This window comes from Aspergillus pseudodeflectus, assembly GCF_044049435.1.
Source record: "Aspergillus pseudodeflectus strain CBS 756.74 chromosome Unknown BJX68scaffold_9, whole genome shotgun sequence".
Classification (NCBI taxonomy): Eukaryota; Fungi; Ascomycota; class Eurotiomycetes; order Eurotiales; family Aspergillaceae; genus Aspergillus; species Aspergillus pseudodeflectus.
The window spans coordinates 303,019-554,361 of record NW_027263785.1 but is presented as its reverse complement, the minus strand read 5'-3'; the positions used below and the strand labels follow the sequence as shown (position 1 = coordinate 554,361).

The following is a 251,343-nucleotide window of genomic DNA, read 5'->3' as shown; positions in this document are numbered from 1 at the left end:
TCCTGTGCAGGGAGATGGAATTAGCTCGGATGCCTGTTTGGGTTTCACTGCATGAGATCTGTAGAGGATAACAACGTACCATTCCGATGCCGTGGGCATCAACGGACGGCATGGAGACAGAGGAGAGGCACGCCAGCGCGCATCTCCCAGCCATCAGGGGGATATGGATTGGTAACAGAGTGCTCGAGTCTCGACCTCGATATGGATATAGCTTCATGTGGTAGTTCCAGAGGCAGACCAGCAGCCACTGCTGGCTGATGATATAGTCCACCTGGTGTGTTTCCGAGACCTCAGCCAGAAGCGCGGGAGGGTTGGAGATGGACTGGTACATGGCATTGAGAGCAGAAGACTCTTGCAGCCCATTCAGGGATTCCATGTTGTTCCAGCTGTAAAAGTCCGGGACCATCTGCTCGAACAGGGAAATGAGGCTCACGAAGCCGTACAGGAGCACTGGGGTTTCGGAGTTTAGCACGGAGGGCTTGCGGATGCTGGGTCGTAGCATGACCGGCCGCCCGGTCTGCAGGGCGTATGCACTGTTGCAGAGGATTAGTGAATTTGCTGTAGGTGGCGTAAAAAGGGGTAACTCACCGTTCTGTGATGAACACCAGCCAAAATACCCGCCGACGGGCCTCTGCATCTGCCAGTGACAAGCCAGCGTATATTGCTTCCTTGTCCAAGTTTAGTATCTGCAAATATGAAATCGTCTGGCTCAGGTAATGCCAGGCGTAGCTGGGTTTATTCAAGTTGCCGTAAGCGCAGAAGAGGAAGAACATAGTGAGGACGGTGTCCATATGTGGTTCATCCAACGGGTCATATTCGCAGAGTGCACGGAGTGCCTCGAGGATCAGGTCGTGTCCGGATATCAGATTGTCATCTGATGGCTTGGGCTCCCCGATATCGAGGTTGAGCTGCAGGTGAGTCGCTGCTGACAATGCAACTAGATGGGCGTATCGTCGTGGATGCAGGGCATCGGGGTCGGCACAGTCGGCCATGGCTTGGGCGTCAACCACCGGCATAATGGGGTAGAGATGATGCAAGAATAGCCCGACGTGCGCGCCGAGGACCGTAGAGGAGATGCGCCGAGTGGTGGTAGTGGGCGACGAGGGGGACAGACCAAGCTGAGTCTGATGATCTGCAGATGAACCCGAGGTGTGGGAAACGGTTAATGAGGGCGTCGGAGAGGATGATGTTGTGCTCTCCATATCATAGCTGGACGGGAGAGTCGGCATGCTCGTAAAGGCCTGTTGCTGCGCATAGCTGCCCGTCGAGCTGGTTGTACCAGCTGGAAGGACGTTGAGGATTCGTAACGAGTTCAGCACATGGGCATTGTGGCCTTTGGGGCCTTTTCTGCGCGGGATGCTGGTGTACGAGCATACGAGGGAGACGTCCTGGCACTTTTGACATGGTCGTTCCCTGGTGCAGCGGACCTTGCGTCGGCGACAGTTGTCGCAGGCCATGGACGACGGTCGCTTTTGCTTGGGAGTGGGGATGGGGACAGGTGATTCTGAACTGTCCATCTTGTATACATGCAGAGCAGAAGTTGGGGGGATGGTCGGTGCGTCAAGCGTAGAGTGCGCCGTGCGACAGAAGGAAGGAGAGCACCCGGTCTGGGGGAGATGTGGGGAGATGAAGTTTGGAGTCGTGCGCCTGTGAGAGAGGCACCTTCGCCAAGAAAGTCTACGTCTGGATCGGTCCAATCGGGCCTACGTCGGACAGACTGCGGGTCTTATTTCTGTTCTCCATCTCGGTAAGATTCTCGGCCTGGCCAGCCGGTCGACTGACACATGCCAGTCTCTAACTCTCGGTCTCGACCAAATACACAATTGCCTCCATCGGCCGCAGCACAACCGACCCCAGCGGTTCCAGCGCGGTGCCAGCTCGTTCAGGGTAGTTGGACAGCACCACTCGCCCCGGACTGGAAATAGCCTTTGGAGGCACCGTCCAGCTGACCTCATCTGGGCGAAAATTAAGGACGATCAGCGCCCTCAGTCGGCAAGAAGAGCCTGACGAGGGGGCCCGCACAAACGCAAACACCTCGCGATTATCAGGGTCCACAAGTGCAAAGGAGCCATACACCAGCGTGTCCAGGTACTCTTTGCGTAAAGCAAGCATTCTCGACCAATACCAGTACACGCTCCCCGGGTCCCTGGCCTGCGCCGCGGCGTTGAGCGTAGTGTAGTTGCTCTGCACCGGGATCCAGGGGGTGCCCACGGAGAAGCCCGCGTTGGGGGAGTCGTCCCACTGCATGGGGGTACGTGAATTATCGCGCGACTTGAGGCGATACTCGGCCAGCGCTGCCTCGTGCAGGTTGGGGTTGTCCGGGTGGCGAGCGGTCAATCTAGGAAGGTAGTCTCCGTCAGCCATCACGCCTCACTCCACCATTGTCAATAATCAATTGGGGCGACCTACTCCTTCCAGTGGTTCAGCGTCTCAATGTCGCGGTAATTATCGAGCGGCCAATCCTGCGGCACATTCGGCATCCCCAGCTCCTGCCCCTGATACACAAAGAGGGTGCCACTCTGGCATCCCAGCAGCGTTGCCAACAGCTTTGCCGACAGTTCGCGATACTCCGGATGGTCCGAGGCGAATCGCGACACGGAGCGACCCTGGTCGTGATTCTCAAGATAGATCGCGTTCCAGCCATGATTGTCGTGCATGAAATTCTGCCATTTGCAGACAATCGACTTGAGCTGCTGCAGCTCCCATTTCCGGTTTCCAAATTTGTCTGTTGCGCCGTGATCCATGTTGACGCTAGCGGCGACGTCAGCCTCACTCTACGTGGACATTTTTGGAATATGGACGACCGAAAGGGGGCTTACATCTCAAAATGAAAGGCCATATTGATCTCCTGCCTGTCATGGCCCACGGCCTTGAGAATCTCCGCGGGGTCCTCGACGTCCAGCATCTCGCCTACAGAAAACGCATTATATTCTTGCAGGATCTTGCCAATCTCCTGTAGATGCTCGTGCAGCCGTGGACCGCACGCATAGTAACGTTTGCCCGACTGCCATGGCGAGTTGGGGTCTGCGATTGGGGCATCCGGGAAGTCCTGGTCCTTGCTGATAAAGTTAATCACATCCATACGAAACCCATCTGCGCCGCGGTCCAGCCAGTATCGCATAATCTCATGCACTGCGGCTGGGACCTGCGGGTTCTCCCAATTCAGGTCTGGCTGCTCGCTGGCGAACAGGTGCAGGTAGTATTCGCCCGTGGGCTCATCGTATGTCCAGGCACTGCCTACCCGCGCGAATTAGCATTTGGACTGTGGAAAAATCCCAGGTTGTGGGCGACACACCTCCAAAATAGGATTTCCAGTTATTGGGCGGGTGTCGCTCTCCGTCTCGGAAGACGGGCTTTTTCCATATGTACCAGTCCCGGTAGGCGTTGCTCGCCGACAATCGCGATTCTTGAAACCAGGGGTGCTAGATCCAATCTCGTCAACGGCGGGGCATCTTTACTTAAGCAACGGACAGAACAAACCTGGTCAGAGGTGTGGTTAACAACAAGATCCAAGACAAGCTTCATCTCCCGGTCGTGGACAGCCGCAGCCAGCTCGTCGACGTCCGTAACCGTCCCATACTGTGGATGGATTCCGTAGTAGTCCGAAATATCATAGCCCATGTCAACCTGCGGTGAGGAGAAAACGGGGTTGAGCCAGACAATGTCCGACCCTAGGCGCTTGATGTGGTCTAGCTTTGAGATTATGCCTTGGATATCGCCGATCCCGTCGCCGTTGGAGTCGCAAAACGACGCGGGGTACACCTGGTAGACGGAGCTCTCCTTCCACCATCTCTTGAGGTCGAGTTGAGGCTGCGAGTCGGTGACTGTGGTGGTTTCCAAGGAAGGCATTGTGAATGGTGCGCGATGTGCGATCTGTGAGGTGATGGGTTGCCAGTGGGCTGAGAGGGAAGTGGAGGATACGATTTCAAACAGGCTTCTGCTGCGGTTTATATCTACCGATCCTCCATGACAGCTGTTCTCTCGTCTCTGTTTTGTAGATGGCCATTTGCCCCGTAGTTTTACCGATAAATTCCCCGACTATCGTCGGCCGCTGGAGGACGTGTAGGACAAATGTCGGAGTCTCAGGTCCGTTCCATAATTGGAAAGCACGCGGTGATCTGGTCCAATGCCCCTGCGACTTGACGACTGGATGCATGATCCAAGGGTGGGGCGGGTTGACGCCGTTGAAACCTGCGACGTGGCGTCGATGCTCGGAGCTTCTGCGGCGGTTTAGTGGAGATGCTACTCAGAGTCGGGTCCAGGCTGCTCCATGACCTTTTCGCGTGGGGAAGGAATGACCACCGGCAGGCAGCTTCATTGGTTATGCTCTTCGTTACACTGCACATGATGAACAAAAGTCCCGATTTTTACTCTATTGATACATGGAGTATCCTGCAGCATCATGCAAATAGTCCCGCCAAGTATGGAGTGCATTGACCTTAACAATTAGATACAGGACTATCCTGGCTGTTTACACTGTGTCCCTCTGGCCTCTGCCTCCTCCGCCGATACAGCGCCTCCCTGCACTCCCCCGGCCTAACAAATGCATCCGATCCCGCCACAAGGAATCCCGACGACCTGCATCCCACTCCCACTCCCGCCTTCTCGCGCCGATTCGTCTCAGTCGCACGACTAGGAAGACTTCTCCTCCACCCGCTCAGCCGAGTCCTCGTGGAAGATATTCACCTTGGTTGAAGCAAACTTGCGCGCAGACACCTTTTGCTCGAAGAGCGCGTCCATCTCCGCGTAGGTACGTCCACGGGGTTCAGGGACACGGAAGTACGCCCACACGCAGCAGAGCAAGGCAAGGCCACCCCAGAAAAAGCCAGCCTTGCCGCGCCAGTTCCACGCGTCGACGTTCAGCATGTACGGGATAATGACACCGTTCACGATGCTGAAGCAGTTGTAGAGGTTGCGGGCAAGAACGACGGTTTTGATGCGCAGACGCGTGGTCGGGATCTCGGATACCAGCGAGTAGCAGACGGGTCCGACGGAGATGTCGTAGAAGAAGGTGTAGACGAGTAGCATGGATCCAGTGGCCCACGAGGTCGCAGAGCTTTCGTGGGCGATGGATATAAAGCCAACAATAAGGAGCAGGGTGCACAGGAGAGCGAGGCCGTACACGTACAGGGTTCGCCGGCCAAAGTAACTCATAAGGACCCAGGATAGAACAGTTCCCACGAAACCAATGGCGTATTGGGCGAGGGACATGTTAAAGGACTGCGAAACGGCGAGACCTGCGCGTTGATAGAAGACGGTGGAGTAGGCCATGAGACCGGAACCACAGAGATTCTGGGCCGCCCAGATCAGGCAGGAGACCTCCGTGCGGCGGAGATCGTGACCGCGGAAGCAATCCCAGTAGGAGGTGCCGGTTGTGATTTCCTTTTCCATCTCGTTGGTGTGGACCATCATGGCGACTGTCTCGTGTGCATCGAAATCCGCGTCTCCACGCGAGGTCAGACGGAGCAGGGCGTTGACGGCGTCCTCGGTGCGACCCTTGCGAACAAGCCACCAGGGGCTTTCCGGTGCAAGGACAACTCCAATAAAGATGGGGACTGGCCAGACCCATTGCAGTGCGAATGGGATGCGGTATGCCCACTGATCAGTCCTTTCAGAGAGGCCCTTTAGGATTCCGGAAGCAATGAGTTGGCCAATAACCCAACAGAGATTCACATAAGTCGTCAAATACGCACGAAGCGCAACCGGGCAGACCTCAGACGCATACGTGACGCTCAGTGTTTGGTAAACTCCAAGCGGGATTCCCATGAGGATCTCTCCAACAAGAAGAGTCTGCACGTTCGGTGCAAAGAAGAGAATAAAGATAAACGCAGTTGTAGCAATCAGCGATCCCATCATAGTCCGGCGATACCCAAACTTCTCCGAGATGATCCCATTCAGGAAGAGTCCGAGGATCTGTCCACAGTTCATGGCGTTGGAGAGACCTGCCTGCCAGGCAGCGGTCAAGCCGTAGTTGCCGTCCGACAGGAGTTTTCCGTATTTTCTGTTGAACGCCGGATAGCCGTAAAAGGAGCCCATCAGGACGACGTCGTATCCCTCCATGATGATCGCAGCCGAGATGAGAATCGACCACCCGACGGCTTTGGGGTAGAGCTTCAGGCCCTGCAACAGGCTCATCTTGTGCTCCTTTTCGGTGGCGAGGCGGGCATCTTGGATGACCCGGTCCATGTCGGGGGGCATCTTGACGTCGCGCTCGACATGCTGGGCGCTGGACTTGATTTCCATCTTGTGGAAAGACGCGGGTGCGTTGGAAGATCAATAGAAACTGACTGGTAACGGGCCAGAGAGTAGAACGAGAAAACAATCAGAGACGGGGTGAGCAGAGGACACAATTCCCCTGGTATCCAGAGTTATATATAAGAATCCGACAATCAGGTCTTCAGTCTTTGTCCTTGGTTTGGCCCGGAGCTATCTCAAAAACGGAGAGACGATGGCTGCAAGTGAAAGTATGAGGCAAAAACGGGCCTTCTTCGGTGTGTGAGAGTGAGATGCCCTGCTCATTTTCCATGCGGCAGGATCAGACGACTGGACGGACAGAGTGAGCGATGTCTTAGGCGAGGCCATTCACGTCGCCCGAGGATATGGAATGCTTGGCATGGGGAGACCATCAGCCTGGTTTGTTCAGAATGCGGAAATGAGACCCTCGCTTGTGGCGCTGCTGATTGGCTGGATTGGTGACAGTGTGTCGGGTCTTCTGCGGACCTTTTGCGGGTCCTGCACAATGTCAGTGATTCGCTCACCTTGTCACAGCCTAACCAGACGAGGGAGGTTGGGTCCGAGCTGGAGTAATAGACTTTGCCGATCCCAAGATGCTCCAATCATCGTCTATTCTTTAAACGAAACAGCACCGGCGACCGCCGAGACCCCTGCAGCGTGACCGTCCACGGGCAGCGGGCGAGGCAAAGCTGGGGACCCCAGATCCAAAAGTTTGCTCCCGACCAAGCCTCAATCACTGAAATGAAGCCCAGGATTGACTGGAAATCAGCCCCGCGTGAAGCTTTCCACAAATATCGCTCTGCACTCCATTGACCAGTTGTCCTGCCCGTTGATCTCACCAGCTCTGCTTCGGAGGATGCAAGCGTCGGGGGTCTCCAGCTTTCCGCCCCACGACGAGCAGCAGCAAGTTCCGCGTCTCCCCAACATTCGGACAGACTAACCGACGTTACTAGCATGTTGATCCTCATCGGGCCCTTTGCGGCGAAATACGGTGCTCGGGTTCATCGCCATCGCTACCAGATCGATCAATCACCCGGTACCTGATGAACAAACCTGGAATCTACGCCTCTTGTGTAGATAGTCTGGAATGTTCCAATACGAAGTCAAATTCTACCCAGCCGGTCACTTCTACCTGTGTAGCCAAACACAGCCAATGGGCAACTTTAACTGGACCCGACGCGCAGACACCGTCTTGCCGATTGCATCACCCTCCCTTACCTTCCACCATGCATTATCACCTGCTAACGCTCTCCCCCAAGAAAACAATCTCCATCTCACCCTGCCCACACACCCTCATGGAACTCCGCACCTCCACAGCAAGGCACCCCCATAGCGCCAACCTGGTCACCGACCTCTGCCGCGAGCAGGGCATCAAAGTCCGGCCGGCCAGCCAGGCTGCCCCTGCACCTGCACCCGCACCGTTCTCGGGCGCGGCCGAGAAGCCACAGTCCCACCCAACTCACGAAAAGAGCCCGTCACGTAGACTAATATCCGGTGCCCCGGTCCCAGTCCCGTTCTGGGGCCCCAGTCAATGGCCCGGTCATTCCTCTGCTCCTTCTCCTCCTCCTTGTCGGCTAAGCCGATACTAGAGCCCAACCACCCCTCAGCCCACCCCAGTATCCCATCTCGCGAGCCACCCAGGCAAGCGTAGCTCGCTGCGCAGCAATCATCCCCCTCGCGCGCCCGCGGACGACCCGCGAGACGAAAAGTAGACGGTGGGTAAAGCTCACCCCACCAGCAACCATAAGGACAGTTCCAAACAAGTAAGGGCAATTAATGTCAATTAATATTGCCGCAGCAGGGGTCCTCGACAAGGATATACACGGTCAGGATGCCGCATGTGCTCCGGGTGGCGAGTCACGGGAGGGTCTGCGTGAATCCCGAGCGAGAGCGGACGAGGAGGTAGCTCGTTGAGGTTTGGTTTTGGTTCTGGTTCTCGTTGCTTGGGCTTGGTCTTGGCCTTGGCCTTTGTTTTCATCGATCCCTTTTCCCGCCTCTATGTCTGTCTCCGCGTCGGCCTAGCACACAGAGAATTGCAATGGCAGAGATATACAGGTGTAAATATGCTGGCCTGGTTTGACCGCCCATGGGCGAGGCACGTATAGTGCGATGCGGAGGACGTTGTCTAGGCAAGTCCCAATAATGGCGGTTGTGAGCGGTCGGCCGCAGTTCCGGTAGAGGATGTTTCCGAAGAAGCGGAATCAAAAGATTATTCCTCCCGGCGAGGAGGACCAGTGGAATGAAATTGACCATCGCCATTGTCCCTGTGCGGTTTCGGATGACTTTTCCCGTTGCGTCACTGCCGTAGGGTACGGGGACTGTACACAAAGTGAAATTCATGGCGAGGAGTCCGAGGGAAAGGAAAAGGGGAATCCTACTGGACGACCTACCGACTATGGTGGCTGCTCCTCTATGGTGGTCCGATGAGGGAAGAGGGTTGCATGCAAGATGTGTTTTCGCACCGCCGCGAGCCCGCTGTGCGGGCGCCGAAGGTACTGTTGGTGTTGATTGCTGATGCTTGCGATGTGCCGCTGCGAGGACGATACCCGGGATGAGGTGGTCCAGACAAGGATGAGTGCTGCTAAACACTCCAAGCTGAACACCGTACCCTGCCAGCTCGGCGTCCACCGGCTTGTAATAGAGATCGTGTCCATGAGTGGCCTAGTCATGATGTGCCATTGTAATTGACGATTCATTCGCGTTGCAAAAAAAAGAGGTGTACTACAGCAAATATGATACTGCATGGCTTGATATATATATAGTTAAGGGTGTTAGGACGCTCCCCTTGTCTTGTGCTCTCTTAGCTTCAGCCGCCTGTAAAGAAACCGGAATCCCGCAAGGATAATCCTATTTACTGGACACACCTCAGGGAGCTGGCTACCTACTACTTCCTTGTGTCCTGTGGGATACACTGTCCTACAACTGGCAGTCGGTCTTACTCCGGACATCTTATTGACTAATCTCCAGAGCAATAACGTAACTTTGTTTCCATCAATATCTCTCCCAAACATCTACCCCCCGGACATTACTGCCCGGCAGATCATTATACCCCGAGCGCTCCAAGTTCCGCTGAAACACGCGAAACTTGGCTGCCGTGGCGCGCTTCTGGAACAGAATATCGATTTCCAGGAAGCTGAGCCCAAAGGTCTCGGGTAGACGAAAGTAGCACCATACAAGGCACACGGCGGTCGTCCCCACGAACAAGAAACATGATTTGCCCTTCCAGTTCCAGGCAGTCGGGTTCAGCATCCGCGGCGTGATCGTGTTGGTGATGATGCTGGTGATGTTGTATGCCACGCGGCCGACGACCACTGTTTTGACGCGTAGTCGAGTAGAGGGGATCTCTGCGACTAATGTGTAACATATCGGGCCCAGCGTCATTTGGTAGACAAAGGTCAGAATGACAATCAACGAGCCCAGCGCCCAGGACTGCGCCGGAGTCTGCGGCATCAGGCTGACGCAGCCGCCGATGATGAGGATAATCAGCGAGAGGGCAGCACCAGCGAGGTAAAGCCGGCGGCGGCCAACGAATGGCAGCAGGAACCAGGAGATGACATTCGCCGCGATGGCCAGACCGTACATTCCGACGGCGAGGTTGAACGCATCGCGGACGTGAAACCCGGCCTGCTCGTAAAAGTACGCGGCGTAAAAGGTCAGCGTCGAGCCACACAGCTGCTGCGTCACCGAGACTATGGTCGTGATCTCGGTGCGCCGCAGGTCCACGCCGCGGAAGCAATTGAGGTAGGAGATGTTGCCGTCGCCAGTAAGTGTCTTTTCGATTTTGTTGGTGTGGGTCATCATTGCGATGGTCTCGTCCACGCACACTGTGCCTGTGCGCGGTCTGGTGAGACGCAGGAGAGACTTTCGGGCCTCCTCTGGCTTATTCTGCCGTATTAGCCACCCTGAAGCACTGAGCGTCAGTAAATACTCGGGGTACGGGGTGTTAGGGGCACGTACATGGGCTCTCTGGGGCAAAGAGGACCCCGGTTACGAGAACAATGATAAACACCCATTGCAATGCAAAAGGGATGCGATACGCCCACACCGAGTCCGTATCGACCAGAGCACGAATCACAACAACGCCGCAGGTCTGTCCCAGGACCCAGCACAGGTTGATGTAGCTCAGAAAGTGGCCCCGGAGCACGACCGGCATCACCTCGGCTGCGTACGAGACGGACAGGGTCTGGAAAACCCCCCACGGAATCCCTGTGAAGAGTGTAAGACATATATAGACGGAGGTGGATGGGCTACCTTTGACATACCACAGAGTATTTGCGCTGCCAACAACGTTTCGATGTTGGGCGCGAACACTGCAAGAAAGACGACGGCGCCGAGTGCGACGAGCGCCGCGAGGAGGGTGCGGCGGTAGCCAAAGCTATCGGTCACAAATCCATTCCCAATCAGGCCCAGGATCACTCCAACCTGGGTCCCATTAATCAGGGCGGCCTGCCAGACTGGCGAGATCTGATATGAGGGCTCCTGGCCCTCCGCCTGCTGTGACTCGGGCACTGGGGCCGGCTCCCCATAGGATTCTTGGAAGACGGGAAAGGTAAAGAAACTAGTCAGAAGACTCATGTCATATCCGTCCATGATGATAGTCGAGGAAATAAGGATTGACCACAAAACCGCTTTGGGATACAGGCGAAACCCTTGGCCAAGGGTCATTTTCTGCTCAGCGCGCATTGCCGCTCGGGCGCTCTCGGTCAGAGTCCCGATGCCAGGGACTGTCGTTGACAAGGGATGAAATACATCGCCCTCGGCACGAAATGGCCCGTTGAATGACAGGCTTTGAAGGTCATAGTGTGCACACGAGGCGGCATCAGTGCTGGGGGTTTGCGACACGATGGTCGCGAGTTCAGGGGGTGGCCCTGTCTTGCTGCATTGATCAGACATTTTCTTGCCCAGCGGCAATCCGATCTAGCTAACCCTAAGCATGAGATGATATCTAATAATTTTATAGTCACTCCTTTTTCAGTGCGTTCGAGGGGTGGGAAACTTGGTCGCGTCCGGATGAGGAAAGGCAGTGCGAGCTGGATGAGTCCCGACCCCATTGCCTAACTGTGGGGAACTGGTCTAAGCGCGATCTGTGGGGGGCGAGCGAGATGATCACGCTGAGCATGCTTGATCAGGAATTAGTCTCATTCAAGGCCTGCTTAGAGTTGCAGTTGCCCCGTAGAAGGCCCGGACTGGCTGGCTTGGCTGTGCTGGGCCCAACTGGGGTGCTGCTATAATAACAGAAACCGAAATCAACGGCCGGGGTTCTTTTCGATCGGGGCAGGGTTGAGCGCAATGGCCTTTCCGTTCTTCCCAGAGAGCCATCCGGCTATGAGCGTCGCAAACTATGCTTACATGCGACGGCTGTATCAGAGCCAGCACCACCACCAGGAGCACCAGCAATCTGATTCTCGACCCCAGAGCTCGTCCTCCACCTCGGACCGGTCCAGCCTGGAATCATCGGGTCCACCGCGACTGACCAGACGCCGACTAGCACGCATCTTCGTCCCAGCCAAACTCCGGCGGACGAAGTCGAACGAGGGGCCAGTCGCCGAGCGAGCACCAGACGCGGGCGGAAATGACAATAGCCTTCTTTCTCGTTGCACGAGCGACGATCGTCACAAAACCCCCACGTCCGACTATCCTCTTTCATCTCCCATCACACACGAATTCGACCCGGCAAGCCGAATATTCCAATCCTGTGCTCAGCTCCTGACGAACCCTTTTTCGCGCGGGTTCGAGCTGAACCCTCTCCTCCTCAACGTGGCCCATCCGCTACTCTCTGGCAGTCACCGAACGAGCCATCGTTGTCGGGTCCTCGACCTCGGTGGCAACGCAGACAGTAAGTCGTCCACAACCCAGCCTCGTTGTTTCCTGGCAGGCTCTAATGACCCAGGTGCCTATTCCCACACAATCGCCAGTCTTCCAGGAGCTGCCGTCAGCCAGTTTACCCAAACTCAACTCGAGTCGCGTGTCTCGCCTTCATCATTGCCCTTTGCAGCAAATAGCTTCGACGTGGTCTCCGCAAGGACCTTGTACAAATACTCGTCGCATTTTCATCGTCTTCCACTTAATCACCCCCAGAGTCCCGTACCTACCCTCAAGGCCTGCGTTCGCGAAATCCACCGCGTCCTCGCCCATGGGGGTAGCCTCGAATATATTGTCTTTGACCGTCGCCTGGTCAACGTGGGCCCGGTGACAAAAGAATTGGAGGTCTTTCTATACGAGGACGAGCAATCACCGTGCACTGGCATCTGCATGGAGGGGCAGCAGAACAGCCCGCAGTCCAGCTCAAACTCGACAAGCCAAGGATCCTCCACCATCTCCTCTTTGGAAAGTCCCAGGGGGAGCACGAGACACTACTTCGCCACGGGCACCCAGTTCCTTCAACTTCTGGCCAGCGAAGGGTTCACGATAGAGAAAAACACTAACCTCATGTTTCCCCTTGATATCCTTTCCACCGTTTTTACGCAGGATGGGCAACGCCTTAGATCTGGTCCGGGGAGCTCGCACCAGGCTGAAAACCCAGATGTAACCCCGTTGCTTGCTGCGCTTATGCGGACGGTCTATGACGAGTGTAGAGAGTATCAGACGGCGTGGAGGTGTATTATAGGGTCTGCACGCAAGATGTAGGCGTCTAGTGGAGTTGTCGTATTATTGCCCGGTGTTTCTTTTATATGATATGATATACGTGGAATTTAATGTTGTTTCACCTAGTTTCTCGCGGTATGTGGATCTGTTGATCTGAAATCCGCGGTCTACTCCATGCATGACCTTGTTCAAACTGGTCGTTCCAACAGCCTTTTGGTCGCTCTACGCGCGTACTTCATTAGTAGCCTTCCACTGCCTCATGCTAAGGATTGTAACCTTGTCTAACTGGGTACACCCAAATTGCCTGCTGCACTCGGGCCTCTTGCTCTTGGTATCGCATTCCCTGGTCAGAGAGTCAATAACGCCCAGCAGAGCCATGACCCTCGTTTGAAACGTACTGTTTTCCGATCGACCTGGTCAATCTTGGTACTGACCAGTGTGTTGCTGCCGAAGGGTCCTGAGTGAAATGAGACAACGGCCGTTCTTCGGAATCCAAGAAAGCTACGAGCGAGATGGTCCGCCGGATTAGAAGGAAACCGTCCTTGTTTAGCGTCAGGAGACCGTGCACACCAGACCATCTTCAGGCTGTGCAGAATCGTAAGTGTGGGGTAGGGTTGTTGGTTTTTGGGGGATGGCGGGTGTTGGGAGCTCGTTGCAGATTTTTCCATATCGGTCAATAGTGGGTCTTGAATTCCCGGAGGCAACGTCTGGTGAGGTAATTCGGACTCGTGGATATGGCCGTATCTGGCAACGGCAGTGGTATCCATCCGTTATGGATGCCAGTGGAAGCCCCGCACAATTCACTCCTTGGTAAGGTGAAGTCCGGGACTGATCTCCGCAAATCAACCCGCCCCCTTCATTTCCGGTGTGGGGAAAGCCACCCTAGCATTGACTTGAAAACTGAAACAACCCAAGATTCTGCTGCCCAGTGCCCGCAAAAGCCCCGAAATGAATTCTTCACACATCTGCACCGTGCCTGGTGATCCGGGCGTTTGCGGCTCTCCTGCCGCCGGACTGTCGATCCTACGTTGGTCGCTTGATGCAAATCGTTGGAATGAGCACTTGAAGCACTTGCTGTATGGCATGATCGTGGGTTCATCTTCAATGCAACCCACACGTAGATTTATATGCGCCAGTGTCCGACCGCGTCGTTGACAAGAATGGTGCTGGTAATCCAGGAATAGTCTCGTGCCCCGCATTCTCCCACCCCGGAGGTAAGGGGCAATCGACCGAGCGCTCGAAGAGACTCCGTCGAAATCGCGCTTGCAAGTTGTGGCGCTCTCTGGCGTCGGGGCATCGGGGGAATCTGATATTACACTTGGCTTGGCCTCGCGATAGCCCTCTAGCCCAACCGGAAAGAGTCCACCGTGGGCGCTCGAGTTGGAGGTATAAAAACGCCCTGTTGCCCTCACAGATATCGGTTGCAGAACAGACAACTTCGACTCAGCAACTTGCACCTCGAACAATCCTGCCGGACCGCATCCGAACAACGATGAAGGCGATATCCATGCTTGCGCCTTGGGCAGCGACTCTGCTCATGGCTGCCAGCGCAAGCTGCCTCCCTTCCCCTACGGGCAGCAACGCGACAACCTGCGACGCTGACCTCTGCACCTGGTGGCACAACAGCGGCGAGATCAACACCCAGACCCGCGTCCAACCGGGCAATGTCCGCCAGTCCCGTCGCTATCTCGTCCAGGTTCGCCCTGCTGGCAGCCAGGAGGACTTTCGCGCGTCCTTTGTTTACGAGTCGATTCCGCGCAACGGCAATGGCCGGATCTATTCTCCCTGGGACTACCCCAACCCGGACACCCTGGGCGCCAATGTCGACGATGGAATCAGCATCGAGCCCGAGGTCGGAATCAACATGGCCTGGTCCCAGTTTGAATACGCCAAGGATGTCGATGTCAAGATCCTCCGCAGGGACGGCCAGAGCTTGGGCTCTGCTACCAATGTCAAGATCCGTCCCACCTCCATCGGCTACTCTGTAACCTCCTCCAGCGATGGGGGAATCATCATTCGCGTGCCAAAGGATGACCGCGGTCGACGGTTCTCTGTCGAGTTCAATGATGACCTCTACACGTATCGCTCCGACGGACAGAACTATGTCCACTCTGGCGGCGATGTCGTGTCCGTGGAGCCCAAGAATGGCCTCGTCATCTTTGCCAGCGCATTCCTCCCTTCCGACAAGATCCCCCCCATGAACTCGGACAACACAAAGACCATGACTCCTGGCCCCATCAACGCCGGTGACTGGGGCGACAAACCCATCCTGTATTTCCCCCCAGGTGTCTACTGGATGAACTCGAACCCCCAGGGAGACAAGCCCAAATATGGAGAAAACCACCTGAAACTCCACCCCAACACCTACTGGGTTCACCTGGCGCCCGGGGCCTACGTCAAAGGCGCCGTCCAATACACCACATCACGCAGCGACTTCTACGCCACGGGCCACGGCGTCCTCTCTGGCGAGCACTATGTCTACCAGGCGAATCCCGCGTCATACTACCAGGCTGTCAAGAGCGACCAGACCAGTCTCCGGCTCTGGTACCATGAGAACATCGGCAGTCAGACCTGGCACTGCGTTGGCCCGACCATCAACTCCCCGCCCTTCAACACCATGGATTTCCACGGCAACAGCAACCAGGCCAGCGTTCGCATCTCGGATTACAAGCAAGTCGGGGCGTTCTTCTTCCAGACCGACGGCCCCCAGATGTACCCCAACAGCGTGGTCTCGGACGTCTTCTACCACGCCAACGACGACGGCATCAAAGCGTACTACTCGGACGTGACCGCATCGCGCCTGATCATCTGGAAGGTGCACAACGACCCGATCATCCAGATGGGCTGGGACTCGCGGCAGGTCAGCGGGGTGACAATCGACGGGCTCGACATCATCCACACCAGATACCGCCGCTCCGAAACCGTCGTGCCGTCCGCGATTATCGGCGCGTCCCCGTTCTACATGGACGGCAAGTCCCCCGACTACAGCAAGTCGATCAGCCTGACGGTCTCGAATGTCGTGTGCGAGGGGCCCTGCCCGGCGCTCTTCCGCATCCAGGCCCTCCAGCACTACAGGAACTTTGTTGTCAGGAATGCGTCCGGTTGCCTCCACATTACCCCCTCTACAGGTGGAAACCGAACTCGCTCAGCGTCCTGACACATGCCGGGCCGCCAGCAGTCAGTGGTTGGCTTTCCTGTGCCAATCACCAGTCCTTCGGCTTTTATGAAGGATCTCGGATCTCTTGCAGCGTTCTCTTCGGGATATGATGCTTAGCGCCGCTTTGACTCATCGATCGAAGAAACAGACGTGTCCTCTCATCGAACTGGGCGCTCGATTGGCCATGGTTATCTCTTCGGTGATCTATAGCGCACGAGGCTCGCGTCTTAGCTCCACCCCAGCAAGAGAAGGGAGCTAGAGGAGTTTTGTTTTCGTCAGTGGAAGGTTGGAGCCCATTGTCTTTACCGCCGGGGAGTCAAAAAATGCGGGTGGCACGTTGGTTAACCGGCTAAAGGACATTTTTTTTTTTTTGGTTTTCTTTCTAGTCCCTTGCGCAAAGAAAAAGAATTAGATTGAGGAGAATCAAAGTTGTTGATGTGGCCAAGCCAAGACTCTAGCCCTAAGTTGCCCTCCGGCTAGCCAGATCTCGCCAAATGAATCTTCCCACGGACGTTCAAATTTAGAGGATGTTCGATGAATGTCAATGAAAGCCATACTGGCCACTCATCTTGTCAAACGTTCAACGAACCAAGGGAATGACGGTAGGTTCTCCAAGGCCATATTTTCCAAAGCGTGTAGCAAGGCTCCGAGTCCCAGTGCCCCTTCTCACAAGTTTGATGTTCTCTTGGACTTCGCTTACCCATCTCTGTCGCGCTAAGGCTCTTATCATGGTGCAATTTCAGCTTAAGATTCTTAGGCGCCAGCGGTTCTTCAACATTCTACTCTATTCTAGAGCGCCGAGACCGCCTCACTCACCTCAGCGGAGGTCAGAGTACCTGGTGTGAAGTGTTTGCATCATGGCGTACTTATCTCTTTAATGTTGTAAATCAACCTTCTCCTTTATCTTGCAAGTTCTTTTAAGTATCTGTTGGAAATAGGTTTCGTTGGTCTCAACCAGCCCAGAACCTCTGAAGCCGAAACGATGGAAAAAGCATCCTGGTGAGGACATACCTGAAACAAGGCTAACCCAGTATGTCCCATGATCTACAGCCTGGATCGATAGTTTGTTTGCCCACATTGCCCTGGTTTGCGGGTCCTTCCCCACAGAGATCCGTTGAGCTGCACGAGAACTTCTTTCACAACTCATGCATTGTTTTGTCTGACTCCACACGCCTTCTCGGCTTCTACAGAAGATATGATGGTTATACTCGAATTTGGCTAGCTTTCTGAGGTATCATAAATCAGTTTCCCTGAACCAGTCGATGCTGCGTTGCCGCAGCCAACGTCTGCAGGTTGGCCCACAATAGCGCCTACTTCGGTCGGTCTCCTCTCGGGTTTAGAGGTAGGTACTTTTAGAAAGCCTCTCTGGGGATATGTCAGCGACAAGACGGTGTAGAGATGGTCTAGGTGACTGACGCATTGCCCGTGTTGGACTTGTTCATCATTTTCGAGCAGCATGGCAGCGGAGCCAAGCCACATGCATCACGAACTGTTCGTACTCTACACTATCCACGCCGCCGGCCAGATTGGTCAACAGCAACAGCCGCACCTTCTTACAGAAGACACGCCCAGAAAACGTTTGAATTTCCCATAGCGCTAGGTAATATTACCAAGTTATTATCAGTACCGCCACGGCCAATCACTATCTTATTATATGCAGGGGCAGTTGCACCCGGGAAGATGGACAACCAAGGTCGGGAGCTTCAGTTCAGTCTCAATTCGCATGGCTCAAAGCCCTTCACATTGCAATCATTGTAACCCCTGAATCCTCATCTGTTCGTCTGTCTACTCTCTGGTTATTTTCGCTCTTTCCGTATTTCTTGTGGCACAGAATTCGCGCGGAGAGCACGGTCCGCATTCAGGTGGACAGGGATTCGCGTCCACGTTGAACGCGTCTTCCCCTTTTCCACTTTTTGCAACCGACATAAGAAGAGTCTTTTAAAATAAAAGTCTCAATAGCATTCCAGAGCCCACCGAATCCCCAAGCACCGACTCTAGTCGCGGACTCACAAATTCGTGATGTCTGAACGTGAGAAACAAGATGAAACAGAAAAATGCGGGCAACAACCGACATTCAGCTGCTATCAGCTGTCTTGTATTGCCTTTTCCAGTTTGAAAATCTGCTTCGTCGCGTGACGCCCGACAATTGACTCCTCAATCGCGTTCTGGTTGAGGCGCGCGGACTAGCCAGCCTCGCCGACAATTGCAGTGCACGCGGCACTGTCAACGCGACTGAGCGTCAGAATCTGCATTGTTCGGTCACCTGCTGCTGCCTGGGACATGGAAAGAGGTTGATTCCTCTTGTTGCGTGAGTTCGCGTCTAAGATTCTACCTGCGAACCTCGTGCGTCTTAAACGTTCGATATTCAGCAATTGACCATCCCAGACATTCAAGTCTACTTGAAGGGCCTGCAGTCTCTCGCTCTGGCAAAGTTACTAGATTTTTTGAGGTCTTCATTAGCGCAACACCGATCCCACCTTGCTGAACGCGAGAGTTTTTACTCGCAGTCATGGTCACGCATGCTAATCCATCGACGAGCTTCAACCAACCAGCACCCCGTTTCGCTCCGTCCTCCACTTTAACTTGAAAGGCGTACATAGTTATTCGTTGTCTTCCAATTATTGCGGCTAGGCAGTTCTAACCTGTTGACGTGGGACTCCTTACTGTTTACCGAGGTGGTCCTGGTGCAGGTACTCGCAGATTGAAGCACTCGGGACACCACCTTCATGGTTATAGACAGCTCTAACACGTCTCATGGAGAACATAATCTAGTCTCTAGCCACCAAGCCTCTCTTGCTTTATACCTGGTGTGTCCGAGTGCCCCAGTTCTTACTGCTTCTGCATATCCTCAACATTTCTTCTAACGTTCTTTTATACTAGGAGTCAGGCGAACGGGAATAAAGCATTCTTTCAATATCAAACCAAGCACCACAAATAACACCTTGTCGGACGTCATCATGGGGTAGGCATATCGACTGAGGGGATATGGGCGAATGGCTATCGGAAGGAATTGTGTCATCGGCCTTGGCCAGCGACTTCAGCATGGTCTTGACATTAAAGGAAAGGCTAACTGTCAGGAAGTCGGTGTTTGTTTGGCCGGGCTCTTTCGCATTGGAACCGACCCTTCAGCCAAAATGCGAGGTACAGGGCGAATTCTCGCACGAAGTCATGATGAACTACGTTCGATTGCTAGAGGAATGTGAGGAAGGTACAAGCCAGGTTGTATAGCGGAGTTTCACCGAACGTTCCGGAGGGTCTGAATCTGGAAAAGTGGAAAGAATACGCATATCGACCTTTAGATGCAGTGACCCGTAACAACGACATCCCGATTGTGCGGGTTCTTCGGGTCCTCGGAGCGCAGGGTGAGGTAACCCAGGGGGTTCTGACGGCGGTCTCTGGCGGCTCCTCGCAATTGGATTATATTCTTTGGCGGCAAGTTCCTCGCCGGAATGGCCACCGGATGCTTCGTCACCACAAGCATGACTTGTGTGGGCGAATTGTCCCCAGTTGCCATTTATGGAATTGTCTCTACCACCACTCCCATCTTGGGCAGCGCAAGCCAGCTCATGGTCGCCCTAATTCAGAACAGCTATGGAGATTTGCCAAATGCCTGGGCCTATGAATTGCTTTTCATGTCCCAGTACATCGTCACTTTTACGGCACTAATCTTCTGGCCGTTCCTGGCCGAGTAAGTTCTCCCTTCTTTGTCTCTTCGTCTTCTTCAAAGCGCACTTGACCTTGACTGACGATTCCGGCCCTTTAGATCACCATGGTACCTTGTTCGCCATGGCAAGGATAACCAAGCAGCTAAGATGTATTATTATTTTAGCCTGTTAGAGATATAATTAAAAAGGCCATTACTAATATTATATTAACTAAGGAAAGGAACAAGGCTAAATCTTTATGGCCCAAGTGATTTCCCATGACCATAATAACGGTCCGCTACCGAGGCAAACATCAAGCGGGTAAAAAGCACTCCGTAGGGGTCTCGATCCACCGTCAATGCTTGACTGAATAGGAGGCGGGCGGATAGTTTGTTCCTCCGTCCCTTGGAATGTGTTCGCCACAGCTGGCTCCACCGGTAGTACCAACCAAGTTCATCAAGTCATATATATCGTTTAAATCTCGACCTGCAGTGACTTCTTGTTCGACGGCAGCAAGTATTCACAAAGATGCTCTCGCTCAATACCCCGGCTTACTCGCCTCCCTCGGGGTATCAACTGTCGGAACTGCCCAAGCCAGTACTCGGGGACAGAAATGAGGTGCTGATCAAGGTTCACGCCGCTAGCATCAATCCCATCGATGTCAAAAAGGCAGGCGGGGTTCTTAAAAGGGGGATCAAGGACGAGTGAGTTTTGATACCCTTTTCTGGACGTCTATCGTGATATTGGAAACTAACTAAACCGGCCAGCTTCCCATACAAGATTGGCTATGATTGTGCGGGTGTTGTGGCAGAGGTCGGGTCCGGAGTGAGTCGTGTCAAAGTTGGCGACGAGGTGTACACTCGCCTGCCCGAGGCCTTTCGAGGTAACAGGAATTATCGTTGCTCTTCTTCTTCTTCGTCATGCTGACTTAAGTCAAAACTTTGGTCATTAGGCTCATGCAGCGAATTCGTGACATGTCCGGCAAAATACGTTGCTCTGAAGCCTCCTTCACTTTCGTTCGACGAATCTGCCTCAATCCCTTTAGCAGCCATGACGGCTCTGCAAGCACTCCGGCGTTATCAAGGTGACCTTGCTGGGAAAACTGTACTTGTACCTGCTGGCTGTATGTTGATGAAACTCCCCCGCAATTTCTGTTCGGTATACTAACTGTACCAAAGTAGGTGGGACGGGCATGTTCGGTTGTCAGTTGGCCAAGCATGTCTTCAAGGCTGGCAAGGTCATTACAACAGTCTCAACCTCCAAGGTACGAAAGGTCAAAGTGCTCTTGGGAGATAATACAGTGGATGAAAGTGAGCCCCCTTCATCCATGCATCCCTTGGCTACATAAAAACAGCTCTCATGGCCAGACAAAAAAGAAAGGCGCTGATGGAGGCCAGTTATCGATTACACCAAAGTAGATCCCAAGACAGCAATCGAAGCAGGAACAGTAGACTTCCTGTTCGATACCACCGGGTCTTCCATGGAATATTTGAGTCTAATGCGGCCCAAGACTGGTTGCATCATCTCTGTCTCAACAACTCCATCAGGCGACCAGCTTCAGAACTCATCGCTGATGGAACTACCGCATCATCCCGTCCTTCCGCTAGCCATCAAGCTCGCCCTGAATCTCACAGACAGCATCCGCAAGTACCGCGCGCGGCGCTATGGCGTTTACTACTCATACATGTTCCTCGAGTCCACTGGCGACGATTTGGATGAGCTGAGGGATCATGTTGAAACTGGGAAGCTAAGGACGGTTGTGGGGGCGACTGCTTCCCTGAAGAACCTTCCAGCTGTTCAAGAAGCTTGTCAGGTTGTTTATAGTGGCCGTGGTGGCCTTGGGAAGGTGGTTATCAAAGTTGTTGACGAGTAGGCGTGCAGCGGGCTTGGAATGCGCTTTCCCGCCTGGCTCTTTATTTTGGTGTGTACTTTCGATTGGTTATATCTCATTTTCCATGTCAAGAAAGAAGCTGGCGGTGGGCCCGTACCTTTTCGAATTCATGTATATAGGTAATATGACTGGAATCTACACTCCAGAAACAACACTATAATCCTGTTAAGTTGTTGTTTAACCCTTCAGCTGGACAGAGGGAGAAGATTGACTATCCTTCACTGTAAAACAGTGTAAGTTATGCTCAGGCATGTGCACTTGATTTTCTCTAAGGAGGGTACGCTATAGACCCGCTCTGGACATTCCCGGATTCGTCTCGCTTGCTGTGGCGCATGGCAGACCAGAATGTCTGCAACATTGAGCGGCAGATCCCTTGGACGAATATGCTGTACTGTCCTCGTGGCTGGAAGATTTCTCGCCGGAGGTTTCCATACCTAGCCATTCCTAGCATACAAAACTTGGAGCAGCGCAAGGCATTGAGGTGAATTGAAGCTTCGCAAGGATGACCTAAAATAGGCGGGCGAGCCTGCAAGCGTTTGGGCCTCGGCCCAGCAGAATACACTAGGCTGCGCCTGTCGGGCTAACAATCTATCCGCACCATATTCAGGGTACCGGCTGCTTGGAATTGGCTTGAGAACAGTGATAGGTAAGATCCACACGCTTGGCTCGCCCTGGAACCCGCGGCGCCCGAACCCAATGCATGGCTAGACGCATCATCACAACCACCACCACCACCAACAAGACGCACATGACATCAGGGCTTGAGGTATGGGCCTCTATTGGGGAATTTGGAAGGCTTCAAGTAAAGAGACTGGCTTCAGGAACAAGGAATTAAATCAAATATAATTAGACCGTGTCACTGGCAATTGTAAGGGGCATCAGGATGCTACTTCGGGTTGGAAACGGGCTGTGTTTGTTGAAGCAGTACGAACTTTCTGGGACTAGGATAGGAGAAGCTGAGGCATGCGTATATATAAGTTTAATTAACTTCTACAGCCCAAGTTCTGGGGGTCCCATCTCTAGCTAGGGGTAAGGGCTACATCTGCAAGATGTCAGACCCCGGAAGAGTTCTAATGAGGTAGAAAAACTAGTAAATGTACCACACCGAGACTTATCTCATATGGGGTTCATGGTCTCCTTGAGGGTAAAGCACGCGACATGCCTTGGCAAGGTACATTTTCTCCTCTCATGTGTAGCAATAATCCCTCGGCACTCAAAGAACAGGCCGGATAGATAGTTAGTTGTCCCGCGATCTGCAGCGCTTCCCTTCGCAATGCCCACAATTCTAACTTCTGAACTATAGTCTGGCGGTGGAATTCATACAGCTCCAGTTTGGTGACTAAGTCTTGGCATTCTTCTACCCAGGTTAAGAGCACTTTGCATACAGTGGCTGGCTTTTGCTTCACCTAGGTCATAACAAAGGCAAGCGGTGGTCTCAATCATTTAGGTGGCAAATGGCCTGTATGGACCCCACCGCGGTATACCGGAGTACCAGACTTAGCGGAGGTATCCGCGGAGTCATTTCTGCCTGCAAACCCTAGATACCTGTAGGTAGAATCACTGGTGCGTTTAGGCCGAGGCAAGCTCAATGAACAAAGAGGGGTATACGGCCCAATCTAACATGTGGCTGTCATTGTATTGGTTATGTGAGGATGGTGATGAACAAACAGTAGTCATGCCATTTCCTTTCTGTCCATCCGCACGCTCGTTTTAATCTCTCAGCCACGGACACTTACATGAAGGACCCTTTCTTTTCAATCAGATTTGCTAGTTTGAAAAAGGCCCAGCGTCCTTCGGATCCTGCTGAGCTAGGATTGGTTTTTGAAAACACTTCTAAACTATTACTATTGCTATTGCTGAACAATGCCTACCGAACCCACAGGTGTTGCTGGGCGCGACTGGCCACACTGGAAAGCCCACAGCGCAGTATATCTCCAAGTCGCTACCGCTTGGCCTGAAGGGGCAATTGCCGGTAGAAACAGAGAAAAGTTACAAGAGGTTGCACGGTCCCTTGTGCCGCTGAATCTGTCAAGAAAGCCAGCTAGGATATTTTTACCCCAAGTCTTCTATCCATTTATATAGTTACTTCCTGACATTGCTTGCCCAAGGATATACTCATGGTGAGTCTAAACGACAAGGAGCTTGGCTCTCTGGCAAAAAGCACACGACTAGTCATCTCGACTGTGGGCCTGTTCCAGCTCCATGGCTCTGATACGTCTGCCGCCTGCGCCAGAAATGGCACGCACTACCTGAGATAGACTCTAGGAAGGGTCAGCTCCACTGTGGCGCGAGCGGAATTGCTTGAAATCCGCCCCGTCGGCGATGATATCTTTAAACCATCCGAATCGTTTGGGCCTGCTTTTCAACTACCTCGGTCCTGGTGTGAAACATTGGCAACGATGTATATATTTAGTCGCACGTTCAGTAGGAGCAATGGCATCATCCCGTGATCTTGGTTATCTTTTCTAGACAAGTCCAACATCCAAGGCTGCATTTTCGGCTTTTCTTTCTTTTCCGTCAGTCATCAAGTATGCCTTTCAATAAAGCCTTGATCTTCAAAAAGGTTCCCCAGGGCCTCCCAGTTCCTGGACAAGACCTGGCAATTGAGCCTGTCGCCGAAATTGCCATCGATAGTCCTCCTGAGCACGGGCTCCTCATCAAGTCTCTTTTCGCAAGTTTTGATCCCTACATGCGTGGCCGCATGCGCCCAGTCGAACACAAATCCTACACTCCCGCTTATCATCTCAACACCCCAATTGATAGCTTCGTCATTGGCCAAGTTATACAGTCCGACAACCCCGCATACCAAGCCGGCCAGCTCATCATCGGCCAACTCCCCATCCAAGAGTATGTTGCCATAGATGAGGTATCTATTGAACGGGTCAAGCCCCTGGAGAATCCTCTCGGATTACCAGACGTCCGCGTGTTCCTTGGTCCCGTTGGGATGCCAGGGCTAACAGCCTACTCTTCGTTTTATGAGATTGGAAAACCCAAAAAGGGCGATACCATTTTCATCTCCGCTGCCAGTGGCGCCGTTGGGCAGATCGTGGCGCAGCTGGCGAAGCGGGAGGGTCTCCAAGTGATTGGAAGTGTTGGCTCCGACGACAAGCTTGACTATATCATTAACAAGCTCGGGTTCGACGGCGGGTTCAATTACAAGTGTGGAAGGCCACGGGATGCTCTGGCGCGGCTGGCACCCGAGGGCCTGGATATCTACTACGACAACGTTGGGGGCGAACATCTCGAGGCGGCACTTGATACCCTGAACGACTTTGGCCGCATCGTTGCCTGTGGCATGATATCTGATTTTAGCGGTCGGCCATACCCTGTCAAGAATCTGCACAAGGTCATCACGAAGCGCCTTGCAATGAGGGGCTTTATTGTCTCGGATCAGGAGTTTGGTCCGGCGTACTTTGCAGAGCACCAGAAGAACATGCAGCAATGGATCAAGGAAGGGTCCATCCAATGTCTTTTCCATGAGACGGTGGGGATTGAGCATGCTGCTGAGGGGTTGGTTGGGATTTTTCAGGGGAAGAATAAAGGGAAGGCCCTGCTGAGGTTTTAGGCGAGGAAAGCAGAGAACAGAATCGAATCAGTTGAAATCATCTGGTACTAGATACTGTATACTGTACATCATGCTTAAATCCTACAAGTTAGGTTTCTTAGCCATGCAATAATCCTTAGTAGCTTTTAGCTACGTAAGGCTAGCCATGGATCATGGATCTTTGAGCCAGCATCGCAAGGCCGACTCTGCCTCCTTGAATTCTAGACCTAGGCCTAGTCGCAATCGCAATCACATCACCTCCTCGATGATTATTCTTTCGGAATCCCAATACGAGTTCACGTCATCGAATTGGAGTCGCGCCGCAGTGCGGGGTCATTAATAATCCCCACCTGCCCCTCGATAAACATTCCCCTCCTTTCACATCAACACTCCATCCCTCTTCCCTGTCTTACCAATTCAACACTCGAGAGTCACGCCGCAATGTCCAAATCCAACCTCCTCGTCTTTGGCGCCACGGGCGCAATCGGCACCTACATCATCGCCGCAATCGTCAACGCAAAGGACTCCTTCGGCCGCATCGCCGTCTTCACGAGTCCAAATACCCTCTCCACCAAAGCGACAGAAATCAACGCCCTCCGCGAGAACGGCGTCGAGATTATTACCGGCGATGTTACAAAGAAGGAGGATGTTGTTGCTGCTTTTGAAGGTACCCCCACCCACCCTCCGCGTCCACGCACAACCACTACTTGAATCAAAGTACACCGATTGACATGTTCCCATCCAGGAATCGACACAATCGTCTCAGCCCTCGGCCGGGGCGTGATCGCTGCCCAAATTGACCTCCTGAAGTGGGCCGCGGAAACCCCCAGCATAAAACGCTTCCTCCCCTCCGAATACGGCACAGACATCGAGTACAGCCCCGCAAGCGCGACGGAGAAGCCGCACCAGCAGAAGCTCAAGGTGCGCGCTGCGCTGCGCGAGGTGAAAGAGGAGGATCTCGAGTACGCGTATGTTGTCACGGGGCCGTATGCTGATGTTCCCTTCTTCCTGGGGGCGAGTAAGAACCCACGGGGTGGGGCGTTTGATGTTAAAGCGCGCAAGGCGGTGTTACTTGGGGATGGGAAGGGGAGGATTAGTTTGAGTGCTTGTGCTGAGTATGTCGCCACTCTTCCAGTGTTCCAGTTTAATATATGCTAGGGTAGAAGGTGTGCTAACAGTGCGACAGTGTCGGGAAATTCGTCGTGCACACTCTGACGCACTGGGATCAAGCGAAAGGTCGCGCACTGAAGCTGAATTCATTCACGGCGACGCCGGAGGAGATCCTAGCCGAGTTCGAGAAGCAGACTGGGGAGAAGTGGGAGGTCGAGTATACATCGCTCGCGCAGCTGAAGGCGTTCGAAGAAGAGGCGTGGGCGAAGGGAGAGCCCGATGCGACGGGGTTGACGCTCCGGAGAATCTGGACCGAGGGCGGGACACTGTACGATAAGCGTGACAATGTGGATATCGGCGCCGAGGATACAGTGACGTTGGCTGAGGCTGTCAAGGAGGCGATCCGCGCGCAGCTCTCGGCGTCATTGTGAATGGATATGATGATATGATATACAGGCGCTCTATCTATCCAATATCTGTCTGATCTATGCTCTAAAGCTAATATACAAAATGTGCAGTATGGTATAGTATAGTACAGGTACAATTACTGCTTCCACTTCCAGGTGGAGTTGCGATGGATATGGTACTCCTTACTCTCAATCGCCTTGCGGATCCCCCAAAGCCCACCAAGCGGCCAGACAGAGCGCACCTTGCGGCTCCACGACTCCTGCCGCTCCTTTCGATCGGCTTCCACGTCGATCTTCACCTTATCGTACACAGTCGGCAGGCTCGTCGCGTTGTACTTTTCCCGCAGCCCATCGTACCACTCGCGATCGTACATGTTCCAGAACTCGTCCTCGTTGTAGTACGTATGCGCGTAGAACCACTTCATTCCGCCGAGTTCGCGAAGCCGGTGCTCGAGCTCGCGGTTCGCCTGGATGAAGACGTCCAGATCCTTGGGGCCGAATCCCCACACGCCGATATTCAGCATCTGGTCCGCAGTGAAGCCGGGGCTTTCCACGGTGCTGTGTGGGTGGAACGTCGGCGCGGGGCTCTGCTTCAGCGGACACAGCCACAGCGGCCAGATACCCAGTTTCTCACCCGTGTAGTCGATAAACGCCTCGGCGTTGGCATACGGCAGCGCCAGATCCTGGATGACGAATCTGCTCGATTCCCCGCTCGCATGCAGCGCCTTGTACAGCATCCGCGTGTGCAGGAAGTCATCGAGGAACCAGCGCGTCGCGCGACTGAACGGGAAATGGAAGTAATGGAACGCTGCGCGGCCAACCCAGAACCCGCCGCGGTCGTAGCGGAAGAGGTACTCGGCGAGCGGGATGTAGTCCGTAACGGGCGAGTTCGCGCTCCGCGTCTTGTCCTTTACGTGTAGGTAGTACCAGGGGTCCCAGGCGTGGCTGAATGTCTGGACTTTTGCAGAGGCCGGCATCTCGTTGGTCATTTCGCCCGAGACGACGACGCCGTGGTCGGGGCTGTAGAGGATTCCGTCGACGTAGTCGTTGGCTTCGTTGAGTGTTTCGGCGTGGACGGCTGTTATTGATTCCTGCACACTCCGGTGAGGGTGGTACGTCGCCTTGACAAACTTCTTCGCCTCAACGAGCTGCAGCTCCATCATCGTCGTAACACCCAGCGTCCCCACAGCCCCGGCAGCGCCCCGAAACAAATCCCGATTCTCATCCTCCGACACCTTCACCACACTCCCATCAGCCAGCACCATCTCGACGTAATTAATCGTGCGATCGAAAAACCCATACCGAAACGACGAGCTCTCCCCCGCCGTCCCCGCAAACCCGCCTCCAGCCGTTATCCCAGGAAACTCCATGACAACCGGCGGGACGAGTCCGTGTTTCAGCGTCGCCTCGACGAGGCGGTCCATGGGGACATTCGGTTCGACGAGGGCTGTGCGCCGCGTAGGGTCGACGTGGAGCACATTGCGCAGGTCGCTGATGTCGACTTGGTTCTTGCGGCGGATCGGACGCGTGCTGTTTGTCGAGCCGTGGGCTATTCGGAAGGGTTCGCGGCGGTCGTAGAAGGCACGGATGCTCGAGGATATGCGGGAGACGGCGCTCCGGTGCCGCTCGAGGGGCATGGTGTGGTTGGTGCGATGGGGATGCTGTGTAACCGTGTTGATCCCCGGGATGGTGTGTCGCGGATTTTTGCGGAGTTTGGGAGTCGCGTCTTGGTGGGCACGTGACATTCTCCTCTGCGCCGAGAAATATAATTCTAGACACTGACATGCAACGGGAGTTTTTGCATTACTTGGTTTACAGATTATGCTCCCCCGCCTGGTAAGCAAGTTAAATGAGCGCTGCCAACAACCTCGTTGCTGGTGGTTCCTGGGCTTTCTCACCACTGACCTTGGCATAATATATATTGGATTACACCTGGCAAAGTATCGTACAATACCTTTATGTTGGGGTGTATGTTCAGGCTCTACCATCATGTACTAGGACTCTCCCTACCAATAGGAAGTATTCACTGTCCAACGATGCTTCTAGTTGTGTTTGAGCGGGCCGTTAGCTGATCTACAAGCTTGACATCGTCCTCAACGAGACACATCGGCAGATCTATCGAGATCAGAAACTCAATCAGGGATGGGAGCAGTACTCGGTAGCAGCTGATAGCCTGATGCGAGTATCCGGTCTCGCTCCGAAAGTCCCCCGGGCATGATTAGTGCAGTGAGAGCATGGCCAATCGAGTCCTCACTCTGCGGATTGTTGGTATGTTGTGGGACATGCTTGTGACACCATACTAGCTCTCCTAAGAAATCATCTACAATGTTCATATCAACTATGAGACGGCATGGTTCTGCGGATAGGTCTTGTAGTGGTGGTTCTTTTGTGGGTTGGCTCATTCCTATACAGCGTGCTGTTAGGGAAGGCGTGAAGGGCCTCTCATCACCTCCATAAGAATCTCACCTCGTTTCTAAGCTTTTCATTGTAGACTAGCAACTATCCCCCTCACTACTATCTGAAAGAGTATAGAAATTGTGCAAAGAAAGCACTCCAGTCTGAAGCTCATCAAATCTTCCTACAGTGCCGATTCTGATGTACTTCATGACTTACTCGAAGAGCAGTGTAAATACGCAGTTTGACCAGAGATTCCGCAGCAAGCGCAAGGATCTCTACCAAGCTTGGCAGCGACCAGGAAGAAGGGCCTGAATAGAGACTATGCTGGCCAAGGGAATGGCAAATGCACCTGGACCCAACGCATCTACCCTCGGATGCTCAATTGAGATGCCGATTGGAAGTTTCCGAGTCGCGCCATGCGCGAACCTGCATTTCCATCAGGTAATGAGATTGCCCATAGCCCGAGTTCGCAGCAAGCTTTACAATCCAAAAGGATCGGTTGATTCCAAGTGACCATCTCGCCATAAGGACAAGGATCCTGCGGCCCGGCTCGACCTCGACGGACTGTACTCAAAAAGCTCGGATACGAGGCTAGGACACCATATAGTTATTGATAATAGGATATTGCGGATATTCTCCCGATATGACGTGATCCACGAGACTCGGCGAGGCCGGGCGGAATGCCGCTGTCTGCAGGGACTGTGGGGAGACGACTCAGAGGGAACCTCAAGCTGGTATGTCTCAAACAACAACGTTCTGGAACGACCTCGAGAGGCAAGTATCAGTACGCACCTGCATTTGGGAATATTGCCATGCTCATAAACATATGCTGGAATACTCCGGCCTTGACGATGGCGACTGTGTCTCCGCCAAGACAAGTAACACTTTTCTTGCTCACGCGATCGCAAACCGCGGGACGCGTCAAAAAGGCCCGGCAACATCTGATCCCTGCTGCATCCTTGCAATCTTCGTCACTGCATCTGGACTAAAACGACCCATCACGATCTTGCGGGGCCAACTCAAGTCCCAAGGCTGCAGCAGCTTGCATGACCTGGAGCCAATCCGGGTGCATGGGATAACGCCTTTGCAAGCTCCCATGGCGTCACTACTTGGCATTCTTGGCATGTCTTGGCAAGCCACCGGGCATCTCCGAGACTCCGAGTCCACTCAGGCCAGTTGCGGTGCGCCAGGCCAGGCAGAGGCGTTCCGGTGCGACGCCTTACAGCGCCTCAAAATCGCACTCTCTCTCAACAGCGTTGCAAATCGCGCAAAACACGAGTCAAGAAAAAAGCAATTTCGCGAGCCGTGCACCAACCGCCACACTGTCTCTCAGCTCGCAGAGTTTTCACAGCCAGGAATGGGCCAAATCTTGCTGGCCCCAACTTAGCGGGCCGCCGAGGCTGCCCTAAGCTGGCACCCCCCACCTGGGCACGCACAAGCACACGCATGAGAGGCCAAAGTCATGCAACGGGGCCTCCACGAGGGAACGAGATGCTCTTGGCCCGCGTAACACCAAGCTCTGATATTTAACGGCGTAATGCCCTGCCAAGCGGGATCTGGGGAGGGAAATCTGGACTCTGCTCGCTCCCTGTGCTTGGGGACTGTGCTGGATTCTTCATCTCTTCACTCTCTGGATTCACCATGGTGCTGGTCCAGTATCTGAAAAAGGCGTACAGCTGGCTTGCGCCGCCGCCGAAGCAGTCGGAGGATGGCCGCGACCAGTGGCCGTCGCGCGCTGCGTTCTTGCTCGCGGCTATGGGAGGCTGCGCCGGTCAGGGAAACCTGATCCGGTATCCTTCCGTCGTGTACAACAACTACGGACTGCAGTGGTTTATCCCGTACTTCCTGGCCATCTTCTTCGTTGCGATCCCGGCGTTGGTTCTCGAGATTTCAATCGGACAGGCCTATCGCGGTGGAACGGTCATTGCCTTCAACAACATCAACAAGCGCCTAAAGGGTGTGGGCCTGGGCCCGATCCTGGTCAGCTTCATCGTCACACAGTACTTTACCGTCAACCTCGCGTGGATCATGAACTACTTTCGCGTCTCCTTCCAGAGTCCCCTGCCCTGGACCGGCAACAAGACGACCGAGTTTTACGAAAACGGTGTTGTCAGGAACCCGGACCCGATCGCTGGCGCATTGTCGACAGACGGCAAGCATGTGCTATCCTATACCGAATATCCCTCGATTAGCCTGATTGGAGAGACTGTGGGATGGAGCGCGTTTATCTGGTTCCTCATCTGGGTCTCCATCTTCCGCGGCGTGGGCTTGACCGGCCGTGTTGTCTACTGGACCATGGGCCTTCCTATCGTGACCACCATCATCTTCGTCGGACGTTCCCTATCTCTCCCCAACGCACGGGAGGGCGTGGAACTCCTCTGGGCCACATGGCGCGGTGGCCAGCTCGCCTCTGGCACAGTCTGGCAAACTGCCGTTGGCCAGGTCTTTTTCTCCACGGGCATCGGCTTCGGTTACTTCACCTCGTATGCTTCGTACAACTCGAAGCATTCCAACGCCGTCATGGACGCCCTCCTCATCTGCGGTAGCAACGTCCTCTTCGAGAACTTTGCCGCCTTTGCCGTTTTTGGCGTCGTCGGCTACCTCAGACTCTGGCCGCAGGACGGCGAGCGTCTCGGCGCTTTCGTTGTTGGCTTCCTCACCCTCCCCGAAGCAGTCCTCCACATGCCAGGCTCAAACTTTTGGGCGATCCTGCTCTTTTTCACCCTTGTTGTCCTTGGTTTCTCCTCCGCCTTTGTCATGCTTGACGCTGTTGCAACTCTCATCGTCGACTCCGGATCGAAACTCTCCCGTCCCGTCATCGTGACAGGCCTCACAATCATCTCCTTTCTCATGTGCCTCCCATATTGCACCGAGTTCGGCTACTACCTCCTCGACGGCATCGACCGCTGGGTCAACAACATCTGCCTCATCTTCGTCGTCTGGTCCGAGGTCGTCTCCGCGAGCACAGTCTACCGCTGGCACGACGTCGTCGAGCAGACGGGGCTCCCCGCATTCGTCGTCTACAACTTTGCCTACTTTGGCGGCCAGATCATCGGTGTCTCCGTGGCGCACGGCCGCGAGGACCCAGCTATCGGCGCGGGAGCCGGTTTCGGCACGTTTGTCGTTTTCTCCATTATCGCTGCCTTGGTCGCCGAGAAACCCGTTATCCCCGCCCCGAGCTTCTGGGGCCGAAACCCCTTCCTTAGCAAGTTCTGGTACCTCGCTGCATACTCCGTACGTCTCCTTCCTTCTCCTTCCCCTTCCCCCTCCTTCCCTGTCCGCTGTACAACACTAACCGATAAAACAGGGCAGCCAAATTCGCCGCGACCTAAACAACATTATCGGCGGCGAAAAGAACTGGAAGATCCCCTCGTTCTGGCCCGTGCTGCTCCGATATGTCTGCGCGCCCGTACTCTGCATAATCTTCAGTTTCGCCTACCCGGAATTCCACACGCTGCGCTACGACCCGCTGATGATTACGGGATTCATCCTCGCGCATTTCATTCTCCTTGCGATCTTGCTCGGGTTCGTTATTCCGCGTTACTATGATGTGTTCATTCCCCCGAATCGCATTGGTGAGGGCGAGAGAATTATCGGGGAGCTTGTACAGGAGGAGCATTTGCCTGTGCGCGAGGGGCCCGGAACGATCGGGGAGGAGGCAGGGAATGGGCATGGAGGGTTTGCGGGATCGAGTGAGGAGAGGAAGGAGGGGACTGCGAGTCCGCCTGTTGAGTATGTCAAGGCCTAGAATCTCTATACTGTCGGTTATGGAGTGGGCGTTGAGGTGGCCTGTCGGAATTTGGTATAATAGTTGCCAAATAATATGACACGATGTTGATTGAAGTTGCATGGGCTTTTCCTGCTATGGCTTCAAACGATAGCGAGGGGGCTCAAGACCAACCGTCTCGAGCTTGGACACATTAAGCCTGCAAAAGTGTCTCCTGTTAGGGACGGCACGAAGGACCCCCAGTCTTTCGCTTGAAAGCTTCACCCTCACCGATACCTCTCCACCAACAACAATCTCCCTATTATCAACTCTATCGACACCGAGAAGCTTCAATTGAAGTTCATTCAGTGCGGCACCTGCGATTTGTCTCTACGCTACTCGGAGCCGGTTACGCTCTCGGTCTGGACCACTCAAAATCCCCCGATCCTATCAAGTAACCCACTATGGGGTAAAACAAGATCGCCAGCGACAATCGTATGGCTATGGAAACAGTGAAATGTTCTCAGTGTCGCCTCTGTATAGTTATGCCAGTCTGGATTACTGCGGCACTTACTGCTCTTTGCAACTCCCCACCGGCCCACTTTGCCGACAAGAGGACTGAAAATCCGGGGCGTCCGCTGCAGGTGCCGGTGGGCACACGTTTATCAACCGCAAGTAGAACCTCCCCGCGAAACAACCTCATATGAGCATACCACATACTACGACCGCCGTAAAGCTCCATATCAACCGCGAGAATGACTACCATAAGCTCCCAACCGGGCCTCGGCACCACAAACCTTGAGCCAGGGTGCCCCTTCACGAACCCCCAGAACCTGCACACTGACCTCGCCCACACACGCGCGCAACCCAGCATAGAATTCAGCCCGATCCTAAACGGATACATTATATCTCGCTACGACGACATCCTCCGCGTCCTCGACAACCCTTCCGTCTTCGCTTCAAGGGGCGTGACCGTCCCAGACTTCCCCGACCCCGTCAAACCCATCTTCGCATCGCGCGTCCCAGAGGGCGGCACGCTCCTGGGATGGGATAATCCAGACCATGACCGATTGCGCGCAAGCGTGGCCGGGTTCTTCATCCCGCGCAAACTCGCTCGGTTCCAGCCGCTCATGGCGCAGTTGGCGCACGAGCTTATCGATGGCTTTGTGCGCGAGGGGGAAGTCGAGATCAAATCGCGCTTCGCGCTTCCGCTCCCACTCAAGATGATTACCGCCGTTGCGGGGCTGGATCCCGCGCGGTGGAGGTGGATTGGTCGGTGTCTTTCGCTCTTTGGTGGGATTACCGAGGTTGAGGGCGAAAAGGAGGAATTGTCTATTGAGCGCAAGGTCCAAGACGTGCTTGACCTACACGACTACGTCGCGCGCATTATTCAAGAGCGCAAGCACGACCGGCGCGACGACCTGATTAGCCATATCTGGGACGTGCGCGACTCCGGCGCCGTGACCATGACGGATTTCGAGCATCTCGCCATGATCCCCGGGTTGTTGCTTGCGGGCCACGAAACGACGACGAGTGTGCTTACGATGGGGCTCGCGCACCTTTTGCACCATGGGCTTTGGGAGGAGGCGACGGCCGGCGAGGCGTCCATCGCGGGGGCAATCGAGGAGCTTCTGCGCTACGAGTCTGCGATAACAGGGATGCCGCGGGTGGTGAGGGAACCGACGACGCTGGGCGATAGGACGCTCAACGTGGGCGACCGGGTTTTCCTCGCGTATAGCTCGGGGAGCAGGGATGATGCTGTCTTTGAGTGTTCAGCGCAGCTGCAGCTGGGCCGCAAGTTTCCAAAGCAGCACCTTGGCTTCGGGCGAGGGATGCATGCCTGTTTGGGGGCGCCGCTGGCTCGGCTGCTACTGAAGACGGAGATGATGGTCCTTCGCGAGCGGCTGCCGGGTCTCAGGCTTGTTACGCCGTATGAGGAGATTCGGTACGAGAAGGTGGGCGCAAGTCGCGGTGTCGAGGGCCTTGTTGTCGCGTGGGATCTGCCGAAAAGCGAGGCAGGGCCTCGTGGCCTGGCTCAACGCGGGGTTGTCAGCTCGAGTGCCACCATCGCTGGCAAGCAGAAGCCAGCCACGACCATTCCGGCCGTTGTCAAGAAACTGATACACCTAACAGACGAAATCCTCGAGGTGACTATCGCCGCCAAGTCCACAACCCCCACCCCTCTCCCCAGCTGGCAACCAGGCGCACACATCGACATTCTCAGTCCGCACGGCTACCGCCAATACTCACTCTGCTCGAATCCACTGGATCTCGATACCTGGACCGTAGCCATCCGCAAGGAAGGCGACGGATCCGGCGGCTCAATATGGTTCCACGGCAATCTAGACACAGGCACAGAGCTCACGGTGCGAGGACCACGGAACCACTTCCGACTCCAGAGCGGCCAACGATACGTGTTTATAGCAGGCGGAATCGGCATCACGCCTATCAGACCCATGCTGGAGGAAGCGCAGCGGCGGCAGGCAGAGTACAAGCTGGTATACCTCGGTCGGTCACGGCGCACGATGGCGTATCACACCGAGCTTGCCCGTGATCATCCAGGGGCGGTTGAGATATGGGCCGGCGACGAGAATGCGAATGCGAGGTTCGATATTGCAGCGCTCCTTGCGCGGCAGCAGGAAGGAACACAGGTCTACTGCTGCGGTCCTGAACGACTCGTGCTAGCTGTTGAAGACGAGTGCAGACGCAACCCGAAGACCCAGCTCCGCGTCGAGCGGTTCCATGCCGCGACAACCGTCACCTTTCTGCCGAATCGCTCCTTTGATGTTGCTCTTCGCAAGAGTGGACGCACCCTTACAGTCCCTGCTGAAAAGAGCTTGCTTGACGTGCTCAATCAGAATGGATGCGGCGTCATGTCGACGTGCTCCAAGGGGACGTGTGGGACGTGTGAAGTTCGGGTTCTTGAGGGGGAGCCGGAGCATAGGGATTCGGTGTTGTCGCCGGAGGAGAGGAGCGAGAATACACTGATGATGCCGTGTGTGTCGCGCTGTCTTGGGGAGAGGTTGGTTTTGGATCTGTGGTAATCGGGGTGGGAAGATGAATATCGCTCCGTATTGGTTTATGCAGTTGCTAAACGATCATAGAAGATACCAATGATAATGGAACCCCAAGATAGATACATCGGCTAACAGCCAATACCGCAGTTACCGCGGGCAGCTCGACATTTGTTCGTGCGCCATCGGCATCCTGCATCCAGGCCCAGAATAAAAAAATTAGGCGGATACCAAATGCTCAATGTTTCCACCCATACAAGATCGTGAAGTATATACTAGGTTTCCGCCCCTTGTATCTTCAAGCCGAGGCGACATTCTCAGATGTGCATATAGGGCGGCTATAAAGAACTCCAGTCGGCCCATCGGCGTCCATTGCAAACTACGGCGCCCCCAAACAAATGCATCTTGCAGAACATCCTGGAACCAGCGCTCCCGTGTCCCTGACATGCCATGCACATCTTCGGAGAAGAAATCGCCCCTCCAGATTCGAACCAACTCCCTCCATCGCTCCCACCTTCCTACTCCGTCCTCGAAGTGTATCCCGAGCTCCACCCGAACTATAACCGGGTGCGAGCAGTCAGCACAGACCAAAGGGCGAATCGCAGGCCGCAAATCGACTTCCCCAGTGCCAAGCTCTTGGCGCGAGCCTCCGCCGCTCTTGGCAGACTGGGGTTAAGTTGCGGGTTTTCTCCATGGGGAAACCCCGAGGGGGATGCCAAGGGACCGCACGAGACGTCGCCAATGAGGGGCTTTATCGGGCAAAGGATTTGGGGTCTGGTGCGTTTCAGCCTGGGAGCGTTTTCGGATTGGTTCAGATTGGTCTGGATGGGTGGATGGGTGGGTGTCAAGGCTCTTCCTGTTTGATCAATTGGGATGATGGCATCTTTGACTCAGAGGAGAATTTCTTCGAAGGTGAGATTCCTTTGTGTTTTCGACTCACGAGCGGCTCGTTCGATGCGAGGTCGGTGGGGATGGAGATGGACCGACCGACCGGCTGGATCTTAATAATGGATACCACCCAACCCTTCGGCTAGAGGCAAAATCCCAATATTCCAATATTCCCCATCAGGAAGACCACGCCGCCTGGAAACGAAGTGGCCGGTTTCCATCCGCGCCCTGTCTGTCGCATGATTCCTCGTGCCTGACTCTGACCTCGCAAGCGGCAAGCCAGGAAAGCCCCGACCCCCGTTCGCAAAAGCCACATCCGGCCGCCCAAGTGCTTAGTGCTCCCTGGCCGGGATCGCCAACGCTTACCTGCGCCTCGAATACATTAAATGAGGTCATCGATAGCGATGGGTGAGGTGGAAGAGGCGGGTCGTGTCGCGCTTGTGAATCCGAAGATGGATGCCAAGACACTACCTCGGGGGGTTCTCGTCCGAAGAGATGGCCGAGGAAGAAAGAAATTTAACATCGAAAAAAAAAGGGGGGCGATGAGATGCAAGGGGGATGGGGAGAAATCTCCGGACAAAGCATTCGGAGCATTTTACCCGATCGCGCCTGTCAGTTGACAGCGACGATCGCAGGGATTGACACTCAATCCCGAGGTTGCTGCTGTCACTTGCGTATGAAACGGACAATCACACGAGAGCCGCAGCGATTGGCATTGCCATGTGGCATGATATGCGCCTCAACGGGTGTCATGTCGATACCTCCCGTTCTAATCATGCGGATCGGAAAAATGCAGATTTGATCCAATGGCTTTCAAGGGTAGGCTCTTTCGAGGGACTTGTACTCTGTAAACAGGAGCTCTATTCCTATGCATCTAATAACCTCTAGTTAAGGGCTCTGGAACAACACAAAGGGCCAAGCCTCCGCCAAACAAGAAGGAAAGAACGCGCGGAGCGAGTCCAGCGCGGCGGGTATAAAAATTACCATATCCATCACACTCATCCATTCCCATCTCACATCCTCTCATCACACCCGAGGTGTTCTCGTCCTGCCTCCCATCATCTGAGGGTAGGAAGCTTACTCAAGCCGAGTCTCAGTCCCCTTGATTTCACTCGACTCATTCGCGCTGTCCTCGCTCTCGAACTTGGGGCCCTCGCCATGATGAGCACTCTCGCGGCGGATTGCCTCCTCGAGGTACTCGGGCTTGAGCTGACCGTGCTTGTCGTAGCGGTAGGGCTCCTTGATCGAGATGCTGACGGCATTGAAGACGTTGGTGGACTTCTTGAAGATCATGTCCATCTCCTCGAGGGAGCGGCGGCGGGTTTCGGGGAAGAAGAAGTAGACGGTTGGGAAGATGGCGGCGTTGCTGGTATGATTAGTCTTGTCTTGGACATCGCTGGTGGAGAAGGTAATTGGGTAGCTTACATGACAGCGAAAATGATGTAGGTCTGGTATCCAATGTTCGAGAAAGACACGGGCGTGATCATGACGACCATAAAGTTGAAGATCCAGTTGGCCGAGGTGGAGAGGGCGTTGGTTGGCGCACGGATACGCAGGGGCACGATCTCAGCGGGGTACAGCCAGGTCATGCCCAGCCAACCAATCGCAAAGAAGGTGTTGAAAACGAAGAGGAACACTGCCTGGCCGATACCTGCTCGGGAGTCGTCGAGGTAGACGAGGCGGTAGTTGGTGCCAGCCAAAACTGCCATGGAGATGGCCATTCCGGCGGCCTGATGTTGTCAGTTCGTTGAGGTGCAGAGAAGGATGGGGCGGAAACGTACACCAAACAGCATGAGGGGCCGACGGCCGACCTTTTCGATGATAAAGATGGGAATGAACGCGGCCATGAGGTACTCTGTGCCGTTGCAGGCGGCGAGCAGCTTCGGTATACTGCCGCCTCCAAGACCGATTTCGCGGTAGAGTGATGGCGCCTTCGCGGGTTAACGGTAAGTCTGAATGGATAGAGTAGACAGGGCTCACATAGTAGGTGATCAAGTTGATGCCAGAAATCTGCTGGAACACCTGGTTCACGTAGGCGAGAGCGACACGGTGGAATTCGCGGTACTCGCTCATGTCGAACAAACTGCGATATGAGCCCTTGGACATTTCCTGCACAGTTTCCTTGATCGATTTGAGCTCGTTGACGATGTAGGGGTCATCGCGCGGTTTCTCGTTCAGCAACTCGAGAATTTCAAGCGCCTCGTCGTCTCGCCCTTGCATGACGAGCCAACGCGGAGACTCGGGAAGGTTTAGGATGGAAGTGAAGATGATGACAGCAAACACAATCTGGAAGGCGATTGGGAAGCGCCATGCGACCTCGTGGTTGGGAAGAAAAGAGAATCCTAGTATGTTTAGAATCAGTAGCACCATATCCCCAGGGTGGTCCCAACGCACCATAGTTGATCCAGTAACTGAGGGTAATTCCAGCCGTGATGAGCATACCCTCAATCATGACCAGCTTTCCACGATCGTGTGCCTTGGAGGATTCCGACTGCCAGGTCGGGACGGTACTCGTGTTCATGCCGTTACCAATACCAGTGACAATTCGGCCAATAATCCATTGGGGGAGGTGGTAAGAGGTGCATTGCAGAATGGCACCACAAGTCATGGTTATACAACCGCAGAAAATGGTCCTGCGACGACCGAGCGGGTTACCGATGAAGATGGTCAGGATAGCACCGAGGAAACATCCCAGGTTGTACGACGCGACAGCAATTCCCTGGTTTAGACTGAGATCGGAATCGCATGCTTGTGCCAGGGCGTCGTCGTCGGGATATAATTCTGGGCAGCGGGCTGGGTTGATATCCGGGAAGTACTTGGTGAATGAGGGCAAGTCGAGGAATCCGCCAGTGACACCCTGATCGTAACCGAAGAGACTGCACTGGTCAGTGAGGGAATCGTCGAGCTTCAAGAAAGGACATACAGGAAATCAAGACTACCGAGCGAACTGATTGCCAGGTTGAGGCTCCTGCCTCGCCAGCCGAAGTACTTCGGGAACCCAAACATGATGACTCTCTGCGCAAAAACCGCGAAGATGTAAAGTTGGATTTGAGACGCGAAAACACGGGAGATGACGAGCAGCAGGATAAATAACTGAAACTCGCAAGCTCGCGCAAGCTCTCGGAAGGACGAAAGAGGTAATCCGGGAGGCCAGCCCGCATTGTCCAGACTTTGGGGGAGGCCAAGAGGCCGGGGGTGCTTAGCGGGGGTGGGTTATCAATGGCTCACACAGGCGCTCGGAGGTGCCAGTGGCTGCCTTGGCGACCCACCGAAGGAGCGTGCTAATACGGGAAATATCGCCAGGGATCCAGCCAACCGATCCGTCGGCTTATGTTCATGTAGGGCGTATTATCACATACAGTGCGCTGGATGGGTTGCATTGCGGATGGCCGGGCACTCCACGATGGAGTACCATGCCCCAGGATACCCCATGATCGAGAAATATAATCGGACAATCTCTGGACCCAAGCTGACCCGTACTCTGAGTCGGAAGCCGGCACCGCGATAGGTTGGTCTCGTGCAGTCCAAGGCTGGGCAAAGGGATGATCCCCGCGGCCCACCATATTTTGTTCCTGGCGTACGTCAAGCTGCATCTGGTTTCTAGTGGTTTTAGCAAATGACAACGGTGCCTAGGATTGAGCCAATGCGAGCCCGGTAAACCTCGGAAACTGCGACCAGGACTTGTAATCACACACCATCCCGGGTATATTATCAAGGGACAAAGAGTTCCAAGCGGGAAGAGTTCTTGGGAGTTCCGGCCCTGCGGCAAGCCCATTCGAGCGACCTTTTGGTCTCCAAGGCTCTGTTGTGGCGATGGCCGTGTCTTGGAGAGTGGCGGGGTAAGACAAAGAAGAGTTGGAGTCATGAAGCCAGCCAAGACCCGCATCCGTGTGCCAAGAAGTCGGCTCATCTCGCGGAGGAAGCCACAGCATCATCGCCAGGTGCCCCGGAGATACCCCGATAAATATGTTCCACACACCTGCCGCTGGACCGAACGTCTGACGGTCGACGCCTTAAATGAGCCTCATAGCCGGGAATGACACCTTCCAGGCTCGATGGCTTCTGTTGTCGGTTTCTCTTCCATAAGGCTAATGCTAGATATCTGGGCGTTCAAAGCGTAAACTAGGATTTATGAGACGGGTTGAAGACGACAAGTATAGGTAGAAGTGTATAGGAGCGTCCTTCTTTTCCCAAGATAATTTGGACTTCTTCACCACATTCCAGGGGAAGAGCTCAGATATGTATACTAGCAACCTGGAACTTCAAGTGCCTCGCTGGGGCTCTATTGGTCCTCCCTCGGCTGTACTCCGTACTCCGTAGATCTCCGATTGCCTGCAGGGCGATCGGTCAGGGTTGTGTCAACTACGTGTCATCCTTCGCACCTTTGCTAACGCCCACATGCCCGCGGGACGTTGTAAATCTCTGCCAATAAGGCACTTGCAGAATTAGAAGTATTGACAGCAGGATAGAAGGGTCTTTTATAGCGAAGGCCTATATGAAGGTGAGATCTATCAAACAATGAGAGCCATCAATAGCCATTTGGTCGGGTAGTTTGTTTTCCCAAAAAGCAGATCAGGAGCGGCCTACTGTGGAAGATCAAACGGCCATATGGACCTAAGAGTCTTCTCCTCTCGAACAGGTTCATCGTCATGCACATCAGGGCTCGTGACAACGGCCTCTAGCGCCTCTCTGAAAAGGTCCTTGTTGCAAACTTGAGCCGCTTCCCATTGATCCGTTGGGACCCAGCCACCAGAGCCCGTGTTAACTAGACTGTACAGATCGACTCGTAGTTGCTGTGCCGCCTCGAAGAGCTTGTACTGCTTCATGTGCTTTGCAAACTCTTCCTGACCCGGCTGTGGATAAGGGCATGGTCCGTCCAATCCAAGATCGTCCCAGAGACGAGCAGTCTTGATCAGCTCGTGGCGCAAGGCTACCGCGCCATCCCTCCACGTCCGGTATGAGTAAAGAAAAGGTCGAAACAGGCTTTCGTCCACGAGTCGTGGACCAGCGAGTTGCGGTGTGTAATATTGTGAGGTAACATCAAAAGCCTGCTTAAGTAGCTCATGTTCTGTCGCAAAATCTGGGAGTTCATCGGAATACCAGAATGCCGGTTCGACGCTTGTGCCTTGCCAATCGATAATGCCAGTGATGACGGTGGGGTCGTCTTCAGACACAAATATATTTCTCTTGTGCAGATCGGAGTGAAACAGCAATGGCTTGGCATAGTTCTGAATTTGGGTGTCCAGTGCCATCTGTTTTAGGACAGATCGGGCCATTTCCAGGAGAGCAAGATGTGCCTCAGGGGATCCATGGTAGGTTGGTCGAGTATCTGGCATAGAATCTGTATGCGGAACTCGTGACAGGGCCGCATCAATCAAGCCGTCAGAAAATTCACCTATGCTTTTCCCTGTAGAGAATGCAAGTAAGTATGCGATGAAAAGCTAGAAACACGATGGGACTCACATGGACCATGATTCGGTTTCACATTGTGATAATACCTCGACTCCCCAATATTAGTGTCCCAGTATCGAGTGCTGCAATGAGGCCCGATGCAGAAACCAGTATCGAGGGGCTCTTTGTCCGTGGAGTCGAGAAGATCATCGAAGTATATGCTCCCGTACGCCGGGTATTGCAAATCAGAAACCTCTTTCATGGCCTTGTTAATAGACGCTATGCAGTTCACCTTTTGGTCACCGGCCAATGTATTCCATTTCTCGATTAATGGGACACCGGATGCATGCTCCATGATGATGTATTCGCTGCCTACAGGATTATCGGCATCACCAGCATCGTGGCTCCAGTCGAGGACTTTTGGAATGGGTATACTCGTCTTATGCTGTACTAAATCCATGGATTGATCAGTAGATGAATCAGGAATGAATCATGGCAACCTACAGTAGCGAATGGTCGAAACCTCAGAAAGAGTACTCAGCTTAGCAGGTCCCGAGAATCGGAACGGGATTCTAGCCACGAGTTTCTCTCCGTTATCCAAGCTGAAGATGAAGACACGATTGAAGCCACCGTCAATCTTAGCGCAATCGACGATGGCGCTTGCTCCCGGGGATACTTCTAGGACTTTCCGGCAGAGAGCAGGATAGTTGAATTGAATGTAGCGCGCAGCGACCTCGAGCTTATCGCGTCGTAGAAATCTCCCGCTTGTGTATGCGTAAGGGTCGATTCCTGGTACTGTTAGTGTGGGAAGTATGCAGGTGTGGACGACATCAAAGATCCTACCGAAATCAGAAGCCGAGTTCATCAACCTTCGGTTTGGATTGGCGGAGATGTTCCGTGAAGGCACACAGAAGGCATTACGCAGCACTGGAAAATATTGACAAAGAAACGCCATCCGTATTGACTGCCTCCAAAATGTCCCGGGAATGGGACATGGCAGCGTAGGCCCCATCGAGACGCGTGTTTCAGGTCATTGGTCCAGGAGGTCACCCGATCAATCCGAGCAAACTGTGATAGAGCTCAGGCGCGTACTGCACCTTGAAAAGGAAGGGGTCACGCAGGAAGGGGCTCTGGTCGTGGGTTCAATTTGCGGTTTGTTGTTGAGAGATTGTTGGAGGAAAACAAGCGATGCGTCACGCAAACAAAGCTCAACTCGGCGGCAATAGCACGTGACCCCTGCTATGGCTCCCCTGAACAGAAGACTCAGTCAACCGTAACATCTCGTATTGTAGGCGTAGACCCCACTGGTTATGGTAGTAGGCGTAGGATTTCAGGCCCATCGTGGTTTTGAACCAACTGCTCCCTTATCAATCGCAACATCTTCTCCGCCGCGCCATCCAAAAACCAACATCCGTGCTCTTCGACCGGTTTGACCGAGAAAGCGGCCCAACGGGTCAGCACAATGAGGGCAGGCGTGCTATTTCCCGTCACAAGGTCATGGAAGTGCTCTGGTATTGTGGCCGGCCAAGCAGTCATACTCCGCCACGCTATATCAAGGCTATTCGATGAGCAGCCTATTGCATAGCACTCGATCAGAGTTTCGATCGCTTCAAGAGTGACCAGGACGTCGTGGACATTTTCGGGCCTCCCAAGTGCATCTGCCATGCGTGATGGGAGGTCATAGAGCTGCCTTAACCGTTCGGCATTTGGGCTAGGCATACCCGATTTTCGAGGGCGCGATGGACTGCTATCTTCGAGGCTCCGTGTGCGTCCTTGAGAAGGAGTTTGGGAAGAGGTCGGCCTGCAACCATACTGTCGCATAGTTGCGAGTATGGATTCTAGTTCGGAACACTTGGGTTCAGATCCATCGCGGTCAAGCTCGCGGGACACCCAGCATACACAGTTCAGAATGCATGCTATCTGGGCCCCGGCCTTGACAACATCGGTAGACATAGAGGCATCTTTACTGGACCTTTTCCAAGTGTCGAAAAACTGGACCGCAAACTCCGCCGACCGTCGACGATGGCCATGACTGCTTGAAAAAGGCTGCTGAAATGTGGCCATATGAGACGCTGAGATGGCTAGCAAGCCGCACATCAGGTACTGGTGTTGCAGAGCTAACGGAACAATCATTCCTGTCCAATAGCCCTCTGAACCGGCGAAATCGTGATTGGACGGAAGCGTTAGGATGGCTTCGGTTGTGAAATGGTGAAAATATCGCAGTATTTCCAGGTCCGGTGTCAATTCCTGCGAGCCACGCGGTTGGCCAACTTGCTCCTCCCCATCTACCGCAAGATCTGGACCGTTGCCCTGCTTACTTTGTGTGCCTTTCTCCCTTTGATTACTGGTGACGGTTGGACCGGCTCTCGATGGCGGGGGAGTGACCTCGAAATACCTCAGTTTGTTTCCCCGAAAGAAGGTCTGTAGCTTTACTTCCTGCGCAAGTAAGTCGAAATCAGACAGGTATGCTTGGCTATGGCTCTCGCTCTGATGACTCTTCATGCGCTTCGAGCTAGCGCAAAGATGTCCACATCCAGCGACAAGACATCGATACCCAGATGCTATTGGCAAACTCTCAATAGGTGGTAGGCCTGGCGGTGGCACAGAAATATCATTGGGCTCGACTATATCGAGCTCAGCGATGGCAGCTAGTAAGTTACGTCGTTCGTCGCGGTAGATCTTGTGGCGGAGAAGGTGGCTCTGGATGGCGTTTTTCTGGATCGCATATTGGCACTCTCGACAGATCAGGATGCTGTATTTGGCGTCGTACCAGAGCAAACCATTAGGGCCGAGCTCCATTGTGAATTTGATAGCATGTTTGCGGAGTGTGTGGACAGGAACGGCGGGTGATGTTCTGCTTATGTTTGAGAAGCAAGAGGGATTAGTAATGCGGGAGACTGAATGGGGCGAGAACGGCATATGCGGTTCCAGCCCTAATTGGAAAGCGAATATCGGTTTGTAATATCGAGACGAGGTATATAGGTTCGAGCTGTCTCCTCTCTATGGCCATAACATAACAATAATCAACCAGCAATCGCACCCAAGCAACACTAGACTCGACACAACATGACCGCACCAACCAACCAAGCCGCCTGGCTGGTTAAGGCCGGTAGCCCGCTTGAAGTCGGCGACGCCCCGATGCCGTCTCCCGGACCGGGCGAGATCGTGGTGAAGAATGCTGCCATTGCAATCAACCCCCTCGATACCCACATGCAGGACGTCGGCGTCTTCGTCCAGCAATGGCCCGCAATCATCGGCTGCGATGTTGCAGGTGAAGTCTATGAAGTTGGCGCTGATGTAACACGCTTCAAGAAAGGTGATCGCGTTAGTGGTGAGCTTCTTCTTTCTGGTCTATCACTGTATGAGATTGTGCTCTGACCTGGCCGTCCATGTAGACACGCCATTAACCTGACCACCGGCCGTCCTCAAGACGGTGCATATGCGCTCTTTACGGTTGTCCCCGCCGAGAAAGCCGCTATCCTCCCAGACTCAATCTCCTTTACCGAAGGGGCCGTCCTACCTTTAGCCCTAGAGGCAGCCGTCTGCGCGCTCTGCCTCAAGATCCCCGGGGAAGCCCTCCCAGGTGTCCCCACACCAGCACTCGGCCTACCGTACCCCTCGCTCGACGAGAATGCCAAACCAACCGGTAAAGCGCTCATCATCTACGGCGGCACCTCGGCGGTCGGGTCCATGACAACCCAAATCGCGACCGCGGCTGGAATCCAAGTTATCTCCATCGCGGGCAAAGACAACTTTAAACTCAGCAAGGGTTGCGGCGCAGTGGCAGTCATCGATTACAAAGCCGCGGATGTCGTCGCGCAGGCGGTCGATGCGGTTAGAAGATCAACCCTGGATTTCATTGGTATTTTCGATGCGATCTCTACGCCGCCAACCTACGCGCACGACATTGAGATTCTAGAAAGATTAGGTGGCGGTCACCTCGCGGCTGTGCATCCACCTCCAGCCGAAGTGCCTGAGAATGTGAAAGCGGGCATGATCTTCGCGGTTAATGAGGTCGCGGCGCCGGTCTGGCGGGAGTATGTTACGCCGGCGTTGGAGAGCAGGAGACTGCGGTGCCTACCCAAGCCGATTGTCGTGGGCAAGGGGCTTGGGAGTATTCAGGGTGCTTTGGAGAAGATGCGCGAGGGGGTTAGCGCAGCGAAGATTGTTGTTGAGTTGTAGGTATGAGGGGGGAGTCAGTTGCTGCGACTATAACTACATATCGTTGTTTCTGCCAAAGGCTCAGGTGACGCATGAAAGGAGTAATTGCCGATCAGAGGAATAACCACATTACGCGAAGTTCGGCTCTTTCCACTCTACGTAGGTTCCGGGCAGTGGCTGTTGCCATAACATTCCTCTGCACGGCTGAGGTGCCAACAACGGCAACACGCTCCGGTCGTTATCGCGGGTAGCAAGCCAACAGGCGCATGAGTCAACCGCTCACATTCCTGAGCCCCTGGGCCTGCCCTTTTCGCAAATACAATGAGCAGGGCTGGAAGGATGAGCGCGGTGGATGCACAATTGGAGCCGTGCAGCACATCGACACAACACGCGCTACGGGGTGCTCCTCAATAATTCCCATGTCATTATCCAAGCACTTCCTACATTCAGAAGTCTGATGTGCTTGCTGAACCGGTCTAATATCCTGCGAATGGCGTGGGCTCGGTCGGTTGGCATGTGGAATTCGGCCAGCCACGGAATAGATCCCCGATCTCCGCGAGATAGGTCCCCTTTGAGACTTGTTACACGAGGATTAGGACTAGATAGCCTGCGGGCTTTGATAGAACCCTGGAAGGAATGCGTAGTGTGATATCGGCGGCGCAAGCCCAAAAATGTACCAGCAAGGGCACATACTGGAGCCTATAAGACCCAAGAGCACGTCGTGCGCGCTTGATACTCATCTAGATCCGCGGCGAAAATACTCCCTCTCTCTCTGTATCCAGCTACCAGCCACAAGACGCGCATTGCCAGTTCTTTGCCTACCATGCGCCTCACCACCTTCTTGGCCGCCCTGGCCACGGCAACCCTCACAGCCGCAACGCGAAACCTCTACATAATCGCGCACCAAGACGACGACCTCCTCTTCATGAATCCCTCCCTCCTCCACGCCATTCATGCGGGAGATACCATCCAAACAGTCTACCTAACCGCCGGCGACAGCGGGATGGACGCCGCCTACTGGACGAGCCGACAAGGGGGCGCGCTCGCCGCCTACGCGCAGATGGCCGGAGTCTCCAACACATGGGACGAATACGACCTCGGAATCGAGGGCAAGAATATCCCGAAATATACCCTGCGCGAGCGCGACAACATCTCACTAGCGTTCATGCACATCCCCGACGGCAATGTCGACGGGAACGGATTCGCGAGCACAGGGAACGAAAGCCTCGAGAAACTATGGCAGGGCGCGATCCCCTATATCCGCACAGTCGACGCTTCCGGAACGACATATAGCCGTGGAGGTCTGATCGCGAGCCTTGCGCAGGCAATCAATGCCTTCGTGCCTGATGCTATAAGCGCGCAGGATTATATCCATGCATTTGGGACGGGGGACCATAGTGACCATACGGCTGGCGCGCTGTTTGCGAATCAGGCGGCGATTTTGTCGACTTTCCCTGGGGACGTCAATGCGTATGAGGGGTATCCGATTAAGACTTGGCCGGCGAATGTTGTGGGAAAAGATCTCCAGGAGAAGAAAAAGGCGTTCTATACGTATGCGCCGTTTGATTCGGCGACGTGCGCGAGTGATGCGGCCTGTGCTGGGAAGGAGTATGAACCTTGGCTGTTGAGGGAGTACAAGCTAAATTAGGTCTGGGAGGGAGACCGGGGCTATGAATGCGAGAGAGATCTGACAGGGTCATTGAAGCACTCGGAGGCTAGGGTCCTGATGTGTTTGTTGCGGATTATGATGTTGCTTTCGTATGAATACGTGAAACGTGTACTTTATTAAGGACTATGCTATGCTACTTTGTTGGCCATATGCGACGCGGTTCGGGTTCACTGAACGTGATATGATTTTTAACCTGTATTGGCTCTGCGGGCCTCGTTATGTTATCTAATAATTATATGCAACGTCGAATCCGCCGGTCTCCCATATGACAAAGTGAGAGCAGTGCGAGCATCAAGGCGGACATCAAACATATTGGTGTATTTAGGATCATTCAGGAACCTCCATATAGTGGCTCAGGCTTGATGAGCATTCGAAGGGGTGCCGAGGTCGACAATCCACATCAGCACAGAGTGGGCACTTCTAGTTAGGCAACTTGACCTCAGCCTCGATAATCCCCTGTATCCTAGGTTAGCACCGGACTGAAACAGCCCGGCCTCCACTACTTGAAAAAGAAAAAGGGAAACTCACTTGGCCATCCCCAGGCGGCGCCCAAAACACCACCGTGAACCCGGCCTCATCCAGCAACTTCTTCCACCGCCCCTCCGAGCGCTCAAAGCTATTCAGGAAGACCATCATCTCCCAGTCCCACATGGCGGGTAACAAGGGACAGTCCTTCTCGGGGAGGATAAACTCTTCGATAATCAGCTTCGAGTAGCCCGGTGTCATGGCGTCGCGGATGTGGCGCAGGATTTGGAGCGATTGGGCGTCGGACCAGTCGTGAAGGACGAATTTCATGAAATATATGTATGCGCCTGGGGCTGTTACTGGTATTGTTCGACGAGAGAATAGGACGGAGGGGGCTAAACATACCTTTGATCGGCTGCTCCTTGAACAAATCAAACTCAAGCTTCTCAGCCTCTAATCCAGGGAGCGCCTGCTCAATGACATGCGTCAAATCCTCCAGAATAAACCTCCCTCGCGCATCCGGAAACCTGTCCCTAAACGCCTTGATATCATGCCCCCTGCCACCCGCAACATCAACAAGGAAGACATCCTCATCGCCGCCCTTGTATCCCTTAATAAACTGCTCCTCAACGGGGAACCACTCGACCCAGCCCGGCCGACTCCCACGGTCCCCCTCCATAAACGAGTTTGTGATGTCGAGTCGCTCGGGGTCTTTCGCAACCCATGACCAGATGATTTCGTCGATGGGGTTTGCGTAGTTCCAGGGGCCGGAGGTGGGTCCTTCGATTGTCTGGTAGGAGATTTTGTGTAGGAATTCAGGAATTTTCGCGACGCTTGAGAGGCCAAAGTCCCAGCTGTAATCCAGACATCGTTAGGTGGAATGTACGTGGGTGTAGGAAGTTCGTAAGATGAGGTGCCTACATGAATTTGACCATCGCGATGCTGTAGCGGTCGGTCATTTGGTGTGTTAGAGCTGTTGCTGTGTAGACGTGGACGTCATGTTCCTTTACGTAGTTGATTCCTGCGAGAATGCGGAGCACGCGCTCTGGAAGGGTCAATGCGGCTGAGGGTGGGTGTGAGTTGTATGACACTCACCGGCGATCCTAATATCGGCGCCCTTGACAGCTGCTAGTTCTGCGAGAGTAACAGGCTCTGCCGCCTTGCTGAGAGTCGTAAAGATCTCTAGGTCGATGCCCATGCGCACGCACATCGCCTGGGTTGGCTATTAAGGGGGATAGGCGATCAGCGACGTCATGAGAGACAGACAGCGGAAGGGATACTTACCGAGTAAAGCAGATGGTACACATTATCCTTTGGCGGGTGAAGAGCCGACACTAGGCTCTGCGTAGCCTTAAGGGCAGCTAAACGGTCCTTCTCAGTCTGGTGTGTCTTCAGGGTGCTGATAGATTGCTGAACATTTTCTAGCAAAGTGTCGATGGACTCGATATCGACCCTGGAACCTGACATTTTCACACGGTCAGGAGGATTCAGAGGCAGATTTGTGGCAAATCTGTCAAGGAGAAAAGTAAGATTTGCTGCAGCAGGGATGCGAGGCGAGTGCTGGATACCCGGACCAGCCGGTTTATGTATACGCGCCACTATGCGAACCCCTCAATGACATTTCCTTAGTGGGCCCCACGCAAGCCCGAATCTGGAACGCGCATATCGAGCTAAAAGCGTCAGTCCATGCACCTTGGCCCGGGCTCCAGGCACCGACAAGGCTAAAGGGGTCGGCTGATAGACCCGAAGTCCGCGAGACCAACCGAGCAGCCCAGCGGGATGTACAGAATGAATTGAGGGGCTCCCAGAGGTTGGGATTGGAGGTGATGAGAGGCCTGGCATGTTTTCAAGAAATTTGCACTCATCGATGAGGTGCGTTCTTCCGTAGGGACGATCCGGATGGCAATACCCCGTACTAGCTAAGCAAAGGAGGAAAGCGCCAGGGTGACCTCGGAGAGACAAGCGAAGGGAAGGAGAAAATATCAAGCCAATGGCTGTATCAATAAGAATTGCTACGGTGGAGATCTCAATCCTTCCAATCTGGAAGCATAAAATGATATCCGGTGGCGCGGACGGAGGAATGAACACCCCTACTAGTGTAATGCGCCGTGCCGCCTGGGCAGGGATCTCGACCGGAGGACTTCACCCCCAACCAATGCGCAAGCTGCAAATTCTCTCCCCGGGAACCAGATCCCGGCTTAGGCTGGCGAACGACGTGTTTCAGTTAGGGGACGTTGCGTTGTCGACCATCGGACATGTGGCGACTGCGGTGTTGGAAGAGGGAAGAATGAGCTCCTGGCAATCATATAACTCGAGGTAATCGGGCTCTCCGGGCCATCGAGGTGCTAGATGCTTGTATTTAACCGTGCTGCAAAGTGCAAACATGGTCGCCGACCAGTCTCCCAGCATTACTGCGGTGTCATGGGTCTTTGGTGGGCTGTCCGTCCTGATGGTCGGCGTCCGACTGTACACCAGAGTCCTTGTGACTCGACAGCGGGGATGGGATGACTTTTGGATTGCATTGGCCCTGGTGAAGCCTCCCTGCAAGAAAATTGATAACGAATAATTGCTAACTATGCAGGCAAACGCACTCGTCTGCTCGGCCCTGGTAGAAGTCGGCATACACTACGGCCTAGGAAGACATACAAACGACATCCCCGATGCGGAGGACCGAATCCAGGCTGCAAAGTACACCGTGATTGCACCCAACTTCTCAATTGCCAGCACGACGACGGGAAAGCTCTCCGTCGCAGTCTTTCTCCTCCGCCTCATGGGACCGTCTGCCACCACCGCCCAGCGCTGGTCGCTTTACATCCTCACCGTGATCTCAATAATACTCAACACACTCGCGGTCATAGCTGTGGCCGGGTTCTGTCGGCCAGCTGAGAAGATCTGGAGGCCCTCGGTGCACGGGTCCTGCTTTCCACCCATGTACCAGCTTATACTCGGGACGACGCAGGCAGGTACGGAGATGACATCCAGGAGAAGAATTCGGACAGAGCGGGCCTCAACTGACTTTCGTGTCAGCATTCAATGGCGTTGCTGATCTCTTTTTGGCTATTTTTCCCATTTGGATTTTTTACAAGGTGCAGCTTGTGCTGGCCAAGAAGATCGGTATCTTGGTTATTCTAGGCGCGGGTATATTGTATGCATACTTACCCCACTAGACTAGGCGGCATTGTCGTGCTGATCTCGAGACAGTGCGGCAGCAGCGACGTTTGTCAAGTGCGTCCTGCTCAAGAACCTCCCCGAACACGCAGATATAACCTGTTCGTTTTCATACTCCCACAGGCAGGTAAGATAGCTAAGAAAAACGGCAGGGTCTTGGGCACCTATCACCACATGGTATACGTGAGTCCCTCAACCCCTTTCTGCAACATGGTCGCTGACCTGCCGCAGAATCGAGGTACGACGATAACAACCTCCCCCAACACAGCCGACTGACCCCCCAGATGTACGTGATAATAATGTGCGTAACGCTCCCGACCCTCCCACAAGCCTACACATCCATCCTCCGCAAACGCAGCACATACTACAACACATCTCACGAGCGCTCCGCCAAGTCGGGTGGATCAAAAAACACACCCATCCGCCTGCAACGCATCGATCCCGATGCCTCCCTCTTCGAAACCGTTGCCGAGCCCCGCCGATCGCAGAATTCTGGCTCAAGCCGTGAGAATATTCTCCACCATAAGAAGCTGGATATCAAGAAGACAACGGAGGTTCGTGTGACGCAGGAGAGGAGACGGGCCGATGGAGATCAAGAGGGGGATCGGTATTTCCCGCGCCAGAATCCGTTTCGGTCCAAGGGGGTGGATTCCGGGTTTAGGGGAAGTCCTTAATCCCCTCCAGTGCTGTTCACAGAGGGGGTTCGGTTGTCTTTCGGCTACTATTTTGGCGCACCCTAAAATCATGGCAAATATCTATATCAGCATATATAAACAAAAGCTATAGACATCGCTTCCGTTTAGTTCCGGCCTCGCGCGATGTAGTGTTTCTCCACGTGAAACTCTTGCCTGTGGCATCATCTCGTGGGCCGTTTCTCCTTTGACTCGATGATTGGCCACTACTATTCAGTAGTCGCAACTGAACGGGTGTGTATTCCCCCTCGTATCCGCGCGGTGTTCGGTTTCAAGTGACATCCAATAAAATACCATTTGAGGTTCACGCCGTGATATGGAGACCGAAGCATAAACCCCCAGATTCCTCCAGATAAAATACCTTCCAAGGCACATGTTACGTATATCGAACCTACCTAGCCGTACTTTGTCCGTCGACGGCCAGAATCACGAAGATCAGCGGGCCAAAGTTCGCCGGGGCGATCTGGGTCCCCCGGGACGGGACGTGTGGAGTCGCCCACTAGGCCGCCGGCTGTGCCCTAATGCACCACCGTCACAGTTGTGTACATCCTGTTCTTGGTCGTTGGATTTACCGTACTTTACCCTGGCGGTATGGGGACAATTACGCCCGAGAAGTACGTACTATACGTACCTTGAGAACCCGACAGGCCGTGAGGCCAGATTCGAGAGACTCGGGTATAGCCTACCAGGTTCCAACCTTTTGTGCCTGGTCGACTCCCTGTTCCTCCCATCACAGACGATACAGCAGATAGCCTCCTTTATATTCTGCAAGCGTATGCTCTTTTCGAACAATTTCTGAAAACTATTGGGCCGTCAAATCTAGCCAGCATTCGACATGTTGCTCTGGTCTTGGTCCCATCGTCGAGCCGAGAGCTCCGGTGAATCTAGTCCCTTCCTGTTGGACTTCACCAGAGCTGTTCCGCCGCTACCGGTGACGCTGCGGGGACTCAAACTTGCTTTTTGCTTCCGGTATGGAGCCACAAGCACGGTGTAGGCCGGGAGGCACCCTCTTCTGATAGCAGCCATATAAAGATTCCAGCATCTCGACAAGCAAGGTCTTGATAATGAAGGGAGCGCGATACGCTGGGATATGCTCTGGGCGACTAAAACTGATCTTGATACTGGAAGAGAGTACTTCACACCGGCATTCCCAAACCTGACGACCCTCGAGATAGACGCCCTATTTGTTGGGAGAATCCCGGGAAGGCAGGTCAGGCAGGCTCTCCGGCAAGAAATCCTACCCTCCCTCGTCCACCTCGAGTTGATCGGGCGCGACAACGACGAGCGGAGAAGTCGAAACGAAGGATGATCATTCCTCGCAGACGTTCTGCGCGGATTACGCCCGTTGCAAAGCTTCATGTGGTGGCGCACCGGGTCCCTCAAGGATTTTCAACCAGGGTACAATCCCGCAATCCCTCGACGATACACACATCCTCGCGCTCGTGCAGCAACACGGACAGACTCTACAAACGCTCGAGACAAAGCTACAGGGCCGCCTGTCCAGACTCCGGGCTATAACCGATGAAGCTGTTGCGTCTTTGCTGGCTGGTTTGCCGTCCCATTCCTGGACTTTGTCCGCATTTTGCGTTCTGTGAGCGCACAGGAACCGCGAGGTGAGCTTGGGGTCCGTATCTGTACATTCACCCTCATTTCCAGGGCGGCGAAAACGATACGCAACGAAATGAGGCAGATTTAGGAGCTTGAGCGCAGGCTGAGCGAATGTCTCTACGCATGTCGGGTGCCAGGCGATGTGGACAAGCATTGCCCCGGGGATTGGCTTACGAGCACAGCTGCTGATTTGCATGACTATAAACCGTTGTGGCATGACTCAGTAGACTAAATGGACCGACCCATCCGCCTTCCTTATCGAGAGTGGGTGGGAAAACTCCGGGTTTGACATGCTTTGGACTGAAGCTTGGGGCATTGTCAGTCATTACTGCAGTCTTTAGGGGGCGTGGATCGGTGCTCGGGGAGCGGCTGTTCACAAGAAGGCGCGCCATCATCTTTGTTCTCCACAGGTTTAAGCATGTCTTGTCACCGTGCGGCCTTGACAATAAAGTTTTGTCCACGGATCCATTGCAACGTCGCCTAGAAGGAACCCCAACTCTAGATGGAGATGCGAATTGCGAGTGTTGCTGCTTGCTAGATGTGAACTGAGCGACGCGCGGCGTATGGAGATCAAAGACATAACTATCACTAGTACATTATATGCTTTTAACTTTTTCTGACTTGACTAAACTCCTCCATTAGATTTTTTTTATTGTATATACAAATTAAGTTGGTGGCTAGAAGATCTTTAATTTTCTTTTTTCTTTTTTTTTTTTTTTTTTTTTTTTTTTTTGCATGTTTCTAGACTAGAAGCTGATTCCTCCTTTTCTCTCCATTTAAGGTTCCCCTAGATGAATAATATTCACTCCCCTAAACACTTGCTAGCCCATTTTCCGATAATAGTGTTGTTCTCTCACAATGGTATCTGCATGTAAGGCATTGCACGCAACCTCGTGACCTCGTGTCTGGTTTGTTTGGCTTGGCATCTGGCCGCGCTTCGTCACCACCATTGAGGATCTGCTGCACTTCAACGATAAAACTTGCTCAGAGATGGCTTCCATTCCACATTCGACCGATCGCTCATGGGAGGTACTTTCATCGCTTCCGCTGGAGATCGTACACATGATCTTCAACCACGTGTTGGTCGATGAGCTCTACGCGGACAAATCCATCCAGACATCATTGTCGTGTCGGGTGATTCCCTTCAGTCGAGTCGTTCGCCACACAAAAGGCCTCCGTGGAGCATGCGCTCTCTGGGCGGATGCCGTACGTCTCCTCGTTTTCAGGGGCAGGTCAACGCGATATGGATGTCTCGTCGAGATTAAGCGGCTCTTCACTGCAAAGGAAGCCGAAACCTTTCCCATGTTACGGGACTGCATGGTCGAGCTATGCCATCCGTACAACCTCCATGAGATCCATGCTCTCCGACTTCAGTTATCCAAAAGCACACATAGCCTGGACTACGTGTGTGCCATCAAATGGGATGTCGACGAGCCCATGGACATGATGCTATGCAAAACGAGTGGCATGGGCTACGACCGTCAGGCTAGACCATTGATCAATACATTTGTCGACGAGTGCCTGGCAGCTGGATTGAAGGTTGCCGATACCAGCGGGAAACGTCCCAACGGGGGAGACCACACCGACAGCGAGGGACTGAGAAGCGCTGGCCTAGGCGCGATGAAGCAATTCTTCTTCAAAGAGACTCTAGCCCTCTGGTTCTACAACGCGCAGATCGTGCGCCAGATCCTAGGCGCGTTCCCGAACCTGCAATATGCCGTAGTCCCGGACTTCTTACATATCCCCCTTGTATCGAGAATGAAGTACTTCTTCCCGCAGCCCGAGGATGACGACTCCCCCTTTGCACCAATCACCCTCTCCCCACCGCAGATGCTGCAGAACATCGGGATAACCTACAAAGAGGGTGGCCGAAGCTACTCTGATATCATGGCATCCATGAGAGTGGTCCGGGTTTCTTCCATGCACTATCCTGCGCCTCTCGCCCTATTTCCCGAGCGCTTCCGACGGCTGCATTTGGATTTTGGACCCTTTATCATATTTAACCAGTGGACTACTCGCCGGGGTGAGCGCGATTTTGGCGATGACGTGTTACGTATGCTACGAGAGCAGATGGCCGCTGCGCTTGCGGACATACCGGAGAAGAGGAAGCCCACGCTTTTTTCTATCGACGACCTCCAAGATGCTTTGAGGGAAGCTTGAAACCTGGGTCTGATTCAGGGTAGTTACAAAGCAGAGCAATCGTGGATGTACCGGAGATAAAAAGAGTCTATTTCTTTGGATAATTAGGCAAAAGAGTGATTGAACTGCGCAACGAATAGCTTTACATATAGAGTCTACTTAAGGTTGTTCGCTTTGTAATCTTTGCTAATTCTACGTCTAATTTGCGCGACTTCATCCATAACGACTAACCCCGGATTTTTGAATCCAAGCTGGCAACTGCATGTTCTTTCCCAAGCAAGCCCGGTAATTCTAGCCCCCGTCCTTCTGTTTGCTGCTGTATTATCTTTTCCTCGACACTGAGTGCCTGTGCTAATTTCCTAAATTGCCTGAACTAGACGTTATCAATACCATTACCCCAGTCGATACATTCGAGGAGATGCCTCACGATGAGCTCTGTTCCCCTTGTACATCAGCCTGCACACGATGATGCAAAGCTCTCCATACTCGGTTTATCATGGCCCACTAGAGTCAGACTATCTTCAGGCGCGTCTCGAATACATCTACAGCCAATGCGACATCGACCAGGGTCCCAGCGAAATCCAAGACCCGCAATATGTACCCATCGAAGAGGAGCCGATACCATGCTTCACAGTCGTCACTTACACAACCAAGGACGGGGACACCTGCGACAGCATTGCGCTGTCCTATTCAGTCCCGTAAGTCGGCGTTGCAGAGCGCCAACTCTGATAAGATCACCAACTGCACCGCTGTCAAGCCCGACAAAGAGCTCTTCATCCCGCTGACATGTGCCACGCTCTACGTCCTGCACGACGCGGACACCTGTGAGTCGATGAGCTTGACGCGGACATTCGCTGGGGGAGTCTGCGCGCGTATAATCCCTGGATCAACTACTTCTGCGACAATCTCGCGTCGACGGTATGGATCCACGGGCGGATCATGTGTCTCTCGCCTCAGGGCGGACTCTATAATTGTTTCCAACCCGATACCGGGCGTCGTGGTTGCGCCGGGTGGAAGCATGGTGTATTCGAGCAGGGTGGTGGCCCCGCCGGAAGGCAGCGAAGTGGCGGGGGGGACTACGCCGTACTGTGGGAAGTGGTACACGGTGTCATTCAGCGATGAGACGTGCGCAGCCGTGTGCAGCTCGACTGGGAATTACTGCGGATCTGTTCCGTGAGGTCAATCCGAGCCTTGCCTGGGAGGCCGTCGAGGACTGTACAGGGTTGCTGCAGGTTGGGATTACGTACTGTGGGGCGCCGATCTGGGGTTGGCAGGATGCAGAGATGATTGATTGATGGGCGTGAGCACACTTGATATCTTCTAAATACGAGACCTTGTTATAAATACTGTGAATATATTCTTTCATCCTGGATGGACCAGGATGGGAAATTCCTTGCTTTCATCAGGGGCTGGGAAATTCTTGGCTAATGTCTTGGCCCGAACCACCGAAATATTTATAGGCCCCACGCCTGGTCCTCACTCGCCCGACATTCAAGAATCGTTCTCCCTCCCGTCCAACTTGGCCCCGCTGCACACAACAAAACATGCCAAAACGCCAACATACCCCCAGAGATTTATTCAATGGCTACACAGTCAAGCGCCTGCCAAAATCAAGACCAAGCGCTGACTCACCGGCTGAATACAACGACCACACCTTTGAAAACGGCCGGCGCTACCGCGGCCACAAATCCGAGTTCCCCTGGCCCAACGACGCCGAGGCAACGAACTCGTACAGCTCGCTGAACACTGTCTGGACCTTCCTCCTTAAGCCCACGGACCACCACCTTATTAATGCCCCCATCACCCCGCGCGAGGGAACCAAGCTCCTTGACTGGGGCGCGCGTGGCATGTCGTGGATGAGCAAGACCGAAGACAAGTACCCCGGCGTGCGCATCTCGGTCATTGACCCTGGCTGCGCGTGGATGTATCCAACAGATATTACCGTCCATCATGAGCTTGAGGGGGAGTGGCCGTTTACCGCGCGCCAGGCCTTTCACTATATCCGGTGCTTCGCGCTGGGCGGGATGATTGCAGACTATAAAGGGCTATATGACAATTCATATCGCCATCTTTTACCCGGCGGGTGGCTGGAGGTGCGGGACAATAATTTACAGTTTCTTACGGATTCACCAAGTCCAGAGAAGGAGGACAAGTTAGTTGCGCTGCGAAAATGGGAGAGGCTAATGGCAGAGGCAGCGGAGAAGTTTGGCAAGCCAATTAATATGGCAGAGAAGCACAAGGCGCTGATGGAAGGTGCAGGATTCACAGAGGTAAAGGAAGAGGTATACAAGGTGTGTAGTATCCTGCTACTCCTACCACTTATCTTCCTGTCCTAGGATCGAGACAGACGGCAAGTAAACGGCCCATAACTAACATTACCCGATCTGGCCAGATCCCCTTTGGCGCCTGGATGGAAGGAGAGCCTTGGACCCCATTCGTAGAAACCTCATACAGACTCCATATGAAACATGGGTTGGAGGGGTACACCCTGAGACTCTTTACCAAGACTCTGGGTTGGTCACTCGAGGATACAAAGGCCTTTATCAGCGAGGTGAAGGACGAAATTGCCGACTCTAAGCTCAAAGATCTCCGTCTGTATTCCAATTTCCACCTGGTTATTGGGAAGAAGCCCGAGAGTGCGTCAAGGAAGCCTTAGCTGGGTTTATTGGCTGTGTCCCTCTCCTTAGCATTATGATATTTCTTGAAGACTTTCTCAGGTTTTGATCTACTAGGCTGCCTTCATTGCGTTAATAGATAGTGGTTATAACCGTAGTCGCTATAAGGCTAAGGCATTATAAAGATTTTTTTTTAGGTTTTTTTTTTAGCACTTTTATATCCTATACTAGGAGTAAAGGTTATAATATGCTTGTAAAAACTGCTATAGTCTTTTAGCCTCACCACACCACAGACGCAGACACGTCCCAAACTTTGACCGGTCCAGCACGGCTCCGTCCAAACTCCAGAGTTCCACTAATGCCACACCGGCTGAGCGACGGTGAAACCACCGGCGCTCTCCGTACACCACGCACAAACGCTCGGTAACATCAATCCACCTTGAAGCTATTTTGCACAGTCCCATTTTGTGTGTCCTCCGCATGCGAATTGGCGCGCAGATCAGACCAACGGGGGTAGTGGACTTTATTGGCCAAGTACGAGATCGGGTCTCCGTGGTAAATTAGTAGTTGGTTGATATTGAAAAGAAATGGGCCGGTGCGCAATCCGGCTGAATAGCGGCAATAGCTCACCCTTTAAATAGCCTCACCCCGCTGCTTTTATATTGTGCGACTAACCCAGATTGGAGGTACAGAACGCCGCACCAGGAATCGCCCCCAACATCATTAGCCTATGGCCCCCAACTGCATCGAAGCTGCCAAAGCTTGATGCTTGATTGGCTCCACTTTGCCGCGACAATCACCAAACCTACGAAGCGTTCGGTTCCACGGGCCGGGGAAGTTGCCCACCCCTGCTGAAACAACACGGGATCGTCCCCCATCAGGGATTCAAAAATTCGGCATTTCCTGAAATCGCTCTGATACGCGCAATGTTCCATCTGCGGGGGCTGTTGCGCCTTGTCGTTCCCAGCACGGGGCGCAAGTGCCGTCCCTACATAACAGCACCGCGGCCCCTGCGAGACGGACAGAAGATTTTCTTCTGTTTCGCGCGTTGGAGTCCGCTTTCTTCGTCCAAGGCGACTGTCTACCTCTCCGCGCTTTACAGTTGAACGAGCCTTATAATGTCCCTCCCCAATGGGCTCATCTCGTTCGGCCCCGGTGCAAACTGCACCCTCGAGATCTGTCCCGTCGAATGGAGCATTCTCCAGTACCGACCGTCTGTCCCCTCCAGTGCCGTTTTTATCGCGATTTTTGGCCTTTCGCTGCTGTTGAATGTCGGTCAGGGGATCTATCACCACACATGGGGGTACATGTCCAGTCTGGTTGCCGGATGCATACTGGAGATTGCGGGATATGTCGGTCGCCTGATTCTATACGATAATCCATTTGATTTCTCTGGGTTTCTTTTGCAGATTGGTAAGATCGTCGCATGGATGCAGTGCACTTTACTTTCAGTCTAACCTCATCTCTGCGACAGTGTGCATCACTGTCGCGCCCGTCTTCTTCTGCGCTGCCATCTATGTCCTCCTCTCGCAAACGTGAGCGCCATTGCAACCATCCCCCGTCAATAATCTAACACCCCGCAGTATAACACACATAAACCCGCACATCTCCCGCTTCAAGCCCAAACTCCTTTACTGGGTCTTCATCCCTTGCGACGTCGTCTCCCTAGTCCTCCAAGCCGTTGGCGGCGCGCTCTCCTGCATCGCATCAACCGAAGACGGCGTACAGCTCGGCGTCGACATCTCGCTCGCGGGTTTGGTCTTCCAGGTCTTCACGCTGACAACCTTCACCGTGACGTTTCTGGACTACCTGAACTCGTGCCGCCGACATAGGATGCAGCTTGACCGGCGCATGAAGGTCTTCCTGTACCTGCTGTTTCTGTCGATTTTCCTCATTCTACTTCGCTGCGTGTATCGCGTTGTCGAGTTGCATGAGGGGTATTTTAGTCATTTCTTTAGGGATGAGGTCCTTTTTATTGCGCTTGAGTCGGCGTATGTATTCCTGCATTCTCGCTATCTCCCCCCTCCGAACCTCGGCCTCAGGACATGCTAAGGCGCGCGTTTGACAGGATCATGGGCGCCGCAGCGATTACGATGAACCTTGGACACCCCGGCCTCGTGTTTGGAAAGAAGTACAAGAAAGGTGACATCAGCGAAATGGACTTGCAATTCGCGTTGCTAAACGTCGACGCAGATACTGGACGACCGAGGACGTAAAATTGGGATGGAGAGGAGATTTGGTTCTATTTTGTTTTCCTTGGGGGCAAAGGACAGCGACATAATGAGGCCTGCCAAGTTGGATTGGCACTGTTGGGTTTAGCGGGATACCTTGGTTTTGTTTTACTGTGGTTTCATAAAACACTTCATATGTATCTAATGTCTGATGGATCGGCAATTCACATGTACCCCGTGGGGCCAACGTGCGTCAAGACGCGAATTTTCGAGGCGGCACTGCCAATCACTCGCCGCGTCGAAAACGCAACTTTTCATCTCGTTTCCATGGCAGCATAAACGAGACTAATGTTTCAAACTACCTCTATGCGGCCATATAAATCGGCGTCGATCCCTCGGCAAGAACTCTCATCACAGAGACACCCTCGGCACCAATGCCGAACCAGCTCCGAAACATGAAACGCTCTTCCCCGGAAAGACCAGGATGCAATCTCCCTATAATCTTACGAATGTATAAACCTCTGCAGCTACTTCGTCCCATTGGGTCCTTCCAGGATCGCATTATACTCGCGACTCTCACTCACGCTGCTACTATCACCACCATCTCCCAGCTATATAAGCACCGGTATCGGGTAGCCTTCCCCTGCGGTAGCTAGCCCACCACTCGCGTCCTTTAACCGACTATATATACCGATGCTCTCCCGCAGAGATCTCCTACATTTCATAAAAGCCCCCAAGTCTTAAACGGCGTCGACGTTCTCCGTGTGCTGGTCCACCGCATCCAGCTTATCATTTTCATCAATTGGATTTCCCCGCAATTCAGCTTCAATACGCTTGATGCGTTCCTTCTCTTCGTGTGCAGCCGTATCTCCGAAGATGAGATCCATATCTTCGAGCGTCTGAAAAGAGAAAGGTTAGTAAATATCTAATGCTGTTAGGTGTCGGCTCATCGGCACAGGATAACACGTACCTTTCCGCGGGTCTCGGGAATGCAGAAGAATGTAAATGCTAGTGCCAGCAGACAGAATGCCGCGAAAAAGATGTAGGTCCCATAAGTGATAGATTCAAGCATGTCGGGGGTGACAAGGCCAATGATGCTAGTGCAGGCGCGTTAGGTTTCCATATGCGCGGGACTGAGGAGACATTCATACAAGTTACACATCCAGGTAGCTGACGTAGTAATAGAGATCGCCTTGGAACGGATCGAAAGGTTGAAGATCTCTGATGGAAGGACCCAGCCGATGGGAGCTTGAAAGAAAGGGTCGTTAGTGGAAGAGCCTCATACAGGAAGAACAGTGTACTCACCAAACGAGTAAGAGAAATTAACATCATAGATGTAGATGAACGCGATTGCAGCCCAACCAGCTGACTTGTGGTCTACTAGGTGGGAACCATAGCCTCCAAGAATGCCACCCACAATCACTAGCGATATACAGGTACCAGTAGCACCAGCCATAAGTAATGGGCGGCGGCCAACCTTGTCAATAAAGAATAGCGCCGGGAGGGTGCTCAGGCAGTTAATAATACCATAGATGCCAGTAGCAAGCAGAGAGGTTGTATTACCATCAAGGCCAAGTTGTCCAAATACAGTGGGTGCATAATAGATCAAGGCTGTCAAGAATTAATTAGAATGTGGCAAATGATGCTTTCCAGAGGCAATCATACCGTTGCAACCCATGAACTGCTGGAAAAACATAACACAGCATCCAATAGCCAGACGCTTGAAACGGGCCCAGGTGGTCAAGAACGACACATACTATCATCATTCTTAGTGCATATATGAACAGAGCCAAGTCTAAGGGTACGAACCTGAGCAGCATGCAACTTCCATCCCGACAAATTCGGGAAGTGCTCTCGTGCAAAGGTGTTCTCAAGCATGATAGACGCGCGAATCTCAAGGTACTCGCTTTGAAGCGCTAGATTATCGCGATCCTGTCTACGGAGTCTTGAGAGTGCAGAAATCGAGTCATTGTCACGTTCTTTCATCATCAGCCACCGTGGAGAATCCGGGAAGAATAGCATGCCAACTCCCAGTATCACCGCAGGGACAATCTGGATTGCTAGCGGAAGTCGCCATGATGCTTCAGACTGTCCAGTACAACCTCCAGCTGGTACATCCTGGTATGGATCGAAAATGGGCTTGGAGGCTGTGCCTCCAGTATAGGGAATGTTCGGTGCGCAACGGGATCCACCAATATAGTTGGTACCATAGTCAATCCAATAACTGATCAAAATGCCAATTGTAACGGACACTGGCAAGAGGTCAGTATTATTTTCATTTCGGCGTCTAGGTGGGAGACAGACACTGTTGCACGACCACTAAGCCTCCTCGAATCTCTGGAATGGAAACCTATGCCTAGGTCAGTTATTGCCCTGAAATATTGCGTGTTCGAGTCAAAACTGACTTCGGATATATACAAAGGAACAACCATTGTAAGCATTCCCACAGCCAATCCGGCAACTGCTCGACCTATACACTCGCACTGTCAGCCAAGTCGCTGTGCTTCGGAGATGTAGAGTACATTTACCTGTAAATAGCATCGGGATGTTGACTGCACCACATTGAATAGCAGATCCAATTACAAAGATCACAACAGCCACATTAATCGATAGCTTTCGTCCAATGCGATCAGCAACGGGTCCGTTAATCAAAGACCCAGCCCACGCAGCTGGGAGAGAGTCAGTCTTCTCCAAACTTCGGCTTAAATCCCTTGAGGACAGGAAATGTACCTAGTAGCAGTGTTGAGACAAACCATCCCTTGATTCCGCTATCAGAGAAAACGTGAGGGAAACGAGCCCCAAAGGACTCCATGGTGATCACACCACTGATCACGCCCTGGTCATAACCAAATAACAGGCCACCGAGGGTCGAAAACTGTCCCTCATGGTCAACAAAGAAATCGACCTGGTCACATGTGGAAATTACCGAAGCCACTCCACAAAGGTAGGGATTCTGCATCACCAGGCCAAACCCGCCTTTTGGCGCACCGTTCAGGTCTGAAACCATGCTTGATATGATATCAATATCACTCGGTTTATCGCTTGAGACTCGGTTATTCTGGACAGCAGATTCTAGGTACACCTAGCGGCTATTTATACTCATCCCCATTCTTGGAATATATGCAGATCACCTTCAGAGAGGTTGGAATCGGCCACGATGCGGACAGGACTACAGTGCTCCGTTCTTGTCGGGTTGAACTTCCCAGCTTCGTCGCTTGAACTCTATCGAGACGACTTGGAGTTAGTATACTCCGGAGGGGTCTACTCCGACATGCCACGCCCAACATCATGTTCTTCTGGCCTCATGGCCTTGTGGGCACGATCATGAAAACGATCCAAGGTCAGTAGTATGATACGGAGCGGTATGCTCCGGCGAATCATGACGGCATAAAATCTGGGGAAGGAATGATCGGGACGCGATCATTTGCTGAATGGGCCGAATTGCATGTAAAGTGATGTTGATGCGGGGAAAGCTTTTGTGGCCAGGCTCATGCCCTTAATCCAGTCTCCGGACAAACCTTTAATAAGGAAGGCGACAATGGTGTCACGGGGAAGTTGCACAGAATTCACACGGGGAGGCCGATAACCTTGTACTGAATTTGCGCCAACCTGCTCCTTCTTCAAGCCAGATCGGTACGATAGGTACCACAGAAGCTCGAGAGTCAACAACAGAATCCCCGGTCTGTGGCCGATAGTTCGGGCCGCCACCGAGGTGTGGAGCGTGCGCTCCTTACACAGTTGGGGTCGAAGGCCGAAGATGGGGAAGTACCGGGACTCCAGGAGGACTTGGCACGGCCAACGTCACTTGCTGTCATGGATTCATTCTCCTGATTTGGCCTGCTGTCACCAGTTCCCTGCCCGAAGTGTCAGTGCCTGTTACTGACTGCATAGACCATATCACGGGGTCCTGTTACAACACAATGAAAACTAGCTGCAGTGCGGTGCGTCCAGCTTAACTGCGCCACTTGCTCATTCCCGCCTTGGTTCGGGCCGAAAATTTGCTTCACTCTGGTCCTTGACTTCCCAGTGGACTCGGCTGCCCTTGAACGTGATTGTGTGAACTCTCAGATGAAGCATAGCACGCCGAAAGGAGATATCCCAGGAGCTTTCTATACATTCAAGTGCGATTCAGACAGGATCAGTGGTTTCTTTGGTACACATCGGATCATCATGCATGGTTGAGCCTCTAGGTGGAGTCGCAGCCTGGTGAAAAAGGCTCTCGGATCCAGAAACCTCCGTTCTAAATATACATTGAGAAGGATATAATTTTAAGCTGGGTTTACTCAAGATGATTCCGGAAGCTTCTAAGATATTTTACTGTAGTTTTCAAGTCATGCTACCAAGGATGAAATAGGAGCCTGTGTCTGACTTGCTGTTTGAAGGAAGAGATACCGAATATACGGCACCATAAGCCCCTTGGTTGAATTCTCATCGCTCGATTCCTCCAACACTGTCATTCAAAAGCGCGATTAAACAGCAATCTTTCCATTCGCAGTCAGTTTTGTAGTCACAATCGAAGGAAGGGTTTCCAGGGGTAAGAGGTTCTCGGACAGGTTCCGAGTTCAAGGTCACCGTGTACAGCAAAACAGTTACGGAGGGCTGTGGTCCGGGATTGATGCCGGTGAATGGGCAATTGCTCATCGACTAGTACGCTAAACGAATGAAGAAACATCGCATTTTGGCTCGGTGCTTTGGAAGGAACTCAGTACTCCGGGACTCCGTTCTGATATGCAACTGTTAGCCATTGGACATTACGCCCAGGATCTCGAGCTAGATTCAAGTATAAACTGAGGAAGCTCCTTTGTTCTTTTCTTATAGCAAGGCATCTGCGAGTTCATTCCCATTCTTAATGACAGTTTTCATCTCAGAGCAGGGTGCTAATATCTCTGGGGTCCTCTTGTCACCCATATCGATGGAAGCCGAATACGCCCGCCTGGCAAAGGTCATCCGAGACCTTGCGAGCGCTCACCACAGAAGAAGATATCTGGTCGCTATTGCAGGAGTTCCAGGCTCCGGTAAAACCACCACAGCCGAAGCCATCCTGCGATACATTACAGCGGGTCCTCTCGCGATGAATGCGACCCTCGTACCGATGGACGGATTCCACCTCCCCCGAACCACCTTAGATCAGCTACCAAACCGAGAGGAGGCATATATCCGCCGTGGAGCGCCGTGGACTTTTGATGTGGCTCGTTTTGTTGCGTTTATCCGGCGGTTGCGGACGTGGGCGGATGCAGAGCTGTCAACATCATCCCAAGTTCTCCACGCACCAGGATTCTGCCATGAGACAAAGGATCCCGTTGAGGATGTCCACATAGTCACGGATGAGACTTCAATTGTGATACTAGAGGGCAACTATCTTCTCCTTGATGAGCCTGAATGGAGGGATATTTCACAACTGGTTGACTATCGTGTGTTTGTTGAGACAGACCTGCAGGAGGCACGAGCCCGCTTGGCAAAGAGACATGTGCAGTCTGGAATTGAGAATTCCTTGGAAGAGGCGTTCCGTCGGGTGGACAGAAATGACTATTTGAATAGCATTGCTATACTGCAGAAGCTGATAACCCCAGATTTGGTCGTCCGAACTGTGATTGGGCTTAGATCGGTCGAGCAACTGTGACATCTTCATTTCTTGCCTGTTTTGTTTCTTGCCATATATATTTTTGTTGGTATGACCAGCTAGGTACTGTGTACACGGTTAAAGGAGAGTTATTTTGTATTCTTTCATATTTCGCCGAAAACTCTTGCCCAGCTACCTTCACTAGTACAAGGTAGTAAACTGCCTAAACACCATGAGCATAAGCTTTGGAGATACTGTACTGCGGACCAGATCTGGTGGGGAAGGATGCTATTGGTCATCCGAATCGAACATGAAATCTGGCCATTATGGCTATTGCATGTGTGAACTTTGCGCGGGTATATTCAGCTCCCCTACTCATGGCCATGTTTTCTTGGGATCTATGGCGATTGCATCCGTGCTGTTGGCGCATACGTAACTCCCCTCTGCACACGCCTAATCACCATATTCATGGCCATGGTTTCCCCAAAAACGTGGTCATCACGTACTCCCAGTCTGCGCGTGGAACCTATTAGTCCTCAAGCCAGCAGCGACCCTGCTCTGAGAGGGCCCCCTTAGGATAATATGGCTTAAATCGACTCATTTCCTGAGGCCGAATTTGATTCTAAAACGGACATATATAATTTTTCATACGCGAATGTAAAAGGTTTAAGGAAACCCTCGGGGATCCCGATGTTATCACAACAATGCCCTTTCCCGGTTGACAGGGCTAGTACAGAAATTATGCAGGACACGCTCAGCTGAACATCTCTCGAAGCTCATCCCGATGCTTCTCAAGATACTCCGCGAATCTAGTCAGGCGGATCGGGTATTTTTCCAGATCCTTAAAGTTGACCTGATATCCAACTTCATTCGTCCATAATTGGGCATAAACCCGAAGGTCCCTCGACGCAAGCTCTTTTGCCTCTTTCTCATCATAGAATTGGAGGGAAATGTCCTTTCCAGAGACACGGCTCAGCTCCTGCACAATTTCCACCAGCGTAAGAGATTCCACACCCAGGTCTATCTCATGCATGTTAAATGCCGACGGTTCAACGATCGCAGCCGCCGCAAACTTCCCAATGTCATCAGCGTCGAGCACCGTCATTAGAGTGCTGGGCTTGTATGCGGTCAAAAAAACCCCCCGTTGAATTAAATCAGGAAACAAGAACGAGGCGGTTGGCTGGTGATAGTTGTGCATCAGGAACGCGGGTCTAAGAATAGTCCAGTATTCCACCCCAGACCCTCGTACCAATGACTCGATTTTAGCTTTGCTCTCCCAGTACCACGCCATTGGGTAGTCAGGTCCCCAGTTCGGGAACTCTTCGTGTCTACCAGTCATTGCCGCGCTTGAGTAGACAATGGTGGTCACTGTTCCGGACGCAATAGCGGCATCGATGATTTTTTTTGCGTGAATCACCTCCCGTTCAGTATCAGAAGTGATGGGCGATACATTAAGAAAGACTGCAGTAGCGCCTCTCAGTGCAGCGTTCAACGAGGATAAATTATCAAAATCGCCGGGGAATAGATGCGCTCCCAGGCGTTGGAGATCAGTGGCGGACTTGGAGGACGGGTCCCGAACAAGGGCGTGGACTTTGACTCCTGCTTTCAAGAGTTCGCGCGCGGTAGCACCACCTTAGTAACCAGTCGCTCCTGTGACAAATGCAAGGGTTTCAGACATGATTTCAAAGTCAAAAAAGTATTTAGAGATGCAATGCAGTAAAGAGAGGCGAGAGAATTGGTTAAACGCAAGGTTTGTGAAGGATTCAAAAGCTTCTTAAATAGATTGTGAATCCAAAAGTAGCATGTGTAATTCCCGCATCTCGTACTTTACACAATTCTCGCACTACCAGAAAAGGAATCCAGCTCGACGTTATGGGTCTCGTGTAGGCGTGACAAGGATGGAGTTCCACATGCGCTTCTCAACTTGCGCCACAATACCCATGCAGTGGCAAGGCTATTCTGAATCCAGTAACCAGCTCGAAGACTTGGCTCAGCTCAGCTCGGCTCGAAACCAAAGGCATGAGGCAAGGTGGTCTATCGTGGAAAGCCTAGGAGAACGGTCAAGAATGTAGAGTCAAAAGAAGAAAGGTATCAAACCTATGCTGTTGCACAAATATTGGGGCTTTACTCCTAAGATTTGAGGGACCAGTGCGACTTGTCTCGACCAACATGTCGTCAATGCGCTTTGTTTTTTTTTCCATAGCAAGGCATCTGCGAGTTCCTTCGCATTCTTAGTTACGCAAGTTAAATTTTCGTTTGAACTGGTCGTGGGATTGCCTTAGCGAAAGGTATAAGTAAGTGTTTGGTAAGAGAAAGGGAATCCAGCTGTGACCCACACATAATGAATTTTCAATGCTGTCATAAACACTGCTGTATACCCCTTCAGCTGGTTGATCGCGTCATCTACCTCTACATACCTCTGCATGGTTGCAACAGCCATTTCCAGTGTCAATACTAGCGCTTTCTGGTTGAGCTACGCAAAACCCTCGCAAAAACAAAGATTGACATTCTGCGAAGTCTGATCTCGCCTCACACAATCACTGCGACCCGCCCATTATATCCGCAGTCATTTACTAGTTAAGGAATGTGCTCACTTGCAGGTCGACAGCGCGACCTGCCTGGATCTCGAACAACGCACCGGACGGACTGATCTTCATGACATCCCCAATCTGACTTCCAGAAGCCTCCAGCTCTATCCAGAGATCCTCGCCTGGATTCTTAATCCCGGCCATTCTAACGTACTCCGCTCCTGTCGCACGATACCAGTCATGAAGTCGCACATTCGTCCTCCACGCGTCCCACCGAACAACTTCGAGCCCCATCTGTGCAGCAAGGTCCCGCGACCAGGTTATTAGCAGTTCCCCAAGTCGTTCGCCGCGGCGATGAACAGCGGTCGCCATCTTCGAGATGTATAGCGCCGGCGTTAGCTTGTCCGTTTCAGTCCAGTACCGCGCATCGCCTTCGGTTTCGACAGTGATCGTAGCGACAATCTCGTTTCGAGTTTCGTCTCTCAGAACCCACGTATGGCCGTTTGTAACGAAGTTGGTCATCCTGCGGCGAAAAGTGCCACTCGTTGTCCATTGCTCGTTTCCTTGGCTGCGGAGCCAGGCTACCCGGGTGTGCAGTATGGACAGGACCTCATCAAGGTCTGCTAATTGGGCCTTTCTCATTGTAAATGGCATTTTCATTCAGATGGTTGTGTGGTAAATTTGCACGCTTCCGGCGAGGGGATTTTGTGGTCGTTGGCTTTTCAGCTGCAGGACGAATTCGAATCACGTATGTCGCCATCGACTATAAAACACCTATTATGATCCACAAACTACCCCTGCTCAGCATGTCACTATTGTCTGTCTACGAAATCAGACGTACTGCGTACGACTCTCATCCCATCCAGGCCTCAAATACTCCCCATCAAATTTGACATTCAACGCCGAACCAAGGACATAATCCACCTGAACCTTGATATCAACCCTAACCTCTCCACTGCCCTGATTCCACACTGCAAGTCCAACAACGTTATCTCCAGAATACTCCCAAATTCCAGGTGGGACCGGGAACGTATTGACCGCACTATTGATGTATGGATAGTATCGCCCGTACTGATATCCATTCACATAAAGATACGCACGGAAATTACTCGACTCCGACGATTTGTCTTCGACACTGATCTTCACGCTCAAAGCGACGTCATGGCCCGCGGGCGTATCGAGGGGAAGGATGCCACGATAGAACTTTGCACCAGCGCCTGCGAACCCGTCGCTCGGGGTACTGGTTGACCATTCGGAGTCGTCAAACCCGGGTAGATGCCAGCCGAGACGCTCCGCGGTAAGTCCGCCTTCGTTGTAGTATGTGCGGACGGGGTCGATGGTTGTACCAGATGCGCCCCCGGCGGTGCCAGCCACTTTCCACGAGTTGAAACCACCAGATTCGCTATCAATGAGGGTGGCATTGATGATTCCGCGCACGTTCAGCGAGGCTGATCCCTGGTCATGGCCTGAGTTGTCTTGCATAACCAGGAGGACGTTCTGCCCATCGGCCTTCAAACTCTCGGTCGGAAATTCGAGCTCCTTGGATCCAGATGATGAGCTGAGATCGCCGAGGAAGGAACCGATAAATGCTCCATTCAACCAAGCAGACCAGCCATGTGCAATTCCACCTTGAACTTTCAGGTACACTCCTCCAGCGGAACCGTTGAACAACCCGCGCCATAATTGCACACCAGCATGGAAGCCGTACTCATCAGCATATAAATATGGTTTGGTGGCATCTTTGTACTTGCTCACTGTCGTCATATGGCCGGCGTTCGCCCATGCAGGGCCTGAATCCGAATAATTGGCGAATCGTTCAGGAAGGCTATCCTGGGCTTTCCAACTACGGAAGCTGGGAGCAGTGAAAAGCCTGGGACCATCAATCTTGGCCTTGAGGCTATTGTATTTGGTTTTGTGGGTCGTTAAGGTCTTCCCATTCCATTTCACAGTGTGGACTCGGCTTTCAGTGAACACCTCGAGTTCGGTTGCCTGGCTCGAGTCGCCGCGGAGAGATATAGTGTGACGATCGAGTTTCGCCGACCTTACAAGGTATGGTCCTTGAACGAAAGCTATCTTCTGTTAGATTCGAATCTCAGCTCGTCGAATCCGATTATACTCACCCACTTGGTTGGCCCGCACTCGAGGATCGCTCGTCAACACAGGAGTCCAGAACAGATGCACAGTGTCCCGATCCATGACAATAACCCGGGCATCATCGTCAAGCATTAGCACTGTCAGGCCTTGTTGCTCCTTGAAGTTGACAATCAATCCTTCTCGTGACCGGGAAAACTTGACCTCTGACTTCCTTCCAGCAACCACCTGACCAGACCTTGCACCCTGTACGAAGAACTCCCCGCCTTCTCCATTGGGAACCCATAGGGCGAGCGTCGGCTCCTTGTCGAAGATCCCATAAGTCAGAACCTCGGCCGTCGAGTAGATCAAGTTTCTATTGCCGAAGGGGAAATCCGTCACCAGAATCTTCTGGATATGCCCATTGAGGCCAATGGTCCCGTGCTCCAGGGTCGGCAGCGTGAAATTGCCCACCGAAGTCCGCACAGACAGTCTAAACGTCTGCTCATCATTACTCGTGGGATCCGTATGCCGAATCGCATAGAATCCTGCATCAGTATCCGGATTACGGAGCTCAATCGTCGTGACGGCCTCATTATTCGTGTACAACGTACTATTTCCCACGAGATCCGTCTTGGTCAAATCCGTTGCCGACCTGGTGAACAGCGCAAGGCTCTTGATCTCATAAAACTTGGCCCCGATCGCTCGGTTCTCCGCAATCGCCGCGGAATAGCCATAGCTCGTCGGAACAAACGGCGCGGCGAGCCATCCCCAGTTCGTCCCGCCGTAAAACATGTACAGGCCGAGGATTGTCACGCGCTGAGCGACGTTGTCGCGGTAGTAGAAGTTGACGAACGCGTCGTCGGTTTTTGCCTCGCATCCGCCTGCTGGGCCGTCCCAGGGATTCATGGCGCCACCTTGGAACTCGGGCATCATGGATGGTTGCTTGGGAGATACTTCGTTGAAGTGTGCGGTGTAGTCCATGAGCGTGAATGACGGGTTCGAGGTGCTGCAGTCCTCCGGCATGCATGACCAGCAGGATGGCTTGTCTGGTCAGAACGCCCCAATCCAATGCCGAGGCAATACGGAGTAAACTCACATAATTATCCAACCCATAGATATGCACATTTCCACCTGCACCGACGGTGTCATAATCCACAGACCAGGACTTGTACCGCTGCCCGGGCATATTATGCGTTAGTGGAACATCGATGCCCCTAGCCTGCATCTGCTCAAACAGTTCTTCCATATACGCAATCGGCACCGGGTTAGGCGTCTTAGCCTCGACATCGGCCCACTGTTGCGGGAACTCGTTCTCGATCTGAAAGAGGATGACAGTGCCGTTTCGTGTGACCTGGTAGGGAGCCGTTATCTCCGCTATGCGATCCATGTACGGTTTCCACTTCGCCTCCCAGGCCGTATTATTGTCGCGCAGGGCACCGTATTCCCCCGTCGTAATCCACAGGGGCATTCCTCCGGCATTCAGCTCCGCATTGATATACGGACCCGGCCGCGAATGCACAAAGAGACCAAGTTCCTTCGCGATCTCATACAACCTGCCGAGATCATGTGCACCAGACTCGAAATCCAACGAGCCCGGATCAGAGGTTGGCATGTGGAACCCCCAGTGGTTATAGAACGACATGGTATTCATCCCCGAGGCCTTGATCTTCTCCATGATGTCAACCCAGAGTTCTGGGACGGGGATACGGAATGGATGGAACTCGCCGCCGAAGGAGAAGAGGCGCTCGCCGTTGTAGATGAGGCTGTAGTGGTCCCATTGGACGGTTTTGTCGCCGAGTCCTGTGTCGCGGATTGGCCATTCTGTGTCTGAGGCGAGGGAATGGGGTATCGTTGCGAAGGAGAGGACAGAGGCAAGAGCTGCCAGGACCTTGGTTAGCGGGGACAGCGTCATGATGCCGGCTAACCTTACGACCATCTAACCTACACCGATCTTTCTCCATTCGAGACCCATTTTATAGTTTTGCGAGGCTAGATGAGTTAACCCGAAACAAGACCCTTGATCGACACAGAAATCCAACCGATCCCGGTTTATTTCATCGCCCACCAACCCTATCCTCGATTCCTCCACGAATCACGAGAGCGCCGATCCTAGAGCGCATCTGCCCACCGAAACAGGGACTTGCCCCTCCGGCTACCCCGCATACTTCCCCAGGCCTCCAAAGCAGAGTCATAGAACACATGTGCGGGGGATACTTCCACCCATCGGATGCCTTTACACCGAAGCTCGCATACACATATATTTGATCGCTGGCGCGGCATAGAAAATCCACCAACCATTACACGTCGTAAATAAGGAAGCGCCAATCTTTTGGGGGTGCATCGACATGTTGCAATCATATAGCAGTACACATTTATCACCAGGCTTTTGTTCGATTTATCAAGACACAGAAAACATCTATTCGACACCAAGGGCATAGGCTACAAGCCAATCGGCAAGCGGGCGGGGGCCTGGTGCGGACGTGCGTATGTGTAATTTTATCTAATCTGCACTATGGACTTTATAGCTAGCCTTCTTGAACCAGCGCTGTTCTATCCAAGTTTGGGTCCCCATCCCATACTCCTCCAGGCATATAAATCACGTGACCACGATCTTTCTCCCAGGGATCCGCGACCCACATTTCTGACAACATCCATCAAGCATTTCTCGTCCAGACACGCAACAACAATGGGCGTCATCGACTTCATAAAAGACATCCTGCGCCCCGGAAACGGGGTCGATTACCCAAAGCCGGGCGATATGGTCACCGTGCACTATCATGGGTACCTGTATGACCCGACACGGTCGTGGAATAGGGGGCGTCGGTATGTTGCTTTTCTTCTCTAGTTCTGGTCTTAATCGAACAGCAAATCTGGTCTTGGGGGTTGGGATTGCTATATACGCGGGAGAGAGCCTTTGGAAAGTCGCTTGGTGAGGATGCGATGGTCGCTGATTCTGGGTAGATTCGATAGTAGCATCAAGCGCGGTATCCCGTTTACGTTTCAGGTTGGGATGGGAAAGGTTATTAAAGGTTTGTGGTGGCAGATCCTAAACTAAAGTAGATTTGCTAATGGCATCTTAGGATGGGAGGTTGGGATTCTAGGTATGAGCCTTGGTGAGAAGGCGCTGCTTACCTTTGGACCGTATGTCTATGCCCCCCAGTCCTTCTAGCTGTATGGCCATGGCCATTTGCACTATCAAAACTTGCGTTTCTGCTAACGCGGTACGGTAGTCATTATGGATATGGTGCCAAGTATGTTCCTCAAGCCTAGTTCGATGATGTGCCGAGTTGTACTAACAAAGTGTGCAGAGGAGCTCCTCCATTCATCCCGGGAAACTCCACGCTCGTCTTGTAAGTTTCCCTGCCAATTCCCGGGAGAAACTGAGCTAATTTCATATAGTAACGTCGAGTTACTCGCCATCAACGGGAAATCCTTGCAGTCCGATGACTCGGACTGATTACTGCATTTGTGTCCCTTAGAGATCTGTTGTATGAATAGGACGAACGACGCCAGGCCTGCGATGTGTATGATATAGTCAAAAGCAATAAATCGTTCGGTAAATATATGTATGTTCCGGTCCAGCTATTGCTGTTCAATCTTGTATTTGCGAAATCGCTGGGCGATGTCAAGCTACCATGGATCTTTACCTCCTAATCTCCTTGTAGGTCGGCACACTACGGCTTTCGCAAGTTTCGATCTGGAATGCGTCGGGTACTACACTGCCCGCTACGTGCGGGGGAAATAATGGCAATGAGACGAGGTCATGATGAGGATAGAGATGATATTTTAACAAACAACATCTTGCATCAGTCTACTCACTTGGAGCTCAATTCTTCGCGCCACCCGGCAATAATAGCAAATAGAACTTGATTCCGAATACAAATATTTTTCAGGTTCCAGTTCCACTACTAGTAGTGTATCCGTCGCAGGATAACTAAACCCATGGCGCTCAAAAGACAGAAATATCAAGGAACGGAGAAAACACCTGTAAACAACGCCATGCCCAGCTCCTCCGCGACAATCGAGAATGCAAACGGCCTGTCGAAAATGATATCAGGGGGTGGTCTCGATGGCCCGCGGCCTCGGCTGATCATGACTGCAGTCGCAGCGGCAGCCTCGGTTCCCTGTTCGTCGAGGATGATAGTCACACTATGGACGATCTGGTCGACAAGATTGTCTCCCGACGCCATGGCCGAGAAGTTGCCAGATAAAGGATACCCAAGCTCCTGTAGTAAAGGCTTGATGCTGTCCTTGGTCTGGAGGTTGAACTTGGGGAGGCCGAATTTTCCAACTTTGAACTTGAAGAAGCTGTCCTTGTCGTATTGGCGGATTTGAGGTAGGATGTCTTGAACGGACTTGTCTTTCCTCGGCAGATACGCGACGAAGGACCATTCGGAAGGGAGGGTGGCAGCATATGGGAGGCGGACCGCGGTGTAGTCGCCTTTTTCGCTGACGAGGACGGAGTCTCGATGGCGGAACATCATCTCCACTTGCTTCGTCGTATTGAAAACATGGTCTGTTATGGTGTGCTTTGGGTCGAAAGCCGTTTCCCAGGTGGCCTTGAACACCAACGCATTAATCAGGACCATGTGCGAGAGGTCCACCATGTCCCGCGTGAGCATGTTCTTGATGAGTCCATCCGTCCCTTGTTCGATCCAACCATTTATCTGGTCGACGCCATCAGCAAGATTGGTGAAATCGGAATTGATATACGCGTCCAGCTGCTCTAGGTACCGAACATAGTCAGGAAACACTTCGGTGGATTTCGTCGTAAACAACGCATTGGCCGAGTTGAACCTTATCGCTTCAGATTTTAGCGTCTTGAACACCTTTGATAGCACAGTGGTTATTTCGCTCGCATTTCCAAGACCTAGACTTGAACAGAGTTCTTCAAGATGGGTGCCTTGAGCTCCGCCGGCCAGCATGGCCAGCGCAGTGGTGATAGACAGCGCAGACACGGCGGTTCCACTGGGAAGGACGCCCTTCGAACAGAGCTGGCTGACCGTATTCCACCCGAGCTCGTTGACCTTGTCGACGACGGCGCGTGTTTTGGCGTTTCGGAGGGACATCTTGACAATGGAGGTTGTTGTGGTGGGGTTCGTATGCGGCTGAGCGAGGTTGGTTCAAGGTTTCACCCTGTCACGCTGTTGTTTCTGCCAAGGGTCAGGCAGGCATTACCTCGTAAGGTATTTCGAGGAAGAGGCAAAGGGCTACTAGGTATAGATGACCTCGATAGAAGCCTCATCGAACTTCTCATTCGACCAAGAACCCTCCTTTGACCTTCGCTATATGGATACCAAAGCAGTTCGCTATAGCTCTATCTAATTCATTACATTCCTTTGAACTTTGTTTCCAGTATCCACAACCATCGCTACTCCCATCGATGCTCACCTCGATCCAAGTATGAGGTCTGCATAGTACCGCGGTGTTTAGCTGCAGTTTAGTACGTGGTCTTGTCCCCGCTGAAGTTGTCTAAACTCTACCAGTCTCAAGCACTAGTGCAGAATATATATTGTCTGACCTGAACCGGTTCTAAGCATATTAAAGGTGAAGCGGGGAGTTCATTACGCATAGAGAACTAATAACTATCATTTGATATCTACAGATTTATAAGCCTTCACCTAAGCATCTCGTCAGTGAATAATAGCTCTATTTTTCTCCCTAATGAGCCTCACCTCGGTCGACGGTCTTGTTCTCGGGTTGGTTCCGCGCTCTCCACCACCGCATAACCGCCTGATAATAAAAATACGTCTCGAAAGTCCCCCAGATGCTCAGGAATACAATCAAAACAATCCTAACGTTTTTGCTGATCCCCAGACCCTCGAGGGTGATTTTTGGCAATTCTGGGTTGCTGGTTTGGGTGGATTTCCGATCCGCATTCGGCGCCCTGGCGGGTTTTTGAAGTGAGACTGCGCCCGTCGAGAATGCGGGGGCCCACGGCTGCCTGGCTGCGCTCGGAAGATTTATTCGAAGACGCAAGGGCTGAGGCTTCAAACTGCATGGAAATGCGCGATGGATGAGGGAGCGATGGATCGATCGCAGGGAAGACATTTTGATGATGTTGGTTGTTGAGTGTTGTCGAGGGGTGATCGGGATGCGACCGGGAGGCCGCTGAAATACGGGGCGCTTGAGTCACAGCCGGCTTGGCTACATATGACTTGGCGACCTGGCTGAAGTCAGTCGCTTGGTATTTTGTATCTGTTGCTAGACAGCGACATCTTCATCCTCGTGAGCCTCATCATCGCATCCACCTTGTGACCCTGATCACATCGCAAAGCAACGCATGCAACAGTGACCTGTGGAACAAGTGGGCCACCGCACACAATATTAATAGACGCCCCACAGGCAACCCCGTCGAGGCGATGATTCGAGCACCGTCACAAGCCAATTCCGGCGACGCCCAGAAAAGCTGAGAGAGCTAAGCTCCTGTTGGCTGGGCCCAGCAAGCTTAGAGGCGAGCCATGCCTATCAGAGACGTAGTTCAGGGACAAGGGTCCATGTCTTGGGCGCAGTGCCTCAGGATCAGCACTGCCTGCCAAATCACAACGTGCCTCTCATCAGGATCCTTCCTTTTAAGACCGTGGGCGCCTTGATTTTGGCCCCATGGATTTGGAGGTCGGTCTCAGCCGCTTTCCTCACTTGTTTCACCTGCGCCGTTCGCTGGTTCCCGGTTTGTTCCTGATTCTGCTTCTCTCACATCCATCGTGCCATGCACTTTCTCATCCCCGTCAGCCCTGCTGGTTGACTTTCTCTCGATTCCTCCCTATGGACTAGATACAATGTTGAAGCCTAGGAGACAGAGCATCCCCGTGCCATTCATCGTCCGTCGGCGACTCTCCATCTTGATTCTTGTTGTTCTCTTCATCTTTGTCCTCCACTGCCTCCCGTCGCATAACAAGCGCGTCATCGGTGGGAAATGGCTGCCCGATTATGACATCGAGGAGCGCCCGCGCTACCTGCATCGTTCCTCGTATCGACAATCGCCTGATTATGCATTTGAGCGCAGAGTTTCGGGGGCTCTCGAACAAATCGAACGAAATGCCATCGCGGAGAATGGCGACTTGCGCGCAGACGATCGCATTTGGCAGATTCGACTCGGAACTCCGAATACCGAGCGGGGGTCCGATTCGCTGCAATTGGAGGAGAAGAACAAGGAGTGGCAGTACACTGTGAGATCTATCGATTGAGTATGGGTTTGGGTCTCGGCTAATACTTTGCAGTTAGTGACAGATGCCCAAGCCGACGAGTTCATCACAAAGACCCTCTCCACCGTCCCCGACCTCAAGAAGCTCTACGACTCCTATCCATACCACGTCATCCGATCGGACCTCCTTCGCTACCTCTTACTGTGGTACTACGGGGGCTACTATGCCGACTCGGACGTCTATCCCGCCAAATCCATCAAAACGTGCCCTTCGCTAAAACCCGTCTTCGGCGACGTTAATACTGCAAAAAACGTATCGCTCGTTGTCGGAGTCGAGATTGACGAACCGCACGCATCGCCTCAGCTGATGCACGACTGGCATTGGATCCGGACATACGGGCTGATCCAGTACAACATCTATGCGCCGCAGCGATTCAGTCCGCTGCTCCGAGAGGTTATCGTGCGCGTGCTGTCGCACACGCGTCAACATAACCGACATAGCATACCCCTGATCGGCCCCCGATATAACGAAAAGACAATCCTCGAAGTCACCGGACCGGGCGTCTTCACCGACGCAATCCTCGACGCCTTGACCGACGGATTACCGACGACACATCCATTAATCAAGACGTCCGTCGACGCCGACGAGCCCTTTGGCGACCTCGTCTCGCGCGCCGGCGCGCACTATCGGCGAGTGACGTGGGCGCCGTTCCACAAGATCCAGGAACCGCTCTGCGTCGATGCGGATGAAGCTGCGGTCGGGAAGCGGATGGGCGGGCTGTGCGTGCTTCCGATCAACGCCTGGGGTAATGGGCAGCGACATAGTGGTGCGGAGAACTTTCAGAGTAAGCACGCTTGTATAAATCATCGGTTTGGAGGGAGTTGGAAGAAGACTTGGTGGAGCAGCCATTTTGGGTAGGCAGTGTACATTATTACGATAGACGGCGTCCGTGAGATACCTTTTGAATTGTGAATTCTGGAATACATACCAAGCTTCTGAGCTATTCAACGGCTTCCCCACACTCCAGACCCCGTCCAGACTGCTCGCCAAGGCAGTTCATGTGGAAACGTCAAGGCTCGGCTGGACGCGCGGGCCGCGGTGCTCGTCGGCTCTCTCGGTGCGGAGATCCTGAAACTGCACTATGCACCATCAACGGATTTGTGGAAATGAACTCTATCAGAAAGAAAGAGAAACACATCATTGGCATCTCTCGGCTTCGCCCTCGCTTTGACCTTGCTCTTCCCTCTCTCGCTCAATCGGAGGTCGTGGCTTCCCTGGTCCCGTCATTTCCCCAGCTCCTGCGGCGAACGGCTTCTCTTGGCCGGTTCCCCCTCTTCTCGACATCACGGAAGCATGTGCTTCGACGATGGAGAAAGTCTGTTAAAAGCTGCTCGGCCGGCTCGATCCTGTTTCCCTCCATGAGTCGTCCGTCGTTTGACTCTCGATACCAGTACCAGCCAATCACCCACCATGGCCGAATACACCTCCGAAGCGGACGTCGAGCTCGCGTACACAACCCTCCGCCGGACCTTCGCGTCCGGCAAAACCAAAGAAATCGCGTGGCGGAAATGGCAGCTGAAGCAGATCTGGTGGATGGTCGACGAGAACGAAGAGCTCATCCGCGCAGCACTGAAAAAGGACATGAACAGACACCCGTTTGAGACGACCTTTACCGAGTGCGCAAACGTCAAGGGCGACCTCATCGAGCACCTCAAGAACATCGACAAGTGGACAGCCGACCAGAAGCCCGATGCTGGCATGATGGGGTTCCTGCTTAGGCCGACAGTGAGGCCGGAGCCCCTGGGGGTTGCGCTTATTATTGGACCGTGGAATTTCCCGTTCTCGCTGCTTGTTCAGCCGCTTATTGCGGCTGTTACCGCGGGGTGTGCGGTTTTGTTGAAGCCGAGTGAGGTTACCACTGCGGTGCAGCAGCTTTTTGTTGACCTTGTGCCCAAGTATCTGGATAGTGATGCCGTGAGGGTTGTCACGGGCGGTGCGGCGGAGACGGGACGGTTGCTGCAGCGCAAGTTTGATCATATCTTCTTTACGGGGTCTGTACCTGTTGCGAGGCATATTGCTGCTGCCGCCGCGAAACATCTTACGCCGACTGTCCTTGAGCTTGGTGGGCAGTGTCCGGCGATTGTCGGTGCAAGTGCGGATATCGAGGCTGCGGCAAAGGATATCGCTTGGATCAAGTACCTCAACTCGGGGCAGATCTGTCTGTCTGTCAACCATGTCTTTGCGCACCCGTCTATTGAGCGGAAGCTCATTGAGCGCATGACTTACTGGTTCAACGAGTATAACAAGGGGGCTGCGGATACCATGACGCATATTGTCAATGACAAGAACTATCTCCGGCTCACTGGGCTTGCGGAGAAGACGGAGGGCAAGGTCGAGTATGATGGAGTGCGCGATGCGAAGACCAGGAAGCTACCTCCGACTATTGTCAGCGATGTTAAGCTGACTGGTATGTTGATTCATTGAGGATGCAAGAGCCACTGCTGACGAATAGATTCCCTCCTATCCGAGGAACTCTTTGGCAGCATCTGCCCTGTCGTCAAGGCCTCGACAAAGGAAGCTATTGACTCTATCAACAAGTAAGGCTCACTTGGTCTATTCAGGACAATTGGTGACCGATAATAGTCTCCCGCACCCTCTCGCCATCTACGTCTTTAGCAGCGACCAGAACGAAATCGACCGAGGTAAGTCCGCCGTCTTCCCCATCACGACCCTCTAACCCGGCCAAGTCATCTCCTCGACCCTCTCCGGCGGCGTAACCGTCAACGGCGTCCTCATCCACGCCATGGTCCCCGGGGCCCCCTTCGGCGGAGTCGGCGACTCGGGCCACGGCGCGTACCATGGCGACTACGGCTTCAAGTCTTTTACGCACTACCGCACCATCGCGCGCCCAACGCCCTTCTTCTTCAAAGCAACCGCCTTCATGCGCCCGCCCTACACCTCTGCAAACATCAAGAAACTCGCCGTCCGCAATTCGGCCGGAATCAAGAAGAACTGGTCGCTGGAAAAGGAGCGCGAGTCCCACAAACGAGGTCTGGTCATTGCGAAATCCCTCCGTCTGCTCAAGGTTCTGGCGTGGGCGCTTGTCGTACTGGGGTTTGCTGATTTTGGCCTAGATCAGAGACTGGGTGTTCTTCGGGGTGTGAGGGATTTCCTGAGGGAGGTGAAGAGTTTCTTTTAGAAAGAGCCTCTGGCCTCTGATGGTAATCCTTTGCTCCTCGGACCTTGTCTGTGCGATGTACATAATGTACCAGCTTGTTACACCATGCGATACCATATCAATGGGCTTTCCTATCCGTCGACAAAATCACTATATGAGAGGCTGTGGCCCAATAGACCTCAAACCATTCGCTATTGACTGATCTGGTCGGTTTTCTTGTCTGTCTGTCTGTCACTCCGTTTTGTATATGTACCCGTGTCTGCTTTTGTAGACCATTTCATCGTCTATGTTTCGAGATATCCACTCTGTTCCGATCATGCTCTTAGTGCAATCCAATCTATCCCTGTTTAAGGTTAATACAGCAGCTCGTGGTTAGTGAAGATAGTGTATGGCGCCGAAATTTTTACGGTAATTCTGGCCTTGTTGGCGCGATATATTGTGCTCGTCATGCTCGACAGGTGATGATTCGGCCGCGACACATTGCGCACTTGGCTTCCATTCCGTACACCTTGTCGGGCATGGGACACATATCTAGTCAGTAATAACCAAGTTACTCTGTTGCTTAGCTCGTGTCCTGCCTGCACTATCAATGAAGATGAGTCACGTGAGCAGCGCTCTCTCACGGCCTGATGCTGATGCCTGAGGCCTACGAGGTCAACACTAACGCCAGAATCTTCAACTTGGCGACAACTCGCGTTCTCTCCAAACACCGAGGGATCATTGTGGCATTTGGCCGACGCAGAGCCTAGCCTCTTGATCCTACCATGATCCGATGATGCTTGGAAGTGCAGGCGCGCGGCAATTATCTAAGACAGCATAAGCCACTGCAACCTAATGGATGGTCCCTCAGGGCTCAAGCCACAAAAATGACCCCCAGCCCACCACTGCCATCCAAATCCCGCTCGCGATCACGCACACCGCCAAATCCAAATGCGACCGGATTCGGGCCCCTAAGATCACGGCGAGGCTGCAAAACCTGCAAAACGCGCCGCGTAAAATGCGGAGAGGAAAAACCAACCTGTCTCCGCTGCAGCAGCACCGGCCGGAAATGCGAGTATGAGGATGCGAGATTCGGCACGTACTCCTCGGCACCTGCGTCTACCGTCGTCTCACTCCTGGAATTCGACAAGCCGCGCTCGCCGTCATCGTCGCCGCCGGGTTCGAGCTCTTCGAATTCCGTCTGGCGCGAGCGCCGCGCGTTCGCGTACTACTTCCAGCACGCCGCCTCGTTTGTCGGCGGACTCGATGCGGACTTTTGGAGCACCGTTGTCCCACAGGTTTGTCGGATTGAGCCCGCGGTGTGGGACGCAATTATTGCGCTGAGTGCCATGTTTGAGAACCGCGAGGAGGATTCACACAGTGATACTACTAGTAGTACTAGTAGTGCAAGTCTAACTGAGAACCGCCGTGATGCACTGGCCTGGTACTCGCGTGCCGTCAGCGCCGTTCGTCTGCGCATTGAGCGTGGCTTTGGAGACGTCTTCATTGGACTTATTAGTTGTGTGCTGTTTATTTGCATCGAGGCTCTTCAGGGTAGTACGGAGGAAGCGATTCGGCTTTATGCGCAGGGTGTCCAGCTTATTGTTGCGCTGCGCGCGCAGATTGCTGCCGGTGCTATACCTGCGAGTAAGGCTTCTTTGCTGGAGGATACGATTGTGCCGATTTTCGTTCGGTTGGCTATTATGGCGCTTACAGTCTCCGGCGTTTCGGTCGAGAATCTGGTGTCGGAGACCGCGCAGCTTTTGACGGGCTTCGCGTCTCTCAAAGCTGCCCGGGAGGCTCTCGTCCTTCTCACCATCGAGATCCAGCAGTTCCAGGGAGTCTGCGAGGAGCATCACGCAAAGGTCAACTACACCAGCGACATGCCGCCCGAATTCCTCACGCACCAGGCGGCGCTCTTCAACCGGTTGCGTAACTGGTACACGGCATTCACAGCCCTGACCAACACCCTCCGCCTGCAGATGAAAAACGAAACACTCCCACCAAAAGAAACAAGCACAATTGCGCTACTGTGCGCATACCACGAAATGGCCTACACAATAACCGCAATCTGCATCTCGCCGCGAAAAACATTAACAGATAACTATCTTCAAAACTTCCAAAATATCGTCGACCACTCGCGCATCGCCCTCGACGCCTCGGCTCGCTCAGACGGGTCTCAGCCACCATTTACATTCGACATTGGCGTCGGGTTCCCGATCTGGTTTACGTGTCTCCGGTGCGCGGATCCGGGGATTCGCCGTCAGGCACTTGCGCTGCTACGGCGCGCACCGCAGGTCGAAGGGTTTTATGGTAATGCGACGATTACCGTTTCCGCGGAGGCGATTATGGTTATTGAGGAGTCGCTCGCGGTGGCTATAAACGCGGTTCGGGAGAAGAACCCCGGCGGGAATGCGGATACGTCACATATCTCCATCTTCGATGTAAACGGCTTCGCGGTTACGTGCGAGGGCCAAATCACTGCACTTCCAGTTCATGTTCCGACTACGCTTGCGGTGGCGGATATCCCCGACGAGGCGCGCATCAAGCCGCTTGTTCCGTTCCGTCCGCGCGACGGGATTCCGCCGGGACTTACGAATGAGCATGTGGAGAGGTGGGGGAGAGCGAGTGATTGTTGGTTTTTGCTCTTTTCGAGATTGGATCGGGATCGGGATTCCGCGGAGGGGGGTGGGAATGGGTCGTGGAGAGAGGTTTTTGATTGTATACCCGCTGAGATGTATCCTTAGCCTCTTTGTGATTATAGGAATGGCGATATGTTCATCCATCGAGCGGGGTTTGAGGGGTTGGTAGGCGACATGGTACGGTTGAGACAATGTTTAGCATAGATTGGGGTGGCCTTCTAGGAACGCACGCATCCGATACCTGGGCATCAATGCCCGGATCTCTAGGAACACCAGTTTATTTGCATAGCTATCTACCGGGAGAGAAAGCAGCCATTGAGACGGTGATGCTCAGCAAGGAGAATATATTGGACTACAGATAGCCAGGATTCATAAAGAACATGAGGGTAGACCAAAACAGAGGGGCTCATCAACAGTCCTCCGCGTGGTCTCTAACTGATTGCTCTGGCACCCTTCTCTAAGCATAAACCATGACTTGGTCTTAGTTTGAAAATCAGCCTCTCTAGAGCGATGCGCCCCTTTGACCCTTCACGACGAAACGGGTCTGGATCCAAGCCACTGAATGCTGTGGAACCTTTGGTAAGTTGGTGGGCTTAGCGGCATGTCAAGTAGCCATCCCGGTTCGCAAGTATCTAAGCACTTAGCAAATGACCGATACAGAAACGGGGAGAAATCAAGGGCTTGGCATACTCAAATGCACAGCGCTTTTAATCCAGCGGCCACGGCTGTTTGAGTAGCAAGTTCCCATACAAGGGACGGAGAAGCAATCCTACCCTCCATCGCACTAAAAAAGGAGAAAAGTGTTCAGTATCAGCTTCAGCACAATAATAAGCGCTTTGCCCAGTGAGGGGATCGGGTGGCAGAAACCTACGCGAAGATACCCATTGCCATTGCTGGCGAAGTCAGAGAGATTCAGTGAAGGAGGCACAGTCCCTCCATTTTTAGCAGGGCAGGTCGCCCCGATGATACGTCCAGTGAAGGCCTAGTAATAACAAGAGCTCCAGGCTCCTTGGGCATGAGACTGAGAGTAGTACCTGCCCTGCCAGGTGGTGTTGCTTATGGCCGGTTGTGGAAGGCGTGAAGGGCCGGAAGCGAATTTCTCAGGTCACTGACCGCTCGCTCCACCAACTCTCCCGCTCTATAAACGTCCTCAACGTGATAATCTTTTTTTTTTTTGCAGCGAGATTCTCTTTAGACCTTTCTGCTCAAGGTCCTTTCTACGCCGCCTAAGCACTCCGTGGGCTGCCCCGGGGCAGTCGGACAGTACTCCCCACGGGCCAGGTGAAAAGCCCTGTGTTGCATGACGAACAGTTCTCTGGCGGTGACATATCGACAAGATCTCGCTTTCGCCAGTCGATGACGTCCTAGTCAGTGCTTGAAAAAAGCTTGCGTGACTACGTTATATTATCTGCCTATCATATACATACATCGTGAAGTCCATCTGGCATCTCATTTCTCGTTCCAACAACACCGACTCCTATTGCAGCCGCACTTCTGCCTTCTGAGCTTCTGCCTGAATTTGGTTGATGTCCTTGCCGGTGGTCTGCAGGAGCCCCAGGCGCTCTTCATGCCGGCACTCCAGCACGGCAAGCGTCGATGACTTCCATAGCGGAACATTGCGGCTTTTGCGATTGTTGATTATACTCAGGATTGCAAACAATATGGCGAAACCCTCGGTCACAATAGGGACGACAAAGTAGCCCCAGCGGATCGACACGAATGGCACGCTCTCAATCAGCTCGCCTTGCGCAGTCTGCGTATCCGGACCGTACCGCACATAGTTGGTCATGGCAGTTGCCATCCTCTCGAACCGCTCCGTAATGTTCGTTTCCCCGGAGAGGGCGGCGGCGACGCCCAGGTCTCTGTTCCTAGCGTTTCCTATATTCCAGGACGTCGATACTGACGGTGACGCGAAGAATTGTTCAATCGCGGATAGTCTGGAGTATGTTATCTCAAGACGAGGGATAACCATATTGCCAATACTCGTCTCGTTGGTGTATAAAGGGCTGGTCAAGGTGAAACGTTCTAGAGACCACGGATTATCGACCCCGAAATCGACCTCTCGTCTATGTGCAAAGGAAATATTGGGCCCGTTCGCTGACGCCCCTGAGTACTCGTACGCCGTGAGGAAGAGAGAGCACTCTGTGACGTTCTCCATGGATATATTGAAATTGTGGTCTGGCGTCGACCTCCAGATTGCGAATCTGGCGATTTCGGGAAGGTTGGTTGTCTCGTTGCCCTGACTTTGCATCGCAGACGCGTTCATGACGAAGGTCATGGCGGAATTCGTGAATATCCATTCAGTTCGAAGGCCTAACCCATTCGGTGCTGTCATGTTACAGGAGGTGTTGGACCCTCGGGTCTCACAGCGGGCCGTTTGCAGTGTGGCCTCTGTGACATTTTTGCACTCGGACCTGAACCCTAGTGCTATGTATGATCCGCTCCATTGACATGTGCCAGAGCAACTAAAAGGTTCGATGGTGTTGATCCCGTACAAGCCCTGGTATATTGCGGATTGCATACCGGGATCCTGCGGAATGGCCTCTTTCCAAGACCAGGTTAGCATTTCCTGTTCCTGGCTTCTGTGGTTAAGTCAAGGACGATGCTTACCTTCTAGAGCGGTTGCCGATCCTGGGAAATTGCGGTGGGAGTAGGTGTGTGCGTATCCAAAGGTCGCGCTGCTGTCGGGAGTTGTGACATTGCGCTGTTCGATGAGGACCACTTGCTGTGCAAATGGCGAGAAGCCCAGACGCAAGATTGAGACAAGCGCCCCGATCGTCGCCAAATTCCAGGGGATGTAGGCGAGCAAAAGGAGGGATCCCCAGACGCCACGGCTGGCTCCGTCAAAGATTTCGAGATGCGCGAGCTTGCGCGGCCCTTTCTTAAAGTGAAGCCACTTGGATTGCCCGATGAATGTGCTGACTCCGTGCATCAGCGCCGTCGTGCAGGCGGTCGTGAGAATGGAAATTGTCGCGTTGAGAGAGACACGGGAGTTCCAGGCATCGAGGCGCTTGTTGTCCATATACGAGAAGATGATGGCAATGGCGATGAGGAGGCCCAAGGCCAGGATTGAACTGATGGACTCGTAAAGCCATTCGCTGGGCGAATAAATCGGATGCCGCCTGTACTCGACGGTCGCGCTCAGGGGATCAGAGCCAACCTCGGAGACATTGGCTGGCTCTCCCTGAGTCTTCTTGTTGCTCTCGTCCGCGGCCATGGTGAGGGAGCGCGACTTGCATGGAAACCCTCGAGAAAAGCAGGAAGAGAAAGAGGGAAAGCGAGCAGAGGCGGTCCTGGGGCCTCTCGGAGGCTGGCCGGGTTTATGCCCGGTTTTCAGCCCTGAACACGTTTGTTTGCATTATTTCTAAATTCAACCTTGCACCAGCCAGCCACCGGGTCAGGTAAACCCGAAAGAGCGATAGTCAGAACTTTGATATCGCGGGGCTGGTCAGGTTTTTCTTTTTCCAAGTGGTCGGTCTCCCTCATGAGTCGAGGTTCATGGCGATCAGCACTCTCCAGCATGGATGGTTGCATCTCAGCCCAGCAAAACTGCAGAGGGCGGATGGACACCTGCAGAGTGCGAACCAATCGACGAAGCGATAGCGAGCGACTCTCTGCCCTCGCAACCCTGCAACAGTGGAGGAGGCAGGGTTGTGATTGGTGGTAGGATCTTCCGAGCTCGGAGTGGAAATTAAGAGCATGCAAGGTCTCGCGCGCCAAAGGCTCTGTGACATGTGCAGAACGTTGCCTTGATTGACTTTAACCGCCAAATCTCCGATTTTCCAGGCACTGGACGATATAGTCTTCATCCCAACGGAACTATGCTGTCTCGCTCAGCGAAACTGTTATAGGGCTGGATTATACAAGATTGAATCCACAGTTGGGAGGCCTGATCCTCGATTAAAAGCTGACAGCGCCAAGGGCCGTGCTCACTGCTGCCAACCTTCCAAAGACTTGAAACCGTGATCGTCAAGACTGCGGCTGAAGCCCAGGAAATAAGATCCTGTTGCAGCCTCTCCTGCACTGGCCAGTTGCCTCGTATTCGATCCCCACCGGCTCCACTCCGCTAGTGGCCGCAACTCCTTCTCATCCAATCATCCCGGCTTTATCCCTGTCCAAATGTGACAAACCACTCATCGTCGGCTATTTGACAGGGTGAGGAATCAGAGAAAGACCAGGGTCCAAGGCACGCGGAGCCTAGAAGACGTTGTATAACGGGGATATACGGACCTGAATGGGGGCCAAACCTACTGTGATATTTGGGAAAACTTGATTGTGCACAAACCAGTCTTCACATCCAGTGGCATCCGAGTGTCATTAAGCGAGCTGGCTGGTCCACGACTGCCAGACGGGCCGGGCCAGTCCCCCAGCCGATGCGTCTCTTCTCTCATTGGATAACGGTGAAGTACACCAGGCCCGTTTTGTCCTCGCACATCAACGCTATCCTGGTTAAGGTTACAGTTTGGCTGGAGGCGTTGAAGACTCGAAATGCGCGCGGAGGTCCTCCGCGCACTGAAAAGGCACTGACTCAGGAAGACCCCTGTTGACCCCGACTGCCGCTCGACTCAGCCCTGCTTATTATTATGCTTTTCCATGCGGTTCTGTTTGGGGGCCAGAGATGGGAATTCCGAGTATCAGCCGCGATTTCCAGCCGGTGGATATTTTAGCGTCGTCGTGTCCTGGGCCGCGATGTGACGAGCTCTTCTCAATAAAGTCAGTTTGACTTTTGTTCCTGGACTTGAAGTTGCCCACACTTCTCGTAACAGCCATGCTGCTTCTTCTTTACTACCTTGTGGCGTCCGCCCTACTCCAGGTACAGCATGTTGCCGCACTTCCCCAGGGTCTTGCGCCATCCGAGACTTCCAGCGAACCATCGGCGACACCATTAGCCACGGGCCTAGCAGATGGAAACCGAACCTGCGACTTTGATAAGATCGACGACTTCTTCAGCTATGCCAACAAGAATGGCCTCAACATCACCGTCGAGGTGCAACACTGCCAGAACTTGTGCCTGCTCACGTACGGCACGGGGAACCCTGATCTTTCAGGAATCGGCGTAAGTCCCCCATACTCAAGGCTCCTCCAAAAGGTTCTTGACAGACTGACGGTGTTTTCCCACTTGACTGTAGATGATGGTCGCATACACGCTTCAAACCACCTTCACCATCCTCCTCGGCCCCGTCTACCGCGTCCTTTACCTCACGTGCGGCCCAGTAAGCAGCTTCGTTCGTGACCTAAAAGACATCCAGATGAACTTTTTCTCCTCAAATGGCTTTTTCATCGGCTCTTCTGCCCTCGCAACGCTCGCGAACCTGTCGCAAAACCCACCCACCTTTGAAATTGCCGAAATGCAAGCCATGGCCTTTCTACAGGTCAACAGCATCCTCGTCACCTTCTTCTGCATGGTTATCGCGCAGCCAATGTCCCGCTGGGCCGCGCGCGTCTTCCTCTACTTCGTCGTGTTCGTCCTCGTAATCGTCGCGCTGGGCCTGGCCCACCTAAACGGCGATAGCAAGCGCGACTGGCGCCTCGCCTCGGACGGCTGCGCCCACAGCTCAACGGACTACGACGTGATCAACCCAATCCCATATCCCTCGTGGACTGTCGCCATCTTTGCGGTAGTAGGCACAGTCGCATTCTGGCTTCAGAGCCTGAGAGAGAAATTCCAGGCGGACAAACTGCACAAATCCGCGTTCCGCGTCCTCATGGCCTTCTGGGTCCTGCTCATCGGCCTCCTCGTTGCCGGAATGATTGTCGGTCTCGAGATGATGTGGCGCCAGCGCCGACACCTGAAGAGTCTGGCGCGCGACCAGTTCGAGGATGACCAGTGGGGCTTCGGGCAGATTGCCGCGTTAACGATTTGGGCGCCGATTGTCGTCGAGTTCATCTATATTCTAAATGGTGAGTCACTTCACTTTGTCCGATACTGAACTGTGAGTGTTCCATGGTGCTAACCTTTCTGCTCATTTTCAGACCTCGCGCAAGCGAAATCGAGACGGTGGGGTCGGGGGAATCATAGACTTAGCGTTATGCTGTCGCCGAAGGTCTTGCAGGATGAACAGCCTGTGCCTAGCCAGGCGTCCGAGTCGCAGACGGAGATGAAGGAGCAGGGGGGGAATCGGAGCATTGTTGAGGTTTCTGGTGCTCCGTAACGAGGCATGTTAATTTCGGTCCACGGTGCGTTAGTGGTCTGTTTTCCTTGCGAGTCGCCAGCCAAATCCTGGACTGGAATTTCCAGGCAGTCGAAAGTTTGACCTCCAATTCAGGGACTTCTCTCATAATGGCGGGAGGTGTTTGTAATCATTGACCTGAGATAGTATTTGTTGTTATATCCCAAATAATTTATGAATTCATGACAATGCGAAGATGCTCTCAGAACTCTCAGGCCGTCAAGAGCGCCAAACACACACACGGATTTCCATCACCGCAGAGATCAACCACTTCTTGTACCACGATGTCTCAGCCCACACCTCTGATCAGTAATCAGGGCACGTCTTCATCACCGCTGGCGCCCGGTAAGCTTCAGTTCGCAATCTCTAATTGGACCGCTGAAGAAGAAACGCGGACTAGTACCTGAATAGCCCTATGGCGTGCGGAACAAGCCGCTAGGGCAGCCTTCCCTATGGCTTCGGGCTTTGTAAGATTAGTGATCAGGCGAATAATCGTCCTGAGAGGAAAGGGATACTTATTAAACAGACCCTGCGGCGTTGCGCCACCGGTTTCGCTTTGCAATGGATGGGCTGGACTGGCTGGGCTAGCTTGCGTCCTGTATCTAGGCCCAGGTCATGGAGCGGGATTCATCAAGGAGGTTTCTCGCACTCCCTCCTCCTTTGATTTCTCCCTCTTCTCCTCCTCCTCCTTCCTCGCTTGTTGACCTCTCTCTCGAATTGTCCTTTCAATTGCCAACTCTCAAGCCAATCCCGTTGCTCCAACGGCAGCATCCCGCAAGATGTCCCGACTAACCCTCCTCCTCCCCTTCCTCCTGATCCTGGTCCCATTCGCAAAAGCCGCAGGCACAGTCCAAGATCTCTGGATTTTCCCCAAAGCACCAGACTTTACCTCGGAACTCACCGTCAACACAACGATCCAAATCCGCTGGCACGAGGAACTCCAGGCCGTCTTCGCGCAGTTCTGCACGCTGTGCGACACAACCAATGTCGATCTGTGGGTGACGGGGTCACAGTATGCAGAGGCTGTTGGGGGTATGTCATCTACCACCAAATCCCCCTTCCCTCTTCTCAACCTTACCTCAGCTATGCTATGTGGTGAAGTGGAAGGGTAGGCGTGCGAATGTGCTAATCAATGACCAGCCGCGATCGACGTGACCTCAACATTCTCATACAGCTGGAAGGTGGATCTTACAGAAAGCATCGTAGCCGCCTCGCCGGACTGGTCGTTTCGATTCCTGCCCTCGGGCGCCGTGTGGAATGGGACGGGCGGGCAGGAGATTTCCAGCGCGCAGTTTAGTGTCGTCATCCCACCAGAGTCGACCACCACAACCACAACCTCTGCGACGTCGACGACTACCACAACGAGCACAAGCTCGACATCCACAGCAACAAAGACGCCCTCGCCCACTCCAACACCAACCCCTCTCCCAGAAGGCGACGACGCCCTCTCCGCTGGCGCCAAAGCGGGTATTGGCATTGGGGCCGCAGCGGGCGCGATCCTCCTCATCGGCCTAGTCATCTTCTTCTGGCGCCGCCGCAAGGTAAACAAAGAGCCCATCCCGGCGTATGACGCGGCGTCCGACGCGAAGTTTCAGCCCGCGCCGGGGTACGCGTCGTTGGGCAGCCACTCGCACTCTCCGCCTCGCTCGATGGAGGTTCATGAGGTTCCCACTGAGGAGTTTCGGGAGGCTGCTGTTGTTGGGAAGGCGGCGGCGGAGCTGGGGGGCGGGGGTGTTGAGAGGGCGGAGATGGATGCGGGTGTGCATGGGGGTGGGAGTGGAAGTGTGAATGGGAATGGGGGTGGGAGGGGGGTGGCGTTTGAGTTGGAGGGGTCGAGATAAAGCGACTCGAGTGCGAATGGAGCTCAGCTTGTGGTGTGTGAGTGTATACATAGTTAACTGATGGGAAGGTTTTGGGAGGATTTACTGGGCAAATGCTACTTGATTTAGATCTCCTATTTTGGCTCCATAATTTCAACAACATATACTCAGTCAAGTCTACCTTGGATAGGAAATCTCTCCAACGTAAAAGATGCTGAGTCCATTGTTCTGGGCTGAGCTCACTTGAATCTCCTGCGAGTACGGAAACTTTGGCTGCAGAGTACAAGACTGCATGATTATATACATTCATATTGTCTGACTCCGATGGTGTCTGCTGCTGCCGCTGCGATTGACTTAAAGGGATGAGTCATACTGTGAGTGAACCAAATGAGAAGCACGTCCAAATGTCCACTTTCAAGCATAAGATTTCCAAGAGTTGATGGGGAATCAAGCACTGGCAGTCTTCAGCCTCGCTTATGTCACCCATAGGGCAAGGGAACTACCAATAGGAAGTAACTAAAGCAGAGCAAACCACACAAACATGACGGCATGAGCCTAAACCCTGAGAATTAAGAGAGAGCAAACAGGACAAACAGGACAAACAAGTCCTTGCTTGCAGTCGTCCCACCACAATGTCCAATCAATGTTACGCCAAGTCCCGTTGTGCAGCGCTTGTGCAACCTTTGTAAGCTTAGAAATGTCGGATGACAAATGATGCCTGCAAACGTATGATTGCAAATTGACCAGAATGATGACATGCGAGACCTATAGACTAGATATATGAGGGATGTTCTTCTTGTCCTGTTATTCACTAAATCATTGAACACCTTGAATACATTTTCTACAATCATCAACTATAACCAATTCGTTCGCAATGGCCGCTCAACAAGTCGCACTGATCCTCGGCGCGGGGCCCCGCGTGGGAGCCGCCGTCGCAGCCAAATTCGCAGGCGCGGGGTACAAAGTCGCCGTCGCATCGCGCAAGGGAACCGGCAGTACCACAGACGAAGGCTACCTCTCGCTCAAGGCCGATTTCACCAAACCTGACACTGTCCCCGCCCTCTTCGATGCAACAAAGGCTGCTTTCAAAACTGCCCCAAACGTCGTCGTCTACAATGCCGCGAGCCTAACTGCCCCTACAGACAAGGACTCGGCGCTTACGATCCCTCTGTCGAGTTTTGAAGCGGACCTGAATATCAACACGGTCAGCCCCTACGCTGCAGCGCAGGAAGCCGTCAAGGGCTGGGAGAGCCTTCCGGCGGAAATCAAGAAGACGTTTATCTACACGGGCAATGGCCTGAACACGAACGTGCTAGCTATTCCGCTCATGCTCAATCTTGGAGCCGGAAAGTCTGCTTCGGCATATTGGCTGGCTGTTGCGGATGGGACGTATGCGCCACGGGGATATAGGTACGTATACATACCCTTGAGGGGTACTGATATTCGGGACAGATCTGACTGACATTTTCAAAAAGGTTCTTCTACGCCGACGAGCGCAACGCTGATGCGAGTTTCATGGGAAATGCTCTCAACGGGGATGCGCATGCCGACTTCTTTGCACAGTTGGCAAAGCATGAAGGGGATGTTCCGTGGCTTGCGACGTTTGTCAAGGGGAAGGGGTATGTCAAGTTTGAGAGCTAGGTTATGATTCGCTCCTGATGGGCGAATGTCGGAATTTCCTGCATTATTTCTGATTGGCACACAGTATAGCTCGATTGTAGCTTTTTCATGAATTTATGTGTTTTTATAATCCGGCTACCGTCTGCTTCCAATCATAGGTATTGCTAATAGCGCTTTGCTTCGTTTCTGGCCGTCCGAGAGCGCCTAAAGGTTGAGTTGATTGCCCGATATTCGGGTCGGGGCTATTAGAAGTACCGTTCAAATGACCGCACTAGAGGCCCAGAATTGAGCTCAGATGCAATACCGATGGGACTTGCCGAATATTCGTCTGGAGCCCAATGAACCAGTTTGAGATTATCGGTCTTCGTTCAACCCCCCCCGTATCTTCTTGGCGAACCCCCACCCCCACCCCCACAGCAAAAGGATGACAGGAGCTGATCGAGATCCACGACCTTATTGGTTGGGAATGTGGAATGGTTTTCCCACCCCGCCTCGGTCAATATCCCCCAGATTACCTCTTTCCTGCTCCATTGGTACGGTTTAAGGAAGGTCCATCTCCTCGTTTGGACCGCCACTGCGGAGGCAACCCTAGACGGTCTGACATGTCTAAGCTAACAGCTTTGAGCTTCCCCGCATCTTAGGGGCTTCCCACCATCTGGAGTCGGGGAAGATGATGCTTACTATGGACCCCTGTAGGTATATAAGCTCGTCTTGCTGCCATCTGTTTTCTCCCGTGCTATCAGTTCGCCTATCCTTTCACCACCCTATCGTCTGCTAGTATCTCTGTGAAGGTTGTAGCAATGGCGGATAAGGCTCTATCAGAGCATGTCGAGGAGAGAAAGAGTCAGGCGCCTACGGAGACTAATTCGATGACCATGAAGGGGTTTGACACCTATTGCAATTCTCCATAGCACTCATCTGACCTGGTACAGAAACCAACCGGCATCGGACTTTGACCCTGCTGCCGAAGCACGGTTGAAGCTGAAAATCGATCTTTATATCCTCCCGACAGTGGCGCTCATGTACCTGTTTTGTTTCATCGACAGGGCGAATATCGGTACGCTGCTCACAAAGTGCATGACCTGACTATAGTGATCTAACTGAGTATAGGCAATGCAAGACTCGCAGGCCTTGAAGAGGACCTCAACATGTCGGGGTACGACTACAACACCCTCCTCTCCGTCTTCTACATCTCCTACATCGTCTTCGAACTCCCTTCGAACATCGCTTGCAAATGGATTGGACCAGGCTGGTTTATCCCTGGCCTTACGCTCGCCTTTGGAATCTGCTCCATCGGAACAGCCTTCGTCCACACGTTTGACGCTGCCTGCGGCGTCCGTTTCCTACTTGGAGTCTTCGAGGCGGGAATGATGCCCGGCATCTCATACTACCTCTCTCGATGGTATAGAAAAAGGGAACTTGCCTTCCGCCTCTCAATGTACATCGTCATGGCCCCCCTCGCCGGCGCGTTCGGAGGTCTTCTTGCATCGGCCATTCTAAACCTCGAGTCCTTTGGCAGCCTCAAGGACTGGCGCATGATCTTTGCAATCGAAGGCATAATAACCGTGGGCATTGCCCTCATCGCCTTCCTGACCCTAACCGACCGCCCCGAAACAGCCCGCTGGCTCACCGAGGAAGAAAAAACCTTCGCCATCGCGCGCGTCGTCGCAGAATCTGAACACACGGGGCAAACAGTTGTCCTAGACAAACTCGACAAGACGAAACTCCTCCGTGGGATCCTCAACCCGGTCGTCCAAGCTACATCGTGGGTCATGCTCTTCGCAACAGTAACAGTGCAGGGCCTCGCCTTCTTCTCACCCACCATCGTGCGCACAATATACCCGGAGAAAAGCGTCACGGCACAACAACTCCAGACCGTCCCGCCGTACATCGTCGGCGCTGTATTCACACTTTTAATACCATATCTCAGCGGCCGCCTCGACCGCCGCCTCATCTTCTTTATCAGCACCCCGCTCCTCATGGTAACAGGGTACACGATCTTCCTCGCAACCGACAACGCGCGGGCTCGCTACGGCGCAACATTCCTCATCGCCAGCGGCTCCTTCCCACTCGGTGTGCTCTGCAACGCACACGGGGCTGCGAGCGTCGTCAGTGACACAGCACGGGCATCCGCAATCGGACTCGTCGTGATGTTCGGCAATATAGGCGGGCTGATCGCGACGTGGTCGTTTCTCCCGTTCGATGGGCCGGATTATCCGATTGGGAACGGGTTGAATCTGGCTACGGGGGCGGCGTGTTTTTTCATTAGTGTGGGGTTGTTTTGGTGGTGTCGGTGGGATAATCGGAGGAGGGATGCGGTTGGGGTTGTTGAGGGGGATCGCGTGTTGGATGGGCTGGGGCAGAGGCAGGTGGAGGATTTGGAGTGGAGGCATCCGTTTTTCAGGTGGAGGATGTGAGTCGATACTGTCGTGGACTATGATGAGGATAGTACATCGTACGTATAGACAATGCAGGGTATAGTGTAGGGCCAGCTCCATGGAAAAATATCCGGCCCTGAGTCATGCTCTTTCTCCACTGACGTTTCGCTTCCCCGCAACAATCGTTTGTCAATGCAACGTCGGAATTTCCCGGTGATGGTCTCAAGAACTGGCTTTCCTCTCTGCTGTGGATGCGGTGGAATTCCAATAGACCTCGCACGGTTGGAACGATAAAATCTCGGGCACCCGACTCGTCGGCATTCCGAGCCCTACGAGGCTTGACTGCGCTTGACCGATCTTGGCTGTCGGTCACGGTGTCCAGTCGGGGTCTGGCACACATCGGAATCTCGGTTGATCGACTCCACGCCGATCGTTGTATAGCCGAGTGACTCTTACCTTTGCTTTTTCTCCCACTGCTACATAATGTGATGTCTCGCCATCAATGCCACTTTGGACTGTTCTTGGGGAGTACAGTCATACAGCATGCAATTCGAAATCACAGCCCAATACGACGAGACAAGAGCTCGCCTCCAAGAATGGGACAGCGACGATGATCCCGGAAACCCGCGAAACTGGTCCAAGGCGAGAAAGATCTTCGCAACAACCGTCGTCTGTCTAATCGGTTTCTGCACCACCATCAATGCGTCCATGTACTCGTCGGGCCATGAGCAAGTCCGGGAACGATTCAATGTTTCAACGACTGTCTCGCTGCTTCCATTGTCGGCGTACTCCCTGGGCATGGCATTTGGACCCATGATCTCCTCGCCGTTGTCAGAGACCTTCGGTCGGAAATTCGTTTACCTATTGACTCTTCCGCTCGTGGATGTCTTTACCATCGGTGTTGGCGCCTCTCAAGGAATCGCCTCGCTCATCGTGTGCCGCTTCATCGCTGGCCTCTTCGCCGCCCCAGGTGTATCCGTCGCAGCAGCCACAATCTCAGACTTCACCCCCCCTTCAGAAAGAGTCATACCTCTGGGAATCTACTACTCCGTCCCCACAATCGGCAGCGCCATGGGTCCCCTGATCGGCTCCTTTGTCGTCGAACAACAAGGCTGGCGCTGGACAGCCTGGACACCGCTCATCATCGCCGCAGCCCTGCACCCACCAGCGCTCTTCATCCGCGAATCCTACAAGCCCATCCTCCTCAGACAACGCGCAGAAAAACTCGGCGCAGAGGGCGTCCTCCCTGTACAAACCCGAACAGCCCTGCAACTCTTCAAAGAATTCCTCACCTCAACCATCATCCGACCCTTGCACATGCTCTTCACCGAGCCCCTCGTCGGCTTCATCTGTCTCTACTGCGGCTTCCAGTTTGCATTACTGTACACGTTCATCGTCGCAAGCCCCCGCGTCTTCGCATCCGTCTACAACTTCTCCCCCAGCGCCCAGGGCCTCTCCTTCCTAGGAATGGTCGCAGGCTGCATCATCGCCCCCGCAATCCTCTTCACCGTCGACCGCACCGTGCGCAACAACCCCACCCTCCGCATCCGCAACAACGCAACCGAAAACTCAGCCACCACCCCGGAACTCCGCCTCTACACCGCAATGTTCGGCTCCCTCGTCCTCCCCCTTGGCCTCTTCGCCTTCGCCTGGACAGCCCGATCATCCATCCACTGGATGGTCCCGATCCTCGCACAGGGGACAGCGTTTCTCGGCAGCATGCTCATCTACGTCCCCTGCAACTTCTACATGCTCGACGTGTACGGCTCGAAATACGGGGCGAGTGCGAGCGGGGCGAGCTCGCTGACGCGGTATGCGCTGTCCACGGCGTTTCCGTTGTTTGTGCCGCAGATGTATGATGCGTTGGGGGTGGGCTGGGCGACGAGTCTGTTGGGGTTTGTGGCGGTGGCTATGGCGCCGATTCCGTGGCTTTTCTTTTACAAGGGACCCAGGTTGCGCGAGAGGAGTTCGTATGAGCATGGGACGTGAGTACGATGTAACCTTGATTAGACGTATGGTACTAGAGACGTGTATACAAATTGGAAATCTCTACTCAGCTACGGATACGTGCTCGCCGCTTAGAATATAGCTGGCCGTAGGCGCTTCAGGGTTTATGATCCCGAGTCCAGCCGTCGCGAATTCGTTATGGATATGTAGTGATCTTGCAAAAGTGGCGTGGGAGAATTTCGCTAGGTCACCAGGCGTACCTTCCTGTTCTGTAGTAGGAAGGAGCATTTCTCGCTTGTTCATTCCTTGTTCATCTATCTAGGGAAACAAGGAAAGAACGACACCTCCCCGCGTACCTGCCTTGTTCCTGTTCTAGGAAGGAGTATCCCCTGGGTATTAGTCGTGCCTTCCTCGCCTAGGAGCGCACTGGAACGCTGGTTGCGTATTGATTCCAACTTTCTGCTTCTCTTCCATCAATCAATACTCCGGTGGTCGACCGAAAAAGTGTATGGGCCTCATCAAATAACATTTCCATTGCATCAAACATAATCTCCCTACCCAACGCCATCATACCGCACAACCTCCTTTATCCGAAACTCCGTCGTGCGCAGAATCCCACCCTGCATGCCCCCCTCCTCGCCAACACCAAGACCAACACCAACAGCGGAACCAACACTCTGATGCCCCTTACTCGTGATACCAACCTCGCTCCCGCCATCCTCAACCCCCACAAAACTCCCACTGTCCCTCCCACTCCCAGTAACCACACTCCCACTCCCATACCTCCCCCCTCCCCCCTTCGACCCCGCCCACGTCATCGGATACTCGACAAACTCCCGCCCCACACTCGCAAAGGGTAGATACGCCTGATGCCCGTCCGCCGCATTCACCGCGGACCGCTTCCGCCGATGGCTGTGCAGCGGGAGACTCTTCGATCCACTCTTTGACCGTGATCGCGAGCGTTTACTCCCGCGGTGCCGGATGATGATGTTGAAGAGCGGTGTCAATGCGGGGATACACGCCGCGATGATAATGAGGTATTGTTCGACGGCGACCCAGGCTGTTAGTGGGACCATGGTCCAGGGGCGGTCGTGCGCGGATGTCAGGGTGTAGAGGTTTGTGGTTTTTACTATTGCGGCGATCATGGCTCTGGATGTAATGTTTGTTAGACGGTTCGGGATTAATTGAGAGACGGGGATAGGACGAGGACGAACATGATTCCAAGCGAGAGGACGAAGCCCAGGCCGAATTTCACCTTGAGTGGCATCTGCAGGTTCTTTATCGTGAAGAGCGGGTAGATTGCGAGGATGAGGTCGCTGAGTGCCGAGGCCGCTATTATACCAATTAGCATAAACATCGCCAAATAATCAAGCAAACGCTCTGGAGACGGCGTTAGGGTAATCCTTGGAGGTCTGTACGTACACCCCTGGAAATATGCATAATTCCTCTGCACCCCGGCCCGCCAACACGTCCCGGGAACATCCCCATCCCACGCCCGTGCCGTCGGCGTACACTGCCCATAGATCGTATACACACAGACAACATTCACAACACTCAGCAGGACAATGCCCACATACATGGCGCGGGTATGCTGCTTGACCTCGGCCATGATGCGAATCAGAAACAGCGCAACAGAGACCTTGCCCCAATTCGTCGACATGACGTGGAACCCCTGGGACAGGAGCTGGTATTTCGCGGACTCGATCTGCTGGGTGTGGGTGAGGGTCTCGATGTGGCGGCCTGTGCCGGCCTGGACGGATTTTGTGATCAGGGCCGTGTTTGTGGCGGCGCAGAGCAGGGCGAGGATGTTGAAGATGTCGTCGGTGCCGAGGGATTTGACGATTCGGGTTCGGGTGTAGAGGCGCAGGGCTGTGACGAGGGTGCTGAATGCGAGGAGCGGGTAGGAGACGGCGTAGAGGATCCAGCCGCGGTTTGAGGATGACATGCTTGCGGTGCTGGTGCCGGTCTCGAGGCGCGCATGGATTGATTATCGAGTAGGAAAAGCGTGGCGATAGCGAGACAATTGCATTGTGACCAAGCCGCGACCGACTGAACAGCAACAACAACAACGACAACAGCGACAATAGACCCAGAGACCTGGTAAAGAGTAATATCAAGGTCAAATATGAACCTCGAACAAAACCCGGGGAGACGATCGATCTTCAACTGCAGCCTTCAGGGGTTCAGACCGCACTTTATCGCTGCAACCTTGTCTCTTGCCGCTGCGATAAACCCTTCTTTTACCGTGTTGGGGATGGCGGGCCGGTCTGGATCCCTGTTGGGGAAATTGTCGCGCTCCACTGTGGGGGTGCCTGGCCTTGACGAACTCGTTTGGAGTTTATAGCCGAGGTGAAGAAGTGAGCTGCCTTTGGAACTGCAAGTGATTCGCTCGATTGCGCACGTGTTGGCTTCATGCAGGTCGACAACGTTATATGCAGGTGCTGCGATCTGCGTGATTCCAAGGTATCGCTGGTTTCAAAGTGTTTTGGTTGGAATTTGCCGTGGGAGCCAGCGAGCTGGGAGGATAGAGTTTGCCGGCTTAGCTGACTAGTTCGTCCCCTTTTTGGGGGCAATTCGTGCAGATAAGGGTCATTGTGACAGGGTCAGATAAGCGAACGAATTCGAACATGGTCTTCTGCACGCGCACGCTCGAGGGGCGATATTTACAGACACGGCTCGGATCTTCCGCCCGTTGCATCTTGTCCATGCCCCAAGACAATATCCGGCCTTGCGACCTCGAAAAAGACCACATGGACAGCAAGAAACTTCACCTCCCAGCCAGCCGTGCGGGGAAATCTCCAAGAATCTGATTCCTGCAATGTCAATCGCGATATCAAAGCAAGACATGACTCGGATCCAAAGTCTAAATTCGCTTGACACAAAGACAACCACGGGCTGGTCAATCCTGGGATAGCTTTGCAACCCCACAACGGGTACTTGGCAGGTGCCAGAAGCAGCAACGGTGGGGACGATCCATGGCCTGGAGTGCTGGGCACGGCTGTGGCATCCACATGGTCTTCTTGGCTGAACAAGTTTGACTTGGTTTCTTCAACCTGCGCGGAGATTTAGGGTTTGTGTTCCCCGCTCGTTTTGGCCCAGGGATGAAGCTATCTCCCGTTCTGAGTGGTGGTTACAGTGACAGTTACACTCTAGATCGGATCTGAAGCCAAAGGAGGGAAGCATACTCCGGTACGCGAACGGGTCTCTCCGCCGCCGTCCACCGTCTATCCATTATTGCTACTCGTCCGTCCAGTGGCTTTGGCAGTTGCACATACACACTCCAACAAAACCATCCAACATTCCCCTACCAACTTCAACCACCATCTCATTCCACCATACCCCTCTCAACAACCCCCCTAACCAACCCCGCAATCCCCTCCGCAACCCTGGTCGACCGCGGAATATCATGCCCACCCCCATGGTCCATCTCGACCCGATCGCTGCAAAACTCCGCCAGCTGAATGCCCGCCGGCCACCTCGGATCCTTGGCACCGTAAACATGCCCCGTGGGGATATCAATCCTCGCCCACTCCGGAAACACCGTATAATCCAGTCCAAAGACATCATTCCGTCCCGGTCGCGCCGCGGGGTCCGGGTCGTGTAGGAGCTGCGTATCGGAGCCGTCGCGGTCCCAGAGTCCGACGCCGCGTTTTATGAGCGAGAGGTTTGCGCCCAGTTGTGTGAGCTTGCTGGCTGTTGCGGTGAGGAGCGATCCAGTCGCTTTGCTCAACTCATGTGCGTTCGCGGAAACAGGGAGTCCCATATCCTCAAGTGTCCGGAGCGGAACACCACCGCAGATGAATATCGCCGCACCAAAGGGGAGAGCCTCGCTCTCTCCCGCTACCCCATTGCTCTTATCAAACGCGTGATACAGCGCCATGCTGGCGATCACGGAACATCCCTGCGAGAAGCACATGACGGCGTCGTAGGGGCCGTTCGCAGCGACATATTCGCGGACCCAGGCGTGTGCGCCGCGGATTGAGGCTGGTGTGGGTTGCGTGAACCATGTGTATGTTGGGGAGTCTGGGAAGATGGTTTCGATTCCGGGGGAGGGGTTTGACGGGTAGGGGGCCGAGGGGAAGTCGAATGTATAGCCTGGTGGGAGTTTGGAGCGGAAGGATGCTGTTGTGATTACGGTGGATTGGTTAGGGTTGTTCTATTTTATACCGGCTGCAGGGCGAAGGGGACGCACCAGTTTGGATCTTGAAGATATGCCCGCTTGTTCCGTGCCCGTGGAGGCAGAGAATTTTGGGCATCGTGTGGGTGGGTGGTGTGGGAGGTTTAAGACGGGTTACGGGAGGAGGACCTGGTACGGATGGAGGTCATGCGAAAATAGCCCGGGGTTACACTGAGCGGGAAAGGACCCGAGATGCATCCCAGTCATTGTCGTGTAGGTAGTACTGCTACAAGGGAGGGTGATGTGGTAGTACGGGCAATCCGCATGCGGGTGTGTACATTCCTGCTGGTGGCAGCGCTTACAACCCCCGACCGGTCTCCGACGCAGCGGCGCCAAGGAACATTTAAGCAGCGTCGGGGAATTAATCTCTCAGCCGGGCATAATTTAAGCTCGGTGCGAGTTTTCTTATAAACGACTACTAGTATTCCTGTGGAATTGTATACCCGAGGATATTGATCAGGCTCGCCGGCGGACGAATCGCTTTGATCGGCAGCGACAGCCGTAACTTCCGATTGTATCATGGATGATTGGGCTATTGGCCTACATACGACTAATGAATGGTTCGTCCTGACATTCTCGCGCTTTAGTTAAGCTTAAGGACAAGATTCTGGTTCCCAGATCGGGGAACCGTGCTTTCGATCTCGATCGTTCATGATGTCACCCGGTGACGTGGGAACTACATGGCTCTACCTAGATAAAACCGAGCGTGCGGGCGTGACTTGCATTCAAGGCGATCACGACCATACCCATGACTAAATTGATAGAGCTGTCATAAGAAAGAATCTGAGATTCGACACCTCGACACAATGCCCTCGAAGCAAAATAATTACACGGACCCTGACCTGCGCCAGGAAGTCAAAGAGGAGGTGCAAGCAGGCGACAAGGGCGGGAAACCAGGACAGTGGTCCGCGCGAAAGGTCCTGCACCCTCTCCTCTTACCAAACACCATACCACAAATCACTAATCACAATTCTAACATTGAGCAGGCCCAACTAACCGCGTCGGAATACAAAGCTCGCGGCGGCGACTACACGACTTCAAAAGACCAAAAAGCCCCGCAGCAGAAGAACCTGGATAAATGGACGGGCGAGGAGTGGCAGACGAAAGAAGGATCGGGCCACGCGAAACAGGACGATGGGACGGAGAAGAGGTATCTGCCGAAGAAGGCGTGGGAGGGGATGAGTGAGAAGGAGAAGGAGGAGACGGAGAAGACGAAGGTGGAGGGGTCGAGGAAGGGGAAGCAGTTTGTGGGGAATACGGAGACGGCGAAGAGGAAGAGGGGGGAGGTTAGTAGGGAGGGAGATAAGAAGGATACGAAGGGAAAGGGGAGGGGGAAAGCCAAGGGGAAGGAGAAGCAGAAGGAAGATGATGATAAGGAGGGTGAGGGGGATGAAGAGGGCCAGGATGAGATAGATGAGCGGGAGGATGAGGGATTCGATGATGAGGATCAAGGTGACAAGGGTGACGAGAACGAGGAAGAGGAGGAGGAGGAGGAACAGAATGATGAGGAGGAAGAAGAGGTCGCCGACGACAATGACGAAGAGAATGAGGGCGAAGAGGATGAAGACAAAGGTGATGGTGAGGCAACGACAAAAGAACCCGAGGCGGCAGATACACCTCAAAGTGAGCAACCTGGCAAAAAGCGGCGCAAGAAGGACTAAATATATGAAGAGGCAATGCGACTGCCTGTGGACTATTGGAAATCCTCACCCTGTCACTATATTCTTGTTTATACTACGTAAAACATCGGCATCAACTCCATGGCCTTCATAGTGTAGCGACAAACGCTTCACAGGAGGCGCACCCGGGATGCTGAGCCGCCCCCTTTGCAATGAGGTGCTTGACGACCGCAAGGCGTTCCTGCCTGGTCGAAGTGATCCGTCCCTCGGGGTACAAGGTGACATCTTCACAACCGACCACATAATGCAAAGGCGGCCTTCCCTCCGAGTCAAGGAGAGACAGATCCATCCCCAGACCCTCGAAAAAGTCCACTATTTCAGCTATGACCAGGGGTGAGTTTTCGCGATGGGCAACAGCGCGCCCCTGTTTATTCAGCACATTCAGGCTACACCCAGCTTGTACCAGAAGGCTGATCATCTCAGATTCCGGTGGCGGTCGTGTTAGGCATGCGAGGTAGAGGTGCGGCACTGTGTCGCCGTCCTCGTTGACAGCTGCGATGCCAGGGCTCCCGCGACCCTCGCGCGCAATCCTCTGGATAATACTATTAAAGCCGGAGGCGTAACGCGTGAGCCTTGCTAGTGTCTGAACCGGACTGCTAAGAGCAGAGGCATATAACCATCTATATTTTTCGCAAGAATATCGGCGCCGTGTTCGATCAAGGCCTTGACGGTTAGGTGATCTCCGCGGTGGGTGGCGTACTGCAAGCCCGTACGGGATCCGTCGGGGCCAGGGGCGGATATATCCCCGCCAGCTTGCTTGAAAGTGGCTATCAACCTGTCCATCGTAGTGCGCGAGAGATAGTCAGACGGCAAGCCGACCGTGGGAAACCTGCCGGCAGCCGGCGATAACACATCAGCGCCGGCGTTGAGTAACCTGTTAACAACTCGATCGCGTCCGTCTTCCACCGCAAAATGAAGCAGGGACCAGTCGTGCTCGGCTTTTTTGTTGATGTCCATGCCCCGCTTGATGAAGATATCGAGCCACAGTTCGTTGTCGGCCTCTTCGATGGACTTCAACAGGCTGTTGCACCAGGGGTCATTTGTCGGAAGCAGCTTGTCTGCCATGGCTGTGACATGGTTGAGGACAAATTCCGATCGCCAGTCGGTGATGATCCAAGCGTCGAGCCTCTCTCCAGACAATCTGCGGTCGTATAGTCGCCGGCTGTGGATCCGCGCGAAGAATTTGCAGGTGTGGACTAATTTTTGGAATCTGTGAAAGATAGATAGTCGCTTATCTCGAGATGGATCTTAAGTGGCAGCTTGATGATGGTACGTGCCATGATGGTCTGTGTTGGTCGGTGGAACGTCGTGTTTCAGAAGACAGGAAAAGAAACCACAGAGGATGACGAGCCCGTTGCGCCACTTGCCAGAGTTTAACTCGTATTCCGGTGGTATGATGCCATTCTGATTTGCGGAATAAATGTCCGCAAAGTATAATTACTGCGGTTGTGCCCTGAGACGCGTACGGGAAGGTTAAAACGGAGTTAGTATCAAGCAACATCGGTGCCTCTTTGCGGATGACATTTCCGCAGTAACCACAATGACCCGACATGCGAAGCTTATAAGGTTGATATGGGCATGCCTAGGGATATCTACCTGTTTAGGACAAGATTGTCTCCCTTTTCTCCTACCACAAAACCCCCAATTAGAGACAAGTTATCTACAATAAAGTAGGCAGCATTTCCAGCAGCCACATCGCCCTTGATGGTATCCATTTTGACACACCTAGGCAACGGTGCAAAAGCCGGCACTGGTACTGACGTTGGTGTTGCAGTGGTTCTTCTCGTCGCAGAGGGGTGGTTTCACCTCACTTGTTTGCGAGCCGAGGGAGAAAGAACTCGTCTGCTGTGACGGCAGAAGATGGTAGCATGAACTGCAAACGAGCGAGCGGCTCAACTGAGGGCTTGAAAAACTGGTTAACATACTGGTTTCCTGGTTGGGATACTGGTAGTAGACGAGAGCGAGTCACGCGAGAGGTATAACCTGCATGGATAAATCGCTTGAAGCATTAGCACACGATGTAAGCACATAGTTCAGGACTTGGGGATAGGGTAATCAGTTGGGCTCATATACATTCGTCAAATCCACAGGTTGGGGTCATCATACTTTGACTTTGCGCCGCAAGCGAAAGTTATCTCACTAACCACATATTTCCTAGAAATTCATATTTTTTATTGAACTTGCTATGAGGTAGTGGTGCTATTGGTGTTAATAGTCCTGGTATAATCACAAGTTAGAGGCACAGTGCGCTGGGGCAGGAACCGGGAAGTAAATATATAGCCGGCGATGATATGCTGATAGCATTGATCTATTGCCCGAGTGTTGATCAGGGATTCTGAAGACGGACTGCTACTCATTGAGACACATCCCTGCTGGACTTGAGAGGTAATGAATTTATGGTCTATACGAAAGGACTAAATTTGTCTCTCGAACCCGCGACCATAAATGAAGCTTGCAACAGCTCTTCTAGGAGGAACCTGGAGGACTTTGTTCACAACTAAGCCAACACCTGAACAACTCCAGCAGTACTCAACTCTACGGGGGAGCTGCACGCCTCGCAATCTATATCTGGGGTCCAAGCCCTGTCAGAGTGGATATCGCATATTAAACGTTCTCGAACACCATTGGTGGACCTCCTAGGCGCCCCGTCATGCAAGACGTACCTGACTCGCGGGTGGCCTGAATCGAAATTCCCAACATATCCGCTGGTCTCAGAATAGCGTCGCTTGATCATGTCAACCCCAAACATGATCCCTCATGGCACGTGGATGACAGCTAATACGATACTCAGCTTCGGCTGATCCTGGGTCTCGGGCTCTTGTCTTCACCCCTTGTTTTTCTTTAGTACGGCGCGCCCCCACTGAAAAGAATCGGCCTTTTCCCGCTAGTTAGCGTCAGCTAGATCTCTGGGGCTGAAGAGGACTACGCCTGCCAAGAGCAGCCAAGACGATGTCTTGTCATGACAGGGCTGTGCTTGTTTCGACTTTCTCCGGACTCGCAGGCACAAGGAGCTCTCTTTTCTTGTTCTGTAGAGAATAACATTGTGCAAATAATTTATCATCAGCCATGATAGTCCATGAATTGCGTGAGGTATCTACTCCGAGCTTCAATGACTCCTGGGTTAAGCAAAGATGGAATGGCAGGTAGGCGGAGCACCAATGGGGGCCAAAAATGCCACTCTTGCAGTCCCTTAATTTCAAGAACGCTTTACTCCGTAAATCCTGGCGCTTCAGCTGCAGGATCCGCCCGGGTTGCAGAACCTGGCAGCGCCTATATATGGAGCGATCGCAGCTTTTTTTTGTTTCCCCTGTAGATCGCAACATCTTCTCTTTCGTCTTTTCAACCGTCACCAATCAACATGCGCAACATTGCAGCAAGGACAGCATGGACGGCGCTCGCCCTATCCCTGTCTCTCCAGGGCACAGGAGTCCTTGCGGAACTTGACAAGCCCATCATGGACCCCGCTGTCCCCTTCGACCAGATGGACACCAACCTTTACAACCATCTCAAGTCCACCCCTTCAACTTACGAAGCGTGGGAATATGGCTGTACGCATTTTCTCCGTGGAAACCCACCTAATAAGACACGTCTGACAGAACCCATATAGGGCTCCCAGCACGCTGCCACGACGTCGCCGAATCCTGGGAAAACAAGAGCCCCTACGACATGGAGGTGTACAACGTCTTCTACGAGGACTGCGACAGGCCCTGGGTGATTTGCCGGCACAAGGACGCGCCCATGTCGATTGAGAAAATGGTTGACAACTTCGGGCGCCTGCCTGTGCGGTTGAGGAGCCTTGTTCGGGTGCAGCTTGGTACGTTTTAGGCATCTTTGTTAGTAAAGAGTGTCATGGAGGCTGACTTGAGTAACTCTATAGCTTTCCCTGAACGCGGCGCGGGGCAGCTACTGGCGTATGCTTTGTACGTCTTCACCCCACCACCTCCAGAGTATTACCGTTCGTACAGCAATCTAACAAGAATAGTTCTGACCTCGGCGACATTGTTTTCACCGGCGACATGTACCCCTACATCCGCTTCTGGTTCCACGAGATCGGCCACATCCGCGACGCCAACGTGAATGCCTCTGCTGGAGATTACTCGGGTACGCACGCATCCATCCCAGACACAAAATAGACAGTTCCGCTAACAGCGAGGCAGCATCCGACGCATGGCTTACTGAATACGACAAGGATGACTATATCTGTGATGCATACGCCAAGACTAGTACGTACCTCCTCTCCCCTCCAGCCGTGACTGATAACCCAGAGGCAGCAGAGCGGAATACTAACATGCGTTCGCTACCTAGACAACGCCGAAAACTTCGCGCAGGAAGTCGTCGTCGCCGCATACGACAAGATCGTCCCTGGTGGCATCGCGGGTCTCGTGCCCAACTACGAAAATATCTACAACCAGTTCGTGAACGTGCAGGAGGTTATGGGTGATGAGTTGTGCCCTGGCGGCGCGTGTGATCGGTTGTTTGAGGATGAGTATGGAAACCGCCCCTTCTATTGCGTTTCGTGGTTTCATTCTTGGAACTCTTGGTTATCTTTGATGGTACATTTGGATGGGGAATGAACACTTACTGATTGGTTATAGTCATATCGTCTGCGTGGGTCCCGATGCGGGCTGCGTGACTGAGCGAGACCACATCGTGGCGCGGGATGCCAGACTTGCGGCGCGCAATTCGGAGCCGCGGATTTGTGAGTTCCAGCATTAGGTGGTATACGGCAGCAATTCAAGACGACGGGAAATGTCCCGAGGTCAGCTAGTGGTGTTGCGGTGTTGCGGTGTTCAGTATGTGTGTGCATGATTGACCGTGGAATTGGAGAGGAGTCATAATCTGGGGTGTTTATAGATGGAAAGGGTGAGCATAGGAGTGGAGGTTTCGCATAATTAAAGTGTAATAAAAATAAAAACATCGCCGCCATTCGGCTCCCCAAGAATATTGGCGACTTCTCCTTACAGCCTCCATCTTCATCTCGTGGTTCAGATATGGAGGCTTGTCGCAGCTATACAGAAACGTATACCCAGTTTTGGTGCAGGAAGATATTTCTAATCTACACGCAATATGGCCTGAGCCCGGCGCTTGAGCCAATGCGGTGGTTGGATATTAGTAGCAGCTGTACATTGACTGTGCTGCTAAGGGGATGAATCAGGTCTACTAGTCAGATATGTACAGTGTAGTTGAGATAATCAGAATAAGGCTAGTTTACCTAGGACATATTCTTTCTTGGTCTAATACTATACACCTATCGTATATTCACTTGCAACTTGTACACGGACAATCAAGGACAGATTTTCAAGGATAAAGCTCACAGTCATTATATTAGGACTGAGGGTCTATCCTACAGACATCGCCCCCAATCACCTGCAAGCCCATATGCCGCGCGCCCAAGGTCCCTTGTGCTGCCCGTCACCCCTGTATCCCACCTGGCTTCTTCCCTCAATACCTTCAACACCTAGCCATATGTGGCCCTTCGTAAGAAATACGAGATGGCCTCGCGCCCCTCCATACGGGTCGATCGTGATACCATGGCCCTTTCAGTTCTCTCGTGCGTCCTGTGAATGACCTCCTTGAAATGGAGATATCTCCAGCACAATGTCGAGGGCATCCAAACTGGCCTAAATAGTCAATAGCCTGGACAAAGACCATCGACAACAAACGCCATAGGAAACCTGCAGCGTACGGCGCAAAGGATCCGATGGTCAAGCATCAAAGAAGTGTTGACAATAGTCGCCCTTTCAAGTGTCTTTCAGGTGTTTAGATGAACTTGACCTGTAACAAATAGCGGATACAATGAGTATATCGCATTCAACTCAATATACGCTAAACTCTGGCTCGGCCGGTGGGAGTTCGGAGGGAACGGGGCGACCCGATATCCTCTCTGGCGAGTATATGTATGTATGAGACCAATCTACCACTGGCGTACAAAGGCTTTGGCACAGGCAGCAGCTGTTGCGGCAGCATAGTCCTGCCATGGCTTGTTCTTGTGACTGTCGGCGTAGTCACAGACGCCTTTGATGATGACACAGGGGATGGTATCCCACACTCCAGCCCCTTCCATCTCAAATCCAATCACGCCTGTTTCCTTGCTGATCGCATCGCGATGGATCCCAGATTTGATAACACTGTCGCCGGAAGCGATGATGCCAATGTGAACGGACGGGGCGTGTCTCTTGTTTTGTCGGGTGCGCTGGACAAGTTGTGCATCGTCACAGCCTAGGTCGGCGCAGGTTGACTCTAGAGCAGCATCGCAAGTGGAAGCGGTAGGGGTGGTGCAGTTCGCGCAGGTCTCACAGGATGCGAAGTGTTGGTGTTTGTGTCGGTAAGCCGGGGGGAAGAGCTTATCTTCCCGTTTCCCAGGATAACGGACAAGATGATCGATGCCCGACAGATGCTGGCTGATTTTCTCCTGAAGTTTCCGCCGATGGACCTGCGTTTCCAGTTTCGCAAGTAGGGACGCTATCCGTGCATTGGGCCGACCGAGGGAATTCTCAATGTCGATTTTTCGTCGAAATTTATCGGAAAACTGTCGGCCAAAGTCGTACTGCATGACAGCTCTGCTGATGATGACGTCCCCTAGGAGAATCTCGGTCTTGGGCTTCTTCAATGGGATGCCTCCGCACACACCAACGAGAAGCGCAAGCTTTACGTTTCTGAAACTCGCTGCGCAAAAGGATGCGACACTGGCTGCTGTAGCCTTGCCCATACCGGGCTGATGTGCGAGGACAACGTTCCTACCTTCCATTACCCCCATTGAGTAGGAGTTGGGATCAGCTGCGTCTCGGCCGGTGAGCGGCGAGTCCGTATCCCATAAATGATCGAAGAGAGAGAGGACGGCGTTTGCTTCAAGGGGCAGGGCGCATATGATGGCTACCTCAAAGTCATCCTTGCTGGACGGTAAAGGTGGCGTTTCAGAGAGCAGAGGGGCAGATTCTGTGCATTTATTCCAGCTGGTCAGGGGCTGAACGCAAGAAGAGGGTAAACATGGCGGTTCAAACGCGAGGGCAGGAGGTGAATCATGCTCGGCAAGCGATGTCAGCCTCCACAAGCCCTGTGAGTGGGGAGCCACGTCTGCAGTCGGTCGCTGCTGCCGTTGATCACCATCAAGCCATGTCCCCTTCCGAGTCTTTGCCGGCGAGTCGGTGATGATTCTGCACACTCCTTCGTCGTCAAACTTTGCCCGCTCCAACCACTTGACCTCCTCCCACGTCCACTTCGCGCCCGCTACCAGGTCCTGTTCCAGCGGTCGGACAGCGCCCCGATAAAAAGCATTGACAAACTCTTGGTTCGAGAACAGTGCGTCGATACTGCTGTTTGCGAAACGAAGAAACGATTCGCGTTCGGTGCAGAATTTGACAGCTCGAAGCAGTCCCGACTCGTGGAATCCCCGCTGACATTCGCGCAGGAGGCACTTTGCGAGCTCGTAAGGCCGGCTCTTCAACCTCGCCACGGCTGGGTCACTGTACAGCTGGGTGAGATCGTCCCCTAGTTCAATCTCTGTCAAGATGATCCCCAGCGCGAGGATCGGCGGAAATGGATGAACGCTGAACGAACTGCGCTGCTTGGCTTCTACCCCCGACCGGGGAAATGTCGCAAAGTTTGTCGACAAGAAGACCCTGTCAAACATGGGGTACGGCTTGTCCCCCTTGAGATGGCAGAACAGCGAGATGTCATCGATGCAAAACGAGCGAGGGATCCACGGGCCGCCCAGAAGATGCAAGAACGACCGTGCAAGGATCACCCCCAACACCCTTTTCGCCGCATAGGTTGGCTTGACAACATCAAGCAGGGTCCCCAAGCTCTGCTCGATATATCTCTCATCCGGTTGAAGAGCTTCCGGAGGCTGTCCAAGCGGCAGCGGCCACAATACGTTGTTCTCGTCTTTCGCTAGCTGTAGGCACATGAGTCGCGAGTCTTCGTGGTTGACCTGGCAGACGAGCGTGCCTGTTTCGCCGACGGTACTACATGAATCAGTCGCTCTGCTACAGACGAGCCGGGGAAGGGGCAATACCACGGAGAACCAAGACAGACTCGACACTCCTGCATAATCTCAGACCCTGTTAACAGGACAAAAAAGCTGGCGCCCCTCGGATCCAGGCCCCGGCAGCTCCACCCGGGGTCCAACCGAAGCTTCGCACTGCTGCAGTGCCCTAGCAACCCGCTATGCTCGTGGTCCTCAACAGGGCAAGGCCAATTGTAGTGCAGCACGTCGTGCAAGGTGCAGGAAAGGTGCCGGATGCTGTCTTCGCCACAAAATGCGGATTCCTTGACAAACGACGTCAGTTCGCCGTGGTCGGTAGCGTTATCTGCATCTTCATCCAGCCCGCCATCGTACACCAAGTCCACAAGCCTATTCCAGTCTTTGACCTGTACCTTCAGTCGATCAATCACCGCTCGGTCGTCGCTCAAAATGTCTCCTAGGTGAAATCCTTCGCGAGCCTGGCTTGCTACCAGTTCGCTTAGCATTCCGAGAGTTGGATATGGGAAATCTTTCCACTTGTCCGCATACGACTCATTCTGTGGGCTGGTCATCCAGGATTGAAAGAGCGAAAATCGGAGGCCGGACTTCGTCTTGCTGCCTGTGAGCTGGTGATACTTTGCTCGGACATTGTCGCTGTGGAGGGCGGCGTCCAAGGAGTCGGCAAGCGCCACCAACTGTTGCCGTAGTTTTCTAGCTGTAGCGGACTGCTGGTCGAAATCGAGGCTCCCTATCTCAACCACTAGAGAAGCAAGTGATGGACCCAGGCCCCGGTAGAGTGGCGGTGATTTCTTCAGAGCCGCGCGAATCGCGACCGAGACGTCAGCGACAACCTCCACAAGGTCCAGATGCTGCGTCCCATCCGGACTGGTGATCAAGTATTGGAGCTGCATCTGCTCTTCGATATCGATCAGAACGATGATCGCGGTATGGGAGGATCTCAGCTGGGAGGAAATGGACTGCTGACAGTCACGAGATTTACCCCTCCTCAGCTGCATGATGCGAGCCAATAATCCATCGTTGTGTAGGCAGGCTGGCGCTTTGCCATCACCACCTGCCGGCTTCGATCGCGTCTGACATTGGAGTCTTTCGTTTTGGGGCAAAGTGATGCCTGGGAGGTCAAACCAAACTTCTAGGCCAGACCTTTTACACCTCAGTTATGGCCATTGCTCAAAGGGCCGCACAGTGTGCCCTGGGGTTGGAGGGGATGTTACAGCTGACCGCGACCGAGGATGCCCGGCTGGAGTGGGAGAACCAGATCTTTCGATTCAATCTGTGGTCAGCAAACAACTTCGTCTTCGCTCCCACCAGGGCGTCCATGGACTGGAGGCTACGCAATGCTCCCCTTCTTGAATCCTCCATGTGCGAGCTGTTGGATGACCTACAGAGCAGTCTTATCCGTACAACCCCGGGCTTCCAACCTTTTGTAGAGGACAACGCTAACAAACCCGGCAGGATGTACTGCCATGATGAAGAATCCTGCAATTCCGGATGAGGCCAACCCAAGCACTCTTGTGAGCGACACTCTAGAAGAGCTCTTTCGACTTTCCCGAGCGGTTCGCCGGTCGGGAATCCTCCGCAGATTTGTCAAGATAGAGTCGTATATCGAATTCGATGAAAATGGTGTCAACCTGACAGACGAGTTTCGCAAAGGGGTCGAAAGGCTCATTGAGTATCGTCTGAGACACTCCCCCGCTAGCCAGGTACTTCAAGCACGAGTCGTCAATACCATATGTCTCCGCCAGCAACATTTTGCCTACCTCCGGGACAAATGGGAGAAGCGCACAGTACGGCCAACTCCCATAAAACCGGCGCCGGCACAGCCAAGATCCTCGTTGGGAGCCACATTCAGCGTGAGGGGATCTATTTCGTCGCCCGCAAGCCCAGCGGGAAAGAAAGAGCGAGTAACACTCCCTACCGTAATGACAGCGACGACGGCACGACCTGAACGAGTGAGAGCCGTGAGATCATTAAAGTCTGCCGCCAGCGCCGAGCACGAGGACGTCGAATGCAGTCAGGAAGATTTGCCACTCCCGCCGAAGGTACCGCCACGTGCGATAGAGTATGAATGTCCCTTTTGTTATATAGTCTGCTCATCTTTGGAATTCTCTGGGGAAAGGTGGAAGTGAGTATCCAGCCCGCTGACGGCCGCCACCTACTAATATCCCAAGAAAACATGTCATTCAAGATATCATGCCTTACTTCTGTATCTTCGACGACTGCCCAACAACAAAGACGCTCTTCGAATCGGGCCGAGACTGGCTTAAGCACATGAGAGACCGGCATATGGTCACTGGCTGGACGTGTATGGACCAGAGTCATGACACGACCCTGATCTTCGAAGCCGAGTCGGCCTTTAAAGACCATATGTATACCTGCCATACCGGGGAATTTGCCGACGACGAGTTGGATGAGATTGCCGACGCCAGCCACCAGCGACTGGCACCGCACAATTTGCTAACGACCTGCCCCTTCTGCCCAACTGATCTGACCGCCACTATACCCGCCGACGGGATGATGAGCCACGTTGCAGAACACATGCTGTCACTGGCACACATATCGGTTTCGTGGCAGATGGATGGCGAATCTATCGACTCGCAGTCTTCCTCTGGTGGGTACTCTTTACTCTACAGCCAGCTGGGCTTCCCGCCGGGTCCCAAACGGACCCGGCGGCCCCAGTCCGCAGTGATGGGAATCGCGGGTGGGTTTATTGGACAGCGTCGATCTAGGTCACAACGGGCGCCGTACATGAAGATGGGCAACGCAGGTGGATATTTAATACAGGGTAGATCTAGATCGCGCCGCCCCCAGTACGCGGTCATGGGTAAGGCAGCTTTGTATTTTGGAGGACGCGGAGGGTCACTTGAAGAGCGCCTGCAGCAGGATTTCCCGAGCCCCGACGATGACAATAATGCCACCCCAGACGAAGAGTACACGCATGTTGACGGATCCCTTCCCGAGGGCGATATGGAGTTCTTCAAGTCTCTGTGGCGGGATGTGCGACAGGAGCTGCGATTACCTTCCCTAACTAGTCCGCCTCGGTCACTCGAGGAAATTCAGACCCAAGGACAGAGTCCGCTGGATGCGGGGCTTAGTTTCGACGCAGACATGTCCGAGGTGAAAAATGATGTGGATGATAATGAACCGAATGTCATCGACCTCGACTACGATCAGTTGGAAGCACTCGCAGATTTTGACCCCCGTGTTCCCCCAAGAGACTTATCTACAAGGTACCCGCGGAGCGACTTCGACGAAGAATCGGATCGCTATCCCAATCCACCTCGCCGGCGCAACAGAGACTTTCACCATGAGCACCGCTATGGAGAGCCGTCCCCTCCTCCTCCTCTACCTAGGTTGATACGACGCCAATCCTCACTTGATACATTTGATCGACGTCTCTCACACGAGGTTGTTCCCTTTGAGGAACATCGTGGCTTCCGCCCCGGCCCCGTCGTTATAAGTAGCCATCCTCCCTTCCACCTGGGGGGTCGTCGAGATTTGGATGATGAGGACCTAGTTCAACAGCGGGAACACGAATACGAGATTGGAGTGGAGAGAAAGCCATATCCCCGGAGAGGGAACACACAAGTGCCGCTGAGGCTCGTGAATACCAACGCTATGCGCGAAACGGGTTACCCATACAGAAAAGAGGTATGACCCGCGATGTCCATTCTGTGTCTGATAGGACTAATAGTTTTCAGGGTGACTTTTTTATCATCGAGAAAGCGCTTTCCAAGGAGCAGATTGTGGATCTCATTGACAGAAGCCATCAGATGCACATCGAGGACCCGGAGGCGAAAATAGTTTGGATCGATACACATCTCCCCCCCGTGCGCCAAAAGGACCGCCAAGAAAACGACCAACTGACGCGTCTCGAGCGACGGGAAGGCGAAAATGAGGAGCCTGCGGTAGCACCCAAGCAATATCTTCGTAAAGGGGAGACTCGATTTCCCAGGGGGCTTGTGCACCCTCGTGTAATCCGCGAACTCGGCTATCCTTACCAAGAATATGTATGGCCCAGAATATCCATATGGTTTATTGTGATACTAAGGAGATTTAGCGTGACGTGACTGTAATCCAACTGGCTCTTTCCAGGAAGCAAGTCGATCATGTTATTGAGACAAGTAGGGAGATGAAGGACTCCTTGGAGGTGACGGCGCTCACAAGGTCCGAAGAAAGAGAACGAAGCCCGTCGGGCAGGAGAAGCTGTGATATTCTTGTAGTCGAAAGGCCCCTAGAGAGCGCTGCTAAGAACCGAGGACGTGTGAGAACAAAGGATCGACGACGATATCGTGGTTCTCGTCTAAGGGACGGGAACTTGGCTGACTTTACTTGACCAGTAGCCCGCCGAATCCTGGTGCTGGAAACTTCCCTTGACGCGAGGTTCACCCCAAAGCCCTTTCTGATGTTTCTTCCACGTACGGCCGCACCAGCATGATGCACTCCGCCAAGGGCGGTCCGTGGCATATGTATGCTTGAAATTCAGAACGGTGTTTGTGGGTACCTTACTGGCCGGTAGTAGATATGGAATATGCATTTTTATGGTCGTATGCGTGCTGTTCACAGCAAACCCACCGACGAATAGTTAACTAGTCCTGCTTAATTAACCACCAAGCCGCAGCAGCGATCCCCAGACTCCAGCTCCCAGTCAGGATCCAGGCACCCACCCGGTCCCCTGTGGTAATAACCGGTAGTGTATCAGGTCCAATGTCGTCATCGCTCGACGTTTCCAGGTGATGTTCCTCAGCGCTGGGATTCGTGTCAATCGTCAACGTCGTTGTACCCGTCATGAGCATCAGATTAGACGTGATGCCGCCAAGGGCAGCCATCTGCACCTCCAGGCCCCTGATCCCATCGAAGGTGTCTTGGTACCAGCGCGACCCACACAGGTTCTCACTTCCATCTCCATCACACTGGCGGCCGATGGCCTGGGCAGATCCTTGAAGTTTCGCCATAATGGATTCCCGTGTCTGTGGGACAAGGATCGCCGTATACGCCATCCACATGGTGGTCCACCCCTTGAAGCAGAGCATATTCCGATTGCAGGTATGAAGTCTCTCGCAGGAGACCTCGGAGATGACATTCTCTCCATACTCCTCAGGGAAGAACTGCTTCTCCAGCCGGCCAAGGAGTCCCGTCGTGGCGTTGAGCCATTTCTCTTCACCAGTCTTGAGATGCATCCCGTTAGCATGTAAACAAGCAAATATCCGGGTTTAACGTGGGCCTCTCACCGAATTATACATAAACGCGCAGCCAGCAAGGTATGACCCGTAGTTATACGTCCACTGCATATGATCACTATCCGCACAATTATTATCCCCCGACGTCGAGTCCGCAACAAGCCAATCCTGGCCCGGCTGAATGAGCGGCGAATCAACCGACCAGTCCCAGATCTGCTCGGCGGACTTGAAGTACGTCTCGTTTTTCGTGAAGTGGCCTAGTCGAGCGGCTAGTTGGAAGAGTCCGCCATTTGAGATCGCGTTCCGCAGTGTGTTGCCTTCTTGCCACAGGTGGATCTGCCAGTTTATGCCCCCGTCGCACGAACTCGTGTCCCAGCGGTTTATCTGCATGTTGAAGACGGCTCGCGCGAGCGAGGTCCATGTGGGCTTTCCTGCGATCTCGGGGAACCCGGTTTCGGATGCTGTTATGGCTGCTAGACCCCAGAACATTTGGTCGTCGTTGCCCTGTTGCAGGCCGAATCAGCAACTCACCCCCGCCATCAAATTAATCACACCTCACCCCCTGACCAATAGACCCAGTTGAAGGGTGGACTCACCAACCACTGACTATAATTCGAATCGAAAAAATCGAAATTATCCCCCGCCTGAAACATGAGGTCATGCGATACAATGGAATTATATTGGCCATCGCCCGACGAGTGCCAATACTGGATAAGCGTCATGAACATCGCGCCGGCGATGTACCACGTGTCGGTGAGTTTTCCGGGAATTCCTTCCGTTTGGTTTTGCGCGTAGAATTCCATCATTGGGGCGGCGATGACTTTTCCGGCGGACTTTAGGGAGTCTTCATTTTCGAGATTAGCACACAGGGTAATATTGTCATGGGGGTAGGTTAATGTGGCGCCAATTGACCATCGCGGGATAGCCTAACGAGATGTAATTCATAGTTGAGAACGGTTGCATACCAGTTGATGTGATATCAATGGGGATGTCTGATGTGACCGGCCGCCCTTGGAGCAGGAGCCCCAGGGCAACCCCACCGACCGACCGCAGAGCCTCCCAGCGCATCGTGGCTCGAGCGAATCCCCGATCGCCAATTAGACGGCCGTTTCAGAATCAGATCGAAAACTACCCGGAGATTCCCGTCGTAGGGCTAGCTAGAAGGGTGAATGCAGACAGACGGGTTCCTGAGCACCACCGCACCAGACGTCGCAGGTTGAAAAAGGGTCTTCTGCTCTTATGACGTTCTGGAACATCCGACGCGACTAATTGCCTAACACGAGCACAGCCCCCTCAACTCGGAGCCCCATGCGCGGTGCGGGGAACGGCCGGACGGTTTCTCGAATTCTCAGCCAATCGAGGGGCAGTTCCCAGGGTTTAATCTCCCACTCGCCGAGAGAGGAGAGCGTGTTGGCGACATCTCTTAGCGATCTTGGCTCTCTCAGACAGGTTGGTTGGTTAGTGCTTACTGGGACGTCGTTGGCCCTAGGTAAGTTACATGTGAAGGGCAATTTAGATTGCATTAGGTAAGGGCTGGCACGGTTGACGTTAACCTCGGGATGATATTAGACAGCTATTAATACTCGAACAGGTAAGGTGCCATTTTGGGTTCGCTGGAGTCTGAGGGCTCGAACGAAGGGTCTCTTTGCTCCATTCCATCGCCCCATACGGAGTACTTGTGGATAACAGCCGCTACGAAATACACTACCCTAGTACCTCACTGGGTCCGAGGCTTGCTTCAAAGATATATCTACCTACCCAATAGCACCAGTGAGTCTCATAGAATGTCTTGATGGTTCATGATTTACAAATACTTCAAATGCTAGGGAAATCTTGTGGTGTGCCAGCAATATATATTCCACAAGAAACAGTCGGGAAGACGAACACTGTGCGCTCAGCCAGTTTGACGTGTACGAATCTTCGGAGGCCTCAAGTTCATGGATCCATCGATGCGACAGTATCCGGATGCAACATTCAAATCCTCTCCAAAGCTCAACCACTCATTGGAGGCACCCCAGAACCCTCCAGTAGCGTGTGGGGAGACGTCACGTGAACATCCCGGAATTCGGATTCCGGACCCCTCGCTCGAATTTTCGACCATCGCAATCAATCAGGCACAAAGGCAAATGGAGGTGATGACAGCAATGCCGCTTCAAAATGACGCCTCGACAGTCAACAGCACCAAAGCCGCCCAGAAAGCATGTCACCACGGCGTGCAATCCCTGCCGGGAGGGTAAAGTCAAATGCGACGGGATTACGCCCGCGTGCACGATCTGCAGAGCCAAAGGGAAGAAATGTACATATCGCTCGACTGATGATAAGCGGAAGTGAGTAGTGACTCTGGACTCTCCCAGTCATGATGGCGGAGGTTTTGAGGCGAATTACTAAGATGGTTCGAGGATACCACTTCGCATCACAATCGGCGTTCTTGCCCAGCGCATCAACCAGCTATCACGCTGTATCCAGGAGCAGGGACTGGAGGTTCCATCCATGAGTGAGCGGGACTTTAAGACAATGAAAGATGTCTTCGAGACGGTCGAACTGAAATTTGAGGATATCAATGGGACACGGAGGGCGACATCGCGGCCGGCGATAGATGCCAGTTACGCCGGCTTGGAAGCGGCTCTCGCGTCTCAGTCTCATGAGCTCCCCGAGACCGAGGTCATCGGGCTTCAGACACCGCAGCCAACTATCCGTGAACAGATGCTCAATGTTGGTGAGATGTTAGAACCGGTATCGTTGGGATTGAACGCAGCGCAGCCGATATCCCAGGGCACCGGGACGTCGGCCTCTACCGCGCCTGTCGGGAACAACATTTCCTCCCCAAATGTCGCCTCTGCCCTTCTTGAACTCGCTGATCCCAGCTGGCGACATCCTCCCCCAGTCGAACCACCGCATGAAGCTGCCCCCTTGGTCGGGACCAGCGACGAAGAAGAGGAAGACGAAGTGACGAACCAGCTCTCATGCCGCCTTGGAAAGCTGCAGGTCACACATGGAGGCCAACTACGATACTATGGATCCACATCGAACTTCACCTTGCTGGACGTGCTGGTTGAAGTTGCGCCGACATCTCCCGTTTCCATCACCAGGGGCACACAGGAGACTCTCGAAAATGCGGGCCTGGCTCTCGATGTGGATGAGCCTTTTGAGAAGCATTTACTGCAACTCTACTTCACCTGGCATGACCCCTGCATGCATGCCGTAAGCGAGGATGTGTTCTGGCGGTCCAGGGCTCAGAAGATGTACGAGGGGTTGGATACACCGTACTATTCGCGGGCATTGTCTGATGCAATGTGAGCCGATTTCCCCACCTTTTTCATCAGCTGAAAGTGCCAAATTAAGACCTGCGTGTAGGTGCGCTGTAGGTGCATCCTACGAATCTAAATACCACCCGGACCTTGTAACCTTCCCGCGTTCCCTCGCCGAGTTCTTCGGCGATCGAGCCAGACTATTAGTGGAATCCGACCTGGAGACTCCCTCCTTAGCTACTATCCAGTCTCTCGTCATACTAAGCGCCTACGAGGCGTCGTGTACAAGGGATACACGGGGGTGGTTGTATAGCGGTACGTCTCCAAAAACCATATACCGACAACAGATATGAAACTAACACAAGCAGGCATGGCAATGCGACTCGCCTTCGACCTTGGATTGCACCTAGACATGGCGCCCTATGTGGAACGAGGCACGATCCTCGGCGAGGATGCGGAGGCACGCCAGGTTACCTTCTGGGCTGCGTATATGAGTGAACAGTACGTTGATCTTGGACCCATTGACCACACAAACGTTCAACTGACAATGGAGATTCTGGGGCTACTACCTGGGCCGCCCAACGCGAAATACAACCGGTGGCATCACTGTCCCCAAGCCCGGTGGAATGCCGAATTGCCCCGTTCCGCCGTTGAAGTGGCAGCAATACGGCTCGCCATATCTGTCCAAGAACATGGCTAATCTGCCAAATCCGCTTGGCCTGGTTTGTTTCCAGTGGGTATCGTTGTATGAGGTTATGCTGCCGTTAACGGATGTTTTGTGAGTATCCAGGAAAAATCAGTCAATGGGAACAGGTAGCTGACAGGAATAGATACGGCAACTGCGAGATCTCCAAGCACCGACTGCAGGAGCTGACTTCCAATACTGTCGAGAACCTCAGGCGATGGAAAGAGAGCCTCCCACCAGAGCTCAAGATATACGACACCGCAGACTTCTTACAACCCCTGCCACACATCCTGGCCCTGCAGTAAGCGGACTCCCAGCCAAAATAAAAATGAACACTCCCTCTCCAGCCAACAGACTAACTCTAGCCCAAGCATGCAATACAACCAACTAATGATCCACTGCCACCGCCCCTACATCTCACGCCACCACATCCAACCGCAACCCCCGCAAGGCCCCGGCCACTTCCACGCGCGCAGCATGTGTCTCGAATCCGCGATCGGCATCGCGAAGCTCCTAACGATCTACGAACGGTACTACACCTTCCGACGCACGAATTTCCAAATCGTCTCTTTTATCTTCTCTGCAGCGCTCATACTCATATTTGCTGTCGTCCCTTCGTCGCGGCATACGGAGGGGGGAGCTGGAGGGGATCAGGAACTCCTCGTGCATTTGAGCACGTGCTTTCGCGCACTCGATGAGATGGGGAACCAGTTTGAAAGTGCGAAGAGGACGAGTACGTTGCTGAATACCTTGCAGCGCGAGTGGCAGGCAAGGAGGAGGAGCCGCGCGGCGAGAGGGGTGAAGAGGAAACTTGATGCGGTGCAGCACCTTACCGAGCACTCGGTGCTGGGCCAAGGGGTGCATCCGCAGTTTGAGAGTCCGGAGACGGGGCTTTGGGGTGGACTGGATGCGATAACAGATGGGCATGCGGCGTACGCGGTGGATTTTATTGAGCCCGATCTATGCAATATCCTGCTTAGTGAGGGGATACCGCGGTCGTTTATTTAGTCACGACAGCTTTGTCTGTATTAGATCCCCTGTCCGAGCTCTAAATGCTTTGCCATCCCGCACTCCTTGCATTCCTCCCGCCCAGGAATGCCAAATAGGCCTTGACCCGGCGAACGATCCCCTTGGGATCAAGCCCGAACCGCTCGTAGTTGCTCTCATTGGAGGCGGAGTACCCATACGAGGTCATGCCCACACTAGCCGTAACGTATCTTGCCCACGTAGTCGCCACATACTCCTCGACACTAACAATCGGCTTCCCATCAAGCAAAAACACACTCTCGCGATACTCCCTCGGCTGCTGATCAAACAGCCTAAAACTCGGACAGCTAACAACCCGACACATCAACCCACCCTCCTCTTCCGCACCCAACATCTTCGCGGCAGCAACAACGTGATGCAAACTGCTCCCACAGCCCACAAGGGTCAAATCCGCATCAGCGTGCTCAACAAGCACATACGCCCCCTTGGCAACAGCAAACCGATCGGTATTCGGTACGGGGCCGACGGGGTCCCGAGCAATCGAGAGCATCGTGGGGCTCGTGCGTGCCGCCTTGCTAAAGACGTACATCCAGGCGCCGATTGTTTCCTCGGCGTTGCAGGGCCGGATGTACGTGAGGTTTGGAGTTGCGCGGAAGAGGCTGTCGACTTCGACGGGTTGGTGGGTGGGGCCGTTTTGACCTTCAGCTGTAGTTTGAGGATTTATTAGTTTTTGTAGGTAGTGGCAGGGAGGAGTGAAATAGATGAAAAAAGTAGTACGTACCGAATGAGTCGTGGGTCGCGATGTGGACTGTGGGCAGGTGGCTCAGGGCTCCCATCCGCACGGCCGGGGCGGCCTGTTTTGTCTGTTAGCAATGGCCCAAGTCCAATAGCTCTGCGACACTGATGGCACCATATCATCGACGGGAAGGAGCACTGACATAGAGATAAAAGATCAAAAACGTCGCGGTAATAGGCAAGAACGTGCCTGGGCCATACGCCGCCAACCCATTCGAGATGGCAGCCATCGCGTGCTCACGGATACCGTACCGGATATAGCGACCCTGGAACCCCGCACTCGGCAGGAAAATGTCTGTCTCGGAGTAGAGGAACTTGTTCGACGTGACTAGGTCCGCCCCTCCGCCACAGAGCGCAGGACACGTCTCCCATAGTTTCTGTAAGACGAGTCCGTTGGCTTCGCGCGTTGCCATGCCCTTGAGCTGGTCAATGCTGAGGGTTGTTAAGAGGTCGGTAATTTGGCTGCTGTTGAGATCTCCGGCCCGACGTCGAGCAAACTGAGCTGCCTTCTCGGGGTATCGAGCCTCGTAGTCCTTGACGAGGCGATTCCATTCTTTTTCAAGGGCTTCGCCATGAGCTTTTCTTTCTCTGAAGAAGGCCAAACCCCGCTCCGCTGGTGAATGAGTAGTACTGGGATCCTGACCCGCCAACCTCTTCGAGGCAGCCACGCTGTCGACATCGAATGCGCCATGGTGAGCCTTGGCTGTTCCTTGAACTGTAGTGCCGACTCCGATGACTGTCCTGATGTTTACAAAAACAGGCTTCCCCTTGAGATTTTTCGTGTGTTCCAGCGCTGCGCGAATAGCCTGGACGTCATGGGACCCGTCGAGAACATCGAGAACAGCCCATCCAGAGGCACGCATCTTGGGATTGATATCCTCGTCGTTGATCCAGCTGAGGGGACCGTCGCATGTCACAGCATTGTTATCATAGATGAGGACGAGGTTGTCGAGGTGGAGGTGGCCGGCTAGGGAGATTGCTATACACGCATACCAGTCAGTAGGCCATCTTTTCCCCTAGGCTAAGGGACAAATAAAAGGGGTCATCAACATACCCTCCATCGCAACTCCCTCCATCAAACATCCGTCGCCAGTCATGCACCAGATTCGAGACTGCACAACCTCGAACCCGGGCTCATTGAATCTTGCACCTAGGTTCTTGGACGCAATCGCTAAACCTACGGCATTTGCAATTCCTTGGCCGAGGGGACCCGTTGTAACCTCGATGCCGGGACACTCGATCTCAGGGTGTCCGTGGGCAAGTGTGGTATATCCGTTTAGCTTCGCGTCGCCGTAGCCCTTGAGCTCATCCATCGTCCACGCATCATATCCCGTAAGATGATTCATTGCGTAGAGGAACATGGCGCAGTGGCCTGAGAACCACGAAGGAACAACACATAATCAGCAAGGGGCCTCCCGATATATATGAAGGTAATAGGAAGAGGAGTCTGTGGCCACGCACCATTCGACAGAACAAACCGATCACGGTCAAACCACTCCGGGTTCGACGGGTTGTATCTCATAATGTACTTCCAGAGCGCGACACCGATGGCGGCCATCCCAATTGCGGATCCGCCGTGACCTCCGCCATTCTGGTTGCAGATGTCGAAGATCAGGTTGCGGAGGGTTAACACGGCGAAGGCGTCGTTAGTTAGGGGTGGCTGCATCGTTGGAGACATGGTGATAGCTGGCCCATGTGCAATCCAAGGTAGCGCGAGAGTATTGCAGATTTAGGGTGAATGGATAGTCTTCCGGGTGATATATACCTCGGTGTGTCGACAGTCGTAGGCCGAGACGGCGGGATTGGTTTCGCGGGTGTGGGGTTTGCTTCGGTGCTGTTGGCGGAACATTTATTCACGGATTTGGGTATCCTTTCGGTCTGACCTTAGCCAACAGGGGCACAGCCAGGCCCTCGCGAACGTACGGTTAGCATACACTGCTATTATGTGCCGAAGGATGGAAGAGATCTGCGGGCCATGGGTCTTGCCCTTAGCATTCGGATAGAGTGATTGATTTCAGAACTTCTATTTAGAGTTATATTAGAGAGCACCGGTGACTATGAAGCTAAGCTACAGATTTACGACGGTTTTGATAACCAAATTCCCCTTCTCATCTTTTGTCTTCGCAGCCCTAGTATACGCCTCCGGGGTCGACTCGAGTCCAGCAAAGCGGTGCGTGATGAGCTTGCGCGCATCTGGCACAAGACCCTCACGAGCCATCGACGTCATGATCTCAATTGCCCGTGGATAGCAGTTGGCGTACCGCCATACGGCGACGATGTCGATCTCACGCCCGGTGAGCTCTGAGACGGGCAAGGTTTGAGTGGCGGTCCCCATGCCGATCAGGACGACTTTTCCACCGCTGTCGGTAGCCTGTTTACAAGAGTCAGTAATGGTTGAAGACATTCGGAGAAAGCAGGCTCACATAGATAGAGGCCTGTACACACGACTCGACCCCCGTACACTCCAGGACGGCATCAAACCTCCCAACCGGGCCACCAGCAGGCCACTCAAGCTTTCCAATGTCCTCCGCAACCCTCCTGGCAATAGCGAACTTCGCTTCGACCGTTTCCCCGCTCTTCGGCGTGACGACATACCCAACATCCGCAAACCCCTGCTTAACAGCAAAATCAACCCTGCCGCCATCAATATCCGCAATGACGACCTGACCCTCAAACTCGATCTTCGCCACAGCAGCAGAAAGCAGTCCCACGGCACCCGCACCAAAGACCAAGCATGTATCGCCTTTGGCCATCCTCGCCTTGCGGACCGCATGGATACACACGGAAAGCGGCTCAAGCAACGCGCCGTCGTCGAAGCTGAGTGACTCGGGCAGCTTATGGCACCACTTCGCGGGATGGTTCACGTATTCCTGCAACGTCCCCTGGAAGTGCGGGAACGAGGCGCCGCTACTTCGGAATCGGAGTTTCGGGCATACATTGTATTGGCCCCTGGCGCACTTGGTGCAGTCCGAGCACGCGACGCCGCTTTCGATCGCGACGTGGTCGCCGACGCGCAGGCCGTTTGCCTCGGCGATGTTTGAGCCTACTGCGACGATCTCGCCGGCGGCCTCGTGTCCGCCGCAGAGCGGTTCCTTGACCTGGATCGAGCCATTTCGGTTGTACGTGTAGTAATGCACGTCTGACCCGCAGAGTGTCGTCGAACGGATGGCGATCTGGACTTCGTCAGGCGCTGGTGCGGAGAGCGAGCGTTCTTCGAGAATGAGGGTCTTGGGGCCGTGCAGGTACTGCCCCTTGCTCGTGGATTGTGTGGACATGATTCCGTTGCTATGAAGAGTAAGAGCAGTGTAGCAGAGTGAGAGCAACGTCAACGGAAATACCTCCGACCAGGGGACCGGGGTTCGCCACAGAAATAAGGGGGCAACAGGGACCCAGGGATACCGGGCCCGAGAAACGAATCCCGGTGCGAATTGCATGGCAGCACCAACTCCAACGTAGGTCAGCACACTACCGGGAACGGGTATCCGTAGGAGACGTAGAAAGAGCTTTAAGAAACCTCGGTATTGGTTCTCATTTGCATATTCGCAGCAATTCTCCCCGTTCTCACAGAGAATCATACTCTGCACCATGGCCTCGGACTCTCCCAACGCAATCATCATCGGCGCCGGTCCCGGCGGAATCGCTCTGGCATATCGGCTGAGACATGAGCTGGGATTCGATGACTTTGTCGTGAGTATTCCCACCAAAATGGAACGTGGCGAGACTGACAAGTTAGATATACGACAAACTGGATGGTGTCGGTGGCACATGGAGATCGAACACGTATCCCGGCTGGTAAGCATTCCTTGGTAAATTCCAGAGAAGAAGCGCAATCTAACAGGCTTTCAGCGGCTGCGACCTCCCTTCGCACCTCTACTCCTTCAGCTTCAACCTAAACCCCAACTGGTCCAAGGAGCTCTGCGAGCAACCCGAGATCTTGCAATGCAAGACCCCCCATTCTGACTAACTCATGCCTCACCTACCTATGCATTGCCCGTTTCTCCTCTCTAACGACAAGTAGATATCGAAGACACAGTCGACAAATTCGACCTCCGCCGACACGTCATCACATCCGTCGAATGCACCGGTGCGGAATGGCTCGCCGAGGACAACAAATGGGCCGTCAGCTTCCACGATTTGCAGACGGGTCTCGATTTTGTGCGATACGCGAGTATCTTAGTCTCGGCCGTTGGGGCCATCTCGCTGCCGCGCGAGATCAAGTTCAAGGGGATGGAGCGGTTCAAGGGGCCGATTGTCCACACGGCGCGGTGGGATCACTCGGTTGATTATGATGGCAAGCGGATCGTATGTTGTCCCAGCTGTTTGTAGCAAGACTAGGAACGAACAGTACACGCTGACTCGAAGGTACAGGCTGTCATTGGAAATGGCTGTAGCGCCGCACAGGTTGTGCCAGCCCTAGCCGAAAAGGCCGCCTTGGTGCAGCAGTACGCTCGCAGTGCACAGTGGTATCACCCAAGAGTCCGTATATTAATTCTAACCTATTTCCCTCACTGGCGCTGAGCTTCACTCTAACCAACTATCGTGCAGCCAAACCACGTCTTTACGCGCGCCGAAAAGTTCGCATTCCGCTGGCTCCCACTCTGGCAGCGCTGGCTGCGTCTTCAGATTTTCATGAAGGCAGAAAATGAATCCGACACGTACTTCCCGACCCCCGACGGCGTGCGTGCGCGTCTTGAAGCGGAGAAGGAGTCGAGGAAGTATATCCAGAGCATGACGCCGGAGAAGTACTGGCCGTTTATTGTGCCCAACTTTCCGCTTGGTGCGTTTCCAAAAACACCTCCACTCAGTTACCAGGCATGTGCGAGCTAATGTGACTATAACAGGCTGCAAGCGCCGCATCTTCGACCCAGGCTACCTCGGCAGCCTGCACAAGTCCACTGTCGTCCTTCGAAACGAAGGGATCCAGGAGTTTACGGAAAAGGGCATCATGGGCGCCTCTGGCAAAGAGGACCAATTTGACATTATTGTCCTCGCAACAGGGTTCCAGGTCTCGCAGTTCCTTGCCCCGATGGAAATCAAGGGGAAGCGCGGAATCAGCCTGAACCAGCAGTGGGAGGAGTCTCGTGGCGCGCAAGCTTACTTCGGGACTTATGTGCATAACTTTCCGAATATGGCTATCATGTAAGTCACCCACAGTGTCGGGTTTCCTACCCTGTTGGCTCCGAGGAAAGGCCCCCTGGCCTAACGTGATCTATTCGCAGCTTCGGCCCAAATACCTTCCCAGCAAACAACTCGGCCCTCTTCGCCTGCGAAACCCAAGTCGTCTACGCCGTGAAGTCCCTCTTCATCCCGATCCTCGACCGGCGCACCCGCACCGTCGAGGTGAAACACTCTGCGGAAGAAAAACACACAAACAACATCCACTCGCAGCTCCAGCGCACCGTGTTTGCGGGCGACTGCTCGAATTGGTATATCGGCAAGTACGGCCGGAACGCAGCCTCGTGGCCGGCCAAGGCGGCCAGGTTCTGGCTCGCGACGTTTTTTCCGGATTGGAGTGCGTTTAGTTGGAGTGGGGGAAGTGCTTTCTGGCCTGTTTATGCGGTTAGGAGGTGGGCTACGGTGAATGTGACCTTTTGGAAGCTTTTGGTTGTTGCCGGGGTTGTTTATGCTGGGACTGTGGGGAGGGACAGTGGTGGTACTGTAGGTGGTTTGGTAGATGCTGTCAAGCTCGGCTTTGCTGGTCTGCGTGAGAAGGTTGCATTGCATTTTTAATGCTCTATTATTGTACAGCAAGGTGTGAATATTATCTTGAGCCCTAATAAGATTCCTTTTCTCGCTCAGCTTCAGTCCTCCCGCTGCTAAACAGGAGACACATTTGACCATAGCTTGATTCATACCTAGCTCAGCTCAATCTGACTCACTATGTACTGCTGGCTGGAGACTCGGCTTGATGCATGCCTCTAGACATTCGATATCGGACCTCTCCATACGGCCAGCTAGGTACTGTAACAAGTAATCTAACGCTGGATTGTCCAATAGGTTAGAGCAAACGTATCTCAGGCCAGAATTCACCGAGGAATCGCCATACCCAGACACGCTCGTTGGCTTTACAGTACATTGGTGGAATTGCCTAATGTTCCCGCTTACCGGGGTGAGAAGGCTGGCCTGCGCGTTGAAAAGCATCGAGAGGGAATATTGGACTCGTGAAAAAGTAACACAGTTTGGGATCATTCCGAGGCAGACTGACTACTATAGCAGTTCTCCTCCAACTGAGGAGTCAACCCTTCGCAGATGGCGGATTGGACTCCTCCGGGATTCAGAACCCCCTCTACCGGAAACCGTTGTCCGCACCCCACGTCTACACCTCTCAAACCCAGCATATTTCAGGGCCCCTCAATCGCTCAGATCCCCATACGACGGCCGCAGCCCAAAAGTACTCCTCAATCCAGCGCACCAACTATGTCCGCTAAACTCAACATCGCCGTCGTCGGCATCGGCCGCATGGGCCAGCGCCACGTTTTGAACTTACACCACCACGTCCCCCGCGCCCGTCTCGTCGCCGTGTGCTCGCCCGCACCGCACGAAATCGCATGGGCGATGGAGAACCTCAAGCCAGACGGCGTGCAGGTGTTTGCGGACTATGACGAGATGATTAAGATGCCGGGATTACAGGCTGTGGTCATTGCGTCGTCGACGCACCTGCATGTCCCGCATACCCTTGCGGCGCTCGAGAAGGGGATCCATGTTCTTTGTGAGAAGCCGATTACGACGGATGTTGAGGCGGTATATTCTCTGGGCTGAAGAGCACCGCAAAGTGCCGCGAGAAGAGCAATATCTGACTGATTATCCATAGCTCAAAAGCATCATAGCCGAGAAAGCCAAAACACCTGAAACGAAGCTAATGGTTGGATTCGTACGCCGCTTCGACAGAAACTACGCAGACGCCCTCGCAAAAGTCAAGGCTGGAGTAATCGGCGAACCGCTGGTTATTCGCTCGCAGGGGACCGAGAAGCTCGATAAGACTGGGTACTTTATCGAGTACGCGCGGGTCAGCGGCGGGATCTTCCTCGACACTGTCATCCACGACATCGACCTGACACTCTCCTTCTTCGGCGACGACAGCCAGCCCAAGTCGTGCTACGCGGCAGGGATCGTCTCGCACCACCATGAGATGAACGAGTGGGGCGACGCGGATAACGCCGTGGGTGTTGTTGAATTCTGGGGCGGGCGCATTGCGCACTATTACCATTCCCGAACGACAATGCACGGGTACGATAACTGTACGGAGATTGTGGGGCGAGATGGGAAGATTGGGATTGGGTTGGTACCGACTGTGAACAAGGTGCAGGTTTCGGGCAAGGAGGGGATTGTGCAGGAGGTGTTTCCGAGCTGGATTGATCAGTACAAGGATGCGTTTATTACGGAGATGGAGGCGTTTACGGACGCTGTCCTCGAGGGGAGGGAGATGCCGCTGAAGCTGGAGGCTGCGTTGACCGGGTTGAAGATTGCAGAGGCGTTGCAGGAGAGCTTGAACAGTGGGAATAAGGTGGAGTTTGATGAGCGAGGGGAGAGGAAGTAGAAGGCATCATCAGATAATATATGTGTAATGCACTTCCTAGCACAGACGTTTACAGAGTTGACTTGAAGTTGCCCGAGGAGACACCCATTCCACCATCGACTACAAGGTCCAATCCAGTTACATACGAAGACCCATCACCAAGCAGAAACAGTGCTGCCTCTTTCAGATCTTCAGGAGTCCCTACGCGGCCCATCGGCGGTGCCTCGTTGAAAATGCGGTTCAGATCAGGGCGTCGGGCGGCGATGCTCAGATTCATGGTCGTGGCAATATACCTAGTTCGTCAGTCTATCAATCGAAATTGGTGGGTTAACCAGCAGACCATACCCGGGAGAAATTGTATTGACTCGAATCCCATCAGGCGCGAGCTCGTGAGCTAGGTTTCGAGCAAAGGACAACACGAAGCCCTTGCTTCCCGCATAGCCAGTGAGCTGGTGACCCGGGGAAACATGCTGTGCTGTCTGGGAACAGATCATGACTACGCTGCCTCTGATGCCTTGTTCCTTCATATATCGGACAGCGTGCTGAACGGCGAAAAATGTGCCCATTTCCTGGAGCGGTCAGCGTACTGACTTGGCCGGCAGAGACCATTGAAGACATACATTAACGGCTTGCTGTCGCTGGACATCTTCCCAGGTATGCTCCAGGAAGGATTTGTCAATACAGATGCCGGCCGCGGTGATGCTGGTGGTGGAACCAGTCAGTGGTAATCTCAAGGAGGTATATTTCAACTGGCACCTGGCACTCACATCCCATCGACACGCTTTAGGTCTCGGAGTATGCCTCCGAAGGCCGTTGTAAGTAGGTCTTTGTCAGTAACATCGCAGCTGCTACACGTCAGGAGCAAGTTCACCAAGTCTAACCAACTGTGGTTCTTACCTGTAGTACAATAACCGTCCAGAAGACTCAGCTTGGCAAGAGATAAACTCTTTGTCAGGCGTCGCAAGGATATCGGTTACGGCGACAGTAGCCCCCGCTTCAATACATCCTCTAGCAAGAGCCAGGCCGATTCCGCGGCCCCCTCCTACAGTGATATTAGCTTTGTTCGCAGTCATGGAACAGTGTTAGACTGGTTTGGTGAAGCCATTATACCTGTAACAATAATGACTCGATCAGCCAGGCTGACGAGGGAATTGACGGATTCAGGCATGTTTGGGGGCAAAAGATGACAGGTGAACGACTAGAAGACTAGATATGCTAACACAGAGGGGAGTGTATTTAATGAAGATATTTGAAATGGCAGTGTTCCGGATCTCGAATCCCGCAATGGATTCCGGGGGCGAGGTCTGTTTCCCATGAGGCTACCCCAATGGATCCGAGCTCAGACAGCCACCACAAGATCGATAGGACCCGACCCCATGGGGTAGGGGGTACCCCCGGAACTATAAAAACCACCTTCTATCCTTGTTCTTCAAACTGTAACTCATATCAAACGTTCTTGTTTTCCATATAAAGCAACCATGGGCCTAGGAACACTCGAAGGGAACCGGCTCGTTGCCGCCGTGACCTTTGCCACAGGCAGCGGCTTCCTTCTCTTTGGCTACGATCAGGGAGTCTTTGGGGGTTTGATCGAGAACCGCAGTTTCAGAGAGACCTTTAGCAATCCAAGCTCTGTCATGATCGGGCAGATTACAGCCACCTACGATCTGGGGTGCTTCTTCGGCGCTATAGCCTGCACGACCCTGGGTGACCACTTTGGTCGGCGTGTGTCTATCGCCCTGGGATGTATCATCCTGACGGTGGGCGCCGTGCTCCAAACAGCCTCGTACCACTCCGCTCAGATGATTATCGGGCGCTTCATTGCCGGGTTGGGAAACGGCATTAACACCACCGCCATCCCCGTCTGGCAATCCGAGATGTCCAAACCCAGCCACCGCGGCCGCCTGATCGTCCTCCAACTGGCCCTCAACCAAGTGGGCAATGTCACCGCCCAATGGCTGAACTTTGGCCTGGGCTTCATAGACCACCACAGCGTCTCATGGCGCTTCCCGCTCGCCTTCCAGATTTTCTATGCTGTCCTGGCAGCCTCCGCCCTCCCCTGGCTCCCCGACTCCCCCCGCTGGCTCATCCAACGCAACCGCGACGCCGAAGCCCGAATCGTCCTCGCTCGCCTGCACAACAAGGGTAGTACTCCGGACGACCCCGAAATTACCGCCCTCCACCAAGCAACAGTCCAAGCCGTCCACCACGAACTCGAGCTCTCCACAACCCTAACCTGGCGCGCCCTCCTGACAAGGGATCGCCTACACACAAGCCGCCGCGTCTTGCTCGGCGCAGGCACACAGTTCATGCAACAGTGGGGCGGCATCAACGCGATCGTCTACTACCTCCCCGTCACCTTTGCCTCACTACACGTCTCCCGCACAATGTCCCTCATCCTCTCCTGCTGCAACGCCATGAACCTCCTCTTCTCAACCTGCGCGGGCGCAGCCGTCATTGACTCGCTCGGCCGTAAGAAACTCATGCTGCTTGGCGCACTGGGACAGGGCATCTGCTTCGCGCTCGTCGCGGGCTCACTCGGGGCTGGGACAGAAGCCTGGTCCAAAGTAGCCATCGCGTTCGTCTTTGTGTTCTTTACCATCTTCGGTCTCAGCTGGATCGCTATACCGTGGATGTATCCGGCGGAAGTGAACACGCAGCAGTGGCGGAATCGCGGCGCCGGGATTGCGACGGCGACGAATTGGATCTGTAACTATGCGGTTGTGCTCGCGACGCCTGTGGCTATTGAGCAAATTGCGTGGCGGTATTATCTTGTCTATGCGGCGCTGAACCTTGTGTTTGTGGGTGTTGTTTTGGTGTTTTATGTTGAGACGGCGGGGTTGTCGTTGGAGGGGGTTGATGAGTTGTTTGAGAAGATGGGTGGCTCTAACCTGGGTATTGGACAGGTGGAGCTGGAGGATCTCGGTGAGCAGCCTCATAAGCAGGACAAGGAGGGGAGCTCAAGTGAGTGGGTGGAGAGTGGGAAGGTGTGAGGTGTGATGGAGCAGGATGGCCCTAAGCGAGCACTCAGCCTTGGATGCAATGTTCGGTCTAGAGGTGTGGATAGCATGCGATCAGAACCCTCCATCATAGCGAACATGTTGTGAGGCCTCGAAATTCTTGAGTAATTTGCTGCTTTAGCGTCGGAGATGCTCTACGTCGTCAATGTCAACACTCGAAATACATGCTCATTTGTAAACCAATATGAAACTAGCTTTCGTCGACTCAAAGTCATCTCTACGCAGATGAAGCAGGACCTGGAATCAACCGCGCCTGAACCATACGCTCAAAGGCGACCTTGTACCCCTCCACTGTATCAATCCACCCATTAAACCCAACCCCCTTGAGCCTCTCAAGCGAGTACTCGCGACCAAAATCAAAGTCAACTAGCATAAAATGCGTATGTCCCCAATTCTGCTTCTCCAGCATCCCCTCCCTCAAACCGAACCGGCCAACAAGCGCACCCCACTCCTTCACATGTCTCTTGATAAACGCCTCCATAGTCTCCTTTTGACTATCTCCCTCTTCCAGCGGCGCAACGCCCACAAGCCCAAACCACTCACAGATCCGTGGCCAGACACCCTCCCAACTAACCACCTCCCCATCCGCGGCATTAAACACACTCCCATCGCCACACTTGTCCCGATTCACCGCAACATAAATCTCAGCCTTGGAGAGCACATCCTGAAACGTATCGGAATGCGTCGAAGTCCAGCCCCTGTTCCTGCCGGGAAACGGACACGCCGCACCTACCCCATACACCTCACGCCACAGCGAGAGATAAAACGCAATTCCCTGCGCCATATTCATCGCATTACTCCCCGGCGCAAAGCCCACGATTCCATCCGGCCGGATCTCCGAAAACGTCCACTTTGCCTCTTTGCTAAGCTCTGCAAGCAGGTCGTACTGCGTGTAGTAGAAGATCTTGCTCGCGTACGGTTCTGGGATGCGTGGGAGGCCTTCGTGCAGTGGTGGAGTTATCGCGACGGAGTCTGGGAACTCGAGGCCGTAGCCCTTGCCGCCTGTTTGGAGGATGATGGTTTGGAGGTCTGGGGAGAGGGATGTTATTGCGGACACGGCGGTGTGTAGGAGGGCGGTGTTGACGGTGCGCAGGGAGGCGTGGTCGGGGGTTTGGATGTAGGCTGTTTTGGTTACGAGCGTCAGCGATGCGATGCATCCATGGGGAACTTGCGTCATAAAGGAAGTATAGATTGCTGCAAATCAGTTAAAAGATGCACAGGGATCCATGGTCGTACCGCAGAAGAACACAATATCCACCGTCCGGATCGCGTCAACCCTTCCCAGCTCGCGTATGACAGTCTCGGGTGGCGCGGTAAGGTCAATGCCCGAAACAATGTTCAGCCGCGCATCGTCCGGCAAGAAGAGGTCTTCCTTGTTGGCGGGCCGATTACACAGCCCCGTAATACGGCGAAAGGATGTTGGCGAGGGGTAGGAGAGGCATTGCTTCATGAGCGACCAGCCAGAGATGCCGGTGGCGCCGAAGATTAGAGCATGTTTCCCTTCTGACATGATGTTTCCGATTGTAGATTCTGTCTTTTGAAGCCACTTTGTTGATTTCTGATTTCCTTCTGATTCGGTGGCCTCCGGCCTCATAAATACGATTTCCGTCATATCAGGTCAGTCTACTATGGAGCCGGGATTCATATCGCGGCTTGGTAAGCGCAGGGCCCACGTAGCAAGTTTACTCACGACCAACAATTGGCAGCCGATGTAATTGGACATTTGAAGATAATCAGACCTTTAATGCGCAATCTACCATCTGATCCCGCTGCATCTTGTGTTGTGCATACTGGGCCCTGGCTTGGCTTATTGGCGCATTGACCACGGTAATAATAAACCCTGACCCCCCATAATACTTCGAGGTGAGGAGTAAACATTAGTGCAATGGTTATTCCGATGGTACAGCTACCGGGTGGATCATAACGGAGAGTATATATACTTTCCCTTTCCTAATACCTTCCTGCTGTTTCAAATGTCGTACTCGTTGACAGACTATATATATCTGGCTTTCTCGTTGACAGTCCTGGTGATGTTTCTATATAAACTGACTCTGACCGTAATCTGATCACCATGTTTTAGTCTTGGTGGATTATTTCTTCCAAATAATTTTAGCACACGGTAGAATATCTCGCGCAAACGAGTCTTGGACCAGAATCCATGGGTTGATTCTGCCAGTGGGGAGCGAGCATCTGAGCCCCGTCAACTGCGCTTATCTTATAGCCGCGCCAAGCATCACCATATAAATAGCTCGTATTCCTGCCATCTCATCCTCAAAACATCCATCTCACGCCAGACATTTCTATCCTTTCCCGGTTGGATCCATCAGATCCAAAGTACTCAAAGTGTCTGCGATATCCTAAGCATACTTGTTCAAAACCATGCCAGCCAGGCGAGGACGATTGCGGGCGGAGACCGCGGCGACTAGTTGCTTAGACCCCCTCGGCCGCCTCAACCATGACGTGGTCCACATGATCCTCTTGTACCTCGCTATTGATGATATTCTCCGCCTTGAGGTAGTTAGTCGGGCCTGGAGAGACCTGGTCCGGGAATGGATGAGGAGGTTCGGGACTCGATATCTCATCCAGCCTACGTGGTACCCGGGTGGTCTGGCTGAGCCGATGAAGCCACTGCCCTATGAAGAGCTCAGAAATCATGGTGCGTACTCAGTCAAGTACCTTGGCTAATATCTCCATTGTAACTGTTATTGATGAATTCAAGCGCGCACGATCCACCGAACGCAAACTGGCCTTCTATCCTCTGCGCACAATTTCGAGGATATGGCATTCTTTGCCGTCGGGGCGCAGTATGCGGTTTGGGTGTCAAGGTCGGATGCTAGCAGTAGTCAGAGGCACCGTCACGCAAATTACGAGATGCCTAGTGACATTATATCCTGGCGGTCGATGGCAGCCGGTCGGCCGCAAATGGCCGTCAAGGCGGCGAGGTTGTGGAGGGTCGGTAGTGAGGGAGTAACTGTCGGAAGTCTGCTTGTGAACGAAGAGGGTATCCTGTTTGTTAGTCTAAAGTACGGGCACCCCCATTTGAAAGGGGAGAGGTAAGTCGCAGGTTCGAATCTCGGTGATCAAATCGCAGCCAAGGTGACTGACTACCAAGATAGAGATATCGTGTATTCCCTGGCCACCAACAAAATCATCTGGTCTCGAGATCGCGACATACGTCGTGCCGAGGCCTTTATGCCATTCGCCATAGGAGTATCGAATATCTACGCCGCGAGCTGGGATCCCGCTGAAGAGCGCTACATGCTTGTAGCCGAAGACTTTCGACGGAAAAAGCGGCGCTATGCATCAGCTGGCCTCCCATCGAACTGGCCATTTGCGTACGACCATTTCCACGACTTCCAGAGCTATGGCATGGAGTTTGCAAAAGTGGCCAGAATCTCTGATGAAGAAGAGCTCATCTTGCAGCTAAAGCAGACCGGGGATAGCAGCTCCCGCGAAATCGAGATTATTCGGGGCACTGATGGTACGCTGGTGGGACGCGTTCCATGTACTAGGAGAGATTTGCACTGCGCCATGTCTCACCCGCCAACAGGCCACATTGCCTTTACAACACCGACCTGGCGGTTGCCGGAGAATGTAGAAAACGCGCTTGAAGCGTTTGGTCGGTACCAAGTCTTTATCACGCGACGATTCAGTAACCATTGCGAAGTTGGGTTGCAGCTGCTATCTGTAGACGTGGTGCTGGTTCCCAGAGACTGGCTAATTCGACCCAACTATCGCCTGGAATCGCTCGTGGTCATCGACCCGTTTCACCGGACGGCATTTATATCATCAGCTCGAAAGCCAAAGGAGGAGCATTCGAACTCTGGGTGGACACTCTTCAGTTGTCCCCTTGTTCTGACGGAAGATTCAGGCTTATGTGCCGCTGCCATGGCGGCAATCCCCCATGCGTTGGCGGGCTCCAAGGGTATCGAAGACCCAAATGTGGTGAGCCAATGTTATATTCTCGCCGAGGGAACTAAGATCACCTTGCCCGCGAAGCCGAAGAAGGGGCGCGACAAAAGAGAAGCATTGGAGTTGCCACATCCCATGGGCAATTGGCATGGCCGGGTAGCGGGGGGTCAAGTCTCATTGTTTCTGGAGGAGGAACATTATGTTCTGAACTTTGTTTAGCAATGGTATGTTTGTGAGAGGCACCATCAAGGTCAGTATAATCGAAGGTATCTTGAATTAGGCAGTGAAGACTTGCCAGTTGCATCGTGGGTTGTCGCTGGACTCGATGAAGTTAAGAAGAGCTGGTGTGCGCTGTTTCTAGAGTGGACCAATAAACATCAGACCTTAATGGGGCTGCCAAAAATGCATCCCTAGTATATCTTTTGTCTCCGACCAATCGCTCTTCCGGGTTCTATTTCCGGTTTCCAGGACTTTCCACGCCAAGTGAAAGGGGTGATTGGTATTGCCGGACAACAAACAACTCAAATGGCCTAACAAGAAAGATTGAAGGACCGTAAGTCCCAGGGAAAGGGTAGTAGCTTGGTGAGGGTTGGTCGCGACAAGCCATCGGGTTGCTCATCAGGGATGAAGCGGGCGTGGGAGCGAGTTCTTGCACTTCCTTGGACACCAGCGATCAGGTTCGTCCTGGCGAGTGCAATAAAAAGTGACCATCAAAAGGAACCATCCAACCAACCCCTAAAAACCCTAAACGCGCCACTGGCATGGTGAAATCTGGCCCTACATTGCAGCGGTATGCGCCATTTGCCGGACGCAAGGGGGCCGGCCACATTCTGTCGGCCGTCGACGCGCGAATCATACCCGCGTGATCCATTTTACCATCAGTGTAACTTGGCAGGGAACGACGAGCCCTGTTTTTGAACCGCGTACAACCCCCCGGTGTCAGAGGGAGTGCCACCATTATGGGCTGCCATGCATCGCGCCCAAGTCGAAAAAGTGACGGTAGCGATGCACCACCAAAACAAGAGCCGGCAGACGTGCTATGGCAGGAACCGCGAAAAGTCGCGCCTACCGTAATGGAGCCATATGACTCGAGGCCCCTGCTGAACTCTACCGAACCTAATAGTATGGATCCCGCTTCATGGCCAACTTCCCAGGCACAGCTGACGCGCCACAGATTCCTCCTTGAATAGTGGCACAGCCTTTGTATCCTTGTCCACTGGCGAACGCAGAGAGCCTACTGTCAGGACATTGCCCGCGTTCAGCTTCGTCAATGGTGGGCTGATGGGCCCGTCAAGCCCTCCGGCCTTGGAATCGGCGCAACCCAGCGCCAAAGGGCCGGCGTACCTCAATACCCTCGCGATACGCGCATATCGATGTGAACGAGACCTGTAGGTATTCTCTCTGCTTCCTGCTGCTTCATTGCGTACAATCCTAACTGTATTCCAGGATTAACGCCTACTACATTTACATCCATCCCTACCTGCCACTACTTCCGCCACCCACGTTCCCACAGTATGAGGACTGTTTCGCCGAGGTCGCGCCAATCTCTTATGAGGCCGACCAATCAATCCTACCATTTTGGCCAGAATCCCCGCTCGCGCTCGCTATATCAGCACTCCTCGTCCTGATCCCACTCCCCAAAGACCCAGATCCACTGTCAGAATCAGCCACAATCATCCGCCGGTCATTTGCGCAACTCTACGTGCGATCAGCCGAACACGCACTCGAGAGCAATAGCGACCACCACAGAAATACCCATATCTCATCTTACGCCTCTACATATACCTTCCACCCCTCCAGTCTGCTACATCCGAATATCTTTGCAAACCTTGAGCCGATTCTCGCCCTCCTCGTGTTGACTGTGTACGATTATTGCCAGAGCGGAAACAGGAAGCAGATGCGCTCGCGAGCCCACCAAGCTCTGACTGCGGCCATGGACTTGTCCCTCCACGCTCTGAGCGCAGACGCTGTGGACGCTCAGAGGCGGGCATGGTGGATGACTGTGAGTGTTGTCATTCCTGCCACAATTTCGCTTACCTGACTGGACGACAGATGTACCTCGCCTCTCAAGCATCGATAACGAATCACTCAGTATGCGCCCCTCGCAGTAACTGGCATTTCATTAGCTTTTATTAACACGATGTAGGCACCAATCATGTTGATACATGATGTTCGCATCACAACGCCATATCCGGAGTTCTGCAATCGGCGCGAGGTACGTTCTTTTACCTTTACCTATTCCTATTTGCTCCATGCATATACCAAGTCTCACCTAACACCTCTAGACCTGGGAGCTTCTAATGGAAGCGCAAAACGCCCTGATGCGAGTTGGAACAATAGCGAAAGAACTATCGAAGAAACGTAACAGGACGAATCTATCGCGGACGACAGCCGACGATATCCGGCGACTCGACTCGACTGTTCTAGCCCTGGGAGCCAAATTGGATACTTCAAGCTATTCCGTCGAGAATGAGGGCGCCGAAGCATCCGCTGCACGGAACTTGTGGATGATTTCTCTGCTCTTTGTTCATACGTACGTTGTTTCTCAGCAAAGGCCATGGCAATAGTTTTACTAACTCCTGCTTCTCCAGCGCCCGCATCAAACTTCATCGCTTCATTGCCTTTGGCGACTCTCCACTCCTCCTAGAAAAAACCAGCGACCTCCGAACCGCCACCCTCAGCAACTTCAGCACCACATCTCCGACACCATCACAGCCCTGGACGTTAGACGTCGATTCCAGCTTCCCTTTCACCGCACAAGAGTCCACCGACATATGCCTCCGCTCCGCCCTCGTCCTCTCCCGAACGATCCGCAACCTCCCCCCGCCAAAACCACATTACTCCGACGGACCATCCACCTCAATGATATCAGCAAACCACACCGAAAATCCCGTCGCAAGCCTCACAGGGTCACATGTATACCCTCGGTCCCTCCCCTACCTCTCCTGCTGCACAATGCAAAGCTGCTATGTCCTCTCGATGCTCCTGCGCCGGCTCCGGTCATGTCTATGTACGCGCGACCTCTCGGCATGCTACTACTTACTACGCTGTGCGCAACCGGGAACGGAGATCCAAGATGCCGAGCGCGCCATTGAGGAGATGCGGAATGGCATTGGCTCGCTGTATGCGGCGCTCAAGGCTGATAGCGTGTTTGAGGGCGTGGTGGATATGGCGAGGGATGTGGAGAGTATTTATACAGCGTATTTCCCGGGGGCGGGTGGGAGTAATATATCTATTTAATGATAATTGTACTTTATCTACGCTTTTCCTGGGCCTAGCTTCGTAGAGGCATGGTGAACTCGGTAGGAATATATCCTTGAGGCTCCAATTGATTCGCTCGACGATCATCAGTCAAAATATACTCCGAAAGCAGCAAATAAGACCTTGAATACAGCCTGAAGACTCAAGCGCATCAATCCATCAATCCTCCCCCTCCACTGCCGACGGCATCCACTGCACCTTAATCGGCTCATGATTACTACTCCGTATCCGCTGATCCCTCGACCACAGCTGAAACGTGAGATCCGCCGCCCCAACGACGACCCGCACATCAAACGTCGCGCGCCAGTACTTCGGACGCATACTGTACCAGTGCTTATTCTTGAGCTTGCGCTCGACGTTGTCCGTGCTGATGTCGAGACTGCAGACGTGCTGCGCGCCCTGTCGCGCCATGCTCTGGGGCAGTTGCTCGACGGCGTTGGGCGACATGACGATATGCACTTTCCAGGGGAAATGTTCTTCTCCCGGTTTCATTTTTAGCTGGAAGTCTTTTGTTATTCCGGTGTGGGGGACGGGTATGCCCTGTTCGTGTTAGAACCGGAGAAGTCATGGCCATGTCGGCGGGAAGGGCTGCCAAGGTCTGTACCTGGAGGACAATCCACTCAATCTGGTCAACTGCATATAACCTGTTATCTCTCGGATCGCGCCGCACGGGCTCGCCCAGATGTTTATCGGCATCATAGATGAGGTCGCAGACAATGCCGTAGCTAATCGGCGAGCATCGAGATCCGAACATGACAACGCCCTGTTTCAATTGTTGAATCCGGTCGAGGACTAAGCCGTGGACAACTGCTAGTTGACTGATTTAAGTCTTAGCACTCGTGTTCAATATTGTTCGTCAATCAATGGTTCAACGTACGGCTCTTCTGCCATGAGGACTTGCACACCGATAACGTTTGGGTGCTTGGCTACCCCTGGGATTGCGTATCGCTCTTGCAAACATTGCTTCACGTACGGGGAACTGCCGAAGCCGCCTGATAAAACGAGATATGACTGGCTTGTGAGCAGATAGATCAATGAAGCGATGACGTGAGTTGACTTACGATGCGGTTCTGAGGATACTTATTCTGCATCTGTTCGATCTGGCCGTCGAGTAGCTCACACATCTCGTCAACCTTGATGTCAAATGCGCGTCGGATATTTTCCCTGCAAGTCCCACTCAGCACTTTGCGTTCGTGTCCAAATCAGATAGCAGAGCAAACCATCCAATCTGCATATTCCCCCCTTGTATCCCAGCAGCCGACAGATCAGCGCCGGACTCTTTCAAGAATGGCACCTCAAGACTGAGATACGGTGTACGTGCGGCCTCGGTTCCGAATGCGCACTTGAGTCGTTGGAAGCGACCGGATAGCATTTTCCAGGCGACGAAGCCCGCGGGTTGTGAGAGATGGTCTTCGACTTTGGATAAGCGGGTTGCGATTAGTTTGTGGATTGCCCTGTCGATGAATACGGATCCGATGGGTCGTCCTGCGGCCGTCAGTGACATGTAGGATGTTAACAATATGACTAGAGTCACCTTCAACACTGCCGAGCTGCTCTAGCTGGACAGGCGCTCCTCGCGCTGATATCAACTTTAGCACATTGACGTCCTATCCTTGTTAGTCAAGCAATCAAGGAGTACCGTGTTGACATATACCCACCGTTGTCCCACCTCCTGAGTCGCAAACCAGCACGATATCCTGCGTCTATCTCCGTCAGCACCCGTCCAATCCAATAAAAAACCTCAAGACGAACCTGATAGAACCCCCGACAAGCATAAACAGCCGCGGCCTCGGCCTCGGTAAGCCCAATGCACGCCCAGTGATTCAACCCATTATTCTGAATCGCCCGATCAATCAAGCCCCGAATCTCCTCAATCATGCGCACATCCTTCCACGTCGTCGGCACACTGAAAATAAACTCCACGCGCATCTTTGAGAACCCCGGAATTGTACTGTCGAAGTGCGACACCACATGCTTGTATATGCACGATATATAATCCTGGAACCATCGCTGTGCCTCTTTCTGCGTGATGCGCATCCCCCCCGCCATATCAGTATCAGCGCCCTCCCCCGCGCCGCTCTGCGGCGCAAGGTGGAGTTTGAAGAATTCCTTGACGTCTGCGAGCTGGTCTTCGGCCGTGTCGCAGCCGAACCCCCATTCTTTCACTGTTTTCCCGTCGGAGCCGTATAACACGCTCGTCGGGACTTTGTTTGCGAGTTCGCTGAGGAGCTTACCGGGCCAGCGTTGGACGGTTTTGGGCGGGCCCCATTCGGGTCCGATTGTGTATGCGACGCCTGCACCGGGAGAAAAAACAGAGGTTAAGGATGCGCGACACTCACTCACTCAGAGCATTTGCTTGCAGTTGCAGTGAGGATACGATGCGATACTCACCTGTACATGTCATCCCAAAATCAATCCCCACCACGATGTCCGGGAACCGCTCCTCGACCCATGTGGCCGTGGTGCCAGCGACAACCTCCTTCTCGTCCATCGCGCAAGGTGGTGGTCAGGTCTGGAAGCAAACGGCAACCGACTGTTACGAAAAGAGATGATTCAGCAATGCATAAGTAACGACGGCAGAGGAAGGAAGGGCCAATGCGCAGAGCCTCGCCTAGAAACCGAACCCCGCCACGAAAAAAAAAGGGGCCAAAGCCAAAACAAACTTCAAAATTAAGGAACGAATCGACTGTCAGCGCTAACTTAAGCTCGAGCCTTTCGCGCCGCTGCCCGGATCCTTCGCGTCCGGCCCCATAAGCCAATGGGTTCGCGTCGATTTCGAGACATCTGTTGGTTTTGGGGCAACGAGGGGTAGTGGACGAATCAGTGCGACGCGAGCGACAAGGGTTTGCATAAGCTCTCGGTCGATTACCCGTTCTTGTCGGCCAGTGGGGGCGGCTCCCGGCTTTTCGAGACTGGTATTTTTCAATTGTCTTGTTTGGGGTTTTGAGTGAGTCTTTGTTTAAGGACGGGGCTCGCTCCCCCCCGAGCCTGCCTCCCAGCTGCTCAGCGAGACGGGCTCCTTTTCTCGTTTGTGATTGCTTCTGCCAGATTCAGAGTCTTCTTACATCGCCTCATTATCATCATCATGGCGGACGGATGGGCAACCCACGTTGTTACCACAGACACTACCGACGCAAGTGGGAATAATGTGCCCTTGACGGTGGTTACACTCGATCCCCCAACAACAACTATTGCTCCGTCAACGCGGTATATCTGGCCAGGCGGAACTACCACCGAGATATACATAACGTGGATCAGCGATATTTCTCACGTAAGGACAAACACATATACCTCCGACGCGCAACAAGCGACTCCTAGACCCACTGCGTCCGACACAGACGACAACACCACCACCACAGAGCCACAGACAACACCGCAGACGACCAGCGCAACGTCAACGGCGACGGCACAAACCACAAGTTCCGACTCGACAAGTTCGGTGAGCCAATCTGCAACGCAGACGCCTGGCATTGACTCTGGCAGCTCTTCGGGCCATGGTGTGAGCACAGGTGCCCTGGCTGGAGCCATTGTGGGCAGCGTTATTGGCAGTGCCCTCCTAACTCTCCTTCTCGCCTTCTTATTCTTCCGTCGTCGCCGGTCGCCACCGAAAGGGGCATCGGACGACGACGTGACATTGACTGCAATCGTCACCGATAAATCGAACACAGGCTTCTCCCTCGCAGCGATTATCCCACAGCCCGCCGACGACGATACGGTCCGCCGTCGGATCCTCACCCTGGTTGACCACGCTGGCCTTCACGTCGACAATTACTATGCCTCCGGTTCATCTGTGACTCTCACTCAAGATGGAGTCTCTAGACTGAACAGCTACGATTCGGGATATCTGCCGGCCGCTGCTTCGACGGTCCTGGGAGAACGACCGACGCAGCGTCAGGTCATCACGCATCTGCTCGTCTACAAGCTGCTAGGGGCAGTAGGCCCAGGGGGCGAGCTTCTCCCGCTCCTTCTGGCCGCTCAGCCTCGGATTGAGAATTCTAGTGTTTGTATGTTGCCTCCTTTCCATCTCATAAGATCGTGACGCATGCTAACTCCTTGACTACAACAGCAACCGACAACGCCCTCTTCACCTGGCGCATGTTAACCGCCCACCTCTACCGCCAAGGAAAATATAACCAAGATACTAAAGAGACAGCCGCCCTCAAGCAAGCGGCCCATAATCTCGCCGCCGATTTCACATCCGCGTTTACACCATACGCGCTGTCCAGCTTCTCCGAGACCGATCGCGTGACACACTTCAGGGACCTGGCCGCTGCCGTGACAGAGTTGGGGGTTTGGCTATTTGCGCAGCCGTGCACGTTTGAGTTTGTCTGGACGAAGAGTCAGACGGAGATAACTACTGTTCCGCGAGTGCTCAAGACGTATGATGAGCAGGGGAATCGGTTGGTCACGGCGCAAGTTTTGATCGAGGGGGAGAGGGTGACTTTCCGGAGATGAGCTGCGGCATGGCTTTGGGGTGTATGCATGAACTGTACGATGGGCTTAAATGATGCGTTGGGATATAGCTGAGTTATCGGGTATAAATATAATCAAGACATGAATATGGACCAAGTTGATCAGGCCTCGACGTATCGGGACTTTCAAACACATATATAGATGTTAACTGCTCGCCCTCCCCTGCGCCCACCGCCACGATAACATATCCATCAACTCATTATCCATCTTGGTAGACGGCGGACTGCCGACATCCTGCGCTGGCTTCGTCGTGACAGATACACCAACCTTCTCCGCAACCATATTTGGCACAACGGCCTCCATCCCCGCATCCTGCAACTGCACCGAGAGGTCCCATGGCCCTTCTTCCGGAACTTTCTTCATCGAGGACGACGATATCGTCGGCGCCTTGTCGACTGTCATCCGGCGACACGGTCGGACCCGCTCTTCTCTGCCGAGATCCAAACCTCCACCATCCTCCCCATTACGTTCTCGACTCTCATCCCCACCGCTATTGCGCCCCCCAATCTCAGGATTGGTTACCGTGCCAATCTCAATTCCCATATCAACGGGAGCCCCCTGAACCCCCTGCAACCTCCCGAGAACAGTCATAAGGCTCTGATGAACAACAACAAGACGTTCCCTCTTCTCCCTTGCGCGTTTCGAATCGCGCAGCATCCACTTGAGCTGCGTCTTGACTCCCAGCCGTCCCTGGTTCGTCGCCTGCTCAACGCGTAGTCCTTCAGTGAGAACCGCAACCTCCCTCGTCGCAACCTCCGAATCCCGGATCGTCGCCGAGATCCAGGATTGTTCTGTCGGGTCGAAAAGGTCGTGTTTTAGGCTGAAGAGGTGGCGTGCTTGGGAGGTTTGGGTTTCGATGTGCCGGGTTAGGGTAAGCAGGTCGGTTGCGGGTGAGGGTGCTGCTGTTGGGTGGAGGGTTGGGAGGGTGAGTTTTTGTTTTTGGGAGGGGTTTTGGGTTGATGGGGTGGGGTTTGTTGGGGATTTCTGGGTCGATGTTGAGGTTGTTGATGCTGAGCCTGAGGTGGAGGTCGAAGTACTTTGGGAGTATGAGTGCGAATGTGGTCGCATATTCGACAGCGAGAAGGACGAGAGCGAGGTAAGCGACAGTCGTGTTCTCGGGTGCAGTTGCGGACGCGGCGGGTGAGGAGGACGGCTCTCGGTCATCAGTGGAGTCGGACGCGGTGGAAGGCTCGGTCGCTCATCAGGTACCAAGGTCGAATTCAGCGTAAGTGTCGTGGTAGATGGAAAATCAACGAGATTCAAGTATGGCGCCGGGAGATCGTTGGTGTCCGGTGGTGTGATTGCACTGGGTGTTCGACTCGTGCCGGGAATTCTGTACGTCGCCGACGTTGAGGTTGAAACTGAGGTGGACGTCGCTCCCATTGTCGATGTGCGTGCTGCTGTTTCGGGCGAGTGTATCGACGAGGCAGAGCCAAACATGGAGCCAGAATCCGGCCTGGATATCGCGATGGAGAGTCTCGATTGCGTTGGTGGGAGCGGTTCCGGGATATCCAGGGAAGCGCTGCGCTCTTTGCCGTTTCCCTGGCGCCGGTAGAAGCGGTCTCTGTGGTGGGATGCGATCGACATGCTGGGGTCGCGGCCTCGTGCCCTGTATTTGGTGTCGATGCGAAAGCGATCCTCGTTGGGTGTAGGGTGGCAGTGTCGGTGGCAGCGAATTGGTTGTGAAAGAAGGGCAAGATGAACCGCTGGAGACGCGAACGCAGATTGAGATTGCGATGGGGCCGAATGCAACCTCAGGTGAAAACATGGGTGACAACGTGGAGGAGCAAAGTTGTGACCAGGCTGGGCTTGAATGTATTGCAAATTACAGGGTACACCCGGCAGCGGCGGACAGGGACCTGTTTGTCGGCAATCTCCGGCGTCAAAGGGGAGAAAACGCAAACATGGACGAGCCGAGTGTGAGCACTGCCCTGATCTCTGAGGCGCTTCGCTCTGCGGGTTGGTCCTGAAGACGTTTGTCCAATCTAAATGAGGTTTATTCCAACGTTATAGGGCGTTTGACGAAGGGAATTCACAATCGATGGCGATATTTTTGGAGGAGAGGCTCAGGAGTTGAGCTCTCAAAGGGGGGGATTGGGGGCCAAATTTGTGTTACAAGGCTCGCTAGTGGTGAGTCTTGGGCTCTGGGATGTGCAACGCCCGCCTTCAATTTGAACTCGCTTCGAAACAGGAGTTTATGCGTTACCAACAACCAAGCCTGCCTCATGCAAAACTCCTCTCCAATGATTTTACGCCCCAAGTAAGTCGGGGCGGCCCGTGGTGGGACCGAAAACTGTTCCTCCATTTGCCACCTCCACGCCCTGTTCAGCAAGAGACTAGTGGCGATTTGCGGGAGAAAGCATGCCTCTTATCAGCCCAATCTACAGCATTATGTCTGTCGATAGGCGAGACCTCGTTGCTGAGTCCAAAGCCATCAATACGCTGTTGAAACGTCGAACTGGAGATTGGGCTTAGACTCCTTATTTCCTGCACAAATGATGCTCATAATCATCTTATAGGTACAGTACCATTCGTGAAATATACTCGATTCTTTGCATAAATGCATTGCGATATGGCCCGCGACACTGTTTACACGGCTCCTGGACTCGCTCGAGCGATTTGTTTCATGTCGTTCTATGGTCACGACAGTTGAATCTATACTGCAGATAAGCAGCCCTTCGACCACCATGAATGAGCCTGCTACTGCATACTCTGACATATTCAGGCTATCAAACTAATTCAAAAAAGCTAGTGCTCAATAAAACGCAACCAAGCCAATCGCACTCACAAAACTCGCCCCAACAACCCCCCACGCAATCTTCACAACCTGCTCCCGACTCCTCATCGTCCGCGTCCCTACAGCCGTAACCACATACCGCACACCATTAAACACATGAAACGTAAACGGCCACGCCAGCGCAAACTTCAGTCCGATCTTCGCAACAAGCGGCAACCCAGCAAACGCAGCGACCAGACTGGCCGACGATAGGTCCCACCCAAAGACAGGTGATAGCAGGTATCCTGTCGCGAAGAAGTAGAGGCTGCCTGAGAGGAGGATCCCGGTGTTCCGCTCCATTGCAGAGGAGACGGAGTGCACTTGGAATCTGTAGATTGAGAGGTGAGGGGCGACGGGGCGGCGGAGGCGTTGTTGGGCGAGGAGGGCGCGGCCTTCTTCGGGGGTGCGGGATTTGATCTTCAAGGGTGCATTTGTTGTCCATCTGGGGCTTTGTTAGGACTTCATCCGAGAGCAATGGGCAGGTGGATGAGAAATTTTGGTGGAGTGTACCTGAGCTGGTGTACATGCTGCCCAAGGTGTGCAGGAAACAAGAGCGGTCCTGTTGAGCAGGAAAGGTCAGTAAATTGATGATAAGTATATATACCGGCAGGGACCCAAAGCCGGGTAATTGGCGCACTCACGTCTTGCATACAGAGCAAGCACGCTTCTAGGTGTCAGGGCCATGGTGCAAGGTACGTATGCGATCCACTTGCAATCTAAGATTTTACACATCCAAAGATTCCAAAGGTCGAAGATCCTAGAGGATAATGGGGTTCGGTAATAGAAGAAAATCTGGCGCCGCACTCTAAAAGTTGAGAAAGGCACGAGTCCGTGTTATAGTGCGGTAGAACGATCTACCGTTTAGATCGGGGATCAGGCCATTTCTCCGCTCGTGGGGGCCAAGACCCCCTTGGTAACTGGGTCGCGATCACTAGTTCGGACTTGTTCGTGATATAAGGTAGCACCCGGGAGGTTAGAAAAGCTGGGTCGCAAGTATATAGCTGGTATTAAGAGATAGGAGCAATCGGAGACGAAGCTTGAAGGTAGCCCTCCCCCCTCCCCAGGCCATGAGCAAGTCCGGCTGCTCCTCGACGCAAGGGACACACAAACCGGCTACTTGAGTATTATATAGCCGCACTAAACGCAAGAGGCCTTCTTATGCCATTGTGGGTCTTCTTGTTTTCCTCGCAAGCCCCAGTGTCGGCGATTCGGCGATAAAAAGACCGACACAGGTTCGATCTATCAACTCTTGCGATCAACGAGTATAGAGTTCGCAGACCCCATCTACGGTCTCAAGCACCTCACCGGCCCACTCAAATCCCTAACCTCCGCCCCGTTCAGCCAGTGGGTAACGGACCCTCTCCCCTCCCCAAGGTCGGGATTACACCCGCACTCCAAAAGCGCCCTCGCAACCTCTCTCCTCCCCAGCCTCACAGCCATCATCAGCGGCGTATCACGCATCGCATTGCAAGCCTCGAGTTCAGCCCCGCACTCGACGAGCAACTTCACGATTTGGACATCGCACCCTTCGACAGCAAAATGCAGACTCGTCCACCCTTCATCCTCCTGAAAATCGGGATCCGCCCCGCCGTCGAGGAGGATCTTTACTATTTCTATCCTGCCATCTCTCACGGCGTGGTGCAACGGTGTCCAGTAGTACTCGTCGTCGTAACTGTTTGGGTCGACACCGTGGCGAAGTAGAGCCTGAATCAACTGCAGTTGTGCCGCAGTACTACCACTCCTAGTATCTTGCACCACGATATGTAGAAATCCGCCGACAGATAACAAGTCCGATTTCCAACCGCTGGGATCTGCACCGGCTTTCTGAACCAGGATATCAAGTATCCGCGGTCGAAACGCGATTACCGTGGCGTACAGCGCGCTATCGAGATACGGCGCCAACTCGATCCCACTCGACAGCCAAGCCCGCACGAGCCCTTCCGGTCCATGATGCACAGCGTGCATAAATCCCCGCGAAACTCGGGTATGTTCGAACGCCGGCCCTTGCCAGGCTGAGCGCCGGACCGGATGGCACAGCTGGCACGGAGGAGGCCCGCTCTTCGACGCAGAGACTACGTTCGATGGAATGAATTCCCTGGTCCTGGATGCAGACGGCGGAGGTAAAGCTGGCCGCGGCCTCAATGTAAAAACGTGCCCTGTCCCGCCGGGACAATTGGGGACAGTGCCGGCGAGCGATGCAGCCCGCGCCTCAGGAGATTGTCGAAGGAGCGCCGAGCTCTCGAGGTTCACGCTGCAAACAACAGAGTTCCAGAACATTCCCTGTGCAACGATCCCAAAGTCATCGGTCGCTGTAACGGCGAACTTGACCGCAGTCCCTTCTTGTCCTCTAAACTCCGCCGTGAGGGTGAGCGTCACGCCAGAGCAGACAGGTGCTGATTGCGTGATTGATATCCGCCCAGGGACCGCAATTTCGCAATGTGCGTTTTTGAAGCTCGCTGTTAGGATGTTTGTCGTTGTGGATTGCATTGCGTCGATGAGGTTGGTTGTTGCGAGGACTTGTGGGAGGTGTGGGCTGTTTGTGACAGCGGTGGTGGGGACTGTCCAGGAGGTTGTTGTTGGGGAAGGGATGTCTGTTATTTGGAAGGGTCTGTGGATGTTGTAGTTTGGCATGGTGGACGGTAGAATTGGGGGTATGGTATATTTTCGGGATAGTTGATGTTGTAATGTGGGTTGTTTGCTTGTTGGCCTTGATTATGGAAAAGTGGTACTTGTGTCAGAGTTGTTTAGCAAGAGTTGTACGGATAATATCTTAAGCTCCCAGATTTGCAAGATGGTGACAGACCTCATCTATATAGTCCGCTCCTCGTATTCGTGATCACGAGATTTGGCGACAAGGTAGATGTTATCTAAGCAACCTGCAATGGGAGTAATAAGAAATAAAATATGACAGTTTGAAATCTACATAACAATTGTCACTGATCCTATAAACGTAGACGCACTCCTTAAGCCGCCATCCGCTCAACTCTCTTCTTCAACTCCTTTTCCAACTCAATCCCAGCTCTTGTAGCCTCATCAAGACTCTCCTCCGGCAAACCGAGCAACTCATTCTGCGCCTTGCCCGAGTGCTCACCCGGATCCTCTGGGTAAAACGCCCTCGCATACAGCAACTTGCTGAACCCAGCCATATTCCCCATCTTGACCTGCGCCAGGCCATCGGCATACCGCTTCTTCGTGTCCTCGTGCGTGATCGTCCAGTCTGCGTCAGTCGTCCCAGTAACGCGCTTGACGCTCTCAAACATATCCTTCTGGTTAAGGACAAAGCTCTTGATATACACGCCCTGATTCAGGAACGCCGACAGCGTCAGACTCTGGTCCCTTTCATCCTCCGGAAGAACCCTGAGACTAAGAACATTCGCAACAGCCCGTCCAACCTGGGCAAGGGTGGAAACCGAAGTCCTCGTAGTTCCGTCATCATAAAACGTCACAGCCCTCTTCTCAAAATCAAACCCAAACCGACTCTCCCCACCGCCAAGGCTATAGTCATACCAGAACCCACAGCACACCGTAACCCACTGCATCCCCAGCCGCTCAATCTCGGCTCGAGCCGCCTGCGCCACGGGGCCGAGCAGTGTATCGTTACCGAGCGCGACGTGCTCGATGTCACCGGCATACCCGTTTGGCATGACGTAGGGGACGCCGGCCTTGGACGCTGCTTGGACGAGTTTGCTGTGTGTGTCGCGCGGTGCGGTGGGGGCCATGGTTATGATTAGGAAGTCCTGGTTCTGTAGGGCGGTGATGAGCGTGCTTTCGTCGTTGTAGTCGACTGTGGCGATCTGGATGCCACTGGGAAGGGTGTTTATGCTGCCGGCTCGGGAGAGCGCGGTGACGGTGTGTTTGCCCGTGGAGAGGAGGGCCTTGGTGATGTGCGAGCCGATTGTGCCTCCGGCCTGGGGTGGCTCTTAGCTCTGCTGTTTATGTGGTGGTGGTTGGTGGCGGGGGTACTTACGCCAACGATGGCTACTTTTCCGATGGTGTTTTTGTAGCCCGCAGGCTGGTCTTTGGCGTACTCGGGCATTGTGGTTCGGATGATTCCCGACTATGTATTGATCGGTGCGGTATGGGTTGAAAGAGGCGTTCGAGGGATGTGGCCTTGCGTGAGAATAGTGAGTGATCTATCCCCCTCCGAGCAGCGAATGCCCGTCTATTTATACATCTCGACCTGGGCTCGAGCTTTCCGAAGTTTTTCCCATCTGGGCCTCTATGTCCGATTGTCGTCCTGAATCTCGGGCAAACAATCCCCACATTCTAGTATAACCCACTCCATCAGGTCGGTTTCGAACTTGATTCGCCCGGAGATAGGAGAAGCTGAAGGGAATAGGTATAGCGGACGAAGGCAGCCACATTCGAGAGAGCTAGGGGACGCCAGAAGCCCGCAATCGCCGCAGCGGCGACATGAAGGCTCCACCAAGGTTGCTTGAGTGGGACTAAGTCCGCAATAGCCGCACATAAAGCCGCACAGCGGAATACCATTAACGATCCACCTCAAGACCGATGGATTGATGGTCCGAGAAGGTCTGAGAATGTCCTCCCCATCCAGAGGTGCCAGAACAAATTGCCCGAGTGGCAGGACAAATTCGATATTCTATATTACGCCCGCTAGCGGTCTAACACCCTATATCCGAGACTCCGTTCAAACCTCAAAACTGCACATCACCCCCAAACAATGGAAAATACGGCTCAATAAAGAACTGATCCCAATCCAAATTCCAACCATCATCCGGCACGGCTGGCATACTGCCCACGTCCGCCTCAGATCCAGATACCGGTACGGATACCTGCGGCGCCTGCTCCAGCAAAAACTCGTACCCTGCCTCAACGGCCTCGAGCTGCGCAAGTTCCCTCCTCCTCTTCGCTATATTCAAACTAAGCAGGTGCCGCGCAACAGACAACGCTTCACGGGTAAGCACCGTATCCGCCGCCCTGACAATATTCTCTAACCCCTTAAACGCGCCCCCGATTTGCGGGGATGCCGCCGGGCAGTCCATGGCGAGCAGGATACATGTATACTGAAAGACGCTGCCTATGACGTTCCAGAAGAGTCTGCCCTGGCTTGCTTGCTGCTCTGCTGCGGACACGGCGGCATTGCCGCTGGCAATGATTAGTTGGATGACAGAGTCCGGGATGTGGGTTTTTAGGTGGTAGAGGCGGCGGTAGAAGCAAAAGGCGATTTCGGCCTTTGTTACGATGAGGAATGAGTGCGTGAACGTGAGGGTATCTAGTGCTTTGAGACGAGTAAATAGTTCTTCACTTGGCGATGGCGAGGCGGGGAATTCGAGTTGCAGTGGAGAATTCGGCGACGGGATGATTTGAATCAGCTGGACAAACTGATCCGTAACAGACCCCGGCACGGAGATGATCGGCTGGCAGGTCACGGACCGAAACGCCACAGGCGACCGATCGTACTCGTAGGACAACATAACATGTCCAGCCCACGAGCACCAGAAGATCCTTCTTAGCCGATCCGCATCATGGCCAAAAAGAGCGGCGCCAGCGAGCGACGCGATCTTTTTAATAGTCTCTTCTTCGTGCAAGCCCAACGCTTCGCAGAGGTGCATCTGTGTACATGATGCGATCCACGCGTTGCTCGGCCGGGTCGTGGCTCGTAGATATAGCACCCGCATGCCCCACGCGACGATGTGGTCGATCCCGTGCAGACGCATCGAGGCTGGATCGTCGAGGATGGCTTTGGCGTACTGCACGAGGTCAGACTCGCGCGGGTGTCTGTTTGGAGAAAGAAAAGATCCGAGGGCTGCGATGCCAGCTGCGACGGCGGCAAAGGCGATGCCATTGGCATTGCTGCCCGGGCTATGGAAATAATCCCTACACCGCTGCGTATAAATTCTTGCATCCATCACGTCGGTGACGGGGCCCAGTACAGAGAAGTACACGCCTGAAAAGAAAGTGAGGTCTCCCTCCGAGATGATGTTTCCCAGAAAGACGTGCGTATTCGATGCCTCTTCGGGCCGAATCCCGAAATTGTAAGCAAACGACCGCGTCTTTGGCGGAGCGTCGGAACCCAGAGCTACGCCCAGAATGTGCGGAAACGCCATGGCCGCTGATGCCCCGGAGTACCTAAACTTTTGCTCGTCGAAAATCCCCGGGGATGTGCCGGCCCCCACGCTGGCGCTGGCACCAGACAGCACAGCTGGACTCTTCGTTGACGAGTCATCGCCTGTGTGGCAATCCCGCTCGATGTGAGATCGGCTGGCATTGCTCAGACTGTGCTCTGGACCAAGTTCATTATTGATGAGGCTGACGCGCTGCGTTGGCGGCGGGGTCGAACCATGCGAGGCGTCATTGGTATAGCTGCAGTTGTATCCGTAGGTCGTGCACATTCCACATGGATACACCGTGTCGCATTTCCGCTTGCGCTGATGGCAGGGGATGCATGCCTTTCTCGCGCGCTTGCGCTTGGCGTTTGTTGTCGACATGACGGTTAATCTATTAAGATGTAAGATGACACGTCGGACCGCGTTGAATGCCGACTCGCGTGCTCCACTCTGGTCTCACTCGCTTAGTCAAATAGGTCATCTTCCAGTCCTGGCTTAACTTTCCCGGAGCATCATCGCTATAGATCGGTAGAGATCACTACCGAAGACCCCTTTTCCTTGCCTAGAAGACCCTTTGAGAGCAGTGTACGCTATAATTTTATCGGTCAGGTAAGTCACGTAAGATATGCTATTTGCTAACCATCAAGAGCGAACAAAACCTTGGGCTGGCGCTAATTTCTGTACACTAAGAAGGCCCCTAGGGCAGATGACGACTGTCAACATCAGGCCTTTGGATATGTCTGTAGGGCTCACATAGCTCAACATAGTGAGAGAGATAATTAAGGCATGATTGAGTAGTGAATGAGGTTCTGATGACCCTCAAAATGGGAAATCGGAGGCGGACTTCCGTGTCGAGTAGAGGCTCTCGTGTAATCTTCCCGGATACGAGGAATGAATAAATCTCACTTCTCTGCCCCTCTTCGTCCCTGTTCGACCCCTCACTCTCTCCTTTCTACGGTCTGCGCATCGCCAAAATGCCCGTCAACGTTGCTCTTATCGGAGGAGGTATGTTCTCGCTCGAAGCTCGTATACGATGCAGCTCACAAGGCAGGAATATGGGCCCAGGAGGAGCACCTGGTACGTTCCAACCCCTCGAAAGGCATCCACCACTACTAACCCCGCATAACAGCCCGCAGTCGAAGCGGCCGAAGACCTCGAATTGAAAGCCATCTTCTCGCGCTCGCTTGCGTCTGCAACATCCACCGCCGCTCTCCTCCCGCGTCCAGTCGACGTCTACTCCGATGAATCCGGCGACGGGTATTCCGAGATCCTGGCCCGATCGGATATCGACGCGGTGGTCATCTCGTACGTCGCTTCTACCACCAATTCATCCTCAGAGTCTACCAGTATACCTACCTAGATGCTAACGGGACAGTGTAGCCTGCCCATCGCCAACCAGGCAAAATACATCCGAGCCGCGCTGTTGGCCGGAAAGCACGTTCTCTCCGAGAAGCCCGTCGCGGAGAACGTCGCGGAAGCGGAGGAGCTGATCAAGTGGTATCGCACGGAAATTAAAGGCGCTACATGGGCTGTTGCAGAGAACTTCCGGTTCCTGGATAGCTACGCGTATGCTGCGGATCAGATCAAGACACTGGGGAAGATTATCGGGTTCCAGGGACGGCAGCAGGGATTCGTCGAGGTCGATTGGAAGTTTAATCGTGCGTTGTCCCTCCATTCCAACAGGGCTTTGGTGGATTAACAGTTATGTTCCCCGACAGTCACGTCGTGGCGCCGCTCTCCCACACACCAAGGCGGCTACATCCTCGACGGCGGCGTGCACTACATCGCCTCCCTCCGCACACTCCTAGGTGCACAGCCGGGGAACGAAATCGCGCGCGTTTCTGCATTTACAAGCCAGCTCCAGCCGTACCTCCCGCCCGTCGACACAGCCGACGTGATCCTGCGCACGAAGTCAGGCGTCACGGGGACATTCCAGATCTCGCGCGGGACGAGCCTCCGCGCTGATGAGTGGACTGTTGCGTGTGAGCGTGGGTGGGTTACAGTCCGCGGGGAGGAAGTGAGCATCTCGAGGGGTGGAGAGGTAGAGGTGAAGAGAGTGCCGAATGAGAGAACGGGGGTTCCGCCGGAGATTAGGGCATGGGGGAAGGCGGTTCTTGAGGGGAGGGTTGTCCCAGAGCAGGAGCCTGAGGCGGCTTTGGCGGATCTTGAGGTGGTGAGTCTTCTTTTCTCCTCGTGTAAATGCGATCAGTGCGTGGTTACTAATGGGATACGATACGTTCAGATTGAGCTTATCTTGAAGAGTGGGGAGAATGATGGGATTCCAATCAATGCGAAGCACCAGGTTGTGTAGATAGTACTGCACTTACTAACTCTACTACTGTATGGTTGACACAATGGTTCTATGTGAAAGTTTTGTCTCTCGTATATCTCTATCGCTAATATGACTTGGGCTTGTACAGGGGTAGAGAGGTTGGCGGCGCAACTCAAACTTTCCAGGTAACTCGGTGGTGCACTGCGCACAAACCCCCCGGCAATCCCCGCCATGCCCATCCTTTCCCGATCCATCTCCCCTCCACTCAATCAGTATCTCTCCTCCTCCTCAGCAGCCGGCTCATCAATCTCATTCAACCAAAAATAGACCATATCAATCCCCCTTCTCGCAGCAAGCAACCTGAGGGTGGCCTTGATATTCGTATCCGAGAAATACGTCTCGCGCGGGAAGTGCTCCGTCGCCTGCTGGTTCCAGGCAACGTAGAGCTTCGTGATGGTGCGCTCCTCGCCGCCCGGCTTGAAGTGGTCGTCGATCTTCGGACCCACGTGGTCGTAGACGTGTTTGGCCAGCTCGGCGAAGGAGGATGTGTTTTCGTCGACGAGGATGATCTCGTGCGTTTGGGTCGTCATGCAGAAGGCGACGCAGATGGGGATGAGGCCGTCGCTGGACATTTTGAGGGATGGGTTCGGGCAGTTTATATATATGTGTGTGACTTGCTGATATGGGTAGAAAGAGAGGAAAGGTAGTTAATTGGACAGGCTGAGAAAAGATGAATTGATAAACCGAGTCGAGAGAGACTGAGGAGGGTCTAGTCCTCCTTTTTATAAGCTCCCATCCTCTGGAGGCCACCTTGTTTTCGATTCATCCTTTTCCCCTCACCGTCCCGTCTTCCTGCCTCCTCCCACCCGTATTGTTGGGGCCGCTTGGGAGAATACGAGATGTAGCTTGATTCTACGCCTAATTGAGCCTCAATGCGAGGTAGCGCCTCGTGTTCCAAGACCCCACTTGAGTTCCTGCCGATCAGGAACGAATCACAGTGCTGTGCTTTGGGTATTTTTGGATGGCGTGGATCCTTCGCCATCGCGCTTCAGGTGAAGAGAGTCGATGCCTTCTTTGATCACGGCTCCATGTGCCTGGCTAATACGAGGGCCAAGAGCACGCTTGGGGGCGCGCAGGCTGGCGCGCAAGAGATATTTTTCGGGGCAGGGGTTCCAATTCGACTCTCCGCAAGAAGGACAAAACGAGAGCTGATGGGGCACTCTTGGAACCTTTCCTGCACGCGCTGCATCTCTCCATCTCTTGACGTTTCTGTGAATCTCAGAAAATGACCTCTGTGCTAGGGAGCACGAGGTTTCATCACGGATCTAACTGGAGGGCAATGCTTATACCATACTCAGCATCCCGCTGCTTCTGATAATCTAGTCTCACCAAGTCCACCAAGTCTATGATAGGCGGCTTAATCATGACGAAGAGCCCAAGTGAAGATGATTGTGTGGATGATCAGGCCGCCAGTGCAGCCGGAGAGGGCAATAGAGGACAAGAGGGTGAAGGTTAAGGTAAATAGATACCTTGCGTCTGCTGACGACAAATATGCGGCTTCAAGAAGGCTCGGAAGCCTGCCATCGGACACGCATACTCTCAAGAACCCGGAAAGATTGTCCAAGCCGGCATAGCACCTCAAGCGCCGCACGGCTACTCATAAACGAACTCACCACACAACCGGCTCCAACAACTCAGCTCTCTGCACCAAGTGGTGGACGCGGATCGGAAATAGCCAGGAGGCTTTGAGGGGCCCAGACCAGCTACCCTCCTTGCCAGCGCGGCAGTGGAACAGAACTGGGGACGTGGACAGGTGCGCTCCGCGAGGCTGTTGTAAAGAGCTACGTCGACACGACTAGGTAAAACTGGCCACACAGTGGGCCTGAAAAAATGGCATCCACGATGAACGATGGGGGCCTGTGGGCAGTCCTCGTCCTACACTGGCGCTGTGTCTTACTTGTGGATGATAATACCTCAACAAGGCTACCCTGACAATAACTGGGTAGGGGATAGAGTAAGTCTGCCTGTTTGCTTCTGGCCACAGCCTTGACTTGCAGCGAATGACGAGAGCATCAGTCCAGATTTCAACCTCTGCCACAATAAGCCTATCGCACCCCTTCCTCCTCTCCGGAGATTCTGTTGTGGGTGGCTTTGACGCGTTTTCTGCTCGACGCAGAGTGCCCTCCATCCTACACGTCTCTGTCCTGTTAAAAGCTCTGCCCATTCCCCTCAATCCCGAGAAGCGATCATTCAGACGATTTCCGAATATCAAACACGAACATGGCGCAGCCCACACCCGAGCAGATCGCCTACTATCAAGCGCATGCCCACGATGATAGGCGACCAAATGAGATCGCGTCCCTTGCATGTGGACTGTTCGCCGCCATCGCCGCGTTAGGCGCGCGTATTGCGGCGCGGCGTATCTCCAGAATGAAGCTTGGTCTTGAAGACTGGACCATTTTTGCAGCGATGGTAGGAATAATAATAGGGCGATGGTGCTATGCTGACAATATCTGCAGCTGGGTGAGATTACATTCGCGGTTGTCTTTGCAAAGTCCATCCACAACGGGCAAGGGAGGCATATCATATTCATCAAGGATATTGTATACTTTATGAAGGTTGGTCGTGTTCCCTTCCTTTCCATTAGCAGCAGCCACTCATTGTGCAGCGTGTTGACTGAGCAGAACAGGCCTTTGTCGTCGCCGTCGTCAGCTACTCAATTACAGTGATGCTAACCAAAATCTCGATCCTCATTTTCTACTGCCGGATATTCCAAGCCAGATGGCTTACAATCTGTTCCATCGTGATCGGTGCCATAGTAATCTGGCCGTCATCCTGATCGCCGGACTGCAATGCATCCCGCTGTCGGACCTTTGGAACGGGGGTTCGTCGTGTATCAATCCGCAGCCTCCTTGGTTTGCATTCTCGTGAGTTGTCCGTCTATTCTGACCCGTTTTCGTTAATATGTGTAGCTCTAACTCGGAAATCACCTAGTATTGTCAATGTAGTCACCGACGTGGCTATCCTGGCTTTACCAGTCAAACCGGTCCTCGGCCTGCACCTGAAACTCAGTCGCAAGCTGCAGGTGCTGGGCATGTTTCTCACGGGCGGAGTGTAAGTCAAGTCCCTTTGTCTCCCGCATCACCAGCAATCCATGCATACATGACTAAAAATGCCCATTTCGCCTTCAGGGTATGCGTCTTCGGTGTCCTCCGCGCCATCGCAATGTCGAACCTCAGCATGGTCGACGCATCATGTCAGTCCCGCCCACTTTTCCCAATCCCCTTCTCCTGACACTGTAACCAACATGAAGCGCAGGGGCAGCCGTCGGTGCATCAATCTGGTCCTTCACAGAGATATCCGTCGGCATTGTCGCGGCGTGTCTCCCCTTGCTGGGACCCCTCTTCAGAAATCGGGACTCGGCAGGGGCAGCCAAGGCTTCCGCAAGCTGTGGCCACGTGCGTCCTGGAACTGTCAACGCCGCTCGCTCGGGCAAGGGTGGATACATCCATCAGGCGAATATCAGTCTCGTAGACGATGTGTGGATGCCGGACCAACAATGGCCTGTGCTTGCGCCGGCAACAGCGAATGGTGTATCGACAGGGAGCACGAATCAGATCATGGTGCAGAGCGATATTCAGCATACGGTGACGTTTCTCTGACTGGGGTGGAGTGTGAGAATAGGATGTGTGGTGGCTGTCGTACTAGCGCAGAGCGAACCTGTCATAATATCATTCTTGCTCTGTCTGTTTACTCTGGGATACTCATCCCTTCGTTTCCTGTATTCGCTTGTCTGTGTGGGATGCAAAGCGCCAACAGTGCCCCTCCTCCAAGGCCCTGCATGCCCATCAAAATTGCCCGGGCGGCGTATACCAACGAAAAGCCAATAAGCAACCATCCTACCATTTCCGGTCAGCTAGAGGTGCATTGCAGCTTGTATGTCAGGTGGGGTACGCATACATATTCCACCTTTACTTAGTGCCTAGGTAGTCTTAGCCAGCAAGCTAACGCATCCAGCCAATCTGTCCCTTCCGCCATCCAGCTCGCATCATGCGCGCCCATCTCCTCCAGAATTCGCAGGTTAGCCACGGTCTGGTGCGCAGCCTCAATGTCCGTACGTAGGGAGATTGTATTCCCGTTGGGGAGGTCGAATGTCCCAAAGGATTTCGTTCCGTCGAGGAGGGCTCTATGCTCATTTATCAGAAACAAATATGAGGACAAAGTGAAGGAACATGAGAATGTACGTACCGCGAATGACAACAATCCGAGCTGAGAACAACCCACTGCCCCTCACCATGTCTCCCAACCTGCACCCTCGCAACGGCACAGAGATTCCCCGGTATGTGTCCCGGCATAGAGACAACCCAAAAAGATTCATCGCCCGAAAAAATCCATCGCCTCCTCAAACGGGCCGAAGGGCACCCACGGGCCAGGCAGCGTTTCCGATCTTTCCGTCACCCTTTCAGGATTCGGATCAAAGTAGCGCCAATCCCAGGGCGATAACGGGTTCGCGAGATGGCCTGGGGAACAATACTCCGATGTCCCCGGCCCTAAGTAGGCTTTTGCGTTTGGGAAGAGGGTGCTGAAGGGGCGGGCGTGGCTGATGTCGCTGCTCGATGAGCGGTTTTGCGAGGATGTCAAGGGGGCTCTGGGGAGGGGAGAACCATTTTAGGCAGATGCTTGGGAAGTATAATGGGATCAGAAATCTCTCTGCGATATAGCAGATTCTGTATGAATTGCGCAATTTGGCCGCGTTTCATGCAGCAGTTCAGTCTACAACGTACAAAACAAGATGGCGATAGATTACCTCCCACTCAAAGGCAAACAAACTCCCGCTAACTCGAACAAATCACTCTTAGTCCTCTTCTGCATCTCACTGCTCAATAGAGATTAATCGAAATATGAAGAACCCCAAATCAGTCTTCTCCCCCGAAAATCATCCGTTCAACAACCGCCCTCTCCCCACTCTTCTCGACCAAATTCCTAAAAACCCCATTGCGGACCTCCATCAATTCCCTCGGACTCCCAAACTCCACAACCCGCCCCTCATCCATGACCAAGATCTTATCAAAGTCTGCAATGGTACTCAACCGATGCGCAATAACAAGCAGACTCGAGTCCCCGCGCCCGAACTCCTCACGGATGGACTGCTGGATCAGCGCATCGGTTTCCATGTCCACGGCGGACGTTGCTTCGTCGAGGACCATGATTTTTGGGTGTTTGAGAATTGCGCGCGCGAGCGAGAGGAGTTGCCGTTGGCCTTGCGAGAGGTTGCTTCCGGCGGTTGTTATGGGGGTTGAGAGGGTGAAGGGGCCTGTTATTAGGTGGGGTTTGCGGGCGGGAGTTGTGGTGGTGGTGTTTGTGGAGGATGTGGTGAGTGTTGCGCTTGTGCTTAGAGGGTCAGTCTGCGGCGGGGTTTGCGAGCCTGGTGTTGTGGCTGAGGAAGAGGCGAGGGTAGAAGTATCCTCAAAGTGAAGAAGGTGCACGCGCTCGAGCGCGTTATACAACTCGAGATCCGAGTGCTGGTTGAACGGATCGAGATTCGAGCGCACCGTCCCAGAGAACAATACCGGGTCCTGCGGAATAATGGCCAGTCGACTCCGAAGCTCATGCAATTTCAGCATCGATATATCAAGTCCATCGATCAGGATGCGTCCGCGTCTCGATTCAAGGAACCGGAAGAGCGCAAGTGTCAGCGATGACTTTCCCGCGCCTGTCCGTCCGACGACGCCAACGCGCTGGTTATTCTCAACTGTAAAGGTCACTTCCTTCAATACGGGCGGAAGGTCCGGTGCGTATGCGACCTCGAGGTCTTCGACTTCAATTCTCCCCTTTGTGGGCCAGCCCGCAGGGGGATTGTAGCCGCCTTGGGTCTCCGTGGTCATGTTCGTGTACTCGAGAACGCGTTCGGTGGCGTTCATATCGATCTCGACGTTCGCGTAGAAGCGCAATCCCATGGCAACAGCGTAGTTATACTGCAGCGCGAAGCTCATTGCGAAGCCAGCCAGTGCAGCAGAAACACCGGGCATGTATACCACCAGCGCGGCGGTAAGCGTTGAGAACAGCGCACCGACGAGCGCCATCCAAAAGCCCAGCCAGCGGTTGAAGAGCCACAGGTACCATGATGCTTGTGCGTGTGTGTTGATGAGTGCGTACATTTGTTGGAGATAGGTTTGCGTCTTGTGGAATGCTCGAATTGTCGCGAGACCCGCGAGGCTCGAGTTGAATTTCTCGATTACGGGACTCTTCGCATTGCTTTCGAGACGCTTGATCTCGCGGACACCGGCGAGGTAGTCTGAGCAAATTCGGATGCAGAGGACTAGAAGGGCGCATGCCAAGACTAGAAGAAGAGGGGAAACGGTCACGCCCGCGACTAGGATGCCGAGCAGTTCGAGGGCTTTGTAGACGAGGTGCCCGACATCATAGCCCAGGCGCCAGTCGAGGAGGTAGATATCAGAGGTGAAGCGGTTGAGGATGCGGCCGAGGGGGACAGTGTCGAGCCAGCGGAGGGGCGCGCGGAGGACGGTGGCTAGGAGGTCGTCGAAGAGGTGGCGGGATGATTCGATGAAGGCGAGGGCGAGGGCGAGGCAGCGCAGGGTGCCAATTAGGCAGGCGGCGGCGGAGATGCCGATGTAGATGGCGAGGTAGTAGGTGAGGTCGTGCGTTGGAGCGGGTTCGTCAACGCTCATGACAGGTTGCATGGTTGTCGACTGGGCATGATTCGAGCCAGATGATGTCCACACGCTCACCCACCATGACTGACTTGTTAGCTCTCCTCCAGAGAAGGGATCAGATCAAGACTTACTCGACCAACCAAGAGCGCCATAAACGCTGCGTATGCAATGAAGGCAAGAATCCAACACCATAGCCCATTCCCCTTGTTGAAATACGTGGTGTACACCTTCATCGAGATGGACCCAGTCTCGCGCTTCTCCTCCTGCATAAACTTGCGGATCGTGTGCATACTAAACGCAGACGAGCGTCTCCCACTCGCCATCGAAGAGCGCTTCTTCTTGGGCAGGTCTTTGACCGGCTCACTTTCCTCCCGGCTCGCCTCAATCTTGCCCATGAAATCTGTCAGACTTCCTGTCGCCTGCAGCTCCTCTACTGTCCCCGCACTCGCAAACCCATTCTGGAGAAGAACGCAGTAGTCAGTCTTTGGAAGACACAGCCCAACATGGTGCGTAGCAAGGATCCTGGTCCTCCCTCGCCCAAGCTCCCCAGTAAGTGCATGCTCATAGACATGCCTCCCCGTCTCCGCATCAAGCGCACTAAATATATCATCCATGATCAAAATTCCAGCACGTGAATACAGTGCTCTTGCAAAAGAGATTCTCCACCGTTGTCCGCCGCTTAGGTTTATCCCATTGGCACCAATATCTGTCAGGTCCCCATCTGTAAGGATCGCCATGTCTTTCTCGAGTCCCGAAGCGAAGAGCGTCTTGCGGTATCGCTGTCTATCGTACGGCAGTCCGAATAGAATGTTCTGTTTTATCGAGGCGTTTTCCATCCACGGATTCTGGGACACGTAGGCGACAGCGGTGTCGAGAATCCAGTTCGCGCGTGTGGCCAGGTGGTCGAAACGGTCCGGGGGCGGAGGTCGAGGGACGGCGAGTGATCCCGCGAGGACGTCGCATTCGCCGAGGATTGAAGCGAGGAGGAGACTCTTCCCTGAGCCGGTCTTGCCGACAATCACACTCAGCCCCTTGGGAGGAAACTGCAGGGCCAGATGTCGGAGGAAGAAGCGGTCGCACTCCCAGCCTTTGTCCTCGTCTTCCTCGTCGGATGGCCAGGCGACAGTTGCATCGGTGAAGGTGATTTTGTCGACTTCTGCGGCGTTTGAGATCTTCTCTGCGGACTGCAGGTAGTCGTGGATGCGGTCTGCGCTGACCTTTGCCTCCATCGCCTTCGAGAAGAGATCTGGTAGACTGGCTAGTGAAGACTCCAACGAGCCAAAGATAGACAGTGCTGTAAACGCGACAGAAGGAGAGAGGTTACCGTGGGTCAGCGCGTACACCGTCAGGGACACCGCAGAAAGCAATAAAGGACCCATTATCCACACCGAAACCATTCCCGTCGTATACACCGAGGTCTTCCACAAGAAACTCAGCTCAGTCTCTCGTTTCTCCTTGACCCGCTCCTGCCACTGCTGTTCCATCGCGCCAAATTTGATCTGGCGGATTCCCTGTAGCACTTCGGTCACGGCTCCAGCGCGCTTGTCGCTTGCTTTCATCAGTTCTTCCTGTGCCACGGCGTAGTGCTTCGTAAGCCAGGAATTCAACGGGGTGAGTAGAATGGCGCCTCCGATCCCAGCAAGTAGACTGGGCCAGCCGATGAGTCGAGCAAGAAAGATCGCCGCAATGCCGAGTCGTATCACGCAGGACGGAATCAGGTAGCTGAAGGTCACGAAATCCGCGATACGTTTCGAGTCGACGGCTGCCAAGTTGACAATACTCTGGCGATTCTTCTCCTGCTCTTCGACCTCCTCGGGGTCCTCGACTTCCATGTCATCTTCCCCCTGCCAACCCTCGTCTTCTTCATCCCTCCTCTCACTTTTCGCAGCCTTAACATCCTTACAGCGCATCGCCTTGGCAAACACCAGTCCAGACAGCCCCTCGTAAATCGGAACCCAGAGATCGGAATAAATCAACCACCAGAGCCACGACTCAATACTCGACGACAGCGCAAGGAGAACTCCCAATCCACAAACCCACACCCACGCCTCGACCGAATCCCCGCTCAACACCTCACGCGCCTCCAGCGTCGTCAGAATCTTATACAGCGCCACCTGCGGTCCGAACCCGAGTACACACACGACGAGACTAAGCAATCCCTGCACGATCAACGCCCGCATGTGTCGTCGCACAAGCGCAACCCAGAGCTTTCGGCCACCGAGGAACCCTTCGAGGCGGAGGTGGACTGTCTCTGCGCGCGCGGCAAAGGGCAGTTTTGGGAGGTCGTTGATGGTCAGACCTTTGTTTGCTGACGCGTAGCGCAGGAGCGTCGTTGCCCAGCCGTAGGTGAAGCGATTGTAGGCGCTGGCGCTGAATTCCTGGTCGACGACTTGGCCTTCGAAGAAGACGTGTGGGCGGCGCGGGAGGAGGAGGCAGCTTAGGCCTCGGAGGGTATACAGGGCGAGTTGCGTGGAGAGGAGAATGGTGCATGTGGGATTAGTCGAGAGGGGTTTCCCTGCACTCCAGAGGACGGCGGTTTGAATGCCAATGACGAGGATTGAGATCAGACTCGCCCAGAACCCGTGTATTCCGAGATAGTACCTCTTGACGCAAGATGCCTCCGTAAAGAGGGAGATTGGTTGGATGCACAACACCACCTACACAACTCCGTTAGCTCTCAATGGCAAGAATAAGAGTATCAGCAACTCACCCAACTCGCCAAGTATTCCCATGAGAAGAGCGCGAACCATCCTCCTTGTGAGCATGTACCAACAACAACCTGGGCCAGTGAAACCCCAAATCCAATCACGGAAAGCGCCGCAATAACCCACCGCTGCCACCTCGTCGCGCGCTCGAAATCAGCGATCGACCGCTCGTTCGCGTCGCCATCTTCGTCTGCATATCCGGTCTCGAATGGTAAATGTGGGTCTGAATATGACTCTGAAACCGAATCATGTAGTCGAATCGCACGGTATCCGTTCAACAGTCGCCATTGACGCAGAATTTCCCCGAACGCGGGGCCGCTGCATCCCAACACGAGCAGAACACCCAGCACACCGACCCCGAGAGCTGATATCTCTGTTGTTGATGGCATTCCTCATGCCTTGAAGAGTAGAATCCGTCGAAATTGGCCGAATTGAACCCCCAACAAGGTGCGTGCGTGCGTGCTGGTTATGGCAACCAGAGCTTCGGGAATTGAAGAAGTTGCAAGTCGGCAGTCGAAAAAGCAAACATTTATCGCACCTTTCCCCTTGGAAATTCCCGACAGCTGCAGAAACAACACCGTGTTACGTTCCACATTCTTTTCCCTTCATTCCGGGCCTTCTCCTGCGAAAAAGTCCTGCTGAGCGAGCCACGCGGAGTGGAGCTGCTGTTGTGCAGCCGAGATGGCACAGAATCATTTGATTGGTGCTTGGCATTGGCTTGGCGCCCAGGAACCGGAACACCGTTTGTTTCTCTGGAGCGACACGATCAACTGTCAAGCTGCTGGCTCATTACCTGCGTGGACAGTTGGCGAGATTTGTCGGCATCGCACTGAGTGTCGATTCGTTCCGCGGGCAAGGTGCTCCCTGCTCGGGTCCGCCCCAGCTCGCAGCCAATGGACACCTTCGATAAACTGCCTGCCGAAATCATCCTCACGATCCTGGCGCACTGTGATGATTTTAGCGGCCCCGATAGCCTTCTCTCAGTCTCCCCACGCGTTCATGCTGTCTTTCAGGCCCGCCCTCGTGTAATTACACTCAGCCTCATTGCATCAAATCCGATCACGCAGAGACCGGTGGTCACCCAGCTCTGTCAGCAGATTGCATTGCTACATCAGCCGTCAGTCCATTGCTCGAGCTTTGAGGACTACAGAAGAACATGTGAAGCCATCGCTACACTACCTAAAACTCTAGACGTCGCAGAGCTTTTACAGATAATCAGAATCGCTGCGCATGTTGAACGGTTGACATGTATTTGTTTACGGACCATGCACCAGGCATTCATCTCCGCTGTGGAAAAGCACCCAGCAGGTGAATCATCGGGCTCTACCCGCGCGGAGAAAGCAAGAGATTCCTTTTCCTGGGTCGAGCACTACCGCGTCTCCTCGGCTCTCTGGCACCTCCGACACTTCTCCAGTCTCAAAATGGCCGCCGAGCGCCGCTGGAACTGGCCCGCCGAGTCACTGAACGCTCTAAATGCGTATCTCGAGTGGAATTACATCAACCCGATTCACGCCGAGCAGATCTGGACTGTTTCCGCTGTCCTCGCCGATCTGGGTCTTGGTCCCTCGCACCAGACCCCGAGGGCTGCGCTCCCAATCGGTCATTCTGCGCCGCCATGGCTGGGCCGTGACCTTCTAGATGAGCATACCCGAGAGCCGCCCCTGGCTATATGGCATTATCCCACGGATGAGACGCCGCTCCCTTTCTTCGCCTCCTTCCACCTGCCCCAAGCAACATCAGCCCATTCCCACTCTTCCCTCTTCCCCCCTCCCCCAGTACCCGCTGAAACACCGGCCAGCACACATTGGGGCCTGACAGCTGAATCCAGCGAAAGCCGGTCTGCCCGAACTGGGCTGATGAGGGTCTTCAGCCTCAGGATGGCGCGTGCGCAGAAAAACTACGGAACAGGGGCCATACGCCCATTCCGGCGACTCGGGGTAACCATCTGGGATAAATGGCGGATTTACCAAGTCGGTCTTCTTCGTGTGTTTTCCCGGGGCCGGGTACCGACGCCGGACGGAGGGTTCATTGAGGCAGTTCCGCAGGATGGGCCTCCACGCGTCGACTGGGTGGAGATGCATGGCAGGTGGGCGGCGTTGATTCAGGGCTTCACCATGGATCCTTGAGTTGGTGCTATGCTATTAGCTGACAGAGGGCCATCTAGGCAATCTTTTAGCAAGGCACAGGAGCTCCGAACGAGTCATGCGATATTTTTAGCCTCACTTTCCGGATCCTGTGAGCTTGGTGTGTAACCCCGTTGTGAGAGGTTTGTGGGAGCTTGAGCGGAGATGACCTGGTCAGGAGGAGGTCGGATACCTTGAACAGACCGTGATAAGTGAGCCAATGGGCGGGTACGCGTTAGAAACCAAGACTACAGAACTGGTTGGGTGTCTGTTGGCCTAGTGGTAAATTGCACCCCAATTCTTTGGCCTTTCCGGTGTGGCATCCGCGATATATATTCTGGCTCATGGCACTCATACGACATCCATTCAGCCTCATGAGTATTATACCTTGCTCAACCAACTATGAAAAAGTCAGCCAATCGCAAATTGCACTTCGGAGCATTTAGCTTCTCACCTGATTGTTTTGTTTTGACCACAAATGGACCATGGCAGCCACAATGACGTCACCGTCCGTCACCGATTCCGATCGCGATCTCGATCCCACCGTCAAAACCCCCGGATTTCAGCCATCACTTCTCTTCTCAATCCCCAGATATCTATCCTGAACAAACACGACACAGCAGCACAACATGCCCTGGTCCTTCGCCCTCCCAGAAGCGATCTTCGCCTCACCACTCCTCTCCACATTCACCCCCATCGCGGCAGGATGCACGGTGGGATACTTGGTGAACCGTACGCTCCTCTTCCACCCTCAGGGCTCTCTACAATACAGTACGGAAAATATGCTAACCAACAGGCGCAGGGAATGGCACAAAACCCCTCTACACCTCCCTAAAACAACCGCCCCTCGCCCCACCCCCCTGGCTCTTCGCCCCCGCCTGGACAACCCTCTACGCCCTAATGGGCTACGCAGCCTACCACGCAACCTCCGCAACATCCCTCGTCTTCCCACTCTCAACACTCACATCGGCCTCGGAGGCCCGGTCGACGATTCAGACCCTCTACACGACGCAATTGCTCTTCAACTACGCGTGGATGCCGCTGTTCTTCGGGCTGAGGAAGCCCCTTCTTGCCGCGGTGGATATGGCTGCGCTGTCTGTGAATGTGGGGGTGCTTATGCGGATATTTTGGGATGCGGATCGCACGGCGTTTTGGTGCTTTGTCCCGTATGCGGCGTGGTTGGGGTTTGCGGCGTATCTGAATGTTGGGGTTGGGTGGTTGAATGGGTGGGATCTTGATGGGAAGGGGGACAAGAAGGTGAAGGGGCGGAAGGAGTAAAGTAATAGACTTGGTAATCTGTGGGCTTTGGCGATGGCCGAGGGCTATTTATCTAATATACGGAGATACTGCCGGGTTGGGGTTGGAAGGAGACTCGGGGCCTTGTATTCTCAGTCTCTAGCATTTTAATGGTGAGAGGGGACTCTACTTGTATACTCATTGCCCAGGATCATCCTCAGTTCAGCTCCATCTCGGGACTTCTTGCTTTGATGGTGTATATGGCTATTTTATCTCCTCGGAGACCTCTCCGACCTCGCGCCACAAGACCAAACAGCAAGCCCGGCGCCGCGCAAAAGCCATCGCCGATGAGGGGCAGAGATGCGATACGAAAACTTAGCACCGGACTCATCGAATCATCTCCGAGGAGAAGAGGTCTCCGCGGGCTGGGCATCCGGGTTTTCAATCTTGGCGCGGGCTTGGCTGATTATCATTCGTATTTGCTCCTGGGAGATGCAGATAAGACCCTGTGCGTGTGTTGCAGGTGCAGTTGGAGTTGAAGGTGGGATGTAAGTTCACGAGGTCAGATTCCCTGGGTGGGGTGGGGTGAGGTTATAAAGAGGGTTTCTTGCCTCCGCATGGCTGGACTGAGTGCCTTGACTCTGCAGTTTTCGAAGCGATACATGAAGGGAACAATGTTTCTCCAACACCAGCTCGCTTTTCTCTCCTGTGCTCTCCTGGGCTCCGTCTCTGCGGAGACCATCCTCGGTGTCACCGTGTACTCTCGCCATGGAGACCGTAAGCACCACCCACTTACCAGCTATCAAAAGTTCAAGGCAAGCGTCGTCGTACTGATCGAAGCAGGGACCTCAAAGCACTACAAAGGTTACATGCTGACCAACCTCGGCCTGCAACAAAATTACCAAGTCGGCTCCGACTATCGCGGCCTCTACATTGAATCAGAATCGCAGAAGCGAATCCTCGGCATCTCCTCGGACACATACGTCCCCGCGCAGATCTTCGCCTCTGCGCCAGATGAGCCTGTTCTGCTCAACACGGCGACGGCGTTTCTCCAGGGTCTGTATCCCCCTCTCGAGAGTCTAGATGAGGAGGTTGCATCGCAGACGTTGAATAACGGGTCGACGTACACGAATCCGCTCGGCGGGTATCAGTATGTTGTTCTGCATGGCGAGGAAAAGGAGAGTCCCGATACGATCTGGATCAAGGGGGATGATGAGTGCCCTGCGGTTTCTGTGCTCGCAGAGAGATTTGCACAGAGTGATGTGTATGCAGAGCGCGTCGAGTCAACTCGTCCGTTCTATCGGCAGTTTTGGCCAGTTCTGCAAGACGTGTATGATTACACCGAGGCGGATCTCTCGTACGAGAACGCATATGATATCTTCGACTTGATCAACACCGGGATGATCCACAACGCTTCCATGCAAGACGCTGTTACCGAGGATGAGCTCTTCCAGTTGCGCACGCTGGCTGATAGCCACGAGTTCGATTCCGGCTTTGACGCCTCGCAGCCGGACATGGCTATCGGGGCTAGGACACTGTCGCAGGCTATTCTGTCCCATCTGAACGAGACCGTGACCTCGCAGGGCAAGACCAAGTTGTCGCTCCTGGCAGGAAGCTACGATACCATGATGGCTTTTGCGGGTCTGCTGAACCTGACGGCCGCGTCTGCGGATTTCTTCGGTCTTCCGGAGTATGCCTCGACCATGGCATTTGAGCTTCTGACCGAGGACGATGTTACACAGTTCCCAGAAGCGATTGAGGACATCAAAGTACGCTTTTTGTTCAGGAACGGCTCGGACGGCGGTGCCCCGCTTACGGCGTTCTCGTTATTCGGTGGTGAGCAGGAGACGCTCACCTGGTCCGAGTTTGTCGAGCACATGCAGCAGAGGGCAATCACTACGGTCGCGGAGTGGTGCGGGATCTGTGGCAGTGAGCAGGGCTTTTGCGCAGCGGAGGTGGCTAGCGAGGCTGGGGCGTCTGGTGAGGAGAAGAAGGCAGGCGACATGTCGACCGCCGTCGCTGGAGCGATTGGGGCAGTTGTGACGCTGGGTGTCGTTGGTGTCGTTGCGGGTGTCGCTTTTATGCTCTTCAGGAAGCGACGCGCTGCAGATGCAGGCCTGTCGCCGGAGAATGGAATGGAGAAGGGAACTGGCAGCTTCAGCAGCTGATTCGCGAAGGCTCTCTGGGCATATGTAGGTCGTCAATTAGGGGATCTGAAAACACGGGCTAGACCGCACTGTTTGCATCTTTTTTGAGGGATTCTTTCCAGATCTGTTTCTGCTGCGCTGAGCAGGAAAAGCTGATAGCAGGCCCAAGTGGCATGCGACAAAGTTGGATACCAGGCAACCCTCCGCAACGATGATCCCCCTACTCATCATTCTGCCCTTTTTCATCAGGTCTCCATCCCTAGCGCGCGACTGCTTTCCTAATGTCCGGCAAGAACGCCACATCCAGCCACAAACCCTGCAAATCCCACCCCGCCTGCTGCGCAACAGCAACAAGCACGTGCCTCTCCAGCGGGCTATGCATCGCTTCAACGAGCCTCATCCGCAAGCCCGGGTGCACGGATCCGACCTGGGAACTCGACACCTCCAGGGTTGTCGACACGTATGTCCCGACGCATCAACGAATTGCCGCGGTGGCGGGTCGGGGAATCGGACGGTGGGTGAAGAGAGGGGCTATTGGCAGGTTATGGTCTGTAAGCCTGGTGCCGTTTGTTGTCGGGCTTCGAGTAGGGCCTCGGGTTGTTGTGGGGATGAAGACAAACTGGGGGTGTTTATTAACCCTACTCGGACGGGAGAATGTTCAGCGGTGGAGATGAGACTGTCGGGAGTGAGGATTCGAGTACAGTGGATGGGACATGTACTGATTGCACAAAGCGCAAAATGACGGTTGGGGCAGCAGTTGGAGATGCGCTCATCGCCGCACTTGACCCCATGTGGTTCCTGCTGCAGAGGCAGAAGAAGAATGCAGCGACCCTGGGCCAGTACCAGGCTGCAAGTGGTCAAACATCTGGAAACTCAGTCACAAGTACAGGGCCGATAAACAGAAACACGGCATATCAACCGTTTGCGGAGTTGGATACTAAGAGGAAGTATGAGCTGGGAGGGTACGGAGTCCTTCTTGGTGGTATTGTGTGTTTGATTCTAATGCGACACGATGATCTGACTTTTTGGGTGTACATTGTCCTTATTCATACACAGCACTACTTTCCCTCCGGCTCTACTTCACCACGACCCCCTCCCCTCCACCCCCGCAACGGGCGGACGCCTCTCATACTCAACCGTAACATCATCCGTCCGTCGAATCGCGCGTAACGGATCCCCGCCATTGCCGTTACTCCGACCTCCTTGAGTATCCTGCAAGATACTCTCCTGACTCCCGACCCCCGTAATCGTCGTATCCGTCTTGCGCGGCGGCTTGGACCCCTTGCTCGCCTCATACGAGTAGTCGTGCAGCTGGTGGCTGCCCTTGTATTTGTTTCTGCTGTTGCTGTATGAGGAGAGGTTGCGCTTTCCGAGGATGAGTTCGAGGACCGGTTGGAGGGTGGGGATGCAGGAGGCGATTATTACGACATTGGATTCGACGCTGGGTTTGAAGTTCGTTAGTATGGTGGGGTATGGTAGGGGGAGGTGCGTGGGCAGGCGAGGCGTACTTGGTCCAGAGGACGAGGTCGGCGGTGCCGTCTTGCGGGTGTCCGTGTTAGCGAATCGATCGGATTATGTGTTGGGGTATAGACGTACAGGTATAGTCCGACTTGTCAGCGAGACCCTTTAGCTGCGTGCATTTGACGACAGCCATGGCGGAGGCACTATTCTATTAGCGGAGACTCCGATTTGTTCCTTGATGCGGGCAACGTACATGGCGCCCAGCCCAAGAGCAGCGCACAGGGCAATACGCTTACGCAGCGACATGTGCAGCTTCATCAACACCGTCGCGGGGTAGATTGCGAGGTACAAGTCGACAAACGCAGATGACGCTAGAGGGACAAAATCATTAGATCTTGCCCATGATATTGACAAGGTAAGTAGATTGTCCACTCACCCCCCGTAAAAATCGCATAATCAATCAAAATCCACACATCGCGACACGTTGCCTTGCCCGCGATCACCAGCGACGTCTCCCAGAGTGCTCGTGGCGGATCACACATGGTGAAGAGCATGACAATACAGACAGCAGAGATGGCAGCCCCTGTCGCGGAGATAATCCACACCCACATCTTCTGCCAGAAGCTCGGGTTCAGGATGCGGTTGAGCATCGCGGCAACCGCGAGCTTGGGGACGGCAAAGGAGATGATGCCAAAGAGGAAACTGAGCGAGTTGAGGAAGCTGGCCTTTTCGACCGTCTTTGTGTCGAGGACATAGGCGTGTTTTCCGTAGCCGATGGAGATGTTGGCTGTTGTTATCGCGCAGTAGACGAGGCCCATGAGCTGAACTGTTAGTATCTGTAGCTAGGCACGCTGTACAGAGTATATAGGGAATGCAAGGGTGATCATACCAACGAGAAGACAATCAACCAGTCGTCAACGCCAACATTGCGTAGCATTCGCCCGCGGATGTACATCCGGGCAGCAACAATGACCGTCGTGACGCCCGTCAACCCCCATAGCACAGCGAGGATTTTCGGGCCCTTGTCGTCGCTCAGATGGCCGGTACGAGGAGCTTCCATTATGATGGTTACGATTCAGACGCTGAGCGCAAGGCTTGATCCACAGAGGAGCGGTGCGCAATATACAAAGTCGGGATCACGAGAACCCTCGGAGACCTTCTCCTTTCCACCGCCATAACCGAAACTACCGACGGCACAGAATGTCCATCATCTCCCTCATTCTGATACATCAAACACCACCCCGTGTCGAGCGGGCCAGACCTCGAGACCAAAGAAGTCAAACAACTCCTTCTCCCGCTCCTGGGATAGGATCACTACCGCGTTGGGTAGTCGTACGTTGAATGAGTGGGACCATTACGGGAGAGTGCGAAGTGACAGCGGTTAGTGGGGCCGGGGACTTTTTAGTTGTTGTTAGTCCTTTTGTTGACGTAACGCGAAGCTATTCATATCCCTGATTCGAGCCCGTTTTCCGTCTTTCCACCCCCAGTCAATGCTCCTTGACTTTATATGGTGAAGGTTCAACGGTTGTCTCAATAGCATCAGACTCGGTGGTTCAATTGCACTGCAACGTTGGCCAATTGCTTGGATGGCACATTCCAGGATTAAAGCCCGCTAAAATAGGACAGTCTCATTTCAACTCTTGGAGACAATCCCGCCTTTAGAACTGATCGGCGCTCTTAGAAGGATTTCCGAGCTTTCCAACCCCGTTGGAGAACTTTAATTCGCGCTTCGGGGCCCAGTTCCCCTGCCAGAGCGCAGATCAGAGGAACCAGAACCACCTCCTGTGTCCTGGAGTTGGTCTGGGGATGGATTCTCGCAACGGTACTCCAAATCCATCGAGCCCCATTCGTCCTGCGTCCTTCCCGCGCGGAGATCGTATTTTCGTTTAACTCAACGGCCGACAAAGAGGCTTTTTGAAACTCTCTTAAAAGTATGTATAGAGTACTTTGCACACCATCCCCTGTCCTTGCCGTGGCCAGAACAAGGATCAAACCAGGTGCTTTCCACCCCTTTGTCCTTGTGCATGATGATCCCTCCACAACGGCCGTAGCGCATCCTTAGCGCTGTCTTGGGGCGCCACTGGGCTGCGAAGACAAGGATGAGAGCGGGATATGAAACTGAGCTTGGGATAGCAAGACCTGTGAATCTTGGGCAAGCGAGGAAGCTGCGCTTTCTCTCTAATTGAGCTAGGGTACTGCCGGAGCCAGGTCGGCGGCAGTTGATCAGTTGGTATATCAAGTGCAGGCGGAGCCAGGGGTTCGTACCTTGCGACATTGCCCATTTCCATACTGCAACTGCTAGGCACCCTTTTACTATCCCACTTGTAAAGCCAAACCTCCATTCAAAATGACTCCCTCAATCGAAGCAACCAACGGCGACACCATCACCGTCGCTACAAAAGCCAATGGCTCCGTACAGACCACAGAAGTCGAAACAGGTAGCAGTACGCCCGTCGAGCCCGGCGCACAAACACCAGACACATTCGACAATGAGGTCGCTATCCGTCCGAACGCCGCCGACGAAGTTCCCGACCTTCTGAAAAAGGTCACCTCCTTCGGAGAGGCATATGCAAAGAGTGCAGATGAGGATACCCGTGCCGAGTTCCTGGATACCGCGCGCTCTCTTGTGTATGCGCTGGAGACGCCGCGCGAGGCGATGATCAGATACTGTTGGTCGCAGGTAGGTCTCTCGGACCTCAATTCCATATTGACGTCTTGCTGATAGAGTATGGAGAGCACAATCTACGCCGCCATCGAGACATGCGTTGACCTCGGCGTCTTCCCCGTCCTCTCCAAGGACGATACGCCAAAGACAGCGACGGAGCTGGCTGAAGCTACCAACGCAGACCCTGCTATGCTCGGTAACCACCACCACCACCACCACCACCACACCTCCATCCAGGGGTTGATAACTGAGATGGGCTAACAATGGCACCGATAAGCCCGCCTCCTCAAACACCTCGCCGCAATGGGCATGATCAAGGAGACAGGTCCAGACACCTATAAACGCAACGGCTTCTCCACCTCTCTCGGCGCAAAGCGCTACAGCGATGCGTATCCTTGCATGTACGTTCCTCCTCCCTTTCCTTTCCTCTTTGACACCCCCGCCAACCAATCCAATTCCCATTCCGCGTCCTATACTGATGTACCTGGCTCAACAGGACCGGCTGCATCACATTCGGCCTGACCTCCCTCCCCGCTCATCTCAAGAAAACCGGCTACGCAAACCCCAGTAACGGGCACGCCGCAGCCTTCCAAGACGGCTACAACACAACCTCCCACTTCTTCGAATACCTGCAAACCCACCCCGCGCACGCGGAGCAGTTCAACAACCACATGACAGCCTACCACCAGGGCCGGCCGAGCTGGATGGATGTTGGATTCTATCCGGTGCCGGAGTTGGCGCAGGGTGTCGGCGCCGATGATGTACTGCTTGTTGATGTGGGTGGGGGTGTCGGGCATGATCTTGCGGAGTTCCGACGCAAGTGGCCGGGTGTGTCCGGTAGACTTGTCTTGCAGGATTTGGGGGATGTGATTGAGCAGGCGAGGGTCATGAATCGGGAGACGGAGAGGGGGGTCGAGGCGACTGTGCATGATTTCTTCACGGAGCAGCCTGTTAAGGGTACTTTTCTTCCTTCCTTTCGACTATCATTCTACGATGCCATGCATACTAAGAATATTAATAGGAGCACGAGCCTACTACATGCACTCGGTCCTCCACGACTGGACAGACGCCGACTGCCGCCGGATCCTCTCCAACCTCGTGCCGGCCATGAAGCGCGGGTACAGCAAGATCCTGATCAACGAGAACGTGATCCCTAGCACAAACGCGTACTGGGAGACGACGAGTCTGGACATCATCATGATGGCCGACTTTGCGTCGCAGGAGCGCACGGAGACGCAGTGGCGAGCGCTGGTTGAGTCGGTGGGACTGAGGATTGTCAAGATTTGGACGGTGCGCAGGGGGGTGGAGAGTTTGATTGAGTGTGAGCTTGCTTAGATTCCTCTATTTCATAGCGTGGTGTAGAAGATACATATTGTACGGAGTCTATGACTCCCTTGTCAGGGTAAATGTCCCCGGCAACAGCTGTGCATTTGTGCCCCATTTCCCGGCAATTGTCCTCATGTCAGGGTCTAGCTTCCCACACCAGATCCACCCCAGTCTGCGCTTTTCATAGAGCTGCGCCCAGATAATCTGATCAATCCCATAAAGGGAACCATAGATCTCAAAGTCACCGCCACTATCGGACCCGGTGCCAATGAAGGTCGGAGGCTGGCCCAGGGAGCAATTATCCTCATCTTCCTTCATATCCCAGGGCACGATGGTGAGTGTGATGTCGTCTTTGGCGCCCGGTTTCCAGTTATTGTGCCTGTAGGTCCCGCGAATATCTCCCGCCATGGTTGTCCCTGGTCTCGGTTAGACAGAATACTACAAGCTTGTGGCAGTCTCGCAGCTTACATGTTTCAATCAGCGCAGGAGTAGCTGGGGAGTAGTCAGGGCCGAAGCCGTAATGTTTAACCAGGTGCTTGACGGTATCGTTGTTCTCCAGGCCATTTTTGATGGCAAGATTGAGCGGTAGCGAGTGATGAAGGTCTTGGGCGTATGGATCCGCGTCGGCTTCGAGCAAGAGTTGCACAATTTCAAAGTGACCACTGAATGCCGCGTAATGCAGGGCAGTGCGTTGATACGAGGCAACGTCTCTGGCACTGGCACCTTTCCCCAACAGGAGCTTTGTAAGTTCAGGAGAGCCAGCCATCGCTGCGGCGTGGAGGGCGACTCGTAGCACCGTCTCGAGACTTTCCGATGGTATATCCCGAAGTATAGCTTCAACCTCATCCACCTCCATTGCGTAGATGGCCTTGGTAAGCTTAATTCTGTCCTCACTGAGCCGTCCCGTGTCCGCCGTTGTTGCGGGTGCGTGCGCAGCCAAAACATCTTTCTCGAGTAGATACTGAACAAAGTCATGTTGTCCGCCCTGCACGGCGTAGTCGAGAACGCTTTCGCCCTGACCATCGTGTTGGAGGATATCTGCACCATGCTGCAGCAGCAACTTCCGCGCATCTTCTGAGCCTCCAGATGCCGCGCACAGCAGGGGAGTCATTCCGTGAGGATCTGCTGCGTCAACGTCCGCGCCGTGCTCCAGCAAAATGGACATGATCTCGGTGTCTCCCCAATCGCAGGCAAGCCGCAGCGCCGTTAGTCCGTCAATGTCTCGATGGTCGACCTCCGCTCCATGCTTGAGCAGGAGCTGGACTATGCGTGGATGCCCTGGGTCCCTCAGGGCCCCAAACAGCGCCGTATAACCGTAGCACATTTCGCGCTTCGTGGATGCGCCGTGTTCTAGCAAAGCCCGGACTGTTTCCTCTTTCCCCAGACCCGCAGCGCTGATGAGCGGTGTCCGTCCCATGTCATCGGCGATTTCCGTGTCTGCGCCGCGGGAAAGAAGCAACACCAGCACATCGTACCGCCGCTCATCCTCCACTGCCATTAACAGGGCCGTCGCCCCATTGGCGGCCACGGCATTGATGTTTGCACCGGCATCCAAGAGAAGTCGCGCGCTGACTGCATTCCCATGTAGCGCTGCAATGTGTAGCGGCTCATGGCCCCCACTGTCTCGAACAGCTATGTCAACCCCTCTGTCGAGGCAGACCTGCAGCAGCTCCGGCGAATATGTTGCAAAGTGGACGGGTCGTAGGTGAGATCTTTGGATCGCTTCGAGATCGGCGCCACGGTCGACCAGGAGCTCGAAGATTTCAAGGTCACCAGCCCAGGCAGCTGCGCAGATGGCATAGGTATACACACCTCCTCCCTGCACGGCAATGTCGGCGCCGTTCTCAACCAGATACTGAACTGTCGGGCGCTGCATCTTCACAATCGCGGCCTGCAGCGGAGTACCAAATAGCCCTCCCTGGACGTTGATATCCAAGCCATCCGCATGGAGTCGTTTCACCACATCGAGGAGCCCGAGGAGGCAAGCGTAATACATGGGGCTCGCGCCTGTTTCTCTTGCGGTGCGAGCGCCATCCTCAGCCTGATCCGGTACATCATGCTCCTCTGCTTCCTTTCGAGATTCATCGTTCTTCTCGGCACTGGTTTGATCGACCCTTGTCTCATCGGAGCCAGCCTCCTGGGGCTTATCATTAGAATACCGTCCATGATCCTCATCGCCTTCGTAGGCCTTTGCCCATAACACCCAATTAAATGCTCCTGGGTCGAGAAGCCTGCATGCCCACGACACCAGTTCGGGAGACATGTCACCACCGTCGCCCCAGGCATGTCGATACCAGCTGCGCGCGGCGTAGCGATAGAAAGGATAAAATCTCATCTGCTCCTCTGTGAGTCCATCCTCGCCCCCGAACACGTCGTAGCAAAGATACTGCAGACATCTTCGCGCAAGCAAATCATCTTCAGCGTCCATATCCGGAAAGACGATGTCCTGTGGCCCGCTTGCTGTCGGCCGCAGCAGATACTCCTTGACCGAGTAGTGCACAAAATGCACCGTGTAATCGGCCAGGGGTTCATCCTCGTTGCGGCGCCTCAACTCGATCAAGGAACCCAAGGGCTGGCGCAGAACGTCGTTTGCATAGTCCTCATCTACCAAGCTGGTCTTCCACTCGTCCGGCAGCTCATCCTCGGGGTAACAGTCATCGTCGTCCAGATCGCCACTCAACATCAGAGCTTCAACCAGCTCACTAACGGTGAGTGGCCGTCCAGCAAACAGCACCCATCGTAGAATGTTGATCGCTCGGTTCCTCTCTTCCTCATCAAGCGTCGATATCTGCCTCAAATCTCGTTCGTAGGCTTGCTCCAGTCCCGTCGGCATCTGCGACACCACAGCATCCAGCTTCTTCGCGTTGACTCCGGGCTTGAGTTTCTGCGAGAGCAAATGCAGCCAAAGGAACATGCCCTCGGCCCTGTCCGCAGCCTTTTCCGCCAGTTCGGTGCGGACCTGCTCGGGCTTCTTGAGCAGCTTAAAGTCGACGACATGGCGAGAGACCATTTGGATGTCGGGCTTGGTGTCGCTTTCCGCGATCCCATAATAAAACACTTCAATGCTTCGGTCTCTGTTCTGAAAGATCTCCGACCGAATCTCAGCCGTGTCTCGACTGACCAACAGCACATCTGCCTTGACCTCGCTGATCGCGTCGAACAGCTCGCGCAGGAACTGGGCGCGAGCATCGTGCGTGTGGAACCGCGAGGTGGTATTGAGGCTGGTACATTCGTCGAAGCCATCAATCACAAACGTACATCCGTTGATCTGAGCGCAGAGGCCGGCAAACAGCTTCCACTGCGCGGTTCTCGTGATGGCGCGCTGATCATCCATGTTGATCAACTCGCTAGCGACCTTGACAGCAATCTCGTTCTGTTCAATGAGCTGCGCAATCCACGAGGTAAGGATTGCCCACGGCTCTCGCTTCGCCTCGTCTTCGGAGACACAGAAGAAATACGCGGTGCTGCTCGGTCGCTCTTTGCGCAGATGCTCAACCACACTCGCGGCGAGGACCGTCTTGCCAAAGCCAGGAGGGCCATATATCCACAGGAACCGCGACTCAGTCCCTCCTTTCATCCATTGCTGAAACTCGTCCCTCTCAAAGATCCAGCTTGCCGTCCCGGACTGTCGCAGCGACAGCGATCCGTCGTAGTTGTCGTTCGTAAATGTTGCGCCGAGACGCTCCAGAAGCCTCCTGCGACTGTCCACAATGGCCGTCTTCTCTTGTCTGTCGTCCAAGTTGACCAATGTTGTCCGGATCGAGGAGAGTCGGTTCGTCTGATTCTCCGCCTGCACCAGCGTCACCAGCCTGTGCGCCGCATCGTCCTCTGCAGCAATGCGAATGAGCCACCGTTCCTCTACCGAGTTGGGATTCAAGGACTTGAGCATTCTCTTCCCAGTCGACGACGAGTAATATTTCTTTGCCTCGGCAAGGTAGCTCAGTACTGAGGCATACAGTTTCACAAGCCCATTCTCCAGCTGCGTCTTGAGATTCGACCGCCCGACCAACTGGGCCTTCTCGACCTCTGCGTACCGTGCAATGATACCCGAAACGACCTCGACGCCTTCAATCATCGCACTATACCTCTCGACATCATTGACGGCCAGCTGAAGGAAGAACCGCACGGCCGCCCACGGCAGCCCGACATGCAGGGGATCAATACCCGACGCGATATCGCCAATCTCTTTAAACTTGGTAACCCAGGTTGCGATTTTCTCAAACACTTCGCGAACGGTGACCTCTTCTCCATTGCGCCTGCGGAATCGCCATTGCTTCTTTTTCGCCTCGTGCACCTGTGTCTCGATGTCGCCCAGGATGCGTGTGGGGTCGCTGGCGTGCGCAAAATCGAGATGTGTGCGGTCGTCTTTGGAGACGAGGGCGGCTGCTTCTTCCCAAAGGCTTCTCCGACGTCTGTCTCAGGTTAATTTCTACTGACATGCCCTGGATTTCGCCATGTCTTACCTGATCCTGTTGCGTTTCCTGGCTGCCAGAATCTTGGCTGCAGCGATGCGGGCGAATGCCCCTCCAGCGCCCAGTGCGGGGTCGTCGCCTGCCATCTCGCGTCAATCGGACCGTGCCAGAGCTTCACAAAGATGCGTGGACAGGAGCTGGGTAGTAGCTCGAGCGTGTCTTGTCTCCGAAACCGCGCACGGGAGTTTGGGGAAATAAATTCTCACCCACCAACGCGGGGCTGAGCGGCTGAACAACGTGGATTAACTCGATTTCTACTAGTGAAGGCTCCATCGCGATGCATGAGTCTGGCTTCAGATCGACGGACCAGGCTAGGCCAGGGACCGTATGGATCATGCGGGTAAATCCAAGCTACAAATAAGCATGGGGAACATGCCCGGCCTTATAAAGGGGCATCGGGATCTTGCACCTCTCCTCAACCTATCTCTCGCTGAGTTCCAAGGGAACAGGAACAGGAACCGATCCTGGGAATCTGAGCCCAAATGACGTCGCTGCCTGTGCAGCTCCACGGTTCTTCTACCGTCTTATGCTTATCGAGGGGAGTTGGGCAGGCAGAAGATGAGGAAAAGAGATGCCCAACCGCATCCTCCCAAAACAGCACGGAGAAGTAATGCGAGTCCATTTCCAGCATGGACGATTTTTAAAGTACATTGAAAAGCAACCTATACACATCAATGCAAGATATTCACAAGAGAACCATATTGGGGACGTGACAACCTGTCGCCGGAGCCCAGTCGGTGCCAGCCTAGCTGAACCACCCATTGTTGGTCCATTTCACCTGTAGTCCACGGTCAGTATCATATCAACAAAGCGAGAATCAGGTCAGGGTTCTTACATAGGAAGCATCGATCTTCTTCAAATCAGCCACACCCAAGTTCCCCGCATCAATGGCAATCTCATGCTTGAGCAGCTGAATCGCCTTCTTGACCCCCTCAACCCCAAACGAATTCGCATACATAAACGGCCTCCCCAGCCCAACAGCCTTGACGCCCAGCGCAAGCAACTTCAGCGCATCCACCCCATACCGCACCCCACCATCAGCCCAGATCTCAATCTGGTTAAACAGATCCGGATCCTCCTCATAGACCTCGAGCGCAGTCTCCAGCGACGAAGGCGACGAGTCGAGCTGGCGGCCGCCATGGTTCGAGAGGATGATTGCGGGGACCTTTTCCTCGATTGCCATCTTGACGTCCTCGACGGTCTGGATTCCCTTGATGATAATGGGCAGGGAAGTCATATTGCGCAGCTTGTTGTAGTACGCCCAGGTCCAGAGGGAGTAATCGGTGTTGGCCGAGCCAACGCCGTATCTGTTCGCGCGGTGTCGGTTTCCGCCGGCGGGCCCGTCGATCGTGAATACGATGGCCTTGGAGCCCAGCGCCTCGGCCTGGTCGAGGATCGCCTGCGTCGCGGTGTCGTTGCTAGTTAGGTACACCTGCTGGAAGATGACCTGCGACCCATTCGCTGGCTTCGCAGCAGCAATCTCGTCCATGGACAGGCTCGCGTACAGCGAGGGGATGTACAGGATATCCTCCTCATACGCCGCCTTGACGAAGTTCGCCTCGGCATCGGGGTGTCCGAGCGCAGCGCGCGCGCAGGGACTGATGTAGAATGGTGCCGAGAAGTTGTAGCCGAGGATGGAGGTGGGGAGGGTCGACTCGACGTTTGTGATGTCGCGCATCACGCGCGGGCGCAGACGGTAGCGGCCGAAGACCTCGAGGTTGTTGCGGTAGGACCATTCGCCGGCGGCGCCGTTGCGGTAGTACGTGTAGGAGGAGTCGTTGAGGTAGTGGCGCGCGGCCCATTCGAAGTCCGGGAGGCCGAGCATGTCGTCGAGGTCTGGGAGGGTGCCTTCGGGGGTGTCGCCGAGGACGGCGTCGATTCTATGGGTGATTAGTCTTGGTTTCTTGGAAGGTGACTAGGTACATACCCCGTGTCAGCCTCATTGAGAAAAGGGCGGGCCGCATAGGCGACCGGCGCGAGGGAAAGCAGAGCTAAGGAGGGACGCATTGTAAAGGAGTGTCTGGTGGTCACGCAGGGTAGGCCTGCTCTTCCATCTCATGCAGGGATCGGCATTCATATATCAAATTCCAGGCACCAGTCACATCTGCAGCCTGCAGAGAACCACGAGGCGCGAGCAGAATATTCCGCGCTTGATAATCATGACCAACAAAAGCCCAATCTCCATCAGTACCACGCCGGGCCCATGTGCAACTCTAAATCCCTGGCGTAAGCCACGCGCAGCCACTCCTATGCGGCAGAAGGTCCACTTCCCATGGTGGCTAACGGAGACTGTTACATCACGGCTTATTTCTTCTGACTCGGGTACACCATACACGGAACGCGCCGAGACTTCAGGGAGGGAAAAGCGCCGGGTATAGATTGCGCGATGCGCGGGATTGATCAGGTCGGAGATTATCAATCTTGATTGGGGTTACACCTCGGCCAACATCCGAGCAGCCACACTGGAGTGGAGTCTGCAGAGAGCAGATGACGGGCATGCCGATGTTTTCCCATCTATGCCAGCACTTGTCGCAGTTGCTTGTGAGGAAAATCCACGGGAGCCTCTTGTTGGCCAACGTATATGAGACGTGTCTCAGGATGTACTCTCAATCCGTCTCAGGGAGTTTCGTTTTGCTCCTTCAGTGTATCAGGAGCAGTTGGGGCCGGAAATTCTCCTTCTTGGCTCGGATCTTGGCAGATGCATTGCCACCAACAGGAACTGCTGCACCCCTGTCTCCACTCCTTATATGATGCACTCAATGCTTCATGCATCAAGCCGTGCCTGAAGAATAAGAAGCATGTCGTCATTGGGGGAATCCCCAGGAATACAAAGGCTTGTATGTATGCCCTGGAATGTCTCGACTCCCGTTTGGTGCGCCGTGCTGTTAAGTATGAAGGGGGTTACTCTGTAGTGATCCGCATCAAGATAAGATGAGACCGAGCCATCGGGCATTGTGGGGCGTGCCTTCCTCGCCCTTCCGGCAGAACGCGGCGCCATTCCGTCCTGATTTGTGAGATTCACCCATTATTGTTTCAGCGATATCACTCCCCTGACTACTCGTACCTCAATTGAATCTTGGCAATGAATCTGAGCACTGAGGCGATTTTTCCAGAACCATCTTGTTCGTCCTGAGTACCTATACTCCAAGACCTGATAAGGCCTTAGGGCGGTTGGGAATGAACAGACATTTTGTGTGAGGGCGCCATGGTTAGAGCGTTCGACTAGGTGTTCCCTAAGACAAGCATACACCTCTGCTCTGAGCTCAAGGAACTCCCTCCCGTCTTCACCTTAATGTTGCTATGGTCTCTGCAAAACGTGTCACTGCAATGTCCTTCTTTCGGACAAGTGTTGGACTGTATGAAAGCTTCCCCGCCATCGGCAGGCTACCCAATTACAGCTGTTTCATATAGCGCCCAGTATACGCAGGCCTCGATATCGAATTTCCTCTCCGCCCACTCTTGCTTCACCTTTCGATCCTGCGTCGTGTATTCTTGGGTTGTTCTGACAGTCTGCCTCTTGTCAACCTTATATCCAAACAGACTAAAAGATAGAACAGAGGAAGACTGACCTCTCTCCTTGTATGAGCGCTGGCAATCTCAAAAAAGACCTTCTCTGGGAGCTCGTCGAGCTTATTCTCGAACTAGATATAAAGAACCCTCGCATTAGCCCTGCACAGCTTGCCTTATCATATGCAATGTTTCAATGTGGATCAATTGTCGAGGTAGGTCGCACTTACATCCTTCTTGATCCGACTCAGAATGTCCGAGATATCAACCGTGTCCTCCATCGGAATCATATCCTCGAGTGGAGGGATGCGGAAGAAAAAGTCCTCTATGTACACTGGGCGGAGATATTTCCCTCGGACTTGATTGCTGGTCAACCGGGCGAGTCTTTGCAGGCGGCTTAGGCTTTTTTTGACTCGAATCTTTCCGCGCGGCTTAAGGTTGCATTAGGCTTCAGACGTGGTGATTTTGCAGTTTAGTACGTACCTACACGCAAAAACTGAAATCAAGCAAGGATTCCCAGGTATAGACCACTTTGGCCTTTTGTCTGGCTTTGGCGCCAGCGTCCGCATTGTCGACTGCGGTTGGGGTGTGGTTTTCACTCTCAGTCGTGTCGGACCCGTTGTCGTCCTTTTCTTGTCTGTCTGTTCCCTCTTCTCCTACCTCTTCTCCCTCCTCCTCTTCTTTCTCTTCGTCGTTCTGTTTCGATTGGCCCTCGGCTATATCATCCGTTATCTCTGCCTCGTCAATCGCCTCACTCGGCAAGGGCGCAGTCATGCCCACAGGAACAATCCTCTTCACAACAACATGCCCCTTGACCGCATGCTTCAAATCACTTGATAACCTCCCCGACTCATCCTGCGTGCCCGCCCAAAACCACTGGTAGCGCACTTGCTCTCCCGTGTCCGGCCACTCATCTAGTAGACATTATAACCATGATTAGCACCATGCGCCATCTTTCCAAGGTTAATCACATCATATATATACAATGAATACATATAAACAGTAAACTTACCGCTCACAACCCGATGCGCAGCCAGACTCCAGCTCGTCATCGCATACTCCACAGTCAGGGACCTCGAGCGTGTCAAACCAAGCGATACATTTCCCAAGGGCGTCTGCGACGCCGTGACTCCAGCTGTGGCTGATGTAGACGAGGTAAACCCCCGGGATACAATTAGTGCCGTAGAGGAATCGGATTCGGGCTTCATGTGCAGCGTCTGCTTTTGTACATGAGGCAGATGTCTTGGAAGAAGAGGTCGCGGCCGTCTCTTTGGAGTGTTAGGTTAGTCTGAGCGATCACGAAGAAAATACCGGGGTAAGAGGTAGAACAAACTTGGTCTGCGACGCGTAATTCAGAATCGCAGTCTCGATATTGAACCGCGCCGCGATATGATATTCCCCATATCGCCGCTCTATCGAGATGATCGGATCGAGGATTGCGAGTGATGCATATGGCTTTCTCTTGGCGTCCTGGGGACCTGTGAATGTGAGGTCTTGTAGGTGGTAGCTCGCGAAGCCCGCCATTTCTGGTTTTTGAATACTCAATAATCCTACTACTTCCACTCTCACGATCCGATGATGGAATCGGGCCGGGGGCAGGGATTTATTCCCCGATGCATTGTTAGCCCAATACCACGCGGCCACCTCGGTTTCGGCGATTCAGCTGGTGCTTTGTGCGCCACTGACACCCGCCAGCAGGGGCTTTGTGGATGATAGGAAGGCAGCATGTTACAGTTTGTTGCACTGGGATGCTGGGCGTAACAAATTGCCATGTTGTTGCAACCAGTGCTTGCAGGATACCAGCAATCAACAGGTGCGGCAAGCTGCTGCTTCACACGAGCAGCGGAGTTGATAAATCATTGACCTCCTTCTGGAGCATCAGGGGAAGTCTTTCATTGGCGAAGATATCATCGTTACAATAATTTGGGAAAAGAATCATTGAACTTCTACTCGAGCACAATAGCCACCTTGTGCTCTCCGACGCGATGATACTAGCTCGCCAGGAACAAGGACCATCTAACTAATCTTATCAATATATTGCCGTACAATAGCATGAACAAGCTGTACTTCTCGGAACAAATTGAGCCCAAGTTTCCTCGAGTGGTCGATGGCTCCTCCAAGCACGATGCAATCCAAGATATCCTCAACGGCGACTCTCTGAAATGGCAACGATTTCATCAAGGGGATACTATCCCAGTTTATAAATCTGCGCTTTGCGATGGAGGATGCATTGATACCAGCTACTGACGATTTTGACAAGGCTACGGCTGCTCGCTTCTGCTCGATCGGCGGGAAGATGAAGTTGTGGTCACTACTGTTGTCACTGACGCCGCGGTCGCGAATTCCCTTCCTAGAAACATCATATCGAAGCTACAAGAGTTTCGGGATGACTGGTGAGGCTGGATTGTTGTGTTGTGACTCATGAGCGACGCTATACACGCGTGACCACCGTAAGCTTCGGGACGAACCGGCCCCCAGTCGGCCTACGCGGGCCGATTTTGCGTACATATAAGAGCCGTAAGCAACGAGCCAAGTTCGAGTCCATATCTAAAATCTACATGCAACTAATCATGACAAGCTTTATCTCAAGCCGGCCAAGGCTTACTGGGGCACTTTGTCTACTTACCGTCAGTGGCACACTCATCTACTTTGGCAAACGACGGCTCAACCAACGATGTCCTCGTGTCTCGATAACAGACCTTCCAAGGTCGTGCGCTTGTCGAAATCTGATTGAAGGAGGCGAAGTATCTGGGCAGACACCTTGGGGCGCGGATAAGTCATCACTTTTGTCCTCGTGGGCAGACCACGGCAACAAAACACATTGGGTTTCTTCCTTCGCAGCACTGCAAACCGAGATTCCAATCTCATCGCTGGCAAATTACGACACATTTCACAGAAACGAGGGCGAAGTCAAATCTGACAAGAGCGACACATACAATCTAGCCCAAAACCTCCTCGCCGCATTCCTCAACAACCCAGCAATAGCACCGGAAAGATGGTTGCTGGACAAAGACATCCCACCACTTTCTTTTACCCCTGCAACTCTACTGTTTGGAAACTTGAATATTGGCGCATTCCTCCTTGGGAGCTGGTCTTCCGCGAGAAGAATCTCAATCCAACCAGACGCGCTCCCTCCAAACGCCCCAACACCCGTCTCTGGATTCCCGTCGAACAGCGATGTCCTCAACACTCGGACTGATGGCGCCGGCACCGTGCTGTACTGGATGTTCCCGCGCGGACTCGTCAACTCGGTTGATAGGGCTGCGTCGTACGGAATGCCGTGGAGGATCATGGACGGAGGGTTCCAGGAGTTCATCGTGGAGAAGGTATCAGAGGATACTGCGCGAGTGACGTGGGTGATGGTTGAATGTGCGGACCTCTACCCCGGAGGGAGTAAGACAAGTGCGAGAAACTGTAAGAAACTGCCGTGGATACTCTATGAGCTGCATGTACTGTATGCGCAGATCCTTTGGTATGGGACGCTGCGGCAGCTGGGTGTTTGATTAAATAATTGAATGAGACAATCAACTCCGCTCATACTGCGCCTCGCATTTCCGAAGCCCTGGACGGGGGTGTGGGCAAATGCTCTCCTCGAACCCAATGGCTGCATCAGCACCGCGTGACCTGTCTCCGCTTTGAGCAATGATAGATTCCAGTCTCGCAACGATATCTTGCACGTGCGCACCGACCCATATGACGGCACGCCTTGTCCGATAGTTGAGTACATCAAACAACCCGATGTTTCCCACTCTTAATCATAATCGACACCTGCTGTGGAAGGACATTCAAAAAGCCACTCCCCTGAGTAGACCAATTCTCGTGGCCTTTCTCGTCATGAAAGATGGTCTCTCCGCATCCAACCAGACATGGTTTCGCTCGTAGTTCTCCTGCGGGATATAATGTATCGGATGGACGATGCTCGACCTGTCGAAAGTTAACAAAGTAGAAGGAGAAAGCAAGTCGGGGTTGATACTAGTGTCTCTCGTTTCGACAGTGTGCTCGTGTCAGACATGTCTGCTCCACACGCGGCCTCTCAGGCAATTTTTCTAAGCAACCAGGTGACGAAATATTCACGTTTGGATGGTATGTAGCACTCTAGGAAGGTGCGCGGACTGCATGTACTCGTTCCCAAGTTTGTTGCCAGGCGTGGGCCTCGTTCTTTTTCTTCCTCGAGGTAGCTTATGACTGACCGTGGTGTTGAACGAGGGCTGGTAAGATGGCTTCCATCAAATCAGCAAAACCGCTTTTCTCCCGATTTGTCGTGTAAATGAGGCAACCTTAATAACATGTGCTTCACTAAGTTATACACTCTTCCAGAATCATCATATTTCTATTGGTTATTTCCTCCCCGTCTGGGCCCAGTTTGTCCAATTGCTCCAAACATGCTCCCGAAAACGTTGGAATCTTGCAGCGGTCGCTATAACATAGGGCTTGGCAACACCTTGTGCACCTGGTATACAAGACACGGCCGCAAGAGGTATATTTTATATTGCTCGTTTGGCGCATGCGTCAGCGCAATATATTTTTCTATTTTGTTGAAAGGTCCAGCGTTCGATTCGCCTGGGGATTTTTATTTATTCATCCGGGCCCGCATTGGACTTGACGGAGTTGCATCAGGAACGAGGTAGGCGTTGGTTGCTGGGTTGGTGGACGACTCTAACTGGATTGCTTGATTTAAGAGTTGACTTGTACTAGGGAATATCAAGAACGACTAATAGCTATTAATCAAAACAATATAATTTCTTCCCTAAAAAATAGGGGAAAAGCAAAAAAACATACAACAGTAGGGATTCGCATGTGGTCACCCACCATACTACTAACCTACCGGCGTGTGGCTTAAGTACGGCTGAGCGGACGGGAAGCCCTGTTCTCCACACCCTGTGGTCGTATGTGCTAGAGACTCATGCAGAGTGCCTTATATCCTGGGCTGCCCTTGTTGATCAGCGTACAGTTGTCAAGCCATGAAGAACGGCCGCTATAGAGTCCCATTACCTCTAAGGAAGCTGCTGCTATACGTAGGGCATCAGTAACTTTAGCCTGAGGCCACTACTTAAATAGGCGCTTAAGAGTTCTTATACTATATTTACCTGCCCTTGAGACTTGAGTGAGAGAACCTTTACTCATCTTGGTTCGGCCTTTTGTGTTTCTGATCTGCTGAATAGTAAGGAGGTCCTCCAGATCTTGTTTCGGCGCCTCTACCGCGATGGATCTGTGGTTCTTTTTAAGGTTAAATTAAAGGTGGCTTTTAGGCTATCTCTGCTCGCTACTCGCCACGTTATATATTTCCGCCTCCCACATGTTTATCTTGACTCTTAGTACACACTTTTCATGCAGATCATGCCGGCCTTTAAATACCTTCGAAGACATGAATATGCGAAGCTATATATCTGGTGAGCGAGCAGATATAAAAGCAAATGCTTATCACGGTGAATGAGTCGGAAGACTGCAGAGTGCTCTGCAGAATCAGCGGCGACACAGCGACTATCCACGTACGCGATGGGACAGGGACACTCTAGCCGGGCTACAAGCGTTAGACTAGTCCTGATGCTGATTCTAGACACCATTTTCATGCTCTATCAATACTACGCATTGCATACTATGCAAATATGTCCAGAACTTCAAAAACGACCCCATCATCCTTCCGAGTATCGAGGCCAGGCAAAAGGGTTAACCCACACACACGGTCGGGGAGCACCCGAAGGCAACTTACTACAGAACGACTGGTTGATGATATTACCTGGAAGCTACATGCCAGGCAACTTTGAGTACCACGCGAGAAGACATACGTTGTAAGAAGGATAGACCCCGTACCTCACAGTCGGCATTGAGTCGCGCGACTTGTCTCAGGGTCAGGAGGTTACAGTGAGCCACGGCCACGGTCGGCTTCAATGTATGTGAGCGCTGGCCGGCACCTCCGAGACGTGTTCCGTGATCAGCAGCTGGCAGCTGCAAGGAACCGTTGCTGAGAGTCAGTTGTCGGTAGACTACGGAGGATAGTGGGAACGGCTCGTCGAGGGCCGATGGCTCGGGGACTAATGCAGAGACGGCTACTCCAGCGAGTCGCAACGGACATGCCGTAAGACGTAGATGGGGACTCGAGATTCTATTACCAACGCGTTGCGTCCTGTTGGACGTATGCGTACCGGATGTGTCGGGAGCTGCGCGGTGGCGAGGTGGACTGAAGAGAGAGAGTGTGTGCGCGTGTGGGATGGTCGACGCGAACTGAGCAGTATCCAGCTCTGCGCAGGATGCATGGCCCTGTGGCGACGAGACGAGAAAAGAAAATTCCTCTCCTCGGCGTCGCGATGAATAGCAACTAGACCATCATTCCACTGTCCAGTGATTGATAGCTATGACTCGTCTTGCGCCCGTACGCGTTGATGGCTGAAGCCGGGCAACGAGTGTCTTGGATGAGAACAAACATCGGATCACCCTGCAAGGGTACATCGTGCTCTATATCTAGACGCGGATTCGTCAGGGACGCCCAGATCTATAATTTGCGGAGGTAAACATATACGAGGGCAGGTATAAGCGGAGTGCATGAGACTACTGTCTAGCTGGAAATGACTATTGCTGCTTGGAACCAAGAACGTGGGAGAAGTGCCAGGCAGTGAGATTGGGGTCGAATCAAACCCATGTCCGGTGATTATTGCTTTTTCCAGAAGAAATAAGGACACTGGGAGAGAGCATGGATGTGTGAAAAAAGCGTGCAGCCATCCGATCACTAGAGTGGCGGGAATGCTGACAACGAGGTGTTCTGGAAGAATGCCTAGACAGGCAGCATCTGGCTGGTGAGCCAGCGATGTCAGGACGACGGAGGACAGAAGAAAGAGTTTTCTTGCGTCTTGGAAGCAGACTCCACTGCCGAGGCGAGGTAACGAGAGATCATCGAATTGAGTGGAGAATTGGAACGGGAACGCGCCTGAAGCTGCAAGAAAACCGGCCGAGGTGCATCAGCGTGGCAGGGATGATGGGGCCTGTTGGCGACTGAGCACGCGACTCACGTACTGAAGCTGACGCTGAGGATTCTAGAAGTTCTGGGTGGCTTGAGGGCTTCGCGAGAGCGAGGCTCATGGCGAATCAGCCATGGTCGCTGGTGCCCCAGGGCCCAGGGCCCAGTGTGATATGGGCTTGGAATGCCTTGGATGAGGGCGCGATGGTGGACTGGAGGCCATAAGAAGGAGCAACTCCCCCACGTGCGCTAAAACACGACGGTGCGCCACCTGATGCAGAGGCTGCTCTCATCGCAGAGATTCCGCGAAACAGTATGTGATCGAGTGCCTAGAAACGAACTCATGATGATTGGGAGGCCAAGAGGCTTGGCCGTTGGTTTCCGAACTTGGCGCGGGTGCAGCCAATAATGGCGGGGCTGCAGGGACGATTCTCAACCACAAGCTCAGGAACGTGCTCTTTTCGGTGATTTGATTGGCCAACCAGCTCGCAGTCTGCCAAGTCCGCTCCTCTGGCGACTGCTTGGCACTCCAGCAGCAATCGAGCCAATGCCTGCCGTTTCAGCCCTCACGTTCTGCCGGAGCTCGAAAAGAGCCTGTCGGACGACACTTGGCAGCCAGCATCCCGACAAGTCGCGTCGCCTCTGCTGCTTCAGGGTCCGGTACTTAATCCTGCTCGTCTCCGATCAATCTGTGCGTTCTCTCATCCTCCACCAGCTCCCCCTCCTCCTCCTTCTCTCAAGGCCAGACAAGTCTTCTGCTGAAGCACTGTCGTCGCAATGATTCCCGCCATCACAGCCAAGTATGACTGGATCCTGGCCATCACCTCGATGGCCTTTGTCTTCAGTGCTGCCAGTAATGGAGCCAACGATGTGGCCAACGCCTATGCCACCTCCGTCGCGGCGCGCACCCTGAAGATGTGGCATGTCGGTATCATGGCCATCATCACCGAGTTCGTCGGTGCGGTCGCGCTCGGTGACCGTGTCACCGACACCATCAAGTCTGGCATCATCACCCCCGACCGCTTCATTGGCAACCCCGGCACTTTTATGCTGGCCATGGGTTGCGCCGAGGTTGGCAGTGCCACCTGGTTGACTGCCGCGACCTTTATGGGCTGGCCCGTTTCGACCACTCAGACCATTGTCGGTGCCCTCATCGGTGTCGGTTTTGCTACCGACGCCGACATCACCTGGCGCTGGACTGGTGGCAGTGTATCGCAGGTTGCTGCTTCCTGGGGTATTGCGCCCGCCATCGCCTGCGGTTTCTCTGCCATCATCTTCGGCACCCTCAAGTACTCCGTTCTCGAGCGTGAAGACCCACTGAAGTGGGCTCTGCGCCTCATCCCCTGGTACATTGCCTTCACCGGTGGTATCCTCGCTCTGTTCATCACCGTCGAAGCTCCCACCGCCCCCTCCCTCGAGGAATTCGGTGGCGGCAAGGCTGCCGGTATAATTCTCGGCTGCTTCTTCGGCTGTCTCCTCATCGGCTACGTCTTCTTCATGCCCTACTTCCACCGCCGCCTCGTCCAGCGCGATTCCCGCATCCGCTTCTACCACGTCCCGCTTGGCCCTCTCCTCTACAAAGAGAACCCGCCGCTCTACTACCCCCGCCAGGGTGAGTGGGCGCTGACGAACCACTACGAAGATGCCTACGGTGTCGTCAACGCCGGTGGCAACAGAACTGGTGTCCAGAACCCTGACGCTCCCGCCGAAGAAAAGGGCCCCAAAGATTCCGACGTGGAGCGCCAGCCCGACTCGGTCACCTCCAGCCCCGAGATCGCCCCGAAGAAGCGCCTGATCGAGCCCGAGGAGCGCTTCCTCGACCCCGTCCGTGAGCTCTCCTGGCTCAACCCGGCCAAGTGGTGGGGATACCTCAAGTACTGCTTCCTCCAGGGCGTCACCCGCGACGTCATCACCCACGACTCGACCCTTCTCCGCGACATCCACTCCCGCGCCCGCCGCTACGACGACCGCGTTGAGCACATGTGGACCTACTGCCAAGTCATCTCCGCCATCATGATGTCCATCGCGCACGGTTCCAACGACGTCGCCAACGCCGTCGGCCCCTGGGTTGGCTCGTACCACACCTACCGCTCCGGCGTGGTCGACACCGAGGCCAGCACCCCGGTCTGGTTCCTGGTCCTCGCCGGTCTTCTGCTCGGTGGTGGCTTCTGGTTCTACGGATACCACATCATGAGGGCTCTTGGTAACAAGATCACCCAGATGTCGCCCACTCGTGGTTTCGCTACTGAGCTCGGTGCTGCCATCACCGTCCTGCTCGCCTCGCGTCTCTCCCTCCCCGTCTCCACCACCCAGTGCCTGACTGGTTCCGCTGTTGGTGTTGCCCTGATGAACTACGATCTCGCTGCTATCAACTGGCGCCAGATTGCCTTCATCTTTTCCGGCTGGATTCTGACCCTGCCTAGCGCTGGTCTGATCTCGGGTCTGCTTTGCCTGATGGCCCTGAACACTCCTCACTTTTAGACCGTGATGTGTGATGTGATTTGTTTATAGTATGATGTCGATGTTGCTCTAGAGAATACCCGTATATGCAATCTAATGTTTCGCTTCTCAATCTGTTTAGTAACGAGTAATCTTTTTCTTTTCTGCTCATTACTCTCTCGTCTCCAACTCTAGCTCAGCTCCCTCCTCATTTGGTGGGCCGCTTCGCTCCTCCCTTAAAGCCGGTCGACCGGAGATTAGCTCTCTGTCGCTATTAAAATCCAGCCATCTCCCACTTTGCAACCGACAGCTTCTTCCGACCGCAAAATCCTCCACGAATGTCGCCGTGTCTGCCCCGCTCGCCAAGTCTCGCCTTATCGCGCAAGACTGCATCGCCAGACTCCAATGATGGCCGACTTTATCATGATGATCCCTGCTGGGCGCTACGCGTTTGGCCGGCTGTGGCTGTGGCCTGTTTCACCTGCACACAGCCTCCTGCCGCAGCGCGCGTGAACCTGCAAAGTCAACGCCTCGCCCACAGTCCCTCCTCCCTCCCAAGTTGTCTCGACCCCTGAATTCCTTGTCATGTCAGCTCAACATTTCAACTTGATTCCGCACGCACCCCGATTCTAGGTCGATCCTCGCCCTGTACGCCAGCGCCAACGCCAACTGCGACAACAACAACCATGGCCGAAGTCTTCGGCGTTGTCGCAGGCGGATTCGGCGTCGTGGGGCTCCTCGATCAAATCGTCAAAACAATCAGCACCCTGCGCAGCCTCCGATCGTTTGTGAAAAACGCGCCGACCGAGCTACAAGACCTGATTGAAGATGCGGAAGTTGTGCAGGGGGTCCTTGAAGCGCTGGATCCAGCGTCGCTGGGTGTTTTGAGTCGCCCGTCGACGGAACGGCGCTTGCGTACGTTTCAGAAGGATCTGGAGGCGACGATCAACGAGATAAGACAGTTTGCGGCTTCGGCGGCGAGTCGGAAGAAGATTGAGAAGATGAAGCTTGTTTGGAAAAAGGACGCGATCAAGGCGCGGAAGCAGAATTTGGATACCATCAAGGGGACGCTCGTGCTGCTTCAGGGGTCGTATTGCAGGTGCGTGAGTTGAAAAATTATTGTGCTTCCTGCGCCCGTCGACTTATCGATGCATAGTGTTTCAATACGCGAACATGATGCTACAATCCGCCAACTTGTCGCCGTCATACAATCTCAGACAAGTGGAAGCACAAAATGCCTGGGCACGCATCAAGAGCCGCAGGGCTATCTCCAAGTATCAGCGAAGCGGTAAGAAAGGTCTGATACCAATTTTGAATCATCGCTGAACGTGGAACAGCGTGAAACGAGCGCGTGGATCCAACACCCGAAGTGCCGAATATCGACTGCGCATTCCCCTAGCTTTTATCAACAAAGTCTGGACCCTCCAGACGAACCGTATGATGTCTGGCTGGACCTTTACTTTCCAGACACATAACCTCATCTCCGACTCGTCGCCTGTTTTCCAGTATTGTGCCGAGGGCAATGTGGCAGAGGTCCAGCGACTGTTCTCCTCCCGTCTCGCGTCTCCTGTTGACTGCTTGAGTAACGGGACCAGCTTACTTTCCGTACGTGTCCACAGTCTTGGGTCCCAGTGGCTCACTATCTAACGCCATTCAGATTGCAGCCTTCAACGGCGAGACTGAAATGTGTCAACTGTTGCTAAATAATGGTGCCAACCCAACCTACAGAAATGACATAGGCGTGTACGTTTCTCAATCCGGCCCAGTTTCACTGCTCGACTAATGCAGCAACAGCGGTCCTCTGGACTACGCAAATGTCTACTCTAGAATATGGATTGAGTTGCCGCAAAAAATCCCGGCGATAGTCGATCTCTACCGACTACTGATTGCCGGCAACGAAGACGAAGATGTGTTTCTCGAGGACCGCAGCGAGCTTCCATATTGGTTCACTGGAATCCAATGCCCCCCTGAAGCCCTTGATCTAATCCACCGCCGTGTCTTTGTAGACTATCCCGCTCTGCCCCTTTCGGTGCGCTTCGAGCGGGCCATGCGGATCCAAGTTTCCCTCGCCATGGAATCGACCCCTGAAATGTTCCAAATCGCCATGGGCGGACGAATTGATCCCAAAGCCTATCTATTGGAGGACCAGAATGGTGATACTCTCCTACACAGAGTTACTGAATGCATGGCATTCGACTTCGGCTTGGAGAAAACGCAAAATGCCGACGGCTGGAGACAAATGCTCAGGGACGCCAGTGTTGCGCCGGCGGACTTACACCAAGTGTCATCAACAATGTGCGAGACGCCCCTCGTCACATTCCTACGTGGGTGGGGCCTGGCGCTTACACATCTCAGGCGGTGCCAGTGGTCATTCACCCCGGCCCTTCGGAAATGGGTATCAGAGCTCCAAGCACTCGGTGTGGACCTGGAAGAGTATGGAGAGTTGGAGCGAGAGCTGCACAGGAACGGAGACGTCGATTTGGAACTTGAACTGGGTATCGATCAAGGTATCGATTTCTTCAAGGATGCCAAGCCGGTATCCAAGTGGTTCAAGTTTCGTCTGCTGGATTTTACATACGGGCCCGAACCAGAGGACTGGTTTATTTGGGTCACGAACCCGCTTGACGAGGTTGTGGGGCAGTTTTGGAGGATGGTTGAGAGGGAGGTGGAGGTTATGCCTGGAACGTGGATTGACTAATGGACGGGCTTTATATGCTTGATTTGCATGCATGGTTTATTAGTGTAGGTGTTGAGGTGTTTTGAGGGTTTAGCAAGCGAATGCTTCTTTTTATTCAAGGCGGACCACGCGTGACTTTTGGGAATTTTCTTCATGTTTTTCTTACCCAAATCTACTGTAGACAGATGGAAATGGCTCTGTCTAGTTCAACCTGTTACGCTCCTTGTATATCCTTGCTTTGCATTTCTCCCGACACTATCTATTCAAAAAGTGGTTATTCTTCGAGCACAAGACCTTCGCTGCTAGTTTGACCCATCGCCCATGGAGCAGAGCCGAGATTTATGACCCAGTAAGATAATACAGGGATAAAAGCAAGTACAGAGGGACTATCGTCCTATGCGTCTTACGCAGACACTGTCATGTATATAATCTGAGACAAAGCCTCGTAAGAAAATAGCAACAATAATAATCTCCCAACCACTCTCCCTCTGCACACGGCAGGTACATCGATCCAATTCAGTGGGATCAAATACACGGTATAGGACTTGCCTTTCCATTTCACCCCATCCCATCCCATCCCATCCTTCTGTTGTCTTGCACTAGTACACATACCGAAACCCTGGACTCTCAACAACGGTATTGCCATCCTTCATGAACCTCCCCTCAATCGACCCCCTCGCCTCACCACCCGGACCCCTCCCCTGCGCCCTCGCATTCCTCATCCCATACAACACCCTCAACGCGGTTGAAACAACCATCGCGCTCGCGTTCACCGCGACGATTGTGATTTTTGCCGGGGTGTAGCTGTTCCGAATTCTCGGTTAGCCACCTCTTCACTATGAATATACACTACGTGGAGCCCAGCGGGCTATACTGTAATTGGTAGAAAAAATTGAAGGGGGTACAGGGACAGGGGAACGTACTCCGGCGCATCCCTGGCCTGAAAGGTCTGCGGGCCGATGATATTCGCGATACCAAACCCCGCTGAGACGGCTGCGCACCCCGTGACTTTCATGGTGGTGTTTTTGAAATTCGCGCCTGTCCACGCGAAGATTAGGGCTAGGGGGGCCACGGTCTATTGCTGGTGGTTAGTACACATGCAACCCGGAGAATCTTGATCAAATGTCTTCAAGCTGAAGAGAATAAAAAGGGGAATGCCGTACCGTATTCACCAAATAAATCCCAACCAAACACCCGGCCTCATTCCCCTCGGGCGGAAGGAACGAGATCAAACACGCGCCGACAAGCGTCGGGACGAGGAGGACATTAATCGCCAGCCAGCGCGGATACCCACGCGCAATTGCAATAGTCGCACACAGCGTCGAGACAATACTCACGACGCCCGAGGGCATATTCAGCAGCGCGGCTTCGCGAGATGTATACCCGAAGTTCCGGATGAGGAGTGCGGAGAAGGTCGTTATCAGGCCTGAGGGCGTGCAGGTGAGGATTGTGAGGAGGACGAGGAGGTGGGTTTGCGGGTCGGTTAGGGCTGCGTAGAGGGAGGGGATGTGGATTGTTTTGGAATTGAGGGTTAGAGATGGGAATGTGCTGAGGCGGTTGGCGAGGTGGGTTTTCTCTGCTAGGGAGAGGAAGGGGGATGTATGGGGATTATTCGGGAGGAAAGTAAGGACTAGAAGGGCGACGGAGATGTTGACTGCGCCGACCACGACGAACATGATGCGCCAGCCGGCGAAGGAGAGCGAGGACGGGGCATGTTGCGCGCCAAAGGAGATCAGCCCCCCGAGGATCTGGCCGGTTCCGAGACCGCAGTACCAGAGGCCGAAGCGCGGGGTTGCCTCTGCGGACGTGTACCACAGGCTGGTGTAGATTGTAAGAGCGGGTGCTGTCTTGCTTAGCACTCTGTCTAACTATGAAGGGGTGAATTGCGTACCGATAACGGCCTCTGTGGTGCCCAAGATGATTCGCAAGGCCAAGATACCCGCGTAGTTTTGTGCTGCGGCGGTGCAGCAGATGGTGATTCCCCAGATCAACATGTTGCAGCCGAGGACTTTGGGGATGGGGTACTTGTGGAGGAGGAAGCCTGTGCTGTTAGCTGGGATCACTATTCAACAAGAGAGCGTACCTTGTGGAATTTCGGCGATGCAGTAGGCGATGAAAAAAGCCGTTGCCAGCCAGGAAAAGCCATTCCCAGACATTCCCAGGTCGGCTTGAATGCCCATGACATTTGCGTACTGCAACTTAACATCTGCATCGTTGGCCGGACGAGGAGGCTTACGTTAAGCACCACCTTGTCCAGAAACTGCAAAAAATAAGCCAGAAACATGATCGGGATGATCCGCCAGTCTATGCGGCGAAGGAGAGCCGCATCGGACACTGGCACTTGCTCGATGCGAGTGTCGTGGGCGTCGACTGTAGCCTCTCGCTGCGTACCCATCGTGTTGAGCTGGAGATGAAGCGGGAAGAGGTGGAATGGACGAGGTTGCACAGGGAGAGAAGCGGCTTATGTATGATCGGCATGATTAGACTTCAATTGCCTCTCCTGGACACCGACATTTACAGCGAGTACAGATCCTGGTCGATATTTCATCTATAATGGTATATCCCACAAGCAGCAAGATTCTGTGGTTCAATTAGTCGGAAATAATTTCCATCTAGTTCATTCAAGCAAAAGCATAACGTCAAGACTTTTCAAATCCACGGACGAGCGCCACACCTTGATCGCCTTTTACCGAGATGGAAGGATGCCCTCATCCCTGCGCTTAGCAAAAGCAATTATACCAGCCGCTGCAACCCTGCAAGGCCACAGCCATCTGCCCCTCATCCCGCCTCTTTTTCTCTTCTTACCCTTTTACCGTTTTGCTCAAGCAAGATGCAATCCTCAGCTGCTAAAAGGGACCCCGTCCTCATCGTCGGCGCCGGCATAACAGGCCTTATCCTGGCCCATGCACTTAAACAGGTTTCCATCCCTTGGTTTCTTCCCCGCACTGCACCCTCACAGCGAACCCACTAACATTCCAACCCCTACCAAATATTATAGAAATCCATCCCCTTCACCATCTACGAGCGCGATCCAACCCCCTCCTCACGCCACCAAGGCTGGGCCCTAACACTCCACTGGGCACTGCAATATCTCCCCTCGCTGCTGCCGCCTTCTGTCCTCTCAGCCATCGAAGCAGCACAGGTCGACCCCGTCGTCGCAGCGAACGATAATGGGAATTTCTTGTTCATCAATAATGCGACGGGCGAAGTCAAGTGGCGTATTCCGCCGAATCGGCGGTGGAGGGTTAATCGGGAGCGGTTGAGGCGGGTTCTTCTTCGGGGTGTTGAAGAGTATATCAAGTGGGGGACGAGGGTTGAGGGGGTCAGATTTACAGATGATGAGGGTGGGAACAGCAAAGAGAAGCCGAGACTGGTCCTCCGACGCAGAGCCAACTCATCCGACAGGGAAGAAGAGGAAAAGATGAAGGAAGAAGAAAGTGAACCCGCAACGCTCATTGTGGGAACCGAGGGCTCGCGCTCCTCCATCCGCCGCTTCCTCTGTCCGGACAACTACACGAATAACCCCCTCCCGATCCGCTTCACAGGCGTTGGTATCAGCCTGTCAGCTGCAGAGGTCGCGCCCCTACGTGAGATGGACCCCTTGCTCTTCCAGGGCTGCCATCCAGAGACGGGTGACTACTTCTGGTTTTCTATGCTCGATGCGCCATTGCGTCATCCTTCTTCAGCTCAACCACCAACATTCAACCAGGAAGAAACCAATTCAGCGGAGAATGGAGAAGAGAGGCCCTACAAAGTCCAACTCGGCCTCTCCTGGCCAGTAAAGTCGCCCAGCGATGAGGTCGCAGCTACAGACACAGAGCGCCTAGCGAATATGAAGCGCCGCGCAGCGAATTTCGTCCCCTTCCTGCGTGACGTGATACAGAATATCCCCGAGGGGACGCCGGTCGTCGAGGTGAAATTGGCGGATTGGAAGCCGCAGCCTTGGGATAATAGAGATGGAACCGTGACGCTTGTGGGCGATGCGGCGCATGCGATGACGATGTGTATGTCCTTCTCACCTTTCTCTTTCATCTGGGTTTGGATTTGGTATGAGAGCTAACAATCCCAACCCCAGACCGAGGCGAAGCCTGCAACCACGGGATCCTCGACGTCTACAACCTCGTCGCCGCAATCGAGAAAATCTACTCGGGCTCCGACCCAGCGAGTGCAATTACAGATTACGAGACCGAAATGCGCGAGCGAGGCGAGCGCGCTGTGCAGCTGAGTCACCAGGCTTGTCTGGACGCGCACGACTGGGCTTCCCTGAATGAGAACTCGGCGATTTTGGCGAGGCGGAAGCTTTGATTGTTGTTTTATCTAACCAGAAGGTATATACAGGGTAAGAGATGGTAGAGAATGGAAGGGTGTGGGCCTCGAGATGTAGATATAGATACATATGAGATGACGGAAAAGAAATCAAAAGAAGGAAGCACCGAAGATATGAAAAAGAATAATAGGTTAATCAGCTCAAAGCAGACTCAACAACCCAGCAAGCGCACCCCCAACAACAACCCTGCCGGCCCCCGACGTCTCCGTCGCAGACGCACTCGCCCCAGTGCCCGTCGCAGAAACCGTCCCCGTGCCATCAGTGCCAACCGCACTCAACATAGACGAACAAGACCCCGTAGCAGAGGCCGTACTCGTCGTCATCGCACTCCCACTAAAATCACACGCCGACGCAACCCCCTGCTCCGAATAATACTTATTCAGCGCCCAATTCAGCTGCTCCTTTGGCTTGCACATTCCATACGCGCCATAGTTCCCCGTCGTCGCATTCGCCGTAACCCCCGTGCAATCCGTCAGCCCGCAGACGACGGAGAAGAGGTCTGCATAGTCGGACGACGAGACGGAGGAGTCGACGACGCACGCGTTTGAGGCGTCCATGCAGGAGCACAGCGAGGTGTTGGGGGTTGGCGGGAGCGGCGAGGCTTTTGCGAGCCAGGTGCCGGCGCTCACGGACGGGCAGGTTTGGAGCGCAGTGTTTGTGGGTGTGTAGGAGGCTTTGTTCGTGCCGGAGGGGGAGACGGCGTTTATTTGGCTGGAGTAGTACTTGTAGTCGGCCATTGTGGACACACTTGTGCTGTCGACGACGGAGACGAGGCCTGGGCTTTTGTTAGTTTCTCTGCACCCAACCAGGAACAAAACGTAAGGGGATCGAGGTTGGTATAGAGCTTAGTAAAGGGGAGGGCATACCATAATCATTATCCTCCTGGAAATACATGTAAACAATGCCCCCCGACCAAACCTCCGCCATCGTATCCCCAAAGAGCGTCTCAATCTCCGTAAACGTCCTTGGCTGCACATCATTGCAGCCATACTCGGCAAAGAAGACGGGGACGCTATAATTCCGAAACTCCTCCGTGCGGTCCTCGTACCCGCTCGCCTTGTACGAGCTGTCCCCGCACCACGAGTACACATTATACCCCCAAAAATCAATCCCCTCGTCTTCCTCCTGGCAGTTGAAGTAATCCGCCATGTTGACGCGGATATCCTTGTCGTCGTTCGTCGCGTACCCGACTCCCAATCCAGACCGATAGGATTTGCTCTTGATGTACGATTTCATATCCCGAACCGCAGCCTTGACAAACGCACTCGCATCCGTCGTATCAACCGTATTACTCACCTCATTTCCCGCAAAGAACCCCAGCGTATTCGTATAGTTCGCCAGCGCGTCAATCACTCCCGTGTACCGCGTGTAGAGGGCCGTCTCCCAGCGCGGGTCATCGCGATTAATCGACTCCGTCGGGTCCGAGAGGTCCGCGATGACGTAGATCCCGGCGTCGGCGAGGAGGCTCATGCAGGTGGAGTGGTCGGCTGTGGGGTCGACGGCGTAGACGCGGATGGTGTTTGTGTTGAGGGCTTGCAGGATGGGCACGTCGCGTGTGCAGGATGTGCTGTCGGCCAACGGGTCTTTGTAGCTTGTGCTGCTACTGGAGGAGGAGGAGGAGGAGGTTGTGCCGTTGGTGGAGTAGTCCTCTGGTGTGAAGCTTGTTAGGGTTTTTATTGAGTTGGATGGGGAGGTTTGGGTTGGGGGGTGTACGTTGGTAGGCGACGCCGCGGATGTAGCTGGAGTCTCGTTAGTGATGCCCAGTAGATAAAAGGGAGAGAGGAGGTACAATTGAGTATTGTTACTCGAGTAGAAGAATTTCGAGCCCTAAGACCACTCATTAGCCCAAACTCAGTCAGCAAATATCCAATCGACACACACCTTGATAACAATGGGGTCAACATCCGCCAACGCGGTCCCCAAAAGGGCCGCCGCAGCAAGAGCAAACTTCATGGCGCAAAACACAAAACACAGAACTCAGTCTTATCCAAACACCAAAAACCTTACACAGAGATCCCGGCAGTCAGACACAGTCTCGCTATATACCCAGAAGCCAAGCTGACGCGTCCCTTAGCGCCATTTCCCACAATTGTGGGGATGTTTATCTCCGAGGGCTGGCTCTATTTCGAGACATCGAACTAAGATTGGAATACGCAACGTGGATTCGAGGATTCGTGGCTAGCGTACCAAAATAGATAAACAGTGGTTGCTGGACCAGACTAGTAGACTCAACTACTAGCAAGGAAGCAGATTGCAGCAAACAAGGTACGATCAAATCAAATCAAATAGGAATCATGGTAATAGCGCCCGGACTCCCCACTCATCATGACACAGCCAGTCATCATTATGCGTAGCACAATCTCTCTCAGCCTAGTCTCATGCAATGTGCCCTCCCCGCCGCGAGGCGATGGCGGCCTCAAACCCGCGGATTGTGTCGAGGGGCCGCTCCATTCGGGGCCGGGTTGGGTTTGATCGGTCCGGGTCGGCTGGGTACGTTAGTACATACGGAGTACACACTGCACACCTCCTAGAATCTACTCCGATGTATAGTGAGATGGAGGAAACGCACCGATCACCTTTCCTTGCCGATCAAGATGCTGAATTGCACCGAGGGAAACCACAGGCGCGCCGTCGATCGCTGGCTTGGTCAATTTCTCGTGTCCCACAGGTCATGTTTCAGATGGGGCGAGTCGCAGTGGCACGCACCTAGATCATCCGATTTCCCGGAGAGAGTGCTCGCGGTCTTTTTGCCGCTCTGGTTCGAGTCGTTCGACCGGGTGGACGGGGTAGACGCGAGAGAGGAGGGCATTTTCTCGGGTATCACTGACTCCAAGTGTATAGTCACTCAGCGATTCGATTCGGTCGATTTTCGGCTGCCGCCTTGACAGTCCAGGCGACCAGCACCCGCAACATATAAGCCCCCTGCGCGGCGCATCTTCTGATCGCAACGAGCGCCCGTCCGTCTGCAGAGAGAGACGAGTGACTGACGCGGCCGGATGAGGAACGAGTGGCATCTCGGGGGCATCCGTTGGTTGAGTGGCCGCCAAGCTTCGACTAATGCAGAGAGACCGAGGCTTAGCCGGGGGAGAGCGGCCAATGGGCGATGGGGTGAGGAATCGCAGCCACGCAAGCAATGAGCAAGCTCGGTCCAGGTGGATTGGTATGGACGGATCGGGCTAGGCTAGGCAGACATTTTTCGTGTTAATTGTCGGAAATGAGGGGTCAGCTGAGTGGTTTGTGACTGTTTGTCGTTGCGACGAAGCGTTGGGGTAGGAACGTGGAATGCCCGGTTGCAGACGGGAATGCGGCTGCGATCCGTGGTATTCTGATGAAAACAGAAAGGGGCACACAATCGTGACAACCTTGAGGATGCATCTCCAAAGTCTGGAGAATGTGAATCGTGTAGTGTAGAGGAACATCCACGGCAGATCCACCTGATCGCCAACCTATCGGCGATGCTCTGCACAAGATTTGACACCTCGGACATAACGAGTCCGGCTATGCAAGTCGGTACCTGACTCAGTGGCAAGAACCAAACATTCCAGCCCGAAGTAACCCTGCTTAGTAAAAAGCACACTTTCCCAGCTCAAGTGCTATTCGAAATAGCCAACGTCCCCATCGACATCGAGATCTGATCGAGCCAGTCCAACGGTCGATCCGGCGCAGAAAACGGCCCTTCAATTGTCTCGCTTGTTGTAGGGATATTAATCTCTTCACCCCAAGCGATCTCGGAAACTCGACCCCGCCCCGCGCGCTTCTTGTCTGCTTCCAGGAGCACCAGCAGCTGGTCGAGCAGCGCAAGGCCCGAGCAGAGCCCCTGGAGACAGCGACCGGCCGTCGTCTGGACGTCTTCTTTCACGCCGTCGGTGTCGGTCAACTTGTCAATTTCAATCGTTTTGCCTTCTCGTCCTGAGACGGATGCAAGCTGGCGCTGGAGATTGCGCAGGATACCTCGACTATGCTGGATGCGCGATGTCAGCTCGTCGCGCGAGACGTCGTCTCCGACGCGACTTCTGATGAGCGCGGTAGTCTGCGATAGAAACCCCGGACCACGAGCGATTTCGTTAAACGTCTGCTCGACGATCTTGCTGATCCAGCTCCCCTTGCCCACCCGGTCTTCATGAAAAGTCGCTTCGAGGTTTGCGGCGCGCCAGTCATCCTGCTCAAGAAACGACGGCTCCTGCCGGACAAAGGCATCGGCAAGAAGGAACGATCGGAAAGTGATGAAGATCGTCCGTGGAAAACCTTGACTATGTATCCGCGCGCCGCGGGCCTGAAACAACGCACCCAGTCCCCGCGAATGGATCAACCATGAATGCGGCGTGAGCGGATCCAGCATCTCAAACACACTGAGCATGACCGCGGTCGCTGCAGTGGTATCCGAGGTTCTGGTGGCCGGGTCGGCGACTAGCCCAGCAAGGCAGCGCAGGGCGCCACCGTAGATGTACCGAGCTTCATCGACAATTGCTAAGTCCTTGTTTTTTACGCCGAGAAACCAAGTGTTGAGACATCGGACTGCGCGCTCGATGGGCTCGGTCTGCGCGGCTTGGTGGTAGCGGATGAAATCCAGCCAGTTTGGCTCGAGGCGCGGCGCAAAGGTCGCGAATGTCAATGGGAAGGTTGCTTGCACTACGTACTCGAAGACTTCCTTTGTTTGGCGGTCGAGCGCTTTGCCTGAGAGGCTTGGGATGATGTTTCCGTCGATGCTGGGTCGGCGGATGAGTGCGAGCGCATGCGCATGTGCCGCGTCGGGATTGCGTTGCGCTTCTTGCTTCTTGTCAAACTCCCGTGCGTCGGTAAAGTCGCCTTTTCCCGTTGTCCGGTTGTAGAACTTGAGGGCTCTGCGGTAGCCGGGGCAGCGAATTCCACGGGTCTGGCAGCGGCGACATTCTGGGCGGGTGCGGTCACACTAGGACGGTTAGGGCAGGCAAAATAGGGATCTTGTTTGTCTCCGATGCAAGATAAGGCCCGGGGGCAAAAGGGACAAAGGACTGGAAGCATGGACTCACTTTGACGCGACGCTGTAGACACTCTCGACAGCTGCTGGTGCGGGGTGGGACGCCAACCATTGAAGCAGCGAGGATCTCCGGTCACCACTTGAAGCAGAGACAAGGTACGTAATTCTGAGGTGCGGGCGAGGGATTGAGACCCCGCTGTGATGAGGTCGGATGGGTGCCTTACTGCAACGAGTGAATTGGTCTCGAATACGAGGTCGGGAGATTTGGCGCTGAGGTTGTGTCGCAGTATCGTGTTAGCGCCAAGCAACCCCGCCTGTTGGCCTCGACTTTGGTGATGCTCACATGTTAGCTTAGTGGCCGTGAGAACAAGACACTCGTCTATCTACAGAGTAAAGCCGTCTTGACCAGACAGATTTGCTATGTGAAGATAGCCTACAAAGTATAGCTTCTGATTCAAAAAGTGCAGTAAACTCCACTGCATCAATCCCAAACCCCCAATGGCACCACAAAGTATCATGTGAAGCGTCAGGCCAGGCCAGGCAGTGGAACTCCTGCTTAATCCAGCAAAGCCAAGCACCCGCCGCCACATGGGATCCAGCTTTATTTCCTGCTCATGATTCTGGTTCTTCACTCACCGTTCTGCAGGGCCTGCACTAGAGGAAAGTAACCATCGAATAAGCAGTCTGTATTTGCTCGAGCCTCGCACTTTGCGAACTGAGGGTGTGTCTTTGCACAAATGTTCAATGGACCCCCGTATATATTCCCAAAATGTCCTGCTGCATTAGTCGCGACTCGCCAAAGTCACGTCCAAAATGAATCGGACGATAATGATCTCAAAGCGCGGTGTGGCAGTAGTCGAGGGGCTGGCGGCCGCACAGACACGGACGAGGACTCGGGGTCCATTATTTTGCAGCACTTGCATTCCTCAGTCCTGCAGTTCTACAGACTGCAAGGTTGTGCTGAAGAAATTAAGCCTGCGAACAGGAGAATTCGGTAAATAGTCCAGCAAATCCAACGCACCGGCGTCTGAAGAATCGGAGGTGCTTTCGACTTGCAGGAGACCAGATGACAGAGGCCTTGGTGCGCATTTATGTACTTTTGACGATTCTGCTGGAGATCCGCTCGCTTTATGCAAGTCCACTCTTCGCTCCGAGTGGAGGAGAACTTAACCAGCCATCGGTGATTCGCTTCTGGACGATTCCAACTTGATCATGGCCTGGCGTGGACGTGGAGTCGTGGACCGAGGCCGCCACGAATGTGACCAGTCGAGTCGGCGACTTGTCGGGGTCGAGTTGCAATTGCACCACATGGGGCACAATCCAGCATAACTCGGCGAGCACAGGTTTGTGAAGAGCAGGCTTAGTCATTCATCGTTCCACAATCCATGGGGGATCGGAATCAGGACGGATCGAAGACGGAACCACTGATCGGACGACGGGGTCACGGACAGTGACAGGTGTCACGGCCCATTCAGAACATTGTACAACGTAGCTATATATTGTACTTTGTACTTTGTGGCCATCATGGTCCTTTTTACACTTGCATCAAGCGTCCTTCTGATTCTTCAGGCCCGCCAAGGCCAGGCAATCGGCCACCTGTGAAGCAGGAGTGCGAACTCGTCAAGGGCAGCACAAATTGGGGATCGACGGAACGGCAAAGGCCTCGTGCATCCGCGGAGGACCGTCTGGAGAGCCACTAACCACTACTAGCAAGACTAGTGGCTGCCGCTTCCCTCGTCCTCGCCTTGACGAGTTCGCTGACTGGCAGACGCCTCTTAGACACGGCAGATTCTGCTGTCAGGCTCAGCCAGGGTCGTCGATTCGTTTGCTGGAGCTCTCTTCCTTTAACGGCCGTCCCGCATGGCCCACGGGTCTTGTTCTCTTTGAAGAAATGATTCGGCCTTGGCCAGGGAACCGTCCTGTTTGCTACAATAATAACACTCCTCCCTTTTCGAATTCTGCTTGCCCTTTTTCTCCTCGATTGTTTGTCTCCTCAACGTTTGGACCTTGTTTTCCCTCTGCGATCGATCTAAACCTCGGAAGAATCCTGGACTGTCAGTCGCTCCGCCAAGATGGCCGAAACCGCCGACACCGACCCCGAGATCCAGCAGCAGTCCGCCTCATTCATCGAGCCCGATGTTCGTCACAGTCACAGATCCCATCTCGCCATTTTCTGGTCTAACCTCGATAGGACTTCGATGACAGGGATTCTACCTACCAGAGCTCGTACGTGCATTGACATTGACTGCTTTGTTTGTGTTCCTGTTGTCGCTAACTGTCCCAGGCTGGGCGATGCCAGCTACACAACCAGCATCACGTCGAGTGCGATGAACTATACGTACGTTCCTTTACTGCCTTGTCCATTCGCGCGCTAACCTTTTAGATATGAGGTACTTTACTTCAAGGAACCCCGGTCGGACACCGCTAAACCTCACCGCAGAACGGTCGCCGATACCACTCATACCACGAAGGAGAATACGTCTTGGTACGCACTCGCTCGCTCTCGAAACTATACTCCAAACCGACCCATCTAACGATCTGACTAGCCAAACGATGAGCAAGAACAAGACCGCCTTGACCTGGTTCGTTACCGCCGATGAGAGATCAATCACAATCATAATGAAGGGACGGACGGAATTGACGGAATGACAATAGAGCCACCACATCTATCGCATGCTGCTGAACGGCGAATTGCATCGGGCGCCCATCAAGAACCCCAAGCGCGTGCTGGATATCGGGACTGGGACGGGAATCTGGGCGATTGATTTTGCAGAGTGGGTTCGTTCGGTACCTTGTTGCGAGACGGGCGTCACTGACAGGCAGGATAGTGAACACCCTGAGTCCGAAGTCATCGGTATGTCCCCGAAACCAATCGACTGAGTGATCGATTGATCGACACTCGTTCCGACCGCGACTAACCACGACGTGCAGGAAACGACCTGAGTCCCATCCAGCCCTCATGGTACTGACCACCATCTACCCACCGCGACCGCAACACAATTCCCTCTCACATACACTAACTCCACACGCAGGATCCCCCCAAACTGCCGCTTCGAAGTCGACGACTTCGAACTCACCTGGTCCTACAGCCAACCCTTCGACTACATCCACGGGCGCGAGCTGGAGGGCTTCATCCGCGACCACGACCACCTGTTCCAGGAGGCGTTCAAGAACCTGAAACCCGGCGGGTACTTTGAGATTGCGTCGATCGACGTCAACACGTACTCGGACGACGACACACATCTCAAGGCAAAGTGCATGCTCGAGGGGGTCAAGAACATGCACGCTGCGTCCAAGAAGTTCGGCAAGGATATGAATACGACGAGTACTTGGAAGGCGAGGATCGAGAAGGTTGGGTTTGTTAATGTTACCGAGGAGGTTTATAAGGTGCGTCGGGTCACTTCTTTCTCTTATCGTCTACCCTAAATCTCTTCTCCTCCTTTGCGTCCTCTTGAGCAATGGCAACCACTAACAAGCGAACAGCTCCCCCAAAGCCCCTGGCCAAAAGACCCCAAACTCAAAGACCTCGGCCGCTACCACCAAGTCAACATGTTTGAAGCCCTTCCACCGTACTGCTACGCGCTGTTCACGAGAGTGCTGGGCTGGGAACGCACGGAGATCGAGGCGCTGGTCGCGGGGATGAGGCAGGAGCTGCGGGATTACTCGATCCATCTGTACACGAAGGTGCATGTTCTCTATGGACAGAAGCCTGAGTGATACTGAGTGAGATATATACCTATATAGGGGTACCTATACGTCCTAGTAAGCCAGAGGGCGAACGATGAGCTGAGTTGAGAGACGGCCGGCGAAAGGAGAGAGAGGGGTGGGAGGGAAGAGGAGTGTTTCTTGGGTTGCGCTGGGCGTAATGATACTAATTATGACTTGAATTGAATGCATAGCGTTTATTTAATATGTTTCTGTACTGCTTCCTTCCTTTTTTCCTTCTGAGCATTGATCATCTCAACCCGAAAGAAAGAAACCCACCACAGCACCCTCTTTCTTCATTCACTAACTAATCTGCCGTGTCCTTTGCGGGGAGGGAGGTGAAATAAAAAAAATCAAAAAGAAATGACAAGGGTGGGATTCGAACCCACGCCAAATTAATGACGCGGAAACTGATTAAGATCAGATGAGGGATCCGAATTGGGAAACCTTAACCGCGCGCCTTAGACCGCTCGGCCACCTTGCCTTTGATGAAGAATGTGCTCAAGTTTATGCATGATGTGCCATGTGATAACACACCGTTCTTTTTGTCTCTTGCTCTGCTCAACTCACTCACCACACAATCATAACCAGCAAGTAATCGATGATCAATGCATAATGATTTGTTTTTACTTTCTAGCTTTTCTCTTGCCTCTTGGAGGTTATTTGGATTCTGCTCTACTCTTTTTGAGCGCCAACAGGCGACAATAATAACGGTTTCGAAATTGGTCCTCTGATATCACAAAATATATAACTCGTCTGCCATACCGTCTCCAGAAACCCTCCGCCTCGTCGCTGATCGCTAATCATACAGAGTAGAATCCATTCACTAATCACTCACCCATAGAGCATCTGGTATATAGTATCCCTCCCCTCCTCCCGCACGAATAAGCCTCTCAGACCATCCCGAGCCCTCTCGCAACCCCCTCTGGAGCAGTATAAACCTTCTCAACCGGCACCAACTTCTCTGCCCCCTCCAAATCCCCCTTCTCAACTCTTTCTTTAACATCGTGCATCACCCCCGTCACATCTTTGATACTGACAATCCACTCCTCCACAAACCTCTCAACCGCCTCACCCCTCAGCCCAACCTGCAAACTCCTATACGCCAGCGGATTGCCGTGCACATCTCTTTCGGGGTCCCATTGGACGCGGACGCAACTGTCTTCAACAGCGTCCTTCCATCGCTTTAGTTCATCCTCGCTCGCGGAGCCGGGGATATGCGAGAGAACAGCACGGCTCAAGGCCCACTCGAACCCCGGTCGAGAAATCTCGATCGCGAGGACGTGTTCCTGGTTTTGCTTCGTCGCGTAGCCCGAGCGGTAGGCCATCCAGAGGAAGGAGGGTTTTATCCAGGTCATGCGGGTTCGCTTGAAGGTGGGGACTCTGGAGAGGGATTGGGTGGCTAGAGCGGGGAGGGCTATGGAAGGAGGGTAGGCTTGGTAGATTGTTATTGTTTGGGGAGTGTAGAGGGCGCGGATCTGGCGGTAGGGAGGGTTTTCTGGGTTGGTCATGTTGTTGGACTGTTGTTTGATCTTGGGACGGGCTGTAGAGGCGGAGTCGGCTGGGGCCGACATTGTGATGATTAGGAGGCAGGAGAAGAAAGTGTTGACTCGAAGAAGATTTAACAAAAGGAGAAGAGATTAATGGAGAAGAGGAAGAAGCGAAAGATGTATAGTTGCGGGTGTGACTCAATACGAGCTGATCGGGGACCAGGAACAGTTAGATTGGCCATGCTAAGAATAACAAGACATTCGAGCAAGAGTACCTAAACTAGCAAAACAATGCAAGTACTACAAAGAACTAAAACTAACACACGAATTTCAACAATCAGTCCTCACGACTGCGGATCCCAAGGCTCTGGGCAGCGGGGGCACATGAGCCCGCTGCGGCTGTCCACCTTTGCCTGGTTCTTGTACGCCTCGACGCATCTGTGATGGAACCAGCTGTTGCAGACTTCGCAAATCACCGTCAATGGCCCAAATGGCTGGCGGATCTCCGTGCGAACCCACACCTGGGTTGGGTGCGCTGCCCGCCCGCCTCTCTCAATTCTTCTCTCCAGATGGGCATCGGGCACACCGTCGATAATTCTCACGGGTGGGGGTATTTGCAGACGAGAAAAGTACCCTTCCTCTATGGCTCCATGACAATAGGCACACATAGAGATCGGAAGCGCCCACAGCTGGGTAGCGTTTGGCTGACCTATTTCGCCCAAAGCATTTACGCGGGTCAAACGTCCAGTGAAGAGTTGAGGAGGTGGTGGCGAGGCAGATCGGTCATTGGGTTGAGAAGGATCCCATCGAGGTGGCGGTGTAGTGCGTGGAGGCGCATAATGTGGAGGTCCCTTGGCTTCGGGCTCTGGTGACTGGACCTTGATAGGCCTCGAGTAGCGTCTCACACCATCTGGGGAGTTCTCGAAAGAAGAGCAATGGCTGGAGTGGCTTGAATTGGATCCGTTGGCCCCGGATCGGCCGTCACGCCCAGCGTTTCCGCTGCCCTGGCTGCCTTCAATCGGACCCGGAGAGGTTACCCAGCGTGGGTGCGTGGGGGTATCGGGAACCGAGATCAGACCCCCTTCCGAAAAGCCGCTGGGGAGATCGGTTTGCACAGAATGATCTGGCGGTTGGTTCTTGCGAAGACATTCTGGGCGTGCTCCTTGTGGTCTCATCGAGGTGGACACCGAAGGCTTCGCTTCATCCCCGACATTCGACGCGGGCTGGTTGGACGTTTCACTTGGCGCTGGCTCGGGGAATGAGGTATAATCGGAGTGTTCTTGCTGAGGCTCTCGCGTGCACCGGCCGACCATGCCCATGGCCTCAGGGGTAGAAACCGAGTGAGCGGACGGTGCCAGTGCTGAAGGTTCCGAGAACGGATCATTAGACAACGAGACTTGCCGAGGACGAGTCTGTCTAGGATCTGTCGATAGCTTGCTGGCAGTGGGGGGTGAAGGGTCCCGTTTGCGCTGACGGACATCACCGCCTCCTCCTCGCTGCAGGGCTGGATGTGTTTGGCCTGGTTGAGAGACCAGCTGGATGCCGCTATCAGAAACGAATTCCTTGCCGGAGACTTGGCTAGTTTGTGAGCCCGTCTCGCTAGATTGAGGCTGCTGTGGATTCTCTTCCGCTTGGGATTGTTTTGCGTCCGAGTCCGGTTCAGACGCAGGTTCAACCTGAAGAGAGTCTGCACTTTCTTCCACCTGAACTTGTTTCGCCGCTGAGCTCGATTCAGACAAAGGGTCAACCGGGCCAGTGGCTGGTGGGAGTATGGTGGGTGGCTGGGCCGGCATTGAAGACGGCGGAACATCGATGCTGGACGGAGCCGAGGCCCGCCTGTCGCCCTGATGGTAGTGAACCACCCAGTGGCCCGTACGCCGCAGGATGCTCTTGGAATCAAGCAAGCGGATGAGCTCCAGCAGCCGGCGCCTGACCTGCGAATCCTGTCGAGCTTCATGTTCGATGCCCCCAATCCCGTCTGTATCGTCGAGCATGTCCGGCCTATATTCCTCGAGATACTGAGCGAGCCGAATGAGCTCCTCCCTGAGTGGCGGATCCTTCTCTGCCTTCACCCTGAGCATGTCAATCTTGTCCGGACCGACCGATCCATCCTCGTGGCTGTCCTCGACCACATACCGCTCGGGGTCACACTGGGTATTCGGCGAGGGGCTGCGTTGGTCCGTAGCGGCGGACTGGCCAGGGTCTTGCGTTCTGCCCCGAGGCTCGTCAGCGTCGCTCTGGGGATTGCCCTCTCCGGCACTGCTGGGGGGGAAAGGTGTCTGGTTCCCACTCGACGGTTCACGGAAATGTTCTGGGATGTAGCGATCGTGAGGGGGCGTAGAATGATGAGACATGTTTCTCAACGAATGGGTGTGATTGGGATGATCGTGTTTGGAAACGTCAGAAATGACATGTAATATAGAAGATCTTTGGTTGCAATTTCTTGCAATGTGATGATTTGTGTAGTGGCTAATGAGCGATGAGATTTAAACGAGTGTGAAACGAGCTGTTTGGTAAATGAATGATGGATGATGGATGATGGATAGAGAGACAAGAGGGTGGAGGACGGCGGGAGCTCGAGGTTGGCGGGGGCGCCGCCGGTTAGGGCAGGTGCGTTGTGCTGTTGGCAACCACCAGGAAAGAACCACAACAGGAAGGAGCCCCCTCTCAACTTGGTACCATGGAAGCAACCCTCTTCATCCGCCAGAGGCGTTGGTTGATTCATCATGACCGACCAAAACCTTCAAGTCAGTCTCGCTGCTGCTAGTAATGATGGCGTCTGGGCACTCGACAAATGAACGAGGTAAAAAACCCTAGACGCCATAAACGATCTACTCTCTATGAGGTAGAAAAGGAGTGTCACTGTCTCAATTCCCCCGCCGCTGTCCTCACAATCGACGCGGGCAATTGCCTCATGCTCGTCCTCGCATCGAGAAGATGCTCCGCCCCCCAATGCAACATGGAGCCCGTTATGAGACTACCCACGGCATATTCAGCGGTTGCCGTCTTGCTCGCACCGACCTAGACCATCTCGGTTCTGGTCTGTGTGAATGCGTCAGCGACGAGTGTTTCAATCGCCTGCCGGTCTCCAGGGCTAGAACCGCTCGAGCAAAGCCTCCGAACTGCAGGCGCATTTGCCGCGTAGGACTGTCGGCTGCGGCGACCGCGCTGCCAAACATTCGAGCTCGCGATAGACTTCCTTGGACTCACTTCGCCTTTCCTATTAATTATTTCAGTAACGAAGATGCAGTTTAGCGGGGTTTGTTTTGCTGAAGGCCGAGGGGAGTATAGAATCGCTTGAGGCGCGTTTGCCAACTGGGAGGGAACAGTACGGCTGTCGACAGTGGCTTGATCTGTTTCAAGGAGTGTGAAAGGTCGGCTTAAATGGCCATGCGATGCAAAAGCGAGGCGGGAGTGCATACTAGGGCACAGTAAAACTGGGCATCGCGACAAAGAACCCCCTTCACCGTAGCTCCGCGCTTAAGCCCGACATTTCCGGTCTTGCGTAGGCTACGACATGGTACAGATTCCACCACATTTTCCTCTGCTGTACCTCAAAATAATGCAGTTGCAATCGGTTACATTGGCATACGACCTGCTTCCTGCTGACAGGATGGGCGGCATGCTTGGCTTCCTTTACCACCAACTAACATTCACCCCGAAGCCGCTTCCAACCTCCATAAACCCCACCGGTCAAACTGCCCTCATAACAGGCGGAACCGAGTGCCTCGGGCTCGAAGCCGCGAAGCAACTCGCAGAGCGGGGACTCAGTTGTCTAATTCTTGGTGTACGCACGATCTCAAAGGGCGAGGCTGCACGCGATGAAATCAATCGGCAGTCTCCCGAGTGTGAGGTTGATGCCTGGCCGCTTGACATGGAGTCGTGTGAGAGTATGAGAGCTTTCGATGAGCGCCCTCAAGGCCCGGAGAGATTGTGTGATTCTTTCTGCGGGGATCAAGTTGCTTGGGTATACGCGTCGGCCGACGGGGCATGAGGCGCATGCTCAAGTTTGTACGTCCCCTTTCGATGCAGCCCCAATTCACCCCAATTTTGTACACCTAATAGCCCGGAACCTGTATTTCCCAGGTCAACCATCTTGGCGCCTCCCTCCTCTCCCTTCTGGTCCTCCTAGCCTCCTCTTGACAGCACAGCACGATTCAAAACCCACGCGCCTAATAATTGTCCCATCCGAAGTCCATTTCTGGTGCAATTTCTCCGCACAGCACGCTCCCCACATCCTCTCCGCAATGGACGACCTCTCCTCCTTTGCCTCAGGGATGGAGCGAAGGCGGGCATTGTTTGGTTGATGCGGTGGTTGTGCAAGGGGATATGGGGGGGCTATGTCAGTGAGCAGGTTCCCAAGCGGCGAGTTTTCTCTCTAGCCCTTCTGTGCTTGGCTGGATGATTAGTCACGGAGACGTTGGTGATTCTTTCTGTGTATAGGCCATGGCCGTTTGTGTTATCCGAGCAGGGGAAGAAGGGGCGGGCGAGACTTTGGGATGAAATGGTCGCCATTCCGGACGAGGCAGTTCCCGGGGTAAATTCGCCGAGTGGGATCGAATGATTTCATTCTTAGACGCAATGAATAGAAGTCGCAATTCTGAAGATGTTGTTCGTCTCATCTTCAGGAGAGGGAGATATTTATAGCGCGAGAGCAACCTAACCAAAACCGGCTAGCGCCGAGGGTGGCTGAGTTCTTATCGAATCTCACTCCGCATCTTCATCTTCACCCATCCTCAATCCCACCACAACAGCCATGCTCCCATCATGAAACTCAAACTACCCACCCTCGCGATATCCCTCTTTACATTCCTCCTTATAGTAATTGGTATTGGTAAGCCCGCCAACCTCCAACCCGGACCCAACAATCCAACCACGCCACTAACACATCCACCCCAGCATGGATGTACGGGCGGGGCCCACACATCATGACGGAAACCGAAGCCGAAGAATGCGTGGACTGCGTGCACTACGCGCGGCGAATCGAAGGAATGGTCCAAAGACTAGACCACGTCCGCGGGAACCCGCAGTTCTTCCGGTACGCGCTGGATAAGTCGTGTCGCGGGCATCTGCTGTCGACGGGGCACTGTCGGAACTATCGGCGCGAGTTTCGCAAGGATGTGGACCGGTTCATGGAGGAGATTCACTCGGATCCGTATGAGGCGTGTGTTTCTATCAAGTATTGTATGTGAATGGTGTTCTGTGGGTGAATGTTTGGCAGCTCCGACCGGTTGCTTTTTGGTGAAGGATGGGATGGATGGTGCTGTGAATCTTTGGTTGTCTTGTCCTTTGGGAGGGGTGTGCTGTGCATAAATACCCCCATCTCCTCTGGTTTTCTTTCTCTTCTTGGTTTTCCTCTCGTTGATATCTCTCTACATACCCATCTTCTCCATTTTCATCAGCGCCGTGATACATACCGCAAAACCGGGGCGCATGGGTCTTCTACGATTCTCGGATTACTCAATATCATCAGCGCTTGCGCTTTATATATTGTCTTCTCTGCTCGCACTCTCATTGACCCACCCTATCATCGCTCGGACCACCGGGGCTGTCTTCCCCCGCCCGCCGCTGCGATGACCGCTATGGAATCAGCGAGTTTAACGAGTCCGCGCCAGCTCCTGACCCTACAGCAGGTAATAGGAGTCCGAATCTTCGGACGAAGGTCCAAGGACACTACCCAGCGAGCCGATAGCTTGCAGTTTGGATAGCAATATGCTACCGACGTCGGGACCATCAGTCTTCCTTCACGACATACCAATCAGCGGGCACCCAACCGTCGGGCACGATAACGCCCCCAGCTTCCTGCCGAGAAACCAGCCACCAGCTTGTCTCGTCTTGATCATATGGTGGCCTTGAAATCTCTTGGATACGTTTCCTCGTGAGTCGCAATTCCCCGCCTGGTATCACGGTCCGAGAAATGTTTTAGTTTCTTCTGTAGCAGATGAACAACCACCATACAGCCAGGCCAATAACCAGCTCACATGACTGCTGAGTGGGTCGAGTACGTCTAAGGTGTTTCTTGCGGGGGCTTCTGTTGAGCGGTATATTGCGTCGCATCAGGTTTACAGGAAACTCAAGAGGTAAGAGGATGGAAAAACCAGAGCATAGCTATTGGCTATGACACTGGCTGGCCTTTCAATATATTTCCTGGTCAGGGCTCCCTGCTTTATCAGCCAAGGGTACAGATGAGGGACGGATAACCTCGGAGATCTGAGATGTTTGGGTACAGGTCAGGGTCGAAGTTGGTTCAGGGGTTGAAGGACGCATTGTTTTTTTACGCACACCCATGACGACACGACAGTTGGCTAGCAGGACCCATTGCGCACAGCTCATCTCGATGCTTGACCAGGAAAAATACCCGCGGAAGGCGCATGGCAAGCTTGCTAAGAACGGTAAACCAGTCGATTCATCTCAGCGCTGTGACTGTCAAAGCAAACTGTTCGATGAAGCCCTTGGAACAAGTTTGATGGAGACTTGCTCGGTAAAACCTTTGGTTGTACTTTATGGCCGTTGCTGCCAATGGATACTGGGCATCGAAGGTAGTAGGGCCTTGCCTGCCCGTTCGTGGCTATAATCCTCTACCGCTGAGTGGTAGTTGGACCTCGGCCCAGTTGTTTTAGGCCCTTGCAAGGCAGAGAAGCAGAGAACCGACTTGCCAAGATGGCTCTAGCCGTTGTTGCAGATGCACCTCTCTGGCTTCTGGGTCCGTCCTGACTGACCAGTGCGCAACACAAGTCTCAACCGGACCCGTCTTTTCCGGAGGGAGGCTGGACCAGTCATGGCACGTTAACGACTAAGCATAACGAACAGAGAGTCTATTTTTGGATGTCCTCTCCCCAGGAGCCTCACTGACGCACCCAATAAGTGTTTAGCTCGACGAAATGTGGCCGGGGCTAGTCCAAGTGACACGCCTTTCCCTGCCGCCTCCATAATATCAAAGACCAGCCGTGGTTCTCGCTTGACACGACCAGGATCGATCTTTTTCAAATGCCAGGCATTTAGAGACAACTTACGGACCAAGGCCACAACTCACCAAGCCGCCTTGGAAGGATGGACAACCTACTGCGGCGTGAAGGCCGCCTCGAGAGGAAGTGAGAACAGTAGAGGTCATTGATGATCAAGATTGGATCAAGCAGCGAATGACACGCCGTCGCCGAAAGCTCGGTCGAGGAACGTGGACGCGAACTGGGCTACTGTCCTGACTCTAAAATATTGAAACATTGGCCTCTTGGGTCCGTCTCAGCGCTCAATGCCAGACCTAGGCACCAGTCCTGACATTTACTTCCCACTGGTTTGCATATATGAGTTACCTAGGTAGGGAAGGTGTCCCGCTAGCCAGCTCTGATCCAAATAACTGGGGAATTAGATGTCTTTGATTAATACCATTGCCCATGTCATCGTCCGCAAGATTGCAGTCCGACATCTTGCGCAGGGGGGAGGGCTTATGTCCTAGTAGATAACGCGACGCTGTCTGCCTTTTCATCGTGCATCGGAGTCTGTTTCGATAAACCCGGAACCAGGGTGGAAAATCTCCATAAATTATTTGAAGCCATTGCTAACACTCTGGGTGTAGAAAGCGGATTTCTCGTCCTCTAGCTTGAAGCAAGGGAAGGTCCCATTGCCAACAGATCGTGACGCATCGAGCAACGCACAATCCACGAAAGAAACAGCGACGGTCGGCCTCAAGAGCAGCTGTCGAGTCTAGAAAGGGAGAATAGAAGCTGGAGGAATCGGAGCAACGTGCAACAGCAGAAACAACATGCGTGTTTACAAGAGACGTCAGCATCATCTATAGATATTCTCGCCGGAAAATGTGAAGGATGTCGACGAAGAACATGGCGAGTAACTGGGCTTTAGACCTATTCAAACTGCGGGAAAAGACCGCCCGGTGCTACACGCATCTTCCAATTGTTGAAATACTTACTGAATGCAGTAGGCTTAAATGAGCTGGACAACGCTCGAGTCTATCACAAGCTCGCGGCGCGCCTGTGAGTCTAGGAAATCATCCATCCTCCTTTTTGGTTATGCGAGGGGCTGAACCATATGTGCCTTGAATTCGAAACAATCGAGAAAGGAAACGAGGGCGATAGTCGACTTCTCCTGGCTTACTACACAATCGTTGAATCAAAAGGAGCGCAATAGCACTGTTTCGACCGGATCTGTGAGGCGGGAGTTTCTAGGCATATTGAGAATTCACGGCATATTCGGCTATGGAGGCAGCCTACGTGGTCAGTCTGAAAGTACTAACCAGCGCGAGCACGACACGTCTAAAAGTCTAAGGTGCATTTGCTTCGCATTTGCCCGCCATGAGGCCTCAGATGAAGCGAAGGCAGAATGAGCAAGGCTGTTACTCGCTGAGATTATCGAGGCAGTCATGCGGAATGGGCGGGACATAATGGTGATAACCTCTTTGCGCAGCCTTATTCGGGCACATATATGTGTCATATGACTCTCAACCCTACGTTTGTGTTGATTTGGGACGACCATTGGTTAGGACAAAGGTACGACATCACGGCGTCTATTGACCATTCCCTTACCCGATAGGAGGAAGAAACTGCGCTGTTTCTAGACCAGATTAGTACATACTTTAGAATAAGAGATGAATTTAGAAGTAACACCTTCTAACATCAAATCTGAACCACATACCAGAACTTCGAGCGAGACTTGACGGCGCGGTTGAGCCGCCAAAGTTTAATCCACTTATGATAACCAGGTTCTTGATTTCGTAGGCGGGGTGGGGAGATAAAATCCGTTGGTGTATCTTGTTAGAAGTGAAACTCCGCGAATATCATGTTGGACTGAGGTATGTAGCAGAGTAAGACAGAGAGAAAAGTCGTGAGTAGGGTAATGATCTCTCAAGTAGCTATAGTTCCTAGGTCTGATAGTTATATAGTACACAGGGGCACTCGCCCAGTTGACGCGTCACTGACTGGGTATCTTATACAAAGTTCAAAGCAGAAGCCACACAAAAGAAAACAGAAACGAAGGCCAGGGTCGATGTCAGCTCTGCCACACTTTGCTCCCAGCTGCCGCAGCAGCAATTTGTTCCTCGCGAGCTATACATTTCCATCGCCAATAGAAACGTCTCAACGCCTTTAAAACGTCACGACCCCACTTTTGCTTCTTAAGGACTTCGATGGCGGCTTCTACCTGCGGGAGGAACGTTTCGTAGTGCTCCCTACTCTCCATCGCGTCTAGCAATACCTGTACCGGTCCGACCGAAACGTTTTTCACCTCTATAGCGGCCAACAACGGATACCTTCCAGACGAAGTCGCATAGCACGGGTCTGCACCCCACTCCAAAAGAAGAAGAGGCGCATGGTCAGACCCAGAGTACTTCAGCTCCTGCCATACTGAAAGTAAAGCAGTTTCCTCGTCGCCGTTGACCGAATCAACATCTAGCCACTGCTCGTTTGTGAGAAAGTCGAGGGTTGCGCAGGCAATTTCGATATCGTTGTGATTCACGCGGGAGAGATTATTGATTTCGCATTCGTAGTCGAGAAAGCCGGAAATGATAAAGAGAAGCTCAGCAGGAAGGCGAGGTAGAAATGCGTCTATGCTGACCGGAGATGCTCTCGCAGAGCAAGTGTGGAGTTGAGAAAGGTGAGTTCCTGCGTTGCTCGTTGACCCGCGAGTCCATTCCTTCCTCCGCTACTCTCGATTTGGATTAGTGGATTCAGGCCACAAGGCTTAGCGGCTGGTGATCTGGACCCGTGTTGACCCAGATCTACCATGCAACACCATCACCTCGCCAATAGCCAGTAATCCACTGGGCTTTTGATTGCGCCTCAAGCTTGCCGGTGATTGTTACCAATATGTGCTTGGCTTTTCAAGCCTCACGTGGCAGAATTGGTCGTTTCCATCGTCACCGCGCACTCACTGACAGCTCACTTATCTCCCAGAACAACACCGACCGGCCACTCGAGCGAGCTTCTCCACCTTTCGCCTAACCTCCCACGAATCACCTTCAGCAATGCCCCTGCCTTTCCCTCAAAATACCAATACCGCTCCATATACCTGAGCAGCACACAATAATGAGCCAGCAAGATCAACGCACCGGGGTGTTCTTGTTGCAGAAGCGCCATGTACTCCATCGACACTTCCATCGGCCACACGCGGAGGATATCCCACGTAGTGATCTGAGAAGCGTCGGGGTACGTCTTGCGGAGGTATGCAAACGATCGGCTTAGTTGAATCGCAGCAGTGGTGTACACAGCTTCTACCTCGTGGGACCAAATGTCAGCATTGTATGTGGCTTCGTCAACTGTGGAAGTGCAAGAAACTGGCGGGGTCGGGATAACTTTGAGGAGACGCGCAAGGATTTCTGGATCGCGCTCATCGGGACCTTCGAGGTCAATTTCCCATGCCGTTGTGAGAGCGCGTACAGGTCCTATCTGGATGTATTCCCACACATCGCAGATCATTGAGCAGCCGCCCCGAAGGAGGTATAGCCAGTTTGGGAGGATGCTGTCTGGCTGTAAGCGATTTTTCTCGTCTCTGCTCAAGAAGAATAGAGCGGGTGGATTGCCATTGCTCTCGCTGACGTCGTTAATGCCTAGTGAGCGACTTTCGTGTCTGCTATCCGCAAAGGAGTACACGACAAGTAAATATGCAAAGACAATGATCGCGTCACAGTTTGCCTCGCTAACATTTTCGATTGCGATACGGAACTCTGGGAGAGCAGCGTCTTGATATGCCCAGGCACGAAGGATATACTCTTGTTTGAGTTCCGCCTTATCGGGGTTCAGGTATGCCCTGTGGTGTGCCGCGCAGGCTAGGAGCCCATCGAGGACGAAACTGTGCTCATGAGCGAGGGTTGGCATGACTGTTCTCCAGATATGGTCTGTTTCGGCATCTGTGCTGAAAGACTGAGCGGTATGCTGCAAATAGTGGTCCAGAAGCGCTACATCCTTGGAACTTAGAACTCGTTTGCTGCTTGGAAATTGTTCGATGTGAGAAACTGTATGCCCTTCTTTGTGCAGGATCGACTCTGAGGCGGTAAAGTACTTCAGCAAATTTCCACGGAAGAAAGTCTGTAGCGGCACAGGCTGGAAATTACCCCCCGCTAGCGCCTTCGTTCCGTGGCCCGAGCGCCAGTGCGCCTCCATTCTTTTGCACGAGACACACATGTACTCGCAGTTTGGCGCCTTGCACCTAAACCCCGGTTCGACGGGGAGATATCGGACCGGAAAGTCCAGAGGATTCATTGGCGGGACAACATCGTGGGGCTGTCGCAGGGAGAGCCCAGCGACGAACGCAGTGTACTTTCGACGATGGCTTCGCAAAATGCGATGGATTTCTTTCAAATGGCGTGAGATGGCCTGCGGCTGAACAGCATAATGGCAGGCGGTGCAGATGACGACACCATACTCGGGGAGGTACTTGAGCAGTTCGGCCGGAGATAGATTATTTGGTTGACTGAGCGGTGACATTCTTGCCGTGATTTGGACGGCATTAGGGGATAGGACTGTGCGGGAGCTTGGGATTATGAATCATGGAACGGCAGCGTCAATGTGAAGGCGCTCGACTCGGCCTGAGGAGTTAAGTTTGGGATTGCTTTCCCGAAGCGGAGATAAAAGGTAAAATCGACGGTGCCGTTCGCGCTAAAGCCGGCGCTAAGATTCAAGGGTGGGCCGCAAGTATATCTTGGAAATGCAGCCAGAGCGTGGGCAGCCGCCTATAAAGCTGCAGCTGTCCTCGGTGGATTTCTCGAGACAACAAAGCATCAATCTCCTCAAAATCAAGATACAATATCATGTCGATTCTTATTACTGGTGGCACCGCCGGAATGGGCTATCACTGCGCCACGGCGCTCGCCCGTCAGTACCCGGATCGCCGCATCGTGATTGCTTCGCGGTCAAACACAGACAACGCCTCGGACAGAATCAACACAGCCCTCAATCAGAACAACGTCGAGTACCTCCGCCTCGACCTCGGAAGCCTCGCCGAAGTGCGCGCTTTTGTCAAAGCATGGGCCGAAAAGGACTACCCCCCGATTGAATACCTCCTCCTCAACGCGGGGCTTCAGTTTCCCGGAGAACCGGAATACTCAGTCGACGGCTTCGAGAAAACATTTGCCATTAATCACGTTGGTCACGCGCTGCTCTTCTCTTTGCTTCTTCCGCACCTCGCGCATACCGCCCGCATTGTGATCACCTCTAGTGGCACACACGACCCTGCACAGAAGACCGGGATGCCTGATCCGATTTACAACACTGCCGAAGAACTCGCGCATCCCACTGGCGAATCGTTGAAATATCCGGGACGCCAACGATACCCGACTAGCAAGCTAGTCAATATGCTTTGGGGGTACGCCCTCGAGACACGATTCAAGAAGCTGCGCGATTCCAATGTGCGCAATTGGACCGTAGTCATGTTCGACCCCGGGCTCATGCCGGGCACAGGGCTGGTCCGCTCGGGGAATGTGATAGAGCGCTTCATATGGTTTTCTCTCTTACCCAAGATTTTGCCCCTGCTAAGGGCTTTGTTGTACCCGAACATCCATACGCCTGCCGAGTCGGGAGGGTCGCTGGCGTGGGTTGCGGCAAGCGACGAGGTCCAAAATACCACGGGGGTCTACTACGAGGGGAAGAAGGAGATCAAGTCGAGTGAGTTGAGCTACAATAAGGAAAAGCAGGAGGACCTGTGGGAATGGACGGTGAACAACATTGCAACGAATCCAGAGGAGGTCGAGGTGTTTTCGCTGAAGTGGTTGGAATAATTGGGGTTTTATGTGTATATTGTTTTTATAGTCGTTGCGCTTGCATTTATCATCGTCACTGGGCAAAGTGAATCCTTACGTTTGTGACTTGAATACCATTGTTCGATTTGGAGCTTTATTGATTCGCCTCCTGTACTTTTGGGCAGTCGAGTCTGTTTGTAAAGAGTGTGCTGGGGGCGTGGAAGTAACCGAAGGACCCCCTTCACCCAGCTAGTATCAACCTCGTCCTTATCAACAACCCCATCATGCGCGCTATTCTGATCCTAGGGCGACTGTATTGAATGCTAATGGCTTGGCAGTTCACAAATTTCCTGTTCGATTGGCGGCTCCATTTGCCGTCGTACGGTCATGCAGGTAGCTGTCACTTATTCTATCAGGCTATCAGCCTCTTCTGCACCGACGACTCCTTACTCATCGATATGCTCACTGCGAGAAAAGTGCCCTTTAGTTATGCTAATTGCTGGGCAGCACGCCTCCACAGAGTCCCCTGTTTGATTGGCTGCATCTTGTTCCATCGTGCGGGTGGCTGTGGCTGGGACGGGCCATCCATCTCCTTACTGGGCGCCGTCTCAAAATCCGCCGCAAAATCCGCCAAAGTCCGTTATCCAACGACACCAAGTCGCGATGAACGGCGCCCTAACAGCCCCCAAAGGTTCAACCACTCATGGAACGCCGTACCTCCTGCGCAAGCCACCAGAATGGTACGACTACATCGTCTTCTTCTTCACAAACTACGTCGCCCACGCCGCGACGGTCATTTCGCTACCAGGGCAAAGTTTCTGGGAAACGTTCCTCATAGCCATCGCAGCTCTGCTCGTGCCATTGAGTGGGATCATTCGCGCCATAGACGTCTTTTTCCAGCATCCGAGTTTTCGCAAACGAGACCCGCTAAGGCTGGCGGCCTCTGCCGCTGCTCTCTGCATGGTTGTGAGAGTCAAGCTTGAGGGCACGGATTCGTCTGGTTCCTACTCCGATTAGACTCCGAGCTCAGGGTATAACACGTGCATCTAGGGTACCCGTTATCGACACGACGCAGTTTTCGTGGATGACGAGTGTAGAGCTTATCTGCGACAGGGTAAAAGTCCACGGCTAGATCTGTCTTCCGCCGGGATACGCATTCGCGTACTGCCGAACGACGCGCCGCTATCCTCTAGCAACCCCTCAGGGTGTAACAGGCAAGAAAAAACGAGATCGTTCATCGTAAAACTTTCCGAAAACAGTCATCAGTCTGGTGCAGACCGTGTGGGCAATTGTCACCCTCTGCCAGTCGCGGGAACCAACCCGAACGATACGGCTACGCAGCTTTCGGTCTGACTGTCACGCCGTACGCGTACATGTCTCTAATCAACCCCGCCGCAACCTGCCTAGCAGCCGAGTATCCCAACCTCTACATGGTTCGCACATCACTCATGACAGGGGCTGAGCAAAACGGCGGCTTCTTCAAAGGCGACAGTGCAACCCTCCGAGGCATCTCCATGACCCAAGCAACCTATCTAGCACCGGGTATTCTTCCGCCATCGCTGGACCGAGGAAGAGATCATCATAAGCCTATGGTGTGGCAGTTTTGAGCCTAAAAAATGTGCGGATGATCCACTCGTTAACCTTTAGGGAACCATTAGTACTTACATGTATGGCGGAGGATCGTTTGGGGGCCGGAGGGAACTTTATATCTATGCCGTTTGCAGCGCGTGGCTTTTATCTACATCTCTCAGTTTCACACCTATTGAAAACTTCTTTCCTATTCAACCAAGTATATCACACCCAGCAAGATGGACTTTGAAATCCCAAACACCTCCTCGCCGCAAGCCCCCGTGACGATCCGGTCAAAGGTCCCATATGGGTCGCCAAGTTCATGAGCCCGGCGCCGGAGCCGACGCAGGATACATCGCGCGAACTGCTTCTCTCCCTCATTGACGAGCTAAACGATGAGAATGCCCACTACACCCGCCCAGAATCACAGCCCCTCAGATTCGAGTGGATCGGATATAGACATGGTGTTGAGAAAGACACGCCTAAGCCTTTGATTTCGGAGGAGGAGGAGTTCCAACGTCTATGTGCGGAGAATAGAGCCCGGCTGACGGTGCTGTATATCTACGGCGGGACCTTTGCCCTCAAGACATTCTCACTCAATATATAGAACCCTCGCAGTCTTTCACAGGATAGATAAAGAACTGGCCATCTATCTCTCTGTTGGCTCGTATCTAACATCCACAATTGCTGCTATAGCCCACTGTGATTATGCATTTCATAACATCGTGCTACATGTATGTTTATAAGACCGCATTCGATGGAAACTCGTATAGATCCTCATACTCATCAGCTCACCTACTTCTTCTCCCCTCTGGCAGCCTTCTTCTCCTTCCACTCGGCCGCGATAACCTCCCACTCCCTCACCTCATTCTCCCTCAAATCGCCCGGGAAGAAGGTCCCCAGCATACTCTTCCCGAGCTTCTCATACTTTTTCTCCACCTCCATCAACGTGGCCATGACCTTGACCTCCCCAATCACCTCGACAAAGTCCAACGGAACCCCATACGCTTCCGGAGTCCGCTTCCACCCCGCCACGAAGATGTTCTGCAGCATTCCAATGCCTCCAACTGCGATGAGATACCACGAGTCGCCGGGGAGTCCAGACGCAGTAATCAGCAGCGCGACCCACGCGATGCCCAGCACGATGCAACTGAGCTGCGCGCCAAGGGTGATGACCGGGGAATCCACATTCGAAAACCCCGTCGCAAGATCCTCCAGGTCCAGCCCATGCCCATCGGAGATAATCGCAAACGCATGCTGCGCGCCATTGCCCCGCGTAATCACAAAATTCTTCTTGGTCCGCGTATCCAGCTTCCGACACGCCCACTTCTCCACCTTCCACTGCGTCAACGCCCCCGTCCCATAACACAGCGCCGTCGCGGCCGCGGTGATCATCAACACGCCCCAATCCCCCGCGAGCCCCACCGGAATCGCCGCTATCCCCAACTGCACGACGGTCACCGCCAACCCGGACCAGAAGAGCATATCCTTCCCCGGCACACCCGGCGGCTTCTTCTTACTCGGCTCCCAGATACTCACGACGAGGCCCGCCTGCGCGGGGCGGGGCACGACGATGCCGGAGTCGGGGTATTTCTCGGCCTCGCGCTGCTGGTCGAAGTTCCAGCGCGCGTTGATGAGCGATTCAGTCTTTTCGCGCACGGCCGAGCCCATCCAGGACTCGTAGTCGCGCATCATGCGCCCGAGCACCCACGAGTTGTTACCCCGGACGTAGCCGTTTTTCCCGTTGATCAGGCAGCATGCGGTGTCGGCGTCGGGCATCAGGCGGTATTCGCCGAGGGCGCTGCAGACGGAGGAGGCTGCGTAGGAGACCCATCCTAGAAACCAAAAAGTCAGTGATAGTCCTTCCAAGGTTATCGAATGCAGGTGCTTGGGATAGGGAAAATGGGGATCGCGACTTACCAAACGAAAACGCAACGGGCGTCAACCAGCCGCCAGCAAGCTGCGCCAGGGCACGATTAACCAGGTCGCCGCCGATGAGGAGGAGGATTGTGAAGGCGTAATTCGAGGGATTCGTCCATTCTTCGCGAAAGGCGGCCGAGGTGGCGCCTGGGTTGAAGTTGCGGCGGGGGACGAGGAAGGGGTCGCCTGGGTCGTGGAATGCGGGGGCCATTTTCGTATTCACCTACTCCGTACCTTGTAAGGCTGAGATGGTGGAGGGAATACGAGCAGAGGATGTTTCGAGTGCTGGTGGGAGGGAAGGAACAGAGCAAGGGAAGAATGGGGAGGGTGCAAGAGGAAAAAAAAAAGAAAAGGCTGGGAGTGGGAGCTGGAGCTGAAGCTGAAGATTGTGGAGGGAATTAATTAACTGGGATTAATTAACTGGGAGCTGAAAAGAAACCGGGCGGCTGGTATTGATCCGTATTGGTCTGTAAACCTGTATTCTTCAGCTGACGGGCTGACAGGGGCTTTCCCTTTGCTGGTGGCGGGCTGACGTGCGAGTGTGCCGATGTTTGCTCTGCTTGAGCTCACGAGGATGGCGAGAACACTGGGAATTGATATACAGATATACAAGTCTCGATGGATACGAGATGAGGCTCGGTTTCATCCATGGAATTGTGGAAAATCAGTGGAGACCCAAACGCTGCCAAAAGTCCCGATAAGATAAGATTCGTAAATCATCGCTCTTTCGCTCAAGCTTCCAAGTTCACCTCCCTCTAGAATTCTTCATCCTCCTTCTAAATCAAGTAACCACCCACTCCGTATCACTCGACAGCAGCGGCTTCTCGAACTGATCCACCCAGTCGGGCGCCGTCTCCTGCACCCAAACCGTCGCGATGGACTCGTGGGCAACCAGGTGCCTTTCGCCCCCATCAGAGCGAGACGACTCCACCGATGCCACAGCAGCCGGCACGCGCTGGCCCTTGTTCTGCGGATCCGGCACCCGCGACAGAATCACCGCGTACTCTTGATGCATCCGCCACTCGACATCGTTGGGCGGAAGCTGCACGACAAACCACCACCCCTCCACCGCCATCCACGAGTCCCCGACCTCCTCGCATCGGATCGCGCAGCCTCGTTCGGCCGCCGTCAGGGATGGTCTCTTGTCTGTGAAGCTGATGATGAACCCGTGGTATTTCACCCTCAGACCCCATTCCTCCCGGCTCGCTTCAAAGTCCCATATCGCCTCAAAGGGGGCGTCAGGGTTTGGCCAGCCCGGCTCGCTGGGCGCGAGGTCTGCGGTGCGCAGGTTCAGCAACGATCGCGGAGCCCAGCGGTATCCCGGTTTCTCGAGGCGGGGGTAGTTGTTGAAGATGGTCCCCGAGTCGAACCTGCCGAGTTTCTCGAGGAACAGCCCCATGCGCCGCTGGCCGGCAAGAGCGTCGTCTGGCTTGGCGGGGATCTCGAAAAAGTCGTCGAGCGGAATATCAATGATTGTCGCGAGGCAGATGATCTCATCCGCCAGCCGCGACGTCTTGCGCTCGGACATGGACATGGCTAGCAGCGGGTACGTCCTCCACTTGTCCTCCGGCTTGATGCCCTTGAACAGCTCCGGAAGCCCACTGTACACCTGCACGAGCGTCGCATTCGCAGCAAGCGGCCACCCGGGATGCATCCCCTTGCGCTGGAGCAGCGCCCGATACTCGTCGAGCCGCGTGCTGATCTCCTTGACCTCGACCGCCCGATCCGCAAACTGGAACCACAGCGCCTGCGGCAGGAACCCCTCCTGATGCGTCCACAGCCTCTTGTGCCAATACGACGTGTAGATCTGCGCAATAATATCGAGCGGCGTTGAGGAGTCGTAGCGGATCTGCTCGATCCAGTCGTCGAGGACGAGGACGGCCTTTGCGTTCGCGTAGACGTGCCGCATCGACGCAATCGCTTTGTCATTTAGCGTCTTGTTTGTCGCCGAGGGGGGCACGCACAGCGTGTCCATCCAGAAGCCCACGCCATTGCTGTGATATGGGTTCTCGGGGACTTCTTTGCGCCCTTCCCAGGTGACGCCCTCGACGAGGCGCTGGATCTTCTCCATCTGGCACAGGGGCAGCGCGTTGCCCTTGGGATTGCCTTTTCCTTGCGCCCAGCTACACATGCCATCCACATTCCAGGTTAGCCTCCTCACAAAGTGATCTCAATCAGAAAAATTGGGAAGGGAAGAGAGGGCATACACATGCGAAATCGCCACATAATCAGGCTTCCGTGTCCCCTCACAATGATACTCCACCGACCAGATCTCCTTGCGCCCCTTATTCCACAACGCAATGGGAATCGCATCCTTATCCTCCCTGCCCAGAATCTTCTGCACCGCATCCACCCAATCCTTCTGCCCCCTCTCCGGCCCCAGATGCCAACCATATTTGACCTCCTCAGGACAACTCCCCTCGACATGATACTGATCCCCCGTGTGCCGCGTCACATACATTTGCCCATCATAATCATACAGACAGTGCGGGCGCTCACAGCTCGCATGGTGATCGAGCTCCTCGGCGTCCAGCCCGCCCGACCCCGCGAGGAAGTAGTGTCCGTCGACGGGCAGCTGCTTGAGGATAGTCGTGACGTCCGCGACGCAGTGCTTCCGCCCGAGGCGGCGGGCCAGAATCGCGGAGCGCGCGTGCACCGGCCAGACGCCCGTCGAGTCGATCTGGAGCTCGACGCCGCAGGCGCGGATGGCTGCCTGCCGGAGTGTGCAGACGAGGGCGATGCATGTCGTGGAGATTTCGTCGCGGACGGGCCAGGGGCGTGGTTTTGTCGTGTTGAGCGGGAAGAGGGCGCGTTCGTCGGAGGAGGAAGGGGAGGGGATCCGGCAGAAGCGGTCGAGGACCTCGGCGGCTTTTTCGAAGCGCGCGCGTAGGGCGAGGTAGATGTCGCCTTGGCCTTGCTTTCTTTGGATATTCTTCTCCCACCGGACAAGAAAGGCCGGTAGCTTTGAGGTATCGACGACCCGCGCCTTCCCCACTGCAGCAGACTTGAGGAAATCCTCCGTCGTGGCCGTGACATCTCCGATACTCAGTACGTCAATGGCCAATCCGAAGAATAGCCACGTCTGGAAGAACTGCTCGACTTTCGCGAGCTGCTTGTCGGAATGTTTCCAGAATCCCTCTGGGTCGTCGCGGTCCTCCTGGCAGACGTCGTCGCCGCCGCGGAGGTTCTCTTCGCTGTAGCCGCGGTGCGCGGGGTAGCTGAGGAAGGAGTGGTTTCGTGTAAACCATTCGCTTGGTGGGGCTTCGTAGGGGGCGGTTATGAAATGGGACACACCCGTGGGGAGGGGTAGGTGTTCCATGGTCTTATTGGGGCTGTGGGTATACCAAGTAGAGATACCTTAGGAGATGGTATATTGGAGCAGAGGAGGAGCCAACCTAAGCAAACGCAGATCAAAATGATCGGGAAAGATCTCCATATACATACATAACCCCAAAGCGCAGGCCCAGGTAGTCCATGTCTTGCCTGCTCCTCAGCCAGCCAGGTAATCGCTGCATTCTGGATGCGATCTCGGCCATCGGGGTTCACCCATCAGCCGGCGAACTGGCTGTGGACTTGTGGCTGGCTGAGATGCGGGGAAAGCTGCCAGCGACTGGACCAGCCGCTAGTGGGAGCGTTGCACAGCGTGCAGGATTGTCTCCCGTGACAGGACCGTACGGGGCGTGACTGATGCAGGACAAAATACAAGTATGGTGGATTACACTACGACGAGGATGGGATGAAGCTACCCTTTGACTTCAAAACTATCTGTTATATGAATTACTAAACTCTCAAATCTGGCACATACGACCACAGGGTGTGGAGAACAGGGCTTCCCGTCCGCTCAGCCGTACTTAAGCCACACGCCGGTAGGTTAGTAGTATGGTGGGTGACCACATGCGAATCCCTACTGTTGTATGTTTTTATATTTTGTTTCTTCAACAGGAGCTCATCGCCGAGCGTTGGGAAATAAATTAAGCAAGGATGGTTGAGTTCTCGCTCTGCCAGTGGTCGGTGGTCTTGTTCTAGAGTAATTGGTTTGAGATCGGTAGGCTTGTTTGCTCGGTCGATGATCTAGACAGGATGCGTGCGGTTAGAGCAAGTACTACTAGAGCCAGTGCTGAGCAGGTACGACCGGCATCCCGAGCATGCTTGAGCTTCCAAGTCTGCCGGATCATTGATGGGCGGCCAAGACGTCTCTATAGAACGTGACGTTCTGGATAAACAACACCCGTCCGTCTAGCACGTGTGTTTGCCCTTTATTACACGTTTGTTCAGAGCACCAAGGCTAGTCTCCTTTCATTTAAGGCATTGAGACTGCTGCCTTGGATTCTTTGAGTGGGCGACGAGCTCAATTGCTTCTTCGATGTAGGACAGTAGTTTTGATAGTTATATACAAGTATCCAACGAGGCACCACAAGCACAAGGAAAGACAAGACCCAAGAGAGTCTAGCAAACATCCAGCGAGGCATTACCCGAGATATCCCAGGTGATATTCTCCCCACACGGACTCTCCCTCACACTGTTATCGTTGACCTCGAGACTAATCGAAACATCGCGCGTGTTCTCAAACTCATCCCGGGCCGAGATGCGCACCTCGCCACCCCCATTCACCGTCCCACCAAGGATCGAAACGCCATAGCAGTTCTCAATGAGAATCGCATTATTCTCGTTATCCGAGAGATCAATGTTCTGAATCTCGACGCCCCCAGATTCAGAAACACAAAAGATACCCCGCCCGCCGCCGCGCGAGATCACATTCTCGACAATGACATTCGTCTCGTAGCTCCCGTCAGCCAGGCGTCCGTTCCGGTTCGCCATCCGGAACGTCGCGTACCCGGTCCCAGCGGCGACATTGTCCCCGTCGACGGTGCCCACATGCGCATTCGTCGTCGTCTGCAGGAGCAGTCCGCACTCACCGACATCCCGCGCGATGACCGAGTTGATCGTCAGCCCGTCGATATTCCACGTCTCGACGGCGTGGCTGCCCGCGCCCGTAACGCTGATGACATCCATCGAGACATCGCGATTCGCCGCCTCGTCGCGCTCGAAGCGGATTCCCAGTCCGCCGCTCAGATTCATCGTGATCTGCCCCAGGGAAAGTCCCGTCACGCCGTAGAACCGCAGCCCGAAGTACGGCGCCCCGGTCAGCGTCAGGTACGGGATCGCTGCGTTCTCGGTATTCAGCGACTCGATGGCCCCGTGTCCCGCGGCGTATCCGACGTCGATCGTCCCGCACCCTTCAAAGGTGATTCCGCTGTCGATGTGGATGATCCCGTCGCCGATGGAGCCCGAGGCAATCACGGACAGGCGTTGGCCTGAGGAGAGTCCCTCGAGGGCCGTCGTGATGGCGGCGTAGTAGTCCGAGCCCGAGTAGACTTCGCTCGACCCGACGGTTGCGACGTAGGAGCCTCCGGAGCCTGTTACGGTTGCGTCGGGGGTTCCGGCGCCGCAGCCTTCGGCGGCTTTGACTTGTGCAGAGGCGGGTGGAGTGTAGGTGGGTAGTTGGACGAGGGTTGTCGAGGTTGGAGTGCTTGGTGGGATTGCAGGTGCGGTGCTAGTGCTGGAGCTGGAGCTGGAGCTGGAGCCGCACTTTGCATTGGCGCTCGAGGCGAGTGCCAGCACTGCCGTTGCGCCTGCGAGGAATGAGCGTGGGGGGAGCATGTCGCCAGGACAAGACAGAACCAAGTACGAAAAATAAACGAAAAGAAAGTGTTTGCCACCTTCATAGCCTCCCCAGCAGAACACGCTCAATTTATAACCCGCGTATACCAAGCTTAACCAGTCTATCCCACACGCCAAGCAGGTGCTGAGACGTCGCGCCGGCGGAACCTGAAACGGGGCGAACTTGGCACGATGGGCGATCAGCGCAGCGCGGCCGCAAAAACGCCTCCAATAACCGTGCAAGGAATAGACCCTTGATTTAGCCGAAACGTCAGTGCTCGGGAAATTACTCTTCCTGGTGTGCTGTTCCGCATTGATGGCCTTGGCAGGGATGTGGAGTTTTCAGGGTTCGTGGTAATGTCGCGCCGAGTTCTGCAGACTGTTGTGTCAGGGGTAGGATATGTCATTACTAAGGAGGCCTGAGCCAGGGTCTTGGGCGCGATGATCGAGGCCTCATGGAGTGAGCTCCGTGCATGGGGTGTGCTTTGGGATGCGCCTGGGCTGAATGTCCCCAGACTCCATTCTCTGAGGGTGCGAGTAGGGCCTGTACGCTTCGGTCTTCAACGTCCCGAGAACGCTTGGGCTCTGTGCAGATCTATGTAGATCATGGAATAAAATGTGCGAAATCCCCACAATTGATGGAGAAACTTACATACAACGTATATCAAGGTTTATTGAGTTCGTCTTCAGTCTCCCAAGGCCAGACGCCCATGAAGACAGAATCCACACCTCTGCAAAGACACTGCCTTGAACCAGTCTTGATATAGCTTGGGGCCTGGTCCTAGTCGTCGATGATTCTGGCTTAACTTGTGGCAAATTGTGCAAAGGGTCACGAGGCAAGGGGATTTTGTATTCATATCATCTCCGAGTAAATTAGCATTGCTACTGGGGACTATTAAATCGTGACAAGCGGCCTGTCTTACTAATGTGCATGCAAAAGAGAATGGCCAAGATATATCGTTCGGCGAGTGATGGGAGCCAACGTCTCCTCTCTGCGTGGCAAAGGATCGTTTGGATTCGGATTCTGAAATACTGTATTTCGAGTGATTCTCGGCCTTCGCTTCACTTGAGTCATCTTGCAGCTGAAAAGCATGTTCTTCAGGTGCTATGATTGTCCCAGGGCACTAGGCTGCTCGCAAGGAGTTTCGGCTTTTTATTGTTGACTGTCTTGAGGAATTCATCGGTACTACCTACCTACCCTTCTGCAGAAAAGCAACAACATACTTTATCCGACGATCGGAACTGAGATTGGGGGAAGAAAGTTCCCCGCACGTGGATTCCCTCTTTCTGCTTAAGAAACAGCCAACACTTGAAGCGAAGACAAATATAGGGGTCCGGATTGGCAGACAGCGACGGAGGGCGAAATTGATGAACTTGACAGGATCATCTGAGGGGTTTCGATGAGTTTGTACAGTATGCAAGATGGGCTGAAATTGGAATGACGACAGTGCTCTCGGTATAATATATTCCGAGCAAGAAGATCATCGTCGAAAGAAACCGGGCAGGGCACAAAAGAAATCTCGCCAAGGAGCCGACATGGCTCCTTGAAGTAACAAGGTAGATACAAGGTCCGAATAATCTGTATATTGCTAGCAGTTATCTACGCCGAAGAAATACTCAACTCCCTCCACTTGGCATCATTCTCCGCAAGGCCCTGCGCCGCCTTCTCCGCATAGTCCACCGCATCAGGCCCAACAAGCAGCCTCAACGGCGGCTCCTCCTCCCCAAGAAGTTTGAATATAATCTCCGCAATCTTCTCGGGAAGCGACGGCTCCGACCCATACACCGTGCCGCGCAGAAACTCGCTAAACGCCCCAACAGTCCGCTTATACGGCTCGCTGGGCGGTGGGATATTCATCGACGACCCCGCCCACTCCGTGCGAATGCCACCGGGCTCGAGAACAGTAACCTTGATCCCAAAGGGCGCGACCTCCTGCGCAAGCACAGTCGAGAACCCACCAACAGCCCACTTCGCGCTCTGATACGCCGAAAGCCCCGGAACCCCGATTCGGCCTCCGAGAGAAGACACCTGGAAGATATACCCGGATTTCTGCGCGCGGAGGATCGGGAGGACGGCCTTTGTGACGTAGACTACACCGAGGTAATTCGTCTCGACCTGCGCGCGGAAATCGTCAATGTCGATGTCTTCGACCGAGACGGTGTTGGCGTAGCCCGCGTTGTTGACGACGACGTCGATGCGGGCGAATTTCTCGTGGCCGGCTTTTACGGCTGCAAGGACTTGGGCGTTGTCGCTGACGTCGAGTGTAAGTGGGAGGATCCTGTCGCTACCGTATTGAGAGACGAGGGCATCGAGTGTTGAGGGGTTCCGGGCCGTTGCGATGACGCGGTCGCCGGCGGCGAGGGCTGCTTCGGTGATGGCCAGGCCGAGGCCGCGTGAGGAGCCCGTGATGAACCACACTCTGGACATGGTGTTTGGATGTAGAATGGTTTCAAAAATAGGTCAGTGTCTTTAGCATGGTTCGTTCTTTTTGAGTGACTTTATATCATAGAGCAAGTGTAAGCCATCGGGGTTAACAGCTTAATTCCATTCCCGCACATCAATAAGGTGAACTCGGTGAGCCCAGCGGCCCAACCAATACACCTTGAATCTAGGTATCAAAATCCATGCTAGAGTTGAGATTCAGGACAGTTCGTGTTCAGCCGTCAGCTTCGGAAAGCGAGATTTAGCTATCCGCAGCCCCATAGGTGAGCTGGAATACCATAGTATCCATCACCTCCGGGGTCCGATACGAACGCCACCGGAAATTCCATCGCTTCAAGAAACATATCTCTCTATTTGACAGTTTGAGCCTCACAACGGATTCCGGCTCTGGATGGGCCTAACATAATGCCAGGGCTCTCTTCCCAATGAGATCTCCGAGGCGCTTGGCGGCCGAGCAGACGTTGAGAGCATGGTAGCGGTCTGTTTCCATACATCTACCCTCTATTTGCAGGATGAGGCTGGAGCAATTTATTCTATGCCCCACGATTTTATGTGTCTGCGAAAACAGACGTTGCGTTGTAGCTGGATTGCCTGAAGTTAGTCCGAGAGGTACCGGACCAATAAGATTTGCAACCCTCAAAGCTTTACAGCCTTGCAAAAGAGTATAGCTTGAAATCGAGTCGCAAGGCGTGTTAAGCCTACAAGCGCTTCAGGCCAGCTCTCCCTCCTGCTCTATGAGATTGGCCACGGGATCTTCCCCGCAGGGCTCATGGCAGTCAGCCATGTGCCAGACAAGGCGTCGCTCTAGGAATGCACAATAAACTTGCTCCTCAACTCGCTGCCACGTCTCACTCTTGGGTTGACGGGGAAGAGAGACTTTGATTCTGGTGTGCGATTGCGAAACTTGACCGGTCGGAGACTCACCTCGAGAGATTAGTACGAGATGCTGATGCTTCGTGGATTTGTTGCTTGAAGTGATGAGTATCGCCCACTGAGCACCGAGGATCCTGATATCGACACCCGAGTCAGTGGTAAAGAATCCCCGCCTTTTGCGCGTGTCGCTCAGGCATCGCATCTTCTCGGTCGTCTCATGTATTACTGCAACACCGCATCGCCACCAACTACCCACTCTACTATGACCCAAGGGGACAGCTTCACCCGTATATAAGGGGAAATCTATTCCTTCATCGAGGTCTTCCACAACCAACACCTAGTCTGACGACTCGACGTAGCCGTTACGCGAACAATCTCCTTCAGCGCACTCATCACACCAGGCAACTAGAACATCTCTAGGTACCCGCACTCTATCCTTGATCCAGAAACCCACCAGCACGATCCATGTCCCACTTGCGATGGCCGAGAACGTCTCCGCAGCTGCTTTGGTGACCAATGATGTCTGCGGACACCCTGCGACGCTTCTTGGGTAAATGCGGGGACTGCATACTGGTGGTACAATGAAGATGTTTTGAGGCGCGTGAATTGCAGGTGGAACGTTGCTGGTCGAGGCGCTTTCTCCTACTTATTTTGATGGTGTGTGTGTCTTTTGCTAATCCTTTGATTTATTCCGGAGTATACTTGGAGTTGCTTGAAATGATCGATAGATCTTGATTTGATGTATCCTTTGAGTACCGAGTTAAGTGAGGATAAATGTATGGATCTGAACATTTGGAATTGCTGGTGCCCTGGAGAAATCATCCAGCGTATACCTAATATTCCACAGTATCTACCGAGCAAATGAGATTATCCCACTATATATATTGGAGGTTATGTGTGAGATCTCAACACAGTAAGGAGTAATTGTTCAAGGCTGACTTTTCGTGCTACTCAAGAAAGCTGCGTGATCTGCCTCAAAGTGAGACGCTCCAAATCTCCAACACCGTTGCAGCTGGATAATTTCATCTCCCTGATTCTGGTACCTGACTGAACTCGGCGCCGGTGTGGTGGCGCGATTGGGGTGGGAATCACGTGCTCCGGCAGTGGAGGAGAGTCGCGTATCAATAAAAGTCCACCGAAAGGCGCTGACTTTGCCGCAGCCGAATGAGAGCGCGAATCGTATGACCATTGGCCAATAACATTTTTTGGATTTTGCTGGGGATCCGGAGTCCGGCCTGGGGCAAATCCCGGGGAAGGCGCGCTAGTCCAGATATGCTCTAGTGACCGAGAGAAACTTTAACCCGCGGGTAAAGTCAGATCCGGTCCCCCTCACCAGCGCCTTCACTCGCAAGTCGCGCATTACAGTGCATTGGGACGTTTGCAGTCCCCTGCAGATGGATCTTGATAACGATCGCCCGGTAGCTGGTTGGCCAGTCAGCGCACGTCCTCGCAGTACTGTGCGCGGATCAGGCTTGACAGCCGCGAGTTGAGGGAGATGGTTCTCCAACCGGTCGGCATGTGGCACCGGTATTGCTCAACTTTTTGGGACCTCCTCCCCCTCATCCACGGGTAGCCGATTCATCTGCCGTCACCGTCGCTTCGCTGGATATAAGACTCGCCTCGTCCGCAGCATGCTTTTTGATTCTTCATTCTCAACTCTTATTCCCTCCGATCACACAGACTTCCGTCGATCATACCTCCACCATGTCTACCAACGCCCGCTTCGACCCCAACTTCACGCCCTATGTGATCAACGCCATGGGCCCCAAGACGCCTGAGCGCGCCCGCGTTGTTCTCGGCTCGTTGATCAAGCACATTCACGACTTTGCTCGCGAGGTCGAGCTGACCCCCGCCGAGTGGATGCTCGGTGTCGAGTTTATCAACTCGATCGGCAAGATCAGCACTCCCATCCGTAACGAGGGCCACCGCATTTGCGACGTGATCGGTCTGGAATCGTGAGTTTCCCAATTTTATCGCCTTTTCGATCGCAAACTAACAACATCGAAAACAGCCTCGTCGACGAAATTGCCAACCGCATCGTCACCGAACAAGGCCTCTCCCCCACCTCCAACGTCATCCTCGGCCCCTTCTGGTCTCCCAACGCCCCCTTCCGCGCCCTCGGCGACTCCATCATCCAAGACCCCAACCCCAACGGCAAAGTCACATACATGCACGGTGTTCTCAAGGACATGGAGACCGGTGCCCCCATCGAGGGAGCCGTCCTCGACATCTGGCAGGCCTCTGCAAACGGCCAGTACGACTTCCAGGACCCCAACCAGAGCGAGAACAACCTCCGCGGCAAGTTCCGCTCAAACGAAAAGGGCGAGTTCTACTGGTACTGCTACCACCCGACCCCCTACTCGCTCCCCACCGATGGACCCGCTGGTGTCTTGCTTAACATCATGGACCGCTCGCCCATGCGGCCCGCGCATATCCATCTCATGATCACGCACCCCGACTACGCGACCGTCATCAACCAGATCTACCCCTCCGACGACCCGCATCTCGACATCGACTCTGTCTTTGCCGTCAAGGATGATCTCGTTGTGGACTTCAAGCCCAAGACCGACGACCCCAAGGCTCAGCTGGATCTCGAGTACAACGTCACCATGGCGCTGAAGAAGCACCACCCCAACCCCAACTCGGCGCCTCCCGTTTCCTCGTTTGAGCGTTTCAACAAGGCTGCCAAGGAGAAGCTGTAGATTGCAGTCTCCGACGACAGTTTCTTGGGGGAAAATCGATACCATATCAGTCACGATGCATTCATGTACAGTTAGATTTGCTTTTAGCGATGTCCATATTTTTTCATAAAGACTCTTTACCATTTCACTATCGGTTCTTCTCACCGCGCAATGTATATCTGTAGATAGACCCCTCAAATCCGCCTCCTTCATAAGTTTCATATGCCGCTTTGGTTGCGTGGTAGTCTTGCGATAGTCTTGCCGCTATGCATAGCGACAGTGTCCTGATGCCACTAAAATGCACGAAAAGGCGAAGAGGACTAACATACCTCTTCAATTCCCTCCCATACCTCACTACTACAATGTGGTGACGCCATAATAGCATGTCCTCGGGACAAAACGGGTGCGTCGAGCACTCCTTTCTTCTAGACTGTATATGGCCTCCAGATGCCCTAATCCGGGATATATGGCGGCTCAACCATGCTAGGCCGTGGATTTTCCGGAACGTGGCGTCCCTGGACCAGACCTTTTTCTGCGTTTCTGCCATGGCACAACACTAGGCGCAGGGGTACTGTTAGAGAACGGGCCGTGGGCTTGCGAGTAGATACCGTACAACCTCTTGATCATCACCGAACCTCTTCAACACCAGAAGCATCATCCTTCTCAGCAGCTTCATCGTTACGGTGATAGTTCAAGTCGAGTATATCCTTGTCGAATTGGTCAAAGTCTTTCTACACTACAAAGTGTATAGAAGAAGATGATCCACGTCATGATTAAGCAAGATTCCTATATTATGTAATCTATTATACTATGAATCCCATGTACAGCAGGCTTTGATGACTCTCTTAACTTATGGACACCCTGCCTGCCTTTACTCAAATGTCATGGGAGAAGATTTTTGTATCTTAGTTAAGGTTTGGACAAAAACAAAAAGAACCCATCCTCCCGGCGACGTCAATGGTCATCGACTCCCCATTCCACGAGCCTGGCTTTCCAACCGCATACATTTCTCGGGCCTACCCTACTCATACCTTACCTTTGACACAAAGCTAACAGATGTCTCCCCGGTTCACAACGCCTGGCCTCAATTTTCCAAGCACGGATTCTTCACCGCCGTCGCCTGGCTGCCCATTCGAGAAACCAAGTACGAGGCCTATATCTTCCACGGAAGCCGATTCGGTCATTACTCTTTCGACCAAGATGCGACTATTTGTGGTGGGCCTTGGTAGACCAGCGAGGGGATGAAAGGTCTGGCAAGTGTGGGATTGATTCGACGGAATTTATGCTGCGATAACTGCCCCCGGCAACAAGCACGAGGTCTGGTTCTTCCGCGGAAAAACGTACGTCAATGTCCCATATGAAGGACGATCTATCGGGTCACTGCTGGGCCTGACAGCCTGGTTCACGGATGGCCTGGTCTTACGAAAGCTGGGTTTAATTGCGTTGACGCCCTCATGAACCTTCCTGAGAACGACGGCGAAGCATTTTCTTCAGGGGTGATACGCTTGTAGCTATTGGGGTTACCGATGGGGCCCCTGGCCAGCCTATATCGGGGCCTGAAGATCTGCGCTCTGCGAGGGATGGCTCGTTCAGATGGCTTAAGTTGTTCGATTGCCCGATCATCTCGCTCGAATGCCCTTGAAGACTATTTATTCTAGGAGGAGCGTTATAGAAACGGTCAGAGTATCTGGTGGCAGTGCAATGGCAGTTCTGAAGCGTGTGTAATTTCTATTTCAACTGCGTGCCCTCGAGAGCCCTGCTGCTGCGCAGGTTCTTATTGGCTCTCCGGTACATGCGGACTCATATCCTGAAGTTCAAGGAGGGCTTACAGCGACCACGTCAAAGGTCTGAGAATGGAGCCGGATTGAAGAAGACAACCGAACATTTTTGAGTTGAGTTACCCCATTAAATGTTTCCAAAGAGCTCTCTATTAGTTACTTCATTCGGCAGCGTCAACAGCGGGTTCAAGTCGATGAGTAGATGGTATAGGTTATATTATATAGTACAGCATTGCCATATAATGTAGCGAGGTACGAAACATTTCCGTGTGAGTGCAGTGCATTATAAATACAAATACCAGCACAAGGGCCATTCCATATCACTGTTAAAGTGCACATGAACACACTGAGACATAACAATCCCCTCAGATTCTCAAACCCCACTCCTCTCCATCCAGCGCACAGCCATGGCCGCAATCCCATCAGCTATAATGCCCTCAATCTCCAACTCCTCCAGCACACTGCCAACCCAAAGCCTCGACTCGCACGGCTCAACCGCCATCACAATCTGATTAAGCACCTTCTTCTCCTCCAGCGTAATGGTGGTAATCTTCGTCGAGCGCGGCCCACTCAGGAAACCCGGGTCATGCTGTGTCTCGATGCATGTTTCGTACCGCTTGGGGTACGCGTTCTCCTCCCTGCGGAGATTGCGCTTCGTGTAGTAGATTGTCACGGCGGATTCGTGGGAGGGGAGCGGGTAGGTGGCTGTGAGGAAGAGGATGTGGGCTTGTGCTTCGCGGCGCGCGCTAGAGGTGGGTGGGAGAGTGGAGATGTAGAGGTCGTATAAGGTTGGTGGGCAGACCATTTTGTTGTTGTTGTTGTTGTTGTTGTTGTTGTTGTTGTTGGTATAGTATATATGTGTATGTAGGTAGAAAGATGTGTATATCTTTTCGAACTGATGATCGAGATCGAGCCGCTAGGGGCTTTGAGCTGTTATATGTGAAGGCGTTCTTCCACAAAGAGGTCGGTTCATTGTTTTTGGGCTTTGTTTGCTTGCTATGTTGACAGCTTATGGTGTTTCTGATTTCTTTATTATCATGTTTGTTGGTTTGGAAGTACTCAAACAGTACGAGACAAAGGAACGGGACACTGCAGTCTAAAGCGCTTCTCGTCACTGACAACAGATGATGGCCAGGTATGCTGTAACGTCCAAATAGCTATAGCTGGAGACTAGAAAGGAAGCAGTTTACACAGCTTAATTCTATGCATTCAATCATGAAGTAAGTTAGGATTAATTGTGATTTTCTACTAGGTTATTCCCTCAAGCACTGCCGTGAATAAGGCTGGAAAAGAACACTCTTTATCAAGTTAAATCCATATTGATATTTTCTAATTTTGACAAGACATACCTGCCCCTAGAAGCCCTAAAAGAGATTCCTCCCAGGCTACACTAAGCCCACAACCTCTTATCAACCCTCCTCGCCCACTCCGCCGCCGTCCCATCAGGAACTAAATGAACCCCCTCTAACTCCCTGAGGATCTCAAAAACATAAACCTGCGAACTCTTAGCATCAACCCCGCTCACAACCTCATCAACCCTCTCCTTATCCCTAACATCAATACTACAAATCTTCTCCATGCTCGCAATCGTCCACGCATAAAACTGCGTGTCGACATCAACACAGGCCTCGAATTCCGTAGGTGGGTCTTGGTGCGGTCCGCCTTGGATGTAGTAGTAGATGTTCGGGGTTAGCGTATCGGCGGAGAGGATGCTCGAGGAGAAGAGGATAAGCACCCAGTTCTGGGGGTGGGAGTCGTGGTAGGCGGATTTGCCGAGGACGAGGTCGAGGGTTGGGGGTTGCATGGTTATAGCTGGAGGGGGGTTGTGTTTGTGTTTGTGGAAGGACTTGTGTACTTATATAGCGAGGGCTTCTTTGAAGAGGGTTGTCTGGTGGTTTTATTGTTGCCTTTGTGCAGGAGAAGGACAATATAATGTTCTTGATATGTATTGACTGTGCAGCTTTCCTGCAAAGGAAACTTAACAAAGACTATTAGGCCTCACCATCTAGAAAGTACTGACCTATTCGCCGCAGGAAATTTTCACATCCGACAAGATAACTACGACATGGTATGGCGTAATCTGGCAATTGACAGGAGGTCGGAGATAATAGAGGCTCAAGGCTCGTTTATGTGGACAGGAAAGTGCACCTACAGTACTATAGAATGAGATTTGTTGAGATATGGATTTTTTTATCCTTAGAATTTCTTCTGCTAACCCATTATTAAGAAAACAGAGACAGAAAGCACAAACGAGAGTTACTCAAGCAACCCACCACCACCTCTTAACCAAATACGCAAACGTCCACCGACACACCACCCCGCGATTGTCATTATACTCCCTCCACCTCCTCTCTCTCTCCTCATCCGTCAATCCCAACGTCCCATCCCCCCGAAGCGACGCCATCTCCGCGAGCGCCAACAGCCTCTGATCAACCCTCTCCCCCCACCGATCCGCAACATGCCCCGGGATAACGCCATAATTCCCCAAACGCTCCAGAATAAGCGCGATGTACAGCTGTGAGTTCTGCGTAGGACCCTCGCTTGCCGCCTTGTCGACATATTTCTTGTGGTGCGCGTCGATGCTGCAGACCTTTTCCATCTTGTCAATTGGCCATGCGGGGAAGGACGTCGCGCTTGTTACGAAGCGCTGGAATTGGAATGTGGCCTTGGCGGCGAGGCGGTTGCCGTGTGTGTCCTGGCTATTGAGGGTGTAGTAGTATGTGCTTTCGAGTGGGGTGGAGAGGATGCTGTTGTTGCTGGTGGTCGAAGCGGTGCCCGTGGAGAGAATCAGAACCCAGTTCTGGTAGAGATCTGGTTCCGGGGCGGAGAAGCCGATGCAGAGGTCGAGTTTTGTGGGCATTTTGGTGGTCTTGGGGTTGGTAGATGGTGATATTTGGAACTTGGATGTGGTTACGTTTGTGTAGTGAGTCGATGGGGCAGATACACTGACTGGTTGGGATGATTTATTTGAGAGGATGGCCGAGGGAGTTTATATACCATTAGTCACTTTGTAAGGATTGTCGAGGACATTCATTGTTGCCTTTGACGGACATATTCATTGTATCTTGCATTGTGATTGCATTCTTCTTTATCAGCTCGTCAACTATGAATCATAGGTAAGATGGAACTCAAAACAACTATTAATCAACAAAGGAGACCAAAACCCATCAGACCAAACAAGACGCCAGGACGCACTCTATAATCCAAACAAACCCAAAGTCAAATCCACTCGACAGGTTCAACATACACCCTCCTCCCTATCCTGATAACACCCATCTCACCCACCGAATACGCCGAGCCGATCTCATGAGCAAACGCCATCTCACCGTCCCCATAATCCCTCACAGGATGATAGATATCGACGCGCCTCCTCGGGACGAAGTTCGGTTCCTTCCGTTCAACATCATCCGGCCCGGGTCGGATTTTGGACATAATCCACTTGCCCAGCGGTAGGTACGCGACCATACATGCGGCGAGTTGGTACATTCCGATTTCCACTGTTGACCATAGGAAGACCAGCGCGGCGGAGAAGGTGGCGTCGGCAGCGGCGTCTGTTGTGGGGATACGGGCAAGGCCGAGTATGCTTGCGACAAGGCCGCTGTTCTCATTAGTATTCAAGTTACAGGCGAAGTGGTAAGGAAGGGGATATATGAAAAGAAGAAGATGTGCGGGAGGGCAGGCATACAAGCTCCCCATCAAAAACATAACCACCACCGCAAAATTGACGCCGAGCGCCAACTTCAACCTGAAAACATGCGGCACAGGCAGAACCAATAGGACAACACCAGAAACAACATTTACAACCCTCCCATACCGCAACCACGCACTGATATTGAAGCAATGGTCTGCTATCCCGCCGTCCCAGAGCGCACGCAGAGGACGACAGATGGCGAGCCCCGCCGCGGTGTTTGCTATTATATTTAGGCAGAGCGTGACTGCTGTCACATAGCAGATTATTTTGGAGGCGCGATGGTCGAAGAAGGAGGATAGGTAAAAAGCCACGATGGCGAGCTTGGGGAAGGTGACGGCATAGATGTAGACGAGGGAGCTGGGTAGGAGGAATTTGGCCCAGGTGCGGAGGGTCGTGGAAGGGAGTGACGCTTGGTGGGAGCCCACGCCGCCGTACTCGATGTCCGCTAAAGTTGTTAGAGCTGTATGGATGGTGGATAAGGAGGGAGTGGTTGGGAGGGAAGTCAAGGTGGGGTCATACCGAGCGTGAGCCCCATAAAGGCGTTGAAGGTGAGCGAGCCGAGGAGAACAAGGGTATCGTCTAGCTGCCATTTCACACGGCCAATCCTGCGCGAGGCCAGACGGAGGAGGAAGGCAATGGTGCTGACGATAATGAAGAGGATTATGATAGCGCGAAGGAGGGGTTGATCCGAGTAAGCGTGTGGCTGATCGGCCATGATATAGCACCAATCCTCGCTAGTTCTGAGAGACGATGGTTTGTGTGAGAAGAGCGTTCAATGCCCCCTTTGTGAGGGATTTAGGCGCCTTATAATGGCAATGTTGAAGCTCCTTGCTCTGACATCTTCCGTTCGGAACCGCCTGAGTAACGAGCGACGAGGGTTGCAGGGGAGACGCGTTGCCCGGGGCTGATTCGGTAATCACAATTTGGACTGCAGCCTGTAGACCATTGCGATCAGAAAAACAAGCGAGGTTGTGAGCCCGGGCCACGAGTTCGGTTACACAGTCTGTCGCAGTGCCACGTTATGAGCTGTTCAAGAGAGGGGTCTCTTCTCTGGAGGGGTAGCTAGCTATTGAGTACGATATTCTCATGAGGTTGGGTTGATCTTCTGGATGTTAGAGACGGGATAGTGGAGCAGTGGAAGCAACTGTCCCCATCCAAAGGCAATATGTCATAGTTGTTCCTCAGCGGAGGAGAATTAATGGAGCCGATTGTCGTAGCAGGGCCCATCGATGCCATCGTGGGCAGACTAACCCACAGTACAGCACACTCTATGGCCCAGTGCGCCTCCTTCCGAGTCCTCCGTGCAAGCGAGACGTTCCCCTCTCTATGCAAGCAAGCAGACCAACCACGTTGATCCGGAATGACCCGGATGGCGCTGATTCGACCGCTTTAACGAAGGGGTGGCCCTGGCGCAGTTCTGTGCCCACCAGCCCTGTCACACCCTGCCGTCGATCAAGGCCTCGCAAGTGTTCTAAGAATAGAGTTGGTTTACCCGCAGCATTAAACTGTAGACGGAATCCTGGCTAGGGCAGAGGAACCGTAGGAGTAATCGATCAGCCTCAACCATACATGCGCAAAGAATGGCCTTGCCAGCGCCCGAATCGCAGCCTGCAGTCTGCGCAGACCCCAAAAGCCGCAGCGCTGGTCGCGTTGATGAAGAGCAGGTCACCTCTGCACGCTTCGATGAATCTGCCATCGTCAGCTAAGCCATGCATTGTTTTTCGGCAACATTCGAGATGCCGAGCGTGCAATGGGTGCCCTGTAGGATTTGAGGCGCGACCTTTTGGAAGAACTCTAAAGATCCCCAAGAGTTGTGGGAAACAATAGGTATGTATTAGCCTTTGGGTCTTTCTGTGATTATGAAAGAGACGGCGAGCGAGGCTCGAAGGGGAAAATGAACTATAGCGGGTCTAGTATTGGGTGTAGGATGTCCGAGTATGCCAGATGAGTATCGCTTAATTCCAAATATAAACAGTTCGATTCAGCTGATTGTCCCCAACATCTGCTTCATGGCTGTTGCAGTATGTGCACCTGGCATCTGGATTGCCGTCTCAGGCGTGCAGCCACCACTGGTCGATCTTCTTCCAAGATTCGCTGTTGAGAAGTATCGAGTAAAGTAGGTCTTCGAATCATAAAACAACAAGCTGCCATGTACCATCATGAAATCCCTTGTGCTGTTCTTGTCCAGTGCAATTGCCTATATCAATCGTCAGCCTGAGCAACCGCCAGTAAAGTACAATCATGACTAACCAGGATTCTTTCGCCTTTGAACCACTGCTGCTGGTCAAAGTTGCTGTAGTGGCCTTTCAGGTCAACGGCCTTGCCGAATGTAGCCCCAGTCGTATCACCTTTGGGTCCCCACGAGATCACATAGGAACCCCCGTATCCCAGGGCCATAGAACAACATCCTTACCCCCGTGTGCTTCTAGCAATGCTTTGTTGATCTCTTCCAACACATTGGCCTCCCAATGGCTGCTTGTCCATCTGGCGTAGTATGTTCCCTTGGGCCCAGAGAATACATTCCCAGACTCACCGTCCCACGTTTGTCTGTAGCGGATTCCGACTCGGGATACGCTGAGAAAAGCTGGGGATGACGACCTGTCATGTAAGATTTAGCCTCTGTCATTGACTGGGGGAGTCATTGTAGACTCACACCATCCAGAACCTGGGCAGCATCCGATATAGTATCCAACCAGACACAACAAGGGTCGTTCAGTTGCGCGTCTTCAAGGGGAGCCCGCCACCTCTGGCCAATGCTCCTCCATGAAAAGAGCCACCGCGGGTCGCCCACACTCTTTCGCAGCCACTCGGACCTCCTCGGTAACTTGGACACTACCCCCCCGCTCACTCCAAAGCAGCCTTAGCACATCAAGACCACACGCCTTGTTCTCCACCGCTGCCTTTAACACGCCTGGGGTAACTGGGAGATTATCTCCTCGCTCGTCCAGTAGTATCAAGAGGACGTGTGCTGCCCTTAGGCCTTCTATACCTGCAATAAATATGACGGCCGCCTCGGTGACAGGGACATTGCAGCCCCAAAGACCAAGTAACATGCTGAAGAACTCTTCATACTGGTAATCCAGTGCAGCTGTCTTGATGACTTGGTCGGTGATGGGGACAGCCGATCCCCATTGCCGGTGGAAGAAAGATATTTTGTCGTAGACATCCCGGCCAGACTCTGCGGCCGCGTTCACAACATCTGGCGTAATATGGATGTCGCTTTTCCTCCGCCGGAGAAAGAGGCGGAATACATTCATTGCATGTTTATAGCCGAGACTCACAGCTGTCTTTATGGTACCCTCTGTAATGGGCAGTTCATCTTCCAACTGGTCGAAAAGGACCTCGAGAATGTCCTCTCCCGACGGGTTAATTACTGCGGCTTCGACAACGGCCACAGAAACATGCCTTTTATCCCCGTGGGACAAAAGAAGCTCCGTCGCCTCTTTCCCCTTCCAAATTCTTCCTGCAGCAGTCCTAAGGACCGCCTCAGTAATAAGCACCCCTGCATCCTGTCGGGCAAGAAGGAGTTCCATGGTCTCAACAGCATCAGGTAGCGCATTGCCTGCTGCTATCTTCAGGACATTCTCGGTGACTAATTTTTCGACATTACCACAGCTAAAGAGGAGTTCCAACATTGGTGAACAGATGCTTCCTGTACCGACTGCCAACTCGATCAATTCTGTCGTGATGACCGCGTTGGCTCCTGCACGGTCCAATAGGAGCGCGACGAGATCCACAGCTTGATTTTGGTGGCATACTGCAATCTTGAGCACTTCTGTTGTGATAGCAGAGTCAAACCCCGGGCGACAAAGCAGCGACGTGACGAGCTCCATAGCATGGTAGGCATTGCTCGCTGCAATCCGGAGGACTTCTGGGGTAATGGGAATATTCAACTCCTGTGAGAAGAGAAACTCTAGTAACTCTGTACTTTGGGAATTTGCCAGCAATAGTACCTCCCCGGTCAGCATCGGGCTTATGTGGTCTAGCCCGGCTCGTGCCACAATCCGGGCTACCATACCAGCACCGCCAGATTCATTGTGTAGTGCGGCGGCGACGACCCTTTTACTGATTGGAACGGCCTTTCCATGCTTAAGAGACCCCGGCTCGTACTGCTCAAAAAGGAGACCTAGCACCTCCTCGCCACAATTAGGGTTCATGGCTGCTGCATGTAGCACCCTTTCCGTGATAGGTATGTCGCCAGATGAGTAGTCAACAAATAGTTTCAAAATGGCTTCTCCCCTTTTCTCCATCGATGCGGCCACGATGACTTTTTCAGTGATCGGAATGGTCCTCCCATGATGATAAGACCCTGCCTTATACTGATCAAGAAGAAGGGTCAGCACTGCCTCCCCGCTACCAGAGTTCGTGACGGCTGCATGTAGCACCTCCTCAGTGATAGGTATGTCGCCTGTTGAAGAGTCAATAAGACATCTCACCAAAGACTCTCCAATTTTCTCATTTGACACAGCTGCATACAGGACGCTCTCCGTTATAGAAGCTCCAGCCGGCCGACTGTGAAGTAAGATCTCCATTGCCTCTGGTGGGATGTCCGGGCTTTGTGCAGCATGTTCAAGGATTGTTTCCGTCACAGGGATAGGAATCTCAAGTTTGGTAAGACTTTCCAACACGTCCGTCAGACAGGTTGGATTTTCCAAGGCGGCTTCAATCACACGTTCGCTCATCAGATCGCCCGCACCCTGGCGGTCAAGTAGGATCGTGAGCAGCTCGCCGTCAAAACGTCTGGCGACTTCAATGACCAACTCCTGCGTGACCAGATAACCTCGGAGATCTTGTAATAGGAGCTTCATTGTTTGCTTTCCGTAGTAACAGTTCGGAGCGAACTTCACTAGGCCGGGGGTAATTGGAAGATCCGTTTCTCCTAGTCGGGCAAGAAGCAGTCTTGTCAACTTCCCATCTGTGTCGTCTTTTCGGACAAGGTTCTGCATTGTCACTTCGCTGATTCGAAGTTCTTTGGGAAGGGGTAGGTAGTTTAGGACAGCGTAAGCCGCTTCGTAGCTAGCATCTGCTGCTACTTCCAGCATCTCCTCGCTACAGACAACGTGTCTTTCTTCTTTCTGCCCTTGAGATAGCAGCATGGGCAACAGAGAGTCCACGTGTCTCCATTGCTGCAGAGCAGATGATAACACAGCTTGGGTGACCGCACTGACCGCACCCATTTCATGCAGGAGTAGTGTGACTTTGTCTTTGGGATGCAGAAAATCTGCCGTAGCGACCTCAAGCACTCTGGCGCTCACTGAAGGATTGCTATGCTTCCGAATGAGACTCATCATCTTCTTCCAATCTAGTGCATCGCGTATGGCTACGAGCACAACAGCTTCCGTGACGCGGACATTGTTCCCCAATCGGTCAAAAAGGAAACTCATAATGTCCCTCCCTTGCATGTGATTTCGTATAGCTGTCTTGACAGCTCCCTCCGTTATGGGCAGATTGCCGCGCAAATGGTGGAAAAACAGGGTTATGAGCTCGGTGCCGTTGCTTTTATTTCCTGCCGCCAGTCTCACTAGCTCTTCTGTAATCTCTATGTCCTTCCGGCCTTGCAATAGTAGCGTCATAACTTCTGCGGCATCTGGAGCCATTTGAACAATGCACTCCAGGGATCGCTCATCGACCGGAAGATTGGCTGCGAGTTTTTGGAGGAGGAAAGAGATCAGCCGTGGTCCGTGATTTTTGTTCATTGCGGTCGCGACGACCACATCTGCCGTCACTAAACCACCTGTGGCGTGTGAATCAAATAGTGTTTCCACTAAATCTGCGTCGCAGTTCTCAGCAATGATAGCTAGGGCTTGGCTCGTTATCAATGCGTAACGTTCCCGTCGGCGGAGTAGAAACTGGATCGTTTCCTTTTCGCCGAATTCCACCAGAGCGGCTGTCACCTCGATCTCGTGCTTTCGATGGCTGAGAATGACACTTAGGAGCTTTCTATCCGAGCGCTCAACAGCTATGTGAATCACTTCCGCGGTGATGGGAATCTCCTTTCCACGCTGGCGGAGTAGTAAATCCAGGATGCTCGGTCCAGTGTTGTAGTTGGTAGCAGCGGCTTTCACAATTCTGCGAGTAATCGGGGCAATTGATCCCGCCAGAAGCTTCGTCATAACCTCCGGACCATGGTCGAGATTCGAGGCAGCAGCGACCAAGAGGCTTTCGGGTACTGATTTACCCCCGAAGCACCGCTCCACCAACAGATCCAAAACATCTGCATGGAATTCCTCGGCGATCAGCGCCAACACACCGTCACTGATGAGATCTCCTTTTCTATGAGCGAGCAGGACAGTCAAGATCTCGTTGCGGAAGTGATAGTTGCGAGCGACTGCTTCGATGAGCTCTTTTGTAATGGCAACACCATTTCCACGTCGCTTGAGAGCCAGCTTCATGAGGTCTTCATCATACTTGTAAGCAATCCTCGTCAAAAAGGCGTCGATAATAGGGAGCTCCTCTGTGGTCCTTTCAAGCAGCATTCTGAGAGCTCCATCATTGAACCGATTGTCGATTGCGGCGTCTAGAAGTGATTCAGTGACTTTTATCTCGCCACCGCGCCTATCCAGAAGCCGGCCCATTGTTGGCCCATCGAGTCTGCCCGCCAGGGCCTTGGTAACCCGGTCTGTGAGTGGCAAGTCTTCTAGCCTTGTCTCAAGCAACGCTACAGTCGCCTCAGTGCTCCTCAAGGCTTCGAGAACAATATTTTCGGTTAATACAATATCCTGGCGACGCTTGTCAAGTAGGGTTTCAATCACAGTCCTTTCACACCAGAAAAAGATCATGATCAGAACAGCTTCTGTGACGGGAATCTCCGCAGCTCGCTCCTCCAAGAGAAATAACATCACTTCATTGCGGAACGGGGCATTCTCACGGAGCGCCATTATGAACTCCTCTGGGAGTCTGGCCTGCTGCCCCTGGTGTTCGAGTACGGCGCGCAGAATCTCTGCATCGGCGACCCGTGCAAGATCTACGACCACTTGAGGTTCAATGGTCATATTCCCTGCAAGCAGTACTTTCATCACTTGGTCTCCATGCGTTGCATTTGTGGCAGCCGCAAAAATTATCCCAGCTGTAACGGGAAAGTTGTTGCCGGGTTGGCTGTAGAGACGTTGCATGAATTCTGCATCACACCTGCTCGCAATTTCCTCCAACTGCATCTCGCTCATCTGAAGCTCGCCTGCTCGGTGATCTAGCAGCACTGATAGCACTTCTAGGCCACGGTCGGTATTTTGTACCGCTGCCTCAATGACGTCTTCGGTAACGACGATATCCTCCACTCGTCGCTCCAGCAAAATGGACATCATCTCGCCGTCAAACCTTGATGCGATCATTGCGACAACCTGGGGACTGATGCAAATCTCCTCAGAAGGGCGATTTAGAAGCAACCGCATCACATCGTAGTTGATACCCTCGGCTGCTGCTGCCAGCATTGCTTTTTCAGGGATAACGACTTTAGCCT

The 251,343-nt window shown here is 53.7% G+C and overlaps 106 protein-coding genes and 1 non-coding gene across 107 annotated transcripts in view; 53 read left to right on the top strand and 54 right to left on the bottom strand.

Moving 5' to 3' along the window:
• Positions 1 to 1,606, bottom strand: part of BJX68DRAFT_231110 (uncharacterized protein) — a 2,647-nt gene extending 1,041 nt beyond the window's left edge. Inside the window, exons 1-3 of the mRNA XM_071039301.1 lie at positions 589 to 1,606; positions 80 to 533; positions 1 to 2 (exon numbers count right to left, since the gene is read on the bottom strand). The exon at positions 1 to 2 is cut by the window's left edge and continues 1,041 nt beyond it. Coding sequence (XP_070902145.1) covers positions 1 to 2; positions 80 to 533; positions 589 to 1,517 — 1,385 coding nt within the window. The 5' untranslated portion in view covers positions 1,518 to 1,606. The remainder of the gene's footprint in view (positions 3 to 79; positions 534 to 588) is intronic.
• Positions 1,607 to 1,794: 188 nt separating this feature from the next.
• On the bottom strand, positions 1,795 to 3,849 carry BJX68DRAFT_264086 (glycoside hydrolase family 13 protein; the record flags this gene model as incomplete). Its single annotated transcript, XM_071044873.1, has 5 exons — positions 1,795 to 2,338; positions 2,410 to 2,751; positions 2,820 to 3,237; positions 3,296 to 3,422; positions 3,481 to 3,849. 5 exons carry the CDS (start codon positions 3,847 to 3,849, stop codon positions 1,795 to 1,797), a joined length of 1,800 nt encoding a protein of 599 aa, XP_070902144.1.
• A 783-nt stretch (positions 3,850 to 4,632) lies between these two features.
• Positions 4,633 to 6,186, bottom strand: BJX68DRAFT_253627 (general substrate transporter; the record flags this gene model as incomplete). The annotated part of the gene is made up of 1 exon (XM_071042742.1): positions 4,633 to 6,186. The coding sequence occupies one exon, from the start codon at positions 6,184 to 6,186 to the stop codon at positions 4,633 to 4,635; it is 1,554 nt and encodes a 517-aa protein (XP_070902143.1).
• Positions 6,187 to 9,225: 3,039 nt separating this feature from the next.
• BJX68DRAFT_253626 (uncharacterized protein) lies at positions 9,226 to 11,127 on the bottom strand (the record flags this gene model as incomplete). Its single annotated transcript, XM_071042741.1, has 3 exons — positions 9,226 to 10,136; positions 10,192 to 10,440; positions 10,497 to 11,127. The coding sequence occupies 3 exons, from the start codon at positions 11,125 to 11,127 to the stop codon at positions 9,226 to 9,228; spliced, it is 1,791 nt and encodes a 596-aa protein (XP_070902142.1).
• Positions 11,128 to 11,523: 396 nt separating this feature from the next.
• BJX68DRAFT_264083 (uncharacterized protein) lies at positions 11,524 to 12,861 on the top strand (the record flags this gene model as incomplete). The annotated part of the gene is made up of 2 exons (XM_071044872.1): positions 11,524 to 12,070; positions 12,125 to 12,861. 2 exons carry the CDS (start codon positions 11,524 to 11,526, stop codon positions 12,859 to 12,861), a joined length of 1,284 nt encoding a protein of 427 aa, XP_070902141.1.
• A 1,450-nt stretch (positions 12,862 to 14,311) lies between these two features.
• Positions 14,312 to 15,976, top strand: BJX68DRAFT_264082 (dextranase; the record flags this gene model as incomplete). Its single annotated transcript, XM_071044871.1, has 1 exon — positions 14,312 to 15,976. One exon carries the CDS (start codon positions 14,312 to 14,314, stop codon positions 15,974 to 15,976), a length of 1,665 nt encoding a protein of 554 aa, XP_070902140.1.
• Positions 15,977 to 20,083: 4,107 nt separating this feature from the next.
• On the top strand, positions 20,084 to 21,630 carry BJX68DRAFT_231103 (NADP-dependent oxidoreductase). The gene is made up of 5 exons (XM_071039299.1): positions 20,084 to 20,324; positions 20,388 to 20,503; positions 20,573 to 20,743; positions 20,799 to 20,930; positions 21,018 to 21,630. The coding sequence occupies exons 1-5, from the start codon at positions 20,149 to 20,151 to the stop codon at positions 21,491 to 21,493; spliced, it is 1,071 nt and encodes a 356-aa protein (XP_070902139.1). The 5' UTR covers positions 20,084 to 20,148; the 3' UTR covers positions 21,494 to 21,630.
• A 2,411-nt stretch (positions 21,631 to 24,041) lies between these two features.
• BJX68DRAFT_264080 (MDR family NADP-dependent oxidoreductase) lies at positions 24,042 to 25,076 on the top strand (the record flags this gene model as incomplete). The annotated part of the gene is made up of 1 exon (XM_071044870.1): positions 24,042 to 25,076. One exon carries the CDS (start codon positions 24,042 to 24,044, stop codon positions 25,074 to 25,076), a length of 1,035 nt encoding a protein of 344 aa, XP_070902138.1.
• Positions 25,077 to 25,410: 334 nt separating this feature from the next.
• Positions 25,411 to 26,653, top strand: BJX68DRAFT_217843 (uncharacterized protein). The gene is made up of 3 exons (XM_071037853.1): positions 25,411 to 25,722; positions 25,801 to 26,170; positions 26,242 to 26,653. Exons 1-3 carry the CDS (start codon positions 25,497 to 25,499, stop codon positions 26,594 to 26,596), a joined length of 951 nt encoding a protein of 316 aa, XP_070902137.1. The 5' UTR covers positions 25,411 to 25,496; the 3' UTR covers positions 26,597 to 26,653.
• On the bottom strand, positions 26,654 to 28,246 carry BJX68DRAFT_217844 (FAD-binding oxidoreductase). The gene has a single exon (XM_071037854.1). The coding sequence runs from the start codon at positions 28,207 to 28,209 to the stop codon at positions 26,710 to 26,712; it is 1,500 nt and encodes a 499-aa protein (XP_070902136.1). The 5' UTR covers positions 28,210 to 28,246; the 3' UTR covers positions 26,654 to 26,709.
• A 145-nt stretch (positions 28,247 to 28,391) lies between these two features.
• Positions 28,392 to 28,865, top strand: BJX68DRAFT_231098 (uncharacterized protein; the record flags this gene model as incomplete). Its single annotated transcript, XM_071039298.1, has 1 exon — positions 28,392 to 28,865. A coding segment is annotated over one exon (179 nt), but the record flags the coding sequence as incomplete, so codon positions are not given.
• A 184-nt stretch (positions 28,866 to 29,049) lies between these two features.
• On the bottom strand, positions 29,050 to 30,179 carry BJX68DRAFT_231096 (uncharacterized protein). Its single transcript, XM_071039297.1, has one exon. It carries the CDS (start codon positions 29,908 to 29,910, stop codon positions 29,449 to 29,451), a length of 462 nt encoding a protein of 153 aa, XP_070902134.1. The 5' UTR covers positions 29,911 to 30,179; the 3' UTR covers positions 29,050 to 29,448.
• A 31-nt stretch (positions 30,180 to 30,210) lies between these two features.
• Positions 30,211 to 33,271, top strand: BJX68DRAFT_231095 (sodium:neurotransmitter symporter family protein). The gene is made up of 2 exons (XM_071039296.1): positions 30,211 to 32,203; positions 32,277 to 33,271. The coding sequence occupies exons 1-2, from the start codon at positions 30,611 to 30,613 to the stop codon at positions 32,715 to 32,717; spliced, it is 2,034 nt and encodes a 677-aa protein (XP_070902133.1). The 5' UTR covers positions 30,211 to 30,610; the 3' UTR covers positions 32,718 to 33,271.
• A 159-nt stretch (positions 33,272 to 33,430) lies between these two features.
• On the top strand, positions 33,431 to 35,719 carry BJX68DRAFT_264076 (cytochrome P450/oxidoreductase; the record flags this gene model as incomplete). Its single annotated transcript, XM_071044869.1, has 1 exon — positions 33,431 to 35,719. One exon carries the CDS (start codon positions 33,431 to 33,433, stop codon positions 35,717 to 35,719), a length of 2,289 nt encoding a protein of 762 aa, XP_070902132.1.
• A 1,797-nt stretch (positions 35,720 to 37,516) lies between these two features.
• On the bottom strand, positions 37,517 to 39,747 carry BJX68DRAFT_217801 (general substrate transporter). Its single transcript, XM_071037852.1, has 6 exons — positions 39,501 to 39,747; positions 38,972 to 39,453; positions 38,558 to 38,919; positions 38,359 to 38,508; positions 38,003 to 38,307; positions 37,517 to 37,943 (listed from the first exon to the last, which is right to left on the bottom strand). The coding sequence occupies exons 1-6, from the start codon at positions 39,581 to 39,583 to the stop codon at positions 37,655 to 37,657; spliced, it is 1,671 nt and encodes a 556-aa protein (XP_070902131.1). The 5' UTR covers positions 39,584 to 39,747; the 3' UTR covers positions 37,517 to 37,654.
• BJX68DRAFT_217793 (uncharacterized protein) lies at positions 39,748 to 40,555 on the bottom strand. Its single transcript, XM_071037851.1, has one exon. The coding sequence runs from the start codon at positions 40,485 to 40,487 to the stop codon at positions 39,912 to 39,914; it is 576 nt and encodes a 191-aa protein (XP_070902130.1). The 5' UTR covers positions 40,488 to 40,555; the 3' UTR covers positions 39,748 to 39,911.
• Positions 40,556 to 41,160: 605 nt separating this feature from the next.
• BJX68DRAFT_253619 (aminoglycoside phosphotransferase family protein) lies at positions 41,161 to 42,980 on the bottom strand (the record flags this gene model as incomplete). Its single annotated transcript, XM_071042740.1, has 4 exons — positions 41,161 to 41,984; positions 42,041 to 42,418; positions 42,473 to 42,757; positions 42,812 to 42,980. 4 exons carry the CDS (start codon positions 42,978 to 42,980, stop codon positions 41,161 to 41,163), a joined length of 1,656 nt encoding a protein of 551 aa, XP_070902129.1.
• A 178-nt stretch (positions 42,981 to 43,158) lies between these two features.
• BJX68DRAFT_217780 (uncharacterized protein) lies at positions 43,159 to 43,787 on the bottom strand. Its single transcript, XM_071037850.1, has one exon. It carries the CDS (start codon positions 43,685 to 43,687, stop codon positions 43,277 to 43,279), a length of 411 nt encoding a protein of 136 aa, XP_070902128.1. The 5' UTR covers positions 43,688 to 43,787; the 3' UTR covers positions 43,159 to 43,276.
• Positions 43,788 to 43,951: 164 nt separating this feature from the next.
• Positions 43,952 to 44,766, top strand: BJX68DRAFT_231084 (uncharacterized protein). The gene has a single exon (XM_071039295.1). It carries the CDS (start codon positions 44,174 to 44,176, stop codon positions 44,393 to 44,395), a length of 222 nt encoding a protein of 73 aa, XP_070902127.1. The 5' UTR covers positions 43,952 to 44,173; the 3' UTR covers positions 44,396 to 44,766.
• A 268-nt stretch (positions 44,767 to 45,034) lies between these two features.
• BJX68DRAFT_280012 (zinc-binding alcohol dehydrogenase family protein) lies at positions 45,035 to 46,150 on the top strand (the record flags this gene model as incomplete). The annotated part of the gene is made up of 2 exons (XM_071048845.1): positions 45,035 to 45,327; positions 45,364 to 46,150. The coding sequence occupies 2 exons, from the start codon at positions 45,035 to 45,037 to the stop codon at positions 46,148 to 46,150; spliced, it is 1,080 nt and encodes a 359-aa protein (XP_070902126.1).
• Positions 46,151 to 46,952: 802 nt separating this feature from the next.
• On the top strand, positions 46,953 to 47,777 carry BJX68DRAFT_264072 (uncharacterized protein; the record flags this gene model as incomplete). The annotated part of the gene is made up of 1 exon (XM_071044868.1): positions 46,953 to 47,777. One exon carries the CDS (start codon positions 46,953 to 46,955, stop codon positions 47,775 to 47,777), a length of 825 nt encoding a protein of 274 aa, XP_070902125.1.
• Positions 47,778 to 48,218: 441 nt separating this feature from the next.
• On the bottom strand, positions 48,219 to 49,730 carry BJX68DRAFT_264071 (S-adenosyl-L-methionine-dependent methyltransferase; the record flags this gene model as incomplete). The annotated part of the gene is made up of 6 exons (XM_071044867.1): positions 48,219 to 48,254; positions 48,327 to 48,610; positions 48,669 to 49,117; positions 49,185 to 49,308; positions 49,359 to 49,485; positions 49,548 to 49,730. The coding sequence occupies 6 exons, from the start codon at positions 49,728 to 49,730 to the stop codon at positions 48,219 to 48,221; spliced, it is 1,203 nt and encodes a 400-aa protein (XP_070902124.1).
• A 916-nt stretch (positions 49,731 to 50,646) lies between these two features.
• BJX68DRAFT_264070 (uncharacterized protein) lies at positions 50,647 to 52,105 on the top strand (the record flags this gene model as incomplete). Its single annotated transcript, XM_071044866.1, has 7 exons — positions 50,647 to 50,793; positions 50,845 to 51,226; positions 51,291 to 51,408; positions 51,465 to 51,532; positions 51,584 to 51,614; positions 51,663 to 51,669; positions 51,716 to 52,105. The coding sequence occupies 7 exons, from the start codon at positions 50,647 to 50,649 to the stop codon at positions 52,103 to 52,105; spliced, it is 1,143 nt and encodes a 380-aa protein (XP_070902123.1).
• A 2,616-nt stretch (positions 52,106 to 54,721) lies between these two features.
• Positions 54,722 to 55,891, top strand: BJX68DRAFT_264069 (uncharacterized protein; the record flags this gene model as incomplete). The annotated part of the gene is made up of 1 exon (XM_071044865.1): positions 54,722 to 55,891. One exon carries the CDS (start codon positions 54,722 to 54,724, stop codon positions 55,889 to 55,891), a length of 1,170 nt encoding a protein of 389 aa, XP_070902122.1.
• A 574-nt stretch (positions 55,892 to 56,465) lies between these two features.
• On the top strand, positions 56,466 to 57,047 carry BJX68DRAFT_264068 (uncharacterized protein; the record flags this gene model as incomplete). Its single annotated transcript, XM_071044864.1, has 1 exon — positions 56,466 to 57,047. The coding sequence occupies one exon, from the start codon at positions 56,466 to 56,468 to the stop codon at positions 57,045 to 57,047; it is 582 nt and encodes a 193-aa protein (XP_070902121.1).
• Positions 57,048 to 57,370: 323 nt separating this feature from the next.
• Positions 57,371 to 58,632, top strand: BJX68DRAFT_231081 (uncharacterized protein). The gene is made up of 2 exons (XM_071039294.1): positions 57,371 to 58,161; positions 58,263 to 58,632. The coding sequence occupies exons 1-2, from the start codon at positions 57,415 to 57,417 to the stop codon at positions 58,524 to 58,526; spliced, it is 1,011 nt and encodes a 336-aa protein (XP_070902120.1). The 5' UTR covers positions 57,371 to 57,414; the 3' UTR covers positions 58,527 to 58,632.
• Positions 58,633 to 59,603: 971 nt separating this feature from the next.
• On the top strand, positions 59,604 to 60,701 carry BJX68DRAFT_280011 (RTA1 domain-containing protein; the record flags this gene model as incomplete). Its single annotated transcript, XM_071048844.1, has 4 exons — positions 59,604 to 59,898; positions 59,960 to 60,020; positions 60,069 to 60,476; positions 60,554 to 60,701. 4 exons carry the CDS (start codon positions 59,604 to 59,606, stop codon positions 60,699 to 60,701), a joined length of 912 nt encoding a protein of 303 aa, XP_070902119.1.
• A 273-nt stretch (positions 60,702 to 60,974) lies between these two features.
• On the bottom strand, positions 60,975 to 63,831 carry BJX68DRAFT_231079 (sugar porter family MFS transporter). Its single transcript, XM_071039293.1, has 11 exons — positions 63,583 to 63,831; positions 63,387 to 63,531; positions 63,185 to 63,325; positions 63,062 to 63,126; positions 62,961 to 63,006; positions 62,466 to 62,908; positions 62,322 to 62,412; positions 61,962 to 62,267; positions 61,808 to 61,904; positions 61,627 to 61,753; positions 60,975 to 61,555 (listed from the first exon to the last, which is right to left on the bottom strand). The coding sequence occupies exons 1-11, from the start codon at positions 63,661 to 63,663 to the stop codon at positions 61,397 to 61,399; spliced, it is 1,701 nt and encodes a 566-aa protein (XP_070902118.1). The 5' UTR covers positions 63,664 to 63,831; the 3' UTR covers positions 60,975 to 61,396.
• Positions 63,832 to 65,568: 1,737 nt separating this feature from the next.
• On the top strand, positions 65,569 to 66,276 carry BJX68DRAFT_253615 (phosphoribulokinase/uridine kinase family protein; the record flags this gene model as incomplete). The annotated part of the gene is made up of 1 exon (XM_071042739.1): positions 65,569 to 66,276. The coding sequence occupies one exon, from the start codon at positions 65,569 to 65,571 to the stop codon at positions 66,274 to 66,276; it is 708 nt and encodes a 235-aa protein (XP_070902117.1).
• Positions 66,277 to 66,970: 694 nt separating this feature from the next.
• Positions 66,971 to 67,894, bottom strand: BJX68DRAFT_253614 (NAD(P)-binding protein; the record flags this gene model as incomplete). The annotated part of the gene is made up of 2 exons (XM_071042738.1): positions 66,971 to 67,818; positions 67,858 to 67,894. 2 exons carry the CDS (start codon positions 67,892 to 67,894, stop codon positions 66,971 to 66,973), a joined length of 885 nt encoding a protein of 294 aa, XP_070902116.1.
• A 1,681-nt stretch (positions 67,895 to 69,575) lies between these two features.
• BJX68DRAFT_253613 (glycoside hydrolase family 35 protein) lies at positions 69,576 to 72,789 on the bottom strand (the record flags this gene model as incomplete). Its single annotated transcript, XM_071042737.1, has 4 exons — positions 69,576 to 70,813; positions 70,865 to 71,858; positions 71,914 to 72,644; positions 72,759 to 72,789. The coding sequence occupies 4 exons, from the start codon at positions 72,787 to 72,789 to the stop codon at positions 69,576 to 69,578; spliced, it is 2,994 nt and encodes a 997-aa protein (XP_070902115.1).
• Positions 72,790 to 73,473: 684 nt separating this feature from the next.
• BJX68DRAFT_231074 (FKBP-type peptidyl-prolyl cis-trans isomerase) lies at positions 73,474 to 74,382 on the top strand. Its single transcript, XM_071039292.1, has 6 exons — positions 73,474 to 73,640; positions 73,779 to 73,846; positions 73,898 to 73,958; positions 74,048 to 74,068; positions 74,126 to 74,167; positions 74,217 to 74,382. Exons 1-6 carry the CDS (start codon positions 73,504 to 73,506, stop codon positions 74,272 to 74,274), a joined length of 387 nt encoding a protein of 128 aa, XP_070902114.1. The 5' UTR covers positions 73,474 to 73,503; the 3' UTR covers positions 74,275 to 74,382.
• Positions 74,340 to 75,914, bottom strand: BJX68DRAFT_231073 (serpin family protein). The gene is made up of 2 exons (XM_071039291.1): positions 74,483 to 75,914; positions 74,340 to 74,383 (listed from the first exon to the last, which is right to left on the bottom strand). The coding sequence occupies exon 1, from the start codon at positions 75,884 to 75,886 to the stop codon at positions 74,783 to 74,785; it is 1,104 nt and encodes a 367-aa protein (XP_070902113.1). The 5' UTR covers positions 75,887 to 75,914; the 3' UTR covers positions 74,340 to 74,383; positions 74,483 to 74,782.
• Positions 75,915 to 76,287: 373 nt separating this feature from the next.
• Positions 76,288 to 77,101, bottom strand: BJX68DRAFT_231071 (uncharacterized protein). The gene is made up of 2 exons (XM_071039290.1): positions 76,493 to 77,101; positions 76,288 to 76,438 (listed from the first exon to the last, which is right to left on the bottom strand). Exons 1-2 carry the CDS (start codon positions 76,866 to 76,868, stop codon positions 76,425 to 76,427), a joined length of 390 nt encoding a protein of 129 aa, XP_070902112.1. The 5' UTR covers positions 76,869 to 77,101; the 3' UTR covers positions 76,288 to 76,424.
• A 230-nt stretch (positions 77,102 to 77,331) lies between these two features.
• Positions 77,332 to 79,027, top strand: BJX68DRAFT_231070 (uncharacterized protein). Its single transcript, XM_071039289.1, has 2 exons — positions 77,332 to 77,986; positions 78,038 to 79,027. Exons 1-2 carry the CDS (start codon positions 77,597 to 77,599, stop codon positions 78,878 to 78,880), a joined length of 1,233 nt encoding a protein of 410 aa, XP_070902111.1. The 5' UTR covers positions 77,332 to 77,596; the 3' UTR covers positions 78,881 to 79,027.
• Positions 79,028 to 79,432: 405 nt separating this feature from the next.
• Positions 79,433 to 81,161, top strand: BJX68DRAFT_264057 (aldehyde dehydrogenase family protein; the record flags this gene model as incomplete). Its single annotated transcript, XM_071044863.1, has 4 exons — positions 79,433 to 80,429; positions 80,475 to 80,559; positions 80,606 to 80,664; positions 80,710 to 81,161. The coding sequence occupies 4 exons, from the start codon at positions 79,433 to 79,435 to the stop codon at positions 81,159 to 81,161; spliced, it is 1,593 nt and encodes a 530-aa protein (XP_070902110.1).
• A 681-nt stretch (positions 81,162 to 81,842) lies between these two features.
• Positions 81,843 to 84,049, top strand: BJX68DRAFT_231067 (Zn(II)2Cys6 transcription factor domain-containing protein). Its single transcript, XM_071039288.1, has one exon. The coding sequence runs from the start codon at positions 82,007 to 82,009 to the stop codon at positions 83,864 to 83,866; it is 1,860 nt and encodes a 619-aa protein (XP_070902109.1). The 5' UTR covers positions 81,843 to 82,006; the 3' UTR covers positions 83,867 to 84,049.
• Positions 84,050 to 85,150: 1,101 nt separating this feature from the next.
• BJX68DRAFT_231065 (DUF3176 domain-containing protein) lies at positions 85,151 to 87,009 on the bottom strand. The gene is made up of 2 exons (XM_071039287.1): positions 86,372 to 87,009; positions 85,151 to 86,305 (listed from the first exon to the last, which is right to left on the bottom strand). The coding sequence occupies exons 1-2, from the start codon at positions 86,976 to 86,978 to the stop codon at positions 85,239 to 85,241; spliced, it is 1,674 nt and encodes a 557-aa protein (XP_070902108.1). The 5' UTR covers positions 86,979 to 87,009; the 3' UTR covers positions 85,151 to 85,238.
• A 1,336-nt stretch (positions 87,010 to 88,345) lies between these two features.
• Positions 88,346 to 90,123, top strand: BJX68DRAFT_231063 (uncharacterized protein). The gene is made up of 3 exons (XM_071039286.1): positions 88,346 to 88,817; positions 88,891 to 89,662; positions 89,735 to 90,123. The coding sequence occupies exons 1-3, from the start codon at positions 88,530 to 88,532 to the stop codon at positions 89,911 to 89,913; spliced, it is 1,239 nt and encodes a 412-aa protein (XP_070902107.1). The 5' UTR covers positions 88,346 to 88,529; the 3' UTR covers positions 89,914 to 90,123.
• Positions 90,124 to 90,710: 587 nt separating this feature from the next.
• BJX68DRAFT_264053 (uncharacterized protein) lies at positions 90,711 to 91,772 on the top strand (the record flags this gene model as incomplete). The annotated part of the gene is made up of 2 exons (XM_071044862.1): positions 90,711 to 90,963; positions 91,072 to 91,772. 2 exons carry the CDS (start codon positions 90,711 to 90,713, stop codon positions 91,770 to 91,772), a joined length of 954 nt encoding a protein of 317 aa, XP_070902106.1.
• Positions 91,773 to 92,501: 729 nt separating this feature from the next.
• Positions 92,502 to 94,081, top strand: BJX68DRAFT_231062 (uncharacterized protein). Its single transcript, XM_071039285.1, has 2 exons — positions 92,502 to 93,161; positions 93,227 to 94,081. Exons 1-2 carry the CDS (start codon positions 92,626 to 92,628, stop codon positions 93,390 to 93,392), a joined length of 702 nt encoding a protein of 233 aa, XP_070902105.1. The 5' UTR covers positions 92,502 to 92,625; the 3' UTR covers positions 93,393 to 94,081.
• A 90-nt stretch (positions 94,082 to 94,171) lies between these two features.
• Positions 94,172 to 95,788, top strand: BJX68DRAFT_264051 (major facilitator superfamily domain-containing protein; the record flags this gene model as incomplete). Its single annotated transcript, XM_071044861.1, has 3 exons — positions 94,172 to 94,254; positions 94,304 to 94,428; positions 94,482 to 95,788. The coding sequence occupies 3 exons, from the start codon at positions 94,172 to 94,174 to the stop codon at positions 95,786 to 95,788; spliced, it is 1,515 nt and encodes a 504-aa protein (XP_070902104.1).
• A 66-nt stretch (positions 95,789 to 95,854) lies between these two features.
• Positions 95,855 to 98,010, top strand: BJX68DRAFT_217676 (MFS transporter). Its single transcript, XM_071037849.1, has one exon. The coding sequence runs from the start codon at positions 96,293 to 96,295 to the stop codon at positions 97,736 to 97,738; it is 1,446 nt and encodes a 481-aa protein (XP_070902103.1). The 5' UTR covers positions 95,855 to 96,292; the 3' UTR covers positions 97,739 to 98,010.
• Positions 98,011 to 98,124: 114 nt separating this feature from the next.
• Positions 98,125 to 99,890, bottom strand: BJX68DRAFT_217659 (uncharacterized protein). Its single transcript, XM_071037848.1, has 3 exons — positions 99,119 to 99,890; positions 98,911 to 99,028; positions 98,125 to 98,845 (listed from the first exon to the last, which is right to left on the bottom strand). The coding sequence occupies exons 1-3, from the start codon at positions 99,639 to 99,641 to the stop codon at positions 98,251 to 98,253; spliced, it is 1,236 nt and encodes a 411-aa protein (XP_070902102.1). The 5' UTR covers positions 99,642 to 99,890; the 3' UTR covers positions 98,125 to 98,250.
• Positions 99,891 to 101,021: 1,131 nt separating this feature from the next.
• BJX68DRAFT_264048 (serine hydrolase FSH) lies at positions 101,022 to 101,952 on the bottom strand (the record flags this gene model as incomplete). Its single annotated transcript, XM_071044860.1, has 2 exons — positions 101,022 to 101,818; positions 101,889 to 101,952. 2 exons carry the CDS (start codon positions 101,950 to 101,952, stop codon positions 101,022 to 101,024), a joined length of 861 nt encoding a protein of 286 aa, XP_070902101.1.
• Positions 101,953 to 102,679: 727 nt separating this feature from the next.
• On the top strand, positions 102,680 to 103,534 carry BJX68DRAFT_264047 (uncharacterized protein; the record flags this gene model as incomplete). The annotated part of the gene is made up of 1 exon (XM_071044859.1): positions 102,680 to 103,534. One exon carries the CDS (start codon positions 102,680 to 102,682, stop codon positions 103,532 to 103,534), a length of 855 nt encoding a protein of 284 aa, XP_070902100.1.
• A 48-nt stretch (positions 103,535 to 103,582) lies between these two features.
• On the bottom strand, positions 103,583 to 104,867 carry BJX68DRAFT_231056 (ankyrin repeat domain-containing protein). Its single transcript, XM_071039284.1, has one exon. The coding sequence runs from the start codon at positions 104,615 to 104,617 to the stop codon at positions 104,129 to 104,131; it is 489 nt and encodes a 162-aa protein (XP_070902099.1). The 5' UTR covers positions 104,618 to 104,867; the 3' UTR covers positions 103,583 to 104,128.
• A 1,976-nt stretch (positions 104,868 to 106,843) lies between these two features.
• BJX68DRAFT_231055 (uncharacterized protein) lies at positions 106,844 to 108,296 on the top strand. The gene is made up of 7 exons (XM_071039283.1): positions 106,844 to 107,100; positions 107,160 to 107,366; positions 107,430 to 107,472; positions 107,535 to 107,653; positions 107,710 to 107,775; positions 107,858 to 108,038; positions 108,148 to 108,296. The coding sequence occupies exons 1-7, from the start codon at positions 106,911 to 106,913 to the stop codon at positions 108,266 to 108,268; spliced, it is 927 nt and encodes a 308-aa protein (XP_070902098.1). The 5' UTR covers positions 106,844 to 106,910; the 3' UTR covers positions 108,269 to 108,296.
• A 1,170-nt stretch (positions 108,297 to 109,466) lies between these two features.
• Positions 109,467 to 112,531, bottom strand: BJX68DRAFT_264044 (purine and uridine phosphorylase; the record flags this gene model as incomplete). Its single annotated transcript, XM_071044858.1, has 2 exons — positions 109,467 to 111,516; positions 111,567 to 112,531. The coding sequence occupies 2 exons, from the start codon at positions 112,529 to 112,531 to the stop codon at positions 109,467 to 109,469; spliced, it is 3,015 nt and encodes a 1,004-aa protein (XP_070902097.1).
• A 161-nt stretch (positions 112,532 to 112,692) lies between these two features.
• BJX68DRAFT_264043 (uncharacterized protein) lies at positions 112,693 to 115,745 on the top strand (the record flags this gene model as incomplete). The annotated part of the gene is made up of 6 exons (XM_071044857.1): positions 112,693 to 112,933; positions 112,989 to 113,595; positions 113,705 to 115,184; positions 115,235 to 115,543; positions 115,594 to 115,605; positions 115,662 to 115,745. The coding sequence occupies 6 exons, from the start codon at positions 112,693 to 112,695 to the stop codon at positions 115,743 to 115,745; spliced, it is 2,733 nt and encodes a 910-aa protein (XP_070902096.1).
• A 377-nt stretch (positions 115,746 to 116,122) lies between these two features.
• On the bottom strand, positions 116,123 to 117,781 carry BJX68DRAFT_280005 (glycoside hydrolase family 76 protein; the record flags this gene model as incomplete). Its single annotated transcript, XM_071048843.1, has 4 exons — positions 116,123 to 116,701; positions 116,765 to 117,217; positions 117,310 to 117,557; positions 117,679 to 117,781. The coding sequence occupies 4 exons, from the start codon at positions 117,779 to 117,781 to the stop codon at positions 116,123 to 116,125; spliced, it is 1,383 nt and encodes a 460-aa protein (XP_070902095.1).
• Positions 117,782 to 118,870: 1,089 nt separating this feature from the next.
• Positions 118,871 to 121,654, top strand: BJX68DRAFT_280004 (transcription factor domain-containing protein; the record flags this gene model as incomplete). The annotated part of the gene is made up of 7 exons (XM_071048842.1): positions 118,871 to 119,040; positions 119,113 to 120,006; positions 120,068 to 120,276; positions 120,330 to 120,462; positions 120,515 to 120,739; positions 120,792 to 120,947; positions 121,018 to 121,654. 7 exons carry the CDS (start codon positions 118,871 to 118,873, stop codon positions 121,652 to 121,654), a joined length of 2,424 nt encoding a protein of 807 aa, XP_070902094.1.
• Positions 121,655 to 121,694: 40 nt separating this feature from the next.
• On the bottom strand, positions 121,695 to 124,106 carry BJX68DRAFT_253601 (Transketolase, thiamine diphosphate binding domain-containing protein; the record flags this gene model as incomplete). The annotated part of the gene is made up of 5 exons (XM_071042736.1): positions 121,695 to 122,338; positions 122,415 to 122,487; positions 122,572 to 123,407; positions 123,483 to 123,800; positions 123,890 to 124,106. 5 exons carry the CDS (start codon positions 124,104 to 124,106, stop codon positions 121,695 to 121,697), a joined length of 2,088 nt encoding a protein of 695 aa, XP_070902093.1.
• Positions 124,107 to 124,496: 390 nt separating this feature from the next.
• BJX68DRAFT_264039 (NAD(P)-dependent alcohol dehydrogenase) lies at positions 124,497 to 125,703 on the bottom strand (the record flags this gene model as incomplete). The annotated part of the gene is made up of 2 exons (XM_071044856.1): positions 124,497 to 124,799; positions 124,852 to 125,703. The coding sequence occupies 2 exons, from the start codon at positions 125,701 to 125,703 to the stop codon at positions 124,497 to 124,499; spliced, it is 1,155 nt and encodes a 384-aa protein (XP_070902092.1).
• Positions 125,704 to 126,013: 310 nt separating this feature from the next.
• Positions 126,014 to 128,248, top strand: BJX68DRAFT_253599 (flavin-containing monooxygenase; the record flags this gene model as incomplete). Its single annotated transcript, XM_071042735.1, has 9 exons — positions 126,014 to 126,115; positions 126,162 to 126,220; positions 126,275 to 126,369; positions 126,447 to 126,730; positions 126,797 to 126,904; positions 126,974 to 127,205; positions 127,270 to 127,567; positions 127,648 to 128,086; positions 128,177 to 128,248. The coding sequence occupies 9 exons, from the start codon at positions 126,014 to 126,016 to the stop codon at positions 128,246 to 128,248; spliced, it is 1,689 nt and encodes a 562-aa protein (XP_070902091.1).
• Positions 128,249 to 128,845: 597 nt separating this feature from the next.
• Positions 128,846 to 129,965, top strand: BJX68DRAFT_253598 (uncharacterized protein; the record flags this gene model as incomplete). Its single annotated transcript, XM_071042734.1, has 2 exons — positions 128,846 to 129,169; positions 129,240 to 129,965. 2 exons carry the CDS (start codon positions 128,846 to 128,848, stop codon positions 129,963 to 129,965), a joined length of 1,050 nt encoding a protein of 349 aa, XP_070902090.1.
• Positions 129,966 to 130,014: 49 nt separating this feature from the next.
• On the bottom strand, positions 130,015 to 131,112 carry BJX68DRAFT_264036 (SDR family NAD(P)-dependent oxidoreductase; the record flags this gene model as incomplete). Its single annotated transcript, XM_071044855.1, has 6 exons — positions 130,015 to 130,237; positions 130,290 to 130,513; positions 130,565 to 130,646; positions 130,712 to 130,789; positions 130,842 to 130,986; positions 131,055 to 131,112. 6 exons carry the CDS (start codon positions 131,110 to 131,112, stop codon positions 130,015 to 130,017), a joined length of 810 nt encoding a protein of 269 aa, XP_070902089.1.
• Positions 131,113 to 131,422: 310 nt separating this feature from the next.
• BJX68DRAFT_253597 (sugar porter family MFS transporter) lies at positions 131,423 to 132,934 on the top strand (the record flags this gene model as incomplete). Its single annotated transcript, XM_071042733.1, has 1 exon — positions 131,423 to 132,934. One exon carries the CDS (start codon positions 131,423 to 131,425, stop codon positions 132,932 to 132,934), a length of 1,512 nt encoding a protein of 503 aa, XP_070902088.1.
• Positions 132,935 to 133,178: 244 nt separating this feature from the next.
• BJX68DRAFT_264034 (SDR family oxidoreductase) lies at positions 133,179 to 134,471 on the bottom strand (the record flags this gene model as incomplete). The annotated part of the gene is made up of 2 exons (XM_071044854.1): positions 133,179 to 134,083; positions 134,198 to 134,471. 2 exons carry the CDS (start codon positions 134,469 to 134,471, stop codon positions 133,179 to 133,181), a joined length of 1,179 nt encoding a protein of 392 aa, XP_070902087.1.
• An 869-nt stretch (positions 134,472 to 135,340) lies between these two features.
• BJX68DRAFT_264033 (F-box protein) lies at positions 135,341 to 137,092 on the top strand (the record flags this gene model as incomplete). Its single annotated transcript, XM_071044853.1, has 4 exons — positions 135,341 to 135,617; positions 135,681 to 136,014; positions 136,078 to 136,442; positions 136,512 to 137,092. 4 exons carry the CDS (start codon positions 135,341 to 135,343, stop codon positions 137,090 to 137,092), a joined length of 1,557 nt encoding a protein of 518 aa, XP_070902086.1.
• Positions 137,093 to 137,832: 740 nt separating this feature from the next.
• BJX68DRAFT_264032 (fungal specific transcription factor domain-containing protein) lies at positions 137,833 to 140,113 on the top strand (the record flags this gene model as incomplete). Its single annotated transcript, XM_071044852.1, has 7 exons — positions 137,833 to 137,995; positions 138,048 to 138,261; positions 138,320 to 138,875; positions 138,926 to 138,964; positions 139,020 to 139,088; positions 139,159 to 139,406; positions 139,465 to 140,113. 7 exons carry the CDS (start codon positions 137,833 to 137,835, stop codon positions 140,111 to 140,113), a joined length of 1,938 nt encoding a protein of 645 aa, XP_070902085.1.
• Positions 140,114 to 140,293: 180 nt separating this feature from the next.
• On the bottom strand, positions 140,294 to 142,625 carry BJX68DRAFT_264031 (Hsp70 family protein; the record flags this gene model as incomplete). The annotated part of the gene is made up of 9 exons (XM_071044851.1): positions 140,294 to 140,674; positions 140,739 to 140,952; positions 141,012 to 141,145; positions 141,196 to 141,298; positions 141,355 to 141,619; positions 141,669 to 141,741; positions 141,793 to 141,837; positions 141,887 to 142,428; positions 142,526 to 142,625. The coding sequence occupies 9 exons, from the start codon at positions 142,623 to 142,625 to the stop codon at positions 140,294 to 140,296; spliced, it is 1,857 nt and encodes a 618-aa protein (XP_070902084.1).
• Positions 142,626 to 143,124: 499 nt separating this feature from the next.
• BJX68DRAFT_217606 (uncharacterized protein) lies at positions 143,125 to 144,670 on the top strand. The gene is made up of 2 exons (XM_071037846.1): positions 143,125 to 144,138; positions 144,201 to 144,670. Exons 1-2 carry the CDS (start codon positions 143,220 to 143,222, stop codon positions 144,587 to 144,589), a joined length of 1,308 nt encoding a protein of 435 aa, XP_070902083.1. The 5' UTR covers positions 143,125 to 143,219; the 3' UTR covers positions 144,590 to 144,670.
• BJX68DRAFT_217607 (uncharacterized protein) lies at positions 144,671 to 146,364 on the bottom strand. Its single transcript, XM_071037847.1, has one exon. It carries the CDS (start codon positions 146,192 to 146,194, stop codon positions 144,752 to 144,754), a length of 1,443 nt encoding a protein of 480 aa, XP_070902082.1. The 5' UTR covers positions 146,195 to 146,364; the 3' UTR covers positions 144,671 to 144,751.
• Positions 146,365 to 147,175: 811 nt separating this feature from the next.
• BJX68DRAFT_231044 (succinate:quinone oxidoreductase subunit C) lies at positions 147,176 to 148,387 on the bottom strand. Its single transcript, XM_071039282.1, has 3 exons — positions 148,025 to 148,387; positions 147,894 to 147,942; positions 147,176 to 147,825 (listed from the first exon to the last, which is right to left on the bottom strand). Exons 1-3 carry the CDS (start codon positions 148,113 to 148,115, stop codon positions 147,363 to 147,365), a joined length of 603 nt encoding a protein of 200 aa, XP_070902081.1. The 5' UTR covers positions 148,116 to 148,387; the 3' UTR covers positions 147,176 to 147,362.
• Positions 148,388 to 148,593: 206 nt separating this feature from the next.
• Positions 148,594 to 149,564, bottom strand: BJX68DRAFT_231043 (ankyrin repeat domain-containing protein). The gene has a single exon (XM_071039281.1). The coding sequence runs from the start codon at positions 149,346 to 149,348 to the stop codon at positions 148,668 to 148,670; it is 681 nt and encodes a 226-aa protein (XP_070902080.1). The 5' UTR covers positions 149,349 to 149,564; the 3' UTR covers positions 148,594 to 148,667.
• Positions 149,565 to 150,317: 753 nt separating this feature from the next.
• Positions 150,318 to 151,501, bottom strand: BJX68DRAFT_217581 (aromatic alcohol reductase). The gene is made up of 2 exons (XM_071037845.1): positions 151,351 to 151,501; positions 150,318 to 151,291 (listed from the first exon to the last, which is right to left on the bottom strand). The coding sequence occupies exons 1-2, from the start codon at positions 151,417 to 151,419 to the stop codon at positions 150,347 to 150,349; spliced, it is 1,014 nt and encodes a 337-aa protein (XP_070902079.1). The 5' UTR covers positions 151,420 to 151,501; the 3' UTR covers positions 150,318 to 150,346.
• A 331-nt stretch (positions 151,502 to 151,832) lies between these two features.
• BJX68DRAFT_280002 (uncharacterized protein) lies at positions 151,833 to 153,835 on the bottom strand (the record flags this gene model as incomplete). Its single annotated transcript, XM_071048841.1, has 1 exon — positions 151,833 to 153,835. The coding sequence occupies one exon, from the start codon at positions 153,833 to 153,835 to the stop codon at positions 152,042 to 152,044; it is 1,794 nt and encodes a 597-aa protein (XP_070902078.1). The 3' UTR covers positions 151,833 to 152,041.
• Positions 153,836 to 154,428: 593 nt separating this feature from the next.
• Positions 154,429 to 155,765, top strand: BJX68DRAFT_264024 (Gfo/Idh/MocA family protein; the record flags this gene model as incomplete). Its single annotated transcript, XM_071044850.1, has 6 exons — positions 154,429 to 154,459; positions 154,506 to 154,531; positions 154,584 to 154,759; positions 154,835 to 155,112; positions 155,173 to 155,627; positions 155,697 to 155,765. 6 exons carry the CDS (start codon positions 154,429 to 154,431, stop codon positions 155,763 to 155,765), a joined length of 1,035 nt encoding a protein of 344 aa, XP_070902077.1.
• Positions 155,766 to 155,995: 230 nt separating this feature from the next.
• Positions 155,996 to 156,358, bottom strand: BJX68DRAFT_264023 (uncharacterized protein; the record flags this gene model as incomplete). The annotated part of the gene is made up of 1 exon (XM_071044849.1): positions 155,996 to 156,358. One exon carries the CDS (start codon positions 156,356 to 156,358, stop codon positions 155,996 to 155,998), a length of 363 nt encoding a protein of 120 aa, XP_070902076.1.
• A 1,648-nt stretch (positions 156,359 to 158,006) lies between these two features.
• On the top strand, positions 158,007 to 159,388 carry BJX68DRAFT_264022 (uncharacterized protein; the record flags this gene model as incomplete). The annotated part of the gene is made up of 7 exons (XM_071044848.1): positions 158,007 to 158,198; positions 158,246 to 158,344; positions 158,416 to 158,451; positions 158,508 to 158,653; positions 158,721 to 158,840; positions 158,918 to 158,982; positions 159,045 to 159,388. The coding sequence occupies 7 exons, from the start codon at positions 158,007 to 158,009 to the stop codon at positions 159,386 to 159,388; spliced, it is 1,002 nt and encodes a 333-aa protein (XP_070902075.1).
• A 1,254-nt stretch (positions 159,389 to 160,642) lies between these two features.
• On the bottom strand, positions 160,643 to 165,494 carry BJX68DRAFT_264021 (uncharacterized protein; the record flags this gene model as incomplete). Its single annotated transcript, XM_071044847.1, has 3 exons — positions 160,643 to 162,484; positions 162,532 to 165,057; positions 165,111 to 165,494. 3 exons carry the CDS (start codon positions 165,492 to 165,494, stop codon positions 160,643 to 160,645), a joined length of 4,752 nt encoding a protein of 1,583 aa, XP_070902074.1.
• Positions 165,495 to 165,998: 504 nt separating this feature from the next.
• BJX68DRAFT_279991 (uncharacterized protein) lies at positions 165,999 to 167,522 on the top strand (the record flags this gene model as incomplete). The annotated part of the gene is made up of 2 exons (XM_071048840.1): positions 165,999 to 166,704; positions 166,744 to 167,522. 2 exons carry the CDS (start codon positions 165,999 to 166,001, stop codon positions 167,229 to 167,231), a joined length of 1,194 nt encoding a protein of 397 aa, XP_070902073.1. The 3' UTR covers positions 167,232 to 167,522.
• A 203-nt stretch (positions 167,523 to 167,725) lies between these two features.
• On the top strand, positions 167,726 to 168,506 carry BJX68DRAFT_264019 (TspO/MBR family protein; the record flags this gene model as incomplete). Its single annotated transcript, XM_071044846.1, has 3 exons — positions 167,726 to 167,773; positions 167,849 to 167,960; positions 168,031 to 168,506. 3 exons carry the CDS (start codon positions 167,726 to 167,728, stop codon positions 168,504 to 168,506), a joined length of 636 nt encoding a protein of 211 aa, XP_070902072.1.
• A 67-nt stretch (positions 168,507 to 168,573) lies between these two features.
• Positions 168,574 to 168,989, bottom strand: BJX68DRAFT_217544 (uncharacterized protein). Its single transcript, XM_071037844.1, has one exon. It carries the CDS (start codon positions 168,895 to 168,897, stop codon positions 168,682 to 168,684), a length of 216 nt encoding a protein of 71 aa, XP_070902071.1. The 5' UTR covers positions 168,898 to 168,989; the 3' UTR covers positions 168,574 to 168,681.
• A 149-nt stretch (positions 168,990 to 169,138) lies between these two features.
• BJX68DRAFT_253587 (histidine phosphatase superfamily) lies at positions 169,139 to 170,660 on the top strand (the record flags this gene model as incomplete). The annotated part of the gene is made up of 3 exons (XM_071042732.1): positions 169,139 to 169,221; positions 169,264 to 170,522; positions 170,557 to 170,660. 3 exons carry the CDS (start codon positions 169,139 to 169,141, stop codon positions 170,658 to 170,660), a joined length of 1,446 nt encoding a protein of 481 aa, XP_070902070.1.
• Positions 170,661 to 170,727: 67 nt separating this feature from the next.
• Positions 170,728 to 171,670, top strand: BJX68DRAFT_217513 (uncharacterized protein). The gene has a single exon (XM_071037842.1). It carries the CDS (start codon positions 170,823 to 170,825, stop codon positions 171,351 to 171,353), a length of 531 nt encoding a protein of 176 aa, XP_070902069.1. The 5' UTR covers positions 170,728 to 170,822; the 3' UTR covers positions 171,354 to 171,670.
• Positions 171,523 to 173,647, bottom strand: BJX68DRAFT_217541 (uncharacterized protein). Its single transcript, XM_071037843.1, has 6 exons — positions 172,962 to 173,647; positions 172,509 to 172,893; positions 172,326 to 172,443; positions 172,208 to 172,275; positions 172,120 to 172,150; positions 171,523 to 172,052 (listed from the first exon to the last, which is right to left on the bottom strand). Exons 1-6 carry the CDS (start codon positions 173,130 to 173,132, stop codon positions 171,692 to 171,694), a joined length of 1,134 nt encoding a protein of 377 aa, XP_070902068.1. The 5' UTR covers positions 173,133 to 173,647; the 3' UTR covers positions 171,523 to 171,691.
• Positions 173,648 to 174,179: 532 nt separating this feature from the next.
• BJX68DRAFT_231025 (S-adenosyl-L-methionine-dependent methyltransferase) lies at positions 174,180 to 176,379 on the top strand. Its single transcript, XM_071039280.1, has 5 exons — positions 174,180 to 174,752; positions 174,807 to 174,933; positions 175,015 to 175,138; positions 175,234 to 175,694; positions 175,759 to 176,379. The coding sequence occupies exons 1-5, from the start codon at positions 174,420 to 174,422 to the stop codon at positions 176,070 to 176,072; spliced, it is 1,359 nt and encodes a 452-aa protein (XP_070902067.1). The 5' UTR covers positions 174,180 to 174,419; the 3' UTR covers positions 176,073 to 176,379.
• BJX68DRAFT_264015 (ankyrin repeat-containing domain protein) lies at positions 176,121 to 180,621 on the bottom strand (the record flags this gene model as incomplete). The annotated part of the gene is made up of 3 exons (XM_071044845.1): positions 176,121 to 176,479; positions 176,532 to 180,475; positions 180,527 to 180,621. The coding sequence occupies 3 exons, from the start codon at positions 180,619 to 180,621 to the stop codon at positions 176,121 to 176,123; spliced, it is 4,398 nt and encodes a 1,465-aa protein (XP_070902066.1).
• Positions 180,622 to 181,123: 502 nt separating this feature from the next.
• BJX68DRAFT_279989 (uncharacterized protein) lies at positions 181,124 to 182,542 on the bottom strand (the record flags this gene model as incomplete). The annotated part of the gene is made up of 3 exons (XM_071048839.1): positions 181,124 to 181,313; positions 181,371 to 182,415; positions 182,463 to 182,542. 3 exons carry the CDS (start codon positions 182,540 to 182,542, stop codon positions 181,281 to 181,283), a joined length of 1,158 nt encoding a protein of 385 aa, XP_070902065.1. The 3' UTR covers positions 181,124 to 181,280.
• A 1,377-nt stretch (positions 182,543 to 183,919) lies between these two features.
• Positions 183,920 to 185,566, bottom strand: BJX68DRAFT_264013 (uncharacterized protein; the record flags this gene model as incomplete). Its single annotated transcript, XM_071044844.1, has 6 exons — positions 183,920 to 184,045; positions 184,105 to 184,176; positions 184,273 to 184,426; positions 184,530 to 184,956; positions 185,055 to 185,310; positions 185,354 to 185,566. The coding sequence occupies 6 exons, from the start codon at positions 185,564 to 185,566 to the stop codon at positions 183,920 to 183,922; spliced, it is 1,248 nt and encodes a 415-aa protein (XP_070902064.1).
• Positions 185,567 to 186,612: 1,046 nt separating this feature from the next.
• On the top strand, positions 186,613 to 187,545 carry BJX68DRAFT_264012 (uncharacterized protein; the record flags this gene model as incomplete). The annotated part of the gene is made up of 1 exon (XM_071044843.1): positions 186,613 to 187,545. One exon carries the CDS (start codon positions 186,613 to 186,615, stop codon positions 187,543 to 187,545), a length of 933 nt encoding a protein of 310 aa, XP_070902063.1.
• A 3,949-nt stretch (positions 187,546 to 191,494) lies between these two features.
• On the top strand, positions 191,495 to 193,630 carry BJX68DRAFT_231019 (inorganic phosphate transporter). Its single transcript, XM_071039279.1, has one exon. It carries the CDS (start codon positions 191,772 to 191,774, stop codon positions 193,473 to 193,475), a length of 1,704 nt encoding a protein of 567 aa, XP_070902062.1. The 5' UTR covers positions 191,495 to 191,771; the 3' UTR covers positions 193,476 to 193,630.
• Positions 193,631 to 193,755: 125 nt separating this feature from the next.
• On the top strand, positions 193,756 to 196,384 carry BJX68DRAFT_231018 (uncharacterized protein; the record flags this gene model as incomplete). Its single annotated transcript, XM_071039278.1, has 5 exons — positions 193,756 to 194,532; positions 194,590 to 194,721; positions 194,771 to 195,038; positions 195,091 to 195,176; positions 195,228 to 196,384. Coding segments are annotated over exons 1-5 (1,799 nt in total), but the record flags the coding sequence as incomplete, so codon positions are not given.
• A 23-nt stretch (positions 196,385 to 196,407) lies between these two features.
• On the bottom strand, positions 196,408 to 198,531 carry BJX68DRAFT_231014 (putative MFS transporter). Its single transcript, XM_071039277.1, has 6 exons — positions 198,347 to 198,531; positions 198,194 to 198,302; positions 198,002 to 198,151; positions 197,274 to 197,953; positions 197,034 to 197,185; positions 196,408 to 196,914 (listed from the first exon to the last, which is right to left on the bottom strand). The coding sequence occupies exons 1-6, from the start codon at positions 198,503 to 198,505 to the stop codon at positions 196,710 to 196,712; spliced, it is 1,455 nt and encodes a 484-aa protein (XP_070902060.1). The 5' UTR covers positions 198,506 to 198,531; the 3' UTR covers positions 196,408 to 196,709.
• Positions 198,532 to 198,806: 275 nt separating this feature from the next.
• On the top strand, positions 198,807 to 200,819 carry BJX68DRAFT_217415 (FAD-dependent oxidoreductase). The gene is made up of 3 exons (XM_071037841.1): positions 198,807 to 199,027; positions 199,109 to 200,114; positions 200,186 to 200,819. Exons 1-3 carry the CDS (start codon positions 198,941 to 198,943, stop codon positions 200,413 to 200,415), a joined length of 1,323 nt encoding a protein of 440 aa, XP_070902059.1. The 5' UTR covers positions 198,807 to 198,940; the 3' UTR covers positions 200,416 to 200,819.
• Positions 200,374 to 202,727, bottom strand: BJX68DRAFT_217331 (glycoside hydrolase family 72 protein). Its single transcript, XM_071037838.1, has 6 exons — positions 202,625 to 202,727; positions 202,319 to 202,557; positions 202,227 to 202,264; positions 202,151 to 202,176; positions 201,304 to 202,086; positions 200,374 to 201,212 (listed from the first exon to the last, which is right to left on the bottom strand). Exons 2-6 carry the CDS (start codon positions 202,388 to 202,390, stop codon positions 200,578 to 200,580), a joined length of 1,554 nt encoding a protein of 517 aa, XP_070902058.1. The 5' UTR covers positions 202,391 to 202,557; positions 202,625 to 202,727; the 3' UTR covers positions 200,374 to 200,577.
• An 86-nt stretch (positions 202,728 to 202,813) lies between these two features.
• Positions 202,814 to 203,246, bottom strand: BJX68DRAFT_264006 (DUF2406 domain-containing protein; the record flags this gene model as incomplete). Its single annotated transcript, XM_071044842.1, has 3 exons — positions 202,814 to 202,923; positions 203,007 to 203,075; positions 203,144 to 203,246. 3 exons carry the CDS (start codon positions 203,244 to 203,246, stop codon positions 202,814 to 202,816), a joined length of 282 nt encoding a protein of 93 aa, XP_070902057.1.
• Positions 203,247 to 203,939: 693 nt separating this feature from the next.
• Positions 203,940 to 205,818, bottom strand: BJX68DRAFT_217339 (Zn(II)2Cys6 transcription factor domain-containing protein). The gene is made up of 2 exons (XM_071037839.1): positions 205,447 to 205,818; positions 203,940 to 205,346 (listed from the first exon to the last, which is right to left on the bottom strand). The coding sequence occupies exons 1-2, from the start codon at positions 205,504 to 205,506 to the stop codon at positions 204,024 to 204,026; spliced, it is 1,383 nt and encodes a 460-aa protein (XP_070902056.1). The 5' UTR covers positions 205,507 to 205,818; the 3' UTR covers positions 203,940 to 204,023.
• A 1,648-nt stretch (positions 205,819 to 207,466) lies between these two features.
• On the top strand, positions 207,467 to 209,111 carry BJX68DRAFT_264004 (class I SAM-dependent methyltransferase; the record flags this gene model as incomplete). Its single annotated transcript, XM_071044841.1, has 11 exons — positions 207,467 to 207,532; positions 207,586 to 207,620; positions 207,679 to 207,732; positions 207,778 to 207,784; positions 207,835 to 207,879; positions 207,941 to 207,976; positions 208,050 to 208,172; positions 208,218 to 208,248; positions 208,326 to 208,356; positions 208,427 to 208,781; positions 208,878 to 209,111. The coding sequence occupies 11 exons, from the start codon at positions 207,467 to 207,469 to the stop codon at positions 209,109 to 209,111; spliced, it is 1,017 nt and encodes a 338-aa protein (XP_070902055.1).
• A 352-nt stretch (positions 209,112 to 209,463) lies between these two features.
• On the bottom strand, positions 209,464 to 209,583 carry BJX68DRAFT_t43. The gene has a single exon. It is a non-coding gene; the product is annotated as a tRNA-Leu (tRNA).
• A 304-nt stretch (positions 209,584 to 209,887) lies between these two features.
• Positions 209,888 to 210,803, bottom strand: BJX68DRAFT_217076 (DUF4291 domain-containing protein). The gene is made up of 2 exons (XM_071037837.1): positions 209,990 to 210,803; positions 209,888 to 209,964 (listed from the first exon to the last, which is right to left on the bottom strand). Exon 1 carries the CDS (start codon positions 210,671 to 210,673, stop codon positions 209,993 to 209,995), a length of 681 nt encoding a protein of 226 aa, XP_070902054.1. The 5' UTR covers positions 210,674 to 210,803; the 3' UTR covers positions 209,888 to 209,964; positions 209,990 to 209,992.
• On the bottom strand, positions 210,804 to 213,033 carry BJX68DRAFT_217051 (uncharacterized protein). Its single transcript, XM_071037836.1, has one exon. The coding sequence runs from the start codon at positions 212,941 to 212,943 to the stop codon at positions 210,934 to 210,936; it is 2,010 nt and encodes a 669-aa protein (XP_070902053.1). The 5' UTR covers positions 212,944 to 213,033; the 3' UTR covers positions 210,804 to 210,933.
• Positions 213,034 to 214,202: 1,169 nt separating this feature from the next.
• Positions 214,203 to 214,583, top strand: BJX68DRAFT_264001 (uncharacterized protein; the record flags this gene model as incomplete). Its single annotated transcript, XM_071044840.1, has 1 exon — positions 214,203 to 214,583. The coding sequence occupies one exon, from the start codon at positions 214,203 to 214,205 to the stop codon at positions 214,581 to 214,583; it is 381 nt and encodes a 126-aa protein (XP_070902052.1).
• Positions 214,584 to 215,323: 740 nt separating this feature from the next.
• BJX68DRAFT_230952 (uncharacterized protein) lies at positions 215,324 to 216,068 on the top strand. Its single transcript, XM_071039276.1, has 2 exons — positions 215,324 to 215,423; positions 215,489 to 216,068. Exons 1-2 carry the CDS (start codon positions 215,357 to 215,359, stop codon positions 215,779 to 215,781), a joined length of 360 nt encoding a protein of 119 aa, XP_070902051.1. The 5' UTR covers positions 215,324 to 215,356; the 3' UTR covers positions 215,782 to 216,068.
• A 4,014-nt stretch (positions 216,069 to 220,082) lies between these two features.
• On the bottom strand, positions 220,083 to 222,236 carry BJX68DRAFT_217017 (uncharacterized protein). The gene has a single exon (XM_071037835.1). The coding sequence runs from the start codon at positions 222,019 to 222,021 to the stop codon at positions 220,477 to 220,479; it is 1,545 nt and encodes a 514-aa protein (XP_070902050.1). The 5' UTR covers positions 222,022 to 222,236; the 3' UTR covers positions 220,083 to 220,476.
• BJX68DRAFT_217007 (short-chain dehydrogenase) lies at positions 222,183 to 223,450 on the top strand. Its single transcript, XM_071037834.1, has one exon. It carries the CDS (start codon positions 222,345 to 222,347, stop codon positions 223,308 to 223,310), a length of 966 nt encoding a protein of 321 aa, XP_070902049.1. The 5' UTR covers positions 222,183 to 222,344; the 3' UTR covers positions 223,311 to 223,450.
• A 484-nt stretch (positions 223,451 to 223,934) lies between these two features.
• BJX68DRAFT_263997 (uncharacterized protein) lies at positions 223,935 to 224,288 on the top strand (the record flags this gene model as incomplete). Its single annotated transcript, XM_071044839.1, has 1 exon — positions 223,935 to 224,288. One exon carries the CDS (start codon positions 223,935 to 223,937, stop codon positions 224,286 to 224,288), a length of 354 nt encoding a protein of 117 aa, XP_070902048.1.
• Positions 224,289 to 225,384: 1,096 nt separating this feature from the next.
• BJX68DRAFT_217003 (uncharacterized protein) lies at positions 225,385 to 227,127 on the bottom strand. Its single transcript, XM_071037833.1, has 2 exons — positions 226,761 to 227,127; positions 225,385 to 226,675 (listed from the first exon to the last, which is right to left on the bottom strand). Exons 1-2 carry the CDS (start codon positions 226,969 to 226,971, stop codon positions 225,636 to 225,638), a joined length of 1,251 nt encoding a protein of 416 aa, XP_070902047.1. The 5' UTR covers positions 226,972 to 227,127; the 3' UTR covers positions 225,385 to 225,635.
• Positions 227,128 to 227,541: 414 nt separating this feature from the next.
• BJX68DRAFT_263995 (uncharacterized protein) lies at positions 227,542 to 230,079 on the bottom strand (the record flags this gene model as incomplete). Its single annotated transcript, XM_071044838.1, has 2 exons — positions 227,542 to 228,883; positions 228,968 to 230,079. The coding sequence occupies 2 exons, from the start codon at positions 230,077 to 230,079 to the stop codon at positions 227,542 to 227,544; spliced, it is 2,454 nt and encodes an 817-aa protein (XP_070902046.1).
• Positions 230,080 to 231,206: 1,127 nt separating this feature from the next.
• Positions 231,207 to 232,421, bottom strand: BJX68DRAFT_263994 (uncharacterized protein; the record flags this gene model as incomplete). Its single annotated transcript, XM_071044837.1, has 1 exon — positions 231,207 to 232,421. One exon carries the CDS (start codon positions 232,419 to 232,421, stop codon positions 231,207 to 231,209), a length of 1,215 nt encoding a protein of 404 aa, XP_070902045.1.
• Positions 232,422 to 234,021: 1,600 nt separating this feature from the next.
• BJX68DRAFT_279976 (uncharacterized protein) lies at positions 234,022 to 234,865 on the bottom strand (the record flags this gene model as incomplete). The annotated part of the gene is made up of 1 exon (XM_071048838.1): positions 234,022 to 234,865. The coding sequence occupies exon 1, from the start codon at positions 234,847 to 234,849 to the stop codon at positions 234,022 to 234,024; it is 828 nt and encodes a 275-aa protein (XP_070902044.1). The 5' UTR covers positions 234,850 to 234,865.
• A 2,234-nt stretch (positions 234,866 to 237,099) lies between these two features.
• Positions 237,100 to 238,566, top strand: BJX68DRAFT_230943 (putative catechol dioxygenase). Its single transcript, XM_071039275.1, has 2 exons — positions 237,100 to 237,692; positions 237,749 to 238,566. The coding sequence occupies exons 1-2, from the start codon at positions 237,442 to 237,444 to the stop codon at positions 238,437 to 238,439; spliced, it is 942 nt and encodes a 313-aa protein (XP_070902043.1). The 5' UTR covers positions 237,100 to 237,441; the 3' UTR covers positions 238,440 to 238,566.
• Positions 238,567 to 241,586: 3,020 nt separating this feature from the next.
• On the bottom strand, positions 241,587 to 242,000 carry BJX68DRAFT_263990 (uncharacterized protein; the record flags this gene model as incomplete). Its single annotated transcript, XM_071044836.1, has 1 exon — positions 241,587 to 242,000. The coding sequence occupies one exon, from the start codon at positions 241,998 to 242,000 to the stop codon at positions 241,587 to 241,589; it is 414 nt and encodes a 137-aa protein (XP_070902042.1).
• Positions 242,001 to 242,456: 456 nt separating this feature from the next.
• Positions 242,457 to 243,056, bottom strand: BJX68DRAFT_263989 (uncharacterized protein; the record flags this gene model as incomplete). The annotated part of the gene is made up of 1 exon (XM_071044835.1): positions 242,457 to 243,056. The coding sequence occupies one exon, from the start codon at positions 243,054 to 243,056 to the stop codon at positions 242,457 to 242,459; it is 600 nt and encodes a 199-aa protein (XP_070902041.1).
• A 359-nt stretch (positions 243,057 to 243,415) lies between these two features.
• BJX68DRAFT_263988 (uncharacterized protein) lies at positions 243,416 to 244,602 on the bottom strand (the record flags this gene model as incomplete). The annotated part of the gene is made up of 3 exons (XM_071044834.1): positions 243,416 to 243,794; positions 243,882 to 244,332; positions 244,407 to 244,602. The coding sequence occupies 3 exons, from the start codon at positions 244,600 to 244,602 to the stop codon at positions 243,416 to 243,418; spliced, it is 1,026 nt and encodes a 341-aa protein (XP_070902040.1).
• Between the last annotated feature and the right edge of the window lie 6,741 nt (positions 244,603 to 251,343).

Excerpts from the sequence above, each read along its gene's own strand:
- BJX68DRAFT_231084 (XM_071039295.1), top strand. The coding sequence starts at position 44,174 with ATGGTGAAAATATCGCAGTATTTCCAGGTCCGGTGTCAATTCCTGCGA.
- BJX68DRAFT_217843 (XM_071037853.1), top strand. The coding sequence starts at position 25,497 with ATGTCCAAATCCAACCTCCTCGTCTTTGGCGCCACGGGCGCAATCGGC. Across the intron at positions 25,723-25,800 it reads TGTTGTTGCTGCTTTTGAAG|GAATCGACACAATCGTCTCA; the intron begins GTACCCCCACCC and ends GTTCCCATCCAG. Across the intron at positions 26,171-26,241 it reads AGTTTGAGTGCTTGTGCTGA|TGTCGGGAAATTCGTCGTGC; the intron begins GTATGTCGCCAC and ends ACAGTGCGACAG.
- BJX68DRAFT_217017 (XM_071037835.1), bottom strand. The coding sequence starts at position 222,021 with ATGTCACCGCTCAGTCAACCAAATAATCTATCTCCGGCCGAACTGCTC.
- BJX68DRAFT_217513 (XM_071037842.1), top strand. The coding sequence starts at position 170,823 with ATGATCCCCCTACTCATCATTCTGCCCTTTTTCATCAGGTCTCCATCC.
- BJX68DRAFT_230952 (XM_071039276.1), top strand. The coding sequence starts at position 215,357 with ATGAAACTCAAACTACCCACCCTCGCGATATCCCTCTTTACATTCCTC. Across the intron at positions 215,424-215,488 it reads CCTTATAGTAATTGGTATTG|CATGGATGTACGGGCGGGGC; the intron begins GTAAGCCCGCCA and ends CATCCACCCCAG.
- BJX68DRAFT_231014 (XM_071039277.1), bottom strand. The coding sequence starts at position 198,505 with ATGGGTACGCAGCGAGAGGCTACAGTCGACGCCCACGACACTCGCATC. Across the intron at positions 198,152-198,193 it reads CATCGCCGAAATTCCACAAG|GCTTCCTCCTCCACAAGTAC; the intron begins GTACGCTCTCTT and ends CTAACAGCACAG. Across the intron at positions 197,186-197,273 it reads GGATTTATTTGGTGAATACG|ACCGTGGCCCCCCTAGCCCT; the intron begins GTACGGCATTCC and ends CACCAGCAATAG.
- BJX68DRAFT_217076 (XM_071037837.1), bottom strand. The coding sequence starts at position 210,673 with ATGTCGGCCCCAGCCGACTCCGCCTCTACAGCCCGTCCCAAGATCAAA.
- BJX68DRAFT_231063 (XM_071039286.1), top strand. The coding sequence starts at position 88,530 with ATGCTGCTTCTTCTTTACTACCTTGTGGCGTCCGCCCTACTCCAGGTA. Across the intron at positions 88,818-88,890 it reads CTGATCTTTCAGGAATCGGC|ATGATGGTCGCATACACGCT; the intron begins GTAAGTCCCCCA and ends ACTTGACTGTAG. Across the intron at positions 89,663-89,734 it reads GTTCATCTATATTCTAAATG|ACCTCGCGCAAGCGAAATCG; the intron begins GTGAGTCACTTC and ends GCTCATTTTCAG.
- BJX68DRAFT_217780 (XM_071037850.1), bottom strand. The coding sequence starts at position 43,687 with ATGCCTAGCCCAAATGCCGAACGGTTAAGGCAGCTCTATGACCTCCCA.
- BJX68DRAFT_217339 (XM_071037839.1), bottom strand. The coding sequence starts at position 205,506 with ATGGTTGGCGTCCCACCCCGCACCAGCAGCTGTCGAGAGTGTCTACAG. Across the intron at positions 205,347-205,446 it reads GTCTACAGCGTCGCGTCAAA|TGTGACCGCACCCGCCCAGA; the intron begins GTGAGTCCATGC and ends TAACCGTCCTAG.
- BJX68DRAFT_217801 (XM_071037852.1), bottom strand. The coding sequence starts at position 39,583 with ATGTTTGGGTTCCCGAAGTACTTCGGCTGGCGAGGCAGGAGCCTCAAC. Across the intron at positions 38,308-38,358 it reads GGCCCCTCATGCTGTTTGGT|GCCGCCGGAATGGCCATCTC; the intron begins GTACGTTTCCGC and ends TGACAACATCAG. Across the intron at positions 37,944-38,002 it reads TACATCATTTTCGCTGTCAT|CAACGCCGCCATCTTCCCAA; the intron begins GTAAGCTACCCA and ends TAATCATACCAG.
- BJX68DRAFT_217331 (XM_071037838.1), bottom strand. The coding sequence starts at position 202,390 with ATGAAGTTTGCTCTTGCTGCGGCGGCCCTTTTGGGGACCGCGTTGGCG. Across the intron at positions 202,265-202,318 it reads TTGACCCCATTGTTATCAAG|GGCTCGAAATTCTTCTACTC; the intron begins GTGTGTGTCGAT and ends GAGTGGTCTTAG. Across the intron at positions 201,213-201,303 it reads CCAGGAGGATAATGATTATG|GCCTCGTCTCCGTCGTCGAC; the intron begins GTATGCCCTCCC and ends ACAAAAGCCCAG.
- BJX68DRAFT_231096 (XM_071039297.1), bottom strand. The coding sequence starts at position 29,910 with ATGTTGCCGGGCCTTTTTGACGCGTCCCGCGGTTTGCGATCGCGTGAG.
- BJX68DRAFT_231055 (XM_071039283.1), top strand. The coding sequence starts at position 106,911 with ATGCGCAACATTGCAGCAAGGACAGCATGGACGGCGCTCGCCCTATCC. Across the intron at positions 107,654-107,709 it reads CTCTGCTGGAGATTACTCGG|CATCCGACGCATGGCTTACT; the intron begins GTACGCACGCAT and ends ACAGCGAGGCAG. Across the intron at positions 107,776-107,857 it reads TGATGCATACGCCAAGACTA|ACAACGCCGAAAACTTCGCG; the intron begins GTACGTACCTCC and ends TTCGCTACCTAG.
- BJX68DRAFT_217844 (XM_071037854.1), bottom strand. The coding sequence starts at position 28,209 with ATGCCCCTCGAGCGGCACCGGAGCGCCGTCTCCCGCATATCCTCGAGC.
- BJX68DRAFT_231073 (XM_071039291.1), bottom strand. The coding sequence starts at position 75,886 with ATGTCCCTCCGAAACGCCAAAACACGCGCCGTCGTCGACAAGGTCAAC.
- BJX68DRAFT_217659 (XM_071037848.1), bottom strand. The coding sequence starts at position 99,641 with ATGTCATCCTCAAACCGCGGCTGGATCCTCTACGCCGTCTCCTACCCG. Across the intron at positions 99,029-99,118 it reads TTATGCATATTTCCAGGGGT|CGGCCTCGGCACTCAGCGAC; the intron begins GTACGTACAGAC and ends TTGGTATAATAG. Across the intron at positions 98,846-98,910 it reads GTCCTCTCGCTTGGAATCAT|AGCCATGATCGCCGCAATAG; the intron begins GTTCGTCCTCGT and ends CATTACATCCAG.
- BJX68DRAFT_217541 (XM_071037843.1), bottom strand. The coding sequence starts at position 173,132 with ATGGAAGCTCCTCGTACCGGCCATCTGAGCGACGACAAGGGCCCGAAA. Across the intron at positions 172,894-172,961 it reads GGTTGATTGTCTTCTCGTTG|CTCATGGGCCTCGTCTACTG; the intron begins GTATGATCACCC and ends CTAACAGTTCAG. Across the intron at positions 172,444-172,508 it reads TTATGCGATTTTTACGGGGG|CGTCATCTGCGTTTGTCGAC; the intron begins GTGAGTGGACAA and ends TTGTCCCTCTAG.
- BJX68DRAFT_231079 (XM_071039293.1), bottom strand. The coding sequence starts at position 63,663 with ATGGTTTCAGACCTGAACGGTGCGCCAAAAGGCGGGTTTGGCCTGGTG. Across the intron at positions 62,909-62,960 it reads CTTAGTGGTCGTGCAACAGT|TGTCCGTTACAATTGGCATT; the intron begins GTCTGTCTCCCA and ends ACCTCTTGCCAG. Across the intron at positions 61,905-61,961 it reads TAATTTCTCTTACTCGTTTG|CTCCCATCGGCTGGGTCCTT; the intron begins GTGAGTACACTG and ends CTTTCTTTCAAG.
- BJX68DRAFT_231044 (XM_071039282.1), bottom strand. The coding sequence starts at position 148,115 with ATGTGTAAAATCTTAGATTGCAAGTGGATCGCATACGTACCTTGCACC. Across the intron at positions 147,943-148,024 it reads GCTTGCTCTGTATGCAAGAC|GACCGCTCTTGTTTCCTGCA; the intron begins GTGAGTGCGCCA and ends CCTGCTCAACAG. Across the intron at positions 147,826-147,893 it reads CAGCATGTACACCAGCTCAG|ATGGACAACAAATGCACCCT; the intron begins GTACACTCCACC and ends ACAAAGCCCCAG.
- BJX68DRAFT_217003 (XM_071037833.1), bottom strand. The coding sequence starts at position 226,971 with ATGGCCCCCGCATTCCACGACCCAGGCGACCCCTTCCTCGTCCCCCGC. Across the intron at positions 226,676-226,760 it reads GCCCGTTGCGTTTTCGTTTG|GATGGGTCTCCTACGCAGCC; the intron begins GTAAGTCGCGAT and ends TTTGGTTTCTAG.
- BJX68DRAFT_231074 (XM_071039292.1), top strand. The coding sequence starts at position 73,504 with ATGGGCGTCATCGACTTCATAAAAGACATCCTGCGCCCCGGAAACGGG. Across the intron at positions 73,959-74,047 it reads GCGCTGCTTACCTTTGGACC|TCATTATGGATATGGTGCCA; the intron begins GTATGTCTATGC and ends GCGGTACGGTAG. Across the intron at positions 74,168-74,216 it reads GGAAACTCCACGCTCGTCTT|TAACGTCGAGTTACTCGCCA; the intron begins GTAAGTTTCCCT and ends AATTTCATATAG.
- BJX68DRAFT_217607 (XM_071037847.1), bottom strand. The coding sequence starts at position 146,194 with ATGTCGATCGCATCCCACCACAGAGACCGCTTCTACCGGCGCCAGGGA.
- BJX68DRAFT_217415 (XM_071037841.1), top strand. The coding sequence starts at position 198,941 with ATGCAATCCTCAGCTGCTAAAAGGGACCCCGTCCTCATCGTCGGCGCC. Across the intron at positions 199,028-199,108 it reads TGGCCCATGCACTTAAACAG|AAATCCATCCCCTTCACCAT; the intron begins GTTTCCATCCCT and ends CAAATATTATAG. Across the intron at positions 200,115-200,185 it reads GGCGCATGCGATGACGATGT|ACCGAGGCGAAGCCTGCAAC; the intron begins GTATGTCCTTCT and ends TCCCAACCCCAG.
- BJX68DRAFT_231095 (XM_071039296.1), top strand. The coding sequence starts at position 30,611 with ATGGTGCTGGTCCAGTATCTGAAAAAGGCGTACAGCTGGCTTGCGCCG. Across the intron at positions 32,204-32,276 it reads GGTACCTCGCTGCATACTCC|GGCAGCCAAATTCGCCGCGA; the intron begins GTACGTCTCCTT and ends CCGATAAAACAG.
- BJX68DRAFT_231103 (XM_071039299.1), top strand. The coding sequence starts at position 20,149 with ATGCTCTCGCTCAATACCCCGGCTTACTCGCCTCCCTCGGGGTATCAA. Across the intron at positions 20,325-20,387 it reads AAAAGGGGGATCAAGGACGA|CTTCCCATACAAGATTGGCT; the intron begins GTGAGTTTTGAT and ends TAAACCGGCCAG. Across the intron at positions 20,744-20,798 it reads TGTACTTGTACCTGCTGGCT|TAGGTGGGACGGGCATGTTC; the intron begins GTATGTTGATGA and ends ACTGTACCAAAG.
- BJX68DRAFT_217581 (XM_071037845.1), bottom strand. The coding sequence starts at position 151,419 with ATGCCCGAGTACGCCAAAGACCAGCCTGCGGGCTACAAAAACACCATC. Across the intron at positions 151,292-151,350 it reads GAAAAGTAGCCATCGTTGGC|GCCGGAGGCACAATCGGCTC; the intron begins GTAAGTACCCCC and ends GAGCCACCCCAG.
- BJX68DRAFT_231070 (XM_071039289.1), top strand. The coding sequence starts at position 77,597 with ATGTTGAAGCCTAGGAGACAGAGCATCCCCGTGCCATTCATCGTCCGT. Across the intron at positions 77,987-78,037 it reads ACAAGGAGTGGCAGTACACT|TTAGTGACAGATGCCCAAGC; the intron begins GTGAGATCTATC and ends AATACTTTGCAG.
- BJX68DRAFT_231056 (XM_071039284.1), bottom strand. The coding sequence starts at position 104,617 with ATGGCAGACAAGCTGCTTCCGACAAATGACCCCTGGTGCAACAGCCTG.
- BJX68DRAFT_217676 (XM_071037849.1), top strand. The coding sequence starts at position 96,293 with ATGCAATTCGAAATCACAGCCCAATACGACGAGACAAGAGCTCGCCTC.
- BJX68DRAFT_231071 (XM_071039290.1), bottom strand. The coding sequence starts at position 76,868 with ATGTCTTCCCTGCGATCGATCCATCGCTCCCTCATCCATCGCGCATTT.
- BJX68DRAFT_230943 (XM_071039275.1), top strand. The coding sequence starts at position 237,442 with ATGTCTACCAACGCCCGCTTCGACCCCAACTTCACGCCCTATGTGATC. Across the intron at positions 237,693-237,748 it reads GACGTGATCGGTCTGGAATC|CCTCGTCGACGAAATTGCCA; the intron begins GTGAGTTTCCCA and ends CATCGAAAACAG.
- BJX68DRAFT_231081 (XM_071039294.1), top strand. The coding sequence starts at position 57,415 with ATGCCAAAACGCCAACATACCCCCAGAGATTTATTCAATGGCTACACA. Across the intron at positions 58,162-58,262 it reads TAAAGGAAGAGGTATACAAG|ATCCCCTTTGGCGCCTGGAT; the intron begins GTGTGTAGTATC and ends CGATCTGGCCAG.
- BJX68DRAFT_231019 (XM_071039279.1), top strand. The coding sequence starts at position 191,772 with ATGATTCCCGCCATCACAGCCAAGTATGACTGGATCCTGGCCATCACC.
- BJX68DRAFT_217606 (XM_071037846.1), top strand. The coding sequence starts at position 143,220 with ATGGCGGACGGATGGGCAACCCACGTTGTTACCACAGACACTACCGAC. Across the intron at positions 144,139-144,200 it reads GATTGAGAATTCTAGTGTTT|CAACCGACAACGCCCTCTTC; the intron begins GTATGTTGCCTC and ends TGACTACAACAG.
- BJX68DRAFT_217007 (XM_071037834.1), top strand. The coding sequence starts at position 222,345 with ATGTCGATTCTTATTACTGGTGGCACCGCCGGAATGGGCTATCACTGC.
- BJX68DRAFT_231065 (XM_071039287.1), bottom strand. The coding sequence starts at position 86,978 with ATGGCCGCGGACGAGAGCAACAAGAAGACTCAGGGAGAGCCAGCCAAT. Across the intron at positions 86,306-86,371 it reads ATCGGCAACCGCTCTAGAAG|AGGCCATTCCGCAGGATCCC; the intron begins GTAAGCATCGTC and ends GGTCTTGGAAAG.
- BJX68DRAFT_217051 (XM_071037836.1), bottom strand. The coding sequence starts at position 212,943 with ATGTCTCATCATTCTACGCCCCCTCACGATCGCTACATCCCAGAACAT.
- BJX68DRAFT_231067 (XM_071039288.1), top strand. The coding sequence starts at position 82,007 with ATGACCCCCAGCCCACCACTGCCATCCAAATCCCGCTCGCGATCACGC.
- BJX68DRAFT_231043 (XM_071039281.1), bottom strand. The coding sequence starts at position 149,348 with ATGCACGCTGTGCATCATGGACCGGAAGGGCTCGTGCGGGCTTGGCTG.
- BJX68DRAFT_217544 (XM_071037844.1), bottom strand. The coding sequence starts at position 168,897 with ATGCCCAGCCCGCGGAGACCTCTTCTCCTCGGAGATGATTCGATGAGT.
- BJX68DRAFT_231062 (XM_071039285.1), top strand. The coding sequence starts at position 92,626 with ATGGCCGCTCAACAAGTCGCACTGATCCTCGGCGCGGGGCCCCGCGTG. Across the intron at positions 93,162-93,226 it reads TATGCGCCACGGGGATATAG|GTTCTTCTACGCCGACGAGC; the intron begins GTACGTATACAT and ends ATTTTCAAAAAG.
- BJX68DRAFT_231025 (XM_071039280.1), top strand. The coding sequence starts at position 174,420 with ATGACTCCCTCAATCGAAGCAACCAACGGCGACACCATCACCGTCGCT. Across the intron at positions 174,753-174,806 it reads TCAGATACTGTTGGTCGCAG|AGCACAATCTACGCCGCCAT; the intron begins GTAGGTCTCTCG and ends TAGAGTATGGAG. Across the intron at positions 175,695-175,758 it reads CACGGAGCAGCCTGTTAAGG|GAGCACGAGCCTACTACATG; the intron begins GTACTTTTCTTC and ends GAATATTAATAG.
- BJX68DRAFT_217793 (XM_071037851.1), bottom strand. The coding sequence starts at position 40,487 with ATGAGCCGACTTCTTGGCACACGGATGCGGGTCTTGGCTGGCTTCATG.